Below are 247,919 nucleotides of genomic sequence, written 5' to 3' on the forward strand. Positions count from 1 at the left end.
GATACAGCCCGGCAGGATGCTCTCGATTGTGCATCTATAAAATTTTGTGAGTGCTTTTGGTGACAAGCCGCATTTCTTCAGCCTCCTGAGGTTGAAGAGGCGCTGCTGCGCCTTCTTCACCACGCTGTCTGTGTGGGTGGACCAATTCAGTTTGTCCGTGATGTGTACGCCGAGGAACTTAAAACTTACTACCCTCTCCACTACTGTCCCGTCGATGTGGATAGGGGGGGTGCTCCCTCTGCTGTTTCCTGAAGTCCACGATCATCTCCTTTGTTTTGTTGACGTTGAGTGTGAGGTTATTTTCCTGACACCACACTCCGAGGGCCCTCACCTCCTCCCTGTAGGCAGTCTCGTCGTTGTTGATAATCAAGCCTACCACTGATCAAACGATTCTTCGGGGTCATTGATTGCGTGATAATGTTACTTTTACCGCTTTCAAAACAACTGTGAACTCGGAAATCTCTGGTTTTCGACCCCAGTGTGTTCAAAACAACTGTGAACTCAGAAAATAAACGAGCTCCCACAGGGGCAATGGATTTGAACTGTTAGTTATCCAACTCGGAAACTCGGGCCTCTTTCTAGAGCTCTGACTTTGCGTCATGATTTGACCTCGTATTTTTCTGAGTTCCCAGTTGTTTTGAACATGGAAAAATACCCAAATGGCGTTCCTTATGTCTGGTTCAAAACAACTGGGAACTCTGAAAAAAATAGGTCAAATATTGACGTCAAAAAATCATCAGGCTGGAAAGTCTGAGCTCAAAAACGAGACTTGAGTTGGATGGCAGAGTGGCGCAGCAGTCTAAGGCACTGCGTCTCAGTGCTAGAGGAGTCACTACAGACACCCTGGTTCGAATCCAGGCTGTATCACAACCGGCCGTGATTGGGAGTCCCATAGGGCGGTGCACAATTGGCCCGGCGTCGTCCGGGTTTGGCCGGTGTAGGCCGTCATTGGAAATATGAATTTGTTCTTAATGACTTGCGTAGTTAAATAAATATTTAAAATAAATATTGATTTTCCCAGTCAGAGCTAATTTCCTCTGAGTTCCCTGTTATTTTGAACGCACTGAAGTTGGAAGTCAGAGATTTCCGTTCAGATGACGTTCCAACACAAAATTCAGTCTGAAGCAACTTCTGAAGCCCAAAAGTAAAAGACAATCAATCATCTCTAGGTAATTGTGTTATATAAAGCTAAGTAAATAAGCATACTAAGCTACCAAGCTGCTAGGACAGACAGAACAGTGTGAAGTCAGAAGTGTGAACACTCTTGAGCCCAACAATAGCAGTAGAGTTTCACAGCCCCCCACCCCCACCCAAACGCAGAGGCTTTAGAAGCCCCAATGGCTTATCCCTGTCCAGAGATCAATACAGTACCCCATGGATATTAAAAATAACCCTGCAAGGAATAACTACAAAAAACTCCTCAAAGACAATCCAGAGACACTATTTGCTGACTGCTACAAAGAGGGGAATGTAAGCAATTTTCACACAAACCATCCCCTGTCATGGCACAGTGCTAATTAGAACTACCCCAATGTAAAGAGAGAAGGTATTGGCCCAGGAAAAGCTCTCACACTGTGATGACTCCCCCATCCTGAGTGAGCCTGATCACACCTCTTCAAACTGCCCTGTAGACGAGGACAGCCCCCCCCCCCCCCCCCTCCAGCACTGAACACACCCAGGTCCCACAACTGCACTGCTCCTCCATCATTGAGAGGGATACATTCACAGAGCTGGAGAGAGACATGGTGGAGCTCAGAGAGCTAGTTCACACAATCCAGACAGAACAAGCCTACAAAAAAGGCCAACAGGCCAAACATAACCAACAAAAACGAGTCACAACTCCTGCAGCTCTGTCGGACGCTGGGTATGTACATAGTCATTGGTAGGCTTCGAGGGGACTCCTATGGTAGGTACACCTGTAGCTCATCTCTTGGCAGTAGCACTGTAGACTACTTTATCATTGACCTCAACCCAGAGTCTCTTCAGAGTTCAGTCAGTCCACTGACACTCCTATCAGATCACAGCAAAATAACACACTACTTGAACAATCATGAGGCATCAAAGCAAAAGGAATAAAATAATATTAATAAATGCTATAGCTGGAAGGAAAATAGTGTGGAAATATACCAAAAAAACAATTAGGCAACAACAAATTCAATCCCTTTTAGACAACTTCCTGGACCAAACTTTCCACTGTAATAGTGAAGGTGTAAACTTAGCTGTAGAAAACCTAAACAGTATATTTGACCTCTCGGCTTTCCTATCAAATCTAAACATTTCAAGCAGACAACCTAAGAAAATTAACAACAATGACAAATGGTTTGATGAAGAATACATAAACCTAAGATAGAAATTGAGAAACCTATCCAACCAAAAACATAGAACCAGAACCTGAGCCTACACCTTCACTATGGTGAATCACTAAAACAATACAGAAATGTACTTTGGAAATCAGCTCAATGTAATTGAAGAATCCATAGAATCTAACATTTTCTACCCCAAGCCATAAGACTCCTGAACAGCTAATCAAATGTCTACCCAGACTATTTGCATTGTCCCCCCACCCCCTCTTTTACGCTGCTGCTACTCTCTGGTTATTATCTATGCATAGTCACTTTAACTCTACCTACATGTACATATTACCTCAATTACCTCGACTAACCTGAGCCCCCGCATATTGACTCTGTACCGGAACCCCCTGTTTATAGCCTCTCTCTGTACTGTTATTTTACTGCTGGTCTTTAATTATTTGTTATTTATATTTTTTACTTAACACTTGTTTTTCTTAAAACTGTATTATTGGTTAACCTTTTGTATTCAGCACATGTGACAAATTAAATTTGATTTGATTTGATTAGAATAGTCTGCAGCACCCGGCCTCACCCAACTCGAATCTGAAGTCAAATGTCTACTGTTGGCTGATGATCTGGTGCTTCTGTACCCCATTCAGGAGGGCCTACAGCAGCACCTAGATCTTCTGCACAGATTCTGTCAGACCTAGGCCCTGACAGTAAATCTCAGTAAGACAAAAATAATGGTGTTCCAAAAAATGTCCAGTTGCCAGGACCACTAATATAAATTCCATCTAGACACCGTTGCCCTAAAACACACAAAAAACTATACATACCTCGGCCTAAACATCAGCGCCACAGGTAACTTCCACAAAGCTGGGAACGATCTGAGAGACAAGGCAAGAAGGGCGTTCTATGCATTAAAAAAAACAAATTTGACATACCAATTAGGATCTGGCTAAAAATACTTGAATCAGTTATAGAACCCATTGCGCTTTGTGGTTGTGAGGTCTGGGGTCTGCTCACCAACCAATAATTCACAAAATGGGACAAACACCAAATTGAGACTCTGCATGCAAAATTCTGCAAAAATATCCTCAGTGTACAATGTAAAACACCAAATAATGCATGAAGAGCAGAATTAGGCAGACGTTAAATTCTACAACCACCTAAAATGAAGCGATAACCAAACCGTCCATAACAAAGCTATCACCTACAGACAGATGAACCTGGAGAAGAGTGCCCTAAGCAAGCTGGTCCTGGGGCTCTGTTCACAAACACAAACAGACCCCACAGAGCCCCAGGACAGCAACACAATTAGACCCAACCAAATCATGAGAAAACAAAAAGATAATTACTTGACACATTGGAAAGAATTTACAACAAAAAAACAGAGCAAACTAGAATGCTATTTGGCCCTAAACATACACAGTGGCAGAATACCTGACCACTGTGACTGACCAAAAATTAGGGAAATCTTTGACTATGTACAGACTCAGTGAGTATAGCCTTGCTTAGCTATCCTAGCTAAGTATAGAAATCTTGCTAACGTTACCTAAATTCGGACGGGACGATACGGGACGATATGGCAACTAAGAAGTTATCTGAAGAGAGAAAAGAAGAGAAGACAGGCTATGTGCACACTGCCCACAAATGAAGTGGAAACTGAGCTGCACTTCCTAACCTCCTGCCAAATATATGACCAAATTAGAGACACATATTTCACTCAGATTTTACAGACCCACAAAGAATTTGAAAGAAATTCAAATTTTGATAAACTCCCATATCTATTGGGTGAAATACCACAATGTGCAATCACAGTTAAAGAACAAACACCATTGTAAATACAACCTATATTTATGTTTATTTATTTCCCTTTTGCACTTTAATTATTTGCACATCATTACAACACTGTATACAGACATATGACGTTTGAAATGGCTTTATTATTTTGGAACTTTTGTGAGTGTAATGTTTACTGTTAATTTGTTATTGTTCATTTCACTTTAGTTTATTCTCTATTTCACTTGTTAAGGCAATGTAAACATATGTTTACCATGCCAAGAAATCCCCTTCAATTTAAATGGAATTGAGTTCCCAGTTGTTTTGAACGCGGCATTACTACTGCGAGAGCCATCACATTACGTCACATCCTGAAAGGAAAGTATCCTGGACAAGGCGGGAGAAGACATGGTGATTGAGATATAAAAGAACACAGATTGTTTTTCTTCTTAAAATGTCCAAACTTTCAAAGTCAGTGTAGTAGATACAGAACTTCAAGAGTTGCATATTTTCAGTTTGTATAGCTAGTTAGTCACTGTTATTGTAACCTCGTCGTTAACAATATCCAACAATCTCAGAATAAGCACTTTGTTAGTTAGCTAACGTTGTTAGCATACAACGTTAACTATCCCAGCTAAAGAAATCGAGCTAACTTTGCCTAAATTCGGACTGGACGATATGGCAACTAAGAAGTTAACTGAAATGGGTAATTACCTTTGATTATATTTGGTTTCTAACTGTTTTCTCTTTGCATTGACACTAGTGAACTAGTAGCAGTAGTTAGCAACCATTGACAGTGAAGACACGGCATAACTAACTGCCGTGGCGGGCTAAATTACTTTAATCAGTTCAGAACAATCCAAACCCTGCGGTGGTTGCCATACTAGCTTGTTCAACCATCTCTTATACCAGTAGTAATTAGTCTCGTAAAACAAGACCGCTAGTCAGTGTAAAATCAGTGACATTGACAGTTGCCAGACAGTTTTACAACCCAGTCAATAAATTCTGGTGTCATCAACCATTAACGTTCGCTTGGCTAAGGGCTTGTAGTAAATGGTTACTAACAACTACTTACATTTGTATCATTTTGCCCAATATTGTTTGTATTGATATTTGTGTGGTTACTCTGGTAGGAAGTTGTCAGTAATATGTTGTTTTTGAGTAGAATTGTAATTCCAATAAACAATTGTAACAATGAGCCATTGATATCATATCAAACACATTTTAACTAAAATAAGTTCTGCTCAGTAATCAAGGAATTACTTAAAGAACAGCCAGTCACTCATTCCTCTCTTTCCCCCTCAGACATCTCCCTCCCCTTATCTTCCTTACGCCTCCTAGCCCCTCCTCTCCGGCTGGTCTCTGCCGCCATGTGGAAGGTGATAAAGGAACGCGATGTGATGCATTATGGGACGCTGGAGGAGTTTGTGACGTCAACCTGTGAGACAGTCCCTGGCTTGCTCACATCTAGACACCAGGCCAAGCTGGCTCTGGGGCTGAGAGCACGGGTGGGTGAGACTTTTGGGACAGTTATGTTGTAGTGAAAAAGGGTTGTATTAATTTGGCACCTGACGGAAGAAAACAAACAAACATTGTGGGACTATCTCAACTTGTCCTATAAGAGACTCAATTTTGTTTTCTTTTACTATGGTGTGTCCTAATGAATACAACCTTGTATGTATACAGTATGTGCTTCCACTGTATGAGCTGTTGTCTATCTCTGTTCAGTCCCTCATTTTCACGGCTCTGGTTGTTTATAGCTGATCTTAGAAGTGTGTCATGGCCTGGACCCACCAGATCCAGCGGTTATCCTTCCCCAGCTGGACAGGATCCGTGCCCTCACTCCTTCCTCTGCACTGGTGAGTGACAGTCAAATACGGACCCCTCTAAATCAACAATTCTCTGTACCACAAGTGTGGTATTTGAATGGGCCTTTATCACCTTTTTAACACATTTTCCCCAATCATTTTGTGAGAAATACAGTATGTTTGCTGTAAGTTATGTTTTTGCATGCCTATGTTGCAGAAGAAGGATGTGAAGATTGAGACCGCAGTCACCAACTTGCATGGCCTGGTGGAAGTCCTCCTGAGAGACCCCACAGAGAGAGCACTGTTCTACATGGTGAAACTGCCTCCTCCCAGATGCAATGTATCAATGTTTAAATGAACAGCTTTTATTGAGAGACCATCAAATTAGGAACTGCCCCCCCCCCCTCCCTCTTTCTCTCCCCCTATTTTTTTCTCACGCATGTTTGTCCCTTTCTCTCTCTCTCCCCCCCACCTCACTCTTCTCTCGTCTTCCCTTCAGGAGGAGTTTCCTTCAGAGTATGGCCCTCAGTTTGACCAGGAACTGGAGAAACTGTTGTGGGAGTTCCTGCTCAGACTGAACCAACTTCTCCCCGTGCCTAACCTGGCTCAGACGGTGTCCTGGCTCACTGCTGCCCCTCCGGTCCTAGAGGAGTGTGCGAAGGCTGCCTCTCAACCACAGCTCCTGAGGACCCTGCTCCAGCACCAGATCTGCCTGGGTCACCTGGATTTGGCAGGTGGGTCTACATGGGGCGCGTTCCAGGCCGACTACGTTGGCGTCACCAGCAATAGCTCACAACACCTGGTTAGGTGTTTAATGTATCAGCTAACCTCATCAGTCTGTTATCTCCTTTCAGCTTCTCTTCCTCCCTGTATGGGCGACTCCATCCTCTCATCCCTATCTCTCCCTCCCTCTGGAAGAGCTCAGCAAAGCGAACAATCAGGATCTAAGCCTGCCTTTGTTTCCACCCCAAACCCTCAGTCTTTAACCCCATTGACCAATCACAGACAGACACAAAACAGGTCATTGCCCATCACGCCTGTGATAGGTGGGATTTGCAACGAAGACCTGCCAGTCATGGCTTCAGCCAATAACAGGCCAAGAACTTGCAAGGAAGACGTTACTATCCAATCGGATTCAAGAGAAGTGGAGAAGAAAGCCGAGTCAACGGCAAGGACAAAATATACTGAGGTGGAATCTGAAGAGGACGAGGAGGTGATAGTCGTGAGAAGAGGGAGGAAGAGGAGGAGTGAAGAGAAGGATTTGATGAGTGATACAGATGAAGAGACTGAGAGGGACCTTCGAAGGGACTGTTTGGATCAGTTGGGGATTGCAGGCCTCAAGGTTCCGGAAGACCAGCACCTCTGCTCTTACATCACATCCTGTCTGCTTAACCAACCCAGAGTGCTCATCCCCCGACTGACTTCCACAGACATCATTGCACATGTGAGGTCACAACCTCACAGTCCTTCTTGCAGCAACGAGACACCAACAGCAGGTAGATCTCCATGGGGACAGAACAAGAGTCTGACGATAACTGTGCGTCGGCTTCCTTCGACCCAGCAACGGAAGTTGAATGACAGCTCGTTGACCCTAGATGTGGTGCTTCCAGCATTAGCTGACAAAGAGTAAGAGAGTCTGGTGCTGATTTAATTAAACAACCAAGACTACTTTTTTATGCTAGCCTGGGTGCCAGATCTGGCTGTGGTTTCTTTAGCCAACTCCGCTGTTGTTCATTGTCATTTCATACATGGAATGACAACAAACAATTGTGGAATTGATTAAAGCACAAACAGATCTGGCAACTAAACTAGTAAAATACTACTAGTACTAATACTTAAAACTAGAGCCATAATCTTTTTACAATATAAATCGTTATCAATACGAACAGAAATGTATGACATTTACTCATTGTTACACCTCCCATTTTTCAGGAACTGTGTGCTTCCTTCAGTTAGCTCTCCCTCCATTGTTCCTCTGCCTCAAATGAGAAGAAGCACAGGTAATCTCCCCACCCCCTAAAAGATAATAAATGTTTGATCATTTCTGTGAGCATGAACTCATTGTACTGTTTATGAATTAGTTTACAGTGCAACGGTAACCTAGTAACACTCTTAGATTTGTTATTTTAAGCCTTGTGTTTTTCCATCTAGAAATACTGACCTCACCAGTAACCAGTGACAATGATGACATCATAGGAGATTCAGAGGATGAAGCGACAAAGAATTTCAAAGGCAGGGTAAGAATTGATCCTGTTGAAGTTACTTTAGAATATCGAGATGCACCTTTAGTTCTCCCCTCATGTTCAGTAGGTTACATCGTAACAAAACATTTTGCATCAGAAGACCACAAAAAAAAGTAAAGGTTCTATTTCTGTTTCAAAATGTTTCCTCCTTACTGAGACCCTACTGTTGCTATCATGTTTGGCATGTCTTTTTAAAATGACCACAAACAAATTTCACATTGTGGGATAATAAAATGGACTACTACCTTGTCTTTCTAATGTGCTCTGTCTCTTCTAGCTGTTTAGGAAGCGCTACTATAGGACCAAGCACGACACCTATGTACCCACCCTCAGGGAGTTCTGGAAGCCCAGCCTGGCCCGACCTGCTGTTTCTCGGCAACGGACACAGATTACACACTCAATAATTCACAGACGTACGGCAAAATCCTTTCACCATCCACGGGGAGCAAAATATGAATTTTGAAAAAGGAAGGGTACCATCTGAACTTTCCAATAGGAACATGTTTCTTACTGCAAAAACATTTTGCTACAGTTTGGCCAACTGAACACAACCATGGTTGTAAAAGTGAATGATTGGCAGTTTTAGGATTCTTTGTATCTGAATCACTTTGCAATAAGCTTTATTTAAAAACCTGTGACTTTTATTTTGAAATCAAGAGGATTAACCTATGTCACCAATACTTACAGCCTGTGTGCTGTCATTGTCAGGAGTTCAGATGTCCCAACACATTTTCTTTTAGGGGTCATACTTATATCTTCAGACGTTGATGGCTGCGATAACTGAGGCAAGAGCTTTCTCATATTGGCTGACAATTTAGGTAATTGTCAAGAGTTCAACGGATTATTTCAGCTCAATATCTTCAGATTCTGATGCCTGGTTGTGATAACAACTTGGAGAAAATATTTTTAACGTATTTTTCAATCAAGTATTGTCAATTCTCTGTAAATGAGTGGGGTTTTAATGTGTACTTTTGTATCTTGTCAGACTTTTCATAACTATTCTAATAACTGTTTAAGCTATAATGTCATTAAAGATTGTCATGAATTAAATGTAAATTAAGCATCTGTCAAGTAGTAAAGTAATACCTTTTAAACATTCAATGTCTTTTTATTACTGTGTAAACTACAAAGTATTAAACTGTTTTGGCTATCTTTTATACACACTTCTCTTGGTTTCACTAATTATCGTGTAGTTCTATTAATGAAGTACAATAATCCAAAACATGAATAGCAGTGTAGTCCTTTTTATTAAGGCAATGTAGGTATAAACTGGCCTGAGTTTGGATGTTGCTTGTGAGCTCAAATGCTTACAATGTGCTGTGACGGAGCTTTAAAAGCTTAACAAATAAACGGCATGTTTTTTACTAACTGACTGCACTGTATAGTGCCCACTGGAAAACATACCCAGAAAGAATGTCAGTGGTGGCGACTGTCCACTTCCCCATCGCTTCCTGGCTTCGTGTCATTTGATTTTGAGAGAAAGAAATGACTGAAATGTATAGTGAACCTTCCTGTCTTACAGTCCATTATATTACAAAAGCATTGTTTCCGTTGAGTGTTGCCAGATTCTATTAACACTTTCCAGTCAATCAGCCTCACAGTCTGCAGCTCATCCCTCCAGTCACAGTTATCGTCTCTCCAGTGATGTAAGACGCATCCTTAGAGCACAGGAAGGCGATTACTCCACCGATCTCCTCTGGCTTTCCAAACCTGGGAGAATATTACAAGAATGGATGTATTTTTTTTTGTTGTTGTATGAAATAACCTTATGTGACAAGGTGGTAGTTGTACATGCTACGATTATGCATTTCATTTTGTACTTGATGAATAGTGTCAGATTACTTCATGGTGTACGCCACTAAAATAAATCAATAATCAAACACAGACCATGTCACAACTTCTCCCAATTCAGTCACAATGAGGCACTTGTGGCCACACATCACAAAAACAATAACACTCGAGGGTAAGAATGTACCCTAAATGATACAACCAAGTATGAAGTTGAAGGCAACCTTTTAATGCTAAGCTGCTTCTTGAACTCGTCCACAACGTCTTCGTCCTGCCACAACTGAGAACACAGAATCGTCAAAACTCCCTTCTCTGTATGAATTATAGAGGGAAACAAAGGATAACGGTGTGACAGGAAGGGTAAGGAGGGTAGGTGAAGTGAAAAGGGTACACAGGTAAAGATGACAGAATAGAAAGGGAGGGGGTCCTCACTGCTTGGCTGAAGGGGGTCTTAATGACACCAGGGGCCACACAGTTGACCCGGATGTGGCTCTGGGCCAGTTCAGGGGCCAGGGCTCTGGTTAGTCCCAACAGAGCTGTCTTACTCACGCTGTAAGGGCCCAGTGCCTGGTGGTGGGGAGGTCAAAGAAAGTAAGAATTCTCCATAACAATGCAAATTGATCTAATGATCAAACCAAGAGGAATTTAGAGGTCAAATCAGAAGAACTTACCTGCATAGGCTGGTACCCAGCGACAGAGGACACAAACACAACACTCCCACCCCTGGAAAACAGATAAGTTATAGCTCACAAAACACTTTCCTAACTTTCTATTCCTCGTTCTCTCTCTTACCCCCTCTTCTCCATATGAGGCACCACCAGTTGGGTCATAAGAAAGGCCGACTTTACATTCACATCCAGGATCTGTGTGAAGTGCACAATATAAAAATCAGCTGGTATCGCAACACTCTTTTTTTTGGACAAATACCACTTTTCTCATACGCTATCATCCTTCTCAGACTAAGTGAAACTATATCTTCCTAAATGTATGGTTATTTGATGCATTTTGTGTTTGGTTATTTAAATGAGTGTTTCTTAATCCTGGTCCTGGGGACACAAAGGGGCTCACATTTTTGTGTTTGCCTTAGCACTACAAACCTGATTCAAATCATCAACCCTGCAGTAGAGCCACGGCCTTGTCGACGTTTGACTGGCGTCTGCTACTCACCACAACGTGAGCCAGGAACCAGATGAAAAAACACTGACCTAGATAATAGGGATGCCAGGCACACACCTTATCCCAGACTGCTTCTGTCGAGTCCATAATGTTCCCAAAGAAAGGGTTGACTGCAGCGTTCGAAACGAAGATGTCCACACCCCCACACTGTTCCACTGTCTAAACATCAAAACAGAAAATAATAACACTGAAATTCAGTTTAGGCTTATGACTGATGCCTGTGATCATGTATTAAATCGACCTGTGTAAGGCCAAGCCAGAATTATCAATTGATGTTTACTCTGGATGCAACCGTTAGAATGGGACCAAACTGTATGGAGGTTTTCTTTACCATGTCAACAAGTCTAGCTCTGTCTTCACTATTCCCAACGTTGCAAGTCGTCCCGGTCACTTGTATCTTCTCACTCTGCAGTAGTGCCACGGCCTTGTCGACGTTTGACTGCCGTCTGCTACTCACCACGACGTGAGCCCCTCTCTGCCCCAGAGCCTGGGCTGCAGCCAAACCGATTCTGGAAGAGATGCCACAAGTCCCAGTCAGTAGGAGAAATATGTATATTTTGCATGACATACTGTAGGGCCCAGAGTTTTCCTGCCAGGATGACCTAACCAGGGAAATATCTGGGCCCTATACTGTAGATATACCTTAGAGACTCTAGTTACACAATATAGGCTAACTAATTGTCCAGATATAATTTCCAGGTCAGGTCAAGTGGTCAGAAATCACTATAAGGAACATATAGCAGGAGAGCAATTCACTATAAACAAATGAAATATAACCCCAGCAAAACAGCTGGTACAGCCATTACTTACCCATCTGTGGAGGCAGTGACTATGGCAACCTTCCCTGCAAGACTGCTTTGAGACCCAGCAAGACTGCCTCCTGACATCTTTCTTGTCTGACCTGCAACGGGATTGGTCAAAAGGCACCTGCTAATAAGACACCGCAGCATTACCTGGAAAGAAAGAATATTTCTCAATGCACACACATACAGTAGGCTCACATATTCAGGATGCAAAAACACAACTGAACGTCTTACTTACAAGCTCCTTTAGTAATAGCAGACTACACTCAACTCCACGATTTACGATGGAGTTGAGCGGTGACTTGTGTAATTGCAGCTTATTCTTTGAGTGCTAAAATCAGGAGTTTTTGATAAAAACACTAGTCACCGCTCAACTCCATCATAAATCCTGGAGTTGAGTTTTAAAACTCTGGGCCCTACCCCTCATAGCCTGGTTCCTCTCTAGGGTTCTTCCTAGGTTTTGGCCTTTCTAGGGAGTTTTTCCAAGCCAACGTGCTTCAACACCTGCATTGCTTGCTGTTTGGGGTTTTAGGCTGGGTTTCTGTACAGCACTTTGAGATATCAGCTGATGTTCGAAGGGCTATATAAATACATTTGATTTGATTTAATCGGCTACCTTAGTCATTGCATTGCTTTATCCATGATGGAGGAAACAAATGTGTTTAAACTGAATGTATGTTTTTCCTTATTGTAGTTGTCAAGCAGTCGACGAGCTTGAAGAGATGAAAGTAGGTGAAAGTTGAATTGTGCAAGCACGCGACTACAGTAGCCTATAGTTTGTGCTGAATTCAAAATGCAAAGAGATGACCTTCCCTTCAACAAGAGCTACATGAAAAGCCAATAATCAACGTTTGGGCATAATGTTGGTTTATATAAAAAATAAAAAGTAATCTACCTCTGTTGATGAGTCCGTTCAGTACAGTGACGAAAACACGAGTTTAAAGACGAGCGATACAGCGTTTACGGCACTTTTTCAAAATAAAAGTCCTGCAGTGGGTGTTCCAACGATGATTTAACTGCATCAATTGGTTTCGCGCCTGTACTTTCCTCTGTACGGCAGCATATGGGCCACACCAACGACGATGGATAATTGAAGATATCTTACTCAGGCAGTTTAGCATTGGGAAAAGGCTAATGTTACGAAAAGGGGAATTTTCGCCCCCGCCCCTCTGGAAACTTTCTGAAATCTCTTTACTCACCCTCTTCTGAACCATCAACCAATTTGATCGATATGATGATGAATCCTATATCTCTTCCTCATATTTCTGAACAGCTGCGTTTTAAACGAACGTTCCAAAAATATTGTGAAGGCTACAACCTTCTCTGTCTGTTGTAACGGATATTGCCGTAGTAGCACAAGCAATATGCAGTCAACACATTGCATTGGGGACAAAACAATTAGCATTTTGTTTGATGATATAATCCTTATAGTTGCTGTCATATAGCCAGACGTTTTCCTCCTGTTTAGCCAATCCTTGTAATGATGATTAAAAAATAACATTAAATCGCTATTGACCAAGTGGCATCATACACCCCAAAAATCTGAGGGGGCACAAAGTATAAAGTATGTGAGGATGGCTTGGGTGTGGTCCAGAGGGGAGGTAGGCCACCAATCCAGAAGTTGGAGAATGTTGCATTTTTCTAACACTGAAAACAGCTTTTTCCTGCCATATGAAGCCATAATCATTATGCTAAATTCAATGTATTATATATATACAGTACCAGTCAAAAGTTTGGACACACCTACACATTCAAGGGGTTTTCTTTATTTGTACTATTTTCTACATTGTAGAATAATAGTGAAGACATCAAAATTATGAAATAACACATATACAATCATGTAGTAACCAAAAAAGGGTTAATCAAAATATATTTTATATTTGAGATTCTTCATAGTAGCCATGCTTTGTCTTGATGACAGCTTTCCACACTCTTGGCATTCTCTCAACCAGCTTCACCTGGAATGCTTTTTCAGCAGTCTTGAAGCAGTTCCCACATATGCTGCTTTTCCTTCAATCTGAGGTCCAACTCATCGCAAACCAGCTCAGTCCCACTAAGCGTAAACCAGATGGGATGGCGTATCGATGTTGTGGTACCCATGCTGGTTAAGTGTGCCTTGAATTCAAAATAAACCACTGACACTGTTAGCAGCAAAGTACCCCAACACCATCACACCTCCATGCTTAACGGTGGGACCACACATGCAGAGATCATCTGTTCACCTACCCTGCATACACAAAGACACAGCAGTTGGAACCAAAAATCTCAAATTTGGACCAAAGGTCAGATCAGACCAAAGGACAGATTTCCACTGGTCTATTGTCCATTGCTCGTGTTTCTTGGCCCAATCAATTCTCTTCTCATTATTGGTGTTCTTTGTAGTGGTTTCTTTGAAGCAATTTGACCATGAAGGCCTAATTCACGCAGTCTCCTCTGAACAGTTGATGTTGAGATGTGTCTGTTACGTGAACTCCGCAAAGCATTTACTTGGGCGGCAATCTGAGGTGCAGTTAACTCTAATTAACTTATCCTCTGCAGCAGAAGTAACTCTGGGTCTTCCTTTCCTGTGGTGGTCCTCATGAGATCTAGTTTCATCATAGCGCTTGATGGTGTTTGTCACTGCACTTGAAGAAACCTTGAAAGTTATTGATTTTTTCCAGATTGCCTAACCTTCATGTCTTAAAGTAATGATGGACTGTCGTTTCTCTGCAAGCAATGCAGGTGTAGAAGCACGGTGGCTAGGAAAAACTCCCTAGAAAGGCCAAAACCTAGGAAGAAACCTAGAGAGGAACCAGGCTATGTGGGGTGGCCAGTCCTCTTCTGGCTGTGCCGGGTGGAGATTATAACAGAACATGGTCAAGATGTTCAAATGTTCATAAATTACCAGCATGGCCGAATAATAATAAGGCAGAACAGTTGAAACTGGAGCAGCAGCACAGTCAGGTGGACTAGGGACAGCAAGGAGTCATCATGTCAGGTATTCCTGGGGCATGGTCCTAGGGCTCAGGTCCTCCGAGAGAGAGAAAGAAAGAGAGAATTAGAGAGAGCATATGTGGGATGGCCAGTCCTCTTCTGGCTGTGCCGGGTGGAGATTATAACAGAACATGGCCAAGATGTTCAAATGTTCATAAATGACCAGCATGGTCGAATAATAATAAGGCAGAACAGTTGAAACCAATCATGCCATTTCTTGAAACCCAGTTTGTCTTTTTCCATAGTGGGGTATTTCCCAATTAAAAACTGTAGAGGGGTGGCGGGTTTCATTGCGACCGGCCCCTCAGACAACTCTGAGCTTGTCATGACTTCCACCGAAGTCGGTCCCCCTCCTTGTTCGGGCGGTGTTCAGCGGTCGATTGTCACCGGCCTTCTAGCCATCACTGATCAATTTTTCATTTTCCATTGGTCTTGTCTTGTGTTCCTTCACACCTGGTTCCAATCCCATCAATTACATGTTGTGTATTTAACCCTCTGTTTCCCCTCATATCCTTGTCGGAGATTGTTTGATTATATGTTTGTGTGCGACGGGTTTTGTACCCACTTTTATTTATTTTGTAAATTTTGGTTTTGGAGTTTTGTGAAGCACTGATTAAACAACTCCGTTTATAGCAAGTTCGATTCTCCTGCGCCTGACTTCCCTGCCACCAACACGCACCCATTACAGAATCTCAGACCACCTATGGAGTCAGCAGGAGAAGGTACCCCGGCCATGGAGGTGGAGGAGCGCGTCCAGGAGCATGCGGTTATGCTTCACCATCTGGGCACCGCCATGGATCGCGTTGTCCAGACAATGGACTGCTGGTAGAGACAGAGAGTTCTTCCAGCGCCTCCACCAGCACAACCGGCATCTCTCCTGAGCGCCCCTTTCCCACCTGAGCCCAGTGGGATCCGTCTCTCCTTGCCACAGAAGTACGATGGGAGTCCTCCTTCAACTTAACCTCTATCTGGCCACGGTCCACCCAGCTCCATCGGACCATGAGAGGGTGTCTGCCCTCGTCTCGTGCCTCACCGGGAAAGCCCTGGAGTGGGCCAACGCCATGTGGAGAGAGGGATATGCGGCGTTGGACCATTTTGAGGAGTTCACCTGCCGTTTCCGGGCAGTCTTCGACCACCCGCCCAAGGGCAGAGCGGCGGGTGAGCGCCTCTACCATCTGAGGCAGGAGACGAAGAGTGATCAGGAGTTTGCCCTGGAGTTTAGAACCCTGGCTGCCGGCGCGGGATGGAACAACAGGGCCCTGATCGACCACTACCGGCTGCAGTCTGCTCGAGGACGTCCGTCGGGAGCTGGCCTATAGAGACACCACCCTCCCTTTCGACCAGCTGGTGGACCTGTCCATCCGGCTGGACAACCTGCTGGCTACTCGCGGGCGTCCAGATCGGGGTCTGGTGGTTCCATCCTTCCGCACCCCCTCTCCGATACCAATGGAGCTGGGAGGGTGGTGCACAGGGAGACCGGAGGGGGTTTCCTCTCGTGCACCATCTGTGGCCGCAGAGGTCACACTGCTGGTCGGTGCCGGGTTGGTTCCTCTGGGAATCGAGGCAGCAGGCAGGGCGCTCTGGCTTTACCCCAGGTGAGTTGGCACCATTCTCACCCAGAGTCCTCTGTTGCACATATATTTATGTCTGTCACTTTTCCTGAGTTTTCCCTGCATTCCGGGTCAGTAACACACGGGTAGGTCTATTTCCTAACACAGCAAGGGTGTATGCGTTAAGGTTTATACCCCCACAGGCAACTCTTCGAGCATCTGATCCGAATGTGCATTCAGTTAATTCAAATACATGGGCATTATATTGTTTATAACTAACTCCTGGTTTAATGTTCCACCATCCAGTCATAATACACAGAAAATATCATAAACGGAACAATAACAAATTCAGTTATCAGAAAATATTTCAACAACTCAATTCTATCAACAATCTGCATTTTATACTTGGAATTTGTGCCCTAAGACCTATCACCAAGTCTCATAAACATTTAGCGTATATGTATAACCTACTTCCACCTAGGTGGTCTGTGCTTCCTCCCAAGGGTTGTCTAACAATTTCAAACGTTCAATTATTCCAGAGAAATGTAGGTTCGTATAAATTTAACAGCGAGGCGCCACTTACTTGCCAGAATGACTCATTAACCACAATGTGCTATAGCAAATGACAGACTTATATAGATATAACAGGCGCCTGCTTACCTTGTAATTTTGTAGTGCTTGACGTGGATCAATGGTCAGTCCAGCGAAGTGGTCACTCGCTCCTGGCAGGCTCGCCAAATTGTTGGTCAAGTTCTTCAGATGATGAGGTCTATATAATTATCAAACATATATATTGGTAGTAGAAAGGAAACGCAGACTCTCTGTTTAAGTATTACAATTCTCCTTTAGTAATACAATTTGTAGGCAGAAGTTGGTACATAGTACAGTATATCCCCAGTCCTCCTTGCATGACTTTCCCTGGCAACAACATTTTAATAATTCTAACCTCCCCCTAATAGCAACAATCATCCTGTCAGCAATTAAAAGCTCGGAAGTGGGTTTGACCGAAACTTGACCTTTCATCACAGGTATAGTGTAACGGTTTTCTTCTGGTGAAAGAGAGGCGGACCAAAATGCAGCGTGGTTATTTTTGACCATCTTTAATAAAGATGAAAATACAACAATCTACAAAACAAGAAACGTGAAAAAACCGAAACAGTCCTATCTGGTGCCACAAACACAAAGACAGGAACAATCACCCACAAAACCCAACACAAAACAGGCTACCTTGAGAACCATATCAGGCCAAACATAGAAATAGACAAACCAGACACACAACATAGAATGCCCACCCAGCTCACGTCCTGACCAACACTAAAACAAGGAAAACACACAAGAACGATGGTCAGAACGTGACATATAGGGTCATAACAATGTGAAGGAGTCTAAGCTTCTTCTGACAGGTGGCTGTTTTCATCAGGCCTGCTGCAGCAGCCTTGTGTTCTCAGAAAACCAGTCGTATTCTCAGAACCTCAGATAGCCACCTTGGGGCTCAGACTCCTTCTGAGCATAGGCGGTTTCCGCCTTCTGATAGTGTCTGGAGGGCACAACATTCAAAACAGGTGTTAACACACACAGAGAGGTATTTACAGTTTATCATACCACAATTGATTAACCCTTTAAAAGGTATGAGGCCTTGTTTTAACCACTTCCGTTCCTGTGATCGTCCTTAATTCTAACCTTTACATTTTTTTTTTTTTTTTTTACTGTAGCCTGCTTATCTACAGCATGTAAAAACAATGATTTAAAATGGCCCCAGGCATTCTCCTCCTCATTGCATTTCAATACAGCAGACCAGTCCAATTTGCTCAAACAATGAACAAAAATATCTGCACCATAATTCTTCATAGCCCTAATTTTTATTAAGTTATGACAATTAAAAACTGTTTTCTGAACCTTCCTACTACAGAAAAGGATGGAATGACCACTGAGCCCATAGTTTACAACCCTACTACTATTTGATATCCTTGATCTATCCGACACCAACACAAGGTTAATGATGGTTTGGGTAGAAGGACAGACCCTGGTGGGCTCATTAATCAACTGGTAAAAAGCAAACAGATTACAAAAATTCTTAAGATCTTTAAAAGTAGCATGGTCCTATTAGAGCATATCTGTATTAAAATCACCAGTAACAATAACCTCTGATTTACCAAAGTCTGTACAGTTGGAACAAGTCTTCAACCATTCATAAAACTTGTACTGGTCTGGTGGTCTATAACAGGTTCTAACTACAATAGGTTTACATTTTGGTTGCTTGCTTTTCTAAAGTCTACCAACCTTGCCAGCAGGCATGTCAGCTAAGATAGGTAGGCAAGCTAGCTGCTCTAACTTGATTGATAGCCTGAAATGGCATCTTGGTAGTTAGTTATGAGGTTGGGAACCTATCTGGGCTAAACAGGGCAAATCTGAGGGGGTACGTGCACCTGTGCCCCATATGAGCATGATGCCCCTGCTGTGGACTGCCTGTCTGTGTCTTGCTTTTAATATGCTGTGATTGCTACATATAGCTTGCCTAAAAGGCTGCATGTTACTCCCCTTCTGAACAAATAACATGAAATTGCTAGACAACCTTTTTTGTGTTGTTCCTGTTTATGTTTGCAATAGCCTGTTGTTACAACAGACAAACTAAGTTTGTTTTAACTGTTATGTGTACAGGTGGCAGTAGAGTCACATAGTGACTGAGCAGCAGCTGAATGGAGGTAGGCTAGTGGATCCTGCATGCGCAGAAATCTCCGTATTTTTGCAACAGTAAAGCTGGTTCTAGAAAATCCGAAACCGCAGCCACGATGTTTGAAGAAATGGTCTGTGTAAGTGGACGTTCCCTGTCTCGTGTGAGCATACTTTCCCGCGTGAGACCAATGGCTCTGGTTTACTTATTGTCCCTTCCCCACTCATTTCAAAATCAATTTTAGGGCTTTATTGGAATGGGAAACATATATTAACATTGCCAAAGCAAGTGAACTAGATAATAAACAAAAGTGAAATAAACAATAAAAATTAACAGTAAACATTACACTCACAAAAGTTCCAAAAGAATAAAGACATTACAAATGTAATGATCTCCCCACCCGTCCCAACCAGAAATATTTTTTGCAAGTGATGTCTCCCTTCTGGGGCACCCGCTCTGCGGGGCTGGGGAATAGGTAGACCAGAGTGACCCTGCCCAATCCGAGAAAAAAAATAGGGAGTGGAGTGTCTCGCTTTCTCTACTGTCTCTGTCATGAAGATAATATGTATGTACACGCATCCTGGCGCAATGCAAACAGCATAGCAACTTCTTGCTTTGCCATCGTTGGTTACCACATCTCTCTTTGCCTGGCCAACACGGCACAGACTCAACTCTGGGGGCACGTACCTTACCCCCAGAGTCTCCAGAATAAAATGCTGAAGGTGGAGCTATAAACTTCGGTTTCTCCATCCTCAAAATTCTTGCGCGTTTACTGCAAGAGGGTTGTATTCAATGATGTGTATAAACCCTGGACGTCTGACAGGGGGCGCTGTATTGAATCCACCGTGCAGTCATCTTGGTAATCCTCCATTTAAAAAAAAATAATATAAATGCACTTATTAATGTCTACATTGGTTTATGACACGTTTATTCTATTACAGAAACCTGAATGCATACTTTTAAATTGTATTATGTTAGCTAAATATACAAATAAAACAATGAAAAATACATTTAAAGTATTTTTTTAGAGAGTAGTAATGTTACTGTCCCCACTACAACGACAAAAATACTTAAATACATGTAATTTTTTTTCTTGAAACATTTCACTGAAATATTGTGGAATTCCATTCATTTCTATGGAGGACTGCCCCGAATGGGAAGTGACAATATGGCCGACTGGGTTTCTCAAAGCCTCTCAATGGCCATTTTACAATCAAGGTTTTGTGTACATTATTGATCGTATCAAATTACGTAGTCCTTCTCAGGAGGGAGAGAGAAAAGAAAAATCTCGTTGGCCACGAATTCCCTCTGCTGAAATAAGGGAATGCTCGATATCTTTATTTTCTGGAGCATTACGGGTAGGTACGCTAGCTAACGAAACAATAAGTGAGTGTAATTTGATGCCTGGCTGAAGTTTGCTCGCTGCGAATGGATTTCATGCCCCCTTTTGTTTTGCCAGCTACTGTAGCTAGCAGCTAACGTTACTGTAGCAAGCTAGCTAGCCTCCATCGATTTTACATACGTGGATAATGTTGGTGAAATTGTTTGCTAGCAAAATCTTGGAAATGCATTATTTTTGCGGTATATTTTCATTTGATCAGCGAGAGGGTAAGATGCTTGCTAACTTTAGGTGGCTAGTTTACGTTAGTTAAGAAATAATACGTCATATCTATGCCATGGTCTATGCTTTTTACTGGGTGATCCCAATGTCTGGCACTGATACAACCGCTGAGTAGATTACTTTATGTCGTAAATTAAGTTTACTCATCTCCACGATATTATAGTACAGGTATCAAAATTAGAGCTAGGATGTGTGACCACAATATTGGATACGGTAAGAATACCACTGAAGTTATGAATTGGTTATAGATCAGTGGTAGACATTGACATCAAATATTGTTTACAAAGTTACAGAACATCAATAACTGATCATCATATTCCCCTGACTAGGATTCTTCTTCAGTGGTTATCAGGAGTGTGATCTAAAGATGACATCACGATCCAGCCCAACTGGCTTTTCTAATTTTCTTGAAAGTTACTGTCAACAACACTGAGCCAAGAAGGAGCAGTTCAATCATGCCCTCAACACAGAAGAACCCATTGGGCTTTGGCGAGCGAAGAAAGCTGGACATCTCTCAACCTTTGCAGCCTTGAAGGAGGCTGGTGGTGTTGCCCTCGAACACAACTTGGATCCTGTGTTTGGACTCTGCAGCAGTCACCAGTTCACCTCTTGGATATAGATGGAGGACCATGTCTGCTTGTGAGTCTGTTTGACCCAACATCCTGACAGGAGCACTGTCTGAGGAAGAGCAAACATGTCCCTCTCAGTGAGTAGAAATCGTGTGTGTGTGTGTGTGCGCGCTTTTGTATGAGAGATGGTGATTAAAGCGGGCACAGATGGAAAGGCGCCCAACTGGTGACATGGCACTATACTGCTGTTTCAATCCAGGGTACTGTTTGAATACTTTAAAAAATGCATGATCCTTTTTTCTTTGGGAGAATCATCATGACGTAACTGGATCGGGCGTGTTTAAGGACATTTGGCTGAAGTGAACCTTTCGTTTTTCCCATCAAATACTGTCAAATCAGTGATTACATAATTCAGGGAAGGGAATGAATGAAGGATGCGTTTTTTAAGTAATTGAACATTGTCCTGGCGTCCATCCACTTGAGCTGGTGTTTGAGTATAGCTCTTATTCATTTGGCGGTGTGCGTACCGTAGCAATGTGTTTTGCAACCTAAAACAAAAATCTAATCGGACAATCAGACACTGTTTCACTTTGTTTGAAAACGTTTCCTTGAGACTGAACATGGCCCGGGGCTCAGCTTGTGTCTCTATAGCCAATCCCCAGGGGGTTAGGGCTTTGAAAAGGAGAACATGATAGGAGGGCCAAGGGATGGCAATTAAACCCCAAACTAGAGACAGATGTTGCCTACCTCCCTCCCTCCCTCCCTTCCTTTTCTCATTACCATTTACTCCTCTTGTCTTTTAAATAATTGACCTCCCTCCTCTCACTGTCTCTTTTCTATTCCCCCTATAAGTAAGTAATGTGTGCAGTGACTGAATATGCAGTGATTCAGCACTTATATCAGTATGTATTTATTCATTGTGTGACTGCGCTCTGAATGAGTCTCTCTCTCTCACACCACTCTGTTTTGTTTTGCTTCTCCCACCCCATCTTTCTCTTCTTTTCACTAAGACTCTTATACAAATAGCTATTCTCATTCTCTTTCTTGGCATCAAGTCAATGCATTTGTCTATGTCCAGTCAGTATGTAGATGTGTGCTTCCCAGTGTGAAGTCAGGCCATCTCTCTGTCTCTGCATGCATTTCTCTGTCTCTGCATGCATTTCTATCTTCAGTGTGTATGTACCCCTATGAATAGGGCCCAGACTTTTTCCAGACCACGTGTTAACTAGGATACTGATGATTGTTTGTGAATCTCCCTTTATTTCTGAGTAATTATTGTGTAATATTTAAAAAATATATTTTTTGGTTATATCTTTTTCGCTCTCCTCAGACGGTGCTGGCGAAGGCCCTGTTTGACAATGCAGCAGAGAGCCCTGAGGAGCTGGCCTTCCGGAAGGGAGACATCCTGATGGTTCTAGAACAGGAGCAGGGAGGGGGTCCTGGCTGGTGGCTCTGCTCCCTCCACGGGCGCCAGGGCATCGCCCCCGCCAACCGCCTCCGCCTCCTCCACACCGCCCCCGCCCCAGGGGTCGACTCCAGACCCCCCAGCCGCGCCCCCAGCGAGGACTCTGTGTACCTCTCCCCAGTACCCCTGGCCCGCACGGCAGTCTCCACGGAGGATGTGGATGGGGTCTACCGCACCCCACCTAGCCTGGGGGAGGCCCTGTACCAGAGCCCAGGGGCGGTGCCTGTCGCCTCTAGACCAGGGGTCCTCCGGCAGGCCGAGGTAGGGGGTCGACCCCGCTCCCGCTCCAGCTCCGGCACACGCCCCTGTCCCGATTGGGACGTTGGGGTGACGGGCCGCCCCCGCTCGCCATCTCTCCGGTCCAGAGGCACAGACTCCGCTGGGAGCCTCTACCAGACCCCCTCCACCCCCACAGCTCTCGGGCCCCAGCACCACAGGGGTCTGGCTGGAGACCCTGGACCAGAGAATGTCTACCTGGCCCCCGGCGGGATTCCTCGGGCGGTGGGTCTAGCTCCAGAGGGGCCAGAGGACAACACTTACCTGGTCCCCAGGGAGACTGTAGCGGCGGTAGGCCACTCTGACGGCTGTTACCTGGTCCCCAGAGGGATGGTCCTGCCCAGCGAGGAGGTCTACCAGACCCCCACAGGAGGGTTAGTCGGGGGGACTGTGTCGACCCAGGTTACTCCCATCACTACTAGGGTCCTGGAGGCTCAGAGCTTCACCCTTTCACAGATAAACGGGGGCGGGGGAGCCCCCCTTAAGCCCCTCACCCCTCAATCCAAACTGGCACAGGACACCCCTCGGATGATGTACCAGACCCCCACCCCTGTGGGAGCAGGGATTCTCAGGACTCCACCCGTCCTCGCACAGGGATCCCCCAAACCTCAGCTGAAAGGGGTGACCCCCAAAACCCCAGGGACCCCTGGTGGTCAGGGTGGAGTGCCCTCCACCCCTCCCATCACCAGGGGGAAGCTAGCTCCTGCTGCCCCCCTCAGGGGTTCCCCCTTGCTGGCCAGAACAGGACAGGGACATGGCCGGGTGCCTGGATCCCCAAACTTTGCTCGTAAGCCCCCTCCTCCAGCCCCTCCAGTGAGGGGGGTAACCAGAAAAGACTTGCCCCAGTCCGTAACCCCTGTATCCACCTCTCAGCCTGCCCTCTCCACCCCCCAGTCGACTCCTGTACCCCAGTACCAAGAGAGTAAAGATGGAAGGATGGCGTTGAATGGGCAGAATAAGAAAGGCGAGGACGGAGAGTGTGCAGATCCTGATGACGACAGCCTCGATGAACAGGTAATAGAGAAAGGGAAGACCTTTCCAAGTTCAATGTCCCTGCTCTCTTTCTTTCCTGCCCCTCTTATTCCATCTCTTTCTCTCCACAGTCTCTTGTCATGATTAGGCCCAGAGTTTTTCCCTGTCAAGTCAGGGAAAACGCCAATCCTAGTTAACCACTAACCACGTTTCCATCCACAGTTTTAGTGCAAGTAAAGTCATACCGTTTAAGATAAAAAAATCACGACAGCTGTGATGGAAACAGGACGTTTCGGTATTAACTTGATAAATGCCGCCACATGCCGTGGAAACTCCTTTTATTTATGTGCAAAATATTGATATAACAACCATCATATCGAAGTAATATTGGAATGACGATGACATGGTGTGTGGTCCTCCCACTACGACTCGGGAAACCATGCAGTTTATTGGGCTACACATGAAATAAGTGATGAACTTCACAGGGCTGTGAATGTGCACGGTGATGACCTTGATCCTCATTTTCAATAAATATCGATGTGACATGATAATCAATGCTTGACTGCTGTATGACAAATACAAATATTCTCTCTCTTATCCATAATAATGTCATCATGTAGTTGAAAATGCGATGGAAACACATTGAACATTTTATTTTTATGCGGTACGTGAAACCTGAAGCGGGAAAGTACGTTTTGTGTGGGAAAATGCACATATTTTCTTTGTGGCCAATTGGATGGAAACTTAGCTTATGTGAACTACATGTCTGACATTGTTATACGCTTGTTATAAGCACAAGGTCACAGTCTTATAACATGCTGTCTTGTGGTCTGCCTGGTCTCCTAGGTGTATGATACTCCTCCCATGAGTAGGTGGCAGCGGCCAGCCCCAGCAGCGCTGTGTGACGATGACAGCATCTACAACACACCCCGCTCCCTTCCCCCACACACTGACCTAGAGTCAGAGGTCAGTCAGAATCCATCCTCTACAGTACAGAGACCACCGGTCTCCTCTCTCTCACTCTGTATTTCTCTCTCGACCCCTCTATTTATCTGTCCCTCTCCCCCCCCCAAGCTCTCAACTTTCCCTCCCTCGGCTTCTCCCTTTCCGCCTCACTCCTCCCCACCCCTCTCTCTCTTCCCAACCCCCTCTTTCTCTCTCAGCTCTCAACTTTCCTCCACCTGTTCCTTCCTCCCACAGCCCCGCTCTCTCTGTCACACCTGTTTCTCTGTCTGCTGCAATCTAGTCTGTCCGGTCTGAATAGTGCTGCTGCTATTTTCTCCCTGTCACACCCAACTGTTTATACTGCAGTGGGAATGTATAAGCCAGGCTATACAATCTCCTCCTCTTTTCTCCACCCTAGAATATACATCTATAACAAACAGTACTAATGACCAATGACCTTAGAATGACTGATTTCGAAAGGCTTCAAGAACAATGACAGTAATGGTAGAGCTTTTTCTCTCTCTCCTTCCGTCTCTCAGGTCTATGATATTCCCACCATCATACTTAGCACATCGTCAGAGCCCCAGCAGCAGACTGTCAACGTCCCAACGGCTGTTATTACTGATGAATCGGAGGAGGATGTTTACAGCCTCCCAACCCTTCCTGGCCTACCCCTGGGCCTGGGGGACATGTCCACCATCGCCCACCTAGAGGGGACGGAGAGCGGCCAGGTCTACTCTGTCCCCGGCTCAGGGAAGAGGGCTCCGCTTGGGCTAGGCGAGGGCAGTGACCCGGGGTCCACCACCGAGCCGGACTGTGGCGTCTATGACATGCCCGCTCTCACCCTTGACGTCTTGCCCTCTTCGACGATGTCAACGTCGTCTTCGTCTTCCACACGTCGGCTATCTGTATCCAGTAATGGGTCTGGTGATGTCCAATGGAGGAACTCGCTTTCGGGCCTTGTCCAATCGGTGCTTAGCTCTGCCTCGTGTGCCCCTGTCTCCTCGAGGGATCTGGCAACCTCACTGGCTGAGATCCTGTCCGTCTGGAAGACGAGTCAACCCGACGAGGTCCCTCCCCCTCTCCAACAGACTTGGGCCTGTCTCTCAGACCTACTTCCTGCTTTGTCTGCCGGTGGCCACGCCCCTCCGTCAGATACTCTTCTCTCTATGGTCCAACGAGCGCTGGAGGACTCCACCATCCTATTTCAGACCCAGGGGCGGCCCCGCCTCCCTTCCCAGGACTCCCTCTCCCGAAGACCCCTACCCGCCCTGCCCGTAGCTGAGGTGAAACCAGTAGGGAGCAGTATGGGACCACGCAAGGGTAGCTGGATCCAGGAGAGACCCTTACCCCCCACCCCCCAGCCGGCGTTCCCTCGGCCCCCCGCACAACCCTCCACTGTGACCATGTCCATCACTGTGGGGCAGAGCGACGGAGAGGAGGGGATGGGGAACGAGTACGCAGGAATAAGTCTGACACCCGCCCCGGCACCACTTCCTCTTGGAGACAGTGTGGGATACGTGAAACTGCAGGTCAGTCTTCAGTCTTGCTGGCACCTGTCTGCATTTTCCATTGCGTTTTACTCATTAAGCAGACACCTTTATTTAATAAGTGCGCTTGCTGGATCCAGTTTTAATAGACAGTATCTGATGTCTGGGCCCATAGCTGTATGTGTAAAAGTCATGTATCTGTCTCTTTTTTCCTCCCCAGGGAAAGCCAGAGCCTCCCTCAGATGCCCGAACAGAGAATAGGTCAAACCAGACCCTTCACACCACAGAGCCTAGGGTAAAACACACAATCATTCTCACACCACACGTACTGTCCAATTGTCACACAAACGCTCACACAATCTCATTCTCTCACACACACACTCCATTTTAACACCCATCACCACACAACTTGAATTTTCACACCACGTACACTCACTACACTCTCAGATGAATCATTGATTCTGTATATGTGTTTACTGATGAGCTCCTACCAATGTTCCCTTGTTTTCTGGGGCACCGAGATCAATTCTAGGTCTTGTGAGCGGGAACTTGAACGTTGTAAGAATTGCATTGTGTTGTATGATGCAAGAAACCACTTTATAAAGTAAATTATTACCATACAGAGAATTAGACAATGTAGACTACCCCTCTGTCTATTGGCTTATTTGCATATTCAAGCCTGGGTTGAAAAACACTGCCCCTTTTATTTAACACACGCTTTTTTTTACCTGACTGGCTTTTTGAAATGTAGCCTATACGTTTTGTGCTCTTGTAGGAGGCAGTAACTCCCCAACGCTGACCTATACTTATTTGTAACTAGGCAAATAACTTGCTAACTAGCAAAGAATGTCAACAAATGTGTATACTGCGATCTGAAAAGCGTATTCACTCGCCGGTGATTCAAAGACCGCTCGTCAAATCAAATTTGATTGGTCACATGCACATGGTTAGCAGATGTTAATGCGAGTGTAGCGAAATGAATGAATAAGAATATGTACATATAAATATATGCATGAGTGATGGCCGTGCGGCATAGGCAAGATGCAGTAGATGGTGTAGAGTACAGTATACCCTACATGACTCATCTCATATGTTTAAAGTGACGAGTGATACATTTATTACATCCAAATTCTTTATTATTAAAGTGGCTAGAGATTTGAGTCAGTGTGTTGGCAGCAGCCACTCTATGTTAGTGGTGGCTGTTTAACAGTCTGATGGCCTTGAGATAGAAGCTGTTTTTCAGTCTCTCGGTCCCAGCTTTGATGCACTTGTACTGACCTCGCCTTCAGGATGATAGCGGGGTGAACAGGCAGTGGCTCGGGTGGTTGTTGTCCTTGATGATCTTTTTGGCCTTCCTGTGACATCGGGGGATGTAGGTGTCCTGAAGGGCAGGTAGTTTGCCCCCGGTTTATGCGTTGTGCAGACCGCACTACCCTCTGGAGAGCATTGCTGTTGTGGGCGGAGCAGTTGCCATACCAGGCGGTGACACAGCCCGACAGAATACTCTCGATTGTGCATCTGTAAAAGTTTGTGTGTTTTTGGTGACAAGCCACATTTCTTCAGCCTCCTGAGGTTGAAGAGGCGCTGCAGCGCCTTCTTCACCACGCTGTCTGTGTGGGTGGACCATTTCAGTTTGTCCGTGATGTGTACGCTGAGGAACTTAACTTTCCACCTTCTCCAGTACTGTCCCATCGATGTGGATAGGGGGTGCTCCCTAAGCTGTTTCCTGAAGTCCACGATCATCTCCTTTGTTTTGTTGATGTTGAGTGTGAGGTTGTTTACCTGACACCACACTCCGAGGGCCCTCTCCTCCTCCCTGTAGGTTGTCTCGTCATTGTTGGTAATCAAGCCTACCACTGTAGTGTCGTCTGCAAACTTGATGATTGAGTTGGAGGCGTGCATGGCCACGCAGTCATGGGTGAACAGGGAGTACAGGAGAGGGCTGAGAATGCACCCTTGTGGGGCCCCAGTGTGGAGATGTTGTTTCCTACCCTCATCACCTGGGGGCGGCCCGTCAGAAAGTCTAGGACCCAGTTGCAGCAGACTGGCATACAGCAGACTGGGATAGGGATTGATTGAATATGTCCGTAAACACACCAGCCAGCTGGTCTGCGCATGCGCAGGGGACCGCGGCTAGGGATGCCGTCTAGGCTGGCAGCCTTGCGATGGTTAACACGTTTAAATGTTTTACTCAAGTTGGCTGCGGTGAAAGAGAGCCCGCAGGTTTTGGTAGCGGGCCGTGTCAGTGGCACTGTATTGTCCTCAAAGCGAGCAAAGAAGTGGTTTAGTTTCTCTGGGAGCAAGATGTCAGTGTCCGCAATGGGGCTGGTTTTCTTTTTGTAATCCGTGATTGACTGTAGACCCTGCCATATACGTCTTGTGTCTGAGCCATTGCATTGTGACTCTACTTTGTCTCTATACTGACGCTTAGCTTGTTTTATTGCCTTGCGGAGGGAGTAGCTACACTGTCTGTATTCGGTCATGTTTCCGGTCACCTTGCCATGATTAAAAGCAGTGGTTCGCGCTTTCAGTTTTGTGCGAATGCTGCCCTCAATCCACGGTTTCTGGTTGGGGAAGGTTTTAATAGTCACAGTGGGTACAAAATTCAAAAGGCACTCGCACACTTGAGCAATCTACTTTGCAGGTGCATGGCAACAATTGAACAGGAAACCGCACACTGCTCTTGATAGTATCACTGATATTTAATAAGCTTACGTATCGGCCTCACGGCCTTCGTCAGCTTTTGTGATTTTTTTTATATTTGCACCCTTATGTAGACCTAGCCCCACCCACATCCGTTCCACACATCGACTGGGTTTGGAGGCAAAGGAAAAACAAATAAGTGCCACCAAATATTAATATGCATTTCATAAATATTACAAAAGTGTGTATATATAAGACGTATTAAACACGTCTGTAAAATCTCAATGAGGACATAGCAAGTTTTTATTAGTCATTGGGTACATTGTACGAAAAACAGAGTAATCTTAAATAGGCACATAATTCATGTTCAAATTCACAACATAACAAACATAGGCATTTCATCATTAAGTCCTTTAGGAAATAATGTCTGGAGGGTGAAAATCCCAAAACCTTCTCTTTTACTTAGAGTATTATTGATATCACCACCCCTGTCTGATATCTTAACTTTCTCAATGCCACAAAATCTAAAGGTGAAAATGTCATGCTTCAGGTCATTGAAATGTACTGCGACTGGATAATCCCTGTCGTTTCTCCCATTTGAACTTTTGTGTTCACTAATTCTCTGTTTGAGAGAACGAGAGGTTTTACCGACATAGCAGAGCCCACATGGACATTTAATAATGTAAATAACATGGGTGGTGGAACACATAATAATGTAATATATTTGGAACCGTTTTCCTGTGTGTGGGTGGCAGAAATATTCACACTTCATCATATTGTTGCACTGTGCGCATCTTCTGCATTTATAGCTACCATTTGGTAAAGTTCGTAAAAGAGCCTGGCTGATTTTCTTTTGTGGCTGGCAGTTGGCATGAACCAATTTATCGCGTAAATTGCGACCTCACCTATACACAATAAGTGGTGGATTTTTAATAGTCACAGTGGGTACAACCTCACAGATGCACTTGCTAATAAACTCGCTCACCGAATCCGCGTATACATCAATGTTGTTGTCTGAGGCTATCCGGAACATATCCCAGTCCACGTGATCGTAGTAATCTTGAAGCTTTGAATCAGATTGGTCGGACCAACGTTGAACAGACCTGAGCACAGGTGTTTCCTGTTTTAGTTTCGGTCTATAGGCTTGGAGCAACAAAATTGAGTCGTGGTCAGATTTGCCGAAGGGAGGGTGAGGGAGGGCTTTGAATACTTTGCGAAAGTTAGTAGCAATGATCCAGAATGCTGCCAGCCCGGGTCGTGCATTCGATATATGCTAATAAAATTTTAGGGAACCTTGTTTTCAGATTAGCTTTGTTAAAATCCCCAGCTACAATAAATGCAGCCGCAGGATATGTGGTTTCCAGTTTATGTAGAGTCAAATGAAGTTATTTTGGGGCCGTCGAGGTGTCTGCTTGGGGGGGATATACACGGCTGTGATTATAATCGAAGAGAATTCTCCTGGTACTTAATGCGGTCGGTATTTGATTGTAAGGAATTCTAGGTCAGGTGAACGAAAGGACTTGAGTTCCTGTATGTTGTTATGATCACACCACGACTCGTTAATTATAAGGCATATACACCCCCGCGCTTCTTCTTACCAGAGAGATGTTTGTTTCTGTTGGCGCGATGCGTGACGAAACCGGGTGGCTGTACCAACTCTGATAACGTATCCTGAGTAAGCCATGTTTCTTCTTGGGCTACCCCCGCCAATAGAATTCTACTCTGTTGAGCTCTGGCTCTGCCTTCAACAAAATCAGACTACATTTTGCAAAGTTAGATTTGTTTTGGTTTGTTGCATTGAAAAGTGGCTGAATTAATGTTGATTCGATCACAGAAAAAACGTTGATCTATATAATTCCAACTAATGGGGCGAATTCAGTGAAGTTCAATCTCTGCTCAGCCTAGCATTTCTTCTGTGCGGCAGTCCTGGAGGAGGTGCGCACGACCACGCATGCGCTCAGTCACTGGACTGTCCTTCAGTCCAGTGAGTCAACATTGATCTACCTAACTGTAGGTTACTTTGACAGTAAACCTGGTCTCTCTCTGCCCCTTTATCCAGTTTCAACCTGCCTGGATCAACTCAACTTGTTTACCTTAACAGTATCTCTCCCTAAATCTCACCGTTTCTCTCCTTCAGCCATTTTTATGCTCACTAAATCTCTAGGCTTAGGTTGCATCCACATGTCATAGGCACACAACAAGAGGTCATCTGTGATTCTAAGAATTTGACATAATTGACAATTGGGGCCCATGACACAATAAATGGCAGTTCCATGAGTGACAATGTTCATTCTTTACCCTTACAATGATGGCTCTATCTCACTCTCTCTTGTCTGTCTTTCTCTTTCTCTCCATCCAGTTGAGCCCCTCCCCTCCTCTGCCCGTCTCCCTCTCTCTGGAGGACTCAGAGTTGCTCTCCTTCTATTCTTCCCAGTCTCTGTCCCACCTCTCCTGTCTGGCCGATTCCATTGACGTGCTCTTCCGCACCGTGCAGGGGAACCAACCTCCCCGCGTCTTCGTTTCCCGGGGGAAGAGTTTGATCGTGACGGCACACAAGCTGGTGTTCATCGGGGACACGCTCTCCCGCCTCCTGACCTCTCCTGACCTCAGGGCAAAGGTCAGCACACATTTCATGACAGGGTTGTTTTCATTAGGGCACACTGTAGCAAAATGTTTTGAAACTGGAAAATGGAAACGAGTTAAGGTAGTTTCATTCAGTTTTTCTTCAGTTTGGTGCCTAATTTACACGATGTTGCATTTAATTCCAAATGTAGGGTTTGATATGACATACAAAGATGAAGAACAGCTTGTAACATAATTCATATGAGATTTAGGTCAAGGTTTAAGGCATTAGGGACAAGATTATGGACTTTTAGTTTAGATTAAAATGCATATTGTCCTATGATGAATCCATAATCAATATCTTTTTGTCTTTCTCTCTCCGTAGGTCACAACCTCAGGTGGGCATCTGTGTCAGGCCCTGAAGGCTGTCGTTGTGGCAACGAAGGGGGCAGCCCAGAACTACCCATCAGTCGCTGCCACCCAGGAAATGGTGAACTGCGTGGCCGAGCTGTCCCAGCATGCCGCAGGCTTCTCCGGCCTGCTGCAGCGCCTCGCGGAAATATCTTGACATTATTTCTTCAACGTCTCTTCTTATAACGTGTTTACAATACATTTTCTCTCTACTTTGAAATGCCTTAGTTGTTGTTACAATGTGTTATCTTTCCAATTGAACAGTTTGACGTTTTAAGTGAGGTTGAAACATTGAATTTCAGTCCAGAAGAAGAACTGATCTGTGGCTCAAATTGCCTCCCAGTTAGATTTTGTGTGTGTTCTTGTATGTGTGTGTTGGTTGGCTTTTGGTTCTTTTAATACCTAGTCACTTCTGTGCTTTTGGTGCCAAGCACACTTTTCATCTTGTGTGTCCTGATTGATGAACATTGTTTTTGTTTGAACCCTGTTCGTGACATTTAGTGTCCCTTGTGGGCCACTGTATTATTGGAGTCAAACTATTTCTGTTCGGTTGCCATTATTTTCTCTTCCATTGAAATAACTGTTTCTTTTCTTTTATCTTTGCATCCTTATTTATTGTAGGTAACCATCCATCCCCCTCCTAAAATATAAATCGAGCCTCACATTCTGCTGTTTGTTAGTGCTATGGAGGAGAGCAGGGATAACTTGATGAAGGTGCAGTTGGTGGGTCTGTATGTTAACGCTGTGGCAGCTTTACTGTGTGTTTCTGCCTGGGCTTGGTGTTGCATTTGAGAGTCAAATGTAATAAAACAACACTGTAAAAAAAAAAGTACTATAGGATGTAAACTATAGGAGTTTGAAAGATGTCTAAATCAGATCTGGGACCAGATCACTCTTTTACCCCCTGCAGTTTCCTACCTTGCAGTCTGGAAGACAGGGAGTGAAAAGAGTGTTATATATGAGTTAATTATATGAGTGTTTAAACAGGATTGAGATATGATAGATGGCACGATTGAAAGAGAACATGAGGGGGGGTACTACTCTTGTGAAAGGGATAATGGTGGAGCAGTAGAGCGCTTAGTCGGTCATGTTTGTTCCCACAGTTAGGCCACCAAGTGGAAAACCTGTATGTAAACTTTTACTTCTCTCCACCTGTCTCACTTTCCATTCACTCGCTTGTCCCCCCTTTCTCCTTTTCTCTTGATTTCCCACACGCATTTCACCTTTCGTCACACACCCTGGCTTTCCCACACAGCTCTAGGTACTAGTTTGGCCATATTCGTTCTTGGGCTACTCCTATCCAATCCTCTCAGATCCTAATAAGTGCATAAGGGGGTAAGGGATAGTGGTTCATTTGGGACTGGGGAGCAGGTTTCTAGGCTTTCGTGTTGTTGAAAGGCACTAATTGCCCCTTCAAACTCAATGCTATCACCCACACCCTCACTGGTACTGCTGTCTCAAAGTCTATGCAGCAGTGGTATGTTGGTGATAGGAGGATAAAATGAACAAAGATGCATCAGTGCCAAGAAAAAGTATGAAGAACTTTCACCAAGCTCTCGTGTTTTGCCTTTGTGCTCTTCCTAGTGGAAGGTAGCAGTATTTCTACAGAATGCCTGCCTGCACAGCGCACACCACATCCATGGCCTGACAGTAGAAAATAATCATCATAATAATAATAATTGTATTTATTGATAATTTTGTATTTGCTTTATGATCTGCTTGGCTTTAAGTTGCTTTATTTCTTATATGCACGTATTTAACAGGGATATTTTCACTTCACACAGTGAATTACATTTTACTACAATAATGGTTCAAAAGAACAGGTGGAGAAGAGCCGTTAGTTTGATTGAGCTATAATATTTTTTTTTAGACTTTTTTTTTTGTACCAGAATATATTTTTGAAAGTTTTTACACTAAAGTGAATTTGTTGGTATTGGCTCCATGGCTAAAAAAGCCATATGGATCTATCCAGTCTACATTTCATGAAAGTTGAACACTACAATGATGCCTGACTATGTTCCCCTCAAAAATGCACAAATACATTTGTACAATTACATTGATTGTTCTGTCTTGCTGTGGATTATTTCTGATGAAAATATGTCTATGTATTTTTAAAAAGGTGTTTTAAGTTCACTTTGTTGTTACATGTTTTTTTGTCAATATTTTTCTGACATGATATTGTGCACTGTCTGGTTCTGGAAAGGACACTCACATGGATAAGTTAAGTTAAAATAATGTGAAGTAATTTAAAATATTTTTTTGAAGCGTTAACAAGGCTAGTGCAGTATTGGCTGGTAACTACAGTAGGAAAGCAATCTCTTTCCACCCCCTCCGGAGATTTCCGAACCGTGACGTTAGCGGGGATTCGGAAGACGTAGTGACGCCTGTTGGAGCTCGAGCGAGTCGACAGAGCGAGTGACAGGAAAGCAAAATGGCGGATGAAGATGTTACGCTGAATGGTAAACCTCTACAATCGCTCCGTGTGGCAGACTTGAAAGCCGCTTTGGAGCAACGATGCCTCCCTAAAAGCGGGGCGAAAAATACACTCATTAAGCGACTGAAAGGGGTAAGCTTGGCTCGGGTTTTTGCTTCTATCAACAAGCTGATCAAGTTCAGCAGGAGGCTATAGAGTGGGGTTATAGGCCGTGTGTCGGTAGTTCGGGGGAATGCATAATATTTGGCACTCATACCCGTGCGGAACATTTCAAGTCTAGCGAATTATGCATCAGTGTGTTTAACGATGTCGAAGCAAATTTAAAACTATGTCTAGTGTGGTACAACACTCTTCAAAGTTGAGATGTGTTGCACGGCCCGAACTGAAGGCCCAACTGGAGTGTGTGTTTATGCTAGCGAGCTAACTAGCGGTACTAGTCCCTCTACTGTATTTTTGAGCTGCTGTCCTCGGGCCCGCGCTCTGGGAGGAGGGGGCAGGGGGATTGGGTACGCGCCTGCCCATATGCACGGTTTATAGTAGCTCACTAGTTACATAGTTCGCTTAGCAAGACAAGCATGTTTAGGAGATAATTAACGTGAAATTGCTTTTCTTTTCCTCTTCAATTTACTATTTGCCTAAATTAAATTTTGCTAAACACTACCACAGCTGGAAAATAAATCGCTTTCCTAAACACTAGTGCTGCATATGAATGTGCCCACCATCAGAATGAGCAAATCCCCAATTGCATTATAATTGCCACATAAGTGGCGTAATAACTTAATTGCACACAATGCTCAGCAACCACACAGATATAACGACAGGCTTTTTAATCTGCCATGCAGTTTCCTTTGCTTGTGTTATTACAATGTCATGTGTGTGAAAATGGGCTATTCTTCTCCCGAATTTCAAATTGAATGCAAACTAAAGGTTTGCTGGCACTCTATAAATGCAATGACCTGAGTCGAATTGGATTTACGCATCGCGGTGCAGCTTTGCCCCTCCTATGTAACTGACATCGACCGATCCCTTTCGCTTCTACGTTCCCTATTTATATGGAATAAAAACGGCTTTGTTCATTAGAATATAATATCCATGCAGAGGACAGGACAGAGAGAATGAGTGTTTTGAGACCCTGCTTCTGACCACGATGATGACGTGTTGGGTATGATTTGCAGCAGCACAGAAACAACTCCAGCTAGAGTTGGTTCATAGGAACTAGAGGTCGACCGATTCTGATTTTTCAACACCGATACCGATTATTGGAGGACAAAAAAAGGGCCGATTTTTTAAAAATGTATTTGTATGAATGAACTGAATGAACACTTATTTTAACTTAATATAATACATAAATAAAATCAATTTAGCCTCAAATAAATAATGAAACATGTTCAATTTTGTATAAATTTTGCAAAAACAAAGTGTTGGAGAAGAAATTAAAAGTGCAATATGTGCCATGTAAGAAAGCTAACGTTTAAGTTCCTTGCTCAGAACATGAGAACATATGAAAGCTGGTTGTTCCTTTTTAACATGAGTCTTCAATATTCCCAGGTAAGAAGTTTTAGGTTGTAGTTATTATAGGAATTATAGGACTATTTCTCTCTATACCATTTGTATTTCATATACCTTTGACTATTGGATGTTCTTATAGGCACTTTAGTATTGCCAGTGTAACAGTATAGCTTCCGTACCTCTCCTCGCTCCTACCTGGGCTCGAACCAGGAACACAACAACAACAGCCATCCTCGAAGCAGCGTTACCCATGCAGAGCAAGGGGAACAACTACTCCAAGTCTCAGAGCGAGTGACGTTTGAAACGCTATTAGCGCGCACCCCGCTAACTAGCTAGCCATTTCACATCACATCGTTACACCAGCCTAATCTCAGGAGTGGATAGGCTTGAAGTCATAAACAGCAGAGCTGCTGGCAAAACGCACAAAAGTGCTGTTTGAATGAATACTTATGAGTCTGCTGGTGCCTACCATCGCTCAGACTGCTCTATAACATAATAACACACAGAAATGCGAGCCTTAGGTCATTAATGTGGTCGAATCCGGAAACTATCATCTCGAAAACAAGACGTTTATTCTTTCAGTGAAATACAGAACCGTTCCGTATTTTATCTAATGGGTGGCATCCATCAGTCTAAATATTCCTGTTACATTGCACAACCTTCAATGTTATGTCATAATTACGTAAAATCCTGGCAAATTAGTTCGCAATGAGCCAGGCGGCACAAACTGTTGCATATACCCTGACTCTGCGTGCAATGAACGCAAGAGAAGTGACACAATTTCACCTGGTTAATATTGCCTGCTAACCTGGATTTCTTTTATCTAAATATGCAGGTTTAAAAATATATACTTCTGTGTATTGATTTTAAGAATGGCATTGGTGTTTATGGTTAGGTACACATTGGAGCAACGACAGTCCTTTTTCGCGAATGCGCACTGCATCGATTATATGCAACGCAGGACACGCTAGATAAACTAGTAATATCATCAACCATGTGTAGTTATAACTAGTGATTATGATTGATTAAGTTTAATGCTAGCTAGCAACTTACCTTGGCTTCTTACTGCATTCGCGTAACAGGCGGGCTCCTCGTGAGGCAGGTGGTTAGAGCGTTGGACTAGTTAACCGTAAGGTTGCAACATTGAATCCCTGAGCTGACAAGGTAAAAATCAGTTGTTCTGCCCCTGAACAAGGCAGTTAACCAACCGTTCCGAGGCCGTCATTGAAAATAAGAATGTGTTCTGAACTGACTTGCCTAGTTAAATAAAGATTTAAAAAAATCGGCAAAATTGGCATCCAAAATGACCGATTTCCGATTGTTATGAAAACTTGAAATCGGCCCTAATTAATCGGCCATTCCGATTAATCGGTCGACCTCAAATAGGAACAACAGGTTGTTGTCCTATCTACGGTGCTACATTTATCTCCCTTATTTGTTGACTGATTTCATGTATGTGCTTGGAATAATTTGGTTAGTTTTTCTACAATGTAAATGTTAAATGTTTATCTATTGCTACTCTCCGATGATGATCCCGCCATGCTAATACTGATGCACCAGACTGACGGTGTGTCTCTCTGGGTGCAAGTGAGTTAGCCTCACCTTCTCATACTGACTGGATCAGTGTGTGCTGAGGAGAATGAAAAAATAGCTCTTACTCACCTGCATTTTTGTGAAAATACAATAGCATTGTGATGTGTGTTTCAACCAGTATTTTGCTCTCTGTTTTAGGCTCTAATGTTGGAGAATCTTCAGAGGACCTCCACTCCCCATATTGGGCTCCAGCCGAACTCCCAGGTAAGAGCCCAAGCAAAACACTACCGATTGGAGAATCAACACTAGGTGGAAGTTACCTGATTTTAATTTTCAGTCATCTGTGTGTTTGACCAGAGCTTTATTTTTTTTTTTTACCCTCAAATTGATTAGAACATACAGTATTTCTACCTGTATCGTTACATTTAAGGTTGTGTCTGTCTTATATATTTTTAGATTGGGGTGAGTCCTGTATATATTAAATTACACAGATAGCCTTTCCCTTCCTGTTTTCTAATGTTGTGCCTATATCCCATGTGTGTTTAGATTGGGGAGGAGATGAGCCAAAACAGCTTTATAAAGCAGTACCTGGCTCAGCAGCAGGAGCTCCTCCGCCAGAGGCTGGAGAGAGAGGCCAGGGAGGCAGCCGAGGCCGACGGTAAGACATCCACAACAAGGCTCTAATATCCACACTAGCATACACTACTTAGCATGTAATGCTAGTGTGGAGTGGGCATTGGAACATAATCCCAGTCTATTCCAATATCCACGCTAGCATACTACTTAGTGTGAAGCAATGTTTTGAGAATACATTCTAAGTGGTATGCTAGTGTGGACATCTCCTCTCTACCTGAACACTGGATGATGGACCCAATGCTTTGTGCAGTTGGCACATGTATGTCTGGATAGATAGTGGCACAATAGTGTTTGTTAACAATGGTATATACCTGAATGCAGGGCAGTTAGATTAGTGCCCTATACATCTGCATATGGATGTACCCGAGTGAACTTCTCATCAGCATATATGGATAGTGGGCCCATTTCACCATGTTATGTCACCCAAGTCTTTACTGTCTCCGATGATGATCCCGCCATGCTAATACTGATGTATCAGACTGACAGTGTGTCTATCTGGGTGCAAGTGAGTTAAACTCACCTTCTCATACTGACTGGGTCAGTGTGGGCTGAGGAGAACTACTAGGAATTAACCACGATTCCTACTCTAATATATTTTACTCAAAAGGCTACAAATAACTTCTGTCAGTTTAATTTATTATTGTATACCGTTTATTTTGGTAAGTGAGTGAGCAGTCTTTGTTTACTCCATTCCCAATTGAGTTGTTGTGCAGAGTCTGGAGACGTCCCAGTTTCATCCTTTCTAAATGGCCAAAAAGCTTATTTTGTTGTCCAACAAATGGTGTGCTGCATGGCCTTTTTTGGGTAAACTCTGACCCCTGACCTCTAACCTCTCTGTGAAACAGAAAGCCCAGCAGGCCCTGAGGAGGAGGAGCACACAGAGGAGGGCAACGACAGCGATTCCTATAACCCTGACAAGGTCAGTAGCCTACACACAGACAGTAGCAGAAGACGCTAAAAAGCCAACCACATTTGAACGGTCCTCCAGATATTTATTCTCCTATAAGTTATATTGTTCATATCAGCCTAGCTAACAGTCAAAATTTTCTCTCTCCCTCCCCCAACCTGCCTTCTCCCACCCCAGCATCGCCCCATGCCCTCCCAGCCCCCACTGACCCGGGCTGAGGAAGAGGGTGGAGGAGGGCCAATGATGATGGGGCACCAGGGCCAAGGGATGATGATGGGGCACCAGGGCCAAGGAATGATGATGGGGAAAGGCCAGGGGATGATGGGCCAAGGGATGATGTCTCGCAGACCAGACTTTGGCCCAGGCTCTGTGCCTCAGGAGTCTCCTGACGCCCCCGGAGGTCCTGGATCCTGGATGCAGCAGCGTCCCTCCCTCCAACATGGCCTCCACCACGAGGAGCCCACCACCCCCTCCCCGCCCAGAGCTGTGGCCTCCCTCTCGGTGCGCGTCCTAGGGGACCCTGAGCGCCAGGGCCTGCCCCCATCCATGCCCCCCCGCGCCCAGACCCAGGAGAAGGAAGGCACCGCCCCAGCGGATGACGACCGGCCCGCCCACTCTGTGCTCCACCTCAGCCGCTCCGCCCGGGCAGCAGCTGGCAGTAACCGTGTCCAGGAAGACTGTGACGATGATGATGACAGCAGTGAGGAGGATGAAGATGAGTGGGGACCTGCGGCGAGGAGAGGTGGCGGAAGAGGGTTAGCCCCTTCCCCCCATCTCCAGCAGCCTTCCCCCAGCGTGCCAGCGGCCCGAGAGAGATCCAGACGCAAGCTCCAGCCTCCGCAACACATCCCCCCTCAGCAGGTAGTACACCAGCCCCCCATGCAGCTCCGCCAGCCCACCCCGCCCCCCTCTCCACCCCCAGAGCTCTCCTTCCCCCTTCCCGACACCCCCAAACAGAGCCCGCCCGACATGGATGAGGATCCAGAAGGGGCTGGGGTGTCCGTCCGCCCCCCTCCAGGTGGTCTCCAGAGGCAGGACTCTGACTCCAGCTCCCGATCCAGCAGCCCAGAGCCCCGAGCCAAGCGCCGACCCGGACCCCTCTCCTTGCTGGCCCGCAAGATGGCGTCCGAGGGAGCTTACGGGAAGAGAGGCGAGGGTGCGCCGGCGGACAGCCAGACAGGTCCTCGAGGGGAGGCTTCCAGACCAGGAGATGGAGTTGGCAGCAGCCCAGGAGCTGGAGCAGGACCGGGGGTTGAGGTGGTCATGTTCCCTGGGGCTGCTATCACCCACACAGGAGGCAGCAGCAGCACAGGGCACACAGGATTTGTCACTGTACCTGAGGTCCCTGCACCAGTGGTTATGTTTGGATCAGGAGCCCAGTCCCATCCTCTCCTGTCTGTGACAGCTGTCCCCAGCATAACCCTCACAACCGAGCCCCAGGGTCCATCTGGAGAGACGGCACAGAAGAAGACAGAGAAAGAAACAAAGCAGGCGGAGGAAAAGGAGAGGAAGATGAAGCAGGTGGTGGAGGAGGAGAGTCACCTGCCGCCATGGCAGCGTGGACGTGACTTGACGCTTCCATCTGCGTCTTCACAGTTTGGGTCTAGGGGGTCAGAGGAGCCTCTGATGGACCAGGGAGACACCCAGAAAAAGTCACCCTTCGGCAGGGACAAACCCCTCTCCTCCGCTTCCGGCTCAGCCATGACGACCACCACCTCCCCGCCTGCCATCGCCCCCAAGAAGCCCCGCATGTTCTCCGACACCTCCTCCGGCTCCATGACCTCCCCTCCCAAACCTGTGCAGCAGGGGTCAGTGGTGGTGACCACCCCAGGGGAACTCCCTGAATCCCATTGCATATCTGTGAGACCCCAGGTAGTCCTTGTCTCAGGGGCACAGCAGCACACAGACGACACCATGGAGGTCACCGCACTGAACAAGGCGTCCGTGGAGAAGCCTGGATGGAAAGCTGGAGGAGACGATGAGAAGATGGAGAAGGAGCGTGACAGCCTGGCGCAGAAGGAGCGTGCCAGCCACGCGGAGAAGGAGCGTGCCAGCCTGGCGGAGAAGGAGCGTGCCAGCCAGGCGGAGAAGGAGCGTGCCAGCCAGGCGGAGAAGGAGCGTGCCAGCCAGGCAGAGAAGGAGCGTGCCAGCCAGGCGGAGAAGGAGCGTGCCAGCCAGGCGGAGAAGGAGCGTGCCAGCCAGGCGGAGAAGGAGCGTGCCAGCCAGGCGGAGAAGGAGCGTGCCAGCCAGGCGGAGAAGGAGCGTGCCAGCCAGGCGGAGAAGGAGCGTGCCTGCCAGGCGGAGAAGGAGCGTGCCTGCCAGGCGGAGAAGGAGCGTGCCTGCCAGGCGGAGAAGGAGCGTGCCAGCCAGGCGGAGAAGGAGCGTGCCAGCCAGGCGGAGAAGGAGCGTGCCAGCCAGGCGGAGAAGGAGCGTGCCAGCCAGGCGGAGAAGGAGCGTGCCAGCCAGGCGGAGAAGGAGCGTGCCAGCCTGGCGGAGAAGGAGCGTGCCAGCCTGGCGGAGAAGGAGCGTGCCAGCCTGGCGGAGAAGGAGCGTGCCAGCCAGGCGGAGAAGGAGCGTGCCAGCCAGGAGAAGGGAACTTCTAAACCCGGGGAGACCAGGAGAAGGGGACCTGAAGAGACTGTTGAGGTTGAGCCCATGGGACCTGTTCTACCCCCTTCTTACCCAGGTAAGGGAGAAGATGAGAGGAAGGGGAAGGAAGATGAGAGGATGAGAAGGAAGGAAGATGAGAGGAAGAAGGAAACAGAGCGAGGCAGGCGTGGGGAGAGGGCGAGGCACAGGAGGTCATCTCCCTCTAGTGGTGGCGACTCTTCATCCTCGGACTCTGGATCCTCTTCGTCACATTCTTCTGGCTCCACCTCCTCCCAGGACAAAAAAAAGGTTAGTGATTGGCTAATCTGGATGTCAATCGAATCTTTCTCTCTGCAATGACAAGCTACCATCACAATACAGTGCTCGAGCAGTGTACACATTAGTTCTTGCTTATGCTTCTGTCCGATGATGATCCCGCCATGCTAATACTGATGTGCCAGACTGACAGTGTGTCAGTGTGGGTGCAAGTGAGTTAAACTCACCTTCTCATACTGACTGGTTCAGTGTGGGCTGAGGAGAACTAGTGAAAGATGCTTCATGACCTGCATATGCCATGCTTATTTGTTTATATTATTTTCCACTAACAATTAACATAACTTCTCTTTCCTCATACAATCGTATGCCTTGCTCCTTAACAAATTCCCATCTTGTCTAACTTTTCTTTATTGAATCACATTGACTTGATCTAAAAGTGGCTTCTTTTTTGCCTCCAACATAACACGTTGATATTTTGCTATATATTGCCAATTGTCTGTGATTTTCTCACTCTTTTGTTTGTTTATCAGAAGACTGGCACAGGAAAAGGAAGAGGGAATGAAAAGAGAAGACTGTACAAAGGAGGAGAGAAGAAACAATCTGCCAGGTCAGCCATAGTACCATTTTGAGTTGCTCTCACACACACACTCCTTGCTATTCTTTGCATGCACTAACACACACTTCACATAAACAATCCTTGGTGAGGTGCTCACATTTTCCCACCTGCACTTTCGCATGCATTATCAATTGTAGATATTTCTGTATATGCACTCGGGCTCTGGTAAGGGGAAGCTTCTGCAAACCTTTCACAACCAAGTGACATTGTGCTCACGGTGTTGCTGATATAGGCCTACACAGATTCACAAAATAATACTCTCTCACACCTGTCTGTCACTTAATTAATTTTTTCCAACTGAATACAATCCTGAATGCCAGTTTGTAGGTTTACATGCACAAGAAACATGATTGAGGTGCACACACACTATTACCACCTGCAACAGTCCATAATATATCATCTATTCCCCCCTATGTCTCGTCTCTGCCGCCATTCTTTTTTTTGTCTGCAATGTGAATGTGTCTTTGAATGACTTGAACACATGCTGAACACTTCATTCTGGTCATTGAGCCGTGGAGGATTGGACTCCAGGAGTGGATGGACTTCGCAAGGTAGCAATTGAGAGTTTAATGATTTATAATAAAAGCAGGAAGCACCATCAGAAAACATGTGTGGATGTGTGTGTGCGCAGATGTATACTGTATGTGTCTTGTCTCATCATCATGGCGCTTGAATGTCTATTAATGACCATGAGTGAAGTATATGTTTCATGGGTTTTAATGTGTTTTCTACTACTCCTTGCCTGGAAACCCGACGTTGAATTGCATTGAATTCTGTGTCTGACAGAAATGAAAGTTTCCTCGCAAGACTTCTACGTGCCAGAAAGTTGAATACAATTATATTTGATTGTACTTTACCAGTTGGTCCTTTTGGCGGCGGGAATGTGAGAATATATGCACAGGATAGAATAATTACATATTTTTCAAAATGCGTTCAGATTTCTATCACCTGTAGCATGCGCAGAACCATGTAAACACGTCCACGGCAAGTATAGAAATCAGGTGAAATCTGAACGCACTCTACCAGCGCTTTAACACATTTGTGTAGTTATACTTTCCTGTGGATATAGTCTCACATTCCTACTGCCAAAAGGACCAACGACTACATGGACAACCGGTAAAGCACGTTAAAATATCATTTTATTCAACGTTCTGGCTTGAGGTCATGAAAGGAAACTGAACTGATTCAAGCGATCATTTCTGACCAATGTAGAATTCGATGCAATTCTACTCCCAACTGTAAAGTTGTTACAATATAGCGTTAGCTTCTCCAGCAGCGTTGTAAAACAGTCAAATCGCTTACTCACACGACTAGATATTATAGAAAATGTCAATCAATGGTCAGTGCTTAGCGATATCCTTGGGACGTCCCAACTCTTCACTTAACTCCTACCATTTTACATTTCAACTTCCAATTGGTTAATGTCCAATTATTTATATACAATAGATGGCTGACAGGGGGCGCTGTTTTGAAGCCACCGCTCCATCTTGCCACTCCCCCACCGTTGTAAAAATATTTTGAAATTGCCTACATTTGTTTTTGCCACTAAATCTATTAGGCACCTTCATACATCTTTTTTTTGTCCTGTTACTGTCCCCACTACAACAACAACATACATGTAATTTTGCCCTTGAAACACTACAATTCCTATGGAGGACTGCGCCATTATGGCCGACCGGAGTCTTCAAAGCCTCTAATTGACCAATGCATAGCATTCGCAATACAGGGTTTATTTACATCATTGGTAAAGTCAGAGTCCAAGGCAGCGGCAAAGATTGTAGCGGTAGTCGTATTTATTGTCAGGCGCCCAATGCGGCAGTCCCACAGCCGGTGTGGCTTTGGCCATTATCTATTATTGACAAGATGGTCGAGTGACCGACCACTCTAACAATGGAAGTGCTTGTCCTCAAAGATGGATGGCAGGCGAGATCAGGTGGGATCATATTGGCCAATAAGGGCAGATACGCGTGTGAACAAGAGGCACAACTCTGATAGTCGTTTTTTGATGTTGTCAAACACTACACTCATTGACCTGTATACACACATTTCCAATTTCGTGGTATTTTCGTGGTCTGGTTTTGGGTGGAGTAAACCCTCTCGCTTCTTCCTCTTTGCCTTGGCTGAGAAGAGAGACGGGTCCTCGCTCTCTCACTCCTCACACTAATTTCCCCTCCCGGCTCGCTATCCAATATGGCCGTCGTGAGTGTATTGCTACTCTGATACCGTCGCAGTGCACAAACCCCGCAGCCGCATAAGGATTTCTCCTCGATTTTAATCCACGCTTTACCGGAGTAATCAATTACGATAGAGCGTTGGCTGTCGGGGGTTCCAGCCCGGCAATATGCTGTCAGAAGGCAACAAAAACGGGTAAGATAGAGAGGGGTTAGGCATTACGTTGCTAGCTGCTAACGTTACCCTTGGTTTCATCGCTAACGCGCTGATAGCTTGTCACTTGTGTCATGTCTCAAATCCTCGTTCAACCTGCCCGTCTGGTGCCTTTTATATTCGGATTATGGCTAAACTGTCGTATCATGCGTTGTCATGGTCAGCTATTGACGTGGTCGTTTGATTATTACATACGAAGTGTGTTACATGCGACGTGCACGTGAGTCTCGCTCTCCACGTCCACGGGGGGTGTGGATCGGATGGCCTCGTGTTGGGGGGGAGGGGATGGGAGATACCGGGGTAACTCCGTGATAACTCATGTTTTAAATCTTGATTACCAAATCTATTACACGGATAAATAAGTAGTATAGTTGGTAGTGGTTTGATTAAAGGCGTAATGGCGAGAATCATACAGTAGCAGCGTTTCATTTGATTAAACATCGAATGACTTCCTCGTTAGTCTTGACTGTCATAACATGTTTTTCTGGTGTGTACTAAAACTCACCTACACTCACTGTGAATCCATTGGATGTTTAGAGACCATTTTATATATCTCAATGATAGAGAAGCTGCCTGTCTCACCTTATGAATCAGTGTGTGTATCTCAAATCACACGTATCACTGCTATGAATCTATAGATAATATAATGCATGAATTCAGGGGGTATTCCTGATTTTAATTGTCCACTTCACATGTCGTTTTTTATGCTCCTTTGTCTTGAGATAGATGGTATCAGACAAAGCCATGTATACATATATGGCTCTTGTGTCAGATTGTTAAGCGAGATGAGTTGTGGTGATGTTAAATGAGCAAGTGTCACCATGGGAGATCATTAATACACAAGACATCTGTTGGCCATCAAGTCGTTTTTGTGTACCCTTATGGTGTGACATACTTTTCCTTTTCCCAACTGGCAAGGCTTACTGTTGATGAGACTGTCTCATATGCGGATACCACATGTACAATCAATGCTGAATGTGTAGAGCAAGGATTCATGATAAAAATAGGGGCCTCTCTTCGTGAAACACAGGTGCAGTTCCTTACCCCAACACACACACACTCTTAATGATTACTTAAGGGACCAGCTGCTCCTGCACTGCTGCCCCCACTGGGGTCGAGGTCTAGTAGACATCTGGCCCCTAGCCCCTTACAGGCCTCAGATTGCAGGTGTATGTTTTTTGAAGGGGTAGGAGACACATGCGTAACAATGACTTTGTTTTGGTGTGGAGGAGGTGGAAGGCTTGAGGATGCAATATTGAAGATTTCCAATCAGTTGGCACTCAGCAATGTTATGACCCTGTAAATAATCACCTCAATGTGTGTTTTGAGGTGTATTTGTGACCCCGGCGCTGGGTGTCAGTTGGCTGCTTGATGGTGTGAGTAAGTTATTTATAGTACACTGTCCCAGATCACTGGCCTTAACCAACCTTTCCCTTCTCTCTCTCGTCCTCCATCTGTCCTCTGTGTGTCTCCGGCTCTCTTCTCCGAGGTAGAGGTAGCCTCTCATCCATCTTCTCTTCTCTGCTTTTTAACAAGGGACACATTTGAGTTACTTCGTACCTGATTGTCTCTTCAATTTTCATGGCTAATGAGAGTTGGTAGGACAAGAGACCACAGATGTAATCTATGTTTAGAATTTATGACATTTTCATTCAGATCTTTGTATGATAATCTTCTCTCTCTGCCCCACACTCTCTCCCTCCCTCTTTCTCCCCCAGGGAGGTAAAGCAGTCTTCCCTGTCAGAGCCATCTGGCCCTATGGAGGTGGAGAGGCCAGACCCAGGCCAGACCCAGCCCACCCCTGTTGGGGACCCACAGAACAGTGAGGGCTGCATGGAGGAGGTAAGGCCGCTGAGAGGGAGGGGTTGGGAACTAGGAGCAGGGGGGAGGGGGGGTCCGTCAGTGGATGTTTCTGGAACTAACCACCCTCGTCCTATGGCTTAAGTCTGGTACCGTGTGAGTCCCAAATGGCACCCTATTCCCTATATAGTGCACTACTTTTGACCAGGGCCCATAGGGCTTTGGTCAAAGGTAGTGCATTCGAGGTAATAGGGTGCCATTTGGGACCCAGACACAGTTATAGAGAGACACATGCGGAAGTATAAGGTTAACAGAGAACGACCATACTAACGCCCTTGTAACTATGGCTTAGAGTTAAAACACTCATAGGTATGGGACTGAATGATCTCACTTCTCCTCATCCTTTGACGGAGTTCGGTACAGCCATTCTTTGCAACATACACTCCCACACAGAGGTGCCATACACACACACATTATTCTGTACTCATTATTTTCATAGAGCAGTTGCCTAAGCGACTGGACTGCAGGCGGTTCATCCCTAATGGGGTGTGAAATTAGATGTTAACTCCACACAGACTGCATGCATGCTCCACATCACGATGTTGTTTGGTCAGTGTGGGTGTCTGTGTCAGTGTGGGGTTGTGAGAGGGTGAGTTAAGTTAATCTACAGTCACATTCCTCCTTATCACACTTAGGACTCACTTTCAGATAAATATACATACATTTTCACTAATCCTATAATGGCCATACACAGTTTTGTAATAATAATTAGAGCCATCAAAGGGAAGCAGAGTTAAATGTATTTGGTTTTCCATTTTGGAATTAGCAAAAACCTTGACTACTTGAGTGCATTGCTGTAAACCAGCAATGCACCTTGGCTAATAGGACCCTCATTTTGATTGATCTACCATGAGATAACTTCAGAGAATTTTCTGCTCTTTTACATATTGCAGATTATAAGCTAATGTGATTTGGTATTCAGCTAAATAAACCCTTTTGAAATGGCTCACCCTCACCGTGTGTGTGTGCGTGTGTGTGTTTGGGACCATGACCTCGGTTTGCATGAGTAATAGCCCCTGACAGAGCATCAAGGCTCTCTCCCTCCTCTCTCTTTACCTCCTTTTTGTCTCACTCTCCCCCTTCTCTTTCCTTCTCTGACTCTGCTTTCTTTCTCTCCCCAACTGACTCTTGCTCTCACTCTTTCTCCCTCTGTTTCTCACTCTACTGATGATCTCTCGCTCTCTTTCCCCCTCGTGCTCTCTCTGGCCTGACTCTGTCCATCTTTATCTCTGTCATTCCCATGATCTCTTTATCTCTCTTGGTGTGACTGCTGTTTTAAAACCCCATTGATTGCTTTGTTACGAAGGTGCCCATGCCTCTTCCATTGTCCCTAATGGTACCTGCGTACTACTGCTACTACTACTCCAACTTCTGCCCCGCTATGCCCAAGCGCCTCGGCTGTACCTGATCTAGGCCCCAGAGTGACAGCTACTACTACACCACATCTGACCGCACTGAGTTAGCCTCAGAGAGAGAACCAGAGAGCCAGAGCCTGCAAGGCCTCCCCTCTAAGCCTCCAGCCAAGACCAGCGCTGAGCCATACAGACAAGCTGAACCACCAAGGCCTTGCCTACCTTCAGGTCAGTGCTGAGCCAACCACGGAACCAGAGGCTGAGCCTGCAAAGTCCTCCCCGGGACCAAAGCCTCAACTCCAGCCCAACCCTAGGCCAACCACGACCTGAGCCGGACCCACCAATGTCTCGAGCTGAGCCAGCCAAAACCGGCAGAAACACAACAAACCACGAAACCACAACCAGCACAAGAAACCTGGGGAGGGAAGCCTACTCACTGGACTGCCTGGTGGAGAGAAGAGGAGGGGGACGTTGTTTCCTGTTGTCACCTTCCCTTCCGCCATTTTGTGGAGGAGCTACAGCTACTCTCCACACACGTACCGAGAGAAAGAAAGTGGACTACGGACTCGTTGCAGACAAGATGAGTCCAGAGGTCCTGCTACTTCCTGCTGTTTATCCCCATGTCTTCCTTCCAGTCTGCCCCCTACTGGTTGAGAGGACTGTAAATAGGCAGATGATTTCTGCCTCATTGACTTGAATGAACTGGGACCACCTACACATTTTATAAGGACCAAACCGATAATCGGAAATGACACCGTGGACTTTTTCTGACACCTCTCCTAGCTATGTGTCTTCAATGTAGACACTCAAGTGGATTATTGAAATGGACTTAACATGTTTTTGGACTACATATTTTCTCATAAAGACATTAACCTCTGAGTGCAAGAACTTATGGAACTGTTTTGTTACTGCGGGCCCTTTTGTTGGCTCTTTCCCCTGTTCTGAATGCTCCTATTGGCTTGACCTGCCAGGCCAGCAGCCAACCTGGGCCTTGATTGGCTGGTCAGCCTTTATCAGACTGCTGGATCTGATTTGAACTTTTCACCTGCATCAAAGATTGGGGCACATTTTTGGGGCAAATCTGGTTACAGTGCACACGCAGAATACGTCATCAGGTTGTGTGCTTATAGCCTACATTCTGAATTGACAACTGGGTGTTTGTCCAGACATCTGTAAGAGACTTTCAAAGCTATTTATAGAACATCTCCCCTCACTGAACCTTTTTCATAAAACTACTCGAGGCATTATGGACGTGAACTTCAATCCGTGGTCTCATTGGACTATTGGTTATTACACCATCAGACTTTTCAGCTGCAACTTTGCAAGTCCATACGTCACACAAATTCTGTCATGACATCAGGGGATCCAATTTGTTTATATTGGGACCTCAAACGTTTTGACCCCTTCTAACCATATTTGTTCGCTAAACCAACCATTCAGGAATCCCTTGCCTCACAAGCTAAAGGCAAAATGACTCTTTATCAAGCAAAGCACCAGTCAGTTGAGAAAAGCCTTCTTCCCCCTCTCGTTCGAGAAAAAAAAAAAAGTCCAAAGCTAAGATCACTTCCTGCCTGCCAGCTAATCACCATTCAGCACACTCAAATCGAGTCCCGCCCTCACTCCTCTGCCTTCTCTGATTGGACCCTTGTTGCCTAGATACAGTACACACTGCCGTGCGGTTGGGCCATAGCCAAGCCAGTGAGGAATCAGGTGTCGATGGTACCAGGAAATGACTTGTCATTTTTCTCTCTATTTGAGATGTATTTTACTTTTTTAAATAACTTAAGTAATGTCAGATAGTTTCTTCTCAGATCTGTTTGCTCATTTCAAGACAGGAGGATTGACTTCATTTTGCTATGTGTAACTCAATATAAACCTTTTTTTAAACTGTCATGATTATTGCAGTTTCAAATTGATAAAATATCCTAATTTGATATGTAGCCTATCCTAAGTGTATGCATGCATTTCCTGGCAGAACACCATTCTTTGTTTGAATCATCCACTGAATTGGATCTGCAGTATCAGCCTAGACCTGCTCAGGGGTCTCTGGTCTGACAGACGAGGTCTCCAGCGCCCACCCCTCCACCTCTGTGACATTGAACACTCCGTCACAACCCAAACACTGACTCACAACATTGTATGTAGATGTTTAGGCACCAACACAGGCCCTTGTACATTTTAAGGGCAACAAAATGTAAGGTACATAATGAAAGGGAAAGGGGGACATCTCGACAGTTGTACAACTGAAATGTCTTCAGCATTTAACCCAACCCCTCTGAATCAGAGACTATTTATACTGAACCAAAAATATAAACGCAAAATATGAAGTGTTCGTCCCATGTTTCATGAGCTGAAATAAAAGATTCCAGAAATATTCCATACGCACAAAAACTTTTTTCTATGTTGTGCACAAATTTGTAAAATGCTGACTAACAGGGATGTTAATCATTTGTCAATATCATCCACCCACCTGACACGTGTGGTATATCAAGAAGCTGACTTAAACACCATGATCATTACACAGATGCACATTTTGCTGGGGTCAATTAAAGGCCGCTCTAAAAGGTGCAGTTTTGTCACAACCCGATGCCACAGATGTCTCAAATATGTCCAACTGGCCTCACAACCGTAGACCACATGTAACCACGCTTGGGGGGGTGTTGAGGAGTATTTCTGTCTGTAGTAAAGCCCTTTTGTGAGGAAAAACTCGTTCTTATTGGCCGGGCATGGATACCCAGTGGGTGGACCTGGCTCCCGAGTGGGAGGGCCTATGCCTTCCCAGACCCACCCATGACTGCGCCCCTTCCTAGTCATGTGAAATCCATAGTTTAGGGCCTAATTTATTTATTTCAATTGACGGATTTCCTTATATGAACTGTAAATAATCAAAAATCTTAGATACTGTTGCGTTTTATTTTTGTTCAGTATATGATTTATTAAAGATATAGAGTTACAGTATAGTCAGTCTTTCTGCTTACCACACACAAGAAGAGCCAGACATCATTAACAAAGGTATCCTCCTGGTCTGAACATTATCATCCCGACCCAGATTCCATAAAGATGCATTAATACAGTTCATGTCAGTCTCTTATACTCAACCAGGTCTCTACAGTCTAGCAGAGGAAAGCTTGCCGATGCCTTAAATTAGACCCTTTTATATAGCATATTCTATGCACTTGGTTTGTCCTCAGTTGGTACTACACCCACACCACAGCAACACCGCAGTAGGAGGATTTTCTGTGAATTACCACTGTGCCTACACCAACACACACCAGTAGGAGTGTACTTTAGATGTCTAGTGATTAAGTTGCAGTGCTACACTTACACACGGTAGGAACATATTAATTGGTCTTAATCTTCCAGTGTCTTTGAACAAAGGTGGAGGCGAACGTGTCTGGAGTTTCCCTCTGTATCGACCAGGCCCCCCCCATCTTCTCCTTATGTGGTTTAATAGGAGCCTGTCAGACAGTTCTCTCCCTCTATCCCCCACCTCTCTCTCTCTCTGTGTTTAGTATGTTGTCACAGTATCTGGGTCTCATCTCACCCCACGCCCCTGGGGTATCTGTTACATCCTCTCTCTCTTTCCAGAGCACCACTCCTAAAGCGTTCGCTGCACGCAAGATCTCCTTGACCAGTGAGTATTACCAGTTTGGCTTACTGTTGCCTGTCCTGTACTGGATCCCCTCTAATCTAGACCGTAGAAAATAATCACATCAGTCTAGATACATTCCAGGCCACGGGTCCCGACAGATCATTGCGACGCGTCAGCATTTTTCATGCTACGGGCGGTCATAAGACTACTTTTGGACAAACATTTCTTGGAAACGGACGTCTTTCTGCTTCGTGTGCGTTTAAACTAGATCGACCTAAAAGCACATATTTGTTGCATTATTCACTCACACACACACACACACAAGTTCAGTAGCCTACCGCTCCTTTTAGTTTGGCGTGCGGGATCTAGTGCGCCTCATTGAAATAGAGTAAGCTGCCTAGTGACTATGCATGGGCGGAGAATCACGTGGCAGTTATCGTTCCAAGGAAATGAACTTCAATATGATTAGACTAGTTTACTACAGTGTCTGTAAATAAATATTGCAAATCAAATTGGATTTGTCACATGCACCGGATACAACAGGTGCAGTAGACCTTAGTGAAATGCTTACTTACAAGCCCTTAACCAACAGTGCAGATATAAGAAAAATAAGTGTTAAGTGAAAAATGTCTGGGTAGCCATTTGAATAGCTGTTCAGGAGTCTTATGGCTTAGGGGTAGAAGCTGTTAAGAAGCCTTTTGGACCTAGACTTGGCACTCCGGTACCATTTGTTGTGTGGTAGCAGAGAGAACAGTGTATGACTAGGGTGGCTGGAGTCTTTGACAATTTTTAAGGCCTTCCTCTGACACTGGTATAGAGGTCATGGATGGCAGGAAGCTTGGCCCCAATGTTGCACTGGGCCATATGCCCTACCCTCTAGAGCCTTGTGGTCGGAGGCTGAGCAGTTACCATACCAGGCAGTGATGCAACCAGTCGGAATGCTCTCGATGGTGCATCTGTAGAACTTTTTGAGGATCTGAGGACCCATGCCAAATCTTTTCAGTCTCCTGAGGGGGAATAGCCTTTGTTGTGCCCTCTTCACGACTGTCTTGGTGTGTTTGGACCATGATAGTTTGTTGATGTGGACACCAAGGAACTTGAAGCACTCAACCTGCTCCACTACAGCCTGTTGATGAGAATGGGGGTGTGCTCGGTCCTCCTTTTCCTGTAGTCCACAATCATCTCCTTTGTCTTGATCACGTTGAGGGAGAGGTTGTTGTCCAGGATCCAGTTGCAGAGGGAGATGTTTAATACCAGGGTCCTTAGAATGAGGTAGTAAGTAACAATAAAATTTCCCAGGACATAGACACCTCAGATATTGTCAGAAAGCTTAAATTCTTGCTAATCTAACTGCACTGTCCAAATTACAGTAGCTATTACAATGAAATAATACCATGCTATTGTTTGAGGAGCATGCACAGTTAATGCAACCGCTGTGTCAGATTTCATAAACGCTTTACTGAAAAAGCACATCGTGCTACAATCTGATTACAGCGCTCAGAGACCAAAACAACCCAAACAGATATCTGCCATGTTGTGTAGTCAACAGAAGTCAGAAATAGATTTATAAATATTCACTTACCTTTGATCTTCATCAGAATGCACTCCCAGGAATCCCAGTTCCGCAATTAATGTTTATTTTGTTAGATAATGTCCATAATTTATGTCCAAATACGTCCCCTTTGTTCACGCGTTTAGCCCAGTAATCCAAACTCACGACGCGCGATCACTAGGAGCAGACGAAAATTCAAAAAGTTCCGTTACAGTCCGTAGAAACATGTCAAATGATGTATAGAATCAATCTTTAGGATATACCTCAGACTATCATAATTCTTATGTTTGTAATTCAGTATTCCCTTTTGTAACTTTTATTCTTCCTTATTATCCATCCTCATGTTGTGCAGACAATATCCTTACGAACATGCTAAATTACAGTACAACGGTACCAGTACTCCTTTTGTATATATTTTTGTATTTTTATTGTTACTATTTCAAAGTAGTTTTTTTTTAAGCTAATTTGTCTTACATTTTAAATTCTGCTTTGTTGAAAGGGCTCGTAAATAAGCATTTCACTGTAAAACTCTACACCTGTTGTATTCGACGCAGGTGAAAAATATATACTTACCATGTTATTCATCTTCTCAGCAGGCAGTAAGACGTCTCCAGAGGGAGCAGCAGCAGCAGGGGGGGAGGCAGAGTCCGGGACTGCTGCTGGAAGGAAGAGGAGGTGGGGATCCAGCACGGCCGTCAACGCCAAGAAACCATCCATCAGCATCACCACAGACTCACTCAAGGTACTGTACATGGCAGCACACACACATACAGACAGGCACACAATCTGAAGAAGAAAAGAACACCCTAAGAATCCCTGTTTCAATTCAGACATAACATGGGTTCAAAGTTGTTATATTCAGACTCATTGTCCTCCTTTCTCCCCTTCTCCTACCAGTCTCTGATCCCAGACATCAAGCCCAGTCAGGATGCTGTGGTGGATCTCCACCCTGATGACATCCAGTTGTCTGGGGACGAGGACACCACCAGGGAGGACCAGGGCCCGGACAAGGGCCTAAAGATCAGACGCACTGTCACACAGGTGGGGAAAGGGGCCTTGGGAGTGGATCAGACCAACTTTAATAGGCTATTGTATAATTCAAAATATTGAACCTTTATTTAACTGGGCAAGTCCGTTAATAAAGAACAAATTCTTATTTACAATGACGGCCTACCGGGGAACAGTTGGTTAACGGCCTTGTTCAGGGGAAAAACAACAGATTTACCTTGTCAGTTCAGGGATTCGATCCAGCAACCTTTCGGTTACTGGCCCAACGCTCTAACCACTAGGCTACCTGCCGCATAGGTGTATATCATATGTGTGTACAACACATATGTATACAACATTACTTTGTGGGCCATTCAATGTAATTGCACCACCATAAATTGATCATATCTGGAGTGATATTGGTATATATAGTACATTTTAAAACTAGGTTTCGTTTTTATTTATTCGCACCAAATACAAGTGAAAGACAAAACAGTACAGATAAAAAAATAAATGGCGAAAGCGGAGTGCAGGTGAGGATAGAAGCCCAAAAGGGCTGGTATGAAAACCACACCATAAATATAAGTTTAAAAAAAAGTTTGTTCAATCAGTTAAACAAAGCATATTCATTATAATTGTACATGATATACTCAGGATACAAGAAAAACGTTTGATTATGTGTGAGAATTAGGCTAGATGGAGGGAATTACTGGGTAGTTTGGTGTGTCAGGCTGACCCCCAGTCTTCACTTTAAGTTATTGAGGGATGGTGAGGTTTTGGCAATATGAAGATAAGAATTCCAGAGTATGGTACCTCTGTATCTGATAGAGAATTGACTATGTCAGGTGTGGCAGTGGGGAGGGTGACGGTTATCACAGTGTCTTGAGTTATGTAGATGGATTTCAGAATGAACTTGGAAGATTCCATTGAAGGGTTTAGGTAAACTGTGAGGTATGAGCATTTGTAGATTAAAGTACATCATTGGAGTACATTAATATCGTAAATAGACAAGATCTTGAGTTTCTTAATAACCTCTTGGTGTTAGGGGGCAGTATTTTCATTTTTGGTATAAAAAAAACGTTCCTGTTTTAAACAGGATATTTTGTCAGGAAAAGATGCTAGAATATGCATATAATTGACAGCTTTGGATAGAAAACACTAACATTTCCAAAACTGTAAAGATATTATCTGTGAGTATAACAGAACTGATGTTGCAGGCGAAAGCCTGAGAAAAAATCCAATCCGGAAGTGCCCCAGGTTTTGAAAGCGCTGCGTTCAAATGACTCCCTATTCAGCTGTGAATGTACCATCAACGAGCTTACACTTTCTACGTATTCCCCAAGGTGTCTACAGCATTGTGACGTAGTTTTACGCATTTCTGTTGAAGAATAGCCGTAGGGGGCCACATTGCGTAAGTGGTCACATGGTGGCTCCGAGAGAGATTCTAGCGTAAAATACAGAGGTAGCCATTACTCCAATCGGTCCTAGTGAAAAATGAATGGTCCCGACGGATATATTATCGAATAGATATTAGAAAAACACCTTGAGGATGGATTCTAAACAACGTTTGCCATGTTTCAGTCGATATTATCGAGCTAATTTGGAATATTTTTCCAAATTAGTGGAAACCGCAATTTCCGGGCGATTTCTCAGCCAAACTTGAAGAACAAACGGAGCAATTTCAATTTTAACTTATATAATACATCAGTAAAAATCTATTTAACCTCAAATAAATAATGAAACGTGTTCAATTTGGTTTAAATAATGCTAAAACAAAGTGTTGGAGAAGAAAGTAAAAGTGCAATATGTGCCATGTAAAAAAGCTAACGGTTAAGTTCCTTGCTCAGAACATGAGAACATATGAAAGCTAGCTGGTGGTTCCTTTTTAACATGAGACTTCAATATTCCAAGGTAAGAAGTTTTAGTTTGTAGTTAATATAGTATTTATAGGACTATTTCTCTCTACCATTTGTATTTCATATACCTTTGACTATTGGATGTTCTTATAGGCACTTAAGTATTGCCAGTGTAACAGTATAGCTTCCGTCCCTCTCCTCGCCCCTACCTGGGCTCGAACCAGGAACACATCGACAACAGCCACCCTCGAAGCATCGTTACCCATCGCTCCACAAAATCCACGGCCCTTGCAAGGGGAACAACCACTCCAAGTCTCAGAGCGAGTGACGTTTGAAACGCTATTAGCGCGCACCCCGCTAACTAGCTAGCCATTTCACATCGGTTACACCAGCCTAATCTCGGGAGTTGATAGGCTTCAAGTCATAAACAGCTCAATGCTTGAAGCACAGCAAAGAGATGCTGGCAAAACACACAAAAGTGCTGTTTGAATGAGTGCTTATGAGCCTGCTGTTGCCTACCACCACTCAGTCAGACTGCTCTATCAAATATCAAATCATAGACTTAATTATAACATAACACACACAAATACGAGCTTTTGGTCATTAATATGGTCAAGTTTGGAAACTATCATTTCGAAAACAAAACGTTTATTTCAGTGAAATACGGAACCATTCTGTATTTTATGTAACAGGTGGCAACCCTAAGTCTAAATGTTGCTGTGACATTGTTCAACCTTCAATGTTATGTCATAATTACATAAAATTCTGGCAAATTAGTTGCATATACCCTGACGCTGCATGCAATGAACGCAAGAGAAGTGACACAATTTCACCTGGTTAATATTGCCTGCTAACCTGGATTGTCTTTTAGCTAAATATGCAGGTTTAAAAATATATACTTCTGTGTATTGATTTTAAGAAAGGCATTGGTGTTTATGGTTAGGTACAGTAATGCAACGATTGTGCTTTTTTCGCAAATGCGCTTTTGTTAAATCATCCCCCGTTTGGTGAAGTTGGCTGTCTTTGTTAGTAAGAAATAGTCTTCACACAGTTCGCAACGAGCCAGGCGTCCCAAACTGCTGCATATACCCTGACTCTGTTGCAAGAGAAGTGACACAATTTACCTAGTTAAAAGAAATCCATGTTAGCAGGCAATATTAACTAAATATGCAGGTTTAAAAATATATATTTGTGTATTGATTTTAAGAAAGGCATTGATGTTTATGGTTAGGTACACATTGGAGCAACGCCGGTCCTTTTTCGTGAATGAGTACTACATCGATTTGCATGATATGCAGCAACGCAGGACACGCTAGATAAACTAGTAATATCATCAACCATGTGTAGTTAACTAGTGATTATGATTGATTGTTTTTTATAAGATAAGTTTAATGCTAGCTAGCAACTTACCTTGGTTTCTTACTGCATTTGCGTATCAGGCAGGCTCCTCGTGGAGTGCAATGAGAGGCAGGTGGTTAGAGTGTTGGACTACTTAACTGTAAGGTTGCAAGATTGAATCCCCGAGCTGACAAGGTAAAAATCTGTCGTTCTGCCCCATAACAGTTAACCCACCGGTTCCTAGGCCGTCATTGAAAATAAGAATGTGTTCTTAACTGACTTGCCTAGTTAAATAAAGGTGTAAAAACAAATCTATGAAAACTTGAAATAGGCCCTAATTAATCGACCATTCCAATTAGTCAGTCGACCTCTACTGCAGACAAATTGAATATGATCTTTTCAAGGTAACTTTTCATCAATTAGACTCCGAGGAATCTAGTGGATGTGACTTGTTCCATTTCATTCCCACAAATTGAGATTCTGGAGAATACAGTAGTTAAATTATATTTTTAAATGTTTTTTAAATGTTTTTAAAAATCTATCTGAAACATTCAGAAAATTTAGCCATATCTGAGTTGGCTTCATTAATTAGTGAATCAAATTGATTGTGTGATAAAATCTACCGTAATTTCCGGACTATAAGCCGCTACTTTTTTCCCACGCGTTGAACCTCGCGGTTTATACAATGACGCGGCTAATTTATGGATTTCCCCCGCTTTTACAAGATTCATGCCGCCAAAAAACTGAGCACCGTCACATAATGTGACGTAAATCGAGCGCGCTCAAACTTCCCATCATTCTGATTACGGTAGTCATTTTGTCACCCTCATCATGGCAAAGACACGGAGAAATGCATATGATGCAGCTTTCAAGTTGAAGGCGATCGATCTGGCTGTTGGAAAAGGAAATAGAGCTGCTGACAGCGTGGAGCATTGTCAAAAAATCCACTATCATCAACGAGTTTTGAAAGGCTGGACTGCTGCGTGTTGAAGAGGGCAGCGATCCAACATCGGATGAAGCAATTCTGAGGCTATTCAACTCCGACACCGAAGGAGATGACTTCAGTGGTTTCAGTGCACAGGAGGAGGAAGATGGTGACCAATGACTTTCTTGGTAGGCTACTGTTTAATTTTTGTTACAAGCCGTGTTTCGTTAAAGCCTATTTATTTTTGTTACAAGCCGTGTTTCGTTTAAAGGCTGTGTAAAGTTAATTTGTTTCAATGTACCGGTAGGCACCTGCGGCTTATAGACATGTGCGGCTTATTTATGTACAAAATACATATTTTTAAATAATTCAGTGGGTGCGGTTTATATTCAGGTGCGCTTAATAGTCCAGCAATTACGGTAATTGGTATCATCAGCAAAGAGAATGGTAGAAAGCAGCAAGGTCATTGATATACATTAGGGACAACAAAGGCCTAGTTATCATATCTTGGCCCTGGTAAATGCACAGCTGTTGGCATAAACAAATTGGTCTCTATCATAAACATAACTATATAACCAAGAGTATAATCATGAAAACTGTAGTAATGCAATTTAGAAAGTAATATTTCCTGATCAACCGTGTCAATGCTTTGGATAAATCTAAAAAGATGCCAAAGCATATATTCATTAAGGGCTGTATAGATCTTATCCACAAGTTTCAAAAGAGCCATATCTTTGGAGTAGTTTTTACGAAAACCATATTGTTGCTCATATAGAAGTGTTAATTAAATGTTTCAACAGTTTCCTATATACCAATTCTGAGGATTTTAGAAAAACATAGTAGTACAGATATTGGGGGATAATTTGCAAAAGATCTTGGATCCCCAGATTATATAGAGGGGGATAACTTTAGAAAATGGTCTATCTTTAGGAACAATACCAGTTTGCATAGATTTGGTGAAGATGTACATTAGAGGCTGCTGCTGATATCTTTAAGTTACCAATTACCTCCATTACATCAGGAGGATCAAACTGAAGCAGAGAAGGGAAATGTTCCTTAATGCAATCCACAGGATTTCCATCAGTGGTTTTCCAATTTGGCCTTTTTTTGTTTGTTCTTCAATTAGTCGTGGCAGCAGTTCCTTTCTTTTGAGGCGTACAGAGAAGTCTTCATTTATGAAGATGTTGGTTTCCTTCAGGCACTTGGCTCTCCTGAGAATCTCCTCGTCTTTGAACCTGAGCATTTTCGCCACTATAGATCTGGGCCGTCCATCAGGGAAGAAAGTGCCATTCCTAATCGCCCTCCATCTCCACGAGTTTAGGGTCCAGTTTGAGTTGATCTGCCAGGAGTTTCTTGCCCTTAACTTCGGTGTCATGCCAAGTTTCAGTCTTAACATCCTCAATTCCATATTTTTTTTAATTGATTTATTTTTTATGTTTTTGCGCCTCTATCGGTTTTCGAGGTAGTCTCCTTTTGGAAGAGTGCTTGTCAAGTGTTTGGAAAATTGCTAAATGGTGACATTCACGCCCTTTAGCTCCTCCACCTCTGACTGCGTAAACTCAACTGTTTAAATTCCATGACATCCTTAAACAAATCATCAACCCTTTTGTTGGTAGAATCCATAAAGAGTTGCAGGACAGACTTTTTTTTGATCGAGTTCATGGAGTGTAGCGTTTGATACATATTCCTCTTCCACATTGAGCTTTGGGGTGTTTATTTCTGTCTAGCATAAGCCAGTGCTGTTGATACAAGGTATATGCTGGGCAGTAAGCCTAAACACTGGTCGAAGATGCTTGGGAAAGACAGTGGTAGGAGCATTCGCTTACCCACGGAACGAGCATCGGGAACGAGCATCGTGTGAGGACGGAGACCGAGTTTTCTTTTTATCGACAAGCCAACATTTATTCTTACACACTTGAGCTGTATAGTGATTAAGTTGTCACTTCTCCATTCATAGGTGGTCCCAAGTGAAAACCAGGAGAATGGCCAGGGAGAACAAGATGAAGAGGAGGAAGAGGAGGAGAAGAAACAGGAGCATGACAGAGAGAGGACACAGAAAGAGAAGAGGAAGGACAGCTACTCAGAAGACACCATGGAGTCTCAGTCCTCCGCTACGCACAACACCGACGCTAAGAAAGGTAACGCACAACAGTTCTGAAGTGTAACGCTGTCTCCCAAGTCTCTCCGGCTAATATGACACTTCTTTCTAGCCACTTTATCTTCCTGCCCTGTTCCCCATGTTTTTCCCTTTCTCTTCAAATCAATCTCTCTCCCTCAGTCACTCCCAGTGATACGCTGGTGCGTCGCTCCATCAGCCAGCAGAAGTCAGGTGTGTCTGTCACCATCGACGACCCGGTTCGCACCGCCAAACAGCCATCTCCACCCAGAGGCAAAGTCTCCAACATCGTCCACGTCTGTAACCTGGTGAGTTCAGAGCATTGTCTTTAACACACTCATTTGAGTGTATAGCATATATAAAAGTATATCTTGGGATAAGGTTGCTCCTAGTCACTGATCAGTTTAACATTTTCTTCCCTAATGGGTAAGGTTAGGATATATGGTTCCTAGATCTGTGCAAAAGGGCAACTTCTAACTTGAATCAACATCATGAACTGAGTGACCTGTGGCCCTGCCTGACCTATGACCTCTCTCCTGTCCATTAGGTGCGACCTTTCACCCTGGGGCAGCTGAAGGAGCTGCTGAACAGGACAGGCTCAGTGGTAGAGGATGGCTTCTGGATCGACAAGATCAAGTCTCATTGCTACGTCACTGTGAGTAACTGTTATTGTCTCGTTCTCTCTCATACCAGTTTGTCTCTCACTATCATTGTCAAGTCGGTCAGATAATTAATTCCCAAATTACTTAATTGGGACTAGAGAAACTGATGGCTTTGAAAGTCCACGCACATCACACTGTTGTTTTTCAAAGAACTGGTCATTGTTCTTTGACCTCTCTCTCGCTCTCTCTCTCTTTCCTCCCAGTACTCCAGCACAGAGGAGGCTGTGGCTACACGAGCTGCGCTCCACGGGGTGAAGTGGCCCCAAAGCAACCCTAAGGTCCTCAGTGTGGACTTCTGTGAGCAGAACGAGGTAATTCTGTCCAACCCTTCCACACCCAACAGGGAACAACTGGACTAGTACTAATAAACACTAGGAACATAGGAATATTAGCTCTGATGGACTAATAGGTATCTACATAAACTAACTTGGGGGAAAATAGCTGGCGCTTGGTGTGTAGATCTATTGTGTAAATTATGATTTAACAAAGCCCTTCCTCTCTTATCCATCCAAGGAACAAGTTTTTACATTTTAAAGTGATAAAACACTGCCTGTCTAAAAATCATTCACCCTCTTTTCCTCTCATTCATCCTTTATTCCCCTCGTTCTCTCCCTTCTCTAGCTGGACTTTCACAGAGGCCTACTGGCCGTGGATCCCAGAGAGGAGCACCGCCCCCAGCCTGGTGTGGGTCCTGGAGGTCCCAAAGTCCGACCGGGCGTGCTGCCCCCTCTGATGGACGGGCGCGGGGACCGCGGCGTGGTCGGAGGGGTGCGGGACCAGTGGGCGGAGAGAGAGCGGGAGATGGAACGCCGGGAGAGGACCAGGGCGGAACGTGAGTGGGACCGGGACAAGGTTCGAGACTTCGGAGGCAAACCAGGAGAGGAGAGGGAGAGGGGGAGGAGATCTCGCTCCCTGGATAGAGAGAGAAGGCGGAAGGAGAGGGACGGCAGGGAGAAAAAGGCTGACAAAAAGGGTGAGGAGTTGGGAGTCTCTTGTCCTCCCTATGCATGTTTTAATATCTAAGCTGTTTGTAACCTATAGCTATTATAATGTTAACTCACTATCTTTCTCTCTCCCTCTCCTCCATTTCCATCCATTCCAACAGATGAGCCTCCTGCCAAATTACTAGATGACCTCTTCAATAAGACCAAAGCAGCTCCCTGTATATACTGGCTCCCTCTCACTGAAGAACAGGTAAGACACACACACACACATCATCATGCAACAACTTGAAGGGAGTGTTTTATTGTCATAAATGACTTTTGTTCGCATCCCTAGGCAAACCAGAGGGGAAAAGAACGGGAAGAGCGACAGAAAGAACGAGAGAGGAGGCGGAAAGAACAGCAGGAGGAGGAGGACAAGAAGCGAGAGGAGGAGAGAAAGGAGAGAATTAAAAGCAGAGAGAAGGAGGGAGGAGCTGCGGTAAGCACTGGAAGTGTGAGTGTCCGGGGATCTGAGGGAGAGAGGGAGCGTGGAAGGGAGAGAGAGGGGGAGAAGAGGAGGGACAGTGGTGGATTCAGACCCAGAGGTCCTGATACTAAACCCTCTGCTGGGTTCCGACGCTCCCGTAGCCGTAGCAACCCCCGTGACAAACGCCGTTGAGTGTTCAGTTTGACGGAGTGAGAGAGATGGGGAGGAGGAAAAAAGGATGGATGCAGTCCCTCATTCAACATACAATTGGAACACAGCAGAAAGAGATTTCTAGTCCCCCTCCTTTACATTAAAACCACTTCCATAGTCTTCAGGTTAACAGGCTGTTCCTCTTCTGGCTATCCTGTCCTTTGGGCCAGGGAGACTCCTATTTAGAAAACCCCAAATCCTCACTCAGTAATGCTGTCTGTCTCTCACATGACCATAAAAATCTACATGTATGGACTTTGGTCACATGTTGATAGTTTAGTGAACTGAAAAATGTCTGCCTCCAAAATGGCACCCTATTTCCTATATGATGGCCCCCGTCAAAAGTAGTGTACTATATAGGGAATAGATATGGTGACATTTTCGCTCTCCCTCTTCCTCCTATAGCTGTCTCATCTGTCTCAAGCTTCTCATACGAAGCAGTCCAGAGGCCTATTCTGAGCTCTGGAAATTCTCATGCATTTTAACCAGAAATAAAGGGTGGAGGTTTGCCTCGAGGCCGAGTCTTGTTCCACCAATCTCTGCGGGCACACAGTAATAAGACTCTTCCCTGTAATAATCCATTTAAAAATAGCAGCCCAGTTTACCAACCCCCAAATGTGTTCTAGAATCAATTTTAGTATTTCAAAATCCAGTGAAGTTATTTTTTCTACGACCGGTACCAAGGCCCTTTGTAGGGTCATGTGAAGGTTATTTTTTCTGCTTTGACGTTTTATTATGATGAATCATGTAAATCTCAGCCTTGGATGGTTTTTGTGTGTTCTAGTGTGTGTGTGGTGGTGCTCTGCTCTCCCTCTCTCCACACACTAAGGTTAAAGTTGGTTAATGTGTCATTACACTGAAAGCAGCATATGTTTAAGAAAATTAGGAAACTATCTTTTTGCCTTGTCAGAGGGGTAGGGACATTTTTGTGTTGGGTGGGGGACTGATTTCATTTGCGCACACTTGGCATGTATACGGTTCTTTTTAGGTTGTTTGGGTAGGGGGAGTCCAAACGCACTGAGAGAATCCGTGTGGCACGATGTGAAACTGTCCCAACATGTGAAACTATCCCTTTCTTGCTCTCTTCCTTCTTATTCACTCAGTGTACCCTCGACCCTCCCAGTTCTTTTTGTAAATGAATCAGACATCGGATGAGTTTAACTCTATTACTGTTTTAATATTGTTTTTAATTAGTTTGAAACTGATTCTTATTTGGCTCTTTTTTTTCTCCTGTAAGTGCTGAATGTACAAAGAATTCAAAATAAATGTAAAAGTTTAAATGTTGTCAGCGCATTCTTTAATATAGTATCTCAAGTCACATTTTGTAATGTTGTTCATGTTCAACAATTGCTTATTCGGGAGATTAGTCAATTATATGAATACACTACATGGCCAAAAGTATGTGGACACCTGCTCATCGACCACCTCATTCCAAAATCATGGGCATTAATATGGACTTTCACAAGAACAGCATTTCAAGTTTTTTTTCTTAATTTCATGGTATCCAATTGGTAGTTAGTCTTGTCTCATCTGCTGCAACTCCTTTATGGACTCGGGAGAAATCAAGGTCGGGACACAACCCAACCAAGCCGAATTGCTTCTTGACACAATGCTCGCTTAACCCGGAAGCCAGCCGCACCAATGTGTTGGAGGAAACACCATACACCTGGCGACGGTGTCAGCGTGCACAGCGCCCGGCCCGCCACAGGAGTCGCTAGTGCGCGATGGGACAAGGACATCCCTGCCGGCCAAACCCTCTCCGAACCCGGACGACGCTGGGCCAATTGTGCGCTGCCCCATGGGTCTCCCGGCACGGTAGAGCCTGGAATCAAACTTTTGTGTGTGTATTTTATATATATACACACACGGATATCCCGAATACTAGGTTTGATTTCCACCTTCTGGCCACAGATTGTAACTGCAATAAAGACTACCTCAAAAGTTAGACACACAAAGGAAAATATTTATTAATTACAACCGATACAGGAATGTTTTATTTTTTTACAAGAAGAAACACTTACAAAATATCTTACGGGTAAACAAGTCAAATTTTAAGTGCAAATTGTTTGCTAGTGATGGTTAAATACAAAAACAGGTTAACCAGATCGATAAATCCCTTATTCTATAGCACATGGTCAGGTGGTAAAAACAAAACCATAGTTTGGTGTATTCTTCTTAGCCTGGTCCCAGATATGCCAAACGATGCCGTGACAATTACCATAAGAGTTGCCGAGACTGCATAAACTGATCTTGGACCCGGCTATATTCTTCTCCCAGTCTGGTACAGTGATGGTCTGCGGAATGGCAGGACTCATTATGTTGCACCTGGGTGGTGTTCAGTAGGCACACAACTGAAGAAAATGCTCAACTTGCCCAGAAAGAAATACTTATTTTCATCTTCTGCCAAACGTGTGCACCTTAATGAACTTGCCCCCGGACATACAGGGGTTTGATCTAAACCAGATTGGGGTGTAACGGATTACAAAAACGAATCCATTAAATTACCAGCAAGATTATTACTTCTAGTCTTTTTAAATTCAGAAAGGCTGTTTGCAACAACAAAAAATGACACCTTTTGTTTTCTCATTGACATTTAAATCATAATTGCAAAAAGGTGCAAGTTTAAGTTTGATCCGCCTAAACGAGTCTGACCACAAGTCAGAGGCCACTGTGACGACGTACCAAATGTTTGATGGATTGCGGGAAAAGAGAAGGAAATAGGCTTTGTAGGCTACAGTCCAATGTTGCGACTGCTGTCAGCATTCAAAGATTACTCAACTTTAAGAGATGCTTGGAGGTAAGGACGACAGCAGTGGTTTAGCCTACGGGCGATAAGAATACTTATCTATCTACATTATTGTGAATCACACTGCAGCTCTCTCATTTAGCTATTATCGCCGTACGGATTGAGGTTGTTGTAGATGGCTGTTCAAATGTATGTGTATTTTAACCCAATAATGGTTGAACTGAAAAAGTTTAAACTGCCTTTTCAATCAGTTTTTGCAACCAGTGGATAGCCAGTGAAAAATGCTCTCTTGTAACAGTTGCATACTGCGAATCCCAGTTTATGGAATTTAAGTTTGAGGGTGTTCTTAACTTCTAAACTCCTGTGGTATTGTGCTCAATACAGTCAAAAACAAGTTTAATTTAAGACCACGAATAGGGCTTTTATTGCTCCATCTAATTAGTGTTGATAAAAAAATTATCCATAGGCCTAATGGACTCGCGCACTTTTGATAGACAAAGGGTAAATCTGTAGTTGCTACCTCAATTTTTGGATTTATAAATTAATGATACCGTATATACCCATTGATTCTTTAAGAATATAAATTATAAATGGCTCATGAGCTTAGTTCAACTATCACATGCCATGATAACCCAAAATACTGTAAACTTGTTTTTTCCCCAATGTTTGTAAACATTATTTACAAACACTATAGCCTCAAAACATTGGTATTTTTTCTTGTATAAAAACATTGGAGAATTGGCTCTGTCTATTAATCTTAGAGTGGTTTCATTTCGCCAGGGCCATCCCTCAGCGTTTTACAAAAACAGGCAGGGTGCCACTTGAGGGGAAAGTAATCTAAAAGTAACAAACTAATCAGATTACGTTAGAGTTTGGGTAATCCAAAAGTTGTTACTGACTACAATTTGACAGATAACTAAGATTACATTTAGAAAGTAACCGACCCATCCCTGGATCTAAGACATTGGTGCTATTGTGTCAAACTCTGGACCAAAACGGCAAATAAAATACATCTTATACCAGCGTTTTCATGTGAGCTTGTCTCACACATGAAATTCGAACATCAGAGCAAACCCATATCTTGGTGTGCAATAGAGAGAAAGAAAGAGTTTGTGTGAGAAAGAAAAGGGAATGTTTTATGCATAGAGTTCCTTCCTCAGTTGTGAGGGGAAATGTTATGAGGCGCACACCCGGGTCATGTGACATGAATGGCAGAGGAGATGAGAGTCCAGAGGGAAGCACTGGGAGCCCTGCTGATCCGAGAGCTGCTTCCCACATTCCTGAGGAATAAAACCGACATGGAGAGAGAACATTACTTCTGATCTGAGTTCAGGTATCATTCTTCATAAAGTACATACAGTAACAGTACACGACTATGGTCAGTGTTTTTCAACCCTAGTCCCGGTGACTCGCAGGATGTTCTGGGTATTGTTCCAGTACAGTTATCACACCTGATTAAACTATCAAGCCCTAGATTAGTTGAATCAGGTGTGTTATTGCACAGCTGGAACAAAAGCCTGCTCACTCTCAATGAACACGGGTACAGACTGACCACATTACGTAGCAGGTGTTGTTAATATTAGATGAAGGCTGTACTAACCTCACAGTGGTAGCACTCAAAGTGATAATCGTTGTTCATAGACATCACCCGGAGTATCTCCTCGCTGCCCTGTAACAAAACAGCGGTGGTGAGATTAGTGCACCGCAATCATGACCAAAAGTATGTGGACACGTGCTAGTTGAACATCTCATTCCAAAATTATGGGCATTAATATGGAGTTGGTCCCCTGTTTGCCGCTATAACAGCCTCCACTCTTCTGGGAAGGCTTTCCACTAGATGTTGGAACATTGCTGCAGGGACTTGATTCCATTTAGCCACGAGCATAAGAGAGGTTGGGCACTGATGTTGGGCGATTAGGCCTGGCTCACAGTCGGTGCTCCAATTCATCCCAAAGGTGTTCGGTGGTGTTGAGGTCAGTTCTGTGCGGGCCAGTCAAGTTCTTCCACACCGATCTCGACAAACCATTTCTGTGGCTCTCACTTAGTGCACACGGTCACTGTCATGCTGAAACAGGAAAGGGCCTTCCCCAAACTGTTGCCTCAAAGTTGGATGCACAGGATCATCTACAATGTCATTGTATGCTGTAGCTTTAAGATTTCCCTTCACTGGAACTAAGGGGCCTAACCCGAACCATGAAAAACTGTCCCAGACCATTATTCCTCCTCCACCAGTCTTTACCGTTGGCACTATGCATTGGGGCAGGTAGTGTTTTCCTGGCATCCGCCAAACCCAGATTTGTCCAACGGACTGTCAGATGGTGAAGCGTGATTCTTCACTCCAGAGAACGCGTTTCCACTGCTCCAGAGTCCAATGGCAGCGAGCTTTACACCACTCCAGCCATCGCTTTGGCATTGCGCATGGTGATCTTAGGCTTGTGTGCGGCTGCTCGGCCTTGTGTGGCCTACCACTTTGCGGCTGAGCCGTTGTTGCTCCTAGACGTTTCCACTTCACAATAACAGCGCTTAAAGTTGCCCGGGGCAGCTCTACTCCCAATGTTTGTCTATGGAGATTGCATGACTGTGTGCTAGATTTTATACACCCGTCAGCAACGGGTGTGGCTGAAATAGCCGAATCCACAAATTTGAAGGGGGCGTCCACATACTTTTGCATAAATAGTGTAGTTGGACATTTGAGTAGCATGCAGTTATGTCTTAACTACATGATACGCAACAAACAAACACATTGAATGAAACAAGAGACACTCACCTCAGCAGGTAAGATGGGTTGTAAGCAGGCAGCACATTTAGGAGCAAACGTTCTGCGGGGCAACAAGAGTTCCAATGGCAGAATAGAACGACATGTAGACCTAGAAATGTAATGTAATGTACTACTAATGTACAAACCTAACAAACTGTGTGATAAACTGAGTATTATCCTCTGACCATAAACAACTTGACAATTGAATTAATGTTGACCCCGTCTGTATATCAACGCCTCAGTTTGACCTACTGAAGACACCCGGCCTCACCTGTTGTAGTCCAAGACACAGTAGATGTTGCTGAGGTGGTCGACGGTGAAGGGAACTCCGTCCAGGGCTTTGGAACACACCACACAGCGGAAACAACCGGGGTGGTAAGAGTTCCCCATTGCCTGGAGGATCTGATGGACGAAACAGATGGGGGAATGTGAAGAAATTATTTTTGAAAACAAGGTTAGAAAATGTGGTCATGGTCAAAAATACACGGGCTTGAATGTTGAGGAGTCGCTGATGCACACACAAACACACACACACACACACCTGTTCCAGGATAAGGTGGCCACACACACTGCATTTCTCTGCTGCAGCCTGGAACCCTGAGAACTGACAAGTATGGAGAGAAGAGAGAACATTTGAGATATGATTTTATATCATACCATAGAAAAGTACTATTTAAAACTTTAATGCAATTTGCTGTAATGTCTAGGAGGCCATTGTTTAGAAATGTACTGCACTGATATCCAGGAATGGAACTGAAAGAGAGAAAGAATCTTTGGCCTTGCCCTCTTACCATGTAATCCTCTTTACAGTACACAGAGCCATTGACGTTGTAAAAGTCCTTGTTTCTCAGGGTGCGACCTAACAGAGAGGGAAACATGAATGACCGCAGAGGAACAGAGGGAGGCCAGGCTTACCCAGATGTTTTCCTTGCTTTGACTATATACCGTGTCGTCTGTGATATTACCAGTATTTAAAACGGTACTTATTCACATAAAAATACATCCGTGTGTCATTAAGTGCAAACACATTCATGGAGTGGCATGATTGTTCAAACTGAGTTTATCATATCACCAAGAAACCCTAGACCCACTCCAATTTGCATACCGCCCCAACAGATCCACAGATGATGCCATCTCTATTGCACTCCACACTGCCCTTTCCCACCAGACAAAAGGAACACCTATGTGAGAATGCTGTTCATTGACTACAGCTCAGCTTTCAACACCATAGTGCCCACGAAGCTCATCACTAACATTAAGCTAAGGACCCTGGGACTAAACACCTCCCTCTGCAACTGGATCCTGGACTTCCTGACGGGCTGCCCCCAGGTGTTAAGGGTAGGTAACAACATCTGCCACACTGATCCTCAACATGGGGGCCCCTCAGGGGTGCGTTCTCAGTCCCCTCCTGTACTCCCTGTTCAAAGGAGATGATTGTGGACTACAGGAAAAGGGGGACCGAGCACGTCCCCATTCTCATCAACGGTGCTGTAGTGGAACAGGTTGAGAGCTTCATGGTACAAACACACCAAGACAGTCGTGAAGAGGGCACGACAAAGCCCATTCCCCCTCAGGAGACAGAAAATATTTGGCATGGGTCCTCAGATCCTAAAAAATTTATACAGCTGCTGTACAATCTTTCTATGCTCGCTTCGAGGCAAGCAACACTGAAGCATGCATGAGAGCATCAGCTGTTCCGGACGACTGTGTGATCAAGCTCTCTGTCGCCGATATGATCTTTAAACAGGTCAACATTCACAAGGCCGCAAGGCCAGATGGATTACCAGGACGTGTACTCTGCGCATGCGCTGACCAACTGGCAAGTCTCTTCACTGACATTTTCAACCTCTCCCAGAGAGTCTGTAATATCAACATGTTTTAAGCAGACCAATATAGTCCCAGTACCCAAGAACACTAAGGTAACCTGCCTAAATGACTACCTGTAGCACTCACGTCTGTAGCCAAGAAGTGCTTTTAAAAGCTGGTCACGGCTCAACATCATTATCCCAGAAACCCTAGTCCCACTCCAATTTGCATACCACCTCAACATCTCTATTGTACTCCACACTGCCCTCTACCACCTGGACAAAAGGAACACCTACGTGAGAATGCTGTTTATTGAGAGCTTCAAGTTCGTTGGTGTCCACATCACCATAAAACTATAATGGTCCAAACACACCTTGACAGTCGTGAAGAGGGCACAACAAAGGCTATTCCCCCTCAGGAGACTGAAAAGATTTGGCATGGGTCCTCGGATCCTCAAAAATGTCTACAGCTGCACCATCGAGAGCATGGTTGCATCACCGCCTGGTATGGCAACTGCTTGGCCTCCGACCGCAAGGCTCTCGAGGGTAGTGTGAACGGCCCATTACATCACTGGGGCCAAGCTTCCTGCCATCCATGACCTCTATACCAGGAAGGCCTTCAAAATTGTCAAAGACTAGCCACCGTAGTCATAGACTGTTCACTCTGCTCCCGCACGGCAAGCGGTACCGGAGCACCAAGTCTAGGTCTAAGACTCCTGAACAGCTAATCAAATAGCTACCCAGACTATTAGCATTGTCCCCCCGCCCTATTTTACACTGCTGCTACTCTGTTTATTATCTATGCATAGTCACTAACTCTACCTACATATACATATTACCTCAATTACCTCGACTAACCTGTGCCCACGCACATTGACTCTGTACAGGTACCCCCTGTATATAGCCTCGCTACTGTTATTTTACTGCTGCTCTTTAATTATATATATATATATATATATATATATATATATATATATATATATATATAATACGTTTTACATATATATATATATATATATATAAAATAAGTTAAGTAAAATAATTATATGTATAATTATATATATATATATATGTATGTGTGTGTATATATAAATTATAATATAAAATTATAATATCCCTGCCTCTTGGTATCTAAGAGAATTTTGCCGTTTTAAAGCTAAATAATATAATTATTATTTTACTTAACTTATTTTTCTGAAAACTACATTGTTGGTTAAGGGCTTGTAAGTAAGCAGTTCACTGTAAGGTCTACACTTGTTGTATTTGGCGCATTTAACAAATTACATTTTATTTGATGATGCAGTTGGCTTGGAATGCTTCATTTCCGCTGAGTTAAAGGGAAAGTTCACCCAAATTACAAAATGACATTGGTTTCCTTACCCTGTATGCAGTCTATGGACAAGGTACAACAGCAATCCATGCTTTGGTTTAGTTTCCACATGCTATAATTTGAGTATTTGTTGCACCATTCCCATTCAAGTCATGGGACCGATGTTAGCATTTTTCACTCATCTTTAAGTGACTTTGTTGTGCTTCTCAATCAATTTTTAGATACTTTTGGATGATTTGGACATGATTTGCAAAAAAATCTAATATCAGTCCTATGACTTGAATGGGATTTGTGCCACAAAAGCTAAAACGTAAGCATGTGGAAACAGGGCCCGGGAAACAAAACCAAAGCATGAATTGCTGTCATGCCTTGTCCGTAGACTGATTACAGGATAAGGAACCAATGTGCAATTTGCGTGAAATATTAGTTTAACCATTCTGCTGTTGTTCAATCAGCCAGTCAACTAGAGGTGTGTGTGTGTGTTCAACTTACCACAGGACACACAGGTGAAGCAGCGTGTGTGATAGAGGCTGTCCAGAGCCTGGCAAGCATTATCCGCTCCATACACACCTTTCCCACACTTCACACATGTACCTGCAACACAATCAACACAATAAATAACCCTTGCTATACGTCACACATGTACCTGCAACACAATACAATGAACAACCATTACTCATCAAGACATGGGCCCACATTCTTTCCTGGTGAAGTCACCTCGTCAAGAAAACGTCTTGGCCTTAGTCAAACATCCCTCGTTACACACACACACACTCAGTAAACATTACTGTATCTCGTACATAGGACTAATAAAACTTGAAACCAACAAGATACTTTAAGCCAGACACAAGAGTCAACGCTCAAAGTTAGGACTCGTTTTTTTTCTTCTGGTCACCTGCCTAGGGAACAACTCCTGGCCCTTCTTAAAACGCCCTCTTGTTCTGAGCTCCGGTTAGGGCCTCTGTCGTGTTAACAGCTCTGAGCCTAGCTTAGCTGCCACAGTGAGAGGAGGTGGCAGTACAGTTCACATCCCCCGAGGGCTCAGATACGGGAGCAGAAAAACAGGCTATAGCACACCTCCGCTGCGCACGCCGTGCCAGGGTAACACACCAGCACACGCATGACTCGCGTCCCACACACTGCATATTATAATGGCCTGGAGTCACTCCGAACACACACACCCTGCCACACGACACACACACTGCCAGTCCAAAGCTGTAATCTTCTCTATGACTCATACTAATGGTCAGTGCTGTGTTTATCGCTACCATGTAATTTGTCTGAACATTGCAGCAGAACTACGCTTTGCAGTTCAGTGTGTATGTATAGCTACGCTTCCTCTGCCCTCTATGGGAGGGGATCTCAAACATTTTGGGGGCCCCTTTTGTGATAGCCAATTCATCAGGGGAACCCCTCATAATCAGAACAACTCGAGTGAGATTAAAATAGCAAACAAGGAGTTTTACTATGACTTTGGCAGTGGATGGATAATCTCCACCCGGCACAGCCAGAAGAGGACTGCCCCCCCCACATAGCCTGGTTCCTCTCTAGGTTTCTTCCTAGGGAGTTTTGGCCTTTCTAGGGAGTTTTTCCTAGCCACCGTGCTTCTACACCTGAATTGCTTGCTGTTTGGGGTTTTAGGCTGGGTTTCTGTACAGCACTTTGAGATATCAGCTGATGTACGAAGGGCTATATAAATACATTTGATTTGGATGGCTGGATGTACCAAGTCTCAGGAATGGGAAGGAGCATTTTAAAGGCCTGCCTCTTGGGATCTAAGATAACTTTGCAGTTTTAAAGCGAATTTCCTGCAATTTTACAAATTTTTGTAATGGGCAGAGAGAAAACTTTGCCGTTTTAAAGCTTAAATTACAGTGCATTGGAATATGGATAATTTGTAGAGTACTGTGGATACCAATATCCCTGCGAGCCTCCCAGGCTCATGTTGCCCAGGTTTAATAATATTACATTGTATTATTGTATTACACTAAACTTATTTCACGGATCCTTGACCAAATGTAGTTTAATCTGTTGTTAGTAACAATCATAAAAAATAATAAATGTATATATTGTTTTATCTGGCCTCGGACCCCCTGCAGTACCGCGGACCCCACTTTGAGAACCCCTGCCATATGGTTCAATGTCTGTGCTTAACTCTACCTAAATAATGTTGTATACCTAGAGTCTCCCAATGTGATTTACTGCTTTACATTATGGCTGAGTGACTGTTGCACAGACAGTCTTTGATGTGTGTATTTTTGCATGTCAACTATGATAATGACTCCTCATCAATTGATCTCTGCATCCCTCTCTTCTCCTTTCTGTCTGATGTGGATAGCCTAGCAGCTCTACTTGTCTGGATAGGCCTCTGCCTTAGCTAGCCCACTGATGGCAAAATGTGTTTCTTTCCCTTTGCTTGTGTGGGAGGTATGTAGGTAGGTAGGACATGCAAGTCCCTACAGGTATCGAGGCACCATCCATCCTTCTCTTTCATCTATCCAATCTGTCTATCCATCCATTCATCTATCCAATCCTTTCATTGAAAAATAAATAAATGATGAAGTGATTGATGATCTCACCAAAGAACTCCTGGCGATTCTCAGACAACGCCTCCCTCCCCGTTCCTGGCTCCTCCTGGGCTTTGATTGGTCCGGCAGCCGTAGCTGTGTTGACGAGCGTCACCGGCTTGCTGAGGGCCTTGGCATGTTCTTTGAGCATCAGACCACCCAGGTGTAGCCCCTCCCCCTCCAGTGCTGCGTCTCTTAGCAACAGGCGCGTCAGTTCCTCTTGGTAGCGGGTCCCCGGGAGGTCCGAGTAGCGCACCCGTTCCCTGCCAGCGCCCACGCCAGTCTCCTCCCCTCGTGCTGTTCCCGCTCCCCTCTCATCCCACCACTCGGGCCCAGCCCGGTAACAGGCCGCTGCCGGGCTACCCACCGCAGGCGGGTATGAATGCCGGCTGTCCTGAACCCCTGTTCCTCCAGGTGAGGAGACCCCGTCCAGGTAGTCCTGCCAGCCTCCTGATCCAGAGTGTGCTCCGGCCCTGCCAGAGACTGTGTATCCCTGTCCACTGGTGGAGCCCCCTGCGTGCAGGGAGGAGAACTGCAGCTGCGGTGCCGCGGAGTAGCGGGTGTCATAGCCCAGACTGATTCCGCTGGTGCGGTTGCTGCTACAGCGACTGCCCATGGGGCTTCCACCGCTGGCAGTACTGGAGGCAAAGCTGGACCTGGGACTGACCAGCACCGACTCTTGGAGACTGAAGGACGAGCAGGGGCTCAGTGTCGGGCCTGGGGGGAAGAAGAAACCTCCACCCACCCCTCCTCCTCCTCCCATCTCAGAGGGCCGGTGTGGGGGGTGAGAGAGCGAGGCCGGCCTGGTGCTCTCCCAGAGTTCCCCTCCGGCGCTCAGCCGCTTGTAGAACAGCGCCTCCTGGAGGGAGAGGCGTTTGTGGCGCTCTGGCTCGGGGACGTAGTGCAGCTCGGCCATTGCGCTACCACGGGGAGCGGAGCCGTAACCCGAGGAGGTGGAGGAGGTGGGGTATGCCGGAGGGGGGCCAGAGGAGTGGGACAGAGGAGGGTGGGAGAGGAGCTGCTGGCGTCGGACCAGCTGCTGGAGCTCCAGAGAGTAGCGGCGCTGGTTCAGAGAGGCCTTGGACCCAGCCGGGTCACAGTCCCCCAGGCCTGACTCACGCCTCATCTGGATGTCAACGCCCTCCCCCAGGTAGCAGGAGGCACGCTGCTGGGGCGACCGCCGCCGAAGGGGGGCGAGAGTCGAGAGGGAGTAGGGTTGATGTTCGCAGTCAGCAGTTTGGGGGGCGATGGAGCTTGTAGAGGGGGAGAGGTGCTGGGTAGCGGAGACTCTCTCTCCCAGTCCATTCCCACCTCTGCCACTGGCCGGTCTGCATGCCTCCGTTGAGGTTGGAGAGGTGAGAGAGAACTGGCCGGGTGTTGATGGTGAGGAGGTTGCAGTGCTCAGGGTTGGTGGTAGTCCACTACTGGTGTTCCCATTGCTGTTATTGTTGGTGTTGTTGACCAACTCGTTTTTCTTTTTAGAACTGGCGAATTTCACACTCCCTGAGTCAGTCAGTTTCAACTTCTCCAATAACTTACTTCCAAGTCGGTCCATTGTAATGTCTAACCTGGTCGTCTAAAACTCTGAATAATCAAATTAAATTAAATGCTGTTAACAAACCACTATGTTATATAAGTTAATGTACTCAATAAATACAGTGTGTGAGTTGGAAATACATTAACACTCAAGTATGTCTACAGTACAGTTGAACTACAGTGGTTGAAATGACAGAGACCCTTGCAATCTATATGCTAAACAAATACCCCCCAAATTAGAACAACCAACGGACAGACCTGTGTAGGCTATATGTACATATACAATAAATAAAAAAAACAGACGTTAAATAAGACGATTAAGACATTTTTGGAGGATCACATGACGATATAATCATGTTTGGATAACAGTGTTGAGAGTCATCGTGCCTTGGCTGTGGAGACTACAGGCAGACAGGTAGAAGGTAACGCATGTGAATCCATCGAGTTAGTAGTGGACTACTTCTATTGTTCTGGCAATGCTGGAGATAAAGACGGATAAAAATGTATTTTTAGGTCACTCTCGTGAAGCTGAAGTTGTTGTCGGTCTCGTTTGAGACTAGGTAGCCCCACACCTGCATGTCTTCGGTGTGACGAAACGGTCCATTATATTAGGTTAGACTTGGTCACGTAAAGATGAGTTGTTTCTGCTATTCGTTGTTTCCCACGCAACTGGCACCAGTATAAACTTAAATGCTCTTATTTTGGGTCCTTTTAATTAAGAAGCATTCCCCTTTGAACTTGTTTTTTAAAGCCACATGTAGTCCAGTGAAGTTCCGTTCCGCACGATTTTCCACGGCAAAGCTTTTTGGAATAACTCGTCGGGCTAAGTGAGGACCAGTGGAAGGAGGAAAATAAGTCAGTTTCTGTATAAAATGTAGCGTATCCAAACTCTTCAATTCACTTTGAAAGAAACATGATATTGAAAATGCATATAAAAACGCGAGAAAAAAATGGATGAAACGAAAACATAAAGCATTCGATGTTTCGAGAATGTATTATTGCTCACATTCAGTTTTCAAATCATTTTACGACAAAAAAATATGCGGATAAGTTTGAGAACGGAACCCATGCTGCCTTAAACTCTACTGACCGTTGCCAAACCAATTGTACCGTAAAAGTAGGCAAGCATTAATCCATTCCGCAAATGTGTCACAGCCTACAACAACTTCGTTTCTTTCTTTCCCCCAAATGATTTACCTCCCCCTCTTTTTCCTTTATCAGCCACTGGCTTGTTTTTTTCCTTCAGGCCGGAACACCTTTCTGCCAGCAATCGCGAATGGATAACGTCCCAAAATATTTCGTCGTTCATACGCAAACTTCCCAGTGGGTGAACAATGCCATTGCAGAGTCCACTAGTTTGGGTGACAGACACATCAAAAGACATCATATTGTTTTCCCTTTTTTTTCGGTATTAACCAAATTAAGAGGCTATGCCTTATATTCAGTGGGGGTTTAAATAGGAATTCATGTGGAATTGTGGATAAAAAAAACTTTCAATAGCATAATTTATACTCAATTACAATCATAAATCATCGCATTCAGATTTTTCACATGGGTGGGTTAATGATTTATTACACAATTATGACCTCTCAAATACCTGTTTCAGGTATGTTATTCGCCTCAGGCCTTATCAACCACACACCAATATGTCGTGCCTGAGGCAGAAAGCAATATATTGCTTGTTGTCAAGACCTGACACAGTTGAAATATGACTTTGGTATAGGCCTACGTGACTAGAATATGTGTAATCGGCCATAATGGTCCAAACCTATTTGGGTACTACTTTATTGTGCTCCCATTCTGTGGAATGTGCGGAAGGACATTCGCTAGAGACACGGCGCTATGATTTTTTTCCGGCATGTACGTGTTCTCCAAGGACGATACAAAGTAAACAAGTGTCATACATTTCAACGCGATCTGAGTCGTTTTGGTGACATTAACCCATAACATGAATCACATCCTTGTGAAACAATTTTGTGTATATTAGGGCCTACTGTGGGCAGGCTGATTTTGCCTACCCCGAAGCCCCGTCTTTTCTCCCTAGACTCTTTCATCGGCCTTGCAGTAGCTTAAACTGAAACGCACTGGCTTCGGTGTGTGCCTGGTTCCTGCTCCCTTGAGTTGACGAGAGCGTTCATTGTCGGCGAGTGGGGACTTGTCTGTAAAGTTAACAGAAAAATACTTAATGGCTTACTCAGTGTAAAGAGCAGCTGGAGCACGGGAAAATATTATTCACAATTATGACATCAACTTTGGGGGACAAAACATATTATATGATGACAAATTGTGCGTGTAATTATACTTTTTAAATATTGACGTATCATTCAAGTGTAAATACAATATTATAATTTGGTATTTTAGCATAATAGTAAAATCTAATACAAGTGTGTAATTCTATGATAATAAAATACGACTTCATCTCAACCAATTCAGACCTCACATTTTATTTTGTAAGTGTATGATCATCATCACCACCACCACCACCTGAAGTCCACATAATCATTGTCTAATAGAGCGTGATCAACGTTATTATAATGTAACAAATGTATCATCGCACGTTGCTGCCTGTTACTACTTTCTTTCCAAATCCACCACCTGTTTGCCGTATCTTGAGCACTGCTAGTGGTCAAAACAATCCTCCCATGAAAATCCAACATGGCGGCGCCCCTTAAGACATTGTGTAGTACAGGTGAGGTTATTTACAATTACTTGTCATTTTCATTCAACCGAATGGTAATTTCCTTCTGAAATGTAAATAGTATCCGGCTTCCAGTTTACAAGACTGCGTTTGATCTTTAGATAGATGGCTACCCTAGATTTTTTTTAAATGGCTAGCTAGCTAGACAACTTTGATTGATTCAGAATGAACTACATGTCTCAGTCAAATTGTATTGTGTAACATATGTTGGTCTTTGATAGCCCTGTCATCAGATATTTCTAACGAATGCATTGTTCTCTTCAATTATGTTTTGTTTGTTTGTATGTGAGCTGCCCAATCAATGTCAGATTCAGAAACACAGGGTAGACAGCCTAGCTAAATGAATTGAATTCCTGGTCTGTTTTCAGCTTAGAGGCATTCCAGTCGTTGTTTTACTACGACTTGTGGGGCACAGGCCGGAATCGAGTGGACGACAGAGTAAGCTCTAAAAGACAGAAACTGTTAAGACAAAATGAAACACCCACAATTGTAGATAATACGGCTGTGTTGACTGTTGGTATACTTTTTTACAATTCCACTTGGTCTTGTCCACAGAAATGGTCTTGCCCGCTGAAATGGTCTTGCCCGCTGAAATGGTCTTGCCCGCAGTGGAACAGAGTATGGTCCCCTGACAGATATCCCTGACTGGTTCTTTGCAGGCAAGTTCACGATTGGAGCATTAATTTGAATGTATTGCAGGAACATAGTGTGTGGTTGGTCAATGGAGCTGGTAGATGCTGTGAGTGTCGTTTGTGTGTTTCATTTGAACACGTTATGTTCATGTGGTTTTTGGTGTTATGATTTGTGTGTGTGTGTGTGTTTTATACACAGATGGCCGGTCGGCACCCCCACTGAAAGGACAGCTGAGGAGAAAGCAGGAGAGAGAGACGTTAGCAGTCAGTACCTTCCCCTATAAGTTTGTATGTAAACTCAGCAAAAAAAAGAAACGCCCTCTCACTGTCAACTGCGTTTATTTTCACCAAACTTAACATGTGTAAATATTTGTATGAACATAAGATTCAATAACTGAGACATAAACTGAACAAGTTCCACGGACATGTGATTAACAGAAATGGAATAATGCGTCCCTGAACAAAGGGGGGGGGGGGGTCAAAATCAAAAGTAACAGTCAGTATCTGGTGTGGCTACCAGCTGCATTAAGTACTGCAGTGCATCTCCTCCTCATGGACTGCACCAGATTTGACAGTTCTTGCTGTGAGATGTTACCCCATTCTTCCACCAAGGCAGCTGCAAGTTTCCGGACATTTCCGTCACCCTCCGATCCAACAGGTCCCAGACGTGCTCAATGGGATTGAGATCCGGGCTCTTCGCTGGCCATGGCAGAACATTCCTGTCTTGCAAGAAATCACGCACAGAACGAGCAGTATGGCTGGTGGCATTGTCATGCTGGAGGGTCATGTCTGGATGAGCCTGCAGGAAGGGTACCACATGAGGGAGGAGGACGTCTTCCCTGTAACGCACAGCGTTGAGATTGCCTGCAATGACAACAATCTCAGTCCGATGATGCTGTGACACACGGCCCCAGACCACGATGGACCCTCCACCTCCAAATCGATCCCGCTCCAGAGTACAGGCCCCGGTGTAACGCTCATTCCTTCGACGATAAACGTGAAACCGACCATCACCCCTGGTGAGACAAAACCGCAACTTGTCAGTGAAGAGCACTTTTTGCCAGTCCTGTCTGGTCCAGCAACGGTGGGTTTGTGCCCATAGGTGACGTTGTTGCCGGTGATGTCTGGTGAGGACCTGCCTTACAACAGGCCTACAAGCCCTCAGTCTAGCCTCTCTCAGCCTATTGCGGACAGTCTGAGCACTGATGGAGGGATTGTGCGTTCCTGGTGTAACTTGGGCAGTTGTTGTTGCCATCCTGTACCTGTCCCGCAGGTGTGATGTTCGGATGTACCGATCCTGTGCAGGTGTTGTTATACGTGGTCTGCCACTGCGGGGACGATCAGCTGTCCATCCTGTCTCCCTGTAGCGCTGTATTAGGCGTCTTACAGTACGGACATTGCAATTTATTGCCCTGGCCACATCTGCAGTCCTCATGCCTCCATGCAGCACGCCTAAGGCATATTCATGCAGATGAGCAGGGACCCTAAGCATCTTTCTTTTGGTGTTTTTCAGAGTCAGTAGAAAGGCCTCTTTAGTGTTCTATGTTTTCATAACTGTGACCTTAATTGCCTACTGTCTGTAAGCTAGTGTCTTAACGACCGTTCCACAGGTGCATGTTCATTCATTGTTTATGGTTCATTGAACAAACACGGGAAACAGTATTTAAACCCTTTACAATGAAGATCTGTGAAGTTATTTGGGTATTTGCGAAATATCTTTCAAAGACAGGGTCCTGAAAAAGGGGACGTTTATTTTTTTGCTGAGTTTAGTTGTGTCAGCAATATATTGTATGCTCTTGAACATCCTCTCCTTTTGATGCAACTCTACTCCTCCATCTGTTTCTTCTATTTATCCCTTCCCTTCATTTTATTTTCTCTCTCCAGAGACGTGTAGTGAATCTCAGCCCTGAGGTGGATAAAGGGATGGAAGTGTGGAGGGAGAAACGGGAGGAAGCTAAAAGGATTGAGGAACGCAATAAATCTCTTCTGCTAAAACCCAAAGGGAACCTTTTATTGAAGAAAAATAAATAAGAAATCATATTTTCCATTCTAGCTGACATTACCTATTAACAAAATGGTGGAGTTGGTATGGCTTTGTAGTACTTATTTTGCCCTTTTCAATGTTTTTCTAAAATAAACTTTAATGTATATCCACAACGTATTGTTCATCTACTTTCTTATTTGTACTTGAACATATGTATGAACAAATATTAGGAACACGGTTGGTAAAGATTTTAACAGAGTAATATACAGTTGAAGTCGGGAGTTTACATACATGTTAGCCAAATACATTTAAACTCAGTTTTCCACAATTCCTGACATTTAATCCTAGTAAAAAAATCCCTGTTTTAGGTCAGTTAGGATCACCACTTTATTTTAAGAATGCAAAATGTCAGAATAATAGAGAGAATGATTTATTTCAGCTTTAATTTCTTTCATCAAATTCCCAGTGGGTCAGAAGTTTACATACACTCAATTAGTATTTGGTAGCTTTGCCTTTAAATTGTTTAACTTGGGTCAAACATTTCAGGTAGCCTTCCACAAGCTTCCCAGAATAAGTTGGGTGAATTTTGGCCCATTCCTCCTGACGGAGCTTGTTTAACTGAGTCAGGTTTGTAGGCCTCCTTGCTCACGCACATGCTTTTTCAGTTCTGCCCACATTTTTTCTATAGGTTTGAGGTCAGGGCTTTGTGATGGCCACTCCAATACCTTGACTGTTGTCGTCCTTAAGCAATTTTGCCAGAACTTTGGAAGTATGCTTGTGGTTATTGTCCATTTGGAAGACCCATTTGCGACCAAGCTTTAACTTCCTGACTGATGTCTTGAGATGTTGCTTCAATATACCCACATGATTTTCCTACCTCATGATACCATCTATTTTGTGAAGTGCACCAGTCCCTAGTACAGCAAAGCACCACAACAACATGATGCTGCCACCCCCGTTCTTCACAGTTGGGATGGTGTTCTTTGGCTTGCAAGCTTCCCCCTTTTTCCTCCAAACATAACAATGATCATTATGGCCAAACAGTTCTATTTTAGTTTCATCAGACCAGAGGACATTTCTCCAAAACGTACGATCTTTGTCCCCATGTGCAGTTGCAAACGATAGTCATGGCATTTTTATGGCGGTTTTGGAGCAGTGGCTTCTTCCTTGCTGAGCGGCCTTTCAGGTTATGTTGATATAGGACTCGTTTTACTGTGGATATAGATACTTTTGTATCGTTTTCCTCCAGCATCTTCACAAGGTCCTTTGCTGTTATTCTGGGATTGATTTGCACTTTTCGCACCAAAGTACGGTCAACTCTAGGAGACAGAACGTGTCTCCTTCCTGTGCGGTATGATGGCTGCGTGGTCCCATGCTGTTGCGTACTATTGCGTACTATTGTTTGTACAGATGAACGTGGTACCTTCAGGCATTTCAAAATTGCTCCCAAGGATGAACCAGACTTGTGGAGGTCTACAAAAAAAAATTCTGAGGTCTTGGCTGATTTCTTTTGATTTTCCCATGATGTCAAGCAAAGAGGCACTGAGTTTGAAGGTAGACCTTGAAATACATCCACAGGTACACCTCCAATTGACTCAAATGATGTCAATTAGCCTATCAGAAGCTTCTAAAGCCATGACATAATTTTCTGGAATTTTCCAAGCTGTTTAAAGGCACAGTCAACTTAGTGTATGTAAACTTCTGACCCACTGGAATTGTGATACAGTGAATTATAAGTGAAATAATCTGTCTAAACAATTACTGGAAAAAATGCATGAAGTAGATGTCCTAACCGACTTGCCAAAACTATATTGTTAACAAGAAATTTGTGGAGTTGTTGAAAAATGAGTTTTAATGAATCCAACCTAAGTGTATGTAAACTTCCCACTTCAACTGTATTTCACTCCCTCAATGTCATCCTTCCCCCACTAGAATGCAGTATTTCACCAGTTTAGGTCAATAGTCAGGCTTCGTCGCCATTTTGTCTCCAGTACTGCTCTAGAAGGAGTGCTGTGTGGTCTGGTGAAGAGTGGGAGGGTTTGTCAAACAGAAAAGTTCAATTGTGTAGCTGTGTGTGTGTGTGTGTGTTTGTTATCTGCACACATATAGGCTATGAGCAGAAGCTCTGCTTAACTAGATGCAATTCTTTAGTGACACCTTTGTGTTATAAGCAAATCTGTTGCAATGTGCTTAAGCTAAATGTATATGTGGTATTACTGCTGCTGGTAACTTTACACTGCCCCCTTGTGACTTCACTGTGTTATGTAAACGTTCCATTGTGTATGTGGGTGTGAATCAGTCTCCCAATGAAGTGCTGTGTAAGGCTGCAATTAAAGAACTTTGCATTCCTGTGTGTTCCAGACACACACACACACACGTAGACACAGGGGAAAGTGTGTTATGGGACAGAGTGTGTGTCCCACGCTGCTGACTGCCTGTTGTCTGGAAAGATGATTAACTAAGAGACTGTTCCTATAGGAAAGGCAGATTGACCATCTCTGAAGTGATCCCACAGGCATCTCACTGTGTCAGCTACTCTGCTGTGTGTGTGTCAGCCACTCTGTTGCAAAAGTTTCCCATTTAATGTCCGACCTCTTATACAAGAGGCTAGGAACTAGGCTAAGTGATGCGCGGTCAAATGTTTTCTTGCTCTTTCTGTCACAGAAGCTTATGGGCATGTGGGGGTGTGTGTGTGTGTTCTAAAGGAATAAAGTATTAGACTGCCCACGTTATATTTAAGCACACGTTGTATTTGTAACATCGGCTGTAATTTTAGAGCGACCTTGACTAGCCAACAGTCTGTGTTTAGAAGGGGAGGTAAGGTTACCAAATGTTCAGTGTCTTTCAACCTTTCTTTCTACCTCTCCTCTCTCATTCTTTCCTCTCTCCCATTCTCTCCCTCTCTCCTACCTTCTACCTTGCTCAGGCTCTCCCTCTCTTGCCCTCTCTTGCTCTCCCTCTCTTGCCCTCTCTTGCTCTCCCTCTCTTGCTCTCCCTCTCTTGCCCTCTCTTTCTCTCTCTCCGGAGCTATTTCCCTCTCTTTCTCTTTCTTTCTCTCTCTCTCTCTCTCTCTCTCTCTTAGGTTCTCTCTCTCAGGCGCTCTCTCCCTTCCCCTATCTATCTATCTATCTATCTATCTATCTATCTATCTACAGTGCCTTGCGAAAGTATTCGGCCCCCTTGAACTTTGCGACCTTTTGCCACATTTCAGGCTTCAAACATAAAGATATAAAACTGTATTTTTTTGTGAAGAATCAACAACAAGTGGGACACAATCATGAAGTGGAACGACATTTATTGGATATTTCAAACTTTTTTAACAAATCAAAAACTGAAAAATTGGGCGTGCGAAATTATTCAGCCCCTTTACTTTCAGTGCAGCAAACTCTCTCCAGAAGTTCAGTGAGGATCTCTGAATGATCCAATGTTGACCTAAATGACTAATGATGATAAATACAATCCACCTGTGTGTAATCAAGTCTCCGTATAAATGCACCTGCACTGTGATAATCTCAGAGGTCCGTTAAAAGCGCAGAGAGCATCATGAAGAACAAGGAACACACCAGGCAGGTCCGAGATACTGTTGTGAAGAAGTTTAAAGCCGGATTTGGATACAAAAAGATTTCCCAAGCTTTAAACATCCCAAGGAGCACTGTGCAAGCGATAATATTGAAATGGAAGGAGTATCAGACCACTGCAAATCTACCAAGACCTGGCCGTCCCTCTAAACTTTCAGCTCATACAAGGAGAAGACTGATCAGAGATGCAGCCAAGAGGCCCATGATCACTCTGGATGAACTGCAGAGATCTACAGCTGAGGTGGGAGACTCTGTCCATAGGACAACAATCAGTCGTATATTGCACAAATCTGGCCTTTATGGAAGACGTAAAAGCAACACAGCTCATCACACTGAACACACCATCCCCATTGTCAAACATGGTGGTGGCAGCATCATGGTTTGGGCCTGCTTTTCTTCAACAGGGACAGGGAAGATGGTTAAAATTGATGGGAAGATGGATGGAGCCAAATACAGGACCATTCTGGAAGAAAACCTGATGGAGTCTGCAAAAGACCTGAGACTGGGACGGAGATTTGTCTTCCAACAAGACAATGATCCAAAACATAAAGCAAAATCTACAATGGAATGGTTCAAAAATAAACATATCCAGGTGTTAGAATGGCCAAGTCAAAGTCCAGACCTGAATCCAATCGAGAATCTGTGGAAAGAACTGAAAACTGCTGTTCACAAATGCTCTCCATCCAACCTCACTGAGCTCGAGCTGTTTTGCAAGGAGGAATGGGAAAAAATGTCAGTCTCTCGATGTGCAAAACTGATAGAGACATACCCCAAGCGACTTACAGCTGTAATCGCAGCAAAAGGTGGCGCTACAAAGTATTAACTTAAGGGGGCTGAATAATTTTGCACGCCCAATTTTTCAGTTTTTGATTTGTTAAAAAAGTTTGAAATATCCAATAAATGTCGTTCCACTTCATGATTGTGTCCCACTTGTTGTTGATTCTTCACAAAAAAATACAGTTTTATATCTTTATGTTTGAAGCCTGAAATGTGGCAAAAGGTCGCAAAGTTCAAGGGGGCCGAATACTTTCGCAAGGCACTGTATCTCTCTCTCTCGCTCTCTGTCTCTGTCTCTCTCTCTCTCTCTCTCTCTCTCTCTCTCTCTCTCTCTCTCTCTCTCTCTCTCTCTCTCTCAGGTCTTCTTGCCGATCTCAGCAAAGTACCACTGTAATTAAGGCATGCTAGCCGCTGAGTTGCAGATTCTTTTCTATGGCGATTAAGCTTTATTTTCCCCTCCTTTCTTTTTCATGGGGCTGGACCAAGGACTGCTCAGCTCCACTTGTGTGATGACTGTTAGGTGTGGCTATTTGTTGTGTCACTGGGTGAACCATAGAATTACAATCAAGCAATTCTAATTCTATGCAATGAACAATGAGCATTCTTAACGGAGGACATCTAACGAGTATTTTGAAGCTGAATACAGTCTCTCAGACGGATTCTCTCACTTTTCTCTCCCAAGTGAGAATTGTAAAGCATTTGAACAATGGCTTGGAATGAACCTTTTACTTCGCACACCCAATTTCACAGGGTTCCACACATTTCACCCAATTTACCGTCTCCTTTGGAAAAACTGAGAATTATGTGTGAAACAGCCAGGATCTCTCTCGCCTCTCCTCTCCTCTCCACTCATCTCTCTCCTCTCTCCTGCTCCCTCTCCTCTTCCCCCGCCCCCTCGTGTTGTTTTGGTTTTTAGAAATGAGAACCAGATGTTGCTTATTGTGCAGAAGTCACTGAGGGGGGAGTGGAGGGGGGACAGTGGGTGAGGTCAGTCTGCTGTAGCAAACAGCAGCACACACAGAGGTAGAGATGCAACAATGGAGAAAGCGAAAAGAAGCAAGAAGGATAAGAAGGTCAGAAGGGCTCTCATCCCTCTGATGTGGTGTGGTAGTGTTTTAGATTCAGCAAAAAGGTTACTTGCAGCCTCTAGGCCCAAAGGCCTGAGACGAAGCAGGGAGATTTCCTGGCAGATGTTACTGGGCCTGGGCAGAGTTTGGGAGGGTGTTAGGGGTTTTGTGGAGGAACTGATTCAGCAAGTCCTGCTTACGGTGTCACATCCTAACCAGTGTCTAACTGCTGTGTTAGGTCTGATTTCATGTAACTCAACATGAGTTCAAACCTCAAGCAATCTCAGTCTTTCAGCGTTGTACTTGTAGGCCAACTTGATAGTGCTGTTTGTTGTCATGAAAAGGCTGGATTTCCATGGAATAAACATACACTCTGGTACTTGACTCAGATTGCAAAGGAATTTTATTGTCGCTCTTTCTTTCTGTAACACAAACTTCTACGGCAGTGTGTGTGTGTGTGTGTGTGTGTGTGTGTGTGTGTGTGTGTGTGTGTGTGTGTGTGTGTGTGTGTGTGTGTGTGTGTGTGTGTGTGTGTGTGTGTGTGTGCGTGTATGCTTGTGTTCGTCCAAACTCGTGTCCGTGTGAGTGCGCGTCCATACTTGCGTCTGAATGTGTGTGAGTTGGTGAGTGAGTCCGATAGTTTAGAGTGCGCCTCAATGTAGGTTACCCAAACACACTCAGGTTCAATTTCAAGCTGCTGGCCAGCCCACTACCTGGCTGGCTGGCTAGTTTAGGAGAGCTGAGGCGGAGCCTTGAACATTGTGAGCCTGGATGGCATTCTAGACTGACTGTGCCCAAACACACTCACTAACATGGCTGCCAGCTCTATTTCTCTGTAACACAAGTTTATGTGACCATGTGTGCATGCTTTTGTGCCTGCGCGCGTGTGTGTATGTGTGTACGCATGTGTGTGTGTGTGTGTGATCTCCCATCTCCAGATATTCCTAATTTGTTCTCCCACCTTTCTTAGACCTATTTCTATCTGTCTACGGTCTATCTGTTTATCACACATTCTCCCCCTTCTCCCATCCATCCATCCATCCATCCTCTGTGAATGTTAAGGATGTAGATGGAGTGTCGGAGGGTGTTAGGGGTTTTGTGGAGGAACTGATGGAAATTAGTCTGAGAAGATACATGGAAATTAGTCTGAGAAGATAAATGGTTGTAATACTGCATGCTGGGAGAGATTATTTGGAGCATGAGACAAATGTATATACCAGGCGACGTGGAGAGGGGACAGAGAACGTGGGCGAGGAAAGGAACAGATGTGGCACGAGGGAGGGAGGGAGGGAGGGAGGGAGGGAGGGAGGGAGGGAGGGAGGGAGAGGAAGATGGAGAGACAGAATGGAAAGACTGAAAGAAGATCCACAAATTAAAGCTTGAGAAAGTTATGAACAAGTGTTTAATGGAGACTCCCTTCCACAAGATGGCTGCCAATCCACACAGATGGAACATAAACAGTTGAAGGATGTGAGGAGAGGGGATGGGGGAGAAGAGAGGAGATAGGGGAATGAGAGAAGAGAGGATAGGGGAATGAGAGAAGAGAGGATGGGGGAATGAGAGAAGAGAGGATGGGGGAATGAGAGAAGAGAGGATGGGGGAATGAGAGAAGAGAGGATGGGGGAATGAGAGAAGAGGGGATGGGGGAATGAGAGAAGAGGGGATGGGGGAATGGGAGGAGAGGGGATGGGGGAATGGGAGGAGAGGGGATGGGGGAATGGGAGGAGAGGGGATGGAGGGGAATGGGAGGAGAGGGATGGGGGAATGGGAGGAGAGGGGATGGAGAATGAGAGGAGAGGTGAGTGGATGGGGAAATGGGAGGAGAGGGGATGGGGGAATGGGAGGTGAGGGGATAGAGAGAAGAGGGAATGTGGGAATGGATGGAGAGGAGCGGGGTGGGAAATGGGAGGAGAGGAGTGGGATGAGGGAATGGGAGGAGAGGAGATGGGGAATGGGAGTAGAGAGGAGAGGGGATGTGAGGAGAGGAGGTGAGAGGAGAGGAGAGGAGAGGGGATGTGATGAAGTGGAAGCTCCTTAGAGGAGGAAGGGGAGGACCATCCTCAGTGAAATTTCATAAAAATAAAAATAGTGAAACATTTAAAAAAAGTTATCCTTTTTTAGATAAAACTATACTAAATAGGTCTACAGTAGCCTCAGCAGCACTCTGTAGGGTAGCACCATGGTGTAGGTGGAGGACAGCTAGCTTCTGTCCTCCTTTGGCTACATCCTTTGGCTACATCAATACAAAACCTAGGAGGCTCGTGGTTCTCAACCCCTTCCATATGCTTACAGAGTAATTATGACAACTTCTGGAGAACGTCTTCCAACCTATCAGAGCTCTTGCAGTATGAAATGACATGCTGTCCACCCTATCAAAGGATCAGATAATTAATCTAGTACTGAAAGCATAAGCTACAGCTTGCAAGCAATGCAGTGTGTAAAATGTGGTGAGTAGTTTGTCATGGAAATTCCCACCAGGGACACTCAAATTCAATCTTAAATGAATCATCCTTTATCATCAGCGTGCTGGAGTGGTTCCAACAAACTCAATGCACCATAGTACACATGTCAATCAGGAGCTCTGCTGGGGCAGTCCCAGCAGTTGTCTTATATATGGCTATACACAGACAAGTTATATTTGCATGATTTTGCATAATTCATTCATCATTACTGTTTTGTTTCATTCATGTGACCGAACAATACTGGTTCATGACATGTGACAGACCAATGCCTCACGAGGCCTCTTCTCTCTTAGCTGAGACCTTGAAACTGACATATCTTTCGTTTTCAAAACAAAGGTCTGGGCAAACTGCCAAATTGCAGCTACTGATAGTGAGGATTCATTCAGTAAGACACTTCCATGAAAATAAAAAACGCTTATTAGAAAAGCACAAACATTAAACATTTCCAGCACAAGTTGCCTCAAAGAGAGAGAAAGACAATAGTTGAACAGTTTTGAACAAATTAATTTCCTCCAAAATGAAGGAGAAGCAAGAGAGAAAGAGAGAGAGAGAGATGTTTGGTTGTGTTTTTTTAAACTTTCACTTAGCTAGCGAATGTAGCTAGCTAAGTGAAAGTAATTTAGTAATTTAATTTATTGCCACTTGTCCCGCCGGTGTAACTGCTAAACTGCTTAAGCAGCTAGCTAGTTTAGCCTACTCGAACAGAGAGGGATGCTAGCTGGCTATAAGAGTACCATAAAGTTTTAAATTGACACAATACCTGTTTAGCAAAGGTTTCGGCTAAAGATGACGTGCAGGAGCTTGTAGGGATTTGTAGTCTTGCATGATGTCTACTTTGATGCTAATTGTAATTTTGAATAGAGCTGAATATATAAATAAATAGATGAATAGATACAACTTCATGCCAGGGTAAGCCTACATGAAACACAGCCCTTATTTTAAGTGTTTCTAAAATCCCCTATGGGAAAATGTATGGTGCAAAAAAACAATTGGAACCATTTCCCTGTTTGACCCCTAGATTTGATGGGTATCACCTTCATTACTAAAAATTATCTTGATCTGTGCACTTACGTTGTAAACTTGCATTCATAGGCTAGGTTGTAGCAACCCCATGATGGGTACAGGGAAAACCTATTGATGTTACATTGAGCTGGGTGAATAGAATATGAATGACAGTCATCCAATATGCTGTAATACAAATTAGGCAATGCTCATAAAAAACTAAACAACTCTCCCTCATCTTCAAGGCACAACCGTTCACTGATGAGAGGAGATGTGAGAAGAGATGTGTAGAGAGGGGATGTGAGGAGTAGGGATGTGAGAGGGGATGTGAGGAGTAGCGATGTGAGGAGAGGAGATGTGAGGAGTAGGGATGTGACAAGAAGAGAAGAGATGAGCGGGGATGTGAGGAGTAGGGATGAGAAGAGAGGGGATGTGAGAAGTAGGAATGTGAGGATATATGAGGAGAGGGGATGTGAGGAGTAGGGAGGTGAGGAGTGGAGATGTGAGGAGTAGGGATGTGAGGAGAGGATATGTGAGAAGAGGGGATGTGAGGAGAGAAGAGATGTGAGGAGAGGGGATGTGAGGAGTAGGGATGTGAGGAGAGGAGAGGGGATGTGAGAAGAGGGAATGTGAGGAGACGAGATGAGAGGAGACGAGAGTGGATGTGAGGAAAGGAGAGGAGAGGAGATATTTGGAGAGGGGATGTGAGGAGAGGAGATGTGAGGAGAAGGGATGTGAGGAGTAGGGATGTGAGGAGAGGTAATGAAGGAAGATGAGAGGAGTAGGGATGTGAGGAGAGGAGATGTGAGTAGAGGGGATGTGAGGAGTAGGGATGTGAGGAGAGGAGATGTGAGGAGAAGGGATGTGAGGAGTAGGGATGTGAGGAGAGGTAATGCGGGAAGATGAGAGGAGTAGGGATGTGAGGAGAGGAGATGTGAGTAGAGGGGATGTGAGGAGTAGGGATGTGAGGAGAGGAGATGTGAGTAGAGGGGATGTGAGGAGTAGGGATGTGAGGAGAGAAGATGTGAGTAGAGAGGATGTGAGGAGCAGTGGCGGTTCTAGACCATTTCAACTGGGGGGGGGGGGGGCAAGCTGGGGCCAGTTGTACTGTTAGAGGGGCCAGTTACATTAGATGTTATTGTTGTCATATCATTTTCTTCACTGCATTGCAGGTATTAGCAGGCAAAAGACCATGTTCATAATCATTCAACTATTTATTAGCATTTTCTGTTTAATAACGGATGTAAAAAAAGAACAATAGCAAAAATTAGTTATTTAAAAATGATTTCATACTCCACATTTGGAAGGGCCACAAGGGGGTCCAAAATTGTTGTCACAGGGGCACTGGCTCCCCCTGTGAAATGTGAGGAGAGGGGATGTGAGAAGAGGAGGTGTGAGGAGAGGGGATGTGAGGATTAGGGATGTAAGGAAAGGAGATGTGAGGAGATGGAATGTGAGGAGTCGGGATGTGAGGAGAGGAGATGTGAGGAGTATGGATGTGAGGAGATGTGAGGAGAAGGGATGTGAGGAGAGATGTGAGGAGAGGAGATGTGAGGAGAAGGGATGTGAGGAGAGGTAATGAGAAGAGATGTGAGTAGAGGGGATGTGAGGGGAGGATATGTGAGGAGAGGGGATTTGAATAGAGGGGATATGAGGAGTAGGGATGTGAGGAGAGGATATGTGAGGAGAGGAGATGAAAGGAGACAAGAGGGGATGTGAGGAAAGGAGAGGTAATGAGGGGAGAGGAGATGTGAGGATTAGGCATGTGAGGAGAGGTAATGAGGGGAGATGTGAGGAGAGGGGATGAGAGGAGTAGGGATGTGAGGAGAGGAGATGTGATTAGAGGGGCTATGAGGAGTAGGGATGTGAGGGGAGGATATGTGAGGAGAGGGGATGTGAGAAGAGGTGTGAGGAGAGGAGATGAGAGGACATGTGAGGAGAGGGGATGTGAGGAGAAGGGATGTGATGAGTAGGGATGTGAGGAGAGGAGAGGATATGTGAGGAGAGGGGATGTGAAGAGTAGCGATGTGAGGAGGGGATGTGATGAGAGGGGATGTGAGGAGATGAGAGGATATGTGAGGAGAGGGGATGTGAAGAGTAGCGATGTGAGGAGGGGATGTGATGAGAGGAGATGTGATGTGAGGGGTGGGGATGTGAGGAGAGGAGAAGAGATGTGAGGAGAGGTGATGTGAGGAGTAGGGATGTGAGGAGAGGTGATGTAAGTAGGGATGTGACGAGAGGGTTTCTGTTAGAAACCTCATAAATAGATCAGCGGGGGAGGGGGGGGGGGAGTGGGTTAAAAATTGGGGTGAGATAGAGGGGGGGGGGGGGGAGTGGCAGTAAGTTAAGGCATTTTGTTAAGATTTTTTTTCGAAAACCAATAAAAATTATTTCAGCTTTACTGGACACCTCACTCTTAATTTAGCACACACTTTCTTTCTTTCTTTCTTTCTCTCTCTCTCTCTCTCTCTCTTTCGCTTGGTTGGGGCTGGAGGCTCCGATGTTTTAAGAATTCCAGATGTAGTTAACAGAACTCAGTTGGAACACTGCACTCAGAAAAACGTGATCATTCCATCACTTTTTCCATTTCTCTTTTCCCTGGGCTCATGGCTCTCTGGCCAAGTCCAAAACAACCTCCCAGCTTCAACTAGGCTCTCCTCTCCTCCACTCCACCCATGACCCCTGGTGAGCTGTAAACAATAGCTGGTTAACAACACGTTGGAATGCACAGAACCAGAGAAGCAGCTCTTCATTCTGTTGTTTGCTCAGCATTCCTAGTCCTGTTTGAATAGTGGTGAGGCCACTATTTGTTAGTCAGTCCGAAGGCCATTCTCTTCCCCAGTGTGTGTGTGTTTGTGTGTGTTACGATAACAGAAAATCGCTACCAAAAAGTAACGCATGACTCATTTTAGAAAATATTTTTTATTTAATTTTAACTCATGAAATGCAAAAAGGTGAAACAGGCAAAACAATCTAATTCCCTTTTTTTTTTAAATTGATATCATTATCATTATAAATATCATTACCGTTATCATTGTTATTACTAAAACAATTCTACTTCATTTTTCAATTTGTGTAATACTTAAAAACATTAAGCATCATCAGAATTGCTTATAAATAGTTTTGTTTGATTGTTCTTATATGCCAACCAAGCAATGGGAAAAGTAGTGTTTCAAAAAAGGAAACACTTTCAAAGTCGCCCAAGTCCACCACTCAAATGTGAAATTTGGGAGCCATTTTGATTATCTTTGTCACGTTATTGTCTCTGTCCAGCAGGACTCGAAATGACAATGTACAAAAACAACAAACATCATTTACTGTACGACTACACCTGGAGAACAACAACAATAATAATAATAACCATAGTCATAATAATAACAACAACATTTATAACAATGATAGTAACAAAAACATAACAAACACGATAATACATTAGTATTTGGAATGGGTGACATGTAATGAAACTTCACTGCCTTTCCATGGAGTAATATTGAAACTGGCTTTATTGTTGAGCCACTGGCTTTATTGTTGAGCCAAAATGGCTACTTTAATTCCATCCAACTTTGACTGCTTACTGAGACCAGGCTCTGTACCAAGGGCCTGTGCGATTTCAGATACATTTGTAAACTGGGTGGGGAAGCTCCTTTTTTTTGTAGGATACAAACAGTCTTTGACCCTCTATGACAAGACCTTAGCCTTTCTCACTATGACTCAAGGCAGGAGGGATGTACAATATACAACACCTTCACATCTATCCACATCTACCCCTTTAGCGGCGAGGGTAGTGCCCATAGCATGCTCCTCGCATTACAGCCACAACTATAAGACCATGGTGCTGGCGTGAGCACAGTGAGAGACTGGGGTTAGTGTCTTCTCTCAGTGGTAGGAGAAAAGGAAGAGAGAGCTGTTCGTTTGTTTGTGTTCGGCCCTGGGTTTCATCATTAGAGCGAAACCAAAAATGAAAGCGCAAAGTAGCTGTATAAAGGTTTCAAATGTAATTCAGACAGCAGTTCAGCTGGAGTCGTCAAGTAGATGGGATGGAGATTTTAGGAGAGGAAGAATGAGAAGGGATAGAATGGAAGGAGGGACACATGGAGACGTGATAGTAGATTTATTGCAGATGGGGTGTCGACCACACGGAACGTTGATCATCATCTAATAATTCCCTTCCTCTGTGTTTTGTGTAGGGGCCTGTTCCTAATTTCAAACTCGCAGAGCTGTACATGTAAATTGATAACATACTTTTGTCTTTCCTGATTGACTCTCTCTCCTCCCTCCTCCCTGTCCCTCTCCCTCTTTCTCGTCTTCTGGGCTGTATACGAACCAACCAACCAACCAACCAAACCCCATGTCCAACAGCCCTTCCATTACCCCTCCTTTTTTAAAACCCCAACTCCTTTCAGCCTACTTTACTCACCCTCATCCCTACCCTTACCCTCCCAAACCCACTTTTCTTTCAATCTTTCAATTCATTCAGTTGCTCTCTCTCTTTCTGTCCTTCTGCATTCTTCATTCGTTCAGTTGGTCTCTAGACCTTGTCCAGTAGAGATCTCTGGCAGTAGAGGAGACGTCGTGGCGTCCCGTACTTCCTGAAGAACAGCAGGGCTCCCAGAGTGAGGACCACGCAGACCAATAGGAGGAGAGGGATCACCACGGCCGCCGCCGTGGCCCCGCCTTCTCCCTCCTCCACCTCGATGATGATCACTTCCTCCTCGCCGTCCCGCTTCTTAGGCTCCTCCCCCGCGCAGCCCATCCATTCGCTGAGCACCGATTTGGGGTAGCCCGACTCCACCCTCATGTGCTGGTTGTTGAACTTCCAGTACTTGTTGGCTTTGTAGAAGTAGGTGTAGGCTGGAGAAAATGTTAGAAGAGAAGGAGGATGAAAGGTCCGATATAAATCTAATTAGAAACTGGGTGGTTCGAGCCCTGAATGCTGATTGGCTGACAGCCATGGCATATCAAACTGTATACCATGGGTACGAAATAAACCTCCTGTAACTACATTGGTAACCAGTTCATAATAGCAATAAGGCACCTCGGGGGCTTATGATTATTGGCCAATATACCACGGCAATATACCACGGCTCTGTCCAGACACTCCGCGTTGCGTGGTGCATAAGATAAGCCCTTAGCTGTGGTATATTGGCCATATACCACACCACCTCAGGCCATTATTGCTTAATTGTGATTACTTTCAGAAATTACAGTGTGTTGCTGTGGTCTATGATAGCCTCCTCTAATATCACAAAAGAACTGTCATTTTTATCCTTTTCGATTTATATAAATGCTCAATGGCACTCTAAAGAACATCCACTTTAACATGCACGCCTTGACACACTTACATCCTTCTTCGCTCATGATGGCAGCCTTAATGTTGTCGGGGACACCCTGCCATGTGTTGATGGGTTTGGGGTAGTCTCTGTCCACAGTCTGGGACTCTTCATTGAAACGGTAATACCTGACAGACAGAGAGAGGCAGGTTACGGAGAGGGACGGGAGAGAGAAAAACAACCAAAAGAGAGGAAGAAAGAAGAAGAGAGGGACGGATAGCGGATGAATCTGCTTCTTTTTTTTTTCAGATAGAAAGGTACACCGAAAAAAAATAAAGAAAGGAATGAAAGATGAAAGACAAGACTCACTTGGTCCCCCGGAAGTAGTATGTCTGTCCGGTGGGGGTGTAGAAGAGGGCAGCGTCCAGCTTGTCTTTGGGCAGCCCTGTGCCCAGCTCCTTCAGAGTCTTAGGGTAACCCTGCTCCATACTGGACTCTGTGAACACCCAGTACTTGTCACCTGGGGGGAGGGAGAGGGAGGAGGGGAGAGAAAATCTATAAGCACACAGATCTGAAAAGGATATACAAACAAAACAATAAACGACTACCAGTAGCTGGAATGGGCTTATCAATGACAATGCAAAACCATCATGCGAAAAACTGAAAAAGACATTGCCAATTGAAGTGAACCTACCCTTGAAAAATACAAATTTGCCATCGTTCCTCTCGTAGGCAGCGTTGATGTTTGGTGGCAGTCCCTTCCAGAAGTGACCGATGGGCATGGGGTAACCCTGGAGCACCTTGTTGTTCCGAACACGCCACAACCACTTATCCTTCACCGGAAAGACAGAGTGTTTACAGAGTACAGTACATACACACACACATAGGTTCGCTAGTTGAGTGACTTGATGTGCCATTCAGTCCTTCTCAGTGGGTGTAAGTGCATTTACAGTGCATTCGGAAAGTATTCCGACCCCTTGACTTTTTCCACATTTTGTTACGTTACAGCCTTATTCTAAAATGTATCAAATTGATTTTTCCCCCATCAATCTACACACAATACCCCATAATGACAAAGTGAACAAAGGTTCTTTGAAATGTTAGCATAAAAACAGAAATACCTTATTTACATAAGTATTCAGACCCTTTGCTATGAGACTCGAAATTGAGCTCAGGTTTATCCTATTTCCATTGGTCATCCTTGAGATGTTTCTACAACTTGATTGGAGTCCACCTGTGATAAATTCAATTGATTGGACATTATTTGGAAAGGCACCTGTCTATATAAGGTCCCACAGTTGACAGTGCATGTCAGAGCAAAAACCAAGCCATGAGGTTGAAGGAATTGTCCATAGAGCTCCAAGACAGGATTGTGTCGAGACACAGAAATGGGGAATTGTACCAAAACATTTATGCAGTGTTGAAGGTCCCTAAGACCATATTGGCCTCCATCACTCTTAAATGGAAGAAGTTTGGAACCACCAAGACACTTCCTAGAGCTGGCCGCCCAGCCAAACAGAGTCAGGGAGATGACCAAGAACTCGATGGTCACTCTGACAGAGCCCCAGAGTTCCTCTGTGGCGATGGGAGAACCTTCCAGAAGGATAAACATCTCTGCAGCACTGAAGAGTGGCCAGACAGAAGCAACTCCTCAGTAAAAGGCACATAACAGCCCCCTTGGAGATTGCCAGAAGGCACCTAAAGACTCAGACCATGAGAAACAAGATTCTCTGGTCTCATGAAATCAAGATTGAACTCTTTCGCCTGGATGCCAAGCGTCACGTCTGGAGGAAACCTGGCACCATTCCTACGGTGAAGCATGGTGGTGGCAGCATCATGCTGTGAGATGTTTTTCAGTGGCAGGGACTGGGAGTCTAGTCAGGATCCAGGGAAAGATGAACGGCGCAAAGTACAGAGAGATTGTTAATGAAAATCTGCTCCAGAGCGCTCAGGACCTCAGCCTGGGGCAAAGGTTCACCTTCCAACAGGATAACGACCCTAAACACACAGCCAAGACAACACAGGAGTGGCTTCGGGACAAGTCTCTGAATGTCCTTGAGTGGCCCTGCCAGACGCCAGACTTCAGCAACGCTCCCCATCCAACCTGACAGAGAGAATCTGTAGAGAAGAATGGGAGAAACTCCCCAAATACAGGTGTGCCAAGCTTGTAGCGTCATACCCAAGAAGACTTGATGCTGTAATCGCTGCCAAAGGCGGTTCAACAAAGTAAAGGGTCTGAATACTTATGTAAATGTGATATTTCAGTTTTCGCTTTGTCATCATCGGCTATTGCGTTTGATTGATGAGGAATAAAAACAAACAAAAACCTGAACAAAATATGGAAAAAGTCAAAAGGTCTGAATACTTTCCAAATGCACTATATGCCAATATGTGTGTATTTCTGTGCCATGTGTTTCGATGTGGTTATGTGTTCGTTTATGTGTTCCATATTTACCTTAAAGACAAACATCTCCCCCCTGAGGATGGCGATGGTGTCGAAGTGTCCCTCACAGACATCTGGTCCGTGTCCGGGGTGGTCTGGTTTGGAGGGTCTGGTGGGGCGGGGGGGAGGGGGAGGAGCTCCGGACGACCCTGTGGTCGGACACAATCAAGACAAAATGAGGAAAGACGATAACCAGAGGTGGACTTAAGTGAGAACAGAGTTGACAAAATGAATGTGAAGTCCTTCTTTCTGTGAACTAGACAAGAACTTCCTGCCTGTTTAGCCTTCCTGAATCATTATAAAGAGACAGTCAGTATTAAATATTGCTGTAACATTCCAGGAACATTGCTAGAACATTCCATGAAACTACACTCTTAGAAATAAAGGTGCTATCTAGAACCTAAAAGGGTTTTTCCCCTGGGTGAACCCTTTGAAGAACCCTTTTTGGTTCCAGTTAGAACCCTTTTGAGTTCCATGTAGAACCTTTTCCATGGAGGGTTCTACATGGAACCCAAAATAGTTATACTTGGAACCAAAAAGTATTCTACCTGGAATAAAAAAGGGTTCTCCTATGGGGACAGCTGAAGAACCCTTTCGGAACCCTTTTTCTAAGAGCGTAGGAGTTTACCATAGACTGCCTGGATGCCGCGGCGATCGTCATCAGGCAGCTGGAAGTTCTCTGTGTCCATCCACTGATAGAATGGAGCCATGATGGCAGACGGGTCGTTGGAGTGTTCTAGACCCAGGGCATGACCCAACTCATGGACCGCAACCAGGAACACATCATTACCTACAGAGGTAGAGAGAGAGAGAGGAGGAAGAAGGGAAAAGGTAGGAAGAGGGAAGAGACCGTTTGAAAAGAGAGTAAAAGTAGCACGTTTACCAAACAAAGTACAGACGCGCCCTAACAGTACTGTGTAATTCAGACTGACTTAATTCAGACTTAATTCTCCCCCCCCCTTCGCTTCTCATCTCCTCTCTCCCCTGGTCTCGCCCCTCTTCCAGCTCTCACTCCTCTTTCTGATAATCTCTCACCTTCAGTGGAGGTTGGTGGGAGGAGCTATAGGAGGACGGACTCATGGTGATGGCTGGAATGGGATAAATGGAACGAAGTCAAATGTGGTTTTCATGTGTTTGACACGTTCCATCTGTTCTGTTCCAGCCATTACCATGAGCCCATCCTCCTATAGCTCCTCCCACTAGCCTTCCCTGCTCACCTTCTCCCTCTTCCTCCCCCTCTCCCTCACTTTCCTCTTCCCCTCTCCTCCCCATTTCCCTTGTCTCTTACCCCCTTGGTCGGCGTAGCCGGTAGTCCAGGGCTCGGCGTTGTCAAAGTGCGTGTCACCCCCTATCCCGTTCCCGGGGAAGTACGCGTGGGCCAGGAAGCCGCCCTCGCCATCGAACGGCGTGCTGTCGCCGTGGAAACCCTCAGAGAACGAGAGCATGATGTCAGCGTACTTGTCGACCTTGTCCCTGATGTGGCTGTAAGGGATCTCACGGAAGAGGAGAGGGATGGCTGCCTCCCACACTTTAAACGCCCGGCGGATAGCCTCGTATGTGGCGTGTTCCCCAATCTTAGGGGTGTAGTTCTGTATGCTAGGTGAGGGAAAGGAAGGAAATAGCAGATTTGACGTTTTAAAGAATAAATATTTAATAATATCTTCTGAAATGTGTATTGGTTGCGTTTGTGCAACCTTTGCTAGATGCAATCTCAATATGATCCCGTTTTGACTGATTAATATTCCTTTAGAGCTCTAGATCTAACAAGTTACTTGAGATAAATATTTTATTTATACTGTATGTGTAATTCTTATATGTGAAAAGTGAACTTTAAAGACTTAAGAGGAAGTTAGACTCACTGCGTACATATTAGCTGTGTTGTAGTCATAAAGCTGTGTAGTCTTACCTGAAAGTGACTTCTTGTTTGTCCCACTTCAGCCCCTGTACGGCGTATCTCTTCCTCCTCAGGTTGCTCTTCAGCTCAGATCCAAACTTGTCTGGTACGCCACAACGCGGCCGCTTCATCGCCCTGGCAACAGCAAGACACACCCGTTTGTTACCTTTACCATGTTACAAACTGTACAATGTCTATATCTGAGTAAATCATTAGAGCATATGAATGAATGGGTTTTGTACCACATCTGGGGTAATGACATCACTTAAAGTGGGTTAGCTGTTCTGTATACAATTCTGAGGCTACAATTCTCACGGGTACTTTAAAAACAGCCGTCAGCATGAATCTTTATCAATACGTTTTGCGCATAACACTTAAATATTTGCATTCCTTGACTTTGTCCTGGTCACTCAGGACTCACTGTAGGGTGTTGGTGTCCATAGATCCGGTGACGGTGAGGCCGTAGAACTTCTGCATGGCTGTGATGGCCGTATTGATGGACTTGGGGGAGCGGATAGCCTGGGCCCGGACGTCCCCTGGAGGCAGGTAGCCATACTGCTGAAGCCACACCTGGGATAGAAAGAGGAGAGATGGGAGGGTAGAGACAGTTAGACCCTGGACAATTCAATGTCTTTGAAGATAATGGTAGAAAGGGACACACACACACACACACACACACACACACACACAGACACAGATAAACACACATCTATCTCTCTCTCCTCATTCCTCTCTCTCTTTCTCTCTGGATTTTCCCACCATATTCCATCAGCCAGAAACAACACAGAAACCGACCCAGGATGTCATTGTAAAGAATGTTTTGTGTGTACATGTGTGTCAATATCTGTGGGTGTGCCTGTTTGCCTACTTACAGTGCTTGTCTGAACGAGTGTGTGAGGGTGTGAGTGTGTGAGGGTGACAGAGAGATATTGAAAAAGATAGAACGAGAGAGGGAGAGCGAGAGAGATCTGGGTGGGTGGATGGGAGTTTTAGTATCCAGTGTTTGAATAATCCGTTGCAAAGCTGACATTGAACCAAAACCGTGTTGTACCCAGGAACACACACTCCCTTCCTTACAACAGCAAACAGACAGAGATTGGCCAGACTGAACACACACACACACACACACACACACACACACTGAATTATACAAAAAATATTCTTATTGCAAGAGTTACTGCAATGTAATTCCATTTAAACACATTAAAAACTTGCTCCTTAGCTTATGCTTGGCATTTTAAAAGGAAACTGTGACCTTGTTGTGGGATTGTAAGGAGAAATGAGGGAAGAGAATCGAGCCAAATAAATCACAGTAGAACCATAACACTGATGTCATCTCAGACGTGGATCCCCAGAACTTCGTATTTTCTCTCAGTCAGAACCACGGGGGCTCATAGAAAATAGACATGTGCTTTCTAGACCCTACATGCCTATGTAGAGGGAGAGAGGAGTGACATCTATACTAACAACATCTATGATTCATTTGACATGTTAGTGATTCAGCAGAGGCTCTTATCTTTTCCCCCAGTGGGCATCGAACCCACAACCATGCTCTACTAACTGAGCCACACGGGACCGCATCTGAGTAGTGGTAGTGAGGCTTTTAACCAGGGGAGATCATACTTAACCAGATGAAATATAGCTTAGCGACTATCCTGCGCCACTCCCAGAAAGTTGTAAGAAGGTTGTATGCAAAATAACCATAGGACGACCACGCTCTCACCAAAATGGAAGAAACATATGGTTCTCAGAACGTTATGCGTTAGCTGGGTATGGCGTTTCAGTCAAATGTCTGACCAAGAAGTGCTACACTTTCACATATCTCGCTCTCAAATACAAGAGCAGTCATGCAGAGCTGCTTAAGCCTCTGGCCTTAGTCTAAAGTTACAAACTGACTACATCAGTGCAACAGTCTCTCTATTAGAGAGAGCGAGCGAGAGAAAGAGAGAGAGAGAGAATGAGAGAGAGAGAGATGTCCTCAGACAAACATCAACCTAATGGAGATGATTCATTCTAGTCCGACGTAATGTTATCAAACATCATGGACAAGTTTGTTTATGCGTGTGGGTGAGAGACAAGATGAGTGTGCGCGCGCACTTGTGTGTGTGTGCTGCACAGACAGGCAGTCAGTGAGTGTCTCAATCTTTTCCACAAATTCAGTCAGTGGAATTACAGAGAATTCTTCTGTAATCCCAGAAAAAACCCAACTCTCTCTCTAATTTATTCCATCTCTCTCTATCTCCTTTTCTCTTAAAACCCCCAACCATGTGTGTCTATATAATAGTATACATTTTACAGTTAGTTGGGTGAATATAGTCAGCCTTCCTCTTTCCTAGAATGTCTCTCTCTCATGTCGTTTTAGATGAGAGGTCTTTTTTAATATCGAGAAGAGTTGAATTTAAATGAGGGAGGAAAACGAGAGGAGAGTAAGAGAGTAAGAGTGAGGAAATGGCTGGCTTGTACCTGGGCAGAGATATTACCACACAGCCACAGCAGACAGGGTGAAAAACAAGGTTCAATTATAGGCTGCAGAGTGAGGTAAACTCTCCCTTTGCTCATGTCAGTACTGCAACCAGCCCCCTCTTTCAGCAAGACCTACACACTATATCAATCCATCTGGTCCCCACCTCCAACAACCTCTCTCCATGTCTGTATATCTAACTCCCTCCAAGCTCCCTCTCTCTCTCCACCCCCCCCCCCCCCCTCTCTCTCTCCATCTCTCTATCTGACTGCTCCTAGTGTGCGCTGTGGCTCCACTGTGGTGACGAGTCTGGCTCTGTGAAAACACTTTCAGCTCAGTCAGGATGAAAAGTTTCCCCCACAACGAGAAGACTCTCTCCTCTCGCTCTCCTTCTCTCAGTCTGCCTCTCTCTCATTTCTCTCTCAGTCTGCCTCTCTCTCATTTCTCTCTCAGTCTGCTTCGCTCTCCTTCTCTCTCAGCCTGTCTCTCTCTCATTTCTCTCCCTCTCTAGCTTGGTCTCCTCTCTCCACCGCTTGTCCCCCACCCTCTGCTCTTCCCCCTCTCTCTTTCTATCTCCCAAAGCCTCACATCCCCTCTGACATCGCCAGCTATCCCATCATGCAACTCTCCTCTGGAACTCCCAGCAGCAGTTCCAGTCAAAGGTTCTATTTAGTAGGGCTTCTACGTCGCTTATTGCCAGCCTTGGGGTAACTACAAACCCATGTGTGTGTGGTCATAGCCTAGGGTCATGTAACTGCGATTTTAGTAAACAGACGCAAGTCCCTATAAGTTACGCAATTTGCAGCGATTCATATATTCTAAGGAAATGCATTTCAACAAAGACAGGCCGTGTGACCCGCAAAATAAAATAACGAGTAGATTGATGACAAATATAGATCCGGTCCAACAGACACTCATGAAAGTATTAGACACCCGGAGGACAAAGTAGCCTGATAATATACTAGTACCTACTGTATACTACCTACGGTATACTCCCTACTGTATACTACCAATGAAGTGAAACTTTGATGGGGGTGCCCCCCCCCATTTTTTTTTGCAGTTTTTCGCTAATTTCCTGCAATTCTACAAAACGTTCCATAAGGTGGAGGCAAATGTTTGACCATCAGTTATTATATTAAAAATGGCAATGGGCCCAAGCCCAGTTGGTAATTTGACCATGCTTACTGCAAGTTTAGATAGCTGGCCGCTAGACTAACTTACCAATATATACCATAAGTGTCACGTCCTGACCTTAGTTCCTTGTGTATGTCTCTGTTTTAGTTTGGTCAGGGCGTGAGTTGGGGTGGGCATTCTAGGTTTGTATTTCTAGGTTTTGTATTTCTGTGTTTGGCCTGGTATGGTTCCCAATCAGAGGCAGCTGTCGATCGTTGTCACTGATTAAGAACCATACTTAGGCAGCCTGTTTTTCCATTATGGGTTGTGGGTAGTTGTTTTCTGTGTCTGTGTTTTCCATACAAAACTGTTTCGTTTTTAAAATGTATTTCTCTTGTTCTTTTGTATTCTGTTTTCAGTTTATTAAATATATTATGGACACTTACCACGCTGCGCATTGGTCTGATATTTCATACTCCTCATCAGAGGAAGAAGAAAACCATTACAGAACTACCCACCAAGAAAGGACCAAGCAGCATGGTAACCAGGAGCAGAGGGTTCTGGACTCCTGGACTTGAGAGGAGATATTGGACGGCAAGGGACCCTGGGCACAGGCTGGGGAATATCGACGCCCCAAGGAAGAACTGGAGGCAGCGAAATCTGAGCGGCGGCGATATGAGGACCTGAGCCAACTCCCTGTGCTTACCGGAAGAAGCGCAGTACTGGTCAGGCACCGTGTTATGCGGTCAAGCGCACGGTGTCGCCAGTATGCGCTCATAGCCAGGTGCGCTATAGACCAGCCCCCCGCAAGTGCCATGCGAGAGTGGGCATCCAGCCAGGGCGTATTGTGCCGGCTCAGCGTGTTTGGTCTCCAGTACGCCATTTCGGCCCAGGGTATCCTGCGCCGGCTCTGCGTGCTGTGTCTCCGGGGCGCTGGGAGGGTGCAGTGCGCCCTATGCCTGCGCTCCGCCCATGCCGGGCGAATGTGGGCATTGAGCCTAAGGGAGAGGTGCGAGTGGTATGCACCAGATCTCCAGTGCTCACCCATAGCCCAGTTCAACCTGTGCCTGCACTGGAGGGTCCGGGCTAAAGTGGTCATCCAGCCTGGAGGAGTGGTGCCAAGGCTGCGCACCAGAGCTCCAGTGCTCCCCCACAGCCCGGTCCATCCGGTGCCTCCTCCATGCACCAGGCCTCCTGTAAGTCTCCCCAGCCTGGTGGGTCCTCACACACCAGGCTGTCTCTCCGTCTCCTCCCTGCAGGTTCTCCCGCCTGTCCGGCGCTGCCAAAGTCTCCCGCCTGTCCGGTGCTGCCAGAGTCTCCCTCTTATTCAAAGGCGCCACTCCAAAGGCGCCACTTTGGAGAGTCTCCCGCCAAGACTATGGTGGAGTGGGGTCCACGTCCCGCGCCAGAGCCACCACCGCGGACAGATGCCCACCCAGACCCTCCCCTATTGGTTTTGCGGCCGGAGTCCGCACCTTTGGGGGGGGGGGGGGGGGGGTACTGTCACGTCCTGACCTCAGTTTTTTTTCTATGTCTCTATTTTAGTTTGGTCAGGGCGTGAGTTGGGGTGGGCATTCTATGTGTTCGATGTTTTTGTATTTCTGTGTTTGGCCTGGTATGGTTCCCAATCAGAGGCAGCTGTTTATCGTTGTCTCTGATTGAGAACCATACTTCGGCAGCCTGTTTTCCCACTATGATTTGTGGGTAGTTGTTTTCTGTCTTTGTATTAGTTACCAGACGGAACTGTTTCAGTTGTTCTTTTTGTTTACTTTGTATTGTAGTGTTCAGTTCAGTTTAATAAAATGACGAACACTTACCATGCTGCATATTGGTCCGATCCTTCCTACTCCTCCTCAGAAGAGGAGGAAAACCGTTACAATAAGGTGTTTAAGCAAGAAGCAATTCTGCCAAGCGTGAAGATACTGCAGATATTTGGGTTTCAAGCAAACTGAAAAGAGCTGTCTTCAGCCCTCTCAGTCCACATGTCTTTTATAGTGGATCTGGTTTTCTTTAGGCAGCGGAATTAGTGGCATCTTTTCCCGACTCTCTTTTTTAATAGTTCACTGATGCTGAGAGAGAGAGAGAAGAAAAAACGGAGAAAAGGAAAATAAAATGTTCATTTGGATTGATGTATGGAACGACAATGAAGGAAAGTGAGAAAGAAATGGGGGATAAAGATGTAAAAAAAATAAAAAATAAGAAAAGGGTCAGAAAATAGGGGACAGGAGTATTAAAGTTTAATTTTATATTGAGGGAGACGGAGTTGACTGAGTCAGTTATTCCCCTTCAGACGGTGCCAACGGAAAAAACAGACACCAGAGTTTGGTCGTAAGCGGCTCAGTCTAAGAGACACATTAGCCTCCCTGGCCTCCTAGTGTGGCGTCCCACTTATCTGACCCATTTCAACCCGAACCGGGGCTACACGCTAATGCTAACTAACTAAATTACTTTTACTGTATATACACACTTAATACAATGTAGAATACCTGAGTTCTAGGCTAAAGGAGCGACCATTTATAACATAATAATACACTTGGCTACTCTTAAGCCTACCCCTCAAGTGGCCAAGTATGGCCGAGTCAACACTGGACGCTAGCTTGCACAGGGCTCCAGTCTACACAACTACACCCAACCAAACCGTAGGTGTCCTATGCATATTGTTAAAGCCTATCAGTTTATTAGCCTCAATTTCCTAACCTGGGTTCATATAGGAATGTAACGATTCACCGATACACATCGGTCCCTGATTAAATAGTTTAAAATATGAGTGCATAGGTCCGGGGGCCCCAAACCGATCATGCATTGGTAAGAAAATCCATTCAAACATTACGAATCGGCGGTTTACAATTCTTTCTACCTTCCGAAAATACCTCTCATCTTTAGTGACAACTGCGTCCTCTCCTTCAGGGTTGAACTAAGCATGTCATTATGTTGACAGTCATTGATCTACAAGTCACTTTGCATACCAAACCACCCCAGGCAATATCAGTAATCTAGTCAAACTGCTTGATGTGCGCAGTTTGCTACATGCTGATCGGTGCTTACATTAGATTTGATTTTGATTGTTCAGGTTCACCATCGGCAATAGTTTTGGTAGTTTTGCTTGAAACAATCAGTATATGTGGTCATTTTTAGACATATAGGGTAAAGTTGATAATTTCATGACGAGGGCAGCCAATCACCTTTGCTACCTGCACAGCACGATCAAACTATTTCTACCTGCACTGCATAGTCAAACATCTTCTACCTGCACTGCATAGTCAAACATCTTCTACCTGCACTGCATGGTCCATCAACTTCCAAACAGTCTAAACCTGTGGTTCCCAAACTTTTTATAGTCCTGTACCCCTTCAAACATTCAACCTCCAGCTGCGTACCCCCTCTAGCACCAGGGTCAGCGCACTCTCAAATTATGTTTTTTTGCCATCATTGTAAGCCTGTCACACACACACACTAAACAATAAATGTATTAAACATAAGAATGAGTGTGAGTTTTTGTCACAACCCGGCTGGTGGGAAGTGACAAAGAGCTCTTATAGGACCAGGGCACATATAATAATATAATAATAATCAATCATTTTTCTCTTTATTTAGCCATCTTACATATAAAACCTTATCTGTTCATCAAAAATTGTGAATAATTCACCACAGGTTAATGAGAAGGGTGTGCTTGAAAGGATGCACATAACTCTCCAATGTTGGGTTGTATTGGAGTCTCAGTTTTTTTCTACACACAGTCTGTGCCTGTATTTAGTTTTCATGCTTGTGAGGGCTGAGAATCGACTCTCACATAGGTACGTGGTTGCAAAGGGCATCAGTGTCTTAACAGCGGGATTTGCTAAGGCAGGATACTCTGAGCGCGGCCCAATCCAGAAATCTGGCAGTGGCTTCTGATTAAATTCAATCTTCACAGAACCGCTTGTTGCAATATCGATGAGGCTCTCTTGTTCAGATATCGGACTGGAGGCAGGGCATGAAAGTGATAACGAATCCAGCTGGTTGTGTCATCTGTTTTGGGAAAGTACCTGCGTAATTGCACACCCAACTCACTCAGGTGCTTCGCTATATCACATTTGACATTGTTCGTAAACTTGAGTTAATTTGCACAAAAAACAATACAATGATGGAAAGACCTGTGTGTTGTCCTTGTTAATGCAGACAGAGAACAGCTCCAACTTCTTAATCATAGCCTCAATTTTGTCCCGCAAATTGAATATAGTTGCGAAGAGTCCCTGTAATCCTAGATTAGGATGATTCAGGTGAGAAAAAAACATCACCCAGATAGGCCAGTCGTGTGAGAAACTCGTCATCATGCATCTGGTCAGACTCGTGAAAATTATGGTCAGTAAAGAAAACTTTAAGCTCGTCTCTCAATTCAAAAAAGCATGTCAATACTTTGCCCCTTGATAACCAGCGCACTTCTGTATGTAACCATTTTCACTGTAGTGTCCAAAACGTCTTTCAAGCAGTCAGACTTTCCCTTGGTAGCAAGAGCCTCTCGGTAGATGCTGCAGTGTACCCAAATGGCGTCGGGAGCAACTGCTTTAATGCGCATTGTCTCCCTGTCATGGCTTTTGCGCCATCAGTACAGATACCAACACATATTGACCACCAAAGTCCATTTGATGTCACAAAGCAGTCCAGCACTTAAAAAATATCCTCTCCTGTTGTCCTGGTTTCCAGTGGTTTGCAGAAGAGGATCTCTTCCTTAATTGACCCCCATAAACGTAACAGATATATACCAGGAGCTGTGCCAGGCCTGCCACATCTGTCAACTCATCCAGCTGTAACTCATATAATTCTCTGGCTTGTATGCGAAGCAGTAATTGTTTCAAAACATCTCCTGCCATGTCACTGATGCGTTGTGAAATAGTGTTGTTTGCTGAAAAACTCCTGTGGATTATTTCTCAAATTGCCATGTTTTGTTTCTCAATGTCTGCGCAAGAGTGAAGATTTCATCGAGTTGTGAGATAGTACTTTTGCACATATAACACACAGTGGCTGAGGAAAGGCACTACTCCCAATAAGTGAACCCCAAATCAATGTAGTTCTCATGATATTTGCACCTATTCGATGGTCCAATGTCCCTGTCTGTTGTTCGGTGCTTTCCTGGGTAAAGGGGCAGTAGCTCTTCAGCTGCATCAGATTCACAACTGTCAGTGTCCATGTTAGCTGGGCTAAGAGCAAATGTAGAATGACTGATGCTAGCATTGGATGTGCTCGTGGAAGCAGAACAACTTGTCGTCAACAGGTGCAGGTGTAGTACTGCTGGTAGTAGCAGTACTACCAGTAGAGTTGGTATGTGTCTCTATGGATGTGGGCCTTACTTTTTTAACCATTTATCCATTTTTGAGCAAACAGAATGAGCAGCAGCTACGTTTAGCTACATACGGACCGTTAGTGGAATTCCCGCGAGAGAGTAACGGTTAATGTGATTGGATGTTAATTATTTGACTAGGCTACCTGTATTTGACATTGTGTTGTAATTTCATTGAACAGTAGAAGGTTTAATTGTATTTTTAGCAGTGAAACGAGGCTACTCAGACGAGAAAAAAACCTCACCCAAAATGTATAGCCCCATTGGAAAATATAAATGTTTGAAAATGTGTTTGAAAATGGGAAGAATTTTTTAAAATAATAATAATTGTTTAACATAAAAATAAATGATTTGGCGTACCCCCGACGGCATTGCAAGTACCGCTGGGGGTACGCGTACCACAGTTTGGGAGTGCCTGGACTAAACCATTAGATTATGAGACGGGGGGTTACACAAAGTTGTGCTATATATTAATTGGCTTTGTCATAGCTATTTTTTTAAGATAAATATTAATACATTACTAGCTTTAACACTTTTAACCTGCACAAATTAATTAGTGGGTGATGGGGGGTGGTAGATTCCCAGTTTCCGTTATGGCTCAGCTCAGGTGCCTATACACCACATAGACATAATTTACACACGCACGCACGCACGCACGCACGCACGCACGCACGCACGCACACACACACACACACACACACACACACACACACACACACACACACACACACACACACACACACACACACACACACTTAAGAGAGGCCCTGCTCATGAGCTCCATCAGCAACAGATTATAATTTATCATGGAAAATGACTGTGTTTATGCATCGAATCGCATCGATTCATACCGAATTGCTTCAAACTAAAACATATTGTTCTTGTATCATATTGGAGCCCGTGTATATAGATACATATCAAATTGTTTTGAAAAGGAAAGTTGCAGATCCCTTAATCATCTGGGCCACGAAGGCTAAATTCTATGTCTACTGTTATACAAATAATGGGTTCTAGGACGAAAACTGCCGGGATAGCACTTGAGGGGAATGGATAAACACACCATCTCTCCATAGACATCCGTCGGTTGGTTTGTTTTCCCTGTGGCAGATAGATTAACTGAATATTTTCCTGCCTGAAAATGTTTAAGTGACAGCGAGCACTTGTAGAACAGCACGCGCCAGCACTTTTCCAACAGGGTGCTTCAACCATACAAAAACAACCCAGACAAACCATAGAAATATAATCAATAGAGCAGACATTCCCATTCAAGTGAATGCTCTGTGATGGATGGATCGGCAACAATATTGAGTATACAGATCATAGAAATAAAACTATTCATTCTATTTCTATGCTACCCACACTGTCCATTTTTAAAAATGTATTTAAACTTTATTTAACTAGGCAAGTCAGTTAAGAACAAATTCTTATTTACAATGACTGTCTAGGAACAGTGGGTTAACTACCTTGTTCAGGGGCAGAATTTTTACCTTGTCAGCTCAGGGATTCAATCTAGCAACCTTCCGGTTACTGGGTCAACACTCTAACCACTAGGCTACCTGCCGCCCCAAATTACTGTGGTCTGAGCATGTATCCCCGTTCTAGTATTTCTATTTCTATGGGCCTAACCCATTTGGGATTGGACCCCTGGCATGACCTCTTCCCTGTGATCCCGAGACACGCTAGTCACCTTGCCTCCAGATGTCTGCTGTTATCGTGTTTGAAAAAAACTTAAAGGACTTCCAGATTCAGACATATGTTGCGGAGATCTGTGAAATGGATCGTCTCATTTTCATTCCTTTCCACTTGCATTGGCTAAGATAAAGTCCAACCAACAATTTTATAAAAGTGAGACAAGGTGTTATTGTAAATAAAAGTGAATAAAATGAAATAAAACTAGGTTTTTTTCTTGGATTTATAGTATGTGCACAAAGTAATGTACATATAGAGAGTAAAGAGGTATTTTGTGATGTATAGCTCTTTTTTGTTACTATCCCATTTCAAAAAGCGCAGCCCGATCTTAAGAGAAGCCTATGACTGTGAATATTTGCTAAGACATTCTCCTCACTCATCACAGCTTTAAGTTAAATTGTAGGCTTAGCCTCCCTGGCCTATCAAGTTGGACTCCGTGGGCAGTGACTTAATACTAAATCACTGAAAGGAATGTCCGAAAATTCTACTCCTACTGAATTCTGTGCTTTCATACCGTAAATCGGAATTTGTCAGCATAAAAATCAACCTCCCATCCTCTCAACTCAACCCTATTCATTACTTAGCCTATTCGTCACTCTCGTGCTCTGTTCTTTTATCCCTCCCACACAACAGACATCGTATTCATCACAGTTTACCGTTACATACAGTGTACTACACACAGGTGATGTAAACCAGAAACCGTTCATTAGTGATAATCCCATCTTCCATCATGGCTGCTATGGGCAGAGTAGGTAGAAGTTGCCCTCGACTGCTGTTCCAGGGTCAGATATTTCCATCTTGCTTATGGCATTCCTTGGGATTTGGGGTTGGGTAATCTGCCGACTCCAGTACGAGCATGGGCAAATTTGATGGGACTTCGGGTGGCATTATGGGTAGGATTTGGAATGGGTAAACGGAGCCTAGATCTGTCATGGACCCAGCATCAACATCTGCAGTCTTATTGTGACACTGTGTATGCTTTATTACCGTCTCAGTGTTGTGTGTGCACTTATTACACTATTATCACAGGGTTATAGATGTTGTATTGATTGGTCCACTAAACTGTGGCCTCGTAAATGGACAGTCTCCCAGGCATTTCTAACTGACAGTGCAACCAGTGGTTGACCATGTCTCGCTGACTGCATAAAGAATAGGGTGCCATTTCAGACGTCCATCATGTCTGGCTGACTCAGACACCAGCTGTTTGTGGTCACTGAGTCAGGACCTGAGTTCCTCCAAGCATCCTGTCTTTCTTAATAAGAACAACCTCTATGGGTAGGCTAGGAGAAATGCATGGAGAAATGCATGAAATGCATGAACGACTAGGAGAAATGCATGAGCACCATTGGATACCTTTGACTTGGCCATTGGCTATTGCAGTCATGGCTACTGTTGGTTATTCTTGATGGTTTTGGATGTATCCAAAAGCACACTGTGATGGGTAGATAGAGAGATCTGTAATTCCTGAAGAACAGATCTAGAATTACCCCAGGCCAGATGCATCATGTCACCTAATAATTTTGAAGGGACACCATGACACAATATATTGTGACAAAATATAGTGTTTGTGTAGGCTACACTTTAGTAGTGTCCCATCAGTTACAATGGGTATGATGCCTCTGTTGCTCCAGACAGTCTTCATGTCCAGTTTGCTAAAAGAGAGAACAGCTTCCTCTCCAGTCTCTAGTCTCTCTCTACCATAACTCAGTACAGATGAAAACCATTACCCCCCCCCCCACCCACCCACCCGCCCACACACCCACACACAAACACACCACAGCCCCCAGTTTCTTAGAACAAAGCAGCTGACTTGAATTTTCACAACTCTGTACTCCCCCAACGCTTTTACCCCTCCTAACTTCTTTCTCTTTTAAACCACAAAATCTGAGTCATGTTATTTTTCTGACTATTATTTGCATTTTCATCTCTTTTTCAGACTCTACTGAAATGTTCACTGGTTTTAACCTTGCCTTTCAATTGCCCTCAATTTAAAGATCATACCACCCCATCATGAAAGATCAAGAGAAATAAAATAGTGCCAATTATGAAGACTGGTACAGAAAGAAATGTAGACACAGTTGGCAATAACACATAGTAGTTGATATATACCCCCACCCTTCTCGTATAAACCTTAAGCAATGTCTGTCTTATTATACTTTTAAATAGTTTTTAAATAGTTTCTGAGTTTATGCATGTTGTCATAATGATTTACCTCTGCTTTTACTTCGTTTTCCGTTGAAACAACTCCAAAGAACAGTCCGCACGTCAGCGTCAGGAGCTGGATCACCTTCTCAAGCCGGGGTAACATTCCTCTATTAATACGAGTTACCCAAAAAGGAAGAGATATAGAGAACCTCACAACGGGATTGCTTCTATTGGTTTTCCACGTTATCAATTATAATCCGTCGGGATGATCTTTAAAAAACAAAATAATATGCCACTAATCTGCCCTCATGGATACTTTCTTGCCACACTTCAAGTTCTACACAACAAATCCTTTGTGGTAGAAAAAAATAATTAAATACATGTAAAAAAAATATATATAATCTTACAAATCTGTTCAAAAACTCAAATCCAGATGTTGGTGGGAAAAATCGCTGCAATCTCAGCGCTTCATAGTTCCTCTCTCTTTTGTCCCCCCAAATTATTTTCTTTATCTCCCTCTATTTTGACATCGCTCTCTGACGTGTGGACGTGGTTGTGCTAGCTAGTCAGAACTAGGAAACTCGGAAATGTCCGACTTGCTGATTCGTTGATCGCGGCACGTGTATAACTACAACCAGTTAGCAAATCTGACATTTCCAAGTTTCCTAGTTCCAACTAGTTGCGGAACGCGACAAGAGTCCTTCAACAGATAGATAATAGAAAGAGAGAGAGACGAACTATTTGCACATAGTTACAACACTGCATAACATGACATTTGAAAGGTCTCTATTCCTTTGGAAATTTTGTGTGTTTACTGTATATTTTTGAATGTTTATTTCAGTTTAATTTTTTAATTTTAATTGTTTACCTTTATTTAACTAGGCAAGTCAGTTAAGAACAAATTCTTATTTACATTGACAGCCTACACGCTGGGCCAATTGTGCGCCGCCCAGGTTGTGATACAGCCTTAATTATGATTTTAGGGTTGTGATACTTGCTTTGGCAATGTAAACATATGCCAATAAAGGCCATTGAATTGAATTGAGAGAGAGAGTTCCTCCATCTCCACCCAATCCATCCAATCCACCTTTCCAGAAACAAGTTTCTCACCGTTTCCGCTTGTTATAGACCACCCTCTGCCCCCAGCTGTGCCCTGGATACCATATGTGAATTGATTGCCTCCCATCTATCTTCAGAGCTCGTACTGTTAGGTGACCTAAACTGGGAAATGCTTAACACCCCGGCCGTCCTACAATCTAAGATAGATGCCCTCAATCTCACACAAATGATCAATGAACCTACCAGGTACAACCCAAAATCCGTAAACATGGGCACCCTCATAGATATCATCCTGACCAACCTGCCCTCAAAATACACCTCTGCTGTCTTCAACCAGAAACTCAGCGATCACTGCCTCATTGCCTGCATCCGTAATGGGTCTGCGGTCGAACACCCCTCATCACTGTCAAACGCTCCCTAAAACACTTCAGCGAGCAGGCCTTTCTAATCGACCTGGCCCGGGTATCCTGGAAGGATATTGACCTCATCCCATCAGTAGAGGATGCTTGGTTATTCTTTTAAAGTGCTTTCTTCACCATCTTAAATACAGTGGGGCAAAAAAGTATTTAGTCAGCCACCAATTGTGCAAGTTCTCCCACTTAAAAAGATGAGAGAGGCCTGTAATTTTCATCATAGGTACACTTCAACTATGACAGACAAAATGAGAAAAAAAAATCCAGAAAATCACATTGTAGGATTTTTAATGAATTTATTTGCAAATGATGGTGGTAAATAAGTATTTGGTCAATAACAAAAGTTTATCTCAATACTTTGTTATATACCCTTTGTTGGCAATGACAGAGGTCAAACGTTTTCTGTAAGTCTTCACAAGGTTTTCACACACTGTTGCTGGTATTTTGGCCCATTCCTCCATGCAGATCTCCTCTAGAGCAGTGATGTTTTGGGGCTGTTGCTGGGCAACACAGACTTTCAACTCCCTCCAAAGATTTTCTATGGGGTTGAGATCTGGAGACTGGCTAGGCCACTCCAGGACCTTGAAATGCTTCTTACGAAGCCACCCCTTCGTTGCCCGGGCGGTGTGTTTGGGATCATTGTCATGCTGAAAGACCCAGCCACGTTTCATCTTCAATGCCCTTGCTGATGGAAGGAGGTTTTCACTCAAAATCTCACGATACATGGCCCCATTCATTCTTTCCTTTACACGGATCAGTCGTCCTGGTCCCTTTGCAGAAAAACAGCCCAAAAGCATGATGTTTCCACCCCCATGCTTCACAGTAGGTATGGTGTTCTTTGGATGCCAGTCAGCATTCTTTGTCCTCCAAACACGACGAGTTGAGTTTTTACCAAAAAGTTATATTTTGGTTTCATCTGACCATATAACATTCTCCCAATCTTCTTCTGGATCATCCAAATGCTCTCTAGCAAACTTCAGACGGGCCTGGACATGTACTGGCTTAAGCAGGGGGACACGTCTGGCACTGCAGGATTTGAGTCCCTGGCGGCGTAGTGTGTTACTAATGGTAGGCTTTGTTACTTTGGTCCCAGCTCTCTGCAGGTCATTCACTAGGTCCACTAGGTGTGGTTCTGGGATTTTTGCTCACCGTTCTTGTGATCATTTTGACCCCACAGGGTGAGATCTTGCGTGGAGCCCCAGATCGAGGGAGATTATCAGTGATCTTGTATGTCTTCCATTTCCTAATAATTGCTCCCACAGTTGATTTCTTCAAACCAAGCTGCTTACCTATTGCAGATTCAGTCTTCCCAGCCTGGTGCAGGTCTACAATTTTGTTTCTGGTGTCCTTTGACAGCTCTTTGGTCTTGGCCATAGTGGAGTTTGGAGTGTGACTGTTTGAGGTTGTGGACAGGTTTCTTTTATACTGATAACAAGTTCAAACAGGTGCCATTAATACAGGTAACGAGTGGAGGACAAAGGAGCCTCTTAAAGAAGAAGTTACAGGTCTGTGAGAGCCAGAAAACTTGCTTGTTTGTATGTGACCAAATACTTATTTTCCACCATAATGTGCAAATAAATTCATGAAAAATCCTACAATGTGATTTTCTGGATTTTTTTCTTCTCATTTTGTCTGTCATAGTTGAAGTGTACCTATCATGAAAATTACAGGCCTCTCTCATCTTTTAAAGTGGGAGAACTTGCACAATTGGTGGCTGACTAAATACTTTTTTGCCCCACTGTAAGCATGCCCCATTCAAAAAATCTAGAACCAAGAACAGATATAGCCCTTGGTTCACTCCAGACCTGACTTCTCTTGACCAGCACAAAAACATCCTGTGGCGTACTGCATTAGCATTGAATAGCCCCCGAGATATGCAACTTTTCAGGGAAGTTAGAAACCAATATACACAGGCAGTTAGGAAAGCAAAGGCTAGCTTTTTCAAACATAAATTTGCATCCTGTAGCACAAACTCCAAAAAGTTCTGGGACACTGTAAAGTCCATGGAGAATAAGAGCACCTCCTCCCAGCTGCCCACTGCACTGAGGCTAGGAAACACTGTCACCACCGATAAATCCACAATAATTGAACATTTCGATAAGTATTTTTCTATGGCTGGCCATGCTTTCCACCTGGCTACTCCTACCCCGGTCAACAGCCCTGCACCCCTCACAGCAACTTGCCCAAGCCTCCCCATTTTGTTCTGAAAGAGTTGCAAAATCTGGACACCTACAAATCAGCTGGCCTAGACAATCTGGACCCTCTCTTTCTAAAATTTTCCGCTACAATTGTTGCAACCCTATTACTAGCCTGTTCAACCTCTCTTTCGTATCGTCTGAGATCCCCAAAGATTGGAAAGCTGCAGTGGTGATCCCCCTCTTCAAAGGGGGAGACACTCTAGACCCAAACTGTTATAGACCTATATCTATCCTACCCTGCCTTTCTAAGGTCTTCAAAAGCCAAGTTAACAAACAGATCACCGACCATTTCGAATCCCACCGTACCTTCTCCGCTATGCAGTCTGGTTTCCGAGCTGGTCATGGGTGCACCTCAGCCACGCTCAAGGTCCTAAACGATGTCATAACCGCAATCGACAAAAGACAATACTGTGCAGCCGTATTCATCGACCTGGCCAAGGCTTTCGACTCTGTCAATCACCACATTCTTATTGACAGACTCAACAGCCTTGGTTTCTCAAATGACTGCCTCGCCTAGTTCACCAACTACTTCTCAGACAGAGTTCAGTGTGTCAAATCGGAGGGCCTGTTGTCCGGACCTCTGGCAGTCTCTATGGGGGTGCCACAGGGTTCAATTCTCTGGCCGACTCTTTTCTGTGTATACATCAATGATGTTGCTGTCACGAATATCATCGAAGGTGACTCCCCTTCCCGTTCGGGTGGCGCTCGGCGGTCGTCGTTGCCGGTCTACTAGCTGCCACCGATCCCTTTTTCCCCTTTTCGTTTGGTTTTGTCTAATTGGTTTCACCTGTTCCTTGTTGGGGTTTTGGGGTTGGGGTTATTTAAGTTTGGTTAGCCCGCCTGTGTTTGTGCGGGCTTGTTACTGTTATGTAAAGAGGTGTTCTTTATTATTGTGGGTTTTCCGCTGTCCAGTGAGATACCAGTGTGTACTTGGGTGGAGTGTATGTTCGGCGTTATACATTGTACGTTTTCAGTTGAACATTAAAGGGTGTTTTTTCCCGAATCCTCTGCGCCTGACTCCACACCCATTCACTCTTTGAGCGTTACAGTTGCTCTTGCTGCTGGTGATTCTCTGATCCACCTCTATGCAGACGACACCATTGTGTATATTTCTGGCCCTTCTTTGGACACTGTGTTAACTAACATCCGGACGAGCTTCAATGCCATACAACTCTCCTTCCGTGGCCTCCAACTGCTCTTAAATGCAAGTAAAACTAAATGCATGCTCTTCAACCGATCGCTGTCCGCACCTGGCCGCCAGTCCAGCATCACTACTCTGGACGGTTCTGACCTAGAATATGTGGACAACTACAAATACCTAGGTGTCTGGTTAGACTGTAAACTCTCCTTCCAGACTCACATAAAGCATCTCCAATCCAAAATTAAATCTAGAATTGGCTTCCTATTTCGTAACAAAGCATCCTTCACTCATGCTGCCAAACATACCCTCGTAAAACTGACTATCCTACTGATCCTTGACTTCGGCGATGTCATCTACAAAATAGCTTCCAACACTCTACTCAGCAAATTGGATGCAGTCTATTCCAGTGCCATCCGTTTTGTCACCAAAGCCCCATATACTACCCAAAAAAAAAAAAGCTTTGCTTTATCTCAGCCAGGTCGCAGTTGTAAATGAGAACTTGTTCTCAACTGGCCTATCTGGTTAAATAAAGGTGAATACATTTTTTGGGGGGAATCTTACAGATGTTTATTTATTTTTATTTTTTATTATGAACGGAAAAAAATACAAAAATAGAAATATACAAACAAGAGTACATAACTTAACAGTATTACATATCGAGATACATTTTCAATTTGTCAAAAAGGTTTTATGGTGTGTATTGCTTTTTTGTTTTTACATTTACTGATAATTTCAAAATAATATTTCAATTATATCTTAAATAATGTGAAGAGGGGTTTGTTCTCCACCTACTTCATTTACATCTTACAGATGTGTGAAGCCTATCTCAGAGAGGTAAAAAACAGCGGTAGACGCTGTGTCCGTATAAATATGAACATTAATTTATCACAATTCATCAAAAACAACACCCCAGGATAGTGTAAATTATCAAAAAGAACTACAAGAACAAGTTAGGCAGACAATTCAGTAGTCATTTGATTTCAATCCACGTTGTCTCAGTCCATTGACGAAATACATAAAATGTGTGTTACCTTGCTGATTACAAAACGTGCTAATGCAAATAATGTTACATTGTATTCTCTGATGCAAGGCCGTCTGCTTTAATACAATTCCACTGTGGTATACCCAATCTGAGGGATCGTCTCACTAGCCTAATCAATTCTGACACCTTGTGGTGAAACATGATAACAAAAATGTATCCTAAACTGTCGATATGAACACCATTGAAACGAATTCGTGAATCGAGAAACAAGTTACATTTGTTGATAAATCTGAGAAAATTATTCGTACACCGGTTTGGCTGTTTAACATTGGAGTTTGTTTGGGGCGTTGTGACAGCCGAAGCCTCAGTCTGAGCTTCTAGCACCACCCCCTCTCCTGTTCCAAGTAAACAATACGGAAGTTGCCCAGAACTCTGCCTATCAACAAGAAAGACGACAGAAAGGGTAAGGTTGCTAACTTCGTTGTTACAGGCATTTATATACACCATTTATCGCCGTTTTTTAATTAATCTGTACATCCGAGTGTTTGTATGTATATATGAATGCTTTTTATTTATTTTTTATCGCGTGGCACGTTCAGGAAAACATAACGAAAGGAAGAGGGAACTTAGTCAGAGCTATCATTAGCATTAGCCACAACAAGGCGAGAGAGCGAAGCAGGGGTGTATTCATCACGTTCTATAATGTAAGAACCAAACGGAACGAAACGGGGAGGGACCTAACTGAATTTGTCCAATAGAATCGTTCGTTTTCGTTGGAAAACGGTTTCCTTTTAGAGTAAACTGTTTCTGTACAAAACGTTTTGCAACAGAATTGGCGTGATGAATCCCTTCCTCTTCAAGGAAGTTTGCGGGGGCAGGCATTCAGAAGGTCTAGAAGCTATGTACATAATTTCACATAATCTAGAATTAAAATGACACAGAAAAAACGCGATATTAAAAATCACAAGCATTTTTGTGTTTAGGATTAGCTTGCTGGTAAATCATACAGCACAAGGTTAGCTAGTAAATCATACAGCACAAGGTTAGCTAGATGCGTCATTTAGTTAGCCAACATTACTGGCAAGGCAGGACATGTCTGTGTATAATATTCAAAAGAGTCACGATCGGTGTCGTTTAAGATGAACATGACGTTATTTATTTATATTACAGAATATTGGGTGACTGTCATTCATATTACATTCACCCAGCTCAATGAAACATCGATAGGTTAAGGATACTAAGTCACATGATACTCAAAATGTACCGTTACCCTTCATGAGGTTGCTTCAACCTAGCATATGAATGAAAGTTTACAACGTAGGTGCACAGGTCGAGAGAATTTAGTAATCAAGGTGACAGACCATGACACATTAAATATCGATTTACACAATCTTGCCTGTATCTAGATGATCTAGGGCGGCTATATCCAAACAGCGGTACGCCAAATAAAAATATGATTCGCATTTTCAAACAGTCCATTCAGATTTTCCAACGGGGCTATACATTTGGGTGATGTTTTTTAAATATGTTTTTATTTAACCTTTATTTAACTAGGCAAGTCAGTTACGAACAATTTCTTATTTACAATGACGGCCAAACCCGGACGACGCTGGGCCAATTGTGCGCCGCCCCATGGGACTCCCAATCACGGCCGGATGTTATTCAGCCTGATTTCGAACCAGGGACTGACTCTTGCACTGAGATGCAGTGCCTTAGACTGCTGCGCCACTCGGGAGCCCTAATACAGGTAGCCTAGTCAAATAATTAACATCCAATCACATTAACCGTTACTCTCTCGCGGGAATTCCACTATGTAGCCAAAGGTAGCTGCTGCTCATTCCGTTTGCTCGAAAATTGATAAATGGTTAAAGAAATGTAAAGTAAGAGGCGCAAATATGATGAGAACTACATTGATTTGGGGCTCACTTATATTGGGAGTAGTGCCTTTCATCAGCAACATTATATGTACAAAAGTACTATCTCACAACTCAATGAAACCTTCCCTCTTGCACAGACATTTTAGAAATGAAACATGCCTATTTGAAAAATAAGCCACAGGTGTTTTTTGAGCGAGAATAAAGATGACTTTCGATTAGTAAGACGGGTATAAAAGCAACAGATACATTTATAAGAAGGGGCTATGTTGAGCTACCTAGTGGCTAGGACAGGCAAGCCCCATACTATTGTGGAGGACTTAATTCTTCTGATATGGCTGAGACAATGCTGGGGGAAAAAGCCCAAAAAACTATTCAAACAATTTCTCCATCAAACAACACTGTTTCATGACGCATCAGTGACATGGCAGGAGATGTTTTGAAACTGTTACTGCTTTGCATACAAGCCAGTGAATTCTATGCGTTAAAGCTGGATGAGTCAACAGATGTGGCGGGCCTGGCACAGCTCCTGGAATATGTCCGTTATGTTTTTTTGGGGGGTCAATTAAGGAAGACATCCTCTTCTGCAATCCACTGGAAACCAGGACAACATGAGAGGATATTTTTAAAGTACTGGACTGCTTTGTGACATCAAATGGACTTTGGTGGTCAAGATGTGCTGGTATCTGTACTGATGGCGCAAAAGCCACGTCAGGGAGACAACGCGCGTGCAAGCAGTTGCTCCCGACGCCATTTGGGTACACTGCAGCATCCACCGAGAGGCTCTGGCTGCCAAGGGAATGCCTGACTGCTTGAAAGACGTTTTGGAAACTACAGTGAAAATGGTTAACTTTGTTAAAGCAAGGCCCCTGAACTCTCGTGTATTTTCTGCATTATGCAATGATATGGGCAGCGACCATGTAACGCTTTTACAACACTGGTTATCAAGGGGCAAATTATTGACACGTTTTTTAAAATTGAGAGACAAGCTTAAAGTTTTCTTTACTGACCATAATTTTCACTTGTCTGACCGATTGCAAGATGATGAGTTTCTCACATGACTGGCCTATCTGGTTGATGTTTTTTTTCTCGCCTGAATGATCTGAATCTAGGATTTCAGGGACTCTCCGCAACACATCTTTCCATCATTGTATGTTTTGTTTTGTGTGCAAATGAACTTAAGCTTACGTACATTGTCAAATGTGGTATAGTGAAGCAGATGAGTGAGCTGGGTGCTCAATTACGCAGGTATTTTCCCAGAACAGATGAGACAAACAACTGGATTCGTTATCCTTTTCATGCCCTGCCTCCAGCCCGCTTACCGAAATCTGAACAAGAGAGCCTCATCAAAATTGCAGAGTTATGTGCATCCTTTCAAGCACACCCTTCTCATTAATCTGTGGTGATTTATTCACAATTTTTGATGAACAAATAAGGTTTTATATGTAAGATGGCTAAATAAAGAGCAAAATGATCGATTATTAATGGAATATTATTTGTGCCCTGGTCCTATGAGAGCTCTTTGTCACTTCCCACAAGCCGGGTTGTGACAAAAACTCACATTAATTCTTACAGTTCGTTAACACATCGTATAGTGTGTGTGGCAAAAATACAACATTTAAGTGACCTGACCCTGGTGCTAGAGGGGGTATGCAGCTGGAGGTTGAATGTTTGAAGGGGTATGGGACTATACAAAGTTTTTGTACCACTGATCTAGGGTGAAATCATTAGTCCAACAGTTGGAAATGAGTTTCTATTGGACAAATTCAGGTATGTTTATCACCGTTCCATTTTAAGAAATATTTTAACAGAATCGGCTGGTATGCTTGGGGTCATTGTCCCACTCTTAGGTCAGTTAGGATCACCGCTTTTTATTTTAAGAATGTGAAATGTCAGAATAATAGTAGGGTGATTTATTTCAGCTTTTATTTCTTTCATCAAATTCCCAGTGGGTCAGAAGTTTACTTACACTCAATTAGTATTTGGTAGCATTGCCTTTAAATTGTTTAACTTGGGTCAAATGTTTTGGGTAGCCTTCCACAAGCTTCCCACAATACGTTGGGTGAATGTTGGCCCATTCCTCCTGACAAAGCTGGTGTAACTGAGTCAAGTTTGTAGGCCTCCTTGCTTGCACACGCATTTTCAGTTCTGACCACATTTTTTCTATAGGATTGAGGTCAAGGCTTTGTGATGGCCACTCCAATACCTTGACTTTGTTGTCCTTATGCCATTTTGCCACAACTTTGGAAGTATGCTTGGGGTCATTGTCCATTTGGAAGACCCATTTGCAACCAAGCTTTAACTTCCTGACTGATGTCTTGAGACGTTGCTTCAATGTATCCACATAATTTTTCTACTTCATGATGTCATCTATTTTGTGAAGTGCACCAGTCCCTCCTGCAGAAAAGCACCCCCACAAAATGATGCGGCCACCCCCGTGCTTCACGGTTGGGATGGTGTTCTTCAGCTTGCAAGCGACCCTCTTTTTCCTCCAAACATAACGATGGTCATTATGACCAAGCAGTTCTTTTTTAGTTTCATCAGACCAGAGGACATTTCTCCAAATAGTACGTTCTTTGTCCCCATGTGCAGTTGCAACCATAGTCTGGCTTTTTTATGTCGGTTTTGGAGCAGTGGCTTCTTCCTTGCTGAGAGGCCTTTCAGGTTATTTCGATATAAGACTCGTTTTACTGTGGATATGGATACCTTTTTATCTGTTTTCTCCGCCATCTTCACAAGGTCCTTTGCTGTTGTTCTGGGATTGATTTGCACTTTTCACAACAAAGTAGGTTAATCTCTAGGAGACAGAACGCGTCTCCTTCCTGAGTGGTATGACGGCTGCGTGGTCCCATGGTGTTTATATTTCGGTACTATTGTTTGTTCAGATGAACATGGTACCTTCAGGCGTTTGGAAATTGCTCCCAAGGATGAAACAGACGTGTGGAGGTCTACAATTGTTTTTCTGAGGTCTTGGCTGATTTCTTTTGATTTTCTCATGATGTCAAGCAAAGAGGCACAGAGTTTGAAGGTAGGCCTTGAAATACGTCCACAGGTACACCTCCAATTGACTCAAATTATGTCAATTAGCCTATCAGAAGCTTCTAAGGCCATGACATAATTTTCTGGAATTTTCCAAGCTGTTTAAAGGCACAGTCAACTTAGTGTATGTTTACTTCTGACCCACTGGACTTGTGGTACAGTGAATTATTAGTGAAATAATCTGTCTGTAAACAATTGTTTAATTGTAGATGTCCTAACAGACTTGCCAAAGCTATTGTTTGTTAACAAGAAATGTGTGGAGTGGTTGAAAAACGAGTTTTAATGACTCCAACCTAAGTCTATGTAAACTTCCGACTTCCAGCTAGCTCCCTCTCTCTTGCTTCTCCTTAATTTTGGAAAAAAAATAATTTGTTCAAGTATTGTCTTCTCTCTTTGAGTCAACTACTCACCACATTTTATGCATTGCAGTGCTAGCTAGTTGTAGCTAATGCTTTCAGTACTAGTCGTTCTCTGATCCTTTGTTTGGGTGGACAACCTGTTAGTTCTTGCTGCAAGAGCTCTGATAGGTTGGAGGATGTCCTCCATACGTTGGTCATAATTACTGTTTAAGTATATGGAAGGGGTAAGAACCATGAGCCTCCTAGGTTTTGTATTGAAGTCCATGTACCCAGTGGACAGACGCTAGCTGTCCTCCAGCAATACCACGGCGCTAACCTACAGAGTGCTGCTGAGTCTACTGTAGACCTTCATTGCAAAACAGGGTGTTTTAATCAATTATTTGGTGACATATGAATATACTGTATTTAGTATAGTTTTATCTAAAAAGTTTAACGTTTTTATTTTTCTGGAATTCTTTGAGGATGTTCCTGCCCTTGCTCCTCTGAGGAGCCTTCACTGATGTAAACATTGGGTTCTTGATAAAAACAGAAAACCATCACATTGAACACAACACATGCTTTAAGCGAACAACTTCAGGTGTCTGGCTGTCATAAGTAAAGGCTTAAGCAAGTTCTGTAGCTATGTTTCTGTCATTTCCTCCTGTTCCTCTAAAAATATACCCTGGTCCCAGATATTTTTGTGCTGTCTTGCTATTTTTTTGGTGTGTCAATGGCCATAGGACTTAGCAAGACAGCACAAACCCATCTGGGACCAGGCTAGTCAAAATAGCAATTTCTGCTGACTAGGGTTGATCTTTTTATTTTCTCAGGTGAAGTCTTCCTGAACGAGACATTAGCGATGATGGGGCCACTCAGCAAGGCGGACTGAGGGGGATCTGGCTAGATGTTTTTCCATTCTAGTTTGCTTTCTTTTCACCATTTTTGCTCTTTCATGAGCACCTGCATTTCAGAGGAGCACCATCATTTCAGAGGACCATCATCATTTTAGAGGAGCACCATCATCAGAATGACTGTCTCTTTCAACCTTTGTGTCATCAACATTTTGTTGGTAACTGGTGGGTTTTACTTTGAATGTGACCCATCTATCTGCCTGTTTTGTCTGTCGGTCCATATGTCAGGTGGTTAAGAACAATACTTAAGGCCAGGGCTCTCCAACCCTGTTCCTGGAGAGCTACCGTCCTGTAAGTTCTCGCTCCAACCCTGATCTAGCACCCCTGATTCTAATAATTAGCTGGTTGATACGCTGAATCAGGTTAGTTCACAACTGGGGTTCTCCAGGAACAGGGGTGGCGAGCCATGTGTTAGGCCAACAACTATTGTAAACATTGTATTTTGTAAGCAGTATCTAGTGTGAAATGTACCGTGTGCAAATACTAGTCAGATCTTTAGTAATGCCAGATTCAGACCTCTGTAACTCTGCTTTTGCCTGTTGATTCACAGCCTACAGCAGCCTGGAGCTGGTCTCCAGTACTGGTAAGAGCGCTACCCCTCCCCCCTCCCTCTCTCTTGCTAATGTCTCTATTCATGTTATCAAAGGGACCCATCTGCCTCTCACCAGTTTTACACAATACTCATAGTTATGTGATCAACATGGGTAGGCGTGGGAGTCTCAACTGTAATTGACAATCAGCGGTGGCACCTCCGGTTCCTTTACATGATTTTGCACTCCAATGTTTCAGGCGGTATATCAATTAATAGTGTATTACGGCCTGATTTAATCAGACCAGGCATACCGTAGCAAAATGCTTTGAAACTGGAAAACAAATGTGTTCTCAGGCCGCCCCTCCCAGTCTAATATACTGTAGGGTTCTTCTCTCTCCCAGCTCATTGTGGACGATCTCCCCAAGTCCTGGAGGCTGCGAGAGGAGAGATCAGAAGCTTTGTGCACCGCAGCTCGTCCTACCGCCCTCGGCCCTTCTACTGTAGTTGGATTATCAAGGCACATGTAGGAGAGCCTGTTATTCTCAGGTAATTTCTCCACCCTCGCTGTCTTACCGCTGTCTTAGGGGCTTATTTGGTGGGTCAGGGTGCATCAACGTTTGTCCCCAAAACAACTTCTAGTCTAGTCCTTAACCCTCTTGGCACTAGTGTACACCTGAAGGATTTAGGTAGGCTTAAGCAATTGGAGGAAGAGTTTGTACAGCCTGTCAGTGGTGGAGCTACTACCATGTTCTTTAAATATACTTATCCAATACTTTCAGATCTACATGAAGTGCCCAGGGTGTACAGTGTAGGGGTTGTGGACTTTAGAAATGTCACATTGTGTAAAGGAAAATGGCTTCATTGCCAAATAATGTTGTTTTTGATTGTTTGCTTACTTCTTTATCTATTTTTTTCCCGTCGATCTTTCAGTTTCTCCCAGTTTTCTACACGGTGTAAGAAGGAATGGGTCTCGGTGACGTCATCGACTGGCAAGCCCATTACCCTCTGTGGTTCCGACCTGCCGAAACCCATGGAGTTGATGGGGGGAAACATTACAGTGACGCACCACTTCCTGCCACACTTATTCCCTGTGTCTGCGTTCCGCCTGGGCTATGTCAGAGGTATGGTGCCGTGATGTTAGGCTATATCACTTGTTAATCATCACCTAGTAGACTCGTTATAACTCTCTTTGAGTACCAGGAAATGTAATATAGCTAATAGAAATATCAGCTCTTCTCCCTCTCTCCCCCTTTCCCTGCCACTCCTCTCTCTCTAGACTCCGGGGACTGTACGGGTGTGGACTTTGAGTGTTTGGGCGGGCCCTGCCTGCCCCTGTCGTGGCGTTGTAACGGCCGGGTGGAGTGCCTGGGTGAAGGGGTGGGCCTGGGCATAGACGAGCAAGACTGTGATGGAGAGATGAAGATCCTGAATCTGGATCCTGAGCATGGCAAAACAGTGGTGGCCACCGCCACACCAGAGTCCTACAGGGCGCGGGAGACCGTAAGAGAGAAGAACAGGGGGAGTAACAGCAGAGGGAGGGATTGGGAAACAGTAGGGAAGGCACCGGGCGAGCTGGAGAAAGAGGAGGAGGAGACAGAGAAGCAAGTAGACGAGAATGGGGACCACACCAAGGAAAAGGAGCCAACCAATCCTATATATGACTTCTGGCAGTTCCAGGCTCACAGAGCCCACCCCAGTGTGACCCGGGCCCCCGTTGAGTGGCCCTGCGGGGGCCTCCTCCAGGCCTTCTATGGGACGTTCACCCCTCCTTCCATCAGGGGCCCCTCTCTGTTCTGTGTGTGGACCCTGGACCCACAGGAGTCTAGGCCTCTGAAGCTGGACCTGCGGCTGCTGGAGCTGGGGCCTGGAGACACGGTCACCATCACTGACAGACAGCAGGGCACCGGGGAACTCCTCAGAACTGTGAGTGTGCCTGGGGGTGTGTTTGTGTCTTAAGAATTAGGTAAAGTGGCCCCTTATAAACGGATACGGGGTCAGATATTATTTAATTACTCTCGGATTGGAAGTAGGCTAGTCTTATTGTTGATCTGTGGTGAAAGCCAACTTCTACCTCTAGAGTTTGTTACAAGACTGATCAGTTCAATTACCCAAGTTAATTTACTCATTCTAATCATTTCACCATCTTCCCTTTCCCTTTGTGACAGATCACCAGCGCGTCCAATTACAAGGCCATCCAGGTCGAGTCCCGGACCGGCCTCCTCTCCCTGACCTATCGTACGCTCCCCGGCTCTGAGGGGCTAGGCTTCAACGCCACCTACCGTGTCGGGGGCTACTGCCCCCCCTGGGAAGGTAAATGTGGGGGTGCCGCGGGGGGCTGCTACACCCAGGAACAGAAGTGTGACGGGCACTGGGACTGTCCCGAGACGGGACATGACGAAGCAGGGTGCAGGGGATGTCCCCGGGACCAGTTTGCCTGTGGAGTGGCTGGGCAGAGGGCACTGCTGGCGGGGCATAGCTTCCTAGGGCGTCCGGTGTGTTTCCCTGCCAAGGAGAGGTGTAACTACCAGCTGTACTGTTCTGATGGGAGCGATGAGAGAGACTGTTCTATATGTCAACCTGGGACCTTCCACTGTGACAGTGACAGGTAGAGGAGTGTGTGTGTGTTTTGGGGGGGGGAGGGGGGTCATTTTTCTGCCAATGAAATCCTTATAATTGAGATTCTTCAAAGCGTCAGATGACATGGCCTCCACAATCACCCGACCTCACCCAAGTTCAGATGGTTTGGGATGAGTTGGACCGCAGAGTGAAGGAAAAGCAGCCAACTAGTGCTCAACGTATGTGGGAACTCCTTCAAGACTGTTGGAAAAGCATTCCTGTTGAAGCTGGTTGAGAGAATGCCAAGAGTGTACAACGCTGTCATCAAGGCAAAGGGTGGCTACTTTGAAGAATCTCCAATATAAAATAGATTTTGATTTGTTAAAACACTTTTTTGGTTACTACATGATTTTATATATATATATATATATATACACACACACACACACACAGTGGGGCAAAAAAAGTATTTAGTCAGCCACCAATTGTGCAAGTTCTCCCACTTAAAAAGATGAGAGGCCTGTAATTTTCATCATAGGTACACTTCAACTATGACAGACAAAATGAGAAAAAAAATCCAGAAAATCACATTGTAGGATTTTTAATGAATTTATTTGCAAATTATGGTCGAAAGTAAGTATTTGGTCACCTACAAACAAGCAAGATTTCTGTCTCTCACAGACCTGTAACTTCTTCTTTAAGAGACTCCTCTGTCCTCCACTCATTACATCAAATCAAATTGATTTATATAGCCCTTCGTACATCAGCTGATATCTCAAAGTGCTGTACAGAAACCCAGCCTAAAACCCCAAACAGCAAGCAATGCAGGTGTAGAAGCACGGTGGCTAGGAAAAACTCCCTAGAAAGGCCGAAACCTAGAGAGGAACCAGGCTATGTGGGGTGGCCAGTCCTCTTCTGGCTGTGCCGGGTGGAGATTATAACAGAACATGGCCAAGATGTTCAAATGTTCATAAATGATCAGCATGGTCAAATAATAATAATCACAGGCAGAACAGTTGAAACTGGAGCAGCAGCATGGCCAGGTGGACTGGGGACAGCAAGGAGTCATCATGTCAGGTAGTCCTGAGGCATGGTCCTAGGGCTCAGGTCCTCCGAAAGAAAGAGAGAATTAGAGAGAGCATACTTAAATTCACACAGGACACCGGATAGGACAGGATAAGTACTCCAGATATAACAAACTGACCCTTAGCCCCTGACACATAAACTACTGCAGCATAAATACTGGATACAGCATAAATACCTGTATTAATGGCACCTGTTTGAACTTGTTATCAGTTTAAAAGACACCTGTCCACAACCTCAAACAGTCACACTCCAAACTCCACTATGGCCAAGACCAAAGAGCTGTCAAAGAACACCAGAAACAAAATTGTAGACCTGCACCAGGCTGGGAAGACTGAATCTGCAATAGGTAAGCAGCTTGGTTTGAAGAAATCAACTGTGGGAGCAATTATTAGGAAATGGAAGACATACAAGACCACTGATAATCTCCCTCGATCTGGTGCTCCACGCAAGATCTCACCCCGTGGGGTCAAAATGATCACAAGAACGGTGAGCAAAAATCCCAGAACCACACGGGGGGACCTAGTGAATGACCTGCAGAGAGCTGGGACCAAAGTAACAAAGCCTACCATCAGTAACACACTACACCGCCAGGGACTCAAATCCTGCAGTGCCAGACGTGTCCCCCTGCTTAAGCCAGTACATGTCCAGGCCCGTCTGAAGTTTGCTAGAGAGCATTTGGATGATCCAGAAGAAGATTGGGAGAATGTCATATGGTCAGATGAAACCAAAATATAACTTTTTGGTAAAAACTCAACTCGTCGTGTTTGGAGGACAAAGAATGCTGACTGGCATCCAAAGAACACCATACCTACTGTGAAGCATGGGGGTGGAAACATCATGCTTTGGGGCTGTTTTTCTGCAAAGGGACCAGGAGAATGAATGGGGCCATGTATCGTGAGATTTTGAGTGAAAACCTCCTTCCATCAGCAAGGGCATTGAAGATGAAACGTGGCTGGGTCTTTCAGCATGACAATGATCCCAAACACACCGCCCGGGCAACGAAGGGGTGGCTTTGTAAGAAGCATTTCAAGGTCCTGGAGTGGCCTAGCCAGTCTCCAGATCTCCACCCCATAGAAAATCTTTGGAGGGAGTTGAAAGTCCGTGTTGCCCAGCAACAGCCCCAAAACATCACTGCTCTAGAGGAGACCTGCATGGAGGAATGGGCCAAAATACCAGCAACCCTGTGTGAAAATCTTGTGAAGACTTACAGAAAACGTTTGACCTCTGTCATTGCCAACAAAGGGTATATAACAAAGTATTGAGATAAACTTTTGTTATTGACCAAATACTTATTTTCCACCATAATTTGCAAATAAATAAAATAAAAATCCTACAATGTGATTTTCTGGATTTTTTTCTTCTCATTTTGTCTGTCATAGTTGAAATGTACCTATGATGAAAATTACAGCCCTCTCTCATCTTTTTAAGTGGGAGAACTTGCACAATTGGTGGCTGACTAAATATTTTTGTGTGTGTGTGTATATATATATATATATATAGATTATCTTTGAGAACTAACAAACATCAAAATAAAATATAGACAGTGAAAGAGAAATTGAAAATTCTAAAAGCAAGAATTTAGCAGTATTGATTTTATTTGGTTTGAGCAAAAATAACACCGCGTTGACCATGGCAAATTTCTCTCAACTCCATGGATAAATGTGTAGAATTGCAGGATGTTGGCCCATTGTCACACCCCCTACCATGCCCACAATCTAAGCCCCCTTTTGATCCCGAAAAAAAGTGTGTGTATGCATGCATTTAATGTTTGTTAGTGAGCTTTGATACGTGTGTTAGTGTAGTTTCGATGTGACATGCGTTTGGTGTGTTTCGATGTGTGTGTATACGCCACCTGAACTGTTTATGGCTCTGCCCCAGGTGTGTTTTTGAGAGCTGGCGCTGTGACGGCCAGCTGGACTGCAAGGACGGGACAGACGAGCTGAACTGCACCGTGACCCTACCTCCCAAGGTCGTCACCTGCGGGGGCCTCCTCCAGACCTTCTATGGGACGTTCGCCCCTCCTTCCATCAGGGGCCCCCCTCTGTTCTGTGTGTGGACCCTGGACCCCCAGGACTCTAGGCCTCTGAAGCTGGACCTGCGGCTGCTGGAGCTGGGGCCTGGAGACACGGTCACCATCACTGACAGACAGCAGGGCACCGGGGAACTCCTCAAAACTGTGAGTGTGGGGGGGCGGGGGTGTGTGTAATGGAGTTTGGTAGACGTTGCCCCTAATAAACTGAAACGAAGTCAGATATTTATTTTAAAAAATCAGAAAGTAGGGTGGTCTGATTCTAGATCTGCGGTTAAAGCCAACTTTTCTACCTCTGAAATCACTGGGAAAGTTAATATAACCAAGTTAATTTACTCAATCTAATCACTTCACCCTCTCCCTCCCTTTCCCTCTGTGACAGATCACTAATGCGTCCAATTACAAGACCATCCAGGTCGAGTCCAGGACCGGCCTCCTCTCCCTGACCTATCGTACGCTCCCCGGCTCTGAGGGGCTAGGCTTCAACGCCACCTACCGTGTCGGGGGCTACTGCCCCCCCTGGGAAGGTAAATGTGGGGGTGCCGCGGGGGGCTGCTACACCCAGGAACAGAAGTGTGACGGGCACTGGGACTGTCCCGAGACGGGACATGACGAAGCAGGGTGCAGGGGATGTCCCCGGGACCAGTTTGCCTGTGGAGTGGCTGGGCAGAGGGCACTGCTGGCGGGGCATAGCTTCCTAGGGCGTCCGGTGTGTTTCCCTGCCAAGGAGAGGTGTAACTACCAGCTGTACTGTTCTGATGGGAGCGATGAGAGAGACTGTTCTATATGTCAACCTGGGACCTTCCACTGCGACAGTGACAGGTAGAGGATGGTCTGTGAGGGTGCGTGGTGTGTTTTTGATGTGTGTAAGTATATGCCATCTTGACCGTTTGTCTCTTCCCCAGGTGTGTGTTTGAGAGCTGGCGCTGTGACGGCCAGGTGGACTGCAAGGACGGGACAGACGAGCTGAACTGTTCCGTGACCCTGCCTCGGAAGGTCATCACCGCGGCAACCGTTGGCAGCTTGGTCTGTGGGCTGTTGCTGGTCATTGCTATGGGCTGCACCTGCAAGCTTTACTCACTGCGCACCCGAGAATACAGGTATCCCTCATGCACCTCACACGTCAGGTTTACTACATGTTGATGCTTCATCACCCACAAATGCCTCCCTTGATCTGTGTCCAAATTGTCTTATTGGACCAGACACCCATATGTTTCTGTCTGTCTTCCTCCTGCAGTATGTTTGCTCCAATCAGCCGCCAAGAGGCGGCGCTGATCCAGCAGCAGGCTCCTCCCTCCTACGGTCAGCTGATTGCCCAGGGCATCATCCCTCCAGTGGAGGACTTCCCCACAGAGAACCCCAACGAGGTGAGAGCCTAGTGACCTTAGATCAGGAACTAACAACAACTTTGTTCCACTGTGCTCTGATTGGAGCACAATTAATTGAAGGCCTCAAATAACAGATTACTTGAGATTTCCTTTTTTTGGTTTCCTTCCTTTACAAGGGGAATCCATCACTAACTTAGTTTATTTGAAATCTCCTCAGTAGGACTGTCGGTCGTCTGACTCCTCGTGAGTAGCCTTATCTGACCTACCAGAGGCACTGAGGCTTCAGCTTCACTGGTTGACTCAATATCCTCAGCCTGCATTATGAAAGTAGCAGCAGGAGCATGGTCTCATAGATTGAGTTACACCAGGGCCTGTAGGAGTGCTGATCTAGGATCGGTTTAGCTTTTTAGATCGTAATGAGTAATATTATACGGACAGGGGGGGATCTGATCCTAGAGCTGTCTGATTAGCTGCTGCAGACAGCTGAAGGAGGTCAAGAGGACTAACTAAAACAATGTGCTCTCTGTGTTTCACTGTGTTGTAGCTTCTTTTAATGGTGATCTTACGCAAATCATAAGCTTAAATGATAATGTTAAGAAATAAGCTTATTTCTTATAGCACATTTTCAAGTTCAACAAATGAAATCTCAAGGTTTTAATATTTTTCTTGTTCTGTGTCTGCCTCTGTCTCTGTGTTTCTCTTTCTCTCTCTCCCCCCATCAGTCTTCCTCTCTTACTCTGAGAGGTATCCTCCAGCTCCTCAGACAGGACACTGCCAACTCTCCACGTCGCCGTCGCCGGCCCCGATTCGTCCGCCGGGCTGTCCGTCGCATGCGGAGGTGGGGCTTAATCCCTAGAACCGCCTCCAGGCCCTCCCAGCCGTCCAGTTCCGCCCCCCAGCAGACAGATCCCACCTCTACTGGTGCAGAGCCCAGTCAATCAACTCCCGCAACTTCCTCATTGGCTGTGGAAGCCGTCAATCTGCCGTTGCCACAGAAACTAGGCTTGCTCCCTCAGACGGTAGAGCACCCACCACCGCCGCCTCCCGCCTCCCTTCCTCCACCCCTCGTCTCTATCCCAGCCACCCCCCAGAGCTTCCCTGTGGCTGCCCCTCCTACCCCCAGTAGCCCCTCCCTGGCCTCGCTCTTCCACTCTCTGGGGCGCGGTATCTCTCGCTTCCGCGCCTCGCCGTTCTCCTCCTCCTCCCCCACCAACTCCCTGCCCCTCTCCACATCCCCCTCTTTCTCCTCTTCGGAGGATGAGGTGCTGCTTATTCCCCTCTCGGAGGACATGACCTCGGAGGATGACGTCCCCCTGCTAACCCTTGATCCCTGACCTTATCCAAACCCCACCGCCATCCCCCTCCCTAAATGATGTGCACAGTGCTCGCGCACAGGAGCACTGCAAGGCTCTGCCCGTCTCTGTGCTGATGTAGTGCCTTTTGAATTACATTGGGTTGGTTTTGACTGACTGTAGAAATCTAGTATTCAATGCTTTTATGTTATTGAGTGTGGGACCTCCTTGAGAAAGTGTATACGTGTGCCTGCCTCTGCGTGCGTGTAGTCATGAATGTGTGTAGTCTGAAAGTGGTGAACTTTGCACAGAGAATCTTCCTCCCACATCCTCATGCTCTAATATATCAGCTACTGTCAAATGAGTGATTTTGTTTTTAACACATGAAAGAGCTTGTCTTTATGAGACTCGTATGTGTGACTACGTCATGTGTGTTTTAGTATTTATGAGGGTGAGTGTAGGGCGGCAGTGTAAGGGTATGGAAGGTGTTCTAATATTATAAGTTATAACCCCCCCCCCCCCCCCCCCCGTTTAAGTGCCTCGTTTAGAAGCTTCCTGCATATGATGAATTTGAATGATTACACACATGCATGCATACTGTCACAAATACGCTATATATACAAAAGTATGTGGACACCCCTTCAAATTAGTGGGCTCTGCTATTTCAGCCACACCCGTTGCTTACCGGTGTATAAAATCGAGCACACAGCCATGCAGTCTCCAGTAGAATGGTCCTACTTAAGAGCTCAGTGACTTTCAACGTGGCACCGTCATAGGATGCCACCTTTCCAACAAGTCAGTTCTTCAAATTTCTGCCCTGCTAGAGCTGCACCAGTCAACTGCAAGTGCTGTTAATGTGAAGTGGAAACGTCTAGGAGCTTCAGCTGTGAAGTGGTAGGCCAGACCAAGTGCTGAAGTGCGTAGCCCGTGATAATCGATTGCAGCACTCACTACCGAGTTCCAAACTGCCTCTGGAAGCAACGTCAGTCAGCACGATAACTATTCTTCGGGAGCTTCATGAAATGGGTTTCCATGGCAGAGCAGCCAAAAGTGGGCTGGACTGGTGTAAAGCTCCCCACCATTGGACTCTGGAGCAGTGGAAACGCGTTCTCTGGAGTGATGAATCACGCTTCACCATCAGGCAGTCCGACGGCAGATGCCAGAAGAACGTTACCTACCCCAATGCATACTGTCAACTGTAAAGTTTGGTGGAGGAGGAATAATGGTCTGGGACAGCTTTTCATGGTTCAGGCTCTTTAGTTCCAGTGAAGGTAAATCTTAACACTACAGCATTCAATGACATTGTAGACAATTCTGTTCTCCCAGTTTTGTGGCAACAGTTTGGGGAAGGCCCTTTCCAGTTTCAGCATGACACTGCCCCCGTGCACAAAGGGAGGTCCGTACTGAAATTGTTTGTCTCGATCGGTGTGGAAGAACATGACTGGCCTGCACAGTCCTGACCTCAACCCCATCAAACACCTTTGGGATGAATTGGAATGCAGACTGCGAGCCAGTCCTAATCGCCTAACATCCGTGCCTGACCTCACTAATGCTCTCGTGGCTGAATGGAAGCAAGTCCCCGCATCTAGTGGAAAGCCGACCCAGAAGAGTGGAGGCTGTTATAGCATCAAAGGGGGGGACCAACTCCATGTTAATGCCCATAATTAATAGAATGAGATATTCGACGATCAGGTGTCCACATACTTTTGGTCATGTAGTGTGTGTGTATCTACACAAAAAGGCACACCTACCTTCTCAAAGACAGACTGTTTTATATTGCTTTTTATAATTGATAAATTCCATGCAGTTCTGCAAACTGGCAATAATTTTGGGGACCCTCCTGGTTAGTGTATGTATGGCATAACTTGTGTGTGTAATGTATGCACTTAAATGTGATGTATGAATGTTTATAATGTAATTCTCTAGTACACATTGTGTCTAGACTCACAAGACAATCTCTCTCAGTGCCTGAGGTTGGGTTAGACTTGTGCAGTGCACGCAGAACGAGGCCCCCCAGGGGCAACAGGCACAACAAACTTGACTTGAAGTCTCACCCCTTTGTGAATCCAACCCACTCTACCACACTTTGACACGATGAACAAATAGCGCATGAAGTGGCGTTTCAGTGTGTATTTGTATAGCATTTTCTTTTGTTTTTTTTCTCGCTTTTGTCCTCCAGAAATGTGCTTTCAATTTTATTTTCTTATTGTTCTGTTTACCTGGTTGTACTGAATGTATTCAATTATACATGGAGTGATTGGATGATTGCAATCTAATAATAAGATTGTAGAGTGATTTTTAAAAAATAGGGTCTATTTCACTGTACATAGGCAAAGAGATGAACGAATCCACAGAGATTAAACAATTTGCACTTTTATTTGGACTCTTTGTGTGTGTGTGTGTGTGTGTGTGTGTGTGTGAGAGGTGTGGGTCGAAGAAGGGAAAGTGCAATGTTAGGAAAAGTAAAGAAGTGGTAAGTTTTTAGATGAGGAGGTGGTCTATAAGCCATTGTCCTCTGTCTTCTGGGAATGTATCAAAGACATGTCACATCAGTCTCTCGAGAAGAGCCCCAGGGCGCCATGACGACAAAGTACATTTAAATACCTGGGTGTCAATGGTGGAGAGCTGTTTGGTCGCTTGCACCGTTAGGAGAAGAGTGAAGGTGAGTCGGGAGGAAAAGCCATTACATTTACAGAAGAATACTGATGAGTATGTTGAGGAATGTCATTTAATTTAGAAAATTCTGCACTCAATTTTTGATGGGGTCGGCGCGAGGCTGGACACAGCGTTCCCAGGTAATTAGAACCGATTCATGAAACAGAACCGATTCAGTGGGAAGTTCAAATTGTCTAGATGAATTTAAAATAGCAGAGGAGAAAGTGGTCCACTATACAGCACTTTTTGACTAATAGCAAGGGGGAATTGAAAAACTTAGATTTAGGCTTACCCCTTTTCATGAAGTTGTGTAGAAAAGTTATGGAGACTCATTACGCAGTTTGAAACGGGCTCCTCTAGTGAAAAACAGGTCAGACTCTGATTAATTCAAGTGTCATTATCTACATCAGTCAATACTTCAGTTGTATATTGACTCACCATTTATACATGTTTGAGTGAATACAGTGTTAGCTTTGTCCTGCAACTAGCCATTCAAATGACCATTTATACGAACAATGTAGACCTATAATAGAAATAGCTGTTAGATCTACTGCTGATGTCATGTCAGTCCAACAGATCCGTCTCTGTGATCTCTTCCCCGAGATGAGGCTTCTGTGGAGGGGCGGCTCCTGTGGAAGGGCTATGATTATTCCTTCACCCCCCTCCCTCAGCAGGCCGTGGGTTTGGATGGTGGTGGTGGTCATATGGCTCCCTGGTGCTCTGGAGAAGTGTATCTTTGATGAAGTTCAGCAGTCGGTCACAGTGGTCCCCACACCCACGGATCCAGACGGACCTCACCCTAAGACGACGGCCAGTAACAATGTTGGGCATCAGACTCGACTTACTGCTTCAGAGGACACAGCTAATCCTTTTCAAATTCCTTCATTTGCGCTTCAACTTTCTTCATCCCAGAGACACCACAGGAAGCGCACAAGAGAGCTGGCTCCACCCACAAACCATCCACAGCCAATCAGGATCCACACCTGGGTTCCGAGGGATAGCCCCGCCCTGTCTCAGGTGGAAAGCGAGAGACTGGAACCAGCAGTCAGGGAGGCTGTGGGCATCGTGTCCAACTTGTTGTCAGGTAGGAGAGGAGTGTGTCTGTCTCTGTGTGCTGTGTGTTTGAGTGGATCTGTACTGCACAAAAATATAAACGCAACATGAAACAATTTCTAAAATTTACAGTTCATATAAGGAAATCAGTCAATTTAAATAATTCAATTAGGCCCTAATCTATGATTTCACATGACTGGGAATACAGATATGCATCTGTTCGTCACAAATACCAACAACAACAAAAGGTAGGGGCGTGGATCAGAAAACCATTCAGTATCTGGTGTTACCACCACTTGCCTCATGTAGTGTAACACATCTCCTTCACATAGAGTTGACAGGGTCTGTCTGGCCCTGTCCGGACGGGGCCACAGTGTCTCCCGACCGCTCCTGTCTCACCCTCCAGTATTTATGCTGCAATAGTTTGTGTCGGGGGGCTAGGGTCAGTCTGTTATATCTGGAGTATTTCTCCTGTCTCATCCGGTGTCCTGTGTGAATTTAAGTATGCTCCCTCTAATTCTCTCTCGCTCTCTCTCTCTCGGAGGACCTGAGCCCTGGGACCATGCCTCAGGACTACCTGGCATGATGACTCCTTGCTGTCCCCAGTCCACCTGGTCATGCTACTGCTCCAGTTTCAACTGTTCTGCCTGCGGCTATGGAACCCTGACCTGTTAACTTGAAGTGCTACCTTGTCCTGGACCTGCTGTTTTCGACTCTCTAAAGACAGCAGGAGCGGTAGAGATACTCTCAATGATCGTCTATGAAAAGCCAACTGACATTTACTCCTGAGGTGCTGACCTGTTGTACCCTCTACAACCACTGTGATTATTATTATTTGACCCTGCTGGTCATCTATGAACGTTTGAACATCTTGGCCATGTTCTGTTATAATCTCCACCCGGCACAGTCAGGAGAGGACTGGTCACACCTCAGAGCCTGGTTCTTCTCTAGGTTTCTTCCTAGGTTCTGGCCTTTCTAGGGAGTTTTTCTTAGCCACTGTGCTTCTACATTGCATTGCTTGCTCTCTGGGGTTTTAGGCTGGGTTTCTGTACAGCACTTTGTGACATCGGCCGATGTAAAACGGGCTTTATAAATACATTTGATTGATTGATTGATCAGGTTGTTGATTGTGGAATGTTGTCCCACTTCAATGGCTTTGCAAAGTTGGTGGATATTGGCGGGAACTGGAACACATCGATCCTGAACATGTTCAATGGGTGATATGTCTGGCCAGTATGCAGGCCATGGAAGAACTGGGACATTTTCAGCTTCCAGGAATTGTGTACAGATCCTTGTGACATAGGGCTATGCATTATCATGCTGAAACATGAGGTGATGGCGGTGGATGAATGGAACGACAATGGGCCTCAGGATCTCTTCACGGTATCTCTGTGCATTGAAATTGCCATAGATAAAATGCAATTGTGTTTATTGTACATAGCTCATGCCTGCCCCCATAACCCAACTGCCACCATGGGGCATTCTGTTCACAATGTTGACATCAGCAAACCACTTTCCCACACAATGCCATTCACGTGGTCTGCAGTTGTGAGGCCGGTTGGACGTACTGCCAAATTCTCTAAAACGATATTGGAGGCGGCTCATGGTAGAGGAATGAACATTCAACAGCTCTGGTGGACATTCCTGCTGTCAGCATGCAAATTGCACGCTCCCTCAAAACTTGAGACATTGAGACATCTGTGGCATTGGGTTGTGTGACAAAACTGCACATTTTAGAGTGGCCTTTTATTGTCCCCAGCACAAGTTGCACCTGTGCAATGATCATGCTGTTTAAACAGCTTCTTGATATGCCACACCTGTCAGGTGCATGGATTATCTTGGTAAAGGAGAAATGCTCACAAACAAGAATGTAAACAAATTTGTGCGCAAAAGTTTAGAGACATAAGCTTTTTGTCTGAACGAAAAATGTCTGGTATATTTTATTTCAGCTCATGAAACATGGGACCAACGTGTTGCGCTTAAATTTTTGTTCAGTGTATCTACTGTGTGTGAATGTTTCTCAGTAGGAACATTATTGTGTGTGGATGTTTGTCAGTAGGAACATTTATTGTGTGAGTCTTTGACTGAGTCTTGGTGACTTTTGTGTCACGTTTGTGTGTAATAACAATGTAATGATGTATTCATGTGTGGATAACTAAGTATTTCACTGATAATTTAATACTTGCTGTCCCGATAGTAAACAGAATCCCTGGTCATCTGCTGCTCAGCAGAAACATCAACAAGTACTGCAAGTTCATATGGCGGAACGCCAGCGCTGCCAACTATAACAAGTCTGTGTGGTACAACTGTATACCTAGCTATATGTGTGTATTTGTCCATTTCTTTACATAGTAAAATACTGTCTCTGTTTATACAGTATGTTTCTCTTGTCTTAGACTTTCTGATACAGTATATTGGATTTTCTACTGTTATTGGTCGGTGAATCATTTCAACCAATCAAAGATTTCCATTTCCGCAGGTGTGGCCGAGCCAATGAGAACTACAGGACGGAGACCTGTCTGGATGTCATTGTGAGTAGCAGCATCTGAACCCTCTCTCATATCACACAGAAAGGGAGATGCTGTGTTATTATTAGTCCTTTGATGGAAATCATGACCTGCCAGTGAGGATGCACCACCATTGATTGACAGATCCCAGATGATCACCTGAGGGGTTGTTTCGTGTACTCAGAGCCTGATGCACCAACCATGACTGTGATAAGGCCTGAGGGGGCGGGACTTCCTGACACTGACTTCCTACTTTACCTCCACGCGCAGAGCACCGACAAGTGTCGAGCGGAGGTGAGGGGTCACAGCGGAGACCATGTTATGTTCCATGTAAATCAACTTAGTTGGTGACTGTCAACATAGCTCTGGTTGTCCTTAGGTACAGATCTAAGATCAGCAGATATCTTTACCAGCATACCTTCACCAATGAAAAGCAATACGATCAGTAATGAACTCAGGTCATAAAATACGTTGACTGTCAATGAATCACTCTTTCCTCTTCGCTATTCATATATCCCAGCCCAGTGTGTTGGCCTATGCAGTGCACTGCCAGACTGACTCCCAGGGTCGACCTCTGGCTGGAGTGGTGGTCATCTGTAGGGACAGACTGACTGGGGAGGGATATAGCCACCAAGGCACTGTGCAGGTAAAATAATTGTAATTGTGTGTGTGTGTGTGAGATATGTATATATTTATAAGTAAAATAATTAGCATCTCCTTTTCTCCAGACAGTGATCCATGAGTTGTTCCATGCATTGGGTTTCTCCAAAGAACTCTTCAGCACCTGGAGAGACTGCTCCTACACACAACGTCAGTAACCTTGCTTGTGTTATCATTTGGTATATTAAATTTGTATTATAAGGCTATATTCTATTGTGTTACTTTAGAGTGTGTTTTTGTCCAATCCTTTGGTCATGGCTTAACCTGTTAGATTTTTCTCTCTCTGTTGTAAAGGTATCTGTTTTTGTTTTGCTGTGGGTTTGTTGTTGTGTTGTGTGGTTGTTGTGTGATTGAGTTATACTCGGTTGTGTTGTGTGGTTATGTGATTCTGTGTTGTCTTATTGTGTTGTGTAGCTGGGATGGGCTGCTCCCCCCGGGGTCAGGTGACTAACACAGATGAGACAGGTCAGGTCAGGATCTACACCCAATCAGTGATCAGAGCCCTGCAGGAACACCTGTCATCTACTGACCCTGACCTGGGAGGACCACTGGAGAACCTGGTATGGACCCTGCCATGAGCCATTAACACACAATATATAGTAGTGCAGAAATATAGGCACTGTAGTCACACTCCTGAAATTACGTACTCTCACACTATTCATATTATATATATATATAATATTGTGCTTTACCTTTCTCTATCTACCTCGTTACCCATAACTTCTTTCTCACACTTATCTCTCTAAATCTCTCTCTTTCTCTCCCCTGCTCTTTAACACACACTCTGCCCCTCCCTCTCTCTATCTCCACTCCTCATCTCCCAGGATGTAGGTTCTAGTGGTCTGTCCTCTCACTGGGAGTCCAGGGTGCTACAGGGTTCCATCATGGCTGCAGCCCTGGGGGATCCAGCTGTGGTGCGTGTCGACCCGGTCACCCTGGCCGCCCTACAGGACACGGGCTGGTACTCTGTCAACCACAGCCGAGCACAGGGCCTGGTGTGGGGAAAGGGTGAGGGACCCACCCGCCTGTCCATTGAGACGGATATAACTGAACCAAACAGATAAGGGGGTTTAGAAAGAATATCTGTCAAAGAGAAAGAGTGTAAGAGAGGAATATCGTGTGGTATGAGTGATTCTGTGTGTACCTGATTAATGGCGGTAGTGAATTATTGTTTGTGTATCTTTCGTAGGTGAGGGAGCAATGTTTGGATTACTGTCCACCTGCCATGACAACTCCTCCTCATTTTTCTGCACAGGCAGGTAGTGTTATTCTTTTATTTGAATATCCCACACTTAACCATACAATAAAAAACAAACCCCATTCTCCAACGTTGTCTAAAGCTGTCCAGGTACTCTACCTCATTCTCTGTTTGACTTGTGTTCTCCATCGCTCAGTGGTTTAGGGTGTCATTATCTTCACCGCCACAAGGGGGAGTGCCAGACTGACGCTCACCTGGATGGGTGCCGCATTTACAAACCTCTAATGGTGGGTCTTCTGCATACTTATTTACTTCAGTTTGACCGTTTCCCTGACCTCTGTTCTCCATGACAAAACAGTATTTCAAACACTCTTCCTCAGCTTCACCTTCTCTCTCTATTTGAACTCCTCCCTCTTTACTTCTCTCTCTGTGTTTTCCCAAGAGTGAATGCTGGAAAGAGGAGAATGAGAGAGAGACTGAAACAGAGTGGAGTGGAGAGTTGTACCGTATAGACAGCCGATGCTTCTTCTCTAACCTGAGCAGAGAGGTCAGTGTGTGTGTATTTTATGTAGACTCACACCGCATATATTTGTGAAAAAGTGTATGAAGGTGACACCTACCCATTTTTTTAAATGTTCTATCCATCTCCTCTCTCTGTCAGAATGTCTCCCTGTCCGTCAGTGACTCTGTGGTGGGGCGTTGTTATAGACACAGGTGTACTGGGCTGAACCGGTATCAGATACAGGTGTCTGGCTCTGACTGGTTGGACTGCCCAGTAGGAAGCACCATTGAGGTAAACTTTTGAGCATACGCCGATGTTGCCATTTTGGCCATTAGATTCTACCATGATTTGACATGATTTCTCATTCATTCAGGTGACAGGTTACAGGGGGCTAGTTGCATGTCCTGACAAGAGGTTGTGTTATTACCCTGACATTGGTCTCTCCATCGACAACCAGGACCCCCACTCTCCAGCTGCCTCTACTAAAGGCACAGTGACTACTGAGAAGTGAGTATGGCTGAGTACGAAGTATTTCAGTATCTTTGGTATGGCACAATATGAACTTGCAATGTTTTTGTTTTAATCAAGTTTTAAGTGGTCTTTCACTTTCTCAGAGCGCAATACATAATTGATTTATCAGTATAAATAAAGTGTTTATTTTCTTCTCTCCCTCAGTGATCCCCTGTTACATCAGAACACAATCCCTGACCCGAGCCTGACCTTTGACCCTGCCGCTACGTGTGCAGAACCAGGGGTCAGTACAGACACCACGTTGGCTGCAGTCCTGGGGGTCAGTGCTGCTGTCTGTCTCCTGGCTGCCCTGATGGTGGCCTACAGGGGGTACCGCTCCTCCAGAGTCAGGGTGCATGCTGCCCCTGAGGCCCCCAGTGTTCTGCAGTTGCACTCGACCCAAAGTGATTCAAATAACTGCTAATGGAAACTGGGTGTCCATTATAGCACAGTCTTGTGCACGCACTGGTGTAAATGGTTACTTAATCAAGTAGGTGGTGTTTGTTCATTATTTATCAGAGGGGGAAATGGACTATTTGTTAAGTGTTGAACTGTACAAATGAAGAAAGTACACTAGAGTAAAGAGCAATGCGACACTGAGGTGTTCTAATTGTCCCCTGGATTTGTTGTTCAACATGGATTTAGCTTTAACACTATGTTAACCTGTAATAACAATGAATTATGTGAGCGTTTTCTGTGTCTTATCCCTGTGGTATACATTTTACTCATACAAATTGACATATAAAATGTAAATCTGCACTATTTATTTTTTATACAGATCTGTTGCCATGGTGATGTTCTCTGGAATCCCCCTTAGATAAGTCAGAGCAGGGAAGGTTCCAGGCATAAGGGACATAAGCGGTAAGCGTTCTCTTAGGCCTCCACCCCCCCCCCAAAAAATAAAATATATTTTTTAAATATTAACTAAATATACACTACAGTTCAAAAGTTTGGGGTCACTTAGAAATGTCCTTGTTTTTGAAAGAAAAGCTCATTTTTTTGTTCATTAAAGTAACATCAAATTGATCAGAAATACAGTGTAGACAATGTTAATGTTGAAAATGACTATTGTAGCTGGAAACGGCAGAATATTATCCCATTATCAGAAACCATCACTCCAGTGTGCCAATGGCACATTGTGTTAGCTAATCCAAGTTTGTCATTTTAAAAGGCTAATTTATCATTAGAAAACCCTTTTGTAATTATGTTAGCACAGCTGAAGACTGTTGTTCTGATTAAAGAAGCAATAAAGCTGTCCTTCTTTCGGCTAGTTGAGTATCTGGAGCATCAGCATTTGTGGGTTCGATTACAGGCTCAAAATGGCCAGAAACAAAGACCTTTCTTCTGAAACCCGTCAGTCTATTCTTGTCTGAGAATTGAAGGCTATTCCATGCGAGAAATTGCTAAGAAACTGAAGATCTCGTACAACGCTGTGTACTACTCCCTTCACAGAACAGCACAAACGGTCTCTAACCAGAATAGAAAGAGGACCGGGAGGCCCCAGTGCACAACTGAGCAAGAGGACAAGTACATTAGAGTGTCTAGTTTGAGAAACAGATGCCTCACAAGTCCTCAACCGGCAGCTTCATTAAATAGTACCCTCAAAACACCAGTCTCAATGTCAACAATGAAGAGGCGACTCCGAGATGCTGGCCTTCTAGGTAGAGTTGCAAAGAAAAAGCCATATCTCAGACCGGCCAATAAAACAAAATATTAAGATGGGCAAAAGAACACAGACACTGGACAGAGATATGGCGTTTTCTTTGCAACTCTGCCTAGAAGGCCAGCATCATTTCTCAGAACAAGAATAGACTGTCGAGTTTCAGAAGAAAGTTATTTCTGGCCATTTTGAGCTTGTAATCAAACTCAGAAATGCTGATGCTCCAGATCCTCAACTAGTCTAAAGAAGGCCAGTTTTATTGCTTCTTTAATTAGCACAACAGTTTTCAGCTGTGATAAGATAATTGCAAAAGGGTTTTCTAATGATAAATGATCCTTTTAAAATGATAAACTTGGATTAGCTAACACAACGTGCCATTGGAACACGTGTGATGGTTGCTGATAATGGGTCTCTGTACGCCCATGTAGATATTCCATCAAAATCAGCCATTTCCAGCTACAATAGTCATTTACAACATTAACAATGTCTACACTGTATTTCTGATCAATTTGATGTTATTTTAATGGACAAAAAAAAATGCTTTTCTTTCAAAAACAAGGACATTTCTAAGTGACCCCAAACCTTTGAACGGTAGTGTATATATATTTATTTTCAGGCGGGGTGGGGGTACTCAACTAACTGTTGACAGTTAGAATAGCAGAATACATAATGTGAAACTTCAACATTTGGTTGTGCTTCAGCAAATTTTCTCTTGTTATGTCAGTCACTGACAGTCACTCAATTAACCAGCTAACAATTTTTGAATTGGTAAGTTAGTCTAGCCACCTATCTAAACTTGTAATAATGGCCAAATACTGACCAGGCACGCAGGGCAGAAGCCCAGGGGCCCCTATTGACTTTGTTAGTCACTCTCAGTCAGATATCATTAACAGGGCATAAGTCATGGCACATGTGTAGAATTGCAAGAATTTTGCTTTAAAATTGAAAAAAATGTCTCTCCCCATGGAAAAATGGGTAGAATTGCAGATAATTAGCTGTAAAACTGAGAAAAAAGCAGTGTCTTGCCCCATGGCATTTAAAACAAATAATTTCATGAAATTTGACATAAAATTGTAAAGACAATTATCCGCCCCATGACAAAATGTGTAGAATTGCAGGAAATTCACTTTAAAACGTACATTTAATCTCTGCCATAAAGAGGGGGGCCACTAAAATGTTTTGCAGACTCAAATGTTTTGCTTGCTTAGGGCCCCCAAAAGGCTAAAACGGGCCCTGAGTCAGAGAATGTCAATTGATAGAAGTTAATCTGCAGTGACTGTGATCTGTCATGCTCAATGATCAAGATAATTCTAATGCTGGACAGTCATGAAACATGACAAGATGCACAGGTGCTAGTCTCTAGGAATCAGTTCAGCAGCACAAAGTATAACAATACACTTTTCAAACACTAGCTAGGAGTAAAATAGTAGAGCATCAACAGCATGCATTTCCTTCATACCATGTGACTTCTCGTAAATGTCAGGTGAAAAGGAAAGTGAAATCTAGCTATGTTGGAAAAACACGTACAAGAGATAGTCGAGGAGCAAATCGGCTTCTCTTATTCATATCCCACAGTCCGTCCTGTGTGTATGAGGCAACGACTGAGAGACAGTGGCGAGAGAGCAACACGATGACAACCCAGCAGCAGGAGGGTGAGAAGCGCTATGACCCCAAAGACACCACGCTCAAATTCGTCACTAGACACGATCATATTAGTAAAATGTATCTAAGCCTCTCTTGCTCAACCTTAGTTTATGATTTCAAGTAAAATAGGAATTGCTTAATAGGTCATGGAATGTTGTATGCAGATTTGAAAGTATTGATTTGATTGTAGCTTGAATATACAGTAAATTAAATATACAGGTAACTGCCAAAATAATGGAAACACCAACAAAGTGTCTTAATAGGGCGTTGGGCCACCAGGAGCCGCAAGAACAGCTTTAATACGCCTTGGCATAGATTATGCAAGTGTCGAACTCTATTGGAGGGATGCGAACTATGTCCCCTATAAACTGCGCGCGTGCGCGGCCGCGCAGCATCTGCCAGGATTGCCAGCGCAGAAGAAATGTCATGCCGTGCAGAGACGCAAGAGATTGAATGTCACTGAGTTCGCCCCATTAGTTTGCTCTATTTAGATCAACGTTTTTTCCTGTGATCGAATCAACATTATATCAGCCACTTTTCAATGTAAAAAAAAAACAAAAGAAATCTAACTTTGCAAGACTGAGTCTTTGATTTTGTTGTGGGCAAAGCAAGAGTGCAACGGAGTAGAATTCTATTGGCGGGGGTAGTACACGAGCGCTCGTTCAATCACCCGCGAATGAATGCGTTTTTCAGATCAGTTCAGATCAGAGCGCAGTGCCGCGGGTGTCCCCATTTGTTGATATTCTTTTCTAGTAAGCAAGTTATTATCCCAAGTGTAGATAAATATAGGTTTATCAAGGAGGAGTTATTGCTTCCTACAAGAGCACAAAACATGTAGGCTACATTTCAAGCTGTTTTTGAAAAGCCAGTCAGGTCAAAAGCTTATGTCTTAATTAAAGGGACAGTGTTGTATTTTCAGACACGCTTGAATATGCAAATAAGCCAATAGGCAGAGGGGTAACCTACATTGTCTGATTCTCTGTATGGCAATAATAAATAATTGTACTTAGAAAAGGGGTTTCTTCATCATAAAACACAATACAATGCAATTTATAGTCACCTATTTGGAGTGGCGATTTTAGCATGTAAATCTTGGTGGGGCAAAAAAAGAAAGAAAGTGGGATGCATGTCAGCAAAGCCACTACACAACACAACACTAAACAATACATTCATTGAGGCCTCCCGAGTGGCACAGTGGTCTAAGGCACTGCATCGCATTTGCTACTTGTTCCATCGCGCTCTAGTGACTCCTGTAGTGAGCCGGGCACATGCATGCTGATACAGTCGCCAGGTGTACAGTGATTCCTCTGACACATTGGTGCGGCTGCCTTCCAGGTTAAGCGGCCATTGTGTCAAGAAGCAGTGCGGCTTGTTTGGGTTATGTTTCGGAGGACACAAGGCTCTCGATCTTCGCCTTTCCTGAGTCTGTACAGGAGTTGCAGCAATGAGACAATACTTTAACTATCAAATGGATACCATGAAATTGGGGAGAAGAAGAGGTAAAACATGTTTTATTAATTGCACTATAACGGTGACAAACTGTATCCACAAACTGTTAGGGCCTACATAAAGTTGTCCCAAAGCAGGCCCAACATCTTAGCACTGCTACACCTGGCTATCAGCGGAGCCTTGTCTGGCAGCCAAGCTGTTCATTCAGCCTCATTTACTGCCTTAAAAAACACAGCTGATATGGCTGACTTGCTTAAACAAATGTGGTTTCAAATGACAATTAAGATGTACAAACTATGGCATAAGGGGACGCAAAGCGGATAAGAGGCAATCCGTAATTTTGATAAAGACATTAATGAGCGAGCTAGGATGGATGTCGTCAATATAACTATTTACTCAGCACTTTTGAAATGTACAGCGACAGAATTCAGAACATTGACCATTCTTACAGTGTTCTCCCTGTACACCAAGTCAGAACCGTAGGATAAATAAAGGTGGCATATAAGCAGACAATGAAAGCTCTTACAATATTTAATGATTGCATTTCTTTAAAACAGGTTATAGGCTACATGTGCACCACCAAGTCAGAACAGTAGGCCGAAATTAAGGGGGTTAAGAGGATTAAATAGACCAAATTATTAGGGGGAGGTACATGGGCTACTGACATCTTACTACACAACATACACTACCATTCAAAAGTTTGGGGTCATTTAGAAATGTCCTTGTTTTTGAAAGATAAGCTACTTTTTTTGTCCATTATAATAACATCAAATTGATCAGAAATACAGTGTAGACATTGTTAATGTTGTAAATGACTATTGTAGCTGGAAACAGCTGGTTTTTTATGGAATATCTACATAGGCGTACAGAGGCCCATTATCAGCAACTACCACTCCAGTGTTCCAATGGCACGTTGTGTTAGCTAATCCAAGTTTATAATTTTAAAAGACTAATTGATCATTAGAAAACCCTTTTGCAATTATGTTAGCACAGATGAAAACTGCTGTTCTGATAAAAGAAGCAATACAACTGGCCTTCTTTAGACTAGTTGAGTATCTGGAGCATCAGCATTTGTGGGTTCGATTACAGGCTCAAAATGTCCAGAAACAAAGACCTTTCTTCTGAAACTCGTCAATCTATTCTTGTTCTGAGAAATGAAGGCCATTGCCAAGAAACTGAAGATCTTGTACAACGCTGTGTACTACTCCCTTCACAGAACAGCACAAACGGGCTCTAACCAGAATATAAAGAGGACTGGGAGGCCCCGGTGCACAACTGAGCAGGAGGACAAGAACATTAGAGTGTCTAGTTTGAGAAACAGACGCCTCACAAGTCCTCAACTGGCAGCTTCATTAAATGGTACCCTCAAAACACCAGTTTCAACGTCAACAGCGAAGAGGTGACTCTGGGATGCTGGCTTTCTAGGCAGAGTTGCAAAGAAAAAGCCATATCTCAGACTGGCCAATAAAAATAAAAGATTAAGATGGGCAAAAGAACACAGACACTGGACAGAGGACCTCTGCCTTGTTTGAATGTGTCTTTATTAACTCAATGATATATATTTGTTTAAATTGTTTGCAAACTGATATGTGAACACATATTGATGCCAAAATAACATGCAAAATAACATGTTTGTTTTTGCAAAAAATGTGGGGCTCAAAACAGGTTGGGTTCTGCCCTATCTGCCCTGAATGACTGGTCGCCACTGCCTATTTGGCCGATGGTGTTACAGACCAAGTAAAATAGAATTAATTAATGTCAAGCTCTTTAAAAAAAAAAAGTCTCATGCAATGTAGGCCTACATTGAACACCCCATGTAGGCTACTGTAGGCTATATCAAAGTAATCCAAAGCTATTTCCAATGTTTTGGGATTTGCCACATTGGGTTTGTTGGTAGGCCTACATTATGCTCAAATAGCCACAATAGCTTATTGGCTAAAACATTAAGGGTACAGCCTCATTGTTCACTGTAAACGCACCGGAAATTACAAAAAATTCCTGAAACATTGACATTTCCGTTCACGAGACCTACACTTTGCTCAGTGCCCTAAACAATAATAGAGAACATTGGATGCAACACCATGTTTCCACGAGAAATTCCATCATTTGGTGTTTTGTTGATGGTCTCAGGGGCCCGCTCCAAAATCTCCCATAAGTGTTCAATTAGGTTGAGATCTGGTGACTGAAAGCACGCACGCACGCACGCACGCACACACGCACACACACACACACACAATTTAAACCACCTATTGTATGCTTTTTTGAGACCTCTCTTTCAAAGTCATGGTAATTAAAATAATGGGCAACTCGGCATTTTTATACCCTAAACATGATGGGATGTTAATTGCTTAAAACTCAGGAACTACACCTTTGTGGAAGCACCTGCTTTCAATATACTTTGTATTCCTCATTTACTCAAGTGCTTCATTTATTTTGGCAGTTACCTACCTGTATGTTGTAAGATGTGTTAGAAGTTTTGGGAAAAATAGGATACAAATTACAATTTTATTCCAAATGCCAATTTGAACCACTTCTGTAGATATGTGTATCTATATATATATATATATATATATATATATATATATACCTAAGTACTTATGTATATATATATATGTTACGTTTTTTTATTAGCATTCTTCCATATTGACACAACCTCTATGATATTTACCAGGAGCCCAGTTTATAGATGATCACAGGGCAGAGCTTATTCAGAGGGTCAGTCCGGTAGAGCCCATTGCAGATGTCATGCTCTCACAGGGACTGATCCATCCAGAGGTTAATTCTAACATCCTGGCTGCCAGAACCAGCCAGGACAAAATGAGGGCGCTATACGGAGCCATGTCCACTCAACCCCAGAAGGAGGCACTCTACAGCATCCTGGTGAAGAACTATTCTTGGGTCACTCAGGACATCCGTAAGTATCACAAGCTGTATCGGCTCTGTCAGCTACCACTAAGCCATAAGGTACCGTTATCTCTCTGCATACAGTATGCACACCAGACCTGGTTAGAAAACAGTTGCATTTTGTAGTTTATTTGAAAATACCAACCTTTCAAATACTCAAAGTTGTCGAATATAGAGAATCAACTAAAGACAAGTATTTCCTTTGATAATCAAATACAGGTATCAGAAAATCGAATAATATTTGAAAGTATATTGAATACCTCTCAGAAAAAAAACAAATAATATTTTAAGGTATTCAAGTGATTTGAAAACAAAAATAATATTTATTTGGTGGCTGCCAAATGCTGTATTTGATGAAGAACGAAAAACTACAACAATTAGTTGAGTTAGTCTAAATATATGATCATTAGAACATGGTTTGGAGGGCTTTAAGATATTAATCTATAGAACATGACTTTGTGATTACTCCAATAGCAACGTTGTTGTTACATAGGACTTTAGAAACCTGGGTCCTGTTTAGGAGAATGGAAATGTACAGAATGTTCAAACATACATGTATTGTGTAGATCTAATGTGATCCACTGCCAGATGGATTGGAATTCAAATAATTAAAAAGGTAGTCACTTTCTGAGATCTGTATTCAAATAGTTTTAAAATGAGTCATTTTTGGGTCACCTCCAAAGTAATTATTTGTTACTTTCCCCAAATAGTTACTTTCCACAAAGCATATTTAAAACTATAGTTATCTCAGGTCTGCTTGACAATGTACGAACCAGTTGAGCTATACAAAAGGAGCCAATTCGATAGCACCATTGGTGACATTTTAAGTTAGCTGTGGAGTGAGTTTACTGCACATTCTTTTCTCCGTCAAAGACGGTGGATAAATGAAGATCTCCCACTCAGGCCGTTTACCATTGAAGAAAGGGGGTGGCTCTCCCATTGACACCAATGCATTAGCAGCTGGGTCTGGTCTGCTTAGTTCATTCACTTTATATAAAATAGCGAGTGGGATGTCTCGCTTCCTCTTCCGTCCATGTCTCCGTTACACAATAGCTCCTTTATGATCCATGTAGATCAGGGATGGGCAACTGGCAGCCCGTGGGACCGTGGACCAATTTTACAAATATATATATATATACTTGTAAAATTGTATATATATATATATATATATATATATATATATATATATACTTGTAAAATTGTATATATATATATATATATATATATATATATATATACAGTACAGTACTGTACTAGACCAGTCAAAAGTTTGGACACACCTACTCATTCCAGGGTTTTTCTTTATTTTAATATTTTTCTAGATTGTAGAGTACTAGTGAAGACATCAAAACTATGAAATAACACACATGGAATCATGTAGTTACAAAAAAAGTGTTAATCAAATCAATATATATTTTATATTTGAGATTCTTCAAAGTAGCCACCCTTTGCCTTGATGACAGCTTTGCTCACTCTTGTCATTCCTGTGGCGGTCCTCATGAGAGCGAGTTTCATCATGGTTGATGGTTTTTGCGATTGCACTTGACGAAACTTTCAAAGTTATTGACATTTTCCAGATTGACTGACCTTCATGTCTTAAAGTAATGATGGACTGTCATTTCTCTTTGCTTATTTGAGCTTCTTCTCGCCATAATATGGACTATCACAACACAGCCGATTGGCTCAAATGCATTAAGAAAGAAAGAAATTCCACAAATTAAGTTTTACAAAGGCACACCTATTAATTGAAATGCATTCCAGGTGACTATCTCATGAAGCTGGTTGAGATAATGCCAATAGTGTTCAAAGCTGTCATCAAGGCAAAGGGTGGCTACTTTGAAGAATCTCAAACATAAAATATATTTTGATTTGTTGAACACTTTTTTGGTTACTACATGACTCCATATGTGTTATTTCATAGTTTTGATATCTTCACTATTAAAAATAAAGAAAAACACTTGAATGAGTAGATGTATCCAAACTTTTGACTGGTACTGTATATATATATATATATACTGTTTTTCATTATTTATTTATTTTGGAACTCAGTCAACTTACTGTTGAGCGTTAGAATAATAGAATACAGTAAGTCTGGCGGCCAGCTATCTACATTTGTATAACTGACTGAGGTGGAGCCCATTGATCATCAGTTATCATATTAAAAACTGCAAACATTTGCCTCCACCGTATTGCAAAATGTGTAGAATTGCAGGAAATTAAGCTGTAAACTGAAAATATTTCTCTCTGCCCCATGGCAAAATGAGTAGAATAGCAGGAAATGAGCTGTAAACTGAAAATGTTTCTCTCTGCCCCATGGCAAAATGAGTAGAATAGCAGGAAATGAGCTGTAAACTGAAAATGTTTCTCTCTGCCCCATGGCAAAATGAGTAGAATTGCATGAAATTAATTGGCATGAATCATGCGCACTGATATGAAAATATAGATATATATATTCAGCCTGGTGATTGAATAACTCTAACGAGGTATGTGTCAAGGTATCTGTCGCTAGGTGTAGCCTACGACTCATATTGATAACCAGGTCGCTTAGGGCCCCCCAAAAGGCTAGGCCCGGCCCTGGATAGAGCGAACAGAATCTAATGTACGGTAGGTATCAAGATCTATAAAAATAGAACTGCACATATACAGTAAACATAGAACCACCGGGAAAAACATCACTATTACAATGTATTAAACTGTTTGGTTTCAGATAACATGGAGTAGTCACTGTATGAGTAAGGCAGTCATTTCAAGTGCATTCATTTCTCAAATATCGTGTGTTTTTTCTATTAAAACAGATAGAATGAGGATATTGCCGCTGGAAAAAACTTGTGCTGGGAGGAGTGCATCAGGAAACACAATCCTTGGTGAGACATTTTCCTTCTGAGTCTAACTTCTCTGTTACACACGTAAAACAGAAATTAAAATGGCAAAGTGCAGCCAGAAGATTCATCCAGGGCTAAGTTAGAGTTCATGACAAAAATTTCAAATGAATAAATGAGCAGTAGGTGAGTGTCAAATTATAATTGTCAGTATAATTGTAAGTGTGTAGAAACAGCTTTGTATGGCCTGCCTGTATGCATATATATATATATATATATATATATATATATATACACCCCCAAAATAAACATTTTCTTAAAGACATTACCTGCTACGATTATTATTATTATTGTCTTTCATTAAAAAAAATATATTTCAGTAAATAATTATAATATATATATTATAATTATTTCCTGAAATATATATTTATATATAATTATATATAATATATATTTTTTAATGAAAGACATTTAAATTGTGGCATAATAATAATTGTAGCAGGTAATGTCTGTAAGAACATGTTTATTTTGGGGGGTAGAGGCCAGGGGGGGCACGTAAACAGCATTTTAAAACGAGCACCCAAGTTGCTAAGTCTGCTCCTGCATTTATATTTGTATATTTTTATAGTGGAAGGACTGAGACAGGAGAGAATGGCAATCAGCATGGGCCACACAGAGGAGGAGATGAACAATACCAGAGTGCTGCAGCTGAAACAGAATGTTGTCGAGCGAGTGCCAGATATACCACCAAGGAAGTCAGGTAAGCAGGTAGAACTATATGCAGAATTGAACACACATACTTACTAGGCAATGTCAAGAAATCAATGATGATAGACTCTATTAAAACTACAATTAGAAATGAAATGTAAAGTTCATGTAGGCAGGTGGAACTGTAGAATGCAGAGTACAATACACTGGGCAATATCAAGATATCAATGTATGAAAAAATGAAAGGTGACAAATAACGTGCATTTTCAAGTAGTATAAACAGTACAAAGTCAACATAAGCCTGTTAGCATTCCCATAGACTTAACATGGCGGGTTAGCTACTTAGCATTGTGGAACAACATAAAATATTTAGATCCTGACCTAATTTTATGTTCGTAAAAACATCTCAGCACTATTTCTGTCTTTTGTCATTGATATTCTGTGTCCAACAAGATTGACCTTTCAAGCAACAAGTCTCAAAGAAGAAAAAAAATCGACACGAATTCAATATGTTTATGACCATGACTTGCAAATTATACATAAATGCCCTTGAATGTAATTTAGTCTAAACCTTGATTCGTGCATGAATAAAGTTTGTTTTGATCACATTCAGCAACATTCCACGTTAGAGTGAATGGACTGAGAGGGGAGATAATGGAAATCGACGTGGGCCAATCAGAGGAGGAGATGAACAATACCACAGTGCTGCAACTGAAACAGAAAATTGCCCAGAGACTACCAGGCTGGGACATAGGTAGGCAGGTTGAACTCTACAGTACAGAATTAGAACAAACATACTGGGCAATGTACATAATGATATTTATGTAATTTGATGGTTTATCACTAGGGAAACAAGGGAACTCCCAACATATTGAGTAACATTGTGATAAACAATTCATCATAACATTTACAGTAATGTGTGTACCACCTTATTAACGACAACTGTACGCTGAACTCTCACCTCTTTATGCAGATACCCTGACGATGAGATACACATGCAAGACTCTGGAAGACTCACGCTTGCTCTCCTGTTACGGAATCCAGGACAAGTCTCTCATTAATCTAGTGCTTGATAAATATAGAGAATAGAGCATCTTCACCAGTCACATCATCCCACTACACTACTCTCCAAAAAATGCTGGGTTGTTTGGTTGATCCTGGGTTGCAGGTGTTGGGTTGTTTTCTTTAAAAACTGCTGGGTTATTGATGCTGGGTGCTAAGTCCCATTGTTGGGATACAATAAGGTGGTATACCTCATTATAATATGTAATAATGAATCCAATGTGTAAAATGAATCCAATGTGTAAAATGCAAATAAAATAAAGGACAATTTGAATTTGCGGTATGTAAGCTTAACATGATCAAATGGGATGACGTTTACTCTCACAGTGTGGCCAATACGATCTAGCTGAATGCCACACCCCTAAAATGCGACACTTTTTGAAAATGACCTTACATTCAAAATGACCCAGCTGCTTTGTCAACCCAGCATGAGAGTTAAAAATATCCAATTGATGGTTAAATGAACCCTTGTTTGGGTAATCCAAGACACCCAATTTGTTAGATAAGCCGCGCAACCCAACTGGGTGTGATTTGTCCTTAATTTCTACCCAGCGCTGGGTTTCCAAATAACCCAAATTGTGTTGTTTTTAACACCAATTTAATGGTTCTCAAACTGGTCCGTGCTTAGCCAGCTCGTCGGGCTTCCACACCCTAGCTGGCTCGAGAGGTTTCCTTGCCCTGGTTGGCTCGGAAGGCGCCCAACCCACGTCGGGCTGCCCTGCATTAAGCACTCATGCCACCATCATTTACGTACACCTGCCTTCCCTCGTCTTTAGTAATATTTGATATATCCTTCACTTGGTCTTTACTATGGTCTGCTCTTGATGTTTATCCCTGTGGAGTGTAACAAAACTTTATACTGATGTAAATACTTGTGATTCAGGTACCTACTGTTTCAAAGAAGTCACATGATTTAACAGAGGGGGAAATTCAACTTCAGAGCCACTTTCTCTCCTCAGTACAGACAGACTGTGGCTGCTGTCCTGGGGGTCACTGCTGATGTGTGTCTCCTGGCTGCCCTAATGGTCTCCTACAGGGCAAACTTTTTATCCAGATCAAAATGATCCCGTGTTGTCTCAATCCTGTTTCTCCATTCAAATTTGTTCCTCAATCTAAGACAGAAAATATTCTGACCAAATGTCTTGGGATCATACAGTACAACATGAACTTTGTAGCTTAGCGTTAGAAAGTTATAAAATATTTAAGTGTCACTGCAATGATACAATAATTGACAATACAAAATACAGATTTTAAAAACCACATTGTTGACCACTAAAATATAATTTGAGAGGAAATAGCACATGATGTGATATGTTAGAGATTTGTTTCCATTTTGTCTTAAAACGACATCCAAAAATGAGGGACCACATTTAACACAACACAGGGTCATTTTGATCTGGATTTAAAAACCTGGGCCAATGAGGTACCACTCATCCAGAGTCAGGGTGCATGCTGCCCCTGAGGACCCCAGTGTTTTGCAGTTGCACTCAAGCCTATGTGATTCAAAATAATACTGATCGAAACTAGGTGTCCATAATGGCATAGCCTTTAATGATTTAATACAGCAGGAAATTGACTGTTCATTAGGTTGAACTGAGAAATGCACATCGGATTTTAGCAAAGCTCAGGTTTTCTATGATCGTTCCCTTCATTTGTTTTTCATGAGATTTCATTTTCTCAGCCATTATGATCTGACATGCCTTTTGTCATATTCTACCTTATTAATATTCTTCTCTTGATATTTATTATATTTGACCCTGGAGGATAAGACCTTAACTTTTGCTGCATTCATGACGTGTCGGAATTAGGAAACTCAAACATTTCTGTTTTGAAAACTCCTTGTAGGAAGATGTGTCGCATTCAAGACAACTCGGAACTCGAATACTCTAACATTTCGGACTTGAAAACTCGTTGTAGAAATCTAAGATCCAAGTTTCCCACTTAGAAAATATAAAAATCAACCAATAAGAAGCTCTACGCAAACAACTTAGGCAAATTCGAACTCAGAGGTTCCGAGTTTCCAAGTTGTCTTGAATGTGGCAATAATACATGAGTTGCCCACTTGGGAAGTATCAGAATCAACCAATAGGAAGCTATACGCAAATAACTTACACATTAATTTGAACTTGTCATGAATGCAGCATTAAATAATTATCTAATCAGGTACCTAGTGTTTGCAAGAAGTCACACAATCTAACACAGGCCCGCAGTGACCTGCAGTTACACCTTCCCCATGGGCAAAAATCTGATTTCAACTTTGGAGGGGACAATTACATGACATTTTCTCAAGAGCAATTCCTGAGGGGGACACCAAAAGTAGTGCTGCAACACATAGTCTACTTTGTAATACGTTAAATGTATATTATGGAACCATAATCACTACTACTGGATAATTGATAGGTACAGTAGTTAACTGAAGGGTTGTCCCAACTTGTTCAAATGTTTAAAAATTATAATACTACTACTAATAATAGTTATAGCAGTGTTCCTTATCAGTCCAGTATGTATGCAGGTATTTGTACTTACAACCAGCAATACCAACAAAGGCCAGTAGGTGGCAATGGTACTGTACACTGTATGGGCGCAGTTTTCATAAATACAATGAACATGATGTGATCTCGTCTAAAATTATCTCCATTGAGAACCATCACAAAGTTGGTCTCCGTATTGAATTGACCTTTTAATTGAACCTTTTCTGATACATTTATATAGTCATTAAATATGTGCCACTGGCCTGAGTCTACTACAACATCTTTACAAGAACAAAAAGCTCAAAATAAGTACAGTTCTAAAAGCAAAATAACTACTTCAATGAAAAACCCAAATAAATCAACCAAAATATCCTTCAGTTAGTGTCTCAACTCTTCAAACAGCAGCTATGAACAAGCATGTCACACAAAGTATGCAATTACATTATGTACATTACAGACAACTACGCCGTTCAATCTCTCTTGGCCCATGCTAGCCTGTAGGCAAGTCTTTAACCTGCAGAGTGCACTGAAACTCCTGTCAGCCTCACATGAAGACACTGGCACCACAAACAAAATTCTGATCAGCACCTCAACTTGGTCAACCAACCCCCGCACCTCCACTGGAAGCCTCCTGAGGACCTCTGATGCCTCTCCACTGCTGCTACAGGGGTATTTGTTGTGAAAGAGAGGGATATGCACTGAAAGAGAATCTATGTTCAGTTCTGGGTACTGATCTAGAGACTCATCCAACCCCCCTGTTAGAAGCACTCTTTCCAACTTTTGCAGAATGTTTAGACTGTCCTGGTCAAAACTGTCGCCAAACTGAACCTCCACACCATCCAACACTTAAAAAATGTCTGCCCTATAGTGATCCACTGCTTTGCCAGCAAATCGTCTTGAGTGGGTCTCAATGGATTCAATAGAGTCAATCAATGCTGTTGCTTTCTCATGCAGTGCAAGGTAGCTTTCGTCATTTCTCGTGCCCCTAAGAGATGACCGCACACACTCGACTGCAGCCTGCATACCAGAGACAGTCTGAGTTGTCTTCTGCAGTGAAATGTTTACACATTCAAGCTCTCCAAGAACAGCAGTGGCAAGTGTGAGGCCCAACACAGTCTTGCCTTTGCTGAAGTGCTCGAAAAAGCCACTGGCAGTTGAAGCTGTCTTGGATGCAGTTTTTGCCATCTCCTCTAGGCTGCTTAGTACCCGCTCATACTGCCCTAACACAGATCTAATAGCAGTATTCTGCACAGTCCACCTTGTTGCACATAGGGGTTTCAGGGTGGTCAGATTTGTATCTTTGAACGTGGCAATTGATTCAAACATGCTCTTAAACTTCCCTGACTGGCCATAGAGGACACCTAACTGATGGACCCAGGAAAGGGAATCCCGGATCAGTGGGGAGGCTGAGCAGCCAGCCTGTGTAATCAGATTTACACAGTGTGCTCCACAATGCACATAGAGGGCAAATGGCTGCTGCCTCCTCACAATTGCCTGTGCACCTGTGTATTTTCCTGCCATGTTTGAGGCACCATCGTAACTCTGCCCACATAAGCCAGACTTGGGCAAATTGAACCTCAACAACACATCAGTTGCCACTTTCGCAATGCCCTCTCCTGTTGTCTCCGACACCCTGTTTAGCCCAATAAACTCCTCGTGAGGGACAAGGTCATGGTCAACATAACGCAGACAGACACTCTCCTGTTCCGCACCAGAGACATCTTGAGTACAATCAACAATTACTGAAAATTGTACAATTGGAAGAGACCTAATCTTAGCTGCAATGCCTCGAATGACTGTATTGGCCATGATGTTTAGAATTTCATTCTGTGCTTTGGGGCCTGTGTACATTGTGGTACGCTCTGTTAACCACTTCAGTAAAATGGGATCATCCTCTTCTGCCCTAAGTTTCAAAAGCTGGTACACATTCCGACTGTCATCCTTGTGGCCTCTAAAGGCTTGTCCCTGTCAAAGTACATGCCGCACGGAACTAACCATTTTCATCAAGCAATTCCGTTTCTGTGGTGTTTGCTATAATCTTTGCTATCTGGTTAAATAAAGGTTAAAAACATTTTTAAAAGTTCCCTAGCGACAATTTAGCTTTTCCAACGAGACCATTAAATATATTTAAGACAATGGTAGAAGAGCGTGTAGTTCTGTCCAGTTTGGACTTCAGTTTATCGCTAACCTTATCACAGGGACTTTGAAGCACTACAGCTGCAAACGAAGTGGTCTTCTGGTCAGGCTCCGGAGACGGGCACATTGCGCACCGCTCCCTAGCATACTACTCGCCAATGTCCAGTCTCTTGACAACAAGGTTGATGAAATCCGAGCAAGGGTAGCCTTCCTGAGAGACATCAGAAACTGCAACGTTCTTTGCTTCAACGGAAACATGGCTCACTTGAGCGACGCTATCGGAGTCGGTGCAGCCAGCTGGTTTCTTCATGCATCGCGCCGACAGAAACAAGCATCTTTCTGATAAGAAGAGGGGTGTGGGGGGGTATGCCTTATGATTAATGAGACGTGGTGTGATCATAACAACATACAGGAACTTAAGTCCTTCTGTTCACCTGACTTAGAATTCCTCACAATCACATGTCGACCGCATTATCTACCAAGAGAGTTCTCTTCGATTATAATCACAGCCGTATACATTCCCCCCCAAGCAGACACATCGATGGCCCTGAACAAACTTTATTTGACTCTATGTCACGTCCTGACCTTAGTTCCTTTTTTATGTCTCTGTTTTAGTTTGGTCAGGGCGTGAGTTGGGGTGGGCATTCTATGTTTTTGTTCTATGTTTTTCTGTGTTTGGCCTGGTATGGTTCCCAATCAGAGGCAGCTGTCTATCGTTGTCTCTGATTGAGAACCATACTTAGGTAGCCTGTTCCCACCTGGTGTTTGTGGGTAGTTATTTTCTGTTTAGTGTATGTTGTACCTGACGGAGCTGTTTCGGTTGTGCCTATTGTTACTTTGTATTTAGTGTTCATTTATATTTAATAAAATGCCGTACCACGCTGCACCTTGGTCCGATCCTTCCTACTCCTCCTCAGAAGAGGAGGAAAATCGTTACACTCTATGCAAACTGGAAACCACATATCCTGAGGCTGCATTCATTGTAGCTGGGGATTTTAACAAGTCTTATCTGAAAACAAGACTCCCTGAATTCTATCAGCATATCGATTGTGCTACCAGGGCTGGTAAAACCCTGGATCATTGTTATTCTAACTTCTGCTACGCATATAAGGCCCTCCCACGCCCTCCTTTCGGAAGGCTGACCACGACTCCATTTTGTTGCTTCCAGCCTACAGACAGGAACTAAAACAGGAAGCTCCCGCGCTCAGGTCTGTTCAACGCTGGTCCGACCAATCTGATTCCATTCTTCAAGACTGCTTCGATCACGTGGATTGGGATATGTTTCGCATTGCGTCCAACAACAACATTGACGAATACGCTGATTCGGTGAGTGAGTTCATTAGAAAATGCATTGGCGATGTCGTACCCATAGCAACTATTAAAACATTCCCAAACCGTGGATTGATGGAAACATTCGCGCGAACCACTGCTTTTAACCAGGGCAAGGCTATGCCCAGGAATCCACCGGAAAGAGCGGTCACGACAACACAGACAAAAATTCCAAATTATATCCATAATGTCCACAGAAACATGTGAAACGTTTTTATAATCAATCCTCGGGGTCTTTTTCAAATATCTATTAGATAATATATCAACTGGGACAGTTGGCTTTTCACTAGGACCAGGAGTAACAATGTCCGCCTTTCTCTTTTGCGCACAACTCACTCTGAGAGCCCCCACCTATCCACTTACGCAATGTGGTCGTTCACGCTCATTCTTCAAAATAAAAGCCTGAAACTATGTCTAAAGGCTGTTGACACCTTAGGGAAGCCATAGAAAAAGGAATCTGGTTAATATCCCTTTAAATGGGCAATAGGGATGCATAAGAACAGAGAGATTTCAAAAACAGGGGCACTTCCTGATTGGATTTTCCTTAGGTTTTAGCCTGCAATATCAGTTCTGTTTAACTCACAGACAGAATTTTGACAGTTTTGGAAACTTTAGAGTGTTTTCTATCCCAATCTGTCAATTATATGCATATTCTAGCATCTGGTCCTGAGAAATAGGCCGTTTACTTTCCAAACATAAAAATAGTGCCCCCCTAGCTTCAAGAGGTTTTAAAGTGAAGGCTATTTATCCATTGAGCAGTAGCCATTGTTTTTATTCATACTGTTTGTAAGCAATAGCTTCTGCTCTCTTAGGTTCTATTTGATCCTCTTATTATATCAAAACCTCTCAGACTAGAAACTATGATTAGAAACTATGAACAACTATGAAGCCATGTCTGTGTGTGTGAGTAATGATCTATTATTTAATTGGGTAATATTACTCTCTCTCTCTACTACCTCTCTCAGTGTATACCAGCGTAACAAATATTTAACAACGTTTAAATGTTTTGCAACAGTTATGAAAGACAATTTTTAGGAAATTATTAATATAATGTGTTACATAGTGTGCATCTGTGATAACTTGAAGTAATAAATCTCTCTCTCTCTCTCTCTCGCTCGCTCGCTCTCTCTCTCTCTCTATGACCAGCATCACCACCCTGGATGGTTCCGACCTTGAATATGTGGACATCTATAAGTACCTAGGTGTCTGGCTAGACTCTAAACTCTCCTTCCAGACCCATATCAAACATCTCCAATCGAAAATCAAATCAAGAGTCGGCTTTCTATTCCGCAACAAAGCCTCCTTCACTCACGCCGCCAAACTTACCCTAGTAAAACTGACTATCCTACCGATCCTCGACTTCGGCGATGTCATCTACAAAATTGCTTCCAACACTCTACTCAGCAAACTGGATGCAGTTTATCACAGTGCCATCCGTTTTGTCACTAAAGCACCTTATACCACCCACCACTGCGACTTGTATGCTCTAGTCGGCTGGCCCTCGCTACATATTCGTCGCCAGACCCACTGGCTCCAGGTCATCTACAAGTCCATGCTAGGTAAAGCTCCGCCTTATCTCAGTTCACTGGTTACGATGGCAACACCCATCCGTAGCACGCGCTCCAGCAGGTGTATCTCACTGATCATCCCTAAAGCCAACACCTCATTTGGCCGCCTTTCGTTCCAGTTCTCTGCTGCCTGTGACTGGAACGAATTGCAAAAATCGCTGAAGTTGGAGACTTTTATCTCCCTCACCAACTTCAAACATCTGCTATCTGAGCAGCTAACCGATCGCTGCAGCTGTACATAGTCTATTGGTAAATAGCCCACCCATTTTCACCTACCTCATCCCCATACTGTTTTTATTTATTTATTTTTCTGCTCTTTTGCACACCAATATCTCTACCTGTACATAACCATCTGATCATTTATCACTCCAGTGTTAATCTGCATAATTGTAATTATTTGCCTACCTTCTCATGCCTTTTGCACACAATGTATATAGACTCCCCTTTTTTCTACTGTGTTATTGACTTGTTAATTGTTTACTCCATGTGTAACTCTGTGTTGTCTGTTCACACTGCTATGCCTTATCTTGGCCAGGTCGTAGTTGCAAATGAGAACTTGTTCTCAACTAGCCTACCTGGTTAAATAAAGGTGAAATAAATAAAATAAAATAAAAATAATAAAATAAAAAAAAAATGAAAAAGACATGACACTGAGTCCTGGGTGTTGAACTTTTGCTCTCTCTATAGCCACCCGGGTGATTATCTGACCCTGATGGTCATCTACGAACGTTGAAACATCTTGAATAACAATAAGGTGCACATGTACCCTTAAATGTCCACTCAGCGCAGCCCTCGGAGCATGGTTCCTCTCTCGTTAAATGTCCACTCAGCGCAGCCCTCGGAGCATGGTTCCTCTCTCGTTAAATGTCCACTCAGCGCAGCCCTCGGAGCATGGTTCCTCTCTTGTTAAATGTCCACTCAGCGCAGCCCTCGGAGCATGGTTCCTCTCTCGTTAAATGTCCACTCAGCGCAGCCCTCGGAGCATGGTTCCTCTCTAGTTTTAATCCTAGGTTTATGACTTCTAGGGCGTGTTTCCTAGATGCTGTGCTTCGACGTATGCATTAATGGGGCTTACATTTTTAGACTGGGTATCTGTAAAACACTTTGTGACAACTGCTGATGCAAAAAGGGGTTTTAAGAAGTACATTTGGTTGATTGACAGATTTGTATTATATTAAAAAAAAGATATAACAATATTATTATTATCATAATATTTATTATTATTATTATGTTACAGGTGAGACATACCCAGAAATGTCAACGTCTTGTCAAGTACTCAAATCTGTACAGCAGCCCCATATAATCACGTACAGTAGCTCCAACTTACAAGAATGTGTTTACCAGGCAGTGATGAAAACTGTTTATGAGCGCTAATTCAAACAGACAATGATATATATTTGTTACAATTACAGTTTAAAATGTGTTGTTACAAAATCACTTCTCATTGTGCACATTTCAAGGTTTCACAAACATAAAACAACTATCTAGTTAATATTTCTCAGACTAACACAATGTTGAGTTTCCTATTTAGATAAATAATGATCATTAAGACAAAACACAAAAAGTTGTAATATAATCTGTATACATGTCATTCTATACTGAAAATAGGTACATTCTGAAAGATGCTGATGTGATAACACATTTTTTATTAATGTCTCAATTTAGGATAAAAGGCTAAATAATGAAAAATAATTGAATTATCAATTGCATAATATGCAATTATCTATTGACTTTTTTATTTGTAAATCATTATTACAACACAAATGAAACCTAGAGTTTGGCTTTTATAGTGAATGAAAAAAAGTTGTATATGTATTAGGTTGTGAAGATCTTAGATTACTTGTAAAAAAACAACTCAACATTGAACTAAATCAAAATATGTATTCGTATTATAACCTCTGAAGAACATGTCTACAACTCACAAATATTATAAAAAAATGTGTAAGAAATTGAAAGACAATATATGTACCCCATCTCAATATTCACAAGAGACATATTCTGAACTAATGCTACTTTCACATAACAAAATACAATGTCAGTGTCATTGTATGCATCCTTAAATGCTGTGGGGACTGTGTTATATTTTGTACATGCCCCCCCCCCCCCCCCATAGATATTCCTTAACATCCTAGATACTAGTACATTAGTAGTACATAACAGTGTACTAGTGTAGTACTACAGTACGAACCTGTCTTGACAGCCTCGTTTGGAACTATAAAGCTTCTTGTTTATTGTCGGAACGAGCCTTCTGGATTTGTGTTGTACCGTATATAAAACATCAGTGACTCTTTGATTCACCAAAGGTTCTTGTTCTCTACAGTTTAACATAAACAATATTTCCCTCCCCTCTCAAAATATACTTTTGGATTATTAACATTTACATTTAAAAAATTTAAAAGGAATACTAAAATAGCCAATGTATCACCATGTCATATACAGTTGAATTCAGAAGTTTACATACAGCTTAGCCAAATATGTTTAAACTCAGTTTTTCACAATTCCTGACATTTAATTCTAGTAAAAAGTCCCTGTTTTAGGTCAGTTAAGATCATCACTTTATTTTAAGAATGCGAAATGTCAGAATAATAGTAGAGAGAATGACTTATTCCAGATTTAATTTCTTTCATCACATTCCCAGTGGGTCAGAAGTTTACATACACTCAATTAGTATTTGGTAGCATTGCCTTTAAATTGTTAAACTTGGGTCAAACGTTTCTGGTAACCTTCCACAAGCTTCCCACAATAAATTGGGTGAATTTTGGCCTATTTTGCCACAACTTTGGAAGTATGCTTGGGGTCATTGTTCATTTGGAAGACCCATTTGCGACCAAGCTTTAACTTCCTGACTGATGTTTTGAGATGTTGCTTCAATATATCCACATAATTTTCCTTCCTCATTATGCCATCTATTATGTGAAGTGCACCAGTCCCTCCTGCAGCAAAGCACCCCCACAACATGATGCTGCCACCCCCATGCTTCACGGATGGGATGGTGTTCTTCAGCTTGCAAGCCTCCCCCTTTTTCCTCCAAACATAACGATGGTCATTATGGCCAAACAGTTCTATTTTTGTTTCATCAGACCAGAGGACATTTCTCCAAAAAGTACGATCTTTGTCCCCATGTGCAGTTGCAAACCATAGTCTGGCATTTTTATGGCGGTTTTGGAACAGTGGCTTCTATATAGGACTTGTTTTACTGTGGATATAGATACTGTTGTACCTGTTTCCTCCAGCATCTTCACAAGGTCCTTTGCTGTTGTTCTGGGATTGATTTGCACTTTTTGCACCAAAGTAGGTTAATCTCTAAGAGACAGAACACGTCTCCTTCCTGAGCGATATGACGGCTGCGTGGTCCCATGGTGTTTATACTTGCATACTATTGTTTGTACAGATGAACGTGGTACCTTCAGGCGTTTGGAAATTTCTCCCAAGGTTGAACCAGACTTGTGGAGGTCTACAATTTTCTGAGGTCTTGGCTGATTTCTTTTGATTCTCCCATGATGTCAAGCACTGAGTTTGAAGGTAGGCCTTGAAATACATCCACAGATACACCTCCAATTGACTCAAATGATGTCAATTAGCCTATCAGAAGCTTCTAAAGCCGTGACATCATTTTCTGGAGTTTACAAGCAGGTTTAAAGGCACAGTCAACTTAGTGTAGGTAAACTTCAGACTCACTGGAATTGTGCTACAGTGAATTATAAGTGAAATAATCTGTCTGTAAACAGTTTCAAAAAATGACTTGTGTCATGCACAAAGTAGATGTCCTAACCGACTAGCCCAAACTATAGTTTGTTATCAAGAAATTTGTGGGGTTGTTGAAAAACAAGTTTTAATGACTCCAACCTAAGTGTATGTAAACTTCCCACTTCAACTGTACATCATATTCCGAGGGGGGTCTAAATTGTTGTTCAAATGTTGCACATAAAAAAATTTAGTACCTAGATATTGTGTTATATGTTAAAATGTCTAATAAACAACTACATTGTATACATTAATAATATTGTTTTGTCAGAAATGTATAAATATAATAATAATGAAGTTTACCTGCACCTGTATGCAGACGATACAGTTGTGTACTCTATTGTCCGCCCTGCTGGTCATGCTCTATCTGAACTACAGCATGCTTCCATTGTCACGTTCTGACCTTAGTTCCTTTGATTTGTCTTTGTTTTAGTATGGTCAGGGCGTGAGTTGGGTGGGTTGTCTATGTTCCGTTTCCTACGTTGTGTTAGCGTTTGGCCTGGTATGGTTCGTTGTCTCTGATTGAGAATCATACTTAGGTAAGGTAGCCTTTTCCCACTTGTGTTTCGTGGGTGTTTATTTTCCGTGTCAGTGTTTTGTTCCACATGGAACTTTTTCGGTTTTGTTTTTTCACGTTGTCGTCTATTGTTTTGTTCAGTGTTCTGTTGTCACACCCTGGTCAAAGTATTTTGTGTTTATCTTTATTTATTTGGTCAGGCCAGGGTGTGGCATGGGTTTTTGTATGTGGTGTGTATGTATGGGGATTGTAGCTAGTGGGGTGTTCTAGTTAAGTCTATGGCTGTCTGAAGTGGTTCTCAATCAGAGGCAGGTGTTTATCGTTGTCTCTGATTGGGAACCATATTTAGGCAGCCATATTCTTTGAGTTTGTGGTGGGTGATTGTTCCTGTCTATGTGTTTTCACCAGATAGGCTGTTTAGGTTTTCGTTACGTTCATTACGTTCTTTATTTTGTAGTATTTGTATTGATTCGTGTTTTACATTTGTTCATTAAAACATGGATCGCAATCTACACGCTGCATTTTGGTCCGATCCTTGTTCTACCTCTTCATCAGAAGAGGAGATAGAAGAAAGCCGTTACATCTGTATTCTTATTAAAAACCAAGATGAACACTTACCACGCTGCGTATTGGTCCGATCCTTGCTACTCGTCCTCAGAAGAGGAAGAGGAAAACCGTTACATCCATTATTTTGCAGAAAACCTTTATTGACCTTAAATTATTATTGAATACGTGTAAAACGAAGTGTATGTTGTTTTCTAGAGTGCACAAAAATATTGTAATGATTGAAGTGTATGTGCGTACCTAGTATGGTGTATCAGTATAGACGTTAAGTTTACTTTTTAAAACATCGTACACCTGGCGATCGTGTCAGCGTGCATTGCGCCCGGCCTGCCACAGGAGTCGCTAGAGCGTGATGGGACAAGAACATCCCTGCAGGCCAAACCCTCCCCTAAACCGGACAACGCTGGGCCAGTTGTGGATAACTTCAAGGCACGCTTTGATGACTTCACTGTTGGAAGAGAACTGCTGCTGCTCATCCATAACCCCTTCTTGGTCACAAATGTGAGAAAGTTGTCAGGAGAAGCAAAACAGATCTTCAGATGGGTAGATGTTGCGTCACTGAAATTGTATATAACATGTTTTCTAAGTCGTAGACGACTACGTTTGTTACTATGCTGTACCAAAGCGCCGAAAAAGGAAGATATCCATCCGGACCTTTGCCACCTAGGAAATTTGTGTCACTGGACCCTCTCAATTAGTAGTTGAGTACCACTGCACTACACTGTCTGTCCCTGCATGTCTGATAGCCTATCCAGTGCATAGCCTACAGACCTCACTGTCAGACTGTTTTTGATATTTGTCTCAGAAGAGCATACACATTTTAAATATTCGTCCATACACATTTATGCCCATGAATTTGCCCTTTGATATTACAATGTCCTTGAATGTGTTCGTAATTCTAATATTGTATTATTGTTGTTGTATTGTCAAGGATTGTTTAGTGGCACAGAATGAACACAGTTATTAATAATTTCTCTTGTCACTGATTTAAAACAAAGCATTTCTCCACTTCTATATCCCTTAGATTTACTGTATGTTGAAAGCTACGTGTTACTGATGCTTAAAAGCTCATCTTTCATGCATTATGTGTTAGCCTAGTCCTTTTACATCTAATGGAATGCTTGATAAGATATCACTTAAGATTTGCACAGGCTCGGGTAAAGGTACCTTTTGAGTTGAAGGGTTTTGTTTTACCAGTAAAAGACTATATTATTGGGTAGATGTTTGCTACTGGTATTTTCTTCCTCCTTTTATTATTCTGATCTCAAAACTCTGTGTCCCGAAATGAAGACATCCGTCTGATTTCCATTATTGTTATGGAGCACAAAAACATCAATATCGAACTGATGAAGTTTGTTACTTTTGTCGGTAGTTTATTACATTACATGATGATCCACATAAGCAACATGATAATAATGATAAGATGATATAGAAATCATAATTAACATAAAGCTCTGAGTCTACACACTATGAAACTCGCTTTGTATAATATCTAAGATTATAAGATGGTAAAATAAAACATTATGCTTCACATGAAGCACTGCACACAAACTCTCATTGTACAATATATGGAGAAGAAATGTGTATGTGGAGCAAGATTTCTACCTACGTGTTCTGTTGGAGACAATGTAAGCAGAGTTTCCAGTATGCAGGGAATAAGAGGTATCTTATTTTTCAGTTTCTATTCCAGGTGGGTATAGAGGTCTGCCTGGGGGCAACACCAGCAGAGCAGGCTATGAAATATGAGCTGGTCTCCAAGCACTCCTCCGTGAGCTTAAGGCACACAAAGCAGAACTCTTTATTGCACCTTGGACAGAGAATATTCTTACAACCAGTCTTGTCGTGTTCCACCCGTTGGCCACAGGTGGGACAGGCGCGAATGGAGGGGCAGTCGGTGACACCTGCCACCTGAGGGAGAGACGTGGTTTCGCAGTTCTTCAGCAGTTCCAGGTCCTGGTTGATACAGCCATCGTTGTCACAGCGGTCAGAGCGTGGCGCGGGACCTTTCCACTGCTTCAGGCACTGCCAGCAGAACTCATACCTCTGACCTTTGTCTGCAGTGCACACTGTGCAGAGGACACTGAGGTTGGTGAGGTCCTCTCTCTCTACAAAGGTTTCGCAGACAGGGCACTGTTATAAAAGAGGGTAGGGTAAGAGGGGGAGATTAGAAAATCCTATTACTGTCTGCATGCAGAGATTCATGATGATATAGCTGAATAAAACATATGCAATTACTTTTTTTGGATAACACAGTAAAGAATCTGACCAAACCTATGTACTGTAGTTAAAACTTCTTATGGCTGAGGGGCAGTATTGAGTAGCTTGGATGAATAAGGTGCCCAAAGTAAACGGCCTGCTCCTCAGTCTCAGTTGCTAATATATGCATAGTATTATTAGTATTGGATAGAAAACACTCTGAAGTTTCTAAAACTGTTTGAATGATGTCTGTGAGTATAACATATAATATGGCAGGCAACAACCTGAGGCGAAATCAAAACAGGAAGTGAGAAATCTGAGGTTGGTATGTACTCAACACAGTTCTCATTGAAATCCACTTGAGATATTAATGAAGTTGCACTTCCTAGGGCTTCCACTAGATGTAAACCGTCTATAGAAATTTGAATGAGGCTTCTACTGTGTTGTGGGACTGAATGACAGCAGAATGAATCAGGTGTCTGGCAGTCAGCCATTTTCTGGTCACGCGCATTTCACATGATAGCGACCTGCGTTCCATGGATCCTGAAGACACAAAGGAATACTCTGGTTGGAAGATTAATGATAAAAACATCCTAATGATTGATTCAGTACTTAGTTTGAAATGTTTTTTCGACCTGTAATATAACTTTTTGAAGTTTTTGTCCGACGTAACGCTGACCAGAACGAGAGTTTGGATATGTATACCAAACGCGCTAACAAAAGTAGCTAATTGGACATAAATAACGGACATTATCGAACAAATCAAGCATTTATTGTGGACCTGGGATTCATTGGAGTGCATTCTGATGAAGATCATCAAAGGTAAGGTCATATTTAGCATGTAATTTATGGTTTATGTTGACTACAACATGGTGGCTATTTTGACTTGATTGTTCTGAGCGCCGTCTCTGATTATTGCATGGTTTGCTTTTTCTGTAAAGTTTTTTTGAAATCTGACGCAGCGGTTGCATTAAGGACAGGTATATCTATAATTCCATGTGTATAACTTGTATTATCATCTCCATTTATGATGAGTATTTCTGTTTAATGATGTGGCTATGCAAAATCACTGGATGTTTTTGGAACTAGTGAATGTAACGCGCCAATGTAAACTCTGATTTTTTTTATTGAAATATGAACTTTATCAAACAAAGCATGCATGTATTGTGTAACATGAAGTCCTATGAGAGTCATCTGATGAAGATCATCAAAGGTTAGTGATTCATTTTATCTCTATTTGTGCTTTTTGTGACTCCTCTCTTTGGCTGGGAAAATGGCTGTGTTTTTCTGTGGCTTGGTGGTGACCTAACATAATCGTTTGTGGTGCTTTCGCCGTAAATCCTATTTGAAATCGGACACTGTGGTGGGATTAACAACAAGAAAACCTTTAAAACGATATAAGATACATGTATGTTTGAGGAACTTTAATTATGAGATTTCTGTTGTTTTGAATTTGGCGCCCTGCACTTTCACTGGCTGTTGTCATATCATCCCGTGAACGGGATTGCAGCCCAAAGAGGTTTTAAGAGGTGATCTGTCCCCACCCACCTGTTCATAGCTCTGTAGTTGTATGTATATTATGCCTTATTATTACTGCCACTCCATTAAAGCCATTAGATGCAGTTTATCACAGCGCACTGCACTTTATTACGGGCAAAAAGTTTAGTACTCATCACTGCATTCTCTACCAGAAAGTTGGTTGGCCCACTGATACATTGGTTGATACATTGCTATATTTTCATTTATAAAGCCCTTTTACAAAATGTCCCAATGCACCTAACATCTTTACTAAACTTTAGACATACGAGTTACCACACCCGGTCTCTGGGATGGTTAATGCTGTAAATTCCTTTGGTCTCAACTGAGTTAGGTAAATCAGCCTTTAGTTTTCTTGCACCTTATTTGTGGAACAATTTTCTAAATGTCCTTACCGCACAAACGTGAGATGTCTGAGTTTGGTGTGGAGCCTGAAGTCAGAGATTGCTGAGTTTTGGAAAATGAAAGGAACATATGTGGATTTCCCTCAACTGCAAGATAAAGAATGGTTGGCTGATTTTGCCTTCACCGTGGACATCATGGCCCTCATGAATTAACTGAATTCCAAACTACAAGGGAAGGGCCTTTTCACACATCAGATGTACAGCCTTGTCAAAGCCTTCAAGGGAAAATTACTCCTCCTGACACGTCAAGTAGAAGCCAACAATCTCACCCACCTTTCTACACTACTAGTCTGTTCCCTATCAGATGACCAGCGGGAGAAGTATACATCACTGCTGCATGCTTTGAACGGTGAGTTTCCTCGTCGTTTTGAGGATTTCAAAGTGTTGGAAAATGACATGCTTTAAGTTTCATCTCCTTTCACCTTCAATGTGGATAACGCTCCACTGACCTGCAACTTGAGCTTATCGATCTTCAGTCTGGTGCAGTGATTGGAGAACTATTCAAAACAATGTCACTGACGAGGTTCTATGCATCTCTCGATGAACAAAACTTTCCCATGATTAGGAGTCATGCTCAGATGATGTTTGTACTGTTTGGGTCAACCTATGTATGTGAACAGACATTTTCAGTGATGAAATATAATAAGTCAAGGCAAAGATCATCTCTTACTGACTCTCACCTCTCAGCAATCCTGTGCATAACGACATCAGAAACTATACCTGACTTCACTGCTCTAGTCAATGCCCTTCACTCCTCACACTTGAGTTGTTTAAATGTAATGTTGAGCTCTCTCTCTTTCTTGTGTTTTTGCGCATACCCGTTGACAAGAGTTCTGTCCGTGGTGCTGAATGCAAAGTGTACTTTTCACTCAGTGTAGTTCATTGCATGTTTAATAATGAAAATACCTACCAAAATGAGAACATGGATGTGGTTTATTTCTGTGCATGTTAAACAAGTAAAATCAGTGGCATATATGGATGTGATTTACAGTAGATATATCTGTCAACATAGTCATACACATGATGTATAATCCTGTAATATGATTCTGGCCCGCAATGGCCAAAATATATTGTAATGTGGCCCTCCATGGAGAAGAATTGCCCCGGCCTGTTCTAGGTTCATTCAGAAAGCTGATTGAGGACCTTATTACTGATGAATGTGTTTCTTTCTTTCTGCTTGCATTGTGTATTTATATTGTTGTGTGTATTTTCTGTCATTTATGTAATTCAGGGCTCAGCTGTAAAAAGAGACCTTGGTCTCAGTATGACTCCCTGATAAAATATAGGTATAATAAATAAAATAATAATAATAATCTATACAGAAGTTTAAAAAAAGAAGCTTGCAAATAAATCATTTGAACAATGAGACATGCACTCACTGATTTGTATTCATAGTATGTGGCAGCAGCCAAAGCTGCCATGGTCTTCTCAAAGTGCTCCATCTCCTCAGTGGTCAGAACAGCCAGCCTACGTACCTCCTGGTAAGACCACTCAGCACCACACTTCACATAGGTGCCCTCCTCAAGTGCAGGGCACAAAAACTTGAACTGACTCTGGGAGGACAAAGAAGAAAGGTTTTCAAGGAAAATGGATGGACATTGGATATCAAAAAAGTGCAATATATTTAATATGCATGATGTAATTCATATTAAAATATATAACTTGTTCGATTAATATGGTTAGTTTGGCTCTATGTCCACCTATTTAATATTAATTTATGATAAATGATAGGCCCTATATACCCACTGATTCTTAAAGGGGCAGTGCATGTATTTTTTATTATTAGAATTCCACACTATGAGGTCATAAGGACACTTATGCTACTTATCTAAACAATGGAAGGTGCACAATCCATGGCTACAAAGCTAGCTGGCTAGTTACATTGCCTTGCGAAAGTATTCGGCCCCCTTGAACTTTGCGACCTTTTGCCACATTTCAGGCTTCAAACATAAAGATATAAAACTGTATTTTTTTGTGAAGAATCAACAACAAGTGGGACACAATCATGAAGTGGAACGACATTTATTGGATATTTCAAACTTTTTTAACAAATCCAAAAACTGAAAAATTGGGCGTGCAAAATTATTCAGCCCCTTTACTTTCAGTGCAGCAAACTCTCTCCAGAAGTTCAGTGAGGATCTCTGAATGATCCAATGTTGACCTAAATGACTAATGATGATAAATACAATCCACCTGTGTGTAATCAAGTCTCCGTATAAATGCACCTGCACTGTGATAGTCTCAGAGGTCCGTTAAAAGCGCAGAGAGCATCATGAAGAACAAGGAACACACCAGGCAGGTCCGAGATACTGTTGTGAAGAAGTTTAAAGCCGGATTTGGATACAAAAAGATTTCCCAAGCTTTAAACATCCCAAGGAGCACTGTGCAAGCGATAATATTGAAATGGAAGGAGTATCAGACCACTGCAAATCTACCAAGACCTGGCCGTCCCTCTAAACCTTCAGCTCATACAAGGAGAAGACTGATCAGAGATGCAGCCAAGAGGCCCATGATCACTCTGGATGAACTGCAGAGATCTAAAGCTGAGGTGGGAGACTCTGTCCATAGGACAACAATCAGTCGTATATTGCACAAATCTGGCCTTTATGGAAGAGTGGCAAGAAGAAAGCCATTTCTTAAAGATATCCATAAAAAGTGTTGTTTAAAGTTTGCCACAAGCCACCTGGGAGACACACCAAACATGTGGAAGAAAGTGCTCTGGTCAGATGAAACCAAAATTGAACTTTTTGGCAACAATGCAAAACGTTATGCTTGGCGTAAAAGCAACACAGCTCATCACCCTGAACACACCATCCCCACTGTCAAACATGGTGGTGGCAGCATCATGGTTTGGGCCTGATTTTCTTCAGCAGGGACAGGGAAGATGGTTAAAATTGATGGGAAGATGGATGGAGCCAAATACAGGACCATTCTGGAAGAAAACCTGATGGAGTCTGCAAAAGACCTGAGACTGGGACGGAGATTTGTCTTCCAACAAGACAATGATCCAAAACATAAAGCAAAATCTACAATGGAATGGTTCAAAAATAAACATATCCAGGTGTTAGAATGGCCAAGTCAAAGTCCAGACCTGAATCCAATCGAGAATCTGTGGAAAGAACTGAAAACTGCTGTTCACAAATGCTCTCCATCCAACCTCACTGAGCTCGAGCTGTTTTGCAAGGAGGAATGGGAAAAAATGTTAGTCTCTCAATGTGCAAAACTGATAGAGACATACCCCAAGCGACTTACAGCTGTAATCGCAGCAAAAGGTGACGCTACAAAGTATTAACTTAAGGGGGCTGAATAATTTTGCACGCCCAATTTTTCAGTTTTTTATTTGTTAAAAAAGTTTGAAATATCCAATAAATGTCGTTCCACTTCATGATTGTGTCCCACTTGTTGTTGATTCTTCACAAAAAAATACAGTTTTATATCTTTATGTTTGAAGCCTGAAATGTGGCAAAAGGTCGCAAAGTTCAAGTAGCTGTAGCTGTAGCTGTAGCAACTTTGTAAGCTAGCTTGACGTACTAGAAAGTAATATGAAGAAGTTAAGGCAAAAGGTAACTACACGAAACGTGGTTTATTATGTTCTGAAGCAATTTGGCTATCTTGTCTTGATTGTAGAAAATGAAGATGTTTTATGCAAAGGGGCCCTGACATGGAAAGGTTGAAGGGGGGGAGAGAGACAGCTATAGTATTACTAGAGACGTTGGTTAGGTAATTATTTTCCATACATGGGCCTTATTCCAGAGGAAGATTTGCATGGGGTTCATTTTTCTAAACTGCCCCCTGTAATTGTTTATTTTTACATGTTTTAATTCAAATGAGTCTATGATGGAAACCTGGTGGTTTTTATTCTAGGCGTGAAGATATTTTAACATCATGTCTAGACGATAATAGGCTACAATGATCACTCATGCTTGGCTGCCAAATGTATAGGTGTCTCCATAGGTCTAATATTTAAATTGAGGAAATGTGATCATAATCATTATTTTACCTATCCATGTCAGACGTCCCACCTAATGAAAAGGCCCCACATCTTGCTGATGTGAACTGCTGGGCAGCGCACTTGCACTTGGCATGCGTTTATGGGTGAGAAAGTGAACTTGCCATTCCAAAAATGAGAATGTTCAACTTCAATTAATTGGCACAAAGCGTATGTCAGACAAAAGCATTTATGCATTGCACAGGTGGTGGTTGCCTAAATTCACTGTAGTAGGTTTGGCCTAATATATACTGAGTATACAAAACATTAAGGACACATGCTCTTTCCATGACATAGAGTACGTTTACATGCACAGAAGTGGCGGTCGGCTCATTTAAGATGAGGGGAGACGATAAAATGTTTTATGAGCATGGCCTTATTTCTATTACAGCATATTGGATGACTGTCATTCATATTCCATTCACCCAGCTCAATGTAACATCGACAGGTTTAGGCTACTACATGAGACTCAAAATGTTCCCTGTACCCATCATGAGGTTGCTACAACCTAGCCAATTGAATGAAAGTTTACAACACAGGTCGAGAGAAATTTGAGGAATCAAGGTGACAGACATTAGCCCTATTCGGACAGGGTAACGTTTAATGGGGGAGCTCAGGTAATGTAATTATGTGCACGAGCACAAATGACCACATTTGTCATTTTAGTCCCATCTGAATCTGCCATGTCAGTCATCCCTGTGTTTTGAGGGATATTACAGAGTTTAACAGGTGCTGCACCCAGTTGGGGTAAGAACATGGGACCAAATTGACGCTTAAAACAAAGCGCTATGCACATAGCCTACAGATGAAAGATCTGTTTTGTTACATATCAACAGTCCTAGTGCCGTACTTCTCTTTAAAAAAATGAAATGGACAATATTGTGCCAATGAATTGATAAATTGCGAAATATGTCAGTTCATTAAATGTCTGCATAGATAACAGTTCATGATTCTTATTGATATGCATTCTTATTTTGACTTTCTCAACTGAAGGCCATTAGGTCAACATTAGGCTATCCCCAGACACTTGAAATACCTTCACGCCTAGAAGAGCCTCCAGGCTTCCGTCATAACGGTCAATTTTGAAGTAGGGAAAAAAAAAATATTACAGGGGCAGTTTAGTAAAACTAATCCCATCCGAATCTTGGTAAAACTGACATACTGTGGTAATTACATAACCGAAGTTCTATAGTAATACTAGTCCGGTGCGAATAGGGCTATTGACATATTCAATATCGCCTTGCACAAGTTTGCCTGCATCTAGCTGATCTAGGGTGTAATCATTAGTCCAAAAGTTGAACATTATAGTTTCTATTGGACAAACTCAGGTATGTTTATCCCTGTTTCGTTCCGTTTGCTTCCATTTAAGAAACGTTTTTCAACAGAATCGGCAGAATGAATACGTCCCCGATCACAAGCAAACACAGTTCACTTTCATAGTAACCATATACAAACAGCATGATCATTTTGCTCGTTGTATAATTCCTTCTTGCACCTACGCACTCTCCTCCTCTCACCTTTCCCTTGACTTGTGGACTTCAGTGCACAACACATGGGTCTGTGACCAGGCAAAAAAAACTTTCCAAGCTAAACCTTCGTATCATAACCGCTAACCGCTACACACAGCCTACATTGTTGTCACCATATTAGCTAACATCAAGTCAACATAGCTACTAGAACTAACGCGTTAGTTAACATGCTACAATCATGTAGTACAGTGTACAGTTAGCAAGCAGTTTAGCAGTTACACCGGTAGGCTCCAGTGACAATAAATTAATTAAACCAAAAGCTTTTGAATGATTAGGACACTTGAACACCTTAATTGGCATTCCAGCGGTGTATTTGATCTGCGCATGTGGTAGTGCCAGCCGAGCAAGCCTCCCACTTTAGTGCGAGTAAAGGGAATTCAGAACAACTGAATGTATGTGGGTTTTAGAAGTAGTTTTCACATACAAACTTTATATGTTCGAACTCAGAATCAAATATGCTTCCCAAAAATAACATGGTAGCTGAGGTAGAACGTTTATTTGATTGCTGATTTTCTGCATTTATCAGTGCCATCAGGCAGCTCGACAAAAGATTATAGTGTCTTTGAATAGGGTATGGTAGTAGGTGCCAGGCACACCGGTTTGTGCCAAGAACTGCAATGCCACTGGGTTTTTCATGCTTAATCGTTTGCCGTATGTATCAAGAATGGTCCACCACCCAAAGGACATCCAACCAACTTTACACAGCTGTGGGAAGCATTGGAGTCAACATGGGCCAACATCCCTGTGGAACACTTTTAACACCTTGGAGAGTTCATGCCTTAAAGAATTGAGGCTGCTCTGAGGGAAAAGGGGGTACAACTCAATATTAGGAAGGTGTTCCTAATGTTTTGTACACTCAGTATATGAGCTTACGTTCAACTGTCATACCCAATGCTGATGCTATGCTTGGGCCATTGAGAGGCTTTGAAGCCACCGGTTGGGCATATTGCCACTCCCAAGTAGGAGCAGTCCTCCATAGGAATTAACGGAATCCTACAGTATTTCAATGAAATGTTGTAGGACAAATGACATGTATTTAAGTTTTTTTTCCCCCAGTAAAATTAGTACCAAAAATATATACTTTAAGGAAAATGTTTTTAGATATTTTTTTCTTTTTTTTGTTAAACTCACATAATATAATTTAAAAGTATGCATTAAGGTGTCTGTAATAAAATAAACGTGTCAAAAACAAATGTAAACAGTAATAAATGCATTTCTGTAGTTTTCTAAATATTTTTTACAATTCAGGAGGAGTATCAAGGTGGCTGCAAGGTGGCTTCAACACAGTGCCCCCTGTCAGTCCAGGGTTTATACACATCATTGGTCATACCCCATCAGAACTCCACATTAACGCTTGTTTTACTCTAATGTTTGTGAACAAAGTAAATGTAAATAAACACTGTACAGCCTCAGAACATGGTTAAAACTATAATTCTGATATCATGGTCAGTCCTTGCATCCATAGCTCTGTTTATGAATTTGGGAAAGGTTTCATTTCTCCAGCCTAACCCCTCAGCTTTTTACCAAAACAGTGCAGGGTGCCTGCTTTGTTATTATTTCAAATGCAGATTTCCCCTTTAAGGAATAGCGAGTAGGCCTACCTGGTCCAGTAGGCTGCGACACCATCCGGTCAGTGACTCCGGGGTTACCGCATGACCACAAGACATCTCTGCCTTCGGAGTCTCGGTGTCGTCATCTAGGGCTGAGAACAAAACGAGGAAATGTAATAATGAGAAGCTCTGGAAAACATGTTCAGTGGTTGAAAAAATACCCAAGTGTCATACTTAAGTAAAAGTAAAGATACCCTAATAGAAAATGACTCGAGTAAAAGTGAAAGTCACTCAGTAAAATACAACTTGAGTAAAAGTCAAAAAGTATTTGGTTTTAAATATACTTAAAGTATCAAAAGTAAATGTAATTGCTCAAATATACTTAAGTATCAAACGTTAAAGTAGAAATCATTTCTAATTCCTTATATTAATTAAGCAAACCAGATGGCACGATTTACTTGTGGCACACGCCAACACTCAGACATAATTTACAAACGAAACAGTTGTGTTTAGTGAGTCCGCCAGATCAAAAACTAGTGAGTCCGCCAGATCAGAGGCAGTAGGGATGACCAGGGATGTTATCTTGATAAGTGCGTGAATTGGACCATTATCCTGTCCTGCATTCAAAATGCAACGAGTAGCTACTTCTGGGTGTCAGGGAAAACGTATGGAGTAAAAAGTACATTATCTTTAAGAATGTAGTGGAGTAAAAGTAAAAGATGTAAAAAAATATATAAATAGTCAAGTAAAGTACAGATACCACAAACTACTTAAGTAGTACTTTAAAGTATTTTTACCTACGCACATTACACCACTGACTATGTTCCTCCAGGAACGAAGAGGACATTGACTAGTTGGGGCTAAGTAATAATGAATACCACATTTTTTCTTATTTTATTTTACCTGGATAATGTTGGTTTATTGATTAAATGGATTGCTTACGATCTAAATCGTCCTGTCGGTTGACGAACTTGAGCGTGGTGTCTCCGGGGTCATATCGCTTTTCTTCCTCCTGCTGTTGGGTTGTCATCGTGTTGCTCTCTATCTTCACTGTCTTGTACAGTAATCCTACTTCTTCACACTCACCCGGGGGACGATGATATAACCACCGGAGGCAGGTGTGCTCTCCCTTGAATGAATGCTGTGCCTGGACCGCGTTCACGGAATAAAATTTCTCGCCGCGAGTAACTCTAAGCCCTTGTTTATCCCTTGGACTTGTTATTCAACACCAGAAGCGTTCACTTTCAAGTTTCAAGAAGACACGTGATATACTGTAAATGACGTTGACTGCATTCATTTGAGGATGTTCTCATAACATTTGCAGCGTTGTAATGCAGATAAACCTGTATCAGCTGGCGGATCTCAGTCACCACATGTATTGAGTCAAACGTGTTTATTGTTAATTTACTTTGATGGAATTCCCCTGAGATCCCAAGTCACTGTACCTACTTTCAGTTTAATTTCTGTACTCAAAAGTTAGGTTTGTTTATTATTTGTCATGTGCTTCTGAGAAGGAGGAGCATTTTGCCTTCCTTATTCTCTCACATACAAACAGTTACACCAATTGACAGAAAAACTCGGACACCTGAGCAGCTCACGCACATTCATAACCATGGGAAAGATCTACCAGGTCATCGTGATTGGATTCAGAGGGGAGAAAATGGTTATAGACGTGAGCAATACGGAAGAACAAATGAACAGTATGACAGTACTGCAACTGAAAAATAAAATTTCTGAAAGACTCCCGGGGAACTCAGGTAGAGAGATATTCATTCCACAGTGGAATCATTAATCATCAATCATTATGAGAGTTTCATTAAATGTAATTCGATTATTAACTAAATTAAGTATTGAATTTAATTTCGGGGGTAATGGTTGAGCAGTGATTAAGGAAATTCTATTAGTTATCAACTGTATTGACTAAAACATCTGACCTTTTTAGGGGACAATCTGGAGACCCTGCGACTGATTTTCACAAACAAACAGCTGGAGGACTCGTCAGTGCTCTCCTCATATGGGATCCAGAACCAGTCTGTCATTCAGCTAGTGATGAGGGTGCCTGGGGGATGGAGACATTGACGATTGGAGAGAAGAGAGAATCTCTGCCTGCATTTTGATGTCTTTTTAATACTGTAGTCTTGTTATATTAATCTCACTGCCAATCCCATTGCCAAACCACACGAAGGAACTGATGTTGATAAATGTATGGGCTCTTTCTTAAACAAAATATAAACAACATGTGGCCAGAAAGCATTTAGTTTATTCTCTGAACCTGCTACCAGAACTTCTCAATTCATTTTTATTTTATCTGTGACTTCATTGTATGGAAGTCTTCAACAACAACAATATTCAACAATAAATTAATGTTCTCCCAATTCTGGACTCTCTCTCTGACTCATTCATTTGGAAAAATAACAGTTACAGTATCCATATTTAAATATTTTGGTTGACTATTTATTCATTTATTTTCGTAAATGCAGAGAATTAATGCAGAAACATAAAGTTGTCAGTGTGTCCAATTGTGATTAGAAACACTAGGTGGGCCGCCTGAAACCTTACTATAATAATTCAATATACGATTAAAACATTGCATTATCTGATCAACTCATGCATTTAAAGTTATATTCTTCAAGAATCATAGAGCCAAGCCTATACATCTTAAATTAAGTCCAAACATGTATGTATCTATCGAATATTGCCCCTTTAACGATAGAGTTTCGTTTGATGTGATTGAAAAACAATTCAACGTTTAATTATTTTCTGAGTGTGCCTTCACAAGGACAACTTTGCTAAAAAGGACTATTTAAAAAAGGCGTTCATATTTGTTATATTGTGATACTGACAGGAATAGCCGAAATCGAAAGTGAAGCCGGTTCAACGTCGTTGTTTTTCCTTAGAGGTGACAACTCGAAGGGACGCTTTTCGGCTACAAGAATACACGAATAAATCGGTACATTTGGATTGAATAATATGTATAGTCTAGCCTACATTCGATTTTCTTGTATTGCTCTATTAACTAAACAAACTAGAAACACTTTTGGATAACTCAACTGACAAATAGAAATGTTGCATTTGATTTGATAATCCCATTGTATTCTTTCATTAGCCTATCAATGCAAGTGGAAACATTCTGGTGTTGGAAATCTTGAGAGCAATTCATTTTGATAAAATCTTACATTTCCAGGTCATTAAGTGGGTGTTCTATGGCGTTTATTTGGACTGTGAAACCTACTGTAAACAATGGAGCTGAACATTTCAACAAGACACGACCGAGGCTCAAAAGCATACTTCCCACCCCAGGACCAGGTATGTGATTTACTGTATGTACAGTACAACACAATGCAGCTATATCTGTATCTTATCATTTGTGCACTAATTGACAACTTTATTCCTTTCAGAACACCATGGCCTATATAATCAAGGGGCAACGTGTTATTTGAACAGTGTGCTGCAGGTCCTCTTCATGACTAAAGAATTCAGAGAGGCTGTTGAAAGGTTTTCCATTCTTACTCTGTGTGCCAAGGATACTGTATCTCCGTGAAAGTATTAGAAATAGATTGAATCTTACCAGAGCCATGTATCTAACTAAATACATGTCTCTGAGTCATCCTATAGAAACATTATCATTACACAGTACACTGAGATTAATACTAAACATCTCGTATACTGTATATCTTAACTTCTTATGGCTGGGGGGCAGTATTGAGTAGCTTGGATTAATAAGTTTCCCAAAGTAAACGGCCTGCTCCTCAGTCTCAGTTGCTAATATATGCATATTATTAATATTGGATAGAAAACACTCTAAAGTTTCCAAAACGGTCAAAATATTGTCTGTGAGTATAACATAACTGATATTGCAGGCAAAACCCTGAGGGAAATCAAACCAGGAAGTGGCTTCTATTTTGAAAACTCCATGTTCCATAGCCTGCCTTTGCTCCATTTAAAGTGATATCAACCAGATTCCTTTTCTTATCACTTCCTCAAGGTGTCAACAGTCTTTAGACATAGTTTCGTGCTTTTATTTTGAAAAATGAGCGAGAAAGATAACATCGCGTCATTGTATGGCCGGGTGCCAGCAGCGTTTTGTATGCGCAAGAGAGTTTGGGCAGCCATTACCTTTCCCTCTCCCATTGCAAAAGACAGTTGTGGTTGATATATTATCGATTATATATTTTTAAAACAACCTGAGGATTGATTATAAAAAACGTTTGACATGTTTATGTGGACATTACGGATACTATTTGCAATTTGTCTGCGATGTCGTGACCGCTCTTTCCAGGGGATTTCTGAACATAACGATCAAAACAAACGGAGGTATTTTGGGTATAAAAATAATCTTTATGGAACAAAAGGAACATTTATTGTGTAACTGGGAGTCTCATGAGTGAAAACATCCAAAGATCATCAAAGGTAAACAATGTGTTCAGAAATCCACAGGAAAGAGCGGTCACGATAACGCAGACAAATTCCAAATAATATCCGTAATGTCCACAGAAACATGTCAAAGGTTTTTTATAATCAATCCTCAGGTTGTTTTTAAAATATATAATCAATAATATATCAACCGCAAATGTCTTTCACAGTAGGAGAGGGAAAAACAATAGCTGTCCAAATTCTGTTGCGTGAGCAAAACTCATGTGACCACTTGACGCGATGTTATCGTTCTGGCTCATTTTTCAAAATAAAAGCCTGAAACTATGTCTGAAGACTGTTGACACCTTGAGGAAGCGATAGGAAAATGAATCTGGTTGATATCCCTTTAATGGAGCAATGGGAGGCTAAGGAACATGGAGTTTTCAAAATAAAAGCCTGGTTTGATTTTTCTCAGGGTTTCGCCTGCAATATCAGTTCTGTTATACTCACATACAATATTTTGACAGTTTTGGAAACTTTAGAGTGTTTTCTATCCCGATCTGTCAATTATATGCATATTCTAGCATCTGGTCCTGAGAAATAGACCGTTTACTTTGGGAACATTATTTTTCCAAACATAAAAATAGTGCCCCCTAGCTTCAAGAGGTTAACGGGATTTCAGCCCTAAGAAGTTAACAAAATCAGTCTTTCTTTTTTTTTTACAGTAATAGGCCTCCTCAAGAAGAAGACACTGTTGATCTTCAGCTGAAAAAGTTGTTTACAACTTTACGTGAAATTGAAACTAACACAAAGGGCATCTCATCAATACTAGGCATTGATGATGGTGAGTTGAGCTTTCATAGCTGCTAAATAATACATTTAAAAATTCTGCAACTTTGTTAGATGTACAGCTTGTGATGTTATGTAGTATTAAGTATAGTGTTTGTAGTTATTTGTAGTAGAAGACCCTTCATTGTCCCCCCCATCCCTCCCCCCCCAGTATACATGCAATGTGATGCGGCTGAGTATTTTGAGAAGATTTTAGGCATGGTCAATCCTGAAGTGTCAAAGGTAGGCTACTGCATTTACTTACCTCATCTTGGGCAAAACCTGATAGCTAACCATGCAATGTTTATAAGTTATGATATGACAAGACTGACAATAGTTTGTCTCCAGATCTTCAAAGGACAATTGAGGCACATCACTACCTGTTTAGGAAAACATGTGATGAGTGATGGATTTGGTCCATTTTGGACACTGCCCCTCTCAATAGCAGATCCCTCTGACTCTTACAAAACCTACAGTGTGGTAGGAAAAATATATCTTAACCTAAAGCAAAAAAACATTGTTTTATGATGGCAAATATGATCATGACAGGACTAACCAACACTTTAAATGCCATAGACTACGTTATTGTTATTCAATATTAGCATAATTGTCGTGGTAATGTATCATGTCGTAATTTGGCATGTGTGTAGGCTTACTCTCCTTTTTGTCTCAGTTTTCATGATCATGGTATTGTAGTTAATATTATTAAGTTATTAAGTTGATATAATATGACATTAAAAATAAATTAATGGAAAGAATATCAAGTTGTTGGAGAAAGATAACACAGAAACACAAAATGTTTTCAGAAAGATGGCTTTAAGGAGTTCTTCAAGTCTACATCTGTCACTGGGGAAAACCAGATGTACTGTGATGAATGTGAAAAGAAATTAGATGCAACCATTGTGAGTAGTGACATTTAGAATACCAAATTAAAGATAATTATATATATATATATATATATATATATATATGTCCTTCTCATTGAAATCATATCTAAGAAGCAGTAGATCTGTGCACTATTAATATGCTTCCTGTTCTTAAGTTTAGTTTTCGTGTCTTTTACTTTGTGTTTTGTACACCAACTTCAAACAGAAAATACAATATTTTTGGTAATGGAAAAAATACAGTATTTCACAGCAGTTTAGATGGTACAATTATTCTCTACGCTATACGTGCTTATTTTGAAACATAAACTGAAATTAGGCAACCTATTCGAATTTTAGCAACCAGGAAATGGCGGAGCATTTCTGCTTAGTGCAGCTTTAATTATTGTACCAAAGGCTTCTCAAAAATGGACGTCAAGCTTTTCACTGAAGAAGATATTGTATTACAATGCCTCCCTCTGTCACCTATAGGAATGCAAGATGGAATATCACCCAGAAATTCTTACTCTGCTCCTCAAGCGGTTTGAATTTGACTACTACAGCATGTCATATGTCAAAATCAACTGCTGTGTGGATGTGCCTCACACACTCCAGACTGAGGTAGACTACTTACTAAACCTTTATTCAGCAGGTTCTGTTCTCATACAAGTCTACATTTAGGGCTTCGCAATGTAGCCATGCTAAATTAAACGGATAATTCTGTTGTACTGTATATTACCTTCACTTATTGCCCATCAGAAAAATAAAATATTTAGTGATGTCTGTTTTTACATCTGTAGAACAGTTAATGGCATGTCTTTTGATTTATCTGAACAGAAATGTGAATATGAACTCTATGCGATTGTGGACCATTTCGGAAGTCTTGGATGTGGACACTACACTGCTAAGATCAAGTCCTTTGAAGATCATAACTGGTATGAGTTCAATGACTCATACGTTACAAAGGTAGGCAATGTTATTTTATTTATTTAATTGAATACAGCCTATACCATCATTTTTCTAATATCATAAATTGTATTTGCCATTTTATTTGGTTCTGTGAGTGAATCAGTGGCGACCCGTTGTTCAGGGCAGGTGGCATTAATACGTGTCAGATGTCAGTTTGCAAACAATGTAAAAACAAAAAATCGTTGAGTTAATAAAGCCGCATACAAACATGGTCTATTTTTTTCTTTCATGAGGAAGGCAGCTCCAAAATGTAGGTGTTTCAGCCTAGCTAAGTGATTTCTATGGTGGTTGGGCAGCCAGCGGAAAAATACGGAGCGTAGGGGTTGGTAATGTTCTCTAGCTGTGCCGTGATTGGCTCAGTGTTCTGTCACTCAAGGGGACACTATGTCACTGCAAATTCTACAGGGAGAGCTAGAAAATTCAAGCCCCTTGGGTGCTGCCATAGAGTTATATTAGAACTGCCCATCCAAGAAGGCTCAAGGTCATTGGCCACTGGTAAAAGGACGTCAAATCATGTTTTATCTACCGTAGCTTTGATTAGACTGATTATGTCAACATCATATTTTCAAACTCTTAGCTCGCAAGATTGGCAAGCAGTCATCATTATGAATCATGTTGACAATCTACTGGCACATCCTTTTCAATCCTTGTCATTTGAAGAGAAATTAAGGATAAAACGTCTTTGGACATAAACATTTCACAACAAGTCGGAAATTGCAAATTCAACAATGAATGGTTTGGCATCTCAAAGCAATCCCTATTTTACTTCCCCTGCCTGCTATTCAGTGGGGAGCGTGTGTGGTCCAAGTCTGGGTTCAAGGATTTAAAACATCTGTCTCTCTCAAAACATGAGAATTGTGCATCACATATAGACAATGCTGTTAAACTCGGATTGCTGGGGAAATCAAACATTGTGGCTCAGCTAGACACCGCATATAGATGAGCTATCAACCTTCACAACCAACAACAGGAGAATAGGTACATGCTTGCCAGAATTATAGCATGCATTAAATTGTGTGGCAGTTGTGAGGCAGCACTGCAGGGCCTGTTTGTACAACTGTTCTGCCTTAGTGGCGTATATCAAATCAAATCAAATCAAATTTATTTATATAGCCCTTCGTACATCAGCTGATATCTCAAAGTGCTGTACAGAAACCCAGCCTAAAACCCCAAACAGCAAGCAATGCAGGTGTAGAAGCACGGTGGCTAGGAAAAACTCCCTAGAAAGGCCAAAACCTAGGAAGAAACCTAGAGAGGAACCAGGCTATGTGGGGTGGCCAGTCCTCTTCTGGCTGTGCCGGGTGGAGATTATAACAAAACATGGTCAAGATGTTCAAATGTTCATAAATGACCAGCATGGTCGAATAATAATAAGGCAGAATAGTTGAAACTGGAGCAGCAGCACAGTCAGGTGGACTGGGGACAGCAAGGAGTCATCATGTCAGGTATTCCTGGGGCATGGTCCTATGGCTCAGGTCCTCCGAGAGAGAGAAAGAAAGAGAGAATTAGAGAGAGCATATGTGGGATGGCCAGTCCTTTTCTGGCTGTGCCGGGTGGAGATTATAACAGAACATGGCCAAGATGTTCAAATGTTCATAAATGACCAGCCTGGTCGAATAATAATAAGGCAGAATAGTTGAAACTGGAGCAGCAGCACAGCCAGGTGGACTGGGGACAGCAAGGAGTCATCATGTCAGGTAGTCCTGGGGCATGGTCCTAGGGCTCAGGTCCTCCGAGAGAGAGAAAGAGAGAAGGAGAGAATTAGAGAACGCACACTTAGATTCACACAGGACACCGAATAGGACAGGAGAAGTACTCCAGATATAACAAACTGACCCTAGCCCCCCGACACATAAACTACTGCAGCATAAATACTGGAGGCTGAGACAGGAGGGGTCAGGAGACACTGTGGCCCCATCCGAGGACACCCCCGGACAGGGCCAAACAGGAAGGATATAACCCCACCCACTTTGCCAAAGCACAGCCCCCACAACACTAGAGGGATATCTTCAACCACCAACTTACCATCCTGAGACAAGGCTGAGTATAGCCCACAAAGACCTCCGCCACGGCACAACCCAAGGGGGGGGGGGGCGCCAACCCAGACAGGATGACCACATCAGTGACTCAACCCACTCAGGTGACGCATCCCCTCCAGGGACGGCATGAGAGAGCCCCAGTAAAGCCAGTGACTCAGCCCCTGTAATAGGGTTAGAGGCAGAGAATCCCAGTGGAAAGAGGGGAACCGGCCAGGCAGAGACAGCAAGGGCGGTTCGTTGCTCCAGAGCCTTTCCGTTCACCCTCCCACTCCTGGGCCAGACTACACTCAATCATATGACCCACTGAAGAGATGAGTCTTCAGTAGAGACTTAAAGGTTGAGACCGAGTTTGCGTCTCTGACATGGGTAGGCAGACCGTTCCATAAAAATGGAGCTCTATAGGAGAAAGCCCTGCCTCCAGCTGTTTGCTTAAAAATTCTAGGGACAATTAGGAGGCCTGCGTCTTGTGACCGTAGCGTACGTGTAGGTATGTACGGCAGGACCAAATCAGAGAGATAGGTAGGAGCAAGCCCATGTAATGCTTATATGTAGCCTATGGCCTGTTTTAGAGAAATGTCATCATTGAATATTGTAGCAGCTTTTATTGTCTGCCTACGTGCCTCCATTGTAAGAGTTTTAATTGTCTTCTTGTGTGCCCCCGTCATTTTAGCCTACTGTTGGGACTTGGTGTACAGGGAGAATATTGTAAGAACGGCCCATGTTCTGAATTATGTCACTGTCCATTTCAAAAGTTCATATAGCCTACAAATAGGCATATAGGCTACTGTTCAGACTTGGTAGTGCACATGTAGCCTATAGCCTGTTTTAGAGAAATGTCATCATTGAATATTGTAACAGCTTTCATTGTCTGCCTACGTGCCTCCATTGTAAGAGCTTTACTTGTCTTCTTATGTGCCCCCGTTAATTTAGCCTACTATTGGGACTTAGTGTACAGGGAGAATACTGTAAGAACGGCCCATGTTCTGAATTATGTCGCAGTCCATTTCAAAAGTGCTGGAGGAATAGGTGGCATATAGACTACTTCCATCTCAGCTCGCTCATGTCTTAATCGAAATTACAGCTTGCCTCTTAAACACTTATCGTTCTGTCCGCCATAGTTTGTATATCTGCATTGTTATATTGCTTACATTAGGTCTATCTCATTAGTATATTATTCATAATTTTAGGCAATGTTAGAATTATGCATTTAATTGTTTTGCTTACTTTGTGTGTTATAATTAGCTCAGGTGATTTTCTCCACGAGGAGGGGATAGTATATAATGAGGGGATAGTATATAATGTTGTTGGGTCTGTAAGTTACAGACCCAACAACAGTATATTATAGTATCCCCTTCTCGTAACCATGTTTGCCAGTGACAGTCTCTTCCCATTCAAATACTTTTGTTCAACAAAAAGTTCAGTAATAGACCCTTGTAATTCCAGTTGATATTGTGAGGGTTGTTTTGTTTGCGCAATGCGCTGTCAGTGCATCTGTATATTGTCTATAAAAGTGGATCCTTGTAGTTGAATTGTCCTTCCTTTTTAGAACACGTAGGCCAAATAAAATACTTCAAATGGTAGGCTAACCGCTGAGTTTGTGTCTCTCTCTCTCTCTCTATCTTTTTCCGTTGTGACTTAAAGAAGAGTAAAGTTAAGGCCTCAACATCTTGCTGAATTTATCTGAACTAACATCTATCTGAACTTCTGTCGCTGTCCATTTTGAAAGTGCTGAATAAATAGGCCTACCTCGTCGCAGCTCGTTTGCTTGCACTTGCTTATACTTACAGCTAAGTGTTGATTATTAAAAGAACAAACATCATGAATTTACTGAACATGAATGTAATAATGTTGGTGTATGGTTCAAAAGTCTAAACTCATGTTGACATTCATTATTATTGAAGGAGAACGCGGTTCTTATCCAGTTACACAAATCCACAAGGAGTCAGTGGAAACCATATTTATTACCTCTTCGGGCTAGAGGGCGGTATTTTCACATCCGGATGAAAAGCGTGCCCAAAGTAAACTGCCTGCTACTCAGGCCCAGAAGCTAGGATATGCATACAATATGGATAGAAAACACTCTAAAGTTTCTAAAATTGTTAAAATTATGTCTGTGAGTATAACACAACTTATGTGGCAGGCGAAACCATCCAGGATTTTTTTTGTTGAGGTGACTGTTTTCAATGTGGATCTATATTTCTAAGGCACTTGCTTGCAGTTCCTATCGCTTCCACTTGATGTCAACAGTCTTTAGAAATTGGTTGATGTTTTTCCTTTGAGAAATTAAGAAGTAGCCATTTCCTATCTGGGTGGAAAGCCAACTGTACTGTTGTGGTTGGGGCGAGCGACCTGAAAGCTCGCTCCACTTTGTTTCTATCCGCTATTGAACGCAGTTTATCCCGTCTTAAATTTGATCGATTATTTACGTTAAAAATACCTAAAGTTGTATTAGGAAAGTTGTTTAAAATGTTTGGACCAAGATTACAGGTAACTTATTAGACATTTTGTAGTCATGTTGCGCGAGTTGGAACCGGTGTTTTTCTGAATCAAATGCGCCAAATAAATGGACATTTTGGAGATATAACGACGGAATTTACTGAACAAAGGACCATTTGTGATGTTTATGGGACATATTGGAGTGCCAACAGAAGAAGATCTTCAAAGGTAAGGCATGAATTATATCGTTATTTCTGAGTTTTGTGTCGCGCCTGGCGGGTTGAAATATGATTGTCATGTGTATGTTTGATGGGGTGCTGTCCTCAGATAATAGCATGGTTTGCTTTTGCCGTAAAGCCTTTTTGAAATCTGGATTAACAAGAAGTAAAGCTTTCATTTGGTGTATTGCACTTGTGATTGTATAAAAGTTAAATATTTCAAATATAAAAAATAAAAAATTTGCGCTCTGCAATTTCACTGGCTGTGGTCGAGACGTTCCACTAGCGGAACCCATAGCCGTAACTGGTTGTTAAGCAAGTCAGCCATAAGCTCCACTGTTGGGACAGCTTGATGTAGACCCTAACAGTTTCTGGTCACCGTTATAGTGCATTTTATGCATTTTTAGAGTTATGCAGTGGCTTCTCTGGCCTGCATCTAAACAAATTGGTTGTTTTGCCCACCAAGATTGACATGATAAAATCACAGCTGGAGTGAATCAGACAAGGGTTATCACTTCAAGAACAAATATGATTATAGTTCATATTTGCATATATTTGGTGGGGAATCACCAGAAATGCCATGCTACTCCGTCAGAATCTTAACTAAGGCCATTGGAAATGTATTCTATTTATTTAATTTTGACGCATTGCTGCTCCTCCCTTACAGGTCCAACCAGCTCCACTGATTGACAGGTATGTTGTTGTTCACGTGTGTTTGTGTTTCCAGTTATGTATCCAAAGTTTATCGGCAAATGTATGAACCAGAACAATAACAGGCGTTCCAGTTAGTAATTAAATACGTATGATAACAAATGATTCTCTCTCTAGTTCTTGGAGTGCTTATCTACTGGTGTACAGGAAATGTAAGTTCATTTATGAACTATTTATGAACTGTGCTCTTTTTATCAATTGCCTTGAAACTGTATCACTGATGTCTTTCATTTTCCTTCCCTCGCAAAGCACATGCTTCAGATCGTGAGAACCATGGAACCAACCAAGTTCGCGGTTCACTCCGAGAGGATGGGGTTACAGAGGTTGGAGAGCATGTTCAAATAAAGACAAGTGGAGATGATCATCACGGGGTTGATGGAAATAAAGGACAGGGACAACATGTTGCGGTCAGAAGAAAGGAAAATGTAGGAAAGGCAGATACAGGAAGAGATGACGATTTGATAGAGAGAAGACAGGAGACAGATGCACACAGGAGAGAGGATGTGGATGGAACAAGACGGTATGATGTGGTTTTGATAACAGAGAAACAGCAGACTCCAGAGATATGTCGGAAATTAGGCAGACTCCGTGTGTTTCATCATGACTATATTTTGCCCATCAGGTGTTCATCATTGAAAGAAGAGGATAGTGCTGTGGAGAAAATAGAACAGGATGATGTAGTGAGAAGGGTAGATAAGGACAGAGAGGGTGTCGTGGTAAAGGGAGAAACGCATCTCGGTGAGACAAAGACAAGTCTGACCAAGTACGGAGAGTCTTCCAGCTCTACAAATAGGTGTGAGACCATCCCATCACACCAAGAGTTCAATGAAGTCAGAAGGAAAGAAATGCAAAGAAGAAAGGATGAAAAGGATGCCAATTACAGTCAGTTCCTTGCTAACGTTCAGGACAACAAGCTGAGAGAGGTTCTTGAGAGGCAGAAGAAGAACAAGGCTCACTGTGGTTTCAGGCGCTTCTGGGGTGTCCGTGGCAAGTACACCAAGGCCATCGGTCGCAGTGGTCGCGTCGTTGGTATGTCTAAGAAGAAGTAAACTATGTCCCAACTCCCCATGTGTCAATAAATGCCACAGTTCACACACAAAAATGATGCAAGAAGAATGAAAAGAGAAGTGTAGAAGAGATGGAGCTTTTGAGTAAAGACAAGAAAAGAAGAAAGAGGAACTTCAGGGAAGGAGAGGAGGGAATGGAAAAGAAGTGAGATGGCTAAATTTGAAGTTTCTGTTTTGTCCAATTTGAAAACTGGAAGAGGAATGTATGGAATATGGAATATATTCTGATTTTGGGAACAATTCTGCCTTTAACCCTGTATTATCTTTTTATAAATGTTTAACAACTAATTTTAACTAAAGTCCTTAGTTATTAGCCTCTTTTATGTTCAACATCGTTCATCACTTTACTCAGATTACTTTCTTGTCCAAGTGTTTACAAAGTACTGTATATTAAAGATGCTTTGTATGTAGAGAATAACTTAGTCCTCATCTTAATTCTTGAAATACTTCACAAGAGGTTTAGAGATCATCCTTGGTCTGACATTTTAAAACGCAAAATATTATTCTTGCATTTTAGTAGACACTTCATTTTTCTCACCCCCTTTTTTGCTCCCAATTTCGAACTCGTCTCATCGCTGCAACGCCTCAAAGGGCTCGGGAGAGGCGAAGTCATGTATCCTCCGAAATATGACCCACCTAACCGCACTTTTTAACACCCATCAACTTAACCCGGAGCCAGCCGCACCAATGTGTCTGAGGAAACACCGTTCAACTTGCGACCGGGGCAAAGGAAAGCAACCCCGGCCAAACCCTCCCCTAACCCGAACGACGCTGGGCCAATTGTGCGCTGTCCTATGGAACTCCCGGCCACAGCCGGTTGTGTCACATGAACCCGGGTCTGTAGTAACTCCTCTAGTGCAGCGAAGCAGTGCCTTAGACCACTGCACCACTCAGGAGGCCCTTTAGTAGATACTTTTGTACAGTGCAATTAGGGTTAAGTGCTTGCAACCTTTCGGTAACTGGCCCAACACTAGGCTAACTGCCACCATACATCTTTAAATAAGCATATAGAAACTGTACTTTTGCAGGTTGTCAAATCACAGCCTCACAGCGCAGGTTTAAAGACAGATGATTTTTAGGTATCATTAATATTCTCCCTCGGCAGACGGGTTGCGTCCCACACAATGCTCCGTCATAAACTAGTGCTGTTGCCTAGGTCTGTTTTTTTCGAGACGATAATATTGATAACAACTTTAATACTTTAGTACTGGGTGGAGTACTGCGTACAGAGACCAAGGTACACTGACCTGGGATATCAGCTGAATTCCAGTAAATATCACTATGGTAATGGATGACAAAATGGAAATACAAACAAACAAATGAATCAAAAATATAGTTGTCATTTTGTCTGGCTGTAAAGGTAAAATCTCAAAAGGAAAAGCCATAGAGAAAGATAAAATGTGTTAAAGTATCATAAATGGAAATTGCTGACAAGTACCACCTTAAAAGGGGCAATCTGCAGTTCCTACATCAATTTTTGGACATATAAATAAATTATATGTTCCCATTGATTCTTGAAGAATATAACTCATAAATGTCTCATGAGCTTAGTTCAACTGTCGTACCACATCAGAACCATAAAAATATACGCTTGTTTTAAACAGTGTAAAAGTAAACAAAAATTGCATAGCCTCAAAACATGGTTAAAGCTATCGTTTTGATATCATGGTTGATCAGACCTTGCATCCATAGCTCTATCTATGAATTTGAGAGTGGTTACATTTCTCCATCCCCATTACTAAGCTTTTTACCGAAACAGTGGCGGGAACAACACTTTGTTATTGTTTCAACTGCGCATTGCCCCTTTAACTACACATGATACTGATGAGACTGACAGTGTACTTGCCGGTGAAAATACAATTCATTATATCTCTAATGAGAAATAATGAATATAGTCGGCTATCTAGGCTACAGCAGCTGCCCGATACATCATTTTATGCTTATGCTTTCTTGTCTTCAACATTCACGATTGGAATTTATCCAATAACCCCAGGCAGAGATAGCACGAGTGGATGATGTTGCCTTTCCTGTTGTTCATGGTCGGGGTGCTGGTCATGCTCTTAACAAGACCTGACATTTTTATATGGAGGGAAGAACTCTTCTTCTAAATAGACTGTTCCAAAGTTAAAATGTGTATGCTAAAATATCGTCTCATCTCCTAGCTTATCAATCGAACTTCACTGGTGCCTCCTACTGGAGATTCATCAGAAAAGTTATTTTGGTCAACTGCCGGATACATAAAAAACAAACAAATTAAACCTATTTCCACAAAAACTATGATGCTAACACATTAGTATTTTAGGTGACTCAAATTGGGGTCTGATCTGCTGATAATCTCTTTGATCTTTCATTTCCGTCTTGCGCCTCCATCCACAGTTTGTCTCTGTAGACTCCTGGGAGATTGATCGCAACTCTATAAAACTGTCTAAGAGACTGGGTGAAGGTTCATTTGGAATGGTCTATCAAGGCAAGTGCATTCACCCAATTGCTTATACCTATCAAGTTGTTTCATCTACGTAAGTGCCTAGGATGGAGGGGTTATGGCCCAATAAGTACAGTGGGGCAAAAAAGTATTTAGTCAGCCACCAATTGTGCAAGTTCTCCCACTTAAAAAGATGAGAGAGGCCTGTAATTTTCATCATAGGTACACTTCAACTATGACAGACAAAACGAGAAAGAAAATCCAGAAAATCACCTTGTAGGATTTTTTATGAATTTATTTAGAAATTATGGTGGATAATAAGTATTCTGAAAGGCCCCTGAGTATGCAACTCAACTAAGCAAAGGGCAACACCAAACAAGTGGCACCATGAAGACCAATGAGCTCTCCAAACAGGTCAGGAACAAAGTTGTGGAGAAGTACAGATCAGGGTTGGGTTAACTTCTTGGCGCACCCATCCCGTTAGCGGGATCATTTTCGTCAACATCCGCTGAATTGCAGAGTGCCAAATTCAAATTAAATTACTAAAAATATTTAATTTTCATGAAATCACAAGTGCAATATAGCAAAACACAGCTTAGCTTGTTGTTAATCCACCTGGCGTGTCAGATAAAAAAAATAAAAAAGCTTTTCAGCGAAAGCAAACCAAGCGTTTACGTAAGGTCATCTCTCTCAGCAGACAAAACATTACAAACAGCTGGCAGCAAAGTAGATTGGTCACGAAAGTCAGAAAAGCAATAAAATGAATCGCTTACCTTTGATGATCTTCGGATGTTTGCACTCACGAGACTCCCAGTTACACAATAAATGTTCCTTTTGTTCCATAAAGATTATTTTTTATATCCAAAATACCTCCATTTGGTTGGCGCATTATGTTCAGTAATCCACAGGCTCGAGCGGTCACTACGGGGCAGACGATATCAGAATAAAAGGCTGAAACTATGTCTAAAGACTGTTCACACCATGTGGAAGCCATAGGGAAAGGAATCTCGTTGATTTCCCTTTAAATGGAGGGAAGGCATGCAATGGAACAGGGAGCTTTCAAAATAGATGGCACTTCCTCTTTGGATTTTTTTACTCACAGATTATATTTTGATAGTTTTGGAAAGTTTTGAGTTATTTTCTATCCTAATCTGCATATTTTAGTTTCTGGGCCTGAGAAATAGGCAGTTTAATTTGGGTATGTTTTTCATCCAAACATCAAAATACTGCCCCCTACACTCAACAGGTTAATATAAAATATTAGAAACTTTGAACATCCCACGGAGCACTGTTAAATACATCATTAAAAAATTGAAAGAATATGACACGACAACAAACCTGCCAAGAGAGGGCCACCCACCAAAACTCACAGACCAGGCAAGGAGGACATGAATCAGAGAGGCAACAAAGAGCCCAAAGATAACCCTGAAGGAGTTGCAAAGCTCGACAGCGGAGATTGGAGTATCTGTCCATAGAACCACTTTAAGCGGTACACTTCACAGAGCTGGGCTTTACGGAAGAGTGGGCAGAAAAATGCCATTGCTTAAAGAAAAGAATAAGCAAACAACCAAAAAGCATGTTTTGAGACTGCCCAAACATATGGAAGAAGGTACTCTGGTCAGATGAGATTCAAACCCAACACCTCTCATCACCCCAAGAACACCACTCCCCACAGTGAAGCATGGTGGTGGCAGCATCATGCTGTGGGTATGTTTCAGAATTGAAGGAATGATGGTTTGAGCTAAATACAGAGAAATTCTTGAGGGAAACCTGTTTCAGTCTTCCAGAGATTTGAGACTAGGATGGAGGATCTCCTTCCAGCAGGACAATGACACTAAGCATACTCCTAAAGCAACACTTGAGTGGTTTAAGGGGAAACATTTAAATGTCTTGGAATGGCCTAGTCAAAGCCCAGACCTCAATTCAATTGAGAATCTGTGGTATGACTTGAAGGAGCTGGAGAAGTTTTGCCTTGGAAGAATGGGCAAAAATCCTAGTGGCTAGATGTGCCAAGCTTATAGAAACATACCCCAAGAGACTTGCAGTTGTAATTGCTGCAAAAGGTGGATCTCCAAAGTATTGACTTTGGGGGTTTGAATAGTTATGTACACTCAAGTATTCAGTGTGTTTGTCTTATTTGTTTGAAATTATTTTGCATCTTCAGTGGTAGGCATGTTATGTAAATAAAATGATACAAATCCCCCAAAAAATCTATTTTAGTTCCAGGTTGTAAGGCAAAAAAATAGGAAAATTGCCAAGGGGGTAAATATTTCCGTAAACCACTGTACGTTTTCAGACCGTTTGCTATGAGACTTGAAATTGAGCTCAGGTGCATCCTGTTTCCATTAATCATCCTTGAGATGTTTCTACAACTTGAGTGGCCAGACGGAAGCCACTCCTCATTAAAAGGCACATCACAGCTCGCTTGGAGTTTGCCAAAGGGTACCTAAAGACTCTCAGACCATGAGAAATAAGATTATCTAGTCTGATGAAATGCCAAGCGACAATTCTGGTGGAAACCGGGCACCATCCCAATGGGGAAGCATGGTGATGGCAGCATAATGATGTGGGGATGTTTTTCAGCAGTAGGGACTGGGAGATTAGTCAGGATTGAGGCAAAGATGAACAGAGCAAATTACAGAGAGATCCTTGATGAAAGCCTGCTCCAGAGTGCTCAGGATACCAGACTGGGGCGAAGGTTCACCTTCCAACAGGACAACAGCCCTAAGCACATAGCCAAGACAACGCAGGAGTGGCTTTGGGATAAGTCTCTGAATGTCCTTGAGTGGTCCAGCCAGAGCCGGAACATGAACCCGGTCGAACATCTCTGGAGACACCTGAAAATAGCTGTGCAGCAACTCTCCCCATCCAACCTGACATATCTTGAGAGGATCTGCAGAGAAGAATGGGAGAAACTCCCCAAATACATGTGTGCCAAGCTTGTAGCATCATACCCAGGAAGACTCAAGGCTGTAATCGCTGCCAAATATGCTTCAACAAAATACTGAGATAAGGATCTGAATACTTACGTAAATATGATATTTCAGTTTTATTTTTTACATAAATTTGGGTTTGACTTATATTGGGAGTTGTCACATATACTCCCTAACTGGCAGATTTCTGATTATTACACACACCGTGTCACCATCGCCACGTGTACCAGCTCTTATTGACACTCACATGGACTCCATCACCTGCCCTATTTATGTCACTCCCTTTGGTTCCTTCCACAGGCGTCATGGTTTTTGTATGTTTCATGTCGGTGCGCTGTGCGTGTTTTTGTTTTGTTTGTGTTCATTTATTTATTAAGTGTATTCACTCCCTGAACTTGATTCCAGACTCTCAGCATACATCGTTACAGGAGTAGTGCCTTTCCTCAGCAACATTATATGTGCAAAAGTACTATCTCACAACTCGATGAAACCTTCACTCTTGTGCAGACATTTAGAAACAAAACATGCCAATTTGAAAAATAAGCCACTGGAGTTTTTTGAGCGAGAATTAAGAGAACTTTCAAGTAGTAAGACATGTACAGTGCCTTGCGAAAGTATTCGGCCCCCTTGAACTTTGCGACCTTTTGCCACATTTCAGGCTTCAAACATAAAGATATAAAACTGTATTTTTTTGTGAAGAATCAACAACAAGTGGGACACAATCATGAATTGGAACGACATTTATTGGATATTTCAAACTTTTTTAACAAATCAAAAACTGAAAAATTGGGCGTGCAAAATTATTCAGCCCCTTTACTTTCAGTGCAGCAAACTCTCTCCGGAAGTTCAGTGAGGATCTCTGAATGATCCAATGTTGACCTAAATGACTAATGATGATAAATACAATCCACCTGTGTGTAATCAAGTCTCCGTATAAATGCACCTGCACTGTGATAGTCTCAGAGGTCCGTTAAAAGCGCAGAGAGCATCATGAAGAACAAGGAACACACCAGGCAGGTCCGAGATACTGTTGTGAAGAAGTCGGATTTGGATACAAAAAGATTTCCCAAGCTTTAAACATCCCAAGGAGCACTGTGCAAGCGATAATATTGAAATGGAAGGAGTATCAGACCACTGCAAATCTACCAAGACCTGGCCGTACCTCATAAACTTTCAGCGCATACAAGGAGAAGACTGATCAGAGATGCAGCCAAGAGGCCCATGATCACTCTGGATGAACTGCAGAGATCTACAGCTGAGGTGGGAGACTCTGTCCATAGGACAACAATCAGTCGTATATTGCACAAATCTGGCCTTTATGGAAGAGTGGCAAGAAGAAAGCCATTTCTTAAAGATATCCATAAAAAGTGTCGTTTAAAGTTTGCCACAAGCCACCTGGGAGACACACCAAACATGTGGAAGAAGGTGCTCTGGTCAGATGAAACCAAAATTGAACTTTTTGGCAACAATGCAAAACGTTATGTTTGGCGTAAAAGCAACACAGCTGAACACACCATCCCCACTGTCAAACATGGTGGTGGCAGCATCATGGTTTGGGCCTGCTTTTCTTCAGCAGGGACAGGGAAGATGGTTAAAATTGATAGGAAGATGGATGGAGCCAAATACAGGACCATTCTGGAAGAAAACCTGATGGAGTCTGCAAAAGACCTGAGACTGGGACAGAGATTTGTCTTCCAACAAGACAATGATCCAAAACATAAAGCAAAATCTACAATGGAATGGTTCAAAAATAAACATATCCAGGTGTTAGAATGGCCAAGTCAAAGTCCAGACCTGAATCCAATCGAGAATCTGTGGAAAGAACTGAAAACTGCTGTTCACAAATGCTCTCCATCCAACCTCACTGAGCTCGAGCTGTTTTGCAAGGAGGAATGGGAAAAAATGTCAGTCTCTCGATGTGCAAAACTGATAGAGACATACCCCAAGCGACTTACAGCTGTAATCACAGCAAAAGGTGGCGCTACAAAGTATTAACTTAAGGGGGCTGAATAATTTTGCACGCCCAATTGTTCAGTTTTTGATTTGTTAAAAAAGTTAAGAGAAATATCCAATAAATGTCGTTCCACTTCATGATTGTGTCCCACTTGTTGTTGATTCTTCACAAAAAAATACAGTTTTATATCTTTATGTTTGAAGCCTGAAATGTGGCAAAAGGTCGCAAAGTTCAAAGGGGCCGAATACTTTCGCAAGGCACTGTAAATATGGTTCCCAATCAGAGACAATGACTAACACCTGCCTCTGATTGAGAACCATATCAGGCCCCAACACAGAAACAGACAAACAAGACATCCAACATAGAATGCCCACTCAGATCACACCCTGACCAAACAAAACATAGAACATACAAAGCAAACTATGGTCAGGGTGTGACACCATTAATAAGAAGGGGCTAAAAGCATCTTATATGGTGAGCTTCCTAGTGGCTAGGACAGGCAAGCCACATACTATTGTGGAGGAATTAATTCTTCGTTCTGCTGGGGATGTGGCTGGGACAATGCTAGGGGAAAAGAACAAAAAAACTATACAGACAATGTCTTCATCAAACAACACTGTTTCACGACGCATCAGTGACATGGCAGGAGATGTTTTGAAACAATTACTGCTTCGCATACAAGCCAGTGATTCTATGTGTTACAGCTGGATGAGTCAACAGACGTGGCGGGCCTGGCACAGCTCCTGGTATATGTCTGTTTTGTTTATGGGGGTCAATTAAGGAAGACATCGTCTTCTGTAAGCCACTGGAAACCAGGACAACAGGAGAGGATATTTTTAAAGTACTGGACAGCTTTGTGACATCAAATGGACTTTGGTAGTCAATATGTGTTGGTATCTGTACTGATGGCGCTAAAGCCATGACAGGGAGACATAATGGAATGGTAATACACGTGCAAGCAGTTGCTCCCAATGCCCCTTGGGTACACTGCAGCATTCACCGAGAGGCTCTTGCTGTCAAAGGAATGCCTGACAGCTTGAAATACTTTTTGGACACTACAGTGAAAATGGTTAACTTTGTTAAAGCAAGGCCCCTGAACTCTCGTGTATTTTCTGCACTATGCAATGATATGGGCAGCGACCATGTAACGCTTTTACAACATACAGAAGTGTGCTGGTTATCAAGGGGCAAAGTACTGACATGTTTTTTAGAATTGAGAGATGAGCTTAAAGTTTTCTTTACTGACCATAATTTTCACTTGTCTGGCAGCTTGCACGATGACTAGTTTCTCACACGACTGGCCTATCTGGGTGATGTTCTTTCTCACCTGAATGATCTGAATCCAGGATTACAGGGACTCTCCGATACTATATTCAATGTGTGGGACAAAATGGAGGCTATGATTAAGAAGTTGGAGCTCTTCTCTGTCTGCATTAACAAGGACAACACACAGGTCTTCCATCATTGTATGATTATTTGTGTGCAAATGAACTCAAGTGTACGAACAATGTCAAATGTGGTATAGCGAAGCACCTGAGTGAGTTGGGTGCGCAATTACGCAGGTACTTTCCCGAAACAGATGGCACAAGCGGTTCTGTGAAAACTTTATTTAATCAGAATCCACCTGCCATATAACAGGTGTAACTGGAATGTCCCTGGTTGGCTCATGCTCAGGCTCATGCTCCCTTCCCTATGAGTTGACCTAGTTTAACTTTCCATCCTACCAATTTTGTCCTCTCATTTATCATGTGTTGCAAGTTGTCACACCAATAACAAACAATACTATTTACAAACACTCTTCAAATCACCCTTGCTCTGATCATATTGAGCCAAAATTGAGATTGATGTGATTCTATAGCAATTGTTGTGCTCATGAATTTGTGAACAACCAAACCTTCATTCCTTTGCATCTCAATATCATTGTACAGTATGTCATCAATATCAATAATTAGTAATTGACCGCGGCAGCTTTCCAATCTTTGGGAATCTCAGACGATATAGTCTCGCTACTGTTATTTTACTGCTGCTCTTTAATTACTTGTTACTTTTATTTCTTATTCTTGTCCGTATTTTTTTTAAACTGCATTGTTGGCTAGGGGCTCATAAGTAAGCATTTCACTGTAAAGTCTACACCTGTTGTATTCCGCGCATGTGAATAATACAATTGGATTTGATTTGATTTTACTTCCACCCTGTTTGTTCTTTTGTAGTCCATAATAATGGAACATTGTATGCCAACCTTTTTTAGTCCAATAAATCTATTTTTGTCTGAGTACAATATTTTTGAAGTTTCTGATAAATCTTGGTACCAGAAAAAAGTCCTAGTGACATAATGTTTTACTGTATGAGCCCCCAACAGTCCCTGTCCTGTGTAGATATCAACTGATAATTGACAAACATTCCATTATATGCAAAATGACTGGGACGTACCAAAAAACTAGGCCAGCACACCTGAGCAAACAAATACAGTCCATGAAACTTGAACTTTCATGACTTTCAGCACTGTTATCATTTTAAATTAAGTAGTAGGCTATAGCAACAGTAAATACATTCTGTTTTCAAAACAGGGACGTGCATGGTGCGATATGAATGATTGCCAAGTTCAAACTATGACTAAGTATCGAAACAATGATAAAACAGCTAGATTGACCGGTTATCTCTTCAGCATTTGCACAGCAGTTGTCATTGTAAACAATGATTTGTTCTTAACTGATTTACCTAGTTAAATAACGGTTAAATCAAATAAATAAACAAACAAACGGATGCCTATTCATGTGATGATGGATAGTACCGTTGTAGCTTGGACATAATGACACATTTATCAATTATATCAATGGACAGGCCGAAGTAATTAATTGAAATGGCCAATGAACAACGGTAAATATTGCAGATTAGGCTACACCTTTACATTATATCGTTCTGTTGACTGACAGGAAGGAGTAGCTGAAATATAAAGTGATGTTTTAGGACTAGGAGAGATGACAGTTGCACTATAATAGCTTTCGTTTTCTTCGAAGCTGACAACAAATAACCATAGACCAAAGCGCACCAACAATATATATTCTAAGCCGCTGTTTCTCTTCAAGGATACTGGTAAGATTTAAGTCAATTTCACTAAACTATTCCGCTACCTTGCAATGTAAAAATTGTCAAAGAAACACTCAGAACCCGGAACAAATCAATCTCAAAACAAAATGTTCCTTCTTTCCAATGACAGCTGTTTAACTTGAGTCCGTATATTTATTGATCAAGTAATAGTAGACTCGTTTCTCCTATCGTCGGTGTAAACCTTCAAGATGTGAATTCGAAGTATGAATGTAATCGAACAATTTAACAAAGTCCCATGTTTTCCGTTCAACAGCTTATTTAGACATGATGGATCCCTTTTGGATACACCAACACTATTATCCAAATGAGAACGTGAACACAGGTAAGCCTGTTATACAGTTGAACTCGACACAGAACTACTTTATTTTATTAGTTCCAAATGGCAGTCATACAACTGAAATAATATACATTCACATACACATACACATACAAATATTGGGGTTTGAGAGACATGTGTGCTACCTTTATCCAGTGGTGGAAAGAGTACCCAATTGTCATACTTGCGTAAAAGTATAAATACCTCAATAGAAAGTTACTCAAGTAAAAGTGAAAGTCACCCTGTAAAATCCTACTTGATTAAAAGTATTTGGTCCTACATATACTTAAGTATCAAAAGTAAATGGAATTGCTCAAATATACATAAGTATCAAAAGTGAAAGTATAAATAATTTCACATTTCTTATATTAAGCAAAGCAGGTGGCGCCATTTTCTTGTTTTAAAAATGGGGCACACCAACACTCCAACACATAATTTACAAATGATGATTAATTGATTAATTTGTGTTAGTGACTCTGCCAGATCAGAGGAAGCAGGGATGACCGCGTGTCCTCTTGATAGTGAATTGGACCATTTTCCTGTCCTGCTAAACACTCACAATGTAAATAGTACTTTTGGGTGTCAGGGAAAATGTATGGAGGAAAAGTTAATTATTTTCGTTGGGAATGTAGTGAAGTAAAAGTGAACGTTTTTAAAAATATAAACGATGAAGTAAAATACAGATACTCCAAAAAACGACTTAAGTAGTACTTTAAAGTATTTTTTCCTAAGTACTTTACACTACTGCCTATAGCTCTAACTCCAAAAAGTTTTGGGACACTGTAAAGTCCATGGAGAACAAGAGCAACTCCTCCCAGCTGCCCACTGCACTGAGGCTAGGCAACACTGTCACCACCGATAAATCCATGATAATAGAACATTTCAATAAGCATTTCTCTACGGCTGGCCATGCTTTCCTCCTGGCTACCCCAACCCCGGCCAACAGCTCTGCACACCCCGCAGCTACTTGCCCGAGCCTCACCAGCTTCTCCTTCACCCAAATCCAGATCGCAGATGTTCTGAAAGAGCTGCAAAACCTGGACCCATACAAATCAGCTGGGCTAGACAATCTGGACCCTCTCTTTCTAAAATGATGTTCTGTTCAACCTCTCTTTCAGATTGTCGGAGATCCCTAAAGATTGGAAAGCTGCCGCGGTCATCCCCCTCTTCAAAGGGGGTGACACTCTAGACCCAAACTGTTATAGGCCTTATCCATCCTGCCCTGTGTTTCTTAAGTCTTTGAAAGCCAAGTTAATAAACAGATCACTGATCATTTCGAATCCCACCGTGTCTTCTCCGCTGCGCAATCCGGTTTCCCAGCTGGTCATGGGTGCACCTCAGCCACGCTCAAGGTACTAAACGATATCATAACCGGCATCGATAAAAGACAGTACTGTGCAGCCGTCTTCATCGACCTGGCCAAGGCTTTCGACTCTGTCAATCACCGTATTCTTATCGGCAGACTCAATAGCCTTGGTTTCTCAAATGCCTGCCTCGCCTGGTTCACCAACTACTTTGCAGACAGAGTTCAGTGTGACAAATTGGAGGGCCTGTTGTGCGGACCTCTGGCAGTCTCTATGGGGGTACCACAGGGTTCAATTCTCGTGCCGACTCTTTTCTCCGTATATTTCAACGATGTCGCTCTTGCTGCTGGTGATTCCCTGATCCATCTCTACGCAGACGACACCATTCTGTATACATCTGGCCCTTCTTTGAACACTGTGTTATCTAACCTTCAAATGAGCTTCAATGCCATATACCACACTCCTTCCGTGGCCTCTAACTGCTCTTAAACGCTAGCAAAACCAAATGTTTTCTTATCAACCGTTCGCTGCCCTCACCCGCCCCGCATCACTACTCTGGATGGTTCTGACCTAAAATACGTGGACAACTACAGATACCTAGGTGTCTGGCTAGACTGTAATCTCTCCTTCCAGACTCATATCAAACATCTCCAATCCAAAATCAAATCTAGAATTGTCTTTCAATTTCGCAACAAAGCCTCCTTCACTCATGCCGCCAAACTTACCCTAGTAAAACTGACTACTTTGGCGTCATCTACAAAATAGCTTACTATACTCTACTCAGCAAATTAGATGTAGTCTATCACAGTGCCATCCGTTTTGTTACCAAAGCGCCTTATACCACCCACCACTGCGACTCGTGTGCTCTAGTCGGCTGGCCCTCGCTACATATTCGTTGCCAGACCCACTGGCTCCAGGTCATCTATAAGTCTATGCTAGGTAAAGCTCCGCCTTATCTCAGCTCACTGGTCACGATAACAACACCCACCCGTAGCACGTGTTCCAGCAGGTATATTTCACTGGTCATCCCCAAAGCCAACACCTCCTTTGGCCTCCTTTCTTTCCAGTTCTCTGCTGCCAGTGACTGGAACGAATTGCAAAAATCGCTGAAGCTGGAGACTTACATTTCCCACACTATACATAGTCCATCTGTAAATAGCCCACCCAATCTACCTACCTACCCCAATATTGTTTTTATTTACTTTGCTGCTCTTTTGTACACCAGTATCACTACTTACGCACCACCATTTGCTCATCATCATCTGCTCATCTATCACTCCAGTCTTATACTTTGCTACTATGGCCTATTTATTGCCTTACCTCCTCGTGCATTTTGCACACACTGTATATAGACTTTCTTTTTTTCTATTGTGTTATTGACTGTACGCTTGTTTATTCCATGTGTAACTCTGTGTTGTTGTTTCTGTCGCACTGCTTTGCTTTATCTTGGCCAGGTCGCAGTTGTAAATGAGAACTTGTTCTCAACTAGCTTACCTGGTTAAATAAAGGTGAAATAAATAAAAAATAAAAATCATATATAGGCCTACATCAGTGGTGTAAAGTACTTTAAGTAAAAATACTTTAAAGTTCTACTTAAGTCATTTTTTAGGGTTATCTGTACTTTAATTTACTATTTATATTTTTGACTACTTTTACTTTTACTTCACTACATTCATAAAGAAAATAATGTACTTTTTACTCCATACATTTTCCCTGACACCCAGAAGTTCTTGTTACATTTTGAATGCTTAGCAGGACTGGAAAATAGTCCAATGCACGCACTTATCAAGAGAACATCCCTGGTCATCCACACTGCCTCTGATCTGGCGGACTCAATAAGCACAAATGGTTCATTGGTAAATGATGTCTGAGTGTTGGCGTGTGCCCGTGGCTATTCGTCAATTTAAAAAAAAAACAAGAAAATTGTGCCGTCTGGTTTGCTTAAATATAAGTGATTTGAAATTATTTCTACGTTTATACTTCAAATCAAATCAAGGTTTATTTGTCACGTGCGCCGAATACAACAGGTGTAGACCTTACAGTGAAATGCTTACTTACAGGCTCTAACCAATAGTGCAAAAAAAAAGGTGTGTGTGTGTGTGTGTGTGTAGGTCAGTAAAGAAATAAAACAACAGTAAAAAGACATTTGAAAATAAGAGTAGCAAGGCTATATACAGACACCGTTTATTCAGGCTTATTGAGGTAGTATGTACATGTAGGTATGGTTAAAGTGACTATGCATATATGATAAAAAGAGGGGTTGGCGGATGGTGCCACACAATGCAGATAGCCCGGTTAGCCAATGTGCGGGAGCATAGTTAAAGTGACTATGCATATATGATAAACAGAGATTAGCAGCAGTGTAAAAGAGGGGTTGGGGGGGGCACACAATGCATTTGGTTACCTGTTTGGGAGTCTTATGGCTTGAGGGTAAAAACTGTTGAGAAGCCTTTTTGTCCTAGACATGGCACTCCGGTACCGCTTGCCATGCGGTAGTAGAGAAAACAGTCTATGACTGGGGTGGCTGGGGTCTTTGGCAATTTTTAGGGCCTTCCTCTGACACCGCCTGGTGTAGAGGTCCTGGATGACAGGCAGCTTTGCCCCCGTGCTGTACTGGGCCGTAGGCACTACCCTCTGAAGTGTCTTGCGGTCGGAGGCCGAGCAATTGCCGATCCAGGCAGTGATGCAACCGGTCAGGATGCTCTTGATGTTGCAGCTGTAGAACCTTTTTAGGATCTGAGGACCCATGCCAAATCTTTTTAGTTTCCTGAGGGGGAATAGGCTTTGTCGTGCCCTCTTCACAGCTGTCTTGGTGTGTTTGAACCATCCTAGTTTGTTGGTGATGTGGACATCAAGGAACTTGAAGCTCTCAACCTGCTCCACTACAGCCCCGTTGATGAGAATGGAGGCGTGCTCGGTGCTGCTTTTCCTGTAGTCCACAATCATCTCCTTAGTCTTGGTTACATTGAGCTGGCACCACCCGGTCAGGTCTCTGACCTTCTCCCTATAGGCTGTCTCTTCGTTGTCGGTGATCAGGCCTACCACTTTTGTGTCGTCTGCAAACTTAATGATGGTGTTGGAGTTATGCCTGGCCATGCAGTCGTGGGTGAACAGGGAGTACAGGAGGGGACTGAGCACGCACCCCTGGGGAGCTCCAGTGTTGAGGATCAGCGAAGTGGAGATGTTGCTACCTACCCCCACCACCTGGGGGCGGCCCGTCAGAAAGTCCAGGGTCCAGTTGCAGAGGGAGGTGTTTAGTCCCAGGTTCCTTAGCTTTGTGATGAGCTTTTAGGGTACTATGGTATTGAACGCTGAGCTGTAGTCAATGAATAGCATTCTGACATAGGTGTTCCTTTTGTCCAGATGGGAGAGGGCAGTGTGGAGTGCAATAGAGATTGCATCATCTGTGGATCTGTTTGGGTGGTAAGCAAATTGGAGTGGGTCTAGGGTTTATGGGATAATGGTGTTGATGTGAGCCATTCCTAGCCTTTCAAAGCACTTCATGGCTACGGACGTGAGTGCTACGGATCTGTAGTCATTTAGGCATGTTGCCTTTGTGTTCTTGGGCACATGGACTATGGTGGTCTGCTTGAAACATGTTGGTATTACAGACTCAAACAGAGACATTGTCACGTTCTGACCTCTATTTCCGTTGTTTTGTATTTATTTAGTATGGCCAGGGCGTGAGTTGGGTGGGCAGTCTATGTTTGTTTTTCTATGTTTTGGGGCATTTCTATGTTTTCGGCCTAGTATGGTTCTCAATCAGAGGCAGGTGTCATTAGTTGTCTCTGATTGAGAATCATACTTAGGTAGCCTGGGTTGCACTGTTTGTTTGTGGGTGATTGTCTATGTTGATGGCTTGTTTCAGCACAGTCCATATGATTAGCTTCACGGTTGTTATTTTGTTTACTGGTTTTGTATAGTGTTCAGTGTTCACTACTTTCTTTATTAAAGATTGACCATGGACACTTACCACGCCGCGTATTGGTCCTCAGATCCATCTCGCCTCTCCTCTTCAGATGAAGAGGAGGACGGCCGTGACAGACATGTTGAAAATGTCAGTGAAGACACCTGCCAGTTGGTCAGCACATGCCCGGAGCACACGTCCTGGTAATCCGTCTGGCCCCGCAGCCTTGTGTATGTTGACCTGTTTAAAGGTCTTACTCACGTCGGCTACGGAGAGCGTGATCACACAGTCGTCCGGAACAGCTGATGCTCTCATGCATGCCTCAGTGTTGCTTGCCTCGAAGCGAGCATAAAAGGGATTTAGCTCATCTGGGAGGCTCGTGTCACTGGGCAGCTCGCGGCTGTGCTTCCCTTTGTAGTCTGTAATAGTTTGCGAGCCCTGCCACATCCGACGAGCGTTGGAGCCGGTGTAGTATGATTCAAGATGTAGTATGATTCAATCTTAGCCCTGTATTGACGCTTTGCCTGTTTGATGGTTTGTCTGAGGGAATAACGGGATTTCTTGGAAGCTTCCGGGTTAGCCTTTAGCTCAGTGTGGATGTTGCCTGTAATCCATGGCTTCTGGTTGGGGTATGTACGTACAGTCACTGTGGGGACGACGTCCTCAATGCACTTATTGACAAAGCCAGTGACTGATGTGGTGTATTCCTCAATGTCATCGGAAGAATCCCGGCACATGTTCCAGTCTGTGATACACAGTCCTGTAGTTTAGCATCTGCTTCATCTGACCACTTTTCTATAGACCGAGTCACTGGTGCTTCCTGCTTTAATTTTTGCTTGTAAGCAGGAATCAGGAGGATAGAGTTGTGGTCGGATTTACCAAATGGCGAGGGAGAGCTTTGTATGCGTCTCTGTGTGTGGAGTACAGGTGATCTAGAATTTTTTGCCCTCTGAGTTGCTAATTTAACATGTTGATAGAGATTTTGTAGAACTGATTTAAGTTTCCCTACGGCCACTAGAAGCGCCTCCTCTGAGTGAGTGGTTTCCTGTTTGCTTATTTCCTTATACAGCTGACTGAGTGCGGTCTTAGTGCCAGCATCTGTTTGTGGTGGTAAATAAACAGCCACTAAAAGTATAGCTGAGAACTCTCTAGGCAAGTAGTGTGGCCTGCAATTTATCACAATATACTCTACTTCAGGCGAGCAAAATCTAGAGACTTCCTTAGATTTCGTGCACCAGCTGTTGTTTACAAATATGCACAAATATGCACAAATATGCTCTTACCGGAGTGTGCTGTTCTATCCTGCCGGTGCAGCGTATATCCCGCTAGCTGAATATCCATGTCGTCCTTCAGCCACAATTCCGTGAAACATAGGATATTACAGTTTTTGATGTCCCTTTGGTAGGATATTCGTGATCGTACCTCGTCTAATTTATACTTAAGTATATTCTAGCAATTACATTTACTTTTGGTACTTAAGTATATTTAAAACCAAATACTTTTTGACTTTTTCTCAAGTAGTATTTTACTGTGTGACTCACTTTTATTTTAGGTATTTTATATTAAGGTATCTTCACTTTTACTCAAGTATGACAATTGGATACTTTTTCCACCACTGGCCTACACACACAAAACATTGCATAATGACATATACAGTATTTAGCCTAGCCTAGACGACACAACACAATATAGCTAGCTACTGTATGAGCTGCCTCTCTGTCAGTCATCATGCCACTAATTATTCATATTTTGTCCTTATTTTAGACAATAAAACCATACTCTATTATGGTTTGCACAATCAAGGGGCAACCTGTTATTTGAACAGTGTGCTGCAGGTCCTCTTCATGACTAAGGGCTTCAGAGAGGCTGTGGAAAGGTTTGGGTACTCCTACTCTTCTGTCACATTTTCTGTTGGGAATACAAAAGAAGCCAGGCAATTTACTGGCAATTGTCAAAAGCTTTTTAAAACTGGTAACAAGCTATGCACTTTTGGAGATATACAGTAACCAAGTAGCCTCTATCCCTAGTGGCTATAAGAGTAAATGTATTGGCTATTGACAATAATACTATGAATCTTAACTGCCAATAAGTTATTAGGAGATGTTGCTAATAAATATTACAATTTATTGTTCTTAAATGTCTCCTTACAGCCAAGAGCAGGATAATGTTGAACAGAACACTTTTGATCTTCAGCTGAAATGTTTATTTGAGACTTTAAAGAAAAAACAAGCTCACACTAAAGATGTCACATCAAAACTGGGCATTGAAAAGGGTAAGTCAAGCAAAAGTATCAGAGCTGAGAAATAATCAGCATTTTAAGTATCAGTATAGGTGTACAGGCACTTTAATAGCACGGTATTTGATGATACCATTGAAAAGAGTATTCTTTGAAGTATAACCTATTGCCTTAATGAGTGTAGCACTATCATTCATTAGATCAAAGGATGTACCATTACTTGTTTTTATTGCTTCTAATGCAGTGTTCGAGCAAGGTGATGCTGCTGAATATTTTGAGAAGATTTTAAGCAAGGTCAATCCGGATGTGTCTAAGGTATTGCTTCGCTCAACAAATGTAGGTGCAATTCAATGTATAGAAATTATGAAATTACAAGACTGACAAAAGTTTGTTTTTTAGATATTTCAAGGACATTTGAAGCACACTGCCACCTGTTCTATATCTGACCGTCATGTGAACAGTGAGGAAGTTGGTCCATTTTGGACTGTGCCTCTCTCTATGGAAGATAACAACTACAGTGTGGTAGGGAAACGTCTATTTCACATGTTATAGCAACTCTAACATGTTATACATACAGGGCTGTCAAATACTTCAAATGGCATGTAGTATGCAATGTGTCTTCATGAAATGTAATTGTAGTTGTCATGTGCAAATGTTGTATTGTAAAATATATATATATACATCTAGTTAAATGTTTTTGAATTAACAGCATATTCGTTCAGTGAGAATGGATTTACTGTATGTTGGAATTTGAGGAAAAAAGCAAACGAATTACATTTAGTCTTGTATGATAATGATGCCAACATTTGATATTTTGTGACAAATGGGTTGAGGCAAATACCACTGTACCGTTGGGCTGCTGACGTTGGAGGTGCAAGATACAATACTGTTTGCTTTTTCAGAGAGATGGTTTGGAGGATTTTTTCAAGTCTTCAACTGTCAGTGGTGACAATCAGATGTACTGTGACCACTGCGATGGGAAAACAGATGCAATCCTTGTGAGTAATGGAATACAATCAATACTCAATCAATATGCTACATCGATACTTGTATCAAAAGCTTCTTAAAAAAGGTAACACTGTGAAAATACTATGTCACTGGGTCTTCTAGAGGTGTGATAATAGTGTGTTTTGGTGTCTCCAGGCATGTAAGATGGTACATCCTCCAGAGATTCTAACTCTGCTCCTCAAGAGGTTTGAGTTTGACTACAACAGGATGTCTTATGTCAAAATTGAGAGCTGTGTGGAGGTGCCTCGAATGTTACAGACAAAGGTAACTATAAAATGTTATTTTATACAGGTTATTATGTTATAAAACACTTTTTCATTAAGTTGTATAACTTAGGTAGTAATGTTAATTGCCTTTAAAAATAGAGTAGGATTGTAATATGTGTTTTCAGTGTGTTCCTTTATAGCCCTCCTCCTCACTGTACCTTTCCCTACTTTTGGACTTATCTGAAAAAGCTCAGGGATTTTCCTGTTCATGGGCGACCTTTTGATTTACTCAATGTCTCTGAACAGGACTGTGACTATGAACTCTATGCAGTTGTGGACCATGTGGGAAGTCTAAGAGGTGGACATTACACTGCTAGAATCAAGTCCTATGATGATCACAACTGGTATGTGTTCGATGACAGCTACGTCACACAGGTAAGGTATACTTAGCTTTTTAAAATCTAGTATATACTACCCTGCTATTTCCTCAACATGCGTACCATCCCTAGTTATAGTTGAACACTGCTGCTCCTCTCTTACAGCTCAATTCAAAACCATTTGAACAAGATGAGAGTTTTAGGTAAATATAGATGTGGGTGCGCTTTATTTGCAAACTTGTGTCCATTTAATTAAGTGTAATTGTCAAATTAGAAAAGCCTTGAAGTAACTAATTATTGTTCCATTACTGTAGGTCCCAGAGTGCGTACCTGCTTATGTACAGGAAATGTAAGTTAACAAATGTGAATTGACTTTTTATCTATGTGGTTCTATTTGATCCATGTCATTCATGTGATTTTACTTCTCCATAAGGTCAAACATTCCTCTATTTGATCAATCACAGTGAACCTGTGTTACTTACCTCTGTCACTCTGTCAATTTCCCTCCGTTTCTAAGTGGATTCTCCAGATCGTCAGATGAACCATGAAAACGATCACAAATGTTCACTCAGTGACTCTCAACAATCTACTCCTTCCTGTTCCTTTGAGATGGGAGCCAGCGGAACAAGAGAAGAAGAAGAAGAAGACAGAAAAGTTAAATCAAATCAATCTATCAATACAGTTGACTTGGTAGGGAGAACAGAAGTTGTCCCAGAGGAAAGACAGAATGATGATGGAAAGGTTGATGATATGATAAGACAGCTGAACATAAAAGTGTTGAGTGGAGAGGATAACGTTGCTGCTACTGATGATAAAGACAATTCTTTTAATGGAGAGAAAGAACAGAAAGTAGGGGATGATGTTGGACAAAAAGAACAGGAAGGTGAAGTGGCCAATGTTGAGATGCAAATGAATGATGAAGGGAGCAGGGAAGAGGGAATGACAAGAAAGTATCATGGTGTAAAAGGAGATCTGGAAGAAGGGGAGGAAGGTGGACAGAATCAAAGAGATAAGCCAAAGAAAAGGGAGGTTATAGTTGTGGATGTTGTGGATGAAGCTGGACAGAATCAAAGAGATAAGGCAAGGAAACGGGAGGATATTGTTGTGGATGTAGATCATGTGACGGACAGAGATGGAGATAATAATGAGAGAAAGAGGAATAGAGATGGTGCAGCAAAGACAAAGCCAGGTAGAATAATAGATGACACTGGGGATGGTAGAACAGCAAAAATAAATGGTGGTGAGTTAAAGACAATACAGGTTGAAGTGGCAAAGTTAGGAGAGGATTGTGATGTGACAACGATGAGCCAAACTAACCACAGTAAATCTCCCAGTTCAGTGCATATGTTTCAGAACAGACTGACAGACATCCCAGAGGAAACAACCACATGTTTTTGCTTCAAGAGTATAAGAGGGAGAGGGGAAAAGAGGAGTGAACATGACAAAGGGAAGAAAATGAAATTGGAGAAGAGCAGAAAAGGTGAAAGGAAGAGTATGTTAGGAGGGCAGAGTAGAAAAGAGAAAAATAAGGAAAAGGCAAATAGAAAAAAAAATTGAAAAGAGAAGAGAGGAGGAAATAAAGAAAAGCTCAAAGAGAGAATAGAGGAGAACAAGAAGAACCCAGTGGGAAAGAGAAAAGGTTACCTTTAAGTTTAAAATGATACTAATAAATAGAATTGAATGAAAATCATGAGAATGGTTCTATCTCAAAAATTAAGTAATGAACTTTGATGGTATTCTCAATTGAACCAAACAAGGATTAGTGAGACAGCTGCGATAAATGGCTCTTCTAATTTTGCCAGACTGACATGGCTTGGCATTGTGTTTGTGTATATAGATTCAAACAGAGCTATAGTGGGCACCGGTTGTGATAATGAAATAATGGTAATGGCATTAACTTTGGATCTGAATAATGTAAGGAATCATTTTTGTAATTCATACATTTAATAGAATTTCAAACTGGATTCAAATTACCCTTTTTGTCTCCCCCTGCTTCACACTACTGGCTCAAATTCAACCCACATCTTAGAAACGTTCACTTTCCATCTTTCCATAACATATGCTTGATGTCACGGTTCAGTTCACCAATTCAGTTCATGCCATTGATCCTTGAACATCTCCGATACAGAATCATCATAATCACTGTTGCCTGCAAAGATATGATTGGAACTCGAAAACATTATACTTTTATTGAAGTGGTGGATTATTTTTATCACATTCTCCCAGGCTGGCTAGATGTTTATAATCCCAGAGTTCACAGACTTAGGTACACTGACCTGGGATCTAACCCTAACCCTTTGACTATCACCTTGGCAATAGGTCACAAAACAGGAAAATATAAAAACAGAGACAGGTCAATTCTGATCATGTGATTGACTTTACCTGATACCTGCCATATACAGGTGTACCTGGGATGTCCCTGGTTGGCTCATGTTCTCTTCCCTATGAGTTGACCTAGTTTCCACCCTACCTCTTTTGTCCTCTCATTTATAATATGCTACAAACACACACATTAAAATACATCAAAGATAAGTAGTGCTCATTACAAACATATAAAGTTGACATTGCTGTTATGATTTCAGTTGTCCTTGATGTCCTTTTAAATGTATTATTTTGTTTAATTTTTTTGCATTGTTGCTTGCTGTTTTCTTCTGTCTTTTCCTTTTATCTCTTTAGGTCATTCTCTTGGTTGGTGCGTTGGGGGGGTTCATGGGGGTGGGGAATGGAATTGATTGTGTTTTTTTTTCGGAGGGGGGGGGGGGGGGGCTGTGGGAGGCGTCTCGAATAGTTGAGGGACAGCTATTGGTGGACTGTGGGGGGATCTTGGACGGTTCGGGTTTCACAAGATTGTGATCATGAAAAGGAAACTATGACATATATTTTATATCACGATCATGCACACGCACCCTCACACATAAGGATGGCTCTGTTGCGGAAAGACATACATGTTTGATAGTGTCTTGATGCTGTATTGTTTGTCCTTCATGTTCTAAATACTTCTTTATTAATAAACTATACTCACAAAAGTAACCCATTTCAACCTGTTTGTTCTTTTGTTGTCCATAATAATGGAACATTGTATACCAACCTTTTTTAGTCCTAATAAACCTCTTTTTGTCTAAGTACAATATTTTTGAAGTTTCTGATAAATCTTTGTACCAGTAAAACGTCCTAGTGACATGTTTTATTGTATGAACCCCCAACAGTCCCTATCAGCACATTACATGGTAGGCATTGGGGTTTGTGAGACATGTACCTATATCCTACATGCACACAAAACATATCGCATACCGTAAGGACGTGTACACTGAGTGTACAGTCATGGCCAAAAGTTTTGAGAATGACACAAATCTTAACTTTCACAAAATCTGCTGCCTCAGTGTCTTTAGCTATTTTTGTCAGATGTTAGTTACTATGGAATACTGAAGTAAAATTACAAGCATTTCATAAGTGTCAAAGGCTTTTATTGACAATTACATGAAGTTGATGCAAAGAGTCAATATTTGCAGTGTTGACCCTTCTTTTTCAAGACCTCTGCAATCCGCTCTGGCATGCTGTCAATTAACTTCTGGGTCGCATCCCGACTGATGGTAGCCAATTATTGCATCAAATCAAATCAAATCAAATTTTATTTGTCACATACACATGGTTAGCAGATGTTAATGCGAGTGTAGCGAAATGCTTGTGCTTCTAGTTCCGACAATGCAGTAATAACCAACAAGTAATCTAACTAACAATTCCAAAACTACTGTCTTGTACACAGTGTAAGGGGATAAAGAATATGTACATAAGGATATATGAATGAGTGATGGTACAGAGCAGCATAGGCAAGATACAGTAGATGGTATCGAGTACAGTATATATATATGAGATGAGTATGTAAACAAAGTGGCATAGTTAAAGTGGCTAGTGATACATGTATTACATAAGGATACAGTCGATGATATAGAGTACAGTATATACGTATGCATATGAGATGAATAATGTAGGGTAAGTAACATTATATAAGGTAGCATTGTTTAAAGTGGCTAGTGATATATTTACATCATTTCCCATCAATTCCCATTATTAAAGTGGCTGGAGTTGAGTCATTGTCAGTGTGTTGGCAGCAGCCACTCAATGTTAGTGGTGGCTGTTTAACAGTCTGATGGCCTTGAGATAGAAGCTGTTTTTCAGTCTCTCGGTCCCAGCTTTGATGCACCTGTACTGACCTCGCCTTCTGGAGGATAGCGGGGTGAACAGGCAGTGGCTCAGGTGGTTGATGTCCTTGATGATCTTTATGGCCTTCCTGTGACATCGGGTGGTGTAGGTGTCCTGGAGGGCAGGTAGTTTGCCCCCGGTGATGCGTTGTGCAGACCTCACTACCCTCTGGAGAGCCTTATGGTTGAGGGCGGAGCAGTTGCCGTACCAGGCGGTGATACAGCCCGCCAGGATGCTCTCGATTGTGCATCTGTAGAAGTTTGTGAGTGCTTTTAGTGACAAGCCGAATTTCTTCAGCCTCCTGAGGTTGAAGAGGCGCTGCTGCGCCTTCTTCACAATGCTGTCTGTGTGAGTGGACAAATTCAGTTTGTCTGTGATGTGTATGCCGAGGAACTTAAAACTTGCTACCCTCTCCACTACTGTTCCATCGATGTGGATAGGGGGGTGTTCCCTCTGCTGTTTCCTGAAGTCTGCAATCATCTCCTTAGTTTTGTTGACGTTGAGTGTGAGGTTATTTTCCTGACACCACACTCCGAGGGCCCTCACCTCCTCCCTGTAGGCCGTCTCGTCGTTGTTGGTAATCAAGCCTACCACTGTTGGGTCGTCCGCAAACTTGATGATTGAGTTGGAGGCGTGCGTGGCCACGCAGTCGTGGGTGAACAGGGAGTACAGGAGAGGGCTCAGAACGCACCCTTGTGGGGCCCCAGGGTTGAGGATCAGCGGGGAGGAGATGTTGTTGCCTACCCTCACCACCTGGGGGCGGCCCGTCAGGAAGTCCAGTACCCAGTTGCACAGGGCGGGGTCGAGACCCAGGGTCTCGAGCTTGATGACGAGCTTGGAGGGTACTATGGTGTTAGTCAATGCTTGGAGTTTGTCAGAATTTGTGGGTTTATGTTTGTCCGCCCGTCTCTTGAGGATTGACCACAAGTTCTCAATGGAATTAAGGTCTGGGGAGTTTCCTGGACATAGACCCAAAATATTTAATCAACCCTGATAATTGTACCAAAACTTTCTCAAAAAGATAACATTTAGAAAAATATTATTCTAGAGCTGTGATGATAGTGTGTTTCAAGGGGTGAAATCGTGGTGTAGATATTGGGGGGGACAAACTGTAGACAGGGGTTCAAGGGGGCTCTCCCCTGGAATTCCTTTGACATTTTTTTGCTATTGTCAGATAAAAATGTGCTGTTTTATAGCTCATATTCTTCACATTTTGCCATGAGGATGAGGGAAAATATTGCAGTTTTAAAGTAACTGTCCAGTGAAAGTCGCAATTTAAAAAGTTAATATACTAAAGTATATATAACTCATACCCAAATAATGTTGTTGATTCATTCCTATACTTGTATTTGTGGGCAAAGCATAAATTGGAGAGAAATACTTCCAAAACCCCACCTCAATCTTGATGATGTCATCCCTCTAAGAAGAATGAGCTGGCCAATCAGCGATCTACTCGCATTAATATTTCTATTAATACAGTGCAACCTAAGTATGATTCTCAATCAGAGACAACTAATGACACCTGCCTCTACTAATGACAACTCCCCAAATCATAGAAAAACAAACATAGACTGCCCACCCAACTTACGCCCTGACCATACTAAATAAATACAAAACAAAGGAAATGAAGGTCAGAACGTGACTACATTCTTCTTTTCTTTAATGTAGAACACGAAGAACACTTAAACAAAAAACAACAAAACAATAAGACGAACGTGACCACTATATGCCTAAATATGGTTCCCAATCAGAGACAACGATAGACAGCTGCTTCTAATTGAGAACCAATCTAGGCAACCATAGACATACAATTTACCTAGAAAGGGAACAGCCCCATAAACATACTAAACCCCTAAACAAGACAAAAAACACATACATCACCCATGTCACACCCTGACCTAACCAAAATAACAAGGAAAACAAAGAATACTAAGGTCAGGGTGTGACAGTACCTCCCCCCCATAGGTGCGGACTCCTGGCCGCACACCTTAACCTATAGGGGAGGGTCTGGGTGGGCGTCTGTCCATGGTGGCAGCTCTGGCGCTGGACGTGGACCCCACTCCACCATAGTCTTAGTCCGCTTTTGTGGCCTCCTAGGAACGGCGACCCTCGCCGCCAACCTAGGACTGGCAACCCTACTAAAGGGCCCCACTGGACTGAGGGGCAGCTCCGGACTGAGGGGCAGCTCCGGACTGAAGGGCAGCTCTGGATCCTGGCGGCTCTGGCGGATCCTGGCTGACTGGCGGCTCTGGCGGATCCTGGCTGACTGGCGGCTCTGGCGGATCCTGGCTGACTGGCGGCTCTGGCGGATCCTGGCTGACTGGCGGCTCCGGCGGCTCCTGGCTGACTGGCGGCTCTGGCGGCTCCTGGCTGACTGGCAGCTCTGGCGGATCCTGGCTGACTGGCGGCTCTGGCGGCTCCTTGCAGACTGGCAGCTCTGGCGGATCCTTGCAGACTGTCGGCTCTGGCGGCTCCTTGCAGACTGGCGGCTCTGGCGGCTCCTTGCAGACTGGCGGCTCTGGCGGCTCCTTGCAGACTGGCGGCTCTGGCGGCTCCTTGCAGACTGGCGGCTCTGGTAGCTCCTTGCAGACTGGCGGCTCTGGCGGCTCAGGACAGACGGGAGATTTTGGCGGCTCAGGACAGGAGGAAGGCTCTGGCGGCGCTTAACAGACGAGGCGCACTGTAGGCCTGGTGCGTGGTGCCGGCACTGGTGGTACTGGGCCGAGGACACGCACCTCAGGGCGAGTGCTGGGAGGAGGAACAGGGAGTACTGGGCTCTGGACACGCACAGGAAGCCTGGTGCGGGGGGCTGCCACCGGAGGACTGGTGCGTGGAGATGGCACCGGATAGACTGGCCCGAGAAGGCGTACTGGAGATCTGGAGCATCGAGCCTGCCCAACCTTACCTGGTTGAATGCTCCCGTAGCCCGCCCAGTGCGGCAAGGTGGAATAGCCCGCATGGGCTGTGCAGGCGAACCGGGGACATTATGCGTAAGGCTGGTGCCATGTATGCCGGCCCAAGGAGACGCACTGGAGACCAGATGCGTAGAGCCGGCTTCATGGCACCTGGCTCGATGCTCAACCTAGCCCGGCCGATACGAGGAGCTGGAATGTATCGCACCGGGCTAAGCACGCGTATTGGGGACACTGTGCGCTCCACCGGATAACACGGTACGACGCCCTCTCTCGCCGGGAAGCCGGCGCAGGACTCCTACCTGCCTTGGCCACACTCCCGTGTGCCGCCCCCCAAGACATTTTTGGGGCTGCCTCTCGGGCTTCCTTGCCAGCCGTGTTCCCTCGTATCGCCGGCTCCTCTCTCCGGCTGCCTCTGCTCTCCTAGCTGCCTCCACCTGTTCCCATGGAAGGCGATCCTTTCCCGTCAGGATCTCCTCCCATGTGTAGCAACCCTTGCCGTCCAAAACGTCCTCCCATGTCCATTCCTCCCTATTTCGCTGCTCCTGCTGCCACTGCCTGTTACCACGCTGCTTGGTCCGTTGGTGGTGGGTGATTCTGTCACGATCGTCGTATGGAGGGGACCAAAGCGCAGCGTGGTGTGAATACATTTGTATTTTCTTTAATGTAGAACACGAAGAACACTTAAACAAAAAACAACAAAACGATAAGACGAACGTGACCGCTATATAAACAATGTGCTAACTTGCAACATAACATAGACATAGATAATCACAAACCAAGTACCCACAGAATATGGCTGCCTAAATATGGTTCCCAATCAGAGACAACGATAGACAGCTGCCTCTAATTGAGAACCAATCTAGGCAACCATAGACATACAATTTACCTAGAAAGGAAACAGCCCCATAAACATACAAAACCCCTAGACAATCCCCATATTTGTTTTTGTTTTTCTTCTCTTTTGCACACCTGTATTTCTACTTGCACATCCTCATCTACACATATATCAGTCCAGTGTAAATTGCTAAATTGTAATTACTTTGCCACTATTGGCCTATTTTTTGCCTTACCTTCTTACTACATTTGCACACACTGTATACAGATGTTTCTATTGTGTTATTGACTGTACGTTTGTTTATCCCATGTGTAACTCTGTGTTGTTTTTGTCACACTGCTTTGCTTTATCTTGGCCAGGTCGCAGTTGTAAATGAGAACTTGTTCTCAACTGGCCTATCTGGTAAAATAAAGTATAAATTAAAAATAAAAAAATACAGAAAAAGAGATTAACATTATTGACAGTGCTGCAGCTGAAACTCAAAACTACTGAGAAAGTACGCCAGAGCTCAGGTAGGCAGTTAAAACTACCACACAAACAAACACACACATCACACTCTGAGAATTGACCGTTGGCTAATTTAATGGTTACACACTGAACAAAGAAACTTGTATTGAGTATAATTTGATAAGAGGGAAACGTGCACAATGAATGTGAAATCAATTCGAATGAACTTGATTATAATGCTGATATGTGAAGCTATCCTATGATGTGTTCTACCCTCCTCACCTTTTTATTTAGGGAACAGTATGAGTACCATACAGACAAGCAGCTGGAATATTCATGCCTGTTCTCCTTTTATGGGATCCAGAAGGAAGATTGGAAATGTCTACTCTCCTCTTCTATTTTCAATATTTTTTTTGACATTTTATTTGATCGAAACGTTGTGCTTCGTTAAATTATATGTCTATGTGTGAGAGAGAGGGGGATCATATAATTAGGAATTGGACTACTAATGTAATAGGCTCTGTTTGGGGATATACATTATTAATAACAACTCTCAATATGTGTTTTATTTTTTTCAGTAGCCCGTATACAATACGCCACATCTGGCCACATATGCGTATTACTGTAGATTTCAAGCGAGGTAAGGTGAATCTAAATCGAAACTGAAATTTGGAAAACAAATGTGTCGCACTTCTCTTTCTCGAAGCTGAAAAATCGGTGAAATCGGTAAATTGTTGGTAGGCTACGGTTTTAATTGTGTTATCACAGTGCTAAAATGTACATGAAACTAACGGAGTAATCAAGTCATGAAATCATACCGATATATAGGTATTGTAAAACGCCTGTAGTCCTTTTCCAGGCTTTATTTCAGCCCTGCCGAAGCTACTATTCATGTAGATTATTCATGTGTGCATGCATATTGTTGTGGCGAATCTTCAAATATTTGGAATTTGAATCCATATGCGAGGTCTACAATTAGATTTTAATACAGACGACATTTTCCATATCGCTGTCCACAAATGAGTGTTGCTGCAGCAGTAACCTCAAAACGAAAATCCGCGCAAACAGACGTACAAAAATGAAACTATGGTGCGTCTTTACGGGTGACGGGCTTTGTTTATCGAAAAAGGCCTGAACAATTATTGTAAATAAAATAAAAACTCCAAGTAGCCTCGTAGCCCAGATACGGTACGACATTCTCATTGTTATTTCATAAATGATTTAGCCTGATAATAATTATATTCTATTCTATATATAATGTGGTTATTATTGTTATTGTTGTAGTTATATAATTGTTGTTACATTGTTATAATTGTTATAGTGTTGTTCTAATAATACTCGTATAATTAGTCTAGAATGTGTTTACAATAAGGTAGGCCTAAATATATTTTTCCAAATCAAGGGGTATATACATTTAAATCTAACAGATTATGGCTTTAATGTTTTCTCTGTTAACACAAAATCTTTTGATTATTCAGGAGTGAAAAAATGAGTTCCAAGGAGAATCCTCCAAAGAAAAAAGGATGCGACAAAGGCATCGTGGAGAGGTTTAAAATGAGACTTGACCTCATATTTGGTAAGCAATAAGTACGTTTCTGTCTCAAGATCGAGCCATTATATTTCTACATGCTGACACACTGAAGTGGATCAGTTATGGTACTACAATAATTCATTATTCTTTCTTTATTTTAGACTACAATGGCTTAGTTAATCAAGGAGCAACCTGTTATTTGAACAGTGTGCTGCAGGTCCTCTTCATGACTAAGGACTTCAGAGAGGCTGTGGAAAGGTTTGGGAATTTCCATTTTCTGATTGAGTCCCACTTAACACAGTGATTACAATCTAAAATCAATACATTAAACTATAATAATATGCAGTAAGAGAATATATTAGATATCACATCGATCTCTACAGTCACTGTGGTCAAGATCAGAAGACTGCTGATTTTCACCTGAAAAGCCTTTTTAAGGCATTGAAGACAAGTGAAACTCACACAAAGGACATCTTATCCATACTTGGCATTGGAAATGGTGAGTTCGCTTTTGATATCCTGCTGAGAAAGAGTATATATTTGACCTAACTTTGATAAATGTATAAGTGCTCTAAGAGCATTATACAGGATATTCAAACAAGTATAATACCTTCCTTTTTGCAGTCAAATGACCTGGCGGCCTCATGGGTGGAATGTTATTTCATAATTAATGAACATTTAAAAAAGAAAATGCCTAAAATCCGCTATTTCTATGTCAAATATATATAATGTGACCTCCCGAGTGATGCAGTGGTCTAATGCACTGCATCGCAGTGCAAGCCGAGTTACTACAGTTCCTGGTTTGATATCATGCTGTGTCGTAGCCATCTGCGACCGGGAGACCCATGAGGCAACAAACAATTGGCCCAGCATCGTCCGGGTTAGGGGAGGGTTTGGCCGCCCGGGATATCCTTGTCCCACTCCTGTGGCGGGCCCGGGCGTATGCAAGCTGACATGGTTGCCAGGTGTACGGTGTTTCCTCTGACACATTGGTAAGGCTGGCTTCCAGGTTAAGCGTGCATTGTGTCAAGAAGCAGTGTGGCTTTCCGGGATTGTGTTTCGGGGGACGCACGGCACTCGACCTTCGCCTCTACCGAATCCATAGGGGAGATGCAGCGATGGTTTAAGACTGTAACTACCAATTGGGAATGATGAAATTGTGTAGAAAAGGGGGTAAAATAATTTTTACAATAATAAGTATTCAGACCCCTTCCCTTTTTCCACATTTTATTACGTTACAGCCTTATTCTAAAATGGATTACATAAAATGTTTTCCTCCTCAATCTACACACAATACCCCATAATGACAAAGTGCTATTGTAATAAAAATAAAATCTGAAATCCCTTATTTACAAAAATATTAAGACCCTTTGCTTTGACACTCGAAATTGAGCTCAGGTGCATCCTGTTTGAGCTCAGGTGCATCATCCTTGAGATGTTTCTACAGCTTGATTGGATCCACCTGTGGTAAATTAAATTGATTGGACATGATTTGGAAGGGCACACACCTGTCTGTATAAGGTCCCACAGTTGACAGTGCATGTCAGAGTAAAAACCAGGCCACGATTGTCTAAAAAAGTGTCCGCAGAGCTCAGAGACAGGATTGTGTCGAGGCACAGAACTGGGGAAGGGTACCAAACATTTCTGCAGCATTGAAGTTCACCAAGAACACAGTGGCCTCCATCATTCTTAAATGGAAGAGGTTTGGAACCACCAAGACTCTTCCTAGAGCTGGCCACCCAGCCAAACTGAGCAATTGGGGGAGAAGGGCCCTGCTCAGGAAGGTGACCAAGAACCCGATGGTTAGTCTGACAAAGCTCCAGAGTTCCTCTGTGTAGATGGGAGAACCTTTCAGAAGGACAACCATCTCTGCAACACTCCACCAATCAGGCCTTTATGGTAGAGTGGCCAGACGGAAGCCACTCCTCAGTAAAAGGCACATGACAGCCTGCTTGGAGTTTGCCACAAGGTACCTTAAGGACTCATACAAGATTCTCTGGTCAGATGAAACCAAGATTGAACTCTTTGGCCTGAATGCCAAGTGTCACGTCTTGAGGAAACCTGGCACCATCCCTACTGTAAGGCATGTTGGTGGCAGCATTATGCTGTGGGGATGTTTTTCAGTGTGTGTGTGTGAGGGGAATTATTTTGTTTCAAAGTAGATTTGTTTAAGACTACCAAGAAACACTCTTGTGTGACCCTGATTTAGCCCACTGCATTAAAAGGTTAAAATATATACATACATTTGAATGAATCAAATTATAAACAATTTTAGTAAAACATATATATTAGTAAACAATTATAAATTATATGAGTTTATGTAAATTAAAAAGTACATCCTTTGCATTATGACCTACCGCAGGAGTGTTTTGACTTGTTGTTTTTACCAATCAGTTTACGAGCAACGGGATGCTGCTGAATATTTTGAGAATATTTTAAGCATGGTCAATCCTTATGTGTCTCAGGTATAGTATTATTGATTATTTATACTGACATGTTATGAGAAAAAACCTGCAACTGAACATGTTATAAATACAATATTTGCTATGACAAGACTTTGTTATTATATGGCATATTTTTTGCATTTAGATCTTTAAAGGACATTTGAGACACACAATGAGATGTTCAGAAGGTCATGTGACCAGTGATGAACCTGGTCCATTCTGGACTCTGCCACTCTCAATAGAAAATCCATCCGACTCTAACAAAACCTACAGTGTGGTAAGGAAAATATTCTTCAAGTATTTTAGTCATTTCCAAAGGTTTTGATTTTTGCAGGGAAGGATTGTTTGTAAACGGTGTGTGTGTGTGTGTGTGTGTGTTTACAGAGGGATGGTTTTGAGAAGTTTTTCAAGTCTTCAACTGTCAGTGAGATGTATTGCGACCAATGCAATGAGAAAACCTATTCAACCATTGTGAGTTGTGATGTTGAGAATATTCAATCATATCGAAATCCTTAATCCACAATGGTACCAAAAGCCTCTCAAAAAGACAACACGCTCTAGACTACGGAAGGTAATGGCTATACTGATAGACTGATAGTGTGTGTTTGTTTTGTGTCACCCAGGCGTGTAAAATGGAACATCACCCAGAGATTCTGACTCTGCTCCTCAAGAGGTTTGAGTTTGACTACCACAGTATGTCATATACCAAAAATGACTGCTGTGTTGAAGTTCCTCACACGTTACGGACAAAGGTATTTAGAGATACTTTCTTTATAGGACAGGTGCTTTTGTAACAATTTTCTCATGTAGGCGACACATTTGTATATGTATTCAGGCAGGAGCACTATGAAAGGAAAACAGAGGGTTACGTGTTCTCTCATTCTCATTGGTCCTTCACCGGTCCCTACCAAAAACAGCTTCGTAAATGTAAATGATGGCGGTGTTTTTCTTTTCATGACAGACCTTTTCTCTGAACAGAACTGTGACTATGAACTCTATGCAGTGGTGGACCATGTGGGAAGTCTAAGAGGTGGACATTACACTGCTAGAATCAAGTCCTATGATGATCACAACTGGTATGTGTTCGATGACAGCTACGTCAGACAGGTATGTTTTTTTGTCAATTGAATTGAATATTGATTGTTTCAGTGTCAAATATTATGTGTCGTCAAAATATATTGAAACACCACCAATAGACGCCACCCTCAATATACTGTAGGCCAGTGTACTCAATGATTTGCATATATTTGTATACTCTTGTAATACATACTGCTCCTCCCTTACAGCCCAATCCACAATCAATCAGTCATATGAATAATGAAAGGTAAAATGTCACTGTTTTCCATCTCTTGTGTGTGTGTGTGTGTGTGTGTGTGTGTGTGTGTGTGTGTGTGTGTGTGTGTGTGTGTGTGTGTTTTTTTCTCCAGAGAACATCATGTCAAACTGAATCACCTCTTTTTTTGTAATATTACAGTTTTAACATTATTTTCCTATTTCCACTAGATCCCAGAGTGTGTATCTGCTTATGTACAAGAAATGTAAGTGCAGTAAAAAACTATATATTTTCCTGTGTTTTCTATATATTTCCACACTACTAGGTTGGAATAATAATTGTGAAAATGCTGCCTGAAATTTTAGCGTGTTTTGCATGGGTGGGGTTTTGGACAATAGACCAATAACAAAGAAAGGTACCCCTACTCTTTGCCAATAACAGCTAGTTTTAAGGTTACATATTCCTCCCAATAGGCTTCTCCAAATAGGTCCCTCACTCAGACCACTCTCAGACAGTCTTAGGAAAATTCTTGCTTGAGATATTGCTTTTTGCTAAGAAACCTTTTTTTTTAAATATATTTTTTAACCATTTTAATTTAAAACAGTCACTGAAAGGTACTTAATTGTTACCCATAAATGATTTGATATTGAGAAAGAAACGGCTGCATTGGAGCGATAACAATCTGTCATACAGTCATCCCGTACAGTAGCATCACTTATCTTAAAGGATCCTCCTATATGTCTTCAAATATCCCGAATTCAACAGCTCCTGTTCAGTCCCTTCAGATTTGTGGCCCTAAATGTAAATTCTGCTTGGATAAACTGAATTATGCTTCCTTCATCTAAACTCTTTTTGACCAATTACAGTCAAACTTATGTATGCATTTCCCTCTGTAATTCTAAGCACGTGCTCCGGATCAACCAGGAGAAGAGGAAATTAAGAAAAGAGGAGGAATTAAAGTGTATGGAAGAGGAATGGAAGAAAATAGAATAAGAATTGAGGAGAATAAAAGAGGAATGGAATAAAATTAAAGCGGAATTAAAGAAAATAATCCATGTAGAATCACAGAGTATAGCATTGCAATTGGAGAGAATATATGTGGAATTCAAGACATGGGTAGACAACAATGGAAGAGGCATTGATGACATTCCTCAACAATTCATTACAATAAGAGAGACAGTGAAGATGATAGAAGAGGAAGAGAAGAGAATATACGGAGTTGAAGAGTATAGAAGAGAAATTGAAATGAATACAAAAGAAATTGAAATGTATAGAAGAGGGATTGAAAAACATAGAGGAGGACTTGAAGAGCATAGAAGAGGAATTGAAAAGTATAGAAAAGGAATTGGAGAGTATAGAAGAGAAAGTGAAGGGTATGGAACAGGAATGAAATATAATAGAAGAGGAATGGAAGAGTGTAGAAGAGGAATTGTCAAGTATAGAAGAGGAATTGAACATATGACGGAGTCTGCTACGTCCCATCGGGGACGCTAAGTCACTTAAAGCTAACTGCCAGTTGAAGTCTCTGGGAAAGTGATATCAACAATGGCAACTAACAGCTTCACTAGCCAGCTATTCTGCTTAAAGCCTAGGCTATCATTCAGCAATAAAACAGGTACGCTTGGAACAAATTATATTCTGTTTTAGGTCCCGCTTTATTTGAAGTGCATCTTATGAAGGTTAAGGCTTCATAAAGCAGTCATATACTGTAGAATTTAAAAGTACTAGATAAATGGGCCACAAATCCTCTATAACTGTATTTCATGCTCTAGAAAAGAGTAACGAATGTGAACAAATAAATGAATGGTTATGTCATACAGCTATGCCACATTATACATCGTTATAGAGCATGATATATGGTTATAGATCATTTGTGAAGCATCTATGTAGTGCTTTATGAAGCCTTCATAGGATGCACTTCAAATAAAGTGGGCCCAGTACCCAGTTTTATTCAGTGGCCTTGTTGAAAGTTTTTAGACATATAGATACAGTTTTTAGTTTTAGGCTACAAGCCCATTCTGCCTAGTCTGTGTCATTAGCCATATCGACTAAAGAGAACATTGCAAACAACGTTTGCATTTTGTATTTATTATATCTCTTTAGTCATACAAATAATGCCAACAATAGGCAACTTCAAAAGTCCTTTATCACTTGATACATAAAAAATAAAAAATTAGGCTTACCATGTACAATGTTTGTTCTGGGGTGTATTCATTAGTGCACACCCTAGCAAACCATTAGCAATGATTGCCCACTCAAGGGGATGTTGAGGGGGTATGTGTATGACTAAAGAGATTAATGAATACAGAATGAAAACATGCTCTCCTTAGTCGGTATGGCTAACTATAGCAGCTCATATAAGATAGAATTGTGCGTGTATTGGTAAAGGCCTGCTTTAACTGTTGTGTGTGTGTGTGTGTGTGTGTGTGTGTGTGTGTGTGTGTGTGTGTGTGTGTGTGTGTGTGTGTGTGTGTGTGTGTGTGTGTGTGTGTGTGTGTGTAGAATAAGAACCTAACTAAGTATGTCCTATGCAGTGGAGGCTCCACAGAGGAGGAAGGGGAGGACCATCCTCCTCAGTGAAATTTCATAAAAATAAAAATAGTGAAACATTAAAAAGTGTTCCTTTTTAGAAAAACTAAACTAAATAAATTCATAGGTCACCAAATAATTGATTAAAATGAAAGTCTACAGTAACTTCAACAGCACTGTCTGGGGTAGCACCATGGTGTAGCCTGAGGACAGCTAGCTTCTGTCCTCCTCTTGCTACACTGACTTCAAAACAAAAGCTATAAGACTCGTAGCATGTACCCCTGACTGCAGTGTGCAGTTCGGGCCTGGCTCAATATGGGCGGAGTCAAATAATTGACCCCGCCCATGTTTGACCCCGTCCACCGGTGTTTTTTTTGTCCATCTGAGGTTTGACAGTCACACACTGAATACAAACACACACGTTTGTGCAAGGCACACTTTGAATACAAACATGTTTCATTTTTGAAGATCTTAAGTAATATTATATAACGTGGTACCAGCACATGTGTTGTAACACTTTTTGTTTCATGCTATATTTGAGACAAGCTACTGATATTGTTGCAGTGAACAACAGACTTGTTATGTATGTCATGTACTGTTAAAATTGTGTTGATAAATGTTATACATTTGTAATTATATTATTTCATTGAGCGAATATATACAGTTACTACCTATCCTGATTTATAATGCTATTTACTTTCCTCATGAGAATGTATTTTTAATTATTTTATTTCACCTTTATTTAACCAGGTAGGCCAGTTGAGAACAAGTTCTCTGTCACGAATACCACCGAAGGTGGCTCCCCTTCCTGTTCGGGTGGCGCTCGGTGGTCGTCGTTGCCGGTCTATTAGCTGCCACCGATCCCTTTTTCCTTTTCGTTTGTTTGTTTTTGTCTAATTGTTTTCACCTGTTCCTTGTTGGGGTTTTGGGATGGGTGTTATTTAAGTTTGTTTTGCCCGCTGGTGTTTGTGCGGGCTTGTTGGTTTGTTAAGTTTGGTGATGTATCGTGTTTTGTTTTGGGTTTTCGCTGTCCAGGTTTTGGGTTGGTTTAGCGCCAGTGTTTTGGGCATTCACCCATGTTTTGGACCTGTTACGTTTGGTGATGTATCGTGTTTTGTTTTGGGTTTTCGCTGTCCAGGTTTTGGGTTGGTTTAGCGCCAGTGTTTTGGGCATTCGCCCATGTTTTGGACCTGTTACGTTTGGTGATGTATCGTGTTTTGTTTTGGGTTTTCGCTGTCCAGGTTTTGGGTTGGTTTAGCGCCAGTGTTTTGGGCATTCACCCATGTTTTGGACCTGTTACGTTTGGTGATGTATCGTGTTTTGTTTTGGGTTTTCGCTGTCCAGGTTTTGGGTTGGTTTAGCGCCAGTGTTTTGGGCATTCACCCATGTTTTGGACCTGTTACGTTTTGAAGGACATTAAAGCGTTTTCCCGTTCATTTCGCTCTCTGCATTTGACTCCTCACTCATTTCACTCACCCGCCGTTACATTCTAATTTTCAACTGCGACCTGGCCAAGATAAAGCAAAATGGAGAATGGAGACAGACTGTAACATATAGACACGTGGACAAGCTGAATGTGCTTTGTACACTAAGTTTTACCAGCTCCAGTAAAGAGATCAGAGACTCGGGTGACTTCTACATTATCTTTACTAAACAACACAATTAACAATTGAAACAATTAACACAGCAGAGAAAAACAAGGTTTGACCACTCCTCAAAAATGGCTTCACTCTTGCTCCTCAAAAGAGGCAGACAGTCATTTTATTGTAGTCAACTGCCTCCACATAGAACATCTCATAATGTCTCTGTAACTAGAAGGAGAACATGAATGGTTCCTTGAGGAGAATATTCTTCATCCAGGCCATCATACAACCGTAGTTCTTTAAGGGTTGTAATGCGGTCTTCCTCGTCCATCCCAATTACACTAGGGAGGGAAACGGTGCCTTTAAATGTTTGGCGTTCACACCATCTTGCTGCCTCTAGGGTGTTCTTTAGAAGAACATCTGCTTCCTTGAAGAAAAAGGAAGAATAAATAGGAAGAGTAGTGCCTCATTGGGTGATCAAGTCAAATTACACCCCACTTTCACAATACCACCATGCAAACAAAAGCCACTATTACTAAAGGGGTTTTCAGTGATATCTATAACTACTCAACAAGTCATCCCAACTAGTACATCTTGCCATGCATCAAAGCCTTCAGCATTACACACAGTAGACTACATACCCAGTTCACAGCTCCCAGTTCGCCGTGCATTTTGTTTTCAGTATCGTCTAGAAAGAAAACAGATTGTGGGCATTAAGTAATGTAAGGGAACCTCTAGTGATGTGTGTACAAGAATGCACCTTACTATAGCTAATAGCCTATACAGTACCTGATCCTGTAGGGGGGGGGGGGTCTTCTACATCATCCAGAAATATATTGTAGGGGGGGGGGGGGGGGGGGTTAGGCTTTAAACATTGGTTTAAGACTATACCACTCATCATATGACACCTCCTACCTGTTGTGTGTTTTGTTTTCGCCCCCTTTTTCGATGTTTCAACCTCTCTTCTTCAGACCTTAGTGAGTGAATGACATACATTCAATATGAAAATATATTCAGGTCAGTCTGACTATAGTGAAACAAGTGATTTTAAGGATGCAAATGAAACGTTTTTATCATGTTCAAGACTTACGGCAAGAGGATCTAGGCACCACCATCGCCTAATTTGCTCATGTTTTCCTTTGAAAAAGAAAATCACACAATCGGATGGGTATCCCAAAAAACCTAGGATGCTGATGGTATGTCAAGTGCTTCAGAAACTGTGCTCTGTTGATTATTGTTGCCGTGCAACAGCACTCAGATCTGAGTTTAAGTTTGTAGAGAAACTCGTTGTCCAAACCTATGATGCCATGTGTGTAATGGATTGTATCTGCTATTTGTACAGGAAAAGTGTTTAAACTCAAAACCTATTTCCATTTTCCACTGAAAGTATGATTTTTTAAAAATGAAGTAGTTGTACAATATCATGGGTATGCTCAGAGCATCTTTTTACAGCTTGAGAAGTTGACATTTTACTACTGTACTTGGGCCTTTAATACGGAGGTTTGCTGATTACAGAAGACAGATTCCAGTTGTTAGGTTTGTTAGTGACTCAAATTTTCTGCTGATATTCTGATCTTGTAGCTCACTCACTCCACAGTTTCCTGGCTCTGCGGACCCCTGGGAGATTGACCACAGCTCTATAAGTCTGCATTTCAATTGGACTGGTGTGTATTATATGCCTATAGGGAACGCACTATTCCCTTTATTCCCTCCTGAGGACATCACCAGTAGAAAGTTCACCATCAAGGGTGACGTGTGGTCCTTCAGCACCTTGCTGTATGAGATCGTGACCTATCGGGAGATGCCCTGTCCCAGTAAGATTTGTATAATTAGGATATATTAATCTCCTTGGCATTAAAGCTCATTGAGGGAAAAATTGGACAAGATGGTGCTGACTGAGAGGGGCGAAATCAAATGATCTTTACTTCTATTGTACTATTATCTCATTTGACCACAAGCACTTCTGGATATCAGATAAACAGTTACTAACCACGATTTCGACCTCAAATAAGACTTCAACTCAGCTGTTGCCCGGTCCCTATTCCTTTGTTCCAGTAGCTACCAAAACCCTGCAGGCATAGACGCAGTAGACGAGCTGCAGCCCTGGTGAAAATGAGCGATGAGAAAACCGAACGGCGCTCCCCTCCTTTCTGTTGGCAAATGTCCAGTCACTTTAGAATAAGATGAGCTTCGTTTGAGAGTCACATGTCTTACAGATACGTGGATAGATGATGACACTATACACATAGTAATTTGTGGATTCTTCATCCAGTGGCAAGATCGGACGAAGGCTTTGGGCAAGTCTAAATGAGGAGAGGGGGTTTCATAAATAACAACAGGTGTGCTGCTTCCGGTGTGAAGGAAATCTATAACTTTTGCTCACCTGATATAGAATACCTCATGGTAAGTTAAGCTGCAGACTCTTTCATCTACCAAGAGAGTTATCCGTAATTATCACGGCTGTCTACAAGACAACAAAACTCTGGCACTCAACAAACTGTATGGGGCCATAAACAAACAAGAAACTGCTCACCCAGTGGCAGTGTTTCTGGCGGGCGGAGACTAACGTGAGGAGATTAAAACCGTCCTCCCTCACTTCTACCAACACATCACCTGCTCCACTAGGGGACCTAAAACTCTAGACTACTTTTATTCTACCCACAGAAACTCATACAACGCCTTCCCTTGTCCTCCCTTCTGCAATTCTGACCACAACTCCATTCTCCTGCTTCCTGTTTACAAAACAAAGCTCAAACAGGAAGTACCAGTGATGCGTTCAATACGGAAGTGTTGGGATGACACGAGGTTACAAGACTGTTTTGCTAGAACAGACTGGAATATGTTACAGGATTCATCCGATAGCATTGAGGAGTTTACCACAACAGTCGCAGGGTTCATCAATAAGGGCACAGACAATGTCATCCCCACAGTGACTATATGAACGTATCCAAACCAAAAACCCTCGATTACAGGCAATATCCGTTCTGGGCTAAAGGCAAGAGCTACCGCTTGCTTACAAGGAATGGGACATGGACATGGACGCATGCAAGAAAGCCTGCTACGATCTCCGACTAGAAATCAAACATGCAAAAGGATAGTATAGTAGGAAGGTGGAATCCTATTACACTGGCTTCGATGCTCGTCGTATGTGGTAGGGTCTGCAGACGATAATGGATTACAAAGGGAAACCCAGCCGTGAGTAACCCAGTAATGCAGAACTCCCAATCCAGCTGAAAGCCTTTTATTCTCACTTCGAGGAATACAACACTGTGTCTAGCATGAAAGACCCTGTTTTTCTGGAGGACTGTGTGATCTCTCTCTCCGTGGCCGATGTGAGCAAAACATTTAAACAGGTTAACAATCACACAGACGGAATACCAGGGCGCGTTCTCAAAGCATGAGCAGACCAGAGCTCCAAGGTAGCCTGCCTAAATGACTTTCGCCCTGTAGCACTCACATCTGTAGGTGCTTTGAAAGGCTGGTCATGACACACATCAACATAATCATCCCAAACACTATGGGCCCACTTCAATTCTCATAATGCCCCAACAGATCCACAGATGACGCAATCTCAATTGCACTTTACGCTGCCCTCTCTCACCTGGACAAGAGGGGAAATAACTATGTGAGAGTGCTGTTCATAGACTACAGCTCAGCATTCAACACCATAGTCCCCTCCAAGCTCATCACCAAGCTAGATACCTTGGAATTGAACACCTTCCTCTGCAACTGGATCTTGGACTTCCTGACGGGCCGGCCCCAGGTGGTGAGGGTAGGCAACAACATCTCGCCACGCTGACCCTCAGCACGGGGCCCCTCAGGGGTGTGTGCTTAGTCCCCTCCTGTACTCCCTGATAGAGCTTCAAGTTCCTTGACGTCCACATCACTAAGGACTTAGCATGGCCCACACACGCCAGCACAGTCGCGAAGAGGGCACAGCAGCACCTATTCCTCCTCAGGAGGCTAAAACGATTTGGAATGGACCCTCAGATCGTCAGAAATTTCTACAGCTGCACCATCGAGAGCACCTTGACTGGCTGCATCACCGATTGGCATGGGAAATGCAACGCCCCCGACCACAAAGCACTACAGAAAGTGGTATATCCCAGTACATCCCTGGGGCCGAGTTCCCTGCCATCCAGGACCTCTATATTAGGCGGTGTCAGAGGAAGGCCCGAAATACTTCTAAATAGTCAAGACTCCAGCCACCCAAGCCATAGACTGTTCACTCTGCTACTGTCTGGCAAATGGTACGGAAGCATTGGCTCTCGGACCAAGTCATCTGAGTCATTTTTACCCCAATGCCATAAGACTGCTAAATAGCCAGAAGACTGTGAAATAGTCAATTAATGGTTACTCAAACTATCTATCCTGATTCCTATCTTGCACTGACCCTACGCACACTCACTAGACTATATATACACACTATACACACACTCACTCACACAAAAACTACATTGATACTCCCACACAAAACCCATACACTTACGTGGATGTCGATGAAGGCAACCCCCCGCACCTCTCTGGTTAAATGCAGGAGACACATTTCAGTTGAAGGCATTCAGTTGTACAACTGACTAGGTATCCCCGTTTCCCTTTCATACGCCAGAGGAGGACGGGCTCACTGTAATGGCTGGATTGGAATAAATGGAACGGAGTCAAACGTGGTTTCCTTATGTTTGATGTTTGATACTGTTCCATTTATTCCATTCCTGCCTTTACAACGAGCCCGTCCTCCTATAGCTCCCCCCACCAGCCTCCACTGACATACGCACACACATATACATAGCACACGCATACCAACACAACACAAACATTTGCGGCTACTATTCTTTATTTTACACTTATTATCTATCCTGATTCCTAGTCACTTTACCCTGCATTCATGTACATACTGTATCTACCTCAAACACCTCGTACCTCTGCACATTGATCTGATACTGGTACTCCCTGTATATACAGTAGCTCCATTCTTGTGTATTCTATTTTATTCCTCTTGTGTTACTATTTTTTCTGTTTATTATCATTTTTAAACTCTGCATCGTTGGGAAGGCCTCGTAAGCAAGCATTTCATGGTAAAGTCTACACCAGTTGTATTCGGCGCATGTGACAAATACAATTTGATTTGACACTAACTTCTGACATCTACCCCATTGTTATTGAGTGAGAAATGCTATCAATGCATGATTAGCACAAATGTAGAGTTCTTCTGCTTTCCAGTGCCATTTTGAGAGTATATATTGGACTGCTGGAAGGAGAATAAAAATGACAGGAGCACTTTCGAGGCTCTGAAAATGAGGTTGAGGAACGTTACCGGTTCAAGGTTTATGTAATAATTCTTTAGTATCGATTAAATAGCAGTAATTAAATGTTAGTCTTGTTTCTCAGCTCTGTCATCTATTTTTGAGGGTCTGGAATGTTCCTTAGCCTTGAGTAACACACAACACTATCTTAAAGTGCTACCATGACCACATTGCTGATTTTACTGACTGCGCTGGGAAGGGATAAAAGTTGATGTCATCTCTGCTGTCTTCAGACATGGTGTGTGCTTCCAAATTAAACCTTTTCTTTCTGCCTTTACACCATTGTCTGATTTTATCTCTGATTCTATACTTCACACCTGAATAAGAAAATTCCCAACACTAGTTGTACAGTATACTAACTAGCCTAAACTCTGTAGTCTTTCAATTTCACTATTACTTCACCTCAGTGTGGATTCCAGGTTAAGCTTGTATAAAGGCATCTGGTTTCTTCCCTAGTCCTTTATAGGTAACACTACCCTTTATAAGGGTTTATAAGTAAGGGTCATAGATAGTTTATAACAATGAAAGACATACATCATAACCTTATACAACACAGGAAAATCACAGATTAAATGAGATGAGAGACAAAACAAAGTCATGTAGCCTCTTGAACAAATAAACCTCTTTCTCTTAGAAAGTTACAATAATTTTTACTTATTTAAAGGGACAATCTGCAGTTGAAACAATAACAAAGGGTCCCCACCACTGTTTAGGTAAAAAGCTGAGGGATGATACTGGAGATATGTGACCATTCTCAATTCCATAGACAGAGCTAGTATGGATGCAGGGACTGCCCATCCATGATATCAAAATTATAGTTTAACCACGTTTTGAGTTGATTCATTTGTTTATAAATATTGGAGTAAAACGGTGGGTCTTCTGCGCTCATTCACTTCAATTCAGTTTGACCTTTTTCCTGAGCTCTGTTCTCCACGATAACATTTGATTTTAAACACCTCTTCATCTTCTTTACCATTTACACAATGGTGTGAGCCTTTCTTCAGTGTGCAAGGCAATGGCAATCAATGTCACAACAAAAATACCACACAGGTGGGCATAATTATAAATTCACAGTCAGTATTGGCTCAATCAAGAGGTCCCGGTAGAGGAAGCAGTGGGGGAAACATCAAATAAAGATAGACACACAATACAAATACATTATGATGTCATTACCTTTTGCCCTATTTATAACCAACTACAAAAACTAAGAAAAATAACATTCCTCATTGAGGCCTGCTGGGGCAAGAGTGGCCAAGCGATCTATCCAATATGTCTCTCTTTGGAGAAGAAATGTATCCGTATCTCTTCCCCTACGTGGCGTCTTCACCAATTCAATTCCCATATAATGTAAGGCAAGTGTGTGTGTGTTTTGTGTGCAGGTATGTTCTTACACAGCATATTTTTGTGAAATGTGTATGCAAGTGAACGCTAACCATCCTTTTCTTTTCTGGCCATCTCCTTGTTCTCTCAGAACATCTCCCTCTCTGTCAGTGACTCTGTGGTGTGGTGTAGTTACAGACACAGGTGTACTGGGCTAAACAGGTACCAGGCACAGGTATCTGGCTCAGATTGGATGGACTGCCCAGCTGGAGGTTGTGGTGGCTAATTTCTGCATCAAATGAGGAGAAACAAACTTCACACACCAGTCAGAGTTATACTTAAACTACATCTTTAATAATAATAAGAGCTTTGCATTAGCAATGACTTTCAATGATGCACCATTTCTAATGAACCATTGAAAGTGACAACACACAGATATATTTTATAGCCAAGATACACCCCTCTCAACCTACATGACGAACCACAGATCTTAGGAACAGTTCAAAAAGGGACTTTATAATTAAGAAAGGAGTATCCCTTAGCCAGATAACATTCACTATAAATGATCGTTCAGTTTGGTCCCTAAAACGAGGTTCTAATCTCGTTCCTGGTACTTCATAGCACAGAACCATTACCTCATCCAATGGCATAACTCAATTGTCAACTCTAGATACTCCCATCTAAAGTTAAACCCCTTCTTGACCTCTCTCCTGGACAAACTCACTGAGGGGAGTGAGCCTCTATGTCATACACTATCCCAGGATAAGTGCAACACCAGAGAGGACGTACAATGGTTCCAGATACTGCCATACACCTCCCGCCAATGCCAAAGAAGGGATTGACTTGCGCACAGACATTGTGGAGACAAGTAATTGGTTCCCCCTTAATCATGCCATCCCTTCACATGGTTTAACAGATACATTCACATATGAAGACAATGTTCCATCCTGTCCTCTTCCCTTTCTGATATTCTGCATAGCACCAGGGATATGTGAAAGACAAGCCTGACCTCTCCCCTCTCTGGGCCCCAAGTGACTGAGCCCCAGCTGAGGGAAAAGTGCAACTGCCAACACCATAATCATTAGAAATACATTCTAATAGACACGTATATCACAAAAACATATTATGCAATACAAGCATTATAACATAATCTTGCAATTTTCCACAACAAGGTGCCATTGAGGTAACTTTGAATTTGATGATCTTGGATGCTATCCAAGTGAAGAAAACCACCTTTTTTTTACCCTGATTGTGTTCGTTCTTTTGTTCCTTAATTCATTCATCCAGGTGACAGGATACAGGGGTTTAGTGTCCTGACCTGACAAGAGGTTGTGCTCTTACCCTGACATTGATCCCGCCATCAACAACCTGGCATCTCACTCTCCAGCTGCCCAGTGACATCTGAGAAATGAGTTTTCCTCACTTAAAATTGTAATTACTCTTTATTTCTACATTGGAAATGGATAAGTCTTTCAGAAACCTGCCTACCATTAGCTTGTGTGGAAGGACCAACAGAGGGCAGGCTGGGCTCATGGATAGTAGCCCACCAAGGCATGGGAGACAAGGTAACCAGAGGCAATTAAGCACAGCTGACGGTACTAATGACATACTCTCCTTCCCCTATAAGAGAGAGAATGGAACCAGCAGCGTGAGGGGGGGAAACTATCTCTGGAAGATGGCCACCGAGAGAGAGGAGCTATCCAGGAAGAACCACTAAGACGGTGACAATCCCGTGACTTTTTGTTGTAGTTTAAAGATAATCCTATTGTGTTCCTGTTTCATCTGGAGAAGAAGATGTATGTTTTTCCTTGGAAGATTTTCATTGATTATGTTGGAGTGTTTGTGTTGACCAAATGCCCTCAATAGAGAACTGTGTTCAATCAAGAAAACCTACTCCTGACTTGTTTATTCCACCTTCCCGCTTTAGAGTGATGCCCAATTACTTGGTCCGCTCACATTGGTGGAGAATGCGGGCATTAGGTGGACGAGTGACACAAGGATAAGTGAGTAAATCAAGATTCTTCCAGTAGACCCGGAGGAACCATTCAAGAACGATGGATAACGCCCTACTACAACAATTGATCACGGCACAGCAGACAACCATAGAACTCCTGCAACAACAGCTGAGCCGACGAGAAGAACCTAGAGTTAAGCCAAGAGCGGCTGCTCACGCCATCTTATCTCGTCTCTCCAAGGAGGATGATATTGAGGCCTTTCTCATGACCTTCGAAAGGACGGCCACCTTGGAAGAGTGGCCGCCCATAGAATGGGCGAGCGCATTAGCCCCTCTTTTGACCGGGGTGGCTCAGGAAGCCTATTTTGACTTGGATTCCCGCGAAGCTGCGGACTATGGGCGACTAAAAACCGAGATCCTGTCCCGGTACCAGCTGACTGCCAGAGATAGGGCTGTAAAGTTCCATCAATGGACCTATACAGCTGATCAACCCGTCCGTGCCCAGATCTTCGCATTAATACGACTGACGAAACAGTGGCTAGAACCTGGAAAGGGAGTAGGACATGTGATAGAGACTCTCGTAGTGGACAAGATATTGAGAGAATTACCCAGTGACTTAAAAAGGGTTGTGGGGCAAGCCAACCCGTTGTCAGCCGACGACATAGCCCAGGCGGTAAAAACATATCGGTCTACAGGGGAGTTGTTAAAAAGTGACAAGGAGGAACGGAAGGAGTCTTCCAATCCCGTACCACGACTCACCCCGGCGCCCCCGCCACCGAAACGTCCAAACCTCCCCCGGAGGTGGGAGAAGTCAGCCACCACACAGCAGGGTCGGTGTTATAAATGTCAGTCTCCCGACCATTATGCCCCACAATGTCCTAGCAAGGATGAGCCCATGGTCACGGAGTCATCACTGCCTACCCCCACACATCCCATTTTGAGGGGACAGGATCAACACTGTTGGTTAGCAGAGATAGCCCCAGCCTCAGAGATTCCGGTTCGAGTCGAAGGACAAGATGTGGTAGCAATTCTCGACTCGGGAAGTATGGTTACGTTAGTAGAGGAGCGGATGGTGACCTCCGCAACACTGCTACCAGACAAAGTAGCCGTATCCTGTATCCATGGAGACACCCACTATTACCGCACTGTGAATCTGCCTATTCTCACTCCAAAAGGAAGGTGTACAGTCAGGGCAGGGAAAGTGCCCCAGCTGAAGGTGCCATTATTGATCGAGAGAGACTGTCCCCTATATAAGGAGCTTCGGCAGATGACGTTATGCACGGGAAGAAGGGGGACAGGAAAGAAGAGAAAATCCAAGCCCGAGGTAGTAGTCCTACAAGGAGACGTAGCCGCGTCCTCGTCCTCTGCAGCAGAGGAAGAAATAGTGACCCAACATTTACGACAGATATTCCAGGAAACCACCGATGAAGACACGTGAAGGGTTATACACAACGCAGGAAGGAAGGAGCAACCAGGCGCTAAGGGATATATTTGAAGCTCCATCCGAGGAGGGAACCTGGAAGGGATTCTCCTCGGTCACCCCTGATGGGGATGGGGAACAACCTCCACATCCCTCTACCGAGGTTGACCTGCCCCAGGAATTAAAGGGACAGTTCGGCACCTCGCAGCATAGAGACAACAGACCTAAGGGAGGCCATGAGGAAGGTGAAGGTGATCGACGGGAGGAACGTCGAACCCCCTCTTCCTTACTATGCAATCAGGCGGGGTCTCTTATACTGGGTCGTACGACGAAGGGGGGAAAACCAGGAATTACTAATGGTGCCTAGACCATACAGGGATACAGTTCTACAGTTAGCCCATTCCCACGTCCTAGGAGGACACCTGGCACGAGACAAGACTATTGACAGAATCATGCAGAGATTCTATTGGCCCCGGGTCACCCGGGATGTGGCCAGGTATTGTAGGACGTGTGATCAATGTCAACGTACAGCTCCACGGCCACACCTACGTAACCCTTTGATTCCTCTCCCCATTATAGAGACTCCCTTTGAATGCATAGCTATGGACCTCGTAGGACCCCTCCCAAAATCCGCCAGAGGACATGAGTACATTCTAGTGGTTATAGATTACGCTACCAAGTTCCCGGAGGCCATACCCCTGCGTAACATGTAGTCTAAGGGAATTGCCACGGAGTTATTCCTGATGTTCTCTCGTGTGGGCCTCCCCAAGACGATCTTAACCGATCAAGGAACCCCGTTCATGTCCCAGTTGATGAAGGACTTGTGTCGGTTATATCAGGTTCAACAGATACGTACAAGCATATTCCACCCTCAAACAGACGGGTTGTGTGAACGCTTGAACAAAACGATTAAAAGCATGTTGAGAAGAGTGGTGTCCCGAGACGGGAAAAACTGGGACATGCTTCTCCCACACTTAATGTTTGCCCTGCGAGAAGTACCCCAGGCATCCACTGGATTCTCTCCGTTTGAATTGCTCTATGGCAGACCCTGTCGAGGAATCCTCGACTTAGCCAAGGAGACCTGGGAGACCCAACCATGCCCCTTTCGATCCACAATAGAACACGTTACCCTGATGAGAGACTGCCTGTCAGCAGTGTGGCCCATAGTCAAGGAGCATATGGAGAAGGCCCAAAGAACCCAAGGCCGGGCCTATGATAAGTCCGCGACCCCCCGTGAGTTCACCGTGGGAGAGAAAGTGATGGTGCTTGTGCCCACGGCCAAACATCGCTTGCTGGCGCAGTGGAGGGGGCCCTACGAGGTAATGAAAAGGGTCTCACCGGTCACTTACCTCATCAAGCAACCTGACAGGAGGAAGAAGGTCCAACTCTATCACATAAACCTGCAGAAGACGTACCATGGACGAGAGGAGGAGGTGGCTTTGATGGCTCTGGAGGGCAAAGGAAAAGAGGAGGCTCTACCACAGGTGCGCCGTGGCCAAACTCTCCTACCGGAGCAGTCAAGAAAGCTAGACAAGCTGATTATGAACTTCGGTCGAATATTCTCTCCATTCCCAGGACAAACAGATGTCCTGTTCCACCATATCCACACTGAACCCGGCAAGAAGGTGCATATCCGCCCTTACAGGATTCCCGAGGCTCGCCGAGTCATCGCTAAGAAAGAGGTGAGGGAGATGTTGAGGATGGGCGTGATCGAGCCATCGACGAGTGAGTGGTCCAGTCCCATAGTCCTGGTCCCCAAATCCGATGGTAGTATGAGACTCTGCAACGACTTTAGGGGCGTGAATGCCATCTCTACATTCGATGCGTATCCCATGCCCCGCGTGGATGAACTCTTGGAGCGCTTAGGAAAGGCCAAGTTCATCACTACCCTGGATTTGACGAAGGGATATTGGCTCCGGAGGATCGCCCAAAGACTGCCTTCGCCACCCCAGAGGGGCTTTTCCAGTATGTGAGGGTGCCCTTCGGACTGCATGGTGCCGCTGCAACTTTCCAACGCCTCATGGATGCCATTCTACGGCCCCATCAAGAGTATGCAGCGGCATACATAGACGATGTGGTCATCCACAGCGAGGACTGGGATAGTCACCTCCTGCGATTACGGGCGGTGCTCGTGAGTTTGGAAGCCACAGGGTTGACAGCCAATCCAAATAAATGCTGCCTGGGCCTGTCCGAAGCGGAATACCTGGAGTACACCGTGGGGAATGGGAAAATACGCCCACAGGCAGAGAAGACCAGGGCAATTCGTGACTGGCCTCGACCCCGGACCAAGCGAGACGTTCGGGCCTTCTTAGGGATAACAGGATATTATCGCCGTTTTATGCCGGGATATGCAACCATTGCCAACCCCCTCACAAACCTCATCAGGAAAAACCTGCCAAACCGGGTAGACAAGACGGAAGAGGCCTTTCAATTGCTAAAAGATGGCCTGTGTTCTGATCCCGTTCTACAGGCTCCGGACTTCTCACAAGAGTTCATTGTGCAGGTCGACGCCTTGGATACTGGGCTCGGGGCCGTACTAGCTCAGGGTAAAGGTGAAGCAGAGAAGCCGATTCTCTTCATTAGTAGGAAGCTCAGCGATCGGGAACAGAGGTATGCGACCGTAGAGAAAGAGGCCTTAGCCATCAAGTGGGCCCTCGAATATCTCCGGTACTACCTACTGGGTCGGAGGTTTGCATTAGTTACTGACCATGCGCCCCTCACGTGGATGGCTGGTAAGAGAAACAATAACAACAGAATAGCCAGATGGTTTTTGTCTTTACAACTGTTCTCTTTCCATGTCATCCACAGGGCCGGATCGAGGAACAGGAATGCAGACGCGCTGTCCCGACGTGACCAAGACGGTGAGTCTGGCACCCGACCCTCCGGTTCGGTCCTGGGGGGAAAGGTATGTGGAAGGACCAACAGAGGGCAGGCTGGGCTCATGGATAGTAGCCCAACAAGGCATGGGAGACAAGGTAACCAGAGGCAATTAAGCACAGCTGACGGTACTAATGACATACTCTCCTTCCCCTATAAGAGAGAGAATGGAACCAGCAGCGTGAGGGGGGAAAACTATCTCTGGAAGATGGCCACCGAGAGAGAGGAGCTATCCAGGAAGAACCACTAAGACGGTGACAATCCCGTGACTTTTTGTTGTAGTTTAAAGATAATCCTATTGTGTTCCTGTTTCATCTGGAGAAGAAGATGTATGTTTTTCCTTGGAAGATTTTCATTGATTATGTTGGAGTGTTTGTGTTGACCAAATGCCCTCAATAGAGAACTGTGTTCAATCAAGAAAACCTACTCCTGACTTGTTTATTCCACCTTCCCGCTTTAGAGTGACGCCCAATTACTTGGTCCGCTCACACTTGAAACACATTTTATCCAGCTTCCAGGTAATACTGCATTCCATACATACAGTACATGCCATAGATCTGAAATTCCGGTTTTGGCATGACAACGAACACAACAGGAGAGTTGGCTAAACACACAAACCGATCTAGTAGCATGCTAGTCTACCAGTAAACACTCTTTTTTCCATCACAGCAACAACTGTTCTGTAATACCCAATTGGTAAGTGTGAAGTACAAAGAGGCCCACATACCAGGTCTATCTTATAAAATAGGTCTTCTTACCTCAATGGGAATTTTGCTGGATAAATAAAGGTTAAATACTTGAAAAAACATTGATATACATAATGCTGCTCCATTGTGAATAGAATTACCTCTATTATAATTTCTCTCCCTCTGCGATTCCTTGTTACATCAGAACTCGAACCCTGACCTTTGACCCCGGCCACTCTTCCAGTGCCGGGGGTCAGTACAGACCTGTACTGTGGTTGCAGTCCTGGGGGTCAGTGCTGCTGTCTGTCTCCTGGCTGCCCTGATGGTGGCCTACGGGAGGTAAAACTCCTCCAGAGTCAGGGTGCATGCTGACCAAATGACTACCGATGGAATCAAATGACTACCGATGGAAACTGGGACCCTATTATGGCCCTGAGAGTTTATAGCCAGAGCTTCACCTTTGCAGGGGAAGAGAACAAACAAAATATATATTGTTGTTTTGTTTCTGTTATTTTGTATTATTTTTGAAATATTTATCAACAGCTTTGCCAGTTTGTGCTTTGGCAGTGAGATTACAGTACAATACTGAATACACTGTTACATAAAAATACATCATAAGGCAGTAAAGTAGTAGAGATTCTCTCTCCTGCCAATTCTTCAATCCCTCCATCCCCCAGGCAACCTCATCACCAGCTGACTCACAGAGTGGTGCTGGATCCCATAACAGGAGAGCAGGCATGAGTCTTCCAGCTTGGGACTGTGTCCTGTCTTTTGTCCTGCTTAGTAAGGGGGCTGAATAATTTTGCACGCCCAATTTTTCAGTTTTTAATTTGTTAAAAAAGTTTGAAATATCCAATAAATGTCGTTCCACTTCATGATTGTGTCCCACTTGTTGTTGATTCTTCACAAAATAATACAGTTTTATATCTTTATGTTTGAAGCCTGAAATGTGGCAAAAGGTCGCAAAGTTCAAGGGGGCCGAATACTTTCGCAAGGCACTGTATGTGTTTTTTTGTTTGAATGTTGTAAACTCCCAAGTTTTACTAGTAAACATATATATTTTAACTGTATGTGTGGTGGCCTGGAATCCTTAGAATCTGTTTTTGACAATTCTTCAGCCAATGTATTTTTCAGTTGCAGTACTGTTGTACAGGTAATCTGGTCTTCTGTATTGATCACGTCAATTACAATTTTATCTTTGTTCTGCACTCATTTGACTTGTCACCATAGTCAGTGATACTCACTGGTATTCCCCTGAGCTCCCAAGTCATTTTACCAGTCCATCTGCATTTCCATCCTGCAAAATAATTGGAGCATAGCCATGGGGTTATTGGACACTCCGCTCCTCATTCACTCAGCCTACTGAGTCCACTGGTCCCACACTGAACTACCCTACACCGTGACCTCTTTCTCCCCTCTCTCTCCAGATGAAATCCTGCGACTAGTGAGGTCTGGCCTCTAGACAACCTGCCCGCTTGACCCCATCCCCTCCTCCCTTCTCCAGACCATCTTTGGAGATGTAAATGCGATGCTACTGGCGGCAGAGAAGTCAGGCGCAGGAGAGCGGAAACTGATTTACAACGGTTGTGTTTAATAACCATAAACCACCGTCAACAGAACAATACAATACATGTGTCAAACAAAACCCGGTAAATACCAGCACAAGCACTACAACAGACAATTACGGACAAAGACATGGAAGGAAACAGAGGGTTAAATACACAACATGTAATTGATGGAATTGGAACCAGGTGTGATGGAAGACAAGACAAAACCAATGGAAAATGAAAAGTGGATCGGCGATGGCTAGAAGGTCGGTGACGTCGACCACCGAACTCCGCCCAAACAAGGAGAGGGACCAACAAGAGAGGGAGCAACAAGTGAAGAACAGGAGACCTTCTCCCATTCTTCACTTCCCTCATCAACTCATTCCTTGACCACTGGCTGCATCCCGTCTGACTTCAAACTGGCCCGAGTCGCTCCCGTCCTCAAGAAACCAACACGACTCGTCTGACTTCAAAAACTATAGACCTGTATCCCTTCTTTCATCACTTTCCAAAACACTTGAGCGTGCTGTCTCATCAACTCTCTTGTTATCTTTCTCAGAACTATCTTTTTCACCCTAAACAGTCAGGATTCAAGACGGGTCACTCAACCGAGACGGCTCTTCTGAGCCTAAGCTTACTCTCTCTCCTCTGTTCTCATCCTTATAGATCTACTGTATCCACTTGGATATGACTAAAGAGTTAATCAGGGTGATTTTTCCACAAATACACCGATATTTTCCAAGATCTAATCCATGTTTGTAAACTTCCTATTAAAATATATTGTAGTGAGATACATGTATTTTTTGGGGATATGAATACATAGTGTGTCCACTTCACCGTCAGACCATTTTATTGGTAAACTGCACGTAATGTAACAGTTGTATTTTTTGGTGATCCAACTACATAATCTAGTACATTTATCATACATCGATTTTAATCCAGAAAGGTTAGAACAATTATCTAGATCCTCTATGAGGCTGTGGAAGGATCCAAATTGTGGATTTAAAGAAAACATGAATTATCAGCGTACAATGACACTGTTGTTTTTAAGCCCGGTGTTTCTAGCCGCTTGATATTATTGTATGATCTGATTGTAATAGCTGACATTTCGATGGCCATAATAAATAAATATGCAGATGGACAACCTTGTTTACATCCTCCTGACAGGTTAATATGTTCTGAGAAGTGGACATTATTATTATAGTTATTTTTTTAATATATATATATTTTTAGGGTGTAGATCAGCTTTAATATTGCAGATAGATTGTAGCTACCATCAATGTAATTGTCTGCATAATTTCCAATCCCCCATATATTTTTGGGATAAATATATATATATATATATATATATATATATACAGTACCAGTCAAAAGTTTGGACACACCTACTCATTCCAGGGTTTGTCTTTATTTTTACTATTTTCTACATTGTAGAATAATAGTGAATACACAAACTATGAAATAACACATATGGAATCATGTATTAACCAAAAAAGTGTTAAACAAATGTTATATTTGAGATTCTTCAAAGTAGCCACCCATTGCCTTTATGACAGCTTTGCACGGTCTTGAACAGTACCAAAATAAATGATCGAATGACTCTGCCTCTTTGCAGCAAAATCTGCAGAGCTGGGAAGGTTGTATCCCCCATACTGTTGAAGTCAGAAGTTTACATACAACTTAGCCAAATACATTTAAACTCCTAAAACTCTTAAATTTCCTGTCTTAGGTCAGTTAGGATCCCCACTTTATTTTAAGAATGTAAAATGTCAGAATAATAGTAGAGAGAATGATTGATTTCAGCTTTTATTTCTTTCATCACATTCCCAGTGGGTCAGAAGTTTACATACACTCAATTATCATTTGGTAACATTGCCTTTAAATTGTTTAACTTGGGACAAACATTTTGGGTAGCCTTCCACAAGCTTCCCACAATAAGTTGGGTGAATTTTGGCCCATTCCTCCTGACAGAGCTGGTGTAACTGAGTCAGGTTTGTGGGATCCTTGCTTGCACAGAGGACATTTCTCCAAAAAGTACGATCTTTGTCCCCATGTGCAGTTGCAAACCGTAGTCTGGCTTTTTTATGGTGGTTTTGGAGCAGTGGCTTCTTTCCTTGCTGAGCGGCCTTTCAGGTTATGTCGATATAGGACTCGTTTCACTGTGGATATAGATACTTTTGTACCTATTTCATCCAGCATCTTCACAAGGTCGTTTGCTGTTGTTCTGGGATTGATTTGCACTTTCCGCACCAAAGTAGGTTAATCTCTAGGAGACAGAAAGCGTCTCCTTCCTGAGCGGTATGACGGCTGCGTGGTCCCATGGTGTTTATACTTGCGTACTGTTGTTTGTATAGATGAACATGGTACCTTCAGGTGTAGTAAATTGCTCCCAAGGATGAACCAGACTTGTGGAGGTCTACAATCTTTTTTCTGAGGTCTTGGCTAACTTCTTTTGATTTTCCCATAATGTCAAGCAAAAAGGCACTGAGCTTGAAGGTAGGCCTTGAAAAACATCCACAGGTACACCTCCAGTTGACTCAAACGATGTCAATTAGCCTATCAGAAGCTTCTAAAGCCATGACATAATTTTCTGGACAACCTTGCCTAATTTCTCTCAACTCAAATCTGGGTGAGGTGCCATGTTTGTTCAAATCAAATTTTATTGGTCACATACACATATTTAGCAGATGTTATTGCAGGTGTAGTGAAATGGTTGTGGTCCTAGCTCCAATAGTGCAGTTGTATCTAACAATTCACAACAATACACACATCTAAAAGTAAAAGAATGGAATTAAGAAATATATACTATGGTTCAAAAGTTTGGGGTCACTTAGAAATGTCCTTGTTTTTGAAAGAAAAACACATTTTTGTCCATTAAAATAACATCACATTGATCAGAAATGCAGTTTAGGCATTGTTAATGTTGTAAATGACTATTATAGCTGGAAACGGCAGATTTTTAATGGAATATCTACATAGGCGTAGAGAGGCCCATTATCAGCAACCATCACTCCTGTGTTCCAATTGCACGTTGTGTTAGCTAATGGAAGTTTATAATTTGAAAAGGCTAATTGATCATTAGAAAACCCTTTTGCAATTATGTTAGCACAGCTGAAAACTGTTTTTCGGATTAAAGAAGCAATAAAACTAGCCTTCTTTTAGAGTAGTTCAGTATCTGGAGCATCAGCATTTATGGGTTCGATTACAGGCTCAAAATGGCCAGAGCCAAAGGACTTTCTTCTGAAACTCATCAGTCTATTCTTGTTCTGAGAAATGAAGGCTATTCCATGTGAAATTGCCAAGAAACTGAACATCTCGTACAAGCTGTGTGCTACTGCCTTCACAGAACAGAGCAAACTGTCTCTAACCAGAATAGAAAGAGGAGTGGGAGGCCCCTGTGCACAACTGAGCAAGAGGACAAGTACATTGGTGTCTAGTTTGAGAAACAGACACCTCACAAGTCCTCAACTGGCAGCTTCATTAAATAGTACCCGCAAAACACCAGTCTCAACATCAACAGTGAAGAGGCGACTCCGGGATGCTGGCAGAGTTCTAGGCAGAGTTTCAAAGAAAAAGACATATCTCAGACTGGCCATACATTTTGGGCGTCAGGCATTTCGGTATTGCCTCTCCTCTTTCGTGGAAATGCAGTGAGGAAATGAAACTTAGAGTTGCGTTACCAAAGAGGAGGAGGCGATTCAAGATGGGTAACTTGGCCCAAAATCTGTCCCCACCAGGCGAGGAGTTATGCGTGGTGGTCAATGAGAGTGTCGAATTTGGCCAACATCAAAAAATGATGTCTTCTTTGCAACATTAAGCTAATTTGATCGAATAAAAGTTTCGTGATGGTTAGGTTGTTACGAATGTTCTGATATAAGCATACACACATGGCATACCGGGAACATTGAAAAAAACGATTTAATATTCGAGTTGTGCCTGTTTGTCACACGATTATATGCCTTCTCATTGGCTAGAATGGCCCCACGTGATCTCGCCTCCTCTCTCTAAGGAAGAGAATCCTGTTAGACCTGACCATCTCGTCATTATATAAATATCTCTGGCATAACTTTAGTATGACATAGTTCTTTATGTTGGTTGGTC

At 43.1% G+C, this 247,919-nt stretch overlaps 14 protein-coding genes, 1 long non-coding RNA gene and 3 other non-coding genes across 33 annotated transcripts in view; 14 read left to right on the forward strand and 4 right to left on the reverse strand.

Annotated features, from left to right (window-relative positions):
• Positions 1 to 4,439: 4,439 nt before the first annotated feature.
• Positions 4,440 to 9,285, forward strand: LOC139378915 (TERF1 (TRF1)-interacting nuclear factor 2). Of its 2 annotated transcripts, none has more exons than XM_071121517.1 (9): positions 4,440 to 4,779; positions 5,379 to 5,581; positions 5,834 to 5,932; positions 6,099 to 6,194; positions 6,381 to 6,615; positions 6,736 to 7,507; positions 7,814 to 7,881; positions 8,033 to 8,118; positions 8,402 to 9,285. In XM_071121517.1, the coding sequence occupies exons 1-9, from the start codon at positions 4,752 to 4,754 to the stop codon at positions 8,585 to 8,587; spliced, it is 1,773 nt and encodes a 590-aa protein (XP_070977618.1). In that variant the 5' UTR covers positions 4,440 to 4,751; the 3' UTR covers positions 8,588 to 9,285. The 2 variants fall into 2 exon arrangements, with proteins under 2 accessions (XP_070977618.1, XP_070977620.1); XM_071121519.1 differs by having other exon boundaries at positions 8,410 to 8,646.
• LOC139378916 (dehydrogenase/reductase SDR family member 4-like) lies at positions 9,208 to 13,002 on the reverse strand. 4 transcript variants are annotated; one of them, XM_071121520.1, is made up of 9 exons: positions 12,787 to 13,002; positions 11,899 to 12,041; positions 11,420 to 11,597; positions 11,146 to 11,247; positions 10,705 to 10,775; positions 10,584 to 10,635; positions 10,345 to 10,479; positions 10,137 to 10,192; positions 9,208 to 9,834 (listed from the first exon to the last, which is right to left on the reverse strand). In XM_071121520.1, the coding sequence occupies exons 2-9, from the start codon at positions 12,036 to 12,038 to the stop codon at positions 9,720 to 9,722; spliced, it is 849 nt and encodes a 282-aa protein (XP_070977621.1). In that variant the 5' UTR covers positions 12,039 to 12,041; positions 12,787 to 13,002; the 3' UTR covers positions 9,208 to 9,719. The 4 variants fall into 4 exon arrangements, with proteins under 4 accessions (XP_070977621.1, XP_070977623.1, XP_070977622.1 ...); XM_071121522.1 differs by having other exon boundaries at positions 9,212 to 9,834; positions 11,899 to 12,015; positions 12,787 to 12,934; XM_071121521.1 differs by having other exon boundaries at positions 9,212 to 9,834; positions 11,899 to 12,018; positions 12,787 to 12,934.
• Positions 13,003 to 20,256: 7,254 nt separating this feature from the next.
• Positions 20,257 to 34,099, forward strand: LOC139378918 (breast cancer anti-estrogen resistance protein 1-like). 3 transcript variants are annotated; one of them, XM_071121527.1, is made up of 8 exons: positions 20,257 to 20,443; positions 21,036 to 21,412; positions 22,606 to 24,030; positions 24,835 to 24,954; positions 25,473 to 26,465; positions 26,644 to 26,718; positions 31,426 to 31,683; positions 32,014 to 34,099. In XM_071121527.1, exons 2-8 carry the CDS (start codon positions 21,401 to 21,403, stop codon positions 32,194 to 32,196), a joined length of 3,066 nt encoding a protein of 1,021 aa, XP_070977628.1. In that variant the 5' UTR covers positions 20,257 to 20,443; positions 21,036 to 21,400; the 3' UTR covers positions 32,197 to 34,099. The 3 variants fall into 3 exon arrangements, with proteins under 3 accessions (XP_070977628.1, XP_070977631.1, XP_070977630.1); XM_071121530.1 differs by having other exon boundaries at positions 31,561 to 31,683; XM_071121529.1 differs by having other exon boundaries at positions 20,299 to 20,443; positions 21,121 to 21,412.
• A 332-nt stretch (positions 34,100 to 34,431) lies between these two features.
• On the forward strand, positions 34,432 to 64,064 carry LOC139378920 (apoptotic chromatin condensation inducer in the nucleus-like). Of its 2 annotated transcripts, none has more exons than XM_071121531.1 (17): positions 34,432 to 34,605; positions 37,714 to 37,779; positions 38,062 to 38,173; positions 38,997 to 39,070; positions 39,236 to 41,956; positions 42,454 to 42,530; positions 46,643 to 46,766; positions 51,725 to 51,770; positions 53,874 to 54,022; positions 54,178 to 54,321; positions 60,344 to 60,524; positions 60,665 to 60,810; positions 61,050 to 61,157; positions 61,368 to 61,475; positions 61,786 to 62,137; positions 62,270 to 62,358; positions 62,443 to 64,064. In XM_071121531.1, the coding sequence occupies exons 1-17, from the start codon at positions 34,471 to 34,473 to the stop codon at positions 62,764 to 62,766; spliced, it is 4,956 nt and encodes a 1,651-aa protein (XP_070977632.1). In that variant the 5' UTR covers positions 34,432 to 34,470; the 3' UTR covers positions 62,767 to 64,064. The 2 variants fall into 2 exon arrangements, with proteins under 2 accessions (XP_070977632.1, XP_070977633.1); XM_071121532.1 differs by having other exon boundaries at positions 42,457 to 42,530.
• LOC139379676 (small nucleolar RNA U6-53/MBII-28) lies at positions 37,503 to 37,621 on the forward strand. Its single transcript, XR_011628417.1, has one exon. It is a non-coding gene; the product is annotated as a small nucleolar RNA U6-53/MBII-28 (small nucleolar RNA).
• On the forward strand, positions 38,590 to 38,708 carry LOC139379674 (small nucleolar RNA U6-53/MBII-28). Its single transcript, XR_011628415.1, has one exon. It is a non-coding gene; the product is annotated as a small nucleolar RNA U6-53/MBII-28 (small nucleolar RNA).
• On the forward strand, positions 42,069 to 42,170 carry LOC139379675 (small nucleolar RNA U6-53/MBII-28). The gene has a single exon (XR_011628416.1). It is a non-coding gene; the product is annotated as a small nucleolar RNA U6-53/MBII-28 (small nucleolar RNA).
• Positions 64,059 to 76,804, reverse strand: LOC139378921 (ajuba LIM protein). Its single transcript, XM_071121534.1, has 8 exons — positions 74,003 to 76,804; positions 71,916 to 72,017; positions 69,080 to 69,147; positions 68,830 to 68,892; positions 68,560 to 68,690; positions 68,298 to 68,349; positions 67,131 to 67,199; positions 64,059 to 66,810 (listed from the first exon to the last, which is right to left on the reverse strand). Exons 1-8 carry the CDS (start codon positions 75,543 to 75,545, stop codon positions 66,706 to 66,708), a joined length of 2,133 nt encoding a protein of 710 aa, XP_070977635.1. The 5' UTR covers positions 75,546 to 76,804; the 3' UTR covers positions 64,059 to 66,705.
• A 1,365-nt stretch (positions 76,805 to 78,169) lies between these two features.
• On the forward strand, positions 78,170 to 81,002 carry LOC139379409 (uncharacterized). Its single transcript, XR_011628382.1, has 5 exons — positions 78,170 to 78,215; positions 78,593 to 78,662; positions 78,780 to 78,883; positions 79,056 to 79,120; positions 80,741 to 81,002. It is a non-coding gene; the product is annotated as an uncharacterized lncRNA (long non-coding RNA).
• Positions 81,003 to 92,629: 11,627 nt separating this feature from the next.
• On the reverse strand, positions 92,630 to 112,684 carry LOC139378922 (matrix metallopeptidase 14a (membrane-inserted)). The gene is made up of 10 exons (XM_071121535.1): positions 112,126 to 112,684; positions 99,755 to 99,903; positions 99,346 to 99,468; positions 98,728 to 99,035; positions 98,068 to 98,229; positions 97,452 to 97,588; positions 95,691 to 95,829; positions 95,366 to 95,516; positions 95,069 to 95,184; positions 92,630 to 94,577 (listed from the first exon to the last, which is right to left on the reverse strand). Exons 1-10 carry the CDS (start codon positions 112,219 to 112,221, stop codon positions 94,255 to 94,257), a joined length of 1,704 nt encoding a protein of 567 aa, XP_070977636.1. The 5' UTR covers positions 112,222 to 112,684; the 3' UTR covers positions 92,630 to 94,254.
• A 5,577-nt stretch (positions 112,685 to 118,261) lies between these two features.
• On the forward strand, positions 118,262 to 135,213 carry LOC139378923 (low-density lipoprotein receptor-related protein 10-like). Of its 2 annotated transcripts, XR_011628343.1 has the most exons (13): positions 118,262 to 118,314; positions 123,933 to 124,178; positions 124,564 to 124,596; positions 124,947 to 125,091; positions 125,476 to 125,666; positions 125,822 to 126,468; positions 126,711 to 127,150; positions 130,066 to 130,363; positions 130,599 to 131,038; positions 131,122 to 131,316; positions 131,454 to 131,583; positions 132,267 to 133,435; positions 134,529 to 135,213. XR_011628343.1 is itself a non-coding variant. In XM_071121536.1 (12 exons), the coding sequence occupies exons 2-12, from the start codon at positions 124,130 to 124,132 to the stop codon at positions 132,876 to 132,878; spliced, it is 3,180 nt and encodes a 1,059-aa protein (XP_070977637.1). In that variant the 5' UTR covers positions 118,262 to 118,314; positions 123,933 to 124,129; the 3' UTR covers positions 132,879 to 135,213. The 2 variants fall into 2 exon arrangements, 1 of the variants encoding a protein (XP_070977637.1); XM_071121536.1 differs by having other exon boundaries at positions 132,267 to 135,213.
• Positions 135,214 to 136,052: 839 nt separating this feature from the next.
• LOC139379191 (ciliated left-right organizer metallopeptidase) lies at positions 136,053 to 142,345 on the forward strand. Its single transcript, XM_071122011.1, has 15 exons — positions 136,053 to 136,352; positions 136,431 to 136,575; positions 138,742 to 138,835; positions 139,024 to 139,075; positions 139,196 to 139,345; positions 139,572 to 139,697; positions 139,780 to 139,861; positions 140,168 to 140,271; positions 140,536 to 140,719; positions 140,901 to 140,970; positions 141,106 to 141,196; positions 141,352 to 141,456; positions 141,571 to 141,702; positions 141,785 to 141,918; positions 142,087 to 142,345. The coding sequence occupies exons 1-15, from the start codon at positions 136,053 to 136,055 to the stop codon at positions 142,343 to 142,345; spliced, it is 2,028 nt and encodes a 675-aa protein (XP_070978112.1).
• A 2,750-nt stretch (positions 142,346 to 145,095) lies between these two features.
• LOC139379410 (uncharacterized) lies at positions 145,096 to 155,051 on the forward strand. The gene is made up of 6 exons (XM_071122216.1): positions 145,096 to 145,233; positions 149,346 to 149,588; positions 152,374 to 152,442; positions 153,026 to 153,157; positions 153,719 to 153,859; positions 154,079 to 155,051. The coding sequence occupies exons 1-6, from the start codon at positions 145,212 to 145,214 to the stop codon at positions 154,192 to 154,194; spliced, it is 723 nt and encodes a 240-aa protein (XP_070978317.1). The 5' UTR covers positions 145,096 to 145,211; the 3' UTR covers positions 154,195 to 155,051.
• Positions 155,052 to 167,843: 12,792 nt separating this feature from the next.
• Positions 167,844 to 179,046, reverse strand: LOC139378924 (uncharacterized). Its single transcript, XM_071121537.1, has 4 exons — positions 178,642 to 179,046; positions 177,751 to 177,851; positions 172,012 to 172,185; positions 167,844 to 168,626 (listed from the first exon to the last, which is right to left on the reverse strand). Exons 1-4 carry the CDS (start codon positions 178,727 to 178,729, stop codon positions 168,171 to 168,173), a joined length of 819 nt encoding a protein of 272 aa, XP_070977638.1. The 5' UTR covers positions 178,730 to 179,046; the 3' UTR covers positions 167,844 to 168,170.
• A 1,512-nt stretch (positions 179,047 to 180,558) lies between these two features.
• LOC139379411 (ubiquitin carboxyl-terminal hydrolase 2-like) lies at positions 180,559 to 191,598 on the forward strand. Of its 3 annotated transcripts, XM_071122219.1 has the most exons (13): positions 180,559 to 180,649; positions 180,884 to 181,005; positions 181,098 to 181,194; positions 182,778 to 182,896; positions 183,053 to 183,123; positions 183,229 to 183,360; positions 183,687 to 183,782; positions 184,236 to 184,364; positions 184,581 to 184,709; positions 190,073 to 190,098; positions 190,234 to 190,268; positions 190,366 to 190,636; positions 190,739 to 191,598. In XM_071122219.1, exons 2-13 carry the CDS (start codon positions 180,903 to 180,905, stop codon positions 191,163 to 191,165), a joined length of 1,635 nt encoding a protein of 544 aa, XP_070978320.1. In that variant the 5' UTR covers positions 180,559 to 180,649; positions 180,884 to 180,902; the 3' UTR covers positions 191,166 to 191,598. The 3 variants fall into 3 exon arrangements, with proteins under 3 accessions (XP_070978320.1, XP_070978319.1, XP_070978321.1); XM_071122218.1 differs by having other exon boundaries at positions 180,576 to 180,649; positions 190,366 to 191,598; XM_071122220.1 differs by lacking the exon at positions 183,229 to 183,360 and having other exon boundaries at positions 180,582 to 180,649; positions 190,366 to 191,598.
• Positions 191,599 to 201,416: 9,818 nt separating this feature from the next.
• Positions 201,417 to 212,547, forward strand: LOC139378925 (ubiquitin carboxyl-terminal hydrolase 47-like). Its single transcript, XM_071121538.1, has 12 exons — positions 201,417 to 201,585; positions 201,854 to 201,922; positions 208,892 to 209,003; positions 209,278 to 209,399; positions 209,608 to 209,678; positions 209,763 to 209,885; positions 210,266 to 210,361; positions 210,507 to 210,635; positions 210,884 to 211,012; positions 211,120 to 211,157; positions 211,269 to 211,303; positions 211,472 to 212,547. The coding sequence occupies exons 2-12, from the start codon at positions 201,865 to 201,867 to the stop codon at positions 212,509 to 212,511; spliced, it is 1,953 nt and encodes a 650-aa protein (XP_070977639.1). The 5' UTR covers positions 201,417 to 201,585; positions 201,854 to 201,864; the 3' UTR covers positions 212,512 to 212,547.
• A 7,115-nt stretch (positions 212,548 to 219,662) lies between these two features.
• On the forward strand, positions 219,663 to 243,146 carry LOC139378926 (ubiquitin carboxyl-terminal hydrolase 47-like). Of its 6 annotated transcripts, none has more exons than XR_011628345.1 (13): positions 219,663 to 220,539; positions 220,830 to 220,927; positions 221,044 to 221,140; positions 221,266 to 221,381; positions 223,277 to 223,347; positions 223,472 to 223,603; positions 223,711 to 223,797; positions 223,950 to 224,078; positions 224,305 to 224,433; positions 224,613 to 224,650; positions 224,830 to 224,864; positions 227,879 to 228,369; positions 228,473 to 228,564. XR_011628345.1 is itself a non-coding variant. In XM_071121540.1 (13 exons), exons 2-13 carry the CDS (start codon positions 220,840 to 220,842, stop codon positions 241,833 to 241,835), a joined length of 1,065 nt encoding a protein of 354 aa, XP_070977641.1. In that variant the 5' UTR covers positions 219,985 to 220,088; positions 220,830 to 220,839; the 3' UTR covers positions 241,836 to 243,146. The 6 variants fall into 6 exon arrangements, 3 of the variants coding, with proteins under 3 accessions (XP_070977642.1, XP_070977641.1, XP_070977640.1); XR_011628344.1 differs by having other exon boundaries at positions 219,968 to 220,539; positions 225,503 to 228,163; positions 228,370 to 228,564; XR_011628346.1 differs by having other exon boundaries at positions 219,985 to 220,088.
• A 927-nt stretch (positions 243,147 to 244,073) lies between these two features.
• Positions 244,074 to 247,919, forward strand: part of LOC139379193 (tyrosine-protein kinase SRK2-like) — a 14,699-nt gene continuing 10,853 nt past the window's right edge. The window contains exon 1 of the mRNA XM_071122012.1: positions 244,074 to 244,151. Coding sequence (XP_070978113.1) covers positions 244,074 to 244,151 — 78 coding nt within the window. The remainder of the gene's footprint in view (positions 244,152 to 247,919) is intronic.

This window comes from Oncorhynchus clarkii, chromosome 21 (genome assembly GCF_045791955.1).
Source record: "Oncorhynchus clarkii lewisi isolate Uvic-CL-2024 chromosome 21, UVic_Ocla_1.0, whole genome shotgun sequence".
Classification (NCBI taxonomy): domain Eukaryota; kingdom Metazoa; phylum Chordata; class Actinopteri; order Salmoniformes; family Salmonidae; genus Oncorhynchus; species Oncorhynchus clarkii.

Bases quoted from the DNA above. Each gene is read 5' to 3' on its own strand.
- LOC139378915 (XM_071121517.1), top strand. From the start codon at position 4,752: ATGGCAACTAAGAAGTTAACTGAAATGG. The intron at 4,780-5,378 runs GTAATTACCTTT...TTTCCCCCTCAG, and splicing joins TAAGAAGTTAACTGAAATGG to ACATCTCCCTCCCCTTATCT. The intron at 5,582-5,833 runs GTGGGTGAGACT...GGTTGTTTATAG, and splicing joins CTCTGGGGCTGAGAGCACGG to CTGATCTTAGAAGTGTGTCA.
- LOC139378916 (XM_071121520.1), bottom strand. From the start codon at position 12,038: ATGCTGCGGTGTCTTATTAGCAGGTGCCTTTTGACCAATCCCGTTGCA. The intron at 10,480-10,583 runs GTAAGTTCTTCT...CCCCACCACCAG, and splicing joins CTGGGTACCAGCCTATGCAG to GCACTGGGCCCTTACAGCGT. The intron at 10,193-10,344 runs GTGAGGACCCCC...CTGTGTTCTCAG, and splicing joins AGACCCCCTTCAGCCAAGCA to TTGTGGCAGGACGAAGACGT.
- LOC139378918 (XM_071121527.1), top strand. The intron at 26,466-26,643 runs GTCAGTCTTCAG...TTTCCTCCCCAG, and splicing joins TGGGATACGTGAAACTGCAG to GGAAAGCCAGAGCCTCCCTC. The intron at 26,719-31,425 runs GTAAAACACACA...CTCTCCATCCAG, and splicing joins TTCACACCACAGAGCCTAGG to TTGAGCCCCTCCCCTCCTCT.
- LOC139378920 (XM_071121531.1), top strand. From the start codon at position 34,471: ATGGCGGATGAAGATGTTACGCTGAATGGTAAACCTCTACAATCGCTC. The intron at 61,476-61,785 runs GTAATTCTGTCC...TCCCTTCTCTAG, and splicing joins ACTTCTGTGAGCAGAACGAG to CTGGACTTTCACAGAGGCCT. The intron at 62,138-62,269 runs GTGAGGAGTTGG...CCATTCCAACAG, and splicing joins GAAAAAGGCTGACAAAAAGG to ATGAGCCTCCTGCCAAATTA.
- LOC139378921 (XM_071121534.1), bottom strand. From the start codon at position 75,545: ATGGACCGACTTGGAAGTAAGTTATTGGAGAAGTTGAAACTGACTGAC. The intron at 69,148-71,915 runs GTAAGTTGAACA...CCTCTCTGTTAG, and splicing joins CTTCACCTGTGTGTCCTGTG to GTCGCACCCTGAGAAACAAG. The intron at 67,200-68,297 runs GTGAGTGTCTCT...GTTTTGTTACAG, and splicing joins AACCCATCTTACCTGCTGAG to GGCAGCGAGGAGATACTCCG.
- LOC139378922 (XM_071121535.1), bottom strand. From the start codon at position 112,221: ATGTTACCCCGGCTTGAGAAGGTGATCCAGCTCCTGACGCTGACGTGC. The intron at 95,185-95,365 runs GTGAGTCTTGTC...TCTGTCTGTCAG, and splicing joins TACTACTTCCGGGGGACCAA to GTATTACCGTTTCAATGAAG. The intron at 94,578-95,068 runs GTAAGTGTGTCA...CATTTTCTCCAG, and splicing joins CATCATGAGCGAAGAAGGAT to CCTACACCTACTTCTACAAA.
- LOC139378923 (XM_071121536.1), top strand. From the start codon at position 124,130: ATGACTGTCTCTTTCAACCTTTGTGTCATCAACATTTTGTTGGTAACT. The intron at 125,667-125,821 runs GTATGGTGCCGT...CTCTCTCTCTAG, and splicing joins CCGCCTGGGCTATGTCAGAG to ACTCCGGGGACTGTACGGGT. The intron at 131,317-131,453 runs GTATCCCTCATG...TTCCTCCTGCAG, and splicing joins CTGCGCACCCGAGAATACAG to TATGTTTGCTCCAATCAGCC.
- LOC139379191 (XM_071122011.1), top strand. From the start codon at position 136,053: ATGTCAGTCCAACAGATCCGTCTCTGTGATCTCTTCCCCGAGATGAGG. The intron at 136,576-138,741 runs GTAGGAGAGGAG...CTGTCCCGATAG, and splicing joins CGTGTCCAACTTGTTGTCAG to TAAACAGAATCCCTGGTCAT. The intron at 140,272-140,535 runs GTATGGACCCTG...CTCATCTCCCAG, and splicing joins GAGGACCACTGGAGAACCTG to GATGTAGGTTCTAGTGGTCT.
- LOC139379410 (XM_071122216.1), top strand. From the start codon at position 145,212: ATGACAACCCAGCAGCAGGAGG. The intron at 145,234-149,345 runs GTGAGAAGCGCT...GATATTTACCAG, and splicing joins GACAACCCAGCAGCAGGAGG to GAGCCCAGTTTATAGATGAT. The intron at 153,860-154,078 runs GTAGGCAGGTTG...CTCTTTATGCAG, and splicing joins ACTACCAGGCTGGGACATAG to ATACCCTGACGATGAGATAC.
- LOC139378924 (XM_071121537.1), bottom strand. From the start codon at position 178,729: ATGACAACCCAACAGCAGGAGGAAGAAAAGCGATATGACCCCGGAGAC. The intron at 172,186-177,750 runs GTAGGCCTACTC...TTGTCCTCCCAG, and splicing joins GTCGCAGCCTACTGGACCAG to AGTCAGTTCAAGTTTTTGTG. The intron at 168,627-172,011 runs GTGAGTGCATGT...CTTTTATAACAG, and splicing joins CATACTATGAATACAAATCA to TGCCCTGTCTGCGAAACCTT.
- LOC139379411 (XM_071122218.1), top strand. From the start codon at position 180,903: ATGGCGTTTATTTGGACTGTGAAACCTACTGTAAACAATGGAGCTGAA. The intron at 182,897-183,052 runs GTGAGTTGAGCT...CTCCCCCCCCAG, and splicing joins AATACTAGGCATTGATGATG to TATACATGCAATGTGATGCG. The intron at 183,124-183,228 runs GTAGGCTACTGC...GTTTGTCTCCAG, and splicing joins TCAATCCTGAAGTGTCAAAG to ATCTTCAAAGGACAATTGAG.
- LOC139378925 (XM_071121538.1), top strand. From the start codon at position 201,865: ATGATGGATCCCTTTTGGATACACCAACACTATTATCCAAATGAGAAC. The intron at 210,362-210,506 runs GTGAGTAATGGA...TGGTGTCTCCAG, and splicing joins GGAAAACAGATGCAATCCTT to GCATGTAAGATGGTACATCC. The intron at 211,013-211,119 runs GTAAGGTATACT...CCTCTCTTACAG, and splicing joins ATGACAGCTACGTCACACAG to CTCAATTCAAAACCATTTGA.
- LOC139378926 (XM_071121540.1), top strand. From the start codon at position 220,840: ATGAGTTCCAAGGAGAATCCTCCAAAGAAAAAAGGATGCGACAAAGGC. The intron at 220,928-221,043 runs GTAAGCAATAAG...TCTTTATTTTAG, and splicing joins GAGACTTGACCTCATATTTG to ACTACAATGGCTTAGTTAAT. The intron at 221,141-221,265 runs GTTTGGGAATTT...CGATCTCTACAG, and splicing joins TTCAGAGAGGCTGTGGAAAG to TCACTGTGGTCAAGATCAGA.